The 260,977-nt window shown below is 46.2% G+C and overlaps 1 protein-coding gene and 1 non-coding gene across 3 annotated transcripts; both read left to right on the top strand.

Moving 5' to 3' along the window:
• Window positions 1-33,291: 33,291 nt before the first annotated feature.
• On the top strand, window positions 33,292-253,624 carry ATRN (attractin). Of its 2 annotated transcripts, XM_054990039.1 has the most exons (29): window positions 33,292-33,597; window positions 94,848-94,931; window positions 98,480-98,593; window positions 110,807-110,935; window positions 114,490-114,704; window positions 115,809-115,977; window positions 117,533-117,623; window positions 120,900-121,143; window positions 122,633-122,816; window positions 125,432-125,586; window positions 132,074-132,158; window positions 140,112-140,332; window positions 142,430-142,551; window positions 145,628-145,766; window positions 148,269-148,450; window positions 149,830-150,046; window positions 151,815-152,000; window positions 153,542-153,781; window positions 155,670-155,807; window positions 158,564-158,657; window positions 159,998-160,050; window positions 163,204-163,298; window positions 166,949-167,027; window positions 168,933-169,090; window positions 190,242-190,303; window positions 200,809-200,887; window positions 224,342-224,449; window positions 243,025-243,139; window positions 245,334-253,624. In XM_054990039.1, exons 1-29 carry the CDS (start codon window positions 33,356-33,358, stop codon window positions 245,456-245,458), a joined length of 4,125 nt encoding a protein of 1,374 aa, XP_054846014.1. In that variant the 5' UTR covers window positions 33,292-33,355; the 3' UTR covers window positions 245,459-253,624. The 2 variants fall into 2 exon arrangements, with proteins under 2 accessions (XP_054846014.1, XP_054846015.1); XM_054990040.1 differs by lacking the exons at window positions 200,809-200,887; window positions 224,342-224,449; window positions 243,025-243,139; window positions 245,334-253,624 and adding an exon at window positions 192,813-194,683.
• TRNAA-AGC (transfer RNA alanine (anticodon AGC)) lies at window positions 102,397-102,468 on the top strand. The gene has a single exon. It is a non-coding gene; the product is annotated as a tRNA-Ala (tRNA).
• Window positions 253,625-260,977: the final 7,353 nt, after the last annotated feature.

Raw genomic sequence — 260,977 nt, 5'->3', positions numbered from 1 at the left:
GGTCCCTCGACTTGGGCCAAGCGGTGCGCCGGCCCCTCCTCCGCCCAGGGCTTGGGCCAACCCACGCAGGAGGGTGGCCTGGGACTCCTGTTGTTGAGCAGTCAGGTCTCGCAGGAGCCGCACCTGCTGTTCCGCCATCCATTGGCCCAGCTGGCCTAAGTCTGGGGCAGGCGGACCGGTGGGCCCGGGGGCCGCAGCAGCGCCGGCGACGGCCTGATCCATGGGCTCCGGAGGGTCGGTCCGGAGGGGAGTTCCTGGCGGGGACGGCCTGAAAGTCGACGGGCGCAGGTAGCTCCGGGCGCGGGACCACCCTGGCGGGGCGGGTAGGCGTGGCACCGGCCGCTTCACAGCAGGATCAGTGCCCGCATTCTCCACCACTTTGTCAGGTGTGTGGGCGCCCCCTTGCGGCGGGGGTGGCGGCGGGTCGGCGCGGGACGCCCCCGGCGGGTCCGTGCTGGGTCCCTGTCAGTGGGTGGGGAGAAGTTTCCCCGGGTGAGGGCCGGCTTGGTCCCCGGGCGAGTCCCCCTCAAGGCCTCAGATGGGCGGCCACCGTCTGGTCTGGGGTTGCCAGCCAGCAATTAGCTCCACCCGACCAGTCAACCTTCCAACAGCAGGATGAACTGGCCCAGTCACATGCGACTCTCTCCTCCTCGGCCTCGGGGCTCACCTCCCTAAATACCTCCGCCCCTTATGGCCAGCCCCACCCTTCCCTTCCAGTGCCCGCCCCCAGTGCCATTCCCACCACCTGGGCCAGGCGTGGCCACATCCTGCTGCCCCATCCGCCCTGGCCCCATTGGTTGCCTTGTCCCTGTTCCCTCCCTTCCTTCCCTCTGTCCCGCCCTCTGTCTCTTCCTCCCCCTCTAGCTGGCCTTGCTGGATGGCTGCCCGGGCTGTCCCTCTGCTGGCTGCTCCCGCCCCCTCCCTTGGCCTGCTGGGGGATGCGGTTCCCCTTCGTGCTCTGCGCCGGCGCGGGCGTCCCGCCGCGGCCCGGCTTCCTGGGCGGCCGCGCTCTGCCTCGCCCGTGGCCGCGGCGTCCTGCCGGCGCGGGCCCTGGTTGCCGGGGTTGCGGTTGCGGCCGAGAGGACGGCCTTCCCCCTCCGCGGCCGCTTGCTGCTCGGCGCCGGGCTCCTGGCCTCGGCGGGCCGGCGGCCGCGGCCGTCAGCTCCGCCGGGGGGTCGAAGGGGCCTCCTCGTCTGGGCGGCGCTCCCGTGGCCGCGCCGGTGTTCCTCCCGGCGTGTCTCCCGGCCGTCTCCAGGGGCCGCAGGTAGGTCTCTTCGCCGGCGGGGGCGAGGGAGGGGGTGGGGGTCGCGGAGTCCGAGGGCGTGGCACCGCCGCCCCTCGGACAACTCTTTACTATTTTGTTCCTCCCATGTGTCACTATATACCAATTACAATCCTGTTGTCACGGCCTTTTGGAATTTCCCCTATCCAAAGTTGCCTGCTCTGCATCTATTGGAGTCTGTTCTATCTCAGTAGTGGCTCCCACTTTATGGGATGAGCTCCCTGAGGCAGTGAGGGGACCGTTTTTGGAGATTTTAAGAAAGCACCGGCCCAAGATTTAAGCTGTGCTTCTTGAGGTATTTCTAAGAACCATTTTTATTGAATTGTGACATTAACTAAATGAACTAAGAGCCACCAGATGGAAACACGGGAGTTAAATATTTTCATCAATAGGTGATTTATTTTTTTCTTAAGTGATCTCCTCCTGTGCCGTTAAATGCCAACCTATCAAAAGCTGAGCAGGTGAGGCAACCCCCCAGCACTGTTCCAGTAAAAATCTTCAGCGGCATAATTTCTGGCTGTCAGGGGATGGTTAAAGCCCTAGGAGCTGTGCCAGTGAAAACACGCGGGGGCGGGGGGGGGAATCGTAGAAGCATTTGCTTTTGAACTGACATCCCATTCAGATCAGCCTCGTTTAAAAAAGAAGCCAAGAATATCACAAGAACGACGATAAAGAAACGAGCTCATCGGCAATTACCCCTGCTGTCTCCTGACCTAGTTCTCCTCCGACCTGCATCGGCCAAAATCTGGGTTAAGTACACATTCTCACTGCTGTACAATTGACCTCGGGAGGCTTCCAAGAAGAAGGCAGCTCCTCAAATGCAGAACTCAAAAGCCTGGCCTCAAACCGGAGGAAAAACTGACCCCGTTGTCCTTTGCTATCTTTTATTTCATAAAAAGTCTCTGTTGCACCTTTGGATATGTGGAAGGAGGACCCATGCTTCTGGCAGACCGCACCACACAGCTGAAATTCCTGCATGTAAACATCACAGTCGTGGCTTGGCCGCTTTCAGGTAGATTATACCTGTTAGGTATTCAAGCCCGCTCCCCTGTAATCTTATATAATGTTTGTCACTGGGCCAGGAAAAACAGCATCTAAAAGGCAAGTTCACCAACTTCAATTTCTTTGTTGATTTAAGTAGGTTTAGCCTTCCTGTTTCTCCATAAACGAGACCCCCAAGGATGTGACAGCACTGGCCAAAAACTTAACATGGAAACGTCACTAAGGGAATGGTGAAAGGCAGCAACTTTGGTGAAGCTAAGCAGATCTAGGTTAGCGCCGATTTCTGGGGATCCCCTTTGCATGTCTCCTGGAGTTCCATGGACTTTGCTCAAGAGCATCTTATTGCATCCCAGAGGCACCCCTGTCCACTAGCTAGCTGGCATAAGCCAAGTTATTTACATTCATATTTAAATTGGCTTTCTTTAGAACTTAGCAATGACTGCCTTCCCATTATGCCTGATGAAGATCTCTACTGTCCACAAACGTACATCTCTGGCTGCTTTCACACATGTTGAGTAATACACTTTAGCAAATGTGTGCAAGTGTATTTTCCTGTTTCACACAGGAAAATGCACTTGCAAACAATCTCTAGAGTTCATGGAAAGTACATTATCCAACGTGTGTGAAAGCAGCTCTCTCGTCAATGCCAAGACAAGCCTCTCTGGGGACAGTTCCAGAGTCTTGGTGTCAGGGCCAAGAAAACCCTCTCTCACGTTGCCACCTGCCTAAGGCAGGGGCATCCAAAGCAGGGCTCTGGACCATAGTGGCTGGGTAGTTTCATAATGGAGTAGGCAGTCCTTAAGGCATGCTGGCCCCAAGCCATGTAGATCTTTGAAGGTCAACACCAGCACCGTGAATTACTGTGGCAAGGAGGACCACACAACGAAAAAAAGGGGGCCACAGTGTGAAGTGAACAATAAGAAAAAAAAACACTGTATCTAATCAGCTATGCAATTGAACCACACCTCTATTGAATCTTCAGTATACATTATATCAAACTGTTATGTAATTGTTATTTTTATAACATTTCCAGAAACATCATATTACACAAATCTACAGTTTACTATATTGCTCCACAGTGTAAAAATTGCTATTCCATCATCAGTCATATACAACAACAACAACATTTGATTTATATAACGCCCTTCAAGATGACTTAACACTCACTCAGAGCGGTTTACAAAGTATGTTATTATTATCCCCACAACAAAACACCCTGTGAGGTAGGTGGGGCTAAGAGAGCTCTGAGAGAGCTGTGACTGACCCAAGGTCACCCAGCTGGCTTCAAGTTGAGAAGTGGGGAATCAAACCCGGTTCGCCAGATTAGAGTCCCGCACTCTTAACCACTACACCAAACTGGCACCGCTACACCAAAATTCCTTGATGATAAAGCAAACACACTTTTTATATCACAGAACCAGCAACTAAGTTCCTATAATTAAAGTGTAGAGTTGAAAATTCCTGTCCAAGTTGCAAATCCTTGTCTCACAGCAGACAACTTGATTCCACTAAATAACTTGTCATTAGGCTTGACTCAACTCTACGAGCACCTGGTTAAAGCTCATTTCACATGTCCCTTCCTCAGTAGTTGAAAATCACCCTGTTGTATACTAACTCCATCAGGAGTTATAAAAATGTTATTAAAAATAACAATTACATAAGAGTTTGATAAAACATATACTGAACATTCAATAGAGATAACATTCAATTGCCTAATCATTATACGCTGTGGTTCCCCCCCCCTTATTGTAAGAAGGCCCATGACAAGAACACATGAACACTTGAAAATGTATGTGTTACGTACCACCTGGGCTGTTTCCACACGACTTACCAGCCTCCGGAGCATTGCACAAAACACATGGAAGATAGCGCCAGGAAGACGCAATGTCGCACGAAACTCCTGGATGATAGCGTCTTCCTGGCGTGATTTTGTGCGAGAAGACACTATCTTCCGCGTGTTTTGCACAATGCTCTGGAGGCCGGTGAGTCGTGTGGGAATGGCCCAAGTCACTTCCGACTGATGGGGACCTTATGAATTAATGACTTGCAAAACATCCCATCATTAAGAGCTTTACTCTGAAGGCAAACTGAAGCCAAGACTTCCTTTATTGAGCTGAAACACTTCATGTGTAAGGACCTGCCAGTTGAATCTCAATAACTTCACTGCAACAGTCCAAGACTGTATGAGTTAAAGATTTATTGATGATCCCCAGTTCAACATCCCAAAATGTTCTTTGTTAGAAATAAAATCTGTTTCCCAATATCCAATATATAGAGACATTTAAGCACCCCTCCCAACCCCTCTTCTATCTCCAGCAAATACGGGAAGGAATCTAGCTGCAGTAGATGGGTGATTCCTCACATGTAGGATAATGCACTTCCAATCCTCTTTATAGATCATTTGGAACGGATTTTTTTGTGTGCGGAACAAAAAATCCACCTCAAACAATTGATAAAGTGCATTGAAAGTGCATTATCCAATGTGTGCGGAATCAGCCGATATCTACAGGAATGCAAGTTTATGTATCTACGGCAATGGTTCTTTTCTTGCTAAAAGTTCAACATAGTTTCTCTGCCTGCTTGCAGAGAAGGAACAGTGTCAGCTAACAGAATCTTTTACACACAGGATTTTACTCAGCATGTCAATGAATATCAAACCCCAACATAAGAGCTAACATTAAGTCTAAAACACGGCAGGGGCTGACCATGAAGCTTGGCTTATGGCAGGGGCCAGGTCTTCCTCTTTCCATATTGCCTTCGACTTTTCCTAGAATTGTCTTTTCCAGTGAGTCTCGGAAGTGCTATAATTAAGTATCAATGAAGACAACCCGTTTACTTAGGTCCAGTGAAAAGAATCACTCCACATTTACCACGTGAGGATTTTTTATTCTTATTCCCCTAAATCAAATGGATTGGAAAGTACCTTCTGCACAAGAGAATAATAAACTGCTCCGAATGGGTGTTAAGGTGTCCTGATGGATGGTATATAAATCGAATATTGTTGTTGTTGTTATCATTATTATTAAGACTGGCAGGAAAAACATGGGGAGTCTGCCCCTATCAGCTGACCTGCTTGACTTCCACTTCGAATTCTGCCTGAATAGAAAGCCTCAATTACTTTCCTGTTTTCCTTCTTTGTCTGTGTTTTACTCCGTATTAAATGTTTTATCAAGCAATTGCATATTCAACCAGAGGCATCTGAAAACCGTTATTAAAAAACTTTCATAAACCCATCAAAACTTTCACAGGCACAACGTAAATACCTGGTTGGGGGATTAAACTAATCCCTTGAGGAATTAGATTTCTGTTCCTGAATTTCTTTCCTGACGTGGAAACATGCTACATAATCATCTGTGGCGGCATTCTGATAAAACATTTATGGCTTTAAAGCTGCCCCCTGCATCATCCCGATAAGGCCTGTGCCCACGTTCGTGTCGGTGTCAGAGCTGTGGTGACCTGCTGGGTGATATGTGGAAGAGCCACCAGCGTTCTCATCAACCACGGGCCAATTCGTTAGGCGATGGGTAGCTCTCGGCACTGAATAACCGAGCAATAAGCTGAAACGATCAGCCCTGGAAATCTATTTTGCAAGGCTGTAGGGACTGCTGTATTTCTGCATAAGTGCAGAAACAATAGAGTTATTGTATGCATGGGCAGCACCACAGACATTTGGGGGCTTAACTGTAAGCTACTTATTTACACAGCCCCATGGTACCAGCAAGAACCAGGGCAAAATTTAGAGGAACTGTGCAGACATCCTAAACTTGATGGGGGAAGCAGGGGTACATTTTACTTCCTCACCTTCCTGGAGTGCTAGCTCCACTTTTGAAGCCTGTAGGTGTGACAACACAGTGCTCTATCATGCAATTTGAAACTTAAATCTTGTATTGGATCTAAGATTTAACTACAAGTAAAGAACTGGGGCACCCTGACCTGGACAGCCTAGGTGTGCCTGATCTCACCAGATCTCAGAGTTGCCATGGGAATTGATTGCAGGTGCCAGACTGTCTGGTTTGATGAACAGCAACGGACGAGACTTGCAACGACCACCTGTTCGTTTAGAATGGGGCCTCACGAACAGCTTGTGCACGAACAGCAGATTGGGCTGTTCGTGGGTTTTTTTAGTTCGTATTGCTGTTCCTGCCCATCTCTAATGATAACAACATTCGATTTATATACCGCCCTTCAGGATGACTTAACACCCACTCAGAGTGGTTTACAAAGTATGTTATTATTATCTCCACAACAATGCCTGTGAGGTGGGTGGGGCTGAAAGAGCTCTGAGAGAGCTGTGACTGACCCAAGGTCACCCAGCTGGCTTCAAGCAGAGGAGCGGGGAATCAAACCTGGCTCTCCAGATTAGAGTCCTGCCACTCTTAAGTGACTGACCCAAGGTCACCCAGCTGGCTTCAAGCGGAGGAGTGGGGACTCAAACCTGGCTCTCCAGATTAGAGTCCTGCCACTCTTAAGTGACTGACCCAAGGTCACCCAGCTGGCTTCAAGCGGAGGAGTGGGGAATCAAACCTGGCTCTCCAGATTAAAGTCCTGCCACTCTTGACCCAAGGTCACCCAGCTGGCTTCAAGTGGAGGAGTGGGGAATCAAACCTGGCTCTCCAGATTAGAGCGCTCTTAACCACGACACCAAACTGGCTCAATCAAGTGGGGCTGTTGCCTACATGTTTTGCTTGTAAAATTCCCAGAGGAATCTGTCCAATCACTGTGAGAAGCAAGAGGTTGGACTAAGAAGTTCTTTTGTCTGATCCAGACAAGTCCTCTTCCAAATAGGCTAAGGCTGCCAAGTTCCAGTTGGTGACTGGAGATCTAACAAGATCGGGCTATACTGTACCATTCCACCTCCCAATTAGTCAAACGGACAAGCCTAATGTTGCCCCATGAGAAGTCTTTTGGGATTTAACTTTTATGGGATCATAACAGCCCAGCCCTCTAAGAACAAAAAAGTCTGGATTTTTTTCCTTGAGGAGCTATTTTCTTTAAAAAGCAAGCATTCGTTCTGACAGTTGTTATATTTAAGTACCATCTCCTTTCTCACCTCTTTTTTCTCCCTCCATTTCTGGCTGCTAATTTTGCCTTTGTGATCAATGACAAGATAATTTCTGCAGCTGTGCTATTCAGCAAATTCCAAAGACAACTCCCCCCTCCCCCCTTCATCTGATGGTAATCAGATATTTGGAGACAAATATTCCTTGGAGAAACGCAGATGGATTCCGTATTCTCCACACGAGGCAGGCACGTGATCCTTACTATTTAAATAATGCATTGAAAATGCATTGTTTTGCAGGAGACAAAAGTTCTTTTTTTATGATTTAAGGAGCCCAGAAATCTGTTTTCAGTCTACAAAACAGGGCTTTGGAAATTGAACAGCAGACATGGGATTATCTCTTCATGCAGCAGAGGGGTTAGTCAGGAAGCTGGCAAAGATAATGCATTAAATATAACTGTACTGTTCACAGAGAGAGATAGCGAGCATGCCTGCGTACGCACATTTCCTAGTCTAGAAGGAGAAATTATATATTGATTGTTACCAAAGGCTTCCCATTTTGACTTAATGAAGAATCAGCTAAGCAGAGATAACCGTTTTAGAGGAATCAGAGAAGGTGATGAATGGATATTTTGTGTAGAACTGGGGATTTTGTTTTTAAATATAAAAGAAGGAGGCGAGGCAAGACTGTTTTTCATGATAACAAGAAGCATTACCAGGAAGCCTGCACTGAAAGATTCAGTATCTCTGTGGTCTTAATACATTGCAAGGAGCAACTTTAAGGAAAAATTTGCTACCGTCCAACCTGCAACTTGTATGACTCACCCAGGTCTAGCTGCTTGCTACAGTTCAACAGCCGCCACCCCACCAAAACCAGACTAGGATCTGGGAGACAGGTTTGAATTGAATCCCCTTTCTGCTGTGGAAGCTTGTTGGGTGACCTTGGACCAATCGCTGTCTATCACTCTAATCCACTTCACAGGCTTACAGTCTCTCTACACGAGACATTTGACACGTGAAGAACACGTGTCAGGAGATGCAATGGTAGCCAGAGAGTGTAGTTTAAAAAGACAGAGCTGGTGGCAGGGCAAAGGTTTTGCTCTACACTGGAGCTGTGTGAAGAGGCTGTGAAATGCCCGAAGGGAAACTTCAGCCCATTATAACCTCCCCAGCTCCAACCCATTTCTTTTCTTCCCTGCACTGTGGTTGGGATCCCCCACAGTTTTAGACTGGAGAGGTGAAATTGACAGAGCCTCCCGGGAGGAGGAGATGAAATTAACAAACCCTCTGAGGAGCGATCTCTGCCGGCTCTGTCTTTTTAAATTGTGCTTCCCAGCTAACATTGCATCTCCCTACACTTGACTTTCATGTGCTGTGGCGTCTCGTGTAGAGAAACTCTAAAATGGGTAGAGGAGAATTATGTAAGATGCTTTGGATCCCCATTGTGGAGAAAGGTGGAGTATAAATGAAGTAAACAAATAATAAATATAGCTGAAGGTGTGTGTGTGGGGGGGGGTAAGATTAAAAAATAAGTTGGATAGGGTTGCCATCTCCAAGTTGGAAAATTCCTGGAGATTTTGGGGGTGGAGCCTGGGGAGGGAGGAGCTTGAAGAGGGGACTCAGGTGTGTACAGTGCCATGGAGCCAACCTTCTAAAACAGCCATTTTCTCCAGGGGAATCTAACTCTGTGGCCTGGAGATCGGATGTAATTCTGGGAGCTCTGTGGATACCACCTGGAGGTTGGCAACCCTACCGGTCATTCATTTAAAAAAAAAATCCCACCCACCTCTGAGAAGCTCAGGGCAGTGCGTGGTGATCTCCACCAATTTTATCCTCCGAAAAACCCTGTGAAGTAGGTTAGGCTGAGAGAGTGTGACTGGCTCCAGGCCACCCAGTGAGCTTTCTGGTAGTGTGGTGATTTGAACCTGGGTCTCCCAGAGGCCAGCCTCCAGGTGGAGCCTGGAGATCTCCTGGAATTACAATGGATCTCCAGATAACAGAGATCAGTTCCCCTGGAGAAAATGGCTGCCTTGGAGGGTGGACTCTATGGCATTATACCGTAAGGTTGCTGGCACTGCTAGGGAAATTGCTGGCGATTTGGAGCCCAGGAGTTTAGGGAGTAGGGGGTATAACGCCCTAGCCTAGTCCACTGTCCAAAGCACCCTTCTTCTTCTGAGGAACTGATCTCTTTTATCTGGAGATCACTTGTAATTCTGAGAGCTCTCCAGCCACCTCCTGGACGTTGGCAAGGCTAAAATGCGTAATAGGCTTTGGCTATCTAACCCAGATATTACCTCGTCAGGTTGTAATTCCAGGCCCCACTTGGAGTTGGCAACCTATCTGAGCTCCCTCCCTCCCCTTCCCTGAATCTCTCCCTCCAGGGTCCACCCCCAGATCTTCAGGAATTTCTCGACCCAGAGTTCTGGCTACTCCACATAAGCCCAAAAGCAAGGCTGAGGAGGGCGGGGGGAGAGAAAAAGATGACCGTCCTATGTATTTTACCCTTGGCTCTCATAGTGCTCTTGTGCAGCTTGGCTGGGTGGGTTCCTGTTCTTTTGTTACCCCAAAGAAAATGCACCCAGTGTCTTCTGGCCCCATCCAAGCAAAGCCCCTCCTCCAGGTAGGGTCTGGAGATCTCCCAGAATTACAACTGATCTCCAGAGAACGCAGCTCGGCTCCTCTGAAGAAAATGGCTAGTTTGGAGGGTGGGCTCTGCGGCATTAGACCCCACAGAGATCTCTCCCCAGCCTCCACGTCCCAAAATCTCCAGGAATTTGGCAACCATACACACTGTGCCCCCCTACTCAGCAGTTGCTCCGGTATCCTGGCCAGAGAACTGGCCCTGCAGTATTGATCCCTTCCCTTTCAGAGAGGTTCCTTCGGAAGAATTCCTCCCCACCTCTTACAGATTTCCTTTTGCAAGAGCATTTTTGCTTTAGGTGATTTCTCTTCCGTAGGATGTTGGTTATTCTGTATGCACCAGGAGGCAGCAAAACCACAAGACTGCCTGCTTGGGAAGGGGAGGGGGGACCACACACCACTTAATTTTTTTTCTAGCCATAAAGGTACCAAAAATCCAATCCAATCTGATGCAGGAGTCTGTGGAGCCCAGCCGAGAGGCAAAGCCTTCCTCATGAGAGCAAGGCTGGTGGAGGGTGAAGGGGGCAAAATTCTGGGGGCCCAGGGGTATGAGCAAGTCGCACAAGTTGTTTTCATGTCATGTTTATTTAGAGCTAGCGTGGTGTAGCAGTTGGAGTGTCAGCCTACAATCTGGGAGACCCAGGTTCGAATTCCTACTCTGCCACGGAAGCTTGGGCCAGTCGCAAACTCTCCGCCTAACCTACCTTGCAGGGTTGTTGTGTGGATAAAATGGAGGGAAGGAGAACGGTATAAGCCACTTTGGGTCCCCATCAGGGAGAAAGGCAAAGTATAAATGTAGTAAATGTTTAGGCTGGGTTGGGGTGGGGGGTTAGGGAGGTAGAGAGAATCTTGGTCCAAGGATCTGTGGCCGGTCTCGGCAACCCTTGGGGGAAAAGCGAAACTTGCTGGCTTCTTTTATGGGACCTGCTTTATTGCAAAGAAATTTCAGGAACAGACTGGAATGGGAGATTGCTGAATTACAACTTATTACAACACTCAGGACAATGGAGCCACCAGGGCTTAACAGAGATGCAGCTTCTTATCTCACTGCAAACGCTAAGTCATCCTGTCCTTACTTATACCCAGAAATTAAACTTTGTGGGTCTCAAAGAGGCCACTGGACTGCAACTTGGTTCTCACATCTGTTGATGACCCCCAACTCTCTCTGTTGATGGATGGATGGCCAGACTGCGCCCCAGATAATTTGGCCCGGGCTTTGGAGGCGGTGACAGGATGGTTGAAAGAGAGCAGGCTGAAGTTGAGTCCTATGTAGACGGAGGTCCTGCACCTGGGCTGTGGGCTCTTGGGTTCGGGGATCCAGCTCCCAGCCCTTGATGGGGCGCCGCTCACACCTCTGCAAGTGTTGAAGAGTCTGGGCATGGCCTTGGATGTCTCCCAGTCAATGGAGACCCAAGTCACAGCTGTTGCCCGATCTGCGTTTCCCCCCCTTCATCAAATCAGGCATTTTATTCCTTACCTTTCAGCACTCGACCTTGCTGCTGTGATCCTCGCAATGTCTTTCCCTTCCTTTTCCTTTTATCCTTCCTTCCTTCCTGCTTTCTTTCCGTGACTTTCATATTTTCAATAAAATGTTGGGGTTGCCAGGTCTGACTCAGAAAATACCTGGGGACTTCTGTGATGTCACTTCCTAGTCAAAGGTTAGATGATGGCCCTTCCCAAGCTCCACCCTTTTCGATGATGTCACTTCCAGCGTACTGCACCTAAACCCAACCCCTTCCTATGATGTCACTTTCGGGACACGCCGCCCCAACCCACCTCTTCCTCTGAAGTCACTTCAATGCATCATGTCTTGCGGCTCTCAAACATCTGATGTTTATTCTATGTGCCTCTTACATTAAGCAAGTTTGGCCACCCCTGTTATATCAGCTCCATCCTCTGTTATCCAGCCTAGAAGGAGAAAGCAAAGAAACAAAGGAAGAAGTGAAGTCCAGCGGCTCCGATATCATTGCAGTGACTCGTTCATGTTCCTCTTAGACCCACCGGCACCGATAGAACTAGAATGTTGTATTCCGTACCTTGTAGGGCAGCTGCAGTGTAGGGTGGTGGCGGCTAGGGAACTGTGTGGAGAACCGCACTCAAAGAGTAGATGTCAAAGCATTTCATCTGAACGGAGGAAGGTGCCCAGTGGGGTGCCACACGGCTCAGTCCTGGGCCCAGTTCTTTTCAATATTTTTATAAATGATCTGGACGAGGGTGTAGAGGAGGTATTCATTAAATTTGCTGATGACATCAAATTGGGAGAAGCAGCAAACAAAATCAGTAGAACGAGATAGAATTCAACGGGATCTGAACACATTGGAAAAGTGGGTGGATGTGAACAAGATGCAATTCAACAAAGATAAGTGCCGAGTTCTACATCTGGGTAGCAAAAACGAGGAACACACATACTGGATGGGGGATACACTTCTGGTTAGCGGTGTGTGTGAACGAGATCGTGGGGTTTAGACAGAACGTAAGTTATAATATGAGCGGCCAGTGTGATGCAGTGACAAAAAGGGCTAGTGCTATCCTGGGGTCTCTCAACAGAGGCATAATATCCAAATCGCAAGATGTCACAGGGGGACACGATTGCTCTCTTTAAGTATTTGAAGGGCTGTCACTTAGAGGAGAGCAGGGAGCAGTTCCTGTTGGCAGCAGAGAATAGGACTTGCAATAACGGGTTTAAATTATGGGCCAGATGGTACCAGTTGGATATTAGGAAGCACAACAAGATGGGCTTCGGAGGGGTATAATGCCACAGGCACTGACCTCCGACAATACCATTATCTCCAAGAGAGAGAACGTCACCATATGGAGTTCAGTTGTAATGGAAACAGACCTCCAGGTGCCATGTGGGGGTGTTCGCAACCCTACTAGAGGGGGGATTCTGTGGGGTATAGTGACAAAGAGGCTATTCTCCAAAACGTCTGCTGTGTGAGACAGTTTTAAAATCTCTCTTTTGGAGGTCATTGGTAATTCTTGGAGATCTCCAGGCGGGTTGGCAACTGTCAGGTTTTTTCCCAGTGCCTGACTTTGGCACCTGGATGCTGCTAGGGATTATGCAGGGTCCTGCTTCGTGGAAGGAGGGGAGGTATACCTCACCCTTGCACCCTCTCAAGCCACCAGCAAGCCCGCTCAACCTAACCCTGCTCCAGCGTCAATCCTCCACCTCCCTCACCCCCTTCCTCGCTCACTCATTCTCTCCCTCTCTTCAAGCTCCAACTACTCCTCCTCCACAACCCACCACACCCTGTGGATGGACCTTCCTTATATTCTTTCCCTCATTCCTGGCCCCACCTGCCAGCCACACCCCTCTTTGGCCCTCTAGCATTGGCCTAGGCTGCCTCAAGCAGTTGCCTCTGGAGGTAGCTAGTTCGGCTGCTTTGGACAGCCCCAGGCAGTTGCACCTGTGGTAGCTCCTTGGGCTGTGTTGGACATCTACAGCTGTGCTCTCTTGGCTGGCTGCCAAGCCTCCTCTGCTCCGAGCTTCCAGCACCTCCAGGTGGTCTCTATTATTCCCTTCCTCCCTGTTTGCAGCTTGGGGCGTGGCTCTGTGCTGCTTCTGCTGTCCTGCCGGTAAGGTAGCTGCCTGGTTGGCGGACGGCTGGCTATCCCTAACTCTTGTGCCCCTTCCCTCTGTCCTGGCCCTCTCCTGGCTGTCTTTCCTGCCCCCGGTAGGGCTCTTAGTCTCCCACTGGAGGGTGGGGCTGTCTGGCTTCCACCTGCTCCTTCTGACCCTCTGGGGCTTGGGGGCTGCTCCACCTTCCTGTGGCTGGGTGGCCTCTTTCTCCCCCTCTCCTGGGGGCCTGTGCCAGCCCAGGGTGGCCGTTGGGGTGGCTGGGTAGTGGTCCCCCAACTGCCTCCTACCCCCACCTCCTGGTAAGTCCGGGGGATGAGCCTCAGACTCTGGACAGGCAACTACTGTAAGGAGGTGTTTCAGACACGGCAGTTGCCGATTTCTAATGTCACTATTGTCTCCAAGTGAGCGTTCAGCATACCAAAGGACCACCATGCGGAGTTCCGCGCACTTGAACAAAGCTGCGTGGCACATCAGATCAAGTTTGACCCTCTGCATTTGCAAAACTGGCTGGATGGAGCATCGCCATCTAGCGTTGGACTCTGTGTACTACTCTCCAAGGGAGACATGAGCCTCTCTTGAACCTCTCGAGTCCCCCCCACACCCATTGTTTTGGAGTTATGAGAATGATTGAACCTCTCAAGAAACTGGGACTTGAAAGGCAGCACGCAAAATATGACCCCCTGCTCATGTCTGAAGATGTCATCGCCATTATAAGCCCACACTGGGCTTCAAGAGCTGCCAGCCACACGTTCTGGCAGCAAGAGGGCGAAGCATCTTCTTTCTTTCTAGAAAAGAGAGTTCTGGCAGGTCCTGCTTGTCTTTGGAGCTATGAAGGAAAACCTGATTATTTTTGGTCTTTTTTGCTGCAGAAAAAGGGGGGGTTTTGAGGCACCTTAAGAGAAGCTTGACAATAGCCAGTGGTTATCGATTCCTTTCACACGACAGGTGATAAATTGGCTCAGCAAGAATGTATTATCAACTGTTATTGCTGCCCTGAAAGGTCCTTTTGCTTATCTTGAATGCGTTTGGAGACGAATAGCAGAGACTGGATCCTCTTGCCGTTTGCTCTCCTTGAACTTTCTGTTTATCACGTTTTATTCTCAGTGCCAGTCTGAGCCAACTGAGGATACCGTCAGTGCATCTGGTCAAATCCATTCTAGTTCACTAAAGCTTATGCCACTGTACTGCTGCTCATCTTTAATGAACTGGAAGGTTCTGGTTTGTTTACTCCGATTAAAGTCTTTCCTGGAAAGCTACTACAGGAACAGCAAACCTGCAATCCTTGGCAACACATCACTCCGTGCCTAGGAATATCCCTAATTTTAACCTTATTGACCAGTTCCTTATTATTTTTGCAGTGTCCCAAAGTTTAATTGGAAGAATCCCTGGAATTTTCCTTAGAGCTCTGACTCGGAGGTTTCCCCATTCCATAAAATCGACAGCCTGCATTTTGTACTCCAGATTAGGTCTCACTGTATTCGATGGAACGTCATTAAAAGTAAGTGCGCATAGAGTTTCAGGGAAACCTGCAGCTTTGGCATGATTTCATGCCTCTGACCTCACAAAGCCTCTACTGGTTCCCAGTGCTGGGCTGGTAACCCTACTTCATTTTGGCTTGCCTGTTCAAGGCTGAAAAAAGATAGACCAACTTAGAATGATAGGGTTGGGACCTCCAGGGTCATCTAGTCCACCCCCTAACCAATGCAGGAAATTCAGAACTATCTCCCCCACCCCAGTGACCCCTGCTCCACGCCCAGAAGATGACAAAACACTGTCAGGATCCCTAGCCGAACTGGCTTGGGGAAAATGGCTTCCTGACCCCAAAGTGGCGATTGGCTTTAGCCTGGGCATGTAAGAAAGGGTCCAAGAGAACTAAGCACTGACGTAACCCTCCCTCTCATGATCTGTCCAGGCTCACAGAATCAGCACTGCTGTCAGATGGCCATCTAGCCTCTGCTTAAAAACCTCCAAAGAAGGAGAGCCCACCACCTCCCGAGGAAGCCTGTTCCACTGAGGACCGCTCTAACGGTCAGGAAGTTCTTCCTAACATTTAGCCAAAAGCTCTTTTGGTTTAATTTCAGGCCATTGGTTCTGATCCGACCTTCTGGGACTGTGGAAAACAACGCCACTCCATCCTCTATAAGACAGCCCTTCAAGTACTTGAAGATGGTTATCATATCACCTCTCAGTCGTCTCCTCTCCAGGCTAAACATACCGAGCTCCTTCAACCTTTCCTCATAAGACTTGGTCTCCAGACCTTTCACCATCTTCAATGCCCTCCTCTGGACTCGCTCCAGCTTGTCTACATCCTTCTTTAGTTGTGGTGCCCAAAACTGTTCAGGAAAACCTGAAAAACTCTGTAAGGAAGACGCAGCCAGGCCTTGCATGTTGAACGTATCATTCCATATATGAACTGCGTAGCATACGTGACAAGCACTACCTTCCATCACAATAGTAGAATTTGAGTCCAGTGGTACCTTAGAGAACAACAAAAGTTTCAAGGTATAAGCTTTTGAGAGTCAGTAAAGACCAACAACTGCTGCCTATATCTTTGACAAATATGCATGTTTGACCTAGTTTGTAAGTCATTTTTTTAAAAAAATACAAGAGTACCTAGTAATTCTTTCCTCAGATGCCTGCTAGTTATCTGCTCCTTTTCTTTCACCCCACGCCTTCGCAACCGCTTGTCAGAACCATTGGGACGTGGCCGGCGCTGCGGTCCAGAAAGCTTGCTCTCCTTGGCAATCCCCCGGGTACTGGGTGATGAAGTATGAACCTGGCTCTGACAGCTTGGCTGGTATTTTTAATTAGGCAATCTGTCTTGGGTTTATTGGAGCGCTTGATCATTAAAGCGGCTGGCAAGCCATGTGTGAGGTAGAAACATAACCAGCTCTCTGGCATGGCAGTCCCAAATTGTTGTGGCTTTGTGAGCTGGGCGGATCGCTAATGACACTTTTCCCCCCCCCCCCACTAAGAGCACGATTCGGATCCAGTAGCACCTTAAAGGCCAACTGGATTTCAAGAGTATGAGATTTTGAGGGTCAGAGCTCCCTTCATCAAAGCTTGGATTCTGGAAGAGTTAAGTGAGTAGATCACCATTAGTCCATTCTCTGACTGGAGAGCATTAATCTAGATACTGTCTACTATTTTTAATTAGCTGTCAAAGATGGAAGTACAGTTGTGATGTTTATACAACACGTGAGAAAAAAACACAATAGAGTTCATGCCGCGTCCAGAAGTTCACTAGAATACATATGCATCGCTTTAGTATAACGTACTCTAGTCTGTATTACTGTAACAGGCAAAGGGTAAAGATAGTCCCCTGTGCAAGCACAGAGTCATTGCTGACCCATGGCAGGACATCGCATCACGATGTTTTCTTGGCAGACCTTTTGTTATAGGGTGGTTTGCCATTGCCTTCCTGAGAGCAGAACCACAAGTGACAAAAGGCACAGGTTGGACGCTGGTCAGCTTCCCTCAAGTTTTGATGGGAAATGTAGGCAGCTTGGCGGAATGTTGGACAAGTGACAGTTGAAAAGTCCATTGGACAGCAGTCAGAGAGCCAAGCTGCAAGACCAGGACGCCTACATTTCCCATCAAAACTTGAGGGAAGCTGACAAGTGTCCAACCTGTGCCTTTTGTCACTTGTGGTTCTGCTCCCAGTCATCTACACTTTACCCCCAGGAAACTGGGTACTTATTTTACTGATCTCAGAAGGATGGAAGGCTGAGTCAACTTTGAGCCGGCTATCTGAACCTGGCTTCTGCCAGGATCGAACTCAGGTCATGTGAGCAGAGCTTGGGCAGCAGTACTGCAGCTTACCGCTCTGCGCCACAGGGGTAGAACACCTGTTCCAGAAAAATCTGCAAAACAATGACCAACCATTGCACTTACTGAATGGCAGATCGTGAGAAGCTCCACAACTGTAAAATAAATAAATAAATAAATAAATAAATAAATAAATAAATAAATAAATAAATAAATAAATAAATAAATAAATAAATAAATAAAAGCCCTGGTAATAATAGGTGTTTCATTGTATAAATAAGTGCAAAAAGGGAAGCTTGCAATGAAAAGTAATTGTCATTAATAAAAACAGCACAGAGAAAATCCAGCTTCTCTTCGGTGTGTGTGAGGGGCAATTTAAAACTTCGTTATTTCCGAGTTGGGCGCTGCCCATCTCCTTCAAGCTCAAACATGCTATGGGATACCGATAACCTCCTCCTCCATCCACATATGTTTACACTTCCAAGTCTACTGCGGGAATTGTGCCCACGGTGAGCGCTTTCTGGATGCCAAAATCGTGTTCCAGTTTGGAGGGATCAGAGGGGCATGAGTTATTGGATACTGTGCAAGAAACACAACAAATGGGACCAATTGTTTGATGAAACCATCACTCTTACTGCTTTGTCGGCATATGTTTGAGAATCAGCACGAGGGGCATGTCTCCAAGCACTGACCACGTTAGAAAAGTGCCGTCGCATTCTCGCCAAAATAACTTCTTACTGTATGTTGGGGTTTGTAATTTTAAGCAGCCCTTAGGCTGCCATGGCAGGTTAACTGTGCCTCGAGATGCTCTCACCAAAATCACCCTGCCAGCGTGAAACACTGCAACGATAATATTTTCTTTCCACGCCTCCCATCAAACTGCACTGATATCAGCGGGTAACATCACTTGTTTAAAAGCGGAAGGAAGGAAAAAGCAGTCAGGTCGATGAAGATTAAATGGGAATAAAACTCCAGTAAGGTAAATTGCTGTAGCATAGTGGTTAAACGCTTGGGCTGTGAACCAGCTGGCTCAAATCCCACTACTGCCCTGAGCTCAGCAGGTGGCCTTGGGGGAAATGTCTCTTTCAGGAGTCTCTTGGAGCAGCAGAAAAAGATGTGGCAACCTCATGCATATAATCCCCTCCCCACCCACGCGCCCCAAATCAGGTTGTGATTCCCATTTTGTTTTCACCCATCCTGACCCAGCCATTTGTATAAAACCGTTCCTGGGAGTAAAAAGTCACCGGGATTAATTGCTGCAGAAGCACAAGAGGGATGAGAAAAGCCGGAGGGTTACCAGACAGATAAATGCATGGCTGGTGTTCACGAAGACCTTAATAATTCACTAGCAACAGAAGTATAAATGTCTTCCATTTTTCCACCACTCCCCACCGATGGCAATATTACATTTCCCATCTAAGATCTCTCAAAATCTCCTAAATCCTTTCAGCTGCATGTATGTCGGGAGTTTATGAAACATGGATAACTTTTTGGAGAGGGGTTTCAAACCACCTCTGCTCCTCTCTTGCCTAGAATGCCCCGTAGATGAGGTTGCCATGAATCGGTTGTGACTCATCAGAGCCAAGCTACAAGTGATGCCTGACACAGGTTGGACACTTGTCATCTTCCCTCAAGTTTTGATGGGAACTGTAGGCATCCTGGTTTTACAGCTTGGCTCTCCATTACAGCTGCAAGACCAGGATGCCTACATTTCCCATCAAAACTTGAGGGCAGCTGACAAGTGTCCAACCTGTGTCAGGCGTCACTTGTAGCTTGGCTCTCTATGGTGCATTCCTCTTCTTCTTCTTTGTACAAGTTCTGGGCCCACCAGGAATCACTGGGGGAAGGATGTTGGTTGGGTGCAGAATTGGAGTCACATGTGCCCTGTACAGGGCACAGTACTGGACATCTCCAATTGGAAAGGTCAAGTAGTGGTTGATGTGAAAGAACTGTGCCTGAGACACTGCAGAGCCACAGTTGGTCAGAGAAGATACTGCTGACCATGACAGACCAAGGGTCTGATTCGGTATAAAGAAGCTCAGAGGAGGAGCTGTGTGGCTCAGTGGGAGAGCTTGGCATGCAGAAGTCCCCAGGATCATTCCCCGGCGTCTCCAATCCAAAGGATCAGGTGATATGATCAGGTAGCAGGTGATATGACAGATCTCCACATGAGACCCTAGAACTCTGCTGCCTGTCAGACAGACTGATCTTGATAGACTGGGGGGGGGGGGTTCTGTCTTGGGATAAGGCTGCTTCGTGTTTCATGCCTGGGAGCGCAAAAGAGGCATTTCTCATCACCATGCCCAGCTACTTCTGCAAGCAGATCCTTAAAACGAAACACAATAGCGATTGCTTACGCAGCACCCTCTAAGCTGATGGAGCTTAACAAGATACTGGCTCTCACACACGTGCACACAGAATGGAAGTATGGCTGGGTTAGGAAGGGACTGAGAATAAAGCTGAAGAAGGGGGAAAGCTTAAACCCTGAAAATCTTGTTGGTCTCTAAGATGCTGTACATAGCACATACACTAGACTATGAATCTCTCTGCGTGAGAACGCTCAAGTGTAGAGAGACGAAATGTTAGTGGAGAAGCGTAGTTTAAAAAGTCAGAGCCAAAGGTTCTGTCAATTTCACCTCTCTACACAGAGCTGGCAGAGATCACTCCTCAGAGGGTTTGTTAATTTCCTCTTTGCCTGACAGAGCCTTCATTGAGGTCATGTAGAGAGATTCTATGTTCTGAGCATCTTATGGCCTAAATGTGGACTGAAAAGGAGGCAGCAGGAGGTGACATGGGATGGGGGAGAGGAAAAAGTCTTTTCATGTAAGGAAGTCCTTGTCTTTGCGGTGTCTCCCTGTCCCAGGCTACTTAGCATCACGAAGTGTGAGGTCAAAGGGATGAAAGCTCTAAAGCTACGGACTCCGGCACTTTTTCCTTGACATTAGTGGGTCGGCCACAAACAATTCTTCATGGATTGATTGAGAATTCCAGCTCAGGGCTCTCTATTACTATAGCAACTGGAGGAGGTGTGTGTGTGGCAGGGGGGGGGGGGAGGACAAGCGTATACCTTGGTTTGCTCGGTTTGTTTAAAGGGAATGCCACTGTGATTACTCAGATCGGCTCTTTCTCCTGTCCGCCCCTTCCATGCCCCCCTCCCAGAATGATTTTGGAATTAGACTGAGCCATTTTGTAGAGGCTGCAAGAGAGACAAGGAGTTTGCAATCTCAGCAGGGGGGTGGTTGATTTGGCTGCCGGTATGGGTCCAGCTCGGCCAGGGTTGGCGCTGATGAAGAAAAACTGACTCATGGGATGGAGGTGGAAGGAACAGCCAAGCTTTGGGTTAAGGGAAAATGTGACTGCAGGTAGGATGATAGAGGTTTACAAAACTGTATGTGGAAAGCTATAATATTATCTACAATAATGGCTGGAGAAGATGATGGAGTATGCCGAGATGGTCAAACTTGCGTCTTTGATTAGGGAGAAATCACTGGATAAATATGTTACCTGGAAGCCCAATAAAGACTTTTTGCGGGAAACAGAGAGAAATGAACTGATGGTTTGTGCATTTGAAGATTAAGAGGTGGAGAAAAATGTTTTAAAGTGGAAGGACATGTAGTTATTTAGCATTAATTTAGAGTAAAGGTAAAATAGTGATTGTAAGGGTAATTTTTTTAATATATATTTATATATTTTTATATATTTTTCACAGAGAACATTGGTAATTATTCCTAATTTCTTTTTTCTTTCTTTTTTGGTAGATATCTTTTTCCTCCCCCCCCCTTTCTTTGTTGTCTTTTTATTAATTTGGAAAAAAATCTGTTCAATAAAAGTAATATGAAAAAAACACCTGTGTGTGGTGGAAAGAAAATGGTTAGAGAAACGTTTCGCCATCTACTATAATACTAGGGCTCGGGGTAATTTTAGGGAACTGATTGGCAATGGATTCGAGACAGAAAAAAATACCACTTTGCAAAATCTGTGGTTGACTTGTGGAACTCACTGCCACGAGATGTGGTGCTGGCCACTGGGTGAGATGGATTGAAAAGGTGGGGGGTTGGATAGATTTATAGAGGGTCGGTCCGGCACTGCCCGTTAGCTGTGCTAGCCAAATGCGGTTTCTAGGTTGAGAAAGATGCTTCTGATCAGGGCTTTTTTTCTGCAGGAACACGGTGGAACGGAGTTCTGGAACCTCTTGAAAATGGTCACATGGCCGGTGGCCCCGCCCCCTGATCTCCAGACAGAGGGGAGCTTAGATTGTGGCGCGGAGGGCAATCTAACCTCCCCTCTGTCTGGAGATCAGGGGGCGGGGCCACCAGCCATGTGACCATTTTCACAGAGGGCAACCCACTGAGTTCCACCACCTCTTTTCCCAGGAAAAAAGCCCTGCTTCCAATTGTCACATGTTGGGGAACAAGTGTGCGGGCGACTGCAGGGCTTGCTGGCAGCCTTTCTTGTGGCTTCTCACTGGTGGAAATAAGATACGTGCCTAGATGGTTCGTTAGCTGGATCCAGCAGGGCTGCTCCTATGAAATAAAGAGAATCTGCAGGAGAAAGAAGGGAAGGTGAGGTGGGCAGAGGGAGGGGACGATAAAAATGTAGGTGTAATGATTCCAAGTAAATGTGTGCATGTGTCTTTCAATGCTTGGTTCGAGCTTGGTGAAGAGTGGGGTGAAAGAGAGGGATGAGTGAGGGATATGATTGGCTCATGACTGAGAGTGTGGGAGGAGTGAAGGCTCTAAGACAGAGTTGTTCTGGAGAACTTTTGGGCAACCTAAACCTGGGCAAAGAGGGAATAGCATACGAGTGGAGGCCTAAGGTGTTTTATAGATTGGTTTTTAACACCAAACTCTGCAATTGGCTGGCAGATTGAAGCCTCAGATTGGCCGGGCCTGGTATAAATTCGAGGAGCCTGGCCTTCTCTTGTTAACTTGTGTATTTTCTGTATGGTTTGCTTTGGCAACTGATTGTTCCGAAGACGACTCATCTCTGGCCTGGATTTAGACTCAGCTGCCCAAAGCCTTGGCGACAGACTGCATGTTTTAAAAATCCTGGAAGGGCTGTACAGCTGAAGGACTATTAAGGGTTAACCCCTCACAGACACAGACATATTACTTGAGAAAGGCACTTGGTAACAATTGTGATAGCTGGACTCATACCTGCCCATTCCTCCATGGTAGCAACATCAGGAGTGGAGTGAAAAATATTCAGTCAGAAGAAGGCAGGCTAGCTGTGTGCTGCCTGAGTATGTGGAAGTATTTATGAGAGAAAGATAACCTGTGTGGAACCTGAACTGAGCATGTTTGTGAAAGGACACTCAGTCAGGGAAAGGGAGGCCAGCTGTGTGCTGCCTGAGGAGTTTTAAGCATTTCTGTGAGGCAAATATTGAGTTAAAGAGGCTGTGTGTGAAGCCTTAGAAGAGATCTGTGTGAATGAGTTTAAATGAAGCCACTTTAAGAACCGAGAACTACTTTTATGAAACTGATACGCTTCTTGAAAAATAAACATTTATTTTGTTTTGTTATATCCCAGAGTAGCTGTCATTGCTATATCCCATTCCTATCTTCAGGGCCACATAGAACCACGAAGGAGCCTGATGCTTAGGAACGTTACCAAAGGGAAAACTTAAATATTATTGGAATAATATATTCCTGGTGGCAGCAAACTACCCAGAGGGTGTTAAGGGAAAGATTAAAAGAAAAATTTACTCAAAAGAAAGCAAAGGTCCTAACAGTAGGTGACAGAACAGCAGCAAGGAGCCCTGCCCTTGGAGCGGCAGAGTTGAAACAGCCGGCCAGAGATTTGGCAGCAACAGTCTCTGATGCACCAGGATTGTTTTCTGTCATGACAACCGATGGTACTCGGCAAAGTGGTGGGAGGACACAGCTTGACTCAGTTCACTTGCTCACATGTCAGTCGAGAAAGACTTTGGTTGTACATCTAGCTTCCCCCAAACAACGTGTGATGTTTTGTAGCAGGACCAGACCGACAGAGCACCTCTAAGGTGTGGGCGCAAGCGGGTCTTTTTTTACAGGAAAAGTGCAGCTTCCACCATTCTCATCTCCACATTTTGTTTATCTGGTTGCTCACCTGAGTTCGATCCCGGCGGAAGCCGGGTTCAGGTAGCCGGCTCAAGGTTGACTCCGCCTTCCATCCGAGGTCGGTAAAATGAGTACCCAGTTTCCTGGGGGTAAAGTGTAGATGACTGGGGAAGGCAATGGCAAACCACCCCGTAACAAAGAGTCTGCCAAGGAAACGACGTCCCCCCATGGGTCAGTAATGACTCGGTGCTTGCACAGGGGACTACCTTTACCTTAATACATTTATAGCTCACTTTTCTCCCCAAAAGAAAGCAGCTCATAGCAAAGTAGCTTGTGGGAAAGAACCAGTTATGATGACAATTTTGTGTGTGTGTGTTATGTGCCGTCAAGTTGCCTCTGACCTATAGTGACCCTATGGATGAAAAGCCTCCAAAATGTCCTATCATTAACGGACTTGCTCAGATCTTACAAACTGGAGGACGTGGCTTCTTTTATTCAGTCAAGCCATCTCGTTTAAGTCTTCCTCTTTTCCTACTGTCTCTAACATTATTGACGGCACGGAGGGCAATCTCAACTCCCCTCTGTCTGGAGATCAGGGGGCGGGGCCACCAGCCATGTGACCATTTTCTCCAAGGGCAACCCACTGAGTTCCACCACCTCTTTCCCCAGAAAAAAAGCCCTGGTTGTTATTATCCCCACAAAGCAGCTGGGAAGCTGGGGCTGAGAGGAGTGGCTTACCCAAGGCCACCTCTTGACAAATGCCTGTTGGTTCTGCTTGGATCTTACTCCCAAATAGCCGTCACGGAGCTTAACTGTCAACATGCTGTTCATGTGCATATAAAGAGCCTGAATGTGTTTGATTGCAAAAAAAAAAAAAAAGACGACTGGACACATACAGTTTCTTCCTGCTTTGTCGGTGCTGCGGCACCATCTCTGCGGCGTGGAGGGCAATCTCAACTCCCCTCTGTCTGGAGATCAGGGGGCAGGGCCACCAGCCATGTGACCATTTTCAAGAGGTTCCGGAACTCCGTTCCCCCGCGTTCCAGCTGAAAAAAAGCCCTGATAACAACACTAACTTGTTCATTGCTCTGGATGAACAAGTTAGTGTTATTGATGAACACTAACTTGTTCATCTAATTTGTCTAGAAGAGCAATATATAAATGCTATTATTATTATTATTATTTGAATTACACACAACACAATCAATAATAAATAAAGATCACATGTTATCACTGATTGGCCTTATCATCATCATCATCATCAGGGTATCCCTGCTCAGAATTGCAGTTCCTCAAAGAAAAAGAAACAAGTATTAATCCAGCCATTGTTTATGGCTGAGCATAGGGAACTCCTCTTCTGCCAATTATCATCAAAAAAATAGAGAAGCTTTAATTGCATGCTTTTTGGGGATCCTGCAGTTGAGTAGTACTGAGATAGTATTTACAGTAGAAGACAGAATTTCATTTACAATCATAAGTCAGTTTCCTCTAAGCCATGTTACATACAGCATTATTTCAACCAAGTCAATCTCCAATATTAATCCGAAAAAAAGCATTTTAATCAGCCTCCAAGAAAGGATATCTATCCAGATACAAGCTACTTGGCTTCCTTCCTTCCTTAATACTGTTTAATCCTTCTCTGCATTTGCAAGAGGCATTAGATACAGAAAAATTGCACAGTGTGTGTGAGCATCTGTGGCTTACGCTCCTGATCACACTTCAAGGTGACAGAGGAAGGCCTGGTTTTTGCAGCGAGGGTGTGAAGCTGTGGCTACAGGAAACCTCATTTATTTCTGAAAATATTGATGTCCTGCTCTTCAGTTTACAATCGCCAAGGAGATGCATGGAGATTAAAAGACTGCAATACAAAATGGAAAGAAACCATTAAAAGACAACAATTGCTAATAAAAGAGCAGATCAAAATAAACAGCAGTAGCAGGGCTTCTGCAGCCACTGGCACACCTTAAAAGCTCTCTGGAATAGAACTGACTTGGATTGTTGCTGTAAAATTTGCTGTGCTATCTCAGTGCCACTGTAGAAAAGGCCTCATTCTTCATAATCAACAACTGTCAACTCTGGAGTAAGAAATTCTTGGAGATTTGGGGATGGAACTTGAGGATGGTAAGGATGCAGGAGGGGAGGACCTCGGTGAGATGTAATGCCATAGAGTCCAGCCTTCACAACTGCCATTTTCTCCAGGGAAACTGACCTCTGTCATCTGGAGAATAGTCATAATTCCGGAAGACATCCAGGCCCTACCTGGAGGTTGTCAACCCTTGTCCGGGGTCGGAGGCTCAGCCCCCAGACTTGCCTAGAGGAACAGGCAGGGGACAGCTGGGAGGCAGCTACTCTGCCACCCTGACAGACCAGGTCCCAAACTTGCCAGCAACAGAGGGAGGTAAAGAAGCACCCAAGCCTCAGAGGGCTAGATGGGGCAGGTGGAAGCCAGCTAGCCCCACTCTCCCCTAGGAGGCTGGGAACCCAGGCAGGGAGAGTGAGGACAACCAGGAGGGGATCAGACCAGAGGGGAAAAGCCCAGAAAGCAAGGACAGCCAGCCAGCAGCAAGGCAGTCAGCAGCCTTACCTGCAGTAGAGGAAGGGCAGCACAGGGCCACGCCCCAGCCTGCAGGCAGGCTGGGTTCATTTTGATATTTTCTTGCTTTGATGCCCAGCCTTCTGCTTGCACTTCTCTTCGTGCCCACCCACCAGCATCCCCCCTTTGAACTGTGCTCCTCCGCCTGCTCTGAAGCCCCCACCCCCCCGTTCTTATAGGTACCGTGCTCTTTCCGTGACAGACAGTATGTGGCATTGCACGGGTGAAAGAAATGCTAGCACCGCTGTGTGCTACTACATGCCCTTCCCTTGTGGCACTGTCTGGGCAGCATTACTGGCCAGGAGCACATGACACTGGGAGCATGCTTGTGATAGGAGGGGGGAAAGGGCTAATAGGTGAGGGGGTCTGGCCATGCCAGAAGTCCTGGACCCTGGCAGCTACCCCACCTCAGGGTATGCTGATACTAGCCCTGCCCCTTATTAACTATTCCCATGCGACTCTTCCCTCCCCTGCTGGTTGGCTGGCCATTTTGGAAGGGATTTCGAGCTTAAGTGACTGCTCCATCCCCTCTCTTGCTCCTGGCTCCCTTGCTTGGGAAGACACATTGCTTGGCTCTCCATTACAGCTGCAAGACCAGGATGCCTACATTTCCCATCAAAACTTGAGGGAAGCTGACAAGTGTCCAACCTGTGTCATGCGTCACTTGTAGCTTGGCTCTGAAGGCGCTGATCGTGCAAGGCAGCGCTGGCACCCTCCAAAACACGACAATCACACAATGGTTATGTGGAAGAACCTGGAAAAGAACCGGCGTAGCCCTTAGCGTTGCACTCTCTCTGCCAAAAGACTGTTCACATGTCAACTCACAGCTTCTTGGAACATTGTTTTTGTCATCTGAGACTTTGCACAGCTGTTTGGCAAGGCTACGGAACTGGATTCCCCAGGGGAAAGGGATGCTGCTACCCAGACGAAGCTCACGGGCCTTTCTTGCACTGAAACACCGTCTCATTATAACGTAAATGGAGCCGGGGGAAATGCTAGTTTAGAAATCTGTGATTAATTTAAGACTCAGGAAAGGGTTTCTGGTTTCTCGCCGTTGCTTTTGAGCTGCTCAGGTCTTGGTCACTGCACAAGAAATTGGAAGAATAGCAAGGGAGTTGTTTTGGGGGCAGGGGAAAGTCAAGCGGGGAGAATGCAAACATGGAGAGGGTTTTGTGTGTGTGTGTGTGTGTGTGTGTGTCTTTGGCATTTCAGAGCTCTTTTGATTCTGCTTTGTGAGGTGCTGTTCTACGTGACCATCAATCTGTCACATTTTAATCTGACATTAAATCTTTACTTGAAGAATATCCTGATTTTATATGATCACGGCAGCAAGAGTATGGTATGCACAAAAATGGAGAACTCCAACATTGCCTACCATGGAGGAATGGCGGATAAAAGTTTTGGAGTCTGCATCAATGGCAAAACTTACTTCACTGATTAGAGAAAAGACATTATCTACATTTTTGGCTGAATGGAAACCATTTATAGAATTTTTACATGAAATAACAACAACAACAACATTCAATTTATATACCGCCCTTCAGGACAACTTAACAACCGCTCAGAGTGGTTTACAAAGTATGCCATTATTATCCCCGCAACAGGACACTCTGTGAGGTGGGTGGGGCTGAGAGAGCTCCGAGAAGCTGTGACTGACCCAAAGTCACCCGGCTGGCTTCAAGTGGAGCAGTGGGGAATCAAACCCTCTTCTCCAGATTAGAGTCCTGCGCTCTTAACCACTACACCAAACTGGCTGTTAGATAATAATGATTTGATGATATCTGGATTTATGGATTAAGAATCATGAACAATAGAAAAAAGAGGGCTCTTATGTTTAATATAGACTAAGTGAGACATTGAAAATGATATTGGCCGTTTTCACACCTCTTACCTGCCGCTGGAACATTGCGCAAAACACCTGGAAGACAGCGTCGTCTTGCACGAAATCACGCCAGGAAGACGCTGTCTTCCAGGTGTTTTGCGCAATGTTCCAGTGGCAGGCAAGACGTGTGAAAATGGCCATATAGTTGTTACAGAGAAAATTGGAACTCAATTTGTATTTTGTTTTTTCTTCTTCTTTCTAAACTGTATTTTCTTTTTATTATTATTAGCTGTTTTGTTTGTTATTTCATGTTTATACGTATATTGTGGTTTTTTAGAATTTTAAAAATCTTTTGTGTTTACTGTTTATAGCTGAAATAAAAATTGTAAACCTAACCCCCCCCCCGATTTTAAAAGCTAGATTTCTCAGCCATTTTGATGCAAGACCCACTTCTAAACTGATGGAACAATTGATTGTGTTTTTGGGACTCCCTTTGCCCAGTAGCTCCACCCTACATTCCCTCTCCACAACATAAAATGCAAAAATCTCTCATCACTTAACAAGGGCAAGATCTTTGCAAGAGCCAAGCCTGATCAAACGTTAATGTCTCCGCCTGAAATATGCATGATTTGTTTGGGTTCTCTCTGAGCAGCATAAACGAGTCCCTTATCAATGTCAGACCAGCCAAACCGTGTGTATTTATTAAATGACCCTGACCTGACCTCAAAAGATCTTGGAAGTCAAGCAGGGTTGGCCTTGGCTACTAATTGGACGGGAGACCTCCAAGGAAGACCTCCATTATTGAATGCCCTGACCTGGATAGCCCAGGTGAGCCTGATATCCATTATTGAATGCCCTGCCTTGGATAGCCCAGGTGAGCCTGATCTCATCAGATCTCAGAAGCTAAGCAAGGCTGGCCTTGGTTACTAATGGATGGGAGACCTCCAAGGAAGACCTCCATTATTGAATGCCCTGACCTGGATAGCCCAGGTGAGCCTGATCTCATCAGATCTCAGAAGCTAAGCAAGGCTGGCCTTGGTTACTAATGGATGGGAGACCTCCAAGGAAGACCAGGGTTATGATGCAGAGGCAGGCAAAGGCAACCACCACACCTTAGAGGTGTGGTTCACCCTTGGAACTGTGGTGGCTTTAACCCAAGCATGCATGCGTTATCGTTTGACAATTGTGTGCATATTGTTTTTTTTACCGGGTTTTCTGCATATTTACTGGGATCACACTTGCTCCAATTTTGTTGTTGTTGTGACTTTCCGGTGAGGTTTTCTTGCATTTTCTGGCACATGAATTTGAAGTGTTTCTGAAGAAACTTCCTACTTCTCTCTGTCTCTGCTAGGGTTGCCAGTCGCATGCTGGGGGCAAGGGATCTGCCGTTCCCACCCTCTATGCCCCGCCCCCGCTTACCTGGCTGGCGGGGAAGGCACGTGCCTCCCAGGGTTTGCTCTCAAGCAGCATGGCGTGCTCCTGTGGGCCTGATCTGGCCCAGATTGGGCCCGAATCAGACAAAATTGGGCTGCTGCGGAGCGGAGGAGCACTCCCTGCTCTGCAGCGGCACAATTCGGTCCCAAATTGGTGTGGATCGGGCTGCTGCGGAGTGGGGGAGTGCTCCCACGCTCTACAGAGGCTCATTCTGTGCTGATTTGGGCCCAATTCGGCCCTCTCCGCGCAGGAGTGCTACCAGGGGGGCTGTGGGCCACACGATGATGTCACTTCCCGGCCTGTAAACAGCGAAGGTAGTTGCTGGGTCCCGCCCCCTGCCGGGACAGGTGGACCTGCGAAAGAAGTGGAAACCCACCCGGGAAACTAGAAATCATCTCTATATATTGTGATGATATGTAATAGTATGTAATCAAACCAAAATGATCATGAATATGTCAAACATTCATACAGTCATACAGAAAGTGTATTCATACAGTCTTAATAATTTCTAAACATAATACATTCAAAAGTCTACAAGTTTAAAAGTTCTACACAGACTCAATGTCCCATTAAAGTCTTCTCAGTAACAAACAAACACCCCAGGTATGTACTGCACAGTAAGTATATGTCCATTTATGACAGTATTTAAATCCTTCTCATGTTCCTTTATCTGTTCTCTTTCAGGTGTTACACAAAGGATCCAACATGAAACAGCCCTAGCGGAAACCGGCTAGATGGCAGATTTCGTCGTCCCGACTTCCTCAGGGGCTGTGGGATCACTGTATCATGTGCAAACAATAAAACATAGAACACAATACATTCTTATGGAATGCATTGTTCTAGATTACTGATTGATTATTGATCGATGGACCTGGCAGCTCTAGTCTCCACCCAGTTCTTCCACCAAAGCTCCTGCTCTTCTGTTATGCCAATATAGATTAAAATCACATGACAATAATCAATACTGAAGATTACTAGGCCAAGCTCTTGTATTCTCTAGATGAACTTTTAAACTTTGCATGAACTGTCTGTGTATTTTTTTCTATGTGTTAGGTAATTCTAACAGGTGCGCTTTCATCCTTTGACAGCTAATTAAAATAGTGGACTCTATCGAGATTAATGTTCCTCTATCAGAGATTCAACCAATGGTGATCGCCCAACTTAACTTTTCCTGACACTTGTTAGAAATTTATAGTTTTCTTTTGCAGATCTGAATATAATGTAATTTTTCACTAATTGGAAGGCTGTACTATGGAGATTATGAATATTCAGTGAAGTGTCAAACCAATCAATATTTGTTTGTGTTATCATGTGAATAGACCTTAAATATTTGCATATGATGAGGTATATAATTGCAAACACAGATAGAATGGCAGGGTACTGATGGAAAGAATCTCTTGAGAGAATTTAGGTGAGAACCTATCTTTACTTATGTATTTCATAGAAACTTTGAGCAATGTTAAGCTTGGGATTTATTAAGAAATGTAGGCAAACTTATTTCTTATTGCCTTTCTGTGTTCTGTTTTTATAGGATTTATATTAATAGCCATTTATATTTTGATTACTTGCTTCATTAAAAAACTAGGGTGTATTTTCAATAAAGTGAAATAAACTCTAGACAGGTGTGTGTGTGTCTGCTGAGGAGTTGCAAAGCAATATTGAACCCTATATAAATACATGTACTGATAAACAGCTGGTTCAAAGAACTTATCTGTTTGACAGGTCTGAAAACTAACTGCTGTAAACTCTCCCGGAGAGAGATACATCTTTCTCTTGGCTGGTAGAAGCTTAGTTTCAGACATTGGCAAAAGCTCGTTACAGTTCCATCTTCACATTTCTGTTCATCTATAGAAGCCTGCTTGCAACAATAGCTGCATGCAATTGTGCATGTGCAGAGTAAAAAAAAATAATGGGGAACAGGCTCTTTTATTCTATGATAACGAAATTGCCTGACCTCTCCTCCAAATCCGCTTTTTTTTTTGTTTGGAGTTTTCTCTGTGACCTCACAACCAAAGAGAAGCACTTGTGGGTACTACGAGGTGACTCGGCAAAACACAGACCTAAGGTGGGAAAACATGGGAAGAATGGGCTGTGTGGAAATGGCCTTAATCTCTTTGCCAGAACAGGATGGGGAAAGGGTTATTGATTACTGATTGATTATTGATCGATTACAAAGCAATTACAAAGCTCTTCATGGCCTTGGTCCAGCATGCCTACGGGACCACCTCCCTCCCTATGTCTCTCCATGGCAGTTTCGCTCATCTGAGCTATCTGTGCTTCATCAGCTCTAGAATTGTTTATGTTCTGTTCCAGCATTTCTTCCACTTTATTGGATTCTTGCTGATGCAATGTCTTTGTAAACTTGTATTTTTTACCCTATGGCATGGTTTATGGAAATGCCCTTGATACTGACTGTAGTAATCTTACACTGCTTAATCCGCCTTGAGTCTCAGTGAGAAAGGGGGACTATAAAGGACATAACTAAACAAAATATCTAGCAGGATGAAAGCACTTTGGGTAGGATTTTGATAACTGACTTCGTGGAGGAAATGCCGCTACAGAAAATCCTGCTGAAAGCTCCGTTCCCGTGTTGCATTTCCCAGGCTGGTTTCATCTCTATACCGGAATAATTCCGCAAGCATTCCTGTGGGGCAAAGCCATTATGTTGAAATTATCCCAGCGTTGCAGGATGTGTCACTCAATCCTCTTGGGTCTGGAAGGGGAGCAGGTGTTGTCAACAGAAAACAATTTTCTAGAGAGTGGATGGCAGATGAAAACCTCGAGAGCAGAAGAGGCGCTTAGGGAGGATGCCAGCACTAAGACAGAGCTGGCACAACGATGTCTGGCACGTGAGCTGGGTAGATGGCATTTCTCTTTCCAAACAAGTGGGGTGACCAGCGCTTGCAAGAGCTGTCTGAAAGGTTGTTCATGCTGTAATCCCAAATCCTAGGCCAAAGAAAACCCTCCAAATCAATACAGTCTGTGCATACCGACTTATCTTGTTGAAACCTGAAAGGCAATGTTTGACTAGAATTTTAAATGCTTGAGAGATGAGCAACTGAATGCAGGAAGAAAAAGAAATGCCCAGTGTGGTGTAATAGGGATTGTGTCTGACCAGGATTTGGGAGTCCCGGGTTCGAATTTCCACTCTGCACAGGAATCCTGCTGGGTGACCTTGGACCCGTCACACATTCTGAGACTAACCCACTTCACAAGGTTGTTGTGAGGAGGAAATGGAGGAATGAAGTAAGCCTCTTTGGGTTCCTGTTCTTGAGAAAGGCGGGGTTTAAATGAAGGAAATAAAATATTTATGCAATTTATAGTCCTCACTAAGACTCATGGCGGGGTAAATCAAATACAGTCTACAGGCTGGGACGTCTATTAAACATATAAATAAAACTGTATCATATATATATATATATATATATATATATATATATATATATATATATATATATATATATATATAATGTGATATAATAATGTATAATATATAAATAAATAACATACATATCCAATATTAATATAATACATATCCTTTAAATAATATATAAAATATATTATTATAATTTATATAAATACAAATAAATGTCTGCACCTCTTGAATTTCTGCCTGTTCTGCAACTACTAATGTATACATAGCATAAAAATTATTAATATACTACGCATACGTAGCTAATATTTATATAAATAGCTGCACTGGTTGAATTTCTGCCTGCTCTGCAGCTGCCGGAAGCTCCCCTGGGCGTGGGGGAGGGAAAGAACCCCTGAAGGCGTGACGTCTACGCCTCAGCAGCCCTAGGTCACGCCCTCCTTTTCTCCCGCTTCGCCGGTTGCCTGGATACCAGCGCGCTTCTCCCCCCCCCATTCCTCCTCCGCCTTCTCCATGGTCTTCTGGGGGTGCAGACCGTCCCAACGGGTTCCTTTTGTGCCGCTCTGGCCTCCCGTCGTCTCGATGGACGTCCCTTCTCTCCCCCGACCGGAGCGTGACATCATCAGCGATGGACGCGCGGGGGCGGCGCGACAACCTTCGTGAGCCAGAAAAAAGAGAAAGCGAAGCTGCGGGGAGGGCTGAGCCTCCTCGGCCGCCGTAGCTCTCGGGAGGCCGTCCCGCCGCCGGAGTCCTCGCCGGCCACCGTCCGTGCGCCAGCCGCGGCGGACTGACCGCCGAGCCTCTCGGAGCGGCGACCTGAGGCGATGGAGCGACGCGGCCGGAGGCGGCCGGAGGGGAGCCGGGCGCGGGGGGCCTCCGCCGCAATCCTGCTCCTGCTGCTGGGCGCCCTGGCCCTCCTGCCGGCCCCGGCCGCCGCCTCGGCTGAGGGGAAGGAGTGCGCCAAGCCCTGCGCCAACGGAGGGCGCTGCCAGCCCAGCACCGGCCAGTGCGAGTGCCAGCCCGGTTGGGTGGGCGACCAGTGCCAGCACTGCGGGGGGCGCTTCCGGTGAGACGGGGGGACCGGGGCGGGAGGGGGCGCGGCTGAAGCGCCGGGTGGCCGTCTCCAGGCGGACCCGGGAGATCTCCCGGAATTGGCCTCCCGGATTTGGCACCGCAGAGGCCGACAGGCTCTTCAGGGTGTGAGCTTTCGAGAGTCAGGCTCCCTTCTCCCCCCATCTCCTCTTTTCAGCCCCGACCCATGTCATTCATCCGTTCCCCCAAGAAAAAAAAATATATTTCTGGGAGTCCAAAAAAGCATTGTTGGGAGGGGAATGTGGTGAGTGGCTGGCTCAGATGACAATGCCCTTTGTGTTGATGCACCGCAAAAAAAGATCCAAGATGGGCAGCCGTGCTAGTCTGCCTGTAGCAGTGGGAAAGAGCAAGAGTCCAGCAGTCCCTATAAGACTCACAAAATTTGTGGTAGGGTGTGAGCTTTCCTGAGCCACAGCTCACTTCTTCAGATGCTATCCTACCCTACCACAAATTTTATTAGTCTTGTTGGTGCTGCTGGACTCTTGCACTTTTCTACTGCACGAAAAGGATCTCAGTGCAATCTTACATATGCCTTATCAGGATTGTGATTTTACTTTGCAGTCTTTAGACACAGGGAGGAGAGGAGATCCCTGAGGCTTTATATGGCAGCCAAAAGGTGTGTGGGACGTTGCAAGGGAGGGCGTCTTTGGGTGGGTAGCTGTGTTGGTCTGCAGTAGAATAGCAGGATTTGCACTCAGAACTGCCTTAAAAACCAACTAGATTTCCAAGATAGAAGATTTTGATAGTCAGAGCTTCCTTCTTCACCCTCTTCATTTCAGCCCCCCCGACCCATGCCGGTCATCCATGTTTGTCCCTAGAAAAAATATTTCTGAGAGTAAAAAAAAAGTGTTGTTGGGGTGGTGAATATGGTGAGTGGCTGGATCCAGTGGAGATGTTCTTTGTGGTAACGTGCAGCAAAGCACATCAGCATAGATCCTGAGCCTTCATGTCCCAGTCAGGAGGTGGGTGGGGTGAGGCACAGAAGGGACTCAGGGTGCAAAGGTACAAAGCAACTTCATTACAGCAGAAATTAGAAGCTGTAGTGAGATAAGAATCCTAAACCTCTCTTCAGCCCCTGGGCAGAGGTCCATTGTTCTGAAATTGTAAATTAATTGGGATGTAAAGGCCCAGGGATCTCTACTCCTGATGATGATGATAATAATAACTGCACTTATATACCACTCTTCTAGACAGATTAGTGCTCCACTCAGAGCAATGAACAAAGTCAGTCTTATTATTATCTCCACAGTACAGCTGGGGAGGTGGGCTGAAAGGAGTGGCTTCCCCAAGGCCACCTGCTGAGCTCACGGTAGTAATGAGATTCAAACAAGCAAATTGCTGATTCACAACCCAACCACTTAATCACTATGCTACAGCAGCTGTGTCCTACCTACATCTGGAGAAGGGAGCTCTGACACTCAGAAGCTCATACCCTAGAGACCTCTTGTAGGTCTTTAAGGTGCCACTGGAGTCAAATCCTGCTGTTTGACTGTAAGCCAACACGGCTACCTGCCTGAAACTTGATCTCCAGATGACAGAGATCAGTTCCCCTGGGGGAAATGGCAGCTTTGGAGGCTGGATCCTCTCCAGGCTCTGCCCCCCACCCCCCATCTCCAGGAATTTCCCGACCTGGAGCTGGCAGCCCCTTTTTAAAAACTCTCATTTTGTGTTTGTGCTGTTCAATCGCATTGCTCTTATTCTGCTTTTCAGTCTCACCCCCTCCTCCCCAAACCCTGGCAATGTTGCCAGGGTCTTGATCTGTTAAGGTCCGTTGGTTACTCTGACGGGCAGCTGCCCTCCAAGGACCTCTTAAGACCCTTCTGTCTTTCTTACTGCCTGATCTTTCCAACTGGAGATGCTGCCAGTTGGACCTGGGAGTGTCCTCATGCTAAACAGATGCTCTACCATGGGGCAGTATGACCGTATGAGGCTGCCTTATACCGAGTCCGTTCATCGGACCTTGTTGCACCGTACTGTCTGCTCAAGGTTTGGGGTAGAGCTCTTTCGCATCACCTGTTGCCCGATCCTTTTTCGGAGACAGATGCTGTACCAGTAGCCAGGCCCCATCCCATATGCAGTAGCAATGAATCCAATGCCTTCCTCCCCATGGGGTGTTTGCATTTAATGTATCTTGTATTGTGGGTTTTTAAAATCCCTCTGTGATTTTTTGGGAAGCCAGGTTTGACTGAAAAGCCGGGTAATGAAATGTAATAAATCTGGAGGAACTGCAATAATGTACAAAAAAACAGCCACCGTAATTACCTAAAGCAAAGCATCTAAATAATGGTGGGTTTCATCTTGGAATGTCTCATCATCAGCAGTCTAAACGTGAGGTCTGAATACTTTTTTACAGCCATTAGTAATGACAATGTAACTTGGACTTAACGGCTAGCTTGGAAATTGGATCTTGTGTGGGTGCCGTTGAGGGTGGTGAGAGATGGGAGTACTGCAGGTGAAGTTCTTGTTTGTTTCTTTGGGCAGGTTGAAGGTTAATCTCAGTCCTTGGAAGAGTTAAAGTCCATGTCTCCCGTCTCTGTAAATATTTGCTTGGTTTCTGGTATGCTTTTATAATAATTTTGTTAGAAGTGATGTTTCTAGACAGGAGGAAACATTTGCGAAGGACTTAGCTGTTCATGTATGGTTTTGGCATAGGGACTGAGCTGTGAATCTGGATTTTCCCCCCTTCCTGCTGTGAATTCATTGGGTGGCTCAAAGCGATCTTTGGACTGTCAGCCACCCAATTTTCCATCCGTTGTATGGCACAACAATATTGGCTTACCCAGAGTTACTGTAAGAGTTCCTCTGTGTGTGTTGGGGGTGGGGGAGTGGTCGAAATACTATATCAAAGTTAATTTATGAATGTGTAAAGGTGTGGTTGAAAGGCTGCGGGAGGGGAAAGGATTGGCTAAAAATCTAGGGACTTTCCGAGTTCCCTAGCATGATGTTAGTTCTCATGGCGCATGGATTTCCTGGGTGCTGTGACATGAATAGGACCTGGAGAGAGATTACAGTGGAAAGATGGGATTAGGCTTTCTGTAGACAGGTCAGCTTTTGAAGGAAGGCCTGGCTCGGAAGGGTATGAGAAAATCCTATAGTGTGGCACTGAGCCAGAATCATGATAGTAGTTCAGGAAATACCATTGCGGCTTCTGGTGGGGTACAGGTGGTGGGCTCAGATTTCCCTGGGGAGGGTCATGCATAGGAAGGCATGAGAAAGACAGGTAGCTTAGGTAGGAAGCAGGACGAGCTGGCCTGAGTTTTTGAGATGAGGGAAGGAGGCTACAGAGTTCATGCCAGCTCCTAGGCTTGAAAAGGTGGAAGCAAGTACAGAGATTTCGCTGTGAGAGTTTCTATGGTGAGGGCAGATCGGAAGCTTCATTGGATAGCATAGTGTGAAGAACCGGACAGAGTGGCAAAAACAAGGTGCATCTGCACTTGTGGAGAAGATCTGGGGCTGAGCATTTTGTTGATTTGTGACATGTGGGAGTCCCGTGAAGGGGCCACTTGCGGGGTGGCCAGCGGGAAGGGACTGAGTGCTCTTGTGTTGTCCTGGTTACAGCATCCGTGTTAACTAAGCCCACACAAATTGCTCATCCATAAAGATTTTTAGTAGCCTGCCTACCCACAGGCACCTGTTACTAATTTACGGTGCGCCGATGTCCCGAAAGACGCAGTTGCCTTCTTTGTCGCAGAGCTTTCCCAGCCCATAGTGGTTTTGACTTGTTAGAGGCAAGCATAGGAATGGCTGTTTCCTGCTGCTTCTTTTAGGTTGAGGCTGGGAGGGCTGAGGGGGTAATCCTGCTTGAGCCCATGTGACAAAGAGGGGCCGAGGTTATTTCTGTGTAGGTCTGGTTCCCCCCTCCCGATTTTGGGCACGGGAGGATTTGTGGAACTGTTGTGGTGCCGCCTGCAAATGTGAATGGTGAGGTACTGAGACGAATGGATGGTTTAGGCTGGCAATGGCTGGCCAAGACTTTCTTGCCCTGCATCTGTCAGAAATGTGCATGTAGGGTCTGGCTCCATAGAGGGAAACCAGGCGGGTCAGTGGATTGAACTCCAGGGTTTAACAGAAGGAGCTGATAAGCATCAAACATCGAGGGCTGGGCCTGGGTTTGGTGCCGAAGAGTCTGAAGGGTGCATGATTTCTTAGGGGGCTCAAAGCAGCAGGAGCTGAAGAGGGAACTAGAGATGGGCATGAACGGGGAAAATGGTTGCGGTTTATGGTTTGTCGCATTTCATGAACCACGAACCGCCATGAACTTGCCTGGTTTGCGAACTGGTTCATTTGGTTCATGGGTACGTCACTTCTGGGGCTGTAGAACGTCTGCAGAAAGTCTGTTTCCCCCACGTTGCCTAGGTAACAGATTGATCAGTGCCAGGCTGTCTGCATTGACGAGCCGAAAAACGAACCAAATGAACCGCTCTAAAAATCATCGTGGTTCGTCAAAAATGAGCTCCGATGAACCGTCGGTTCGCGAATCAAAAACCAGCCCGGTTCCTAACGAACTTTGGTTTGTATTTTGGTTTGTGTCCATCTCTAGAGAGAACGAATCCCAGTTCTGTGGAATAAACCAGTAGCTAAGGTGCTGAGAAGCAGAGTCAAGGGGAAGTGGAGAGCCGCTGTGGTGTTGTGGTTAGAGTGGAGGTTCTAAATACATCCTGGTCATAGCAGCAGTGCAAAAGATGGCAGTCCCTCTTCGGTAGCTTGGAAGAGGGAGGCACTGGAGCGAAGTGTTGTCTGGAATGTCACGTGTATGACTCAGTCTGGCATGATAGTGGGAGAGGGTTCCATGAATACGTGGTTGGGGTTGGCAGAGCTACAAGTGAGGGCCAGCATAAAGACATGGTGAAAAAGAGCTTCCTAAAGCAGTTTCACAGAACAATTTGTTTTGCTGTTGAAAGCCCTGGATTTAAGATAAGGTAAATAATAATTAAAATTAAAAAATGCACTTTTCTGACACATGTCTAAGGAAAAGCTTGAGCCATCATCTTTTGAACGTGCTTTAGTTATGGGGTAATTTGCCTCAGGGCCCAGACAAATCAGATGATTGATTGGGTTACCTTCATGAATAATAAAGGATATCTGTGATTCATCAGTCTAGGAGAAAGAGAAGGGTCTGGAGTTCAGCCCGGCGTCTTAATTCTTCTCAGGTTAAAGGGGCAGTGTGGTGGCCAGGCTTCCGTGAAACGGGCCTGCTAGATGAAAGAGAGGCTGTGTGCGATGCTCTTTGTGTGTGGGTGAGAGGAAGTAGGGCAGCGCCGCGCATGAAAATAGTACAGAGCTGGATTGCCATGGCATTCTCTGGGCGGTTCAGATTAAAAAGTGAGAAGGCAACCAAGGTAGATTTAAAGGCCTGGTTCCCTTGGGTTGGATGTTTGCAGGAGGCCTGGATGCTGTTATTGGTAAGGGTGAGCCTGGGGAGCATTTCTGGCACTGCCAGGCTGTCACGGGCAAGATGGCTTTATAGTGCAGGACTGGGAATATTGGTGAAAGCCTCTTTGTGCCTGTGGGTCTTTGTGCTCTTTTGTTCAGGCTTGAGCTGGGATCATTGCAAAATGTCAGCCTGCATTTACGTGAAAATGTAGTATTAATTTTCCCTATCATGTCATCTGACGTAGTCAGTCTCGCCTATAAAATGCATAATGCATTACCCAGAAAATACTGTGATATTAATTATGCTGGAAGTGAAGGTTGTATCAAAAACGGAGAAGTCAGTTGACCACGAGGGCTGTGCTGTCTTCCTTCAAGGCTGGTATATAAGGATGTGGTGAGATGATTGTGTGTGTTTACATGTGTGTTTGTGGGTAAAATGTAATGGATTTCCTGCTGCTTTTGTGGGTGCAAGTTTGACTTGGTCACTTGACATTCAGGTGGAAGGGAGACATCGGTCGTTGCAGCTCATGGGTAATGCCAAGGTTCCAAAGCGGAGTGCGCTGCTTCTTGCTGCCTAGTTAAGTTTCATCTTTGTTTCTAAAAGAAGTTCTATCTAGGCAAACTTACTGGGGGAAACAGTTTTGCAAGCCACATTTCTGCCTTCATGGCTGCTTGGAAGTTCCACTTCCGTCCTGGATCTTTAACCAGCAAAACCTCTTTCCTCGTTACTCCTGGTGTAATCTACTTCTCTGCGTATTCTCCTGCTACCACCTTGAAGAGGGCTAATGCTTTAGTGCTCTTTATTAGGGGTGAGCACTTCGGTTTGAATTTGGATTAAAATACAGAATTTTGGCTGATTTGGTAAAATCCAGATATTCCAAATAAAAAAATCAAGTATTTTGCCGAATTTTTGCTGAATTTTCAAAAAAAACCCACAACTGGTAAAATTCAGCCATTTTTTAAAATGGGAAAGCCGCCGTGGGAGCTCTCTGGTGGGCTGGAGGGGTCATTTTTCAACCAGAGTTCAGCAAATTTGGAGGAACCTGCTCCTGACCATCCTCTAAAGCTCCCACAAGTTTCATGAAGATTGGACCCCGGGGACCAATTTTATGGGCCCCCAAAGGTGGTGACCTCGCCTACTCTCCATTACTCCCTATGCGGAAATGTCTGAATGCTATTTGGGTGCTGGGGGTGGGATTTTTCATGTCAACTCCACCACATTTTCAGGGGACCTACTCCTGACTGTCATCTAAAGACCCCCCCCCCCCACCCAGTTTCAGGAAAATTGGACCCCGGGGGCCATTTCTATGAGCCCTTGAACAAGGTGCTCTTGGCCATTCCATTGTTTCCTATTGGAAAAAGGTCAAAGCTGACTCTCATTGCAGAAACGTACTAGGCACGGCTGCCATGGCCAAGGCACATTCCCAAATGCAAGCTGAGCTCACCCCAGAAAAAAAGCCCAATAGAACCAAACTGAAGCGCAAGAATGGAAATCCCCCCCCCCCCCCGAACCAAACTGAAGGAAGGGGACCAACTTCACACCAGAAAATCACTGCCATTCCACCCAAACCAAACTGAAGCAAGCAACACTGTTGCAGCTCAGCCCGACAAAACCAGTGTCATTCACAGCAGCCAGGCACTGGGTTCAGGCAGTGGGGAAACACCACAGAACAGAACTAAGCAGTACCCAGCCAGAAGCACAAGGCATTCCCTTGCTTCAGTTTGCTTCCGATGGGCTAACTTGCAACTGGCGAGAGCCAGTTTGGTGTAGTGGTTAAGAGCGGCAGGACTCTAATCTGGAGAGCCAGGTTTGATTCCCCACTCCTCCACTTGAAGCCAGCTGGGTGACCTTGGGTCAGTCACAGCTTCTAGGAGCTCTCTCAGCCCCACCCACCTCACAGGGTGATTATTGTTGTGGGGATAATAATAACATACTTCGTAAACCGCTCTAAGTGGGTGTTAAGTCATTCTGAAGGGCAGTATATAAATCGAATGTTATTATTATTATTAACAATGTTCCTTGCTTCAATTTGATGTGGGAAAAACGGATGTTTCTCTCTGATGTGGTGTTGGCCCCCTTTCTTCATTTTGGCTCGGAGGGGGGGGGATTCCATTCCTGTGCTTCAGTATACGCAGCCTTCTAAACCTTAACACTCAACGTTTAATTAGAATAGGGTATCTCTTGCAGTATAATCCTAAAAACACTTTCCTGGGAGTAAGCTCCATTGAATCGAATTGAGTAGGATTCTCAAAAAGAGTCCAGCAGCACCTTTAAGACTAACCAATTTTATTGTAGCATAAGCTTTCGAGAATCACAGGTCTCTTCGTCAGATGCATGGAGGGCAGAAAGAAACTCAGTAGGATTCTCAGTAGACCTGCTTAGGATTACTCTCTTAGGGTTGCAGAAATTCTGAAACCGTCCATTACCCGGGGTTCTAGGTGTGTGGGGCTTCTCCCCTTTGTCCAGTGACTTGTGCTCAAGAGGAAGTGTAGAGTAGTATGGAGCGGGTTTAAGATGGCATGCAGTAAGGTGGAGAACGGCCTTCCAAGAGAAATCTTCTCCCTTGTGTCCAAGGATCTCCCCTTTGCTCACCCAGATAGAACAGATAGAAGAACAGATAGAACAGATAGAAGAAAATACTACTTTACACAAAGGGTGATAAACACATGGAATTCGTTGCCACAGGAGGTGGTGGCAGCTACAAGCATTGCCAGCTTCAAGAGGGGACTGGACAAATATATGGAGCAGAGGTCCATCAGTGGCTATTAGCCACAGGAGATAGATGGTATTCTCTTTGTGGGGAGGTGGTGCTCTGTTGTCTTGGTGCTGGAAGGAAGGCAGTGGGAGGGCTTCTGGTGTCCTGGCCTCACTGACAGTCCTTTAGATGGCACTGGATTTCTAGCCACTGTGTGTGACAGAATGTTGGACTGGATGGGCCACTGGCCTGATCCAACATGGCTTTGCTTATGTTCTTATGTTCTTATGTACCCCTTGTGGGTCATCAGATCTTTTCCTGTCCCTAAAAGGGACATCTGTTCTGTCCCTTTAGATCTCCCAAGCTTTAGGTTTGGGGGTGAGTCTAGCCTTGGTGGGACCCTGGCTGTCTCTGTCCGTTCCTGGCTGTTGTCATCTACATGTCTGTGGTGCTGGATGGCTCTGTGCTTGGGAAGTGAGTCATCTATACCTGTCTTTCTCCTTATGTAGCTATTAGTCTGTAAAAGCCTCTTGGTTATGTTTGAGCCTTTGCAGAGCGCAGGCTTAATTATTGCAAACTTGGATATGAATTCTGAGGTGTGAGGTGTTTTGCTGTGCTTACAAAACCAGGTTTTAATAGCTGGTGTCTTTCTAGTTCATGACTAATACAGCTGAATAACAAAAGCACCCGCTTAGGATGTTTTCAGCTTTGCAGTCTTCCTTTTTATATATGACATGGTTCAGAGTTCATAGAGGTGAGGGGAGCCCTGTCCTTGGATATCTCTTGGATATCTTTTGTCAGAGCTTTTGTGGGGGTGTGAATGGCGGGCATCTTTTAAGAGGGGGAGGGAGAGATTTGGGGTTAATGGGAAATGTTTTACTGTAAGTTGCGTTGCATTACATGAAAAGACGGGATATAATTATTTTAATAAATACTGCCTGAACTTGTTTGCTTGCTGATTGCTTCATTATAGATCAAGATGGGTAGCCATGTTAGTCTGCCTGTAGCAGCAGAAAAGAGCAAGAGTCCGGTAGCACCTTAAAATACTAACAAAATTTGTGGTAGGGTATGAGCTTGCGCGTTGGAATAGACAGCCACCCAATCCGGTTGAAATAATGCAAAAGTCTTCAAGTACATGCAACCAGAGGCAGAGCTCCTGTAGAAGAGGACACGAAATCTGCGGTGCTTAGCCGGCCTCAGATCGAGCCTGAGGAGGATTCCTACATCCATCCCACCTCTGTGTCCACTCTATGCATGGGAAAGCTGAAAGAAAGAAAGAAAGAAAGAAAGAAAGAAAGAAAGAAAGAAAGAAAGAAAGAAAGAAAGAAAGAGACCAACACAAGGATTTGAATTCCTACTGACTTTATTACACCAGGACATGTTATATTACTCATGAATGCACTTTTCGTATTATATATGTATTCTTGTTCCTAAGAGAGTTACATAGATATGTATGAATGTACAAATTATATAGCACTGGCACTTCAAAAATTTACCATGTTGTAAAGTATTGTTTTACTGTATTCCCCATGGGCTTGTCCTTCCTCCTCCACCACTTCTTCAGATACAGCTAGAATGTTAGTCCATCTGTCCTTTCTATTCTCCAAGATATAAAGACAGATGTACTCTCAATCTAGCTGTATCTGAAGAAGTGAGCTGTGACTCATGAAAGCTCATAGCCTACTACAAATTTTGTTAGTCTTATAGTTGCTAATGGACTCTTGCTCCGTCTACAGTGTCTGAAAAAGGATGCATTGACTCTTGAAAATGTATACCCTAAAAATCTTGGTTGGGCTCAAAGGTGTCACTGGACTCAAATACCGCTGCCTACCAGAAACTTTTCACCGTAGTGAATTTGAGGGGTTTTTTTCCATATTGTGGCTGCTGCTTGGAAAGTTTTACGAAGGGCCACTTACCTTCAATTATTTTGCGTTCTTTCTATGAATATAAAGAGCTTTGGAGGCAGGTTACGCGGTATGGAGACAGGCACACGCGAACACATTCACACTGGTGGCCTCTGCGGGTGTAAAGGAGCTGCTTGTCTCCAAACACGCAGTAAGCATGCGCCAGGGAGTTGTGGCTCATGTTGGTGGTCGAGTGCGTGTAGACTTGATTAAGTGGACGGCTGCACCTGAATGTGCTGTCTGCAGGGAGCTCTGGCGTAGACATCTCAGACGTGACTGCTGATGAAAGACGTGAATCAGACCCAAGTTCAAAACAGGCCTGGAGTACTTTACTATTCATGAAAAGATGGCAAAGCAATTTAAAGTTCAGCTCCAGCAGCCGCCCTGAAATTCTCCCATAACTCAAGGTTTCTCATCTTATCTTCAAGCCTGTGAACAGGTGTTTAAATTTGGTAGGGCATCGTATCTGCATGGGGAACGCTGTTTGGGAATGGTGAAAAAAATGAGAGGAGTAATTTTTTGTGCATGCGATTAAATTTTAGGTATGCTGGGCATTTCATTTTTCCAGGGTCATCTTGACCATATGGAAAGGATTCCTTTATGGTACTGTGTAATGCAGCATGCAACACACAATTCAAGTTCTGATTTACCCTGCTATTGAAGATCGAACTTGTGGCTTGAGAGAATTAGGATTGTGAAGTCAGGTCTTTGGTGGTAGTGGTGGGGAAAGATATTTCCACAGCATAAACAGTGGGCATCTTTTTCTTCTGCATTCCCAGTGCATTGTAAAATGTATGGTTACTTGGGACTTGGAAGAAGTAAAATGCAAGTCACATGTTTGTGTTGAGTGAGCTACTTGTGTTTATGCTTATATTTACATGCTTTTAATGTGCTATTGCGTGCCACAGGCTGCAGTCTTATGCGCACTTACGTATGCCCCGCTGAACTTGGCACAACTTATTTCTGAGCTCATGTAGTATTGATCTGTGCCTCTCTTTAAACTGCTTCCTTTGTGTGGGCAGCCCTCTTTGCCTGTAAAGGAAACTTCCAAGTGACGCAGCTTCTAGGGAGACCGTTTAGCAGTGGATAATTCTCAATTCTTTTAAAGGGAGATGAAGATTAAAAAGCATAGTGCGTGACTCTTAAGTTAATAGATCCAGAGGAGTTAGCCGTGTTAGTCTGTAGTAGCAAAATCAAAAAGAGTCCAGTAGCACCTTTAAGACTAACCAATTTTATTATAGCATAAGCTTTCGAGAATCAAGTTCTCTTCGTCAGATGCCTGATCAAAACTGGGCAGATACAGAAGAGGAGGGGGAAAGAGAGAGAAAAAAAAGGGAGGGGGCATAAATCACAAGAAGGCAGAATGCAATTAGCATGGAGGCTATCAAAACATTCCTTTGCTTGGAAGTGTAAACATTTCCTTTTGGTGTGCAGTCAGTTTGTAGCAGTGAAGGTATCCAATTCCTATGTAGTATAAGCCTTCGATGACCACAGCTCTCCCTGCCAGCTGCATCTGACAAAGAGAACCGTGGTCCCCGAAAGCCCACACCAGGCGTCACTGGGCTCCCCCAGATCACGCCTCTGTAAAGAGAATCTGTTACCTGTGGTAATGTGATAACCATTCATAGTCTCTATTCAGTCCCCGCTTGACAGAGTCAAATTTGCATATGAATTCCAATTCAGCAGCCTCCCGTTGGATTTTGTTTTTGAAAGGTTTCTGTTGAACTCTTTACAAATGAATATTATGAATATTATGTAAATTTTTTGTCTAAAGAAAAGTCAGATATCTTATTCTGATCCCAGAACATGAAAACAGATCATTACTGAAATGAAATAATTCCAACAGCTGCTGCAGCAAATGGGAATCTTAATAGACTAACCAAACCCTCTTATCTCATACTAGCAAATCGTTCTGCCATTTAAACACTAGGACATGAAAAATTGGAATCTTATTAACATACATGCTAAAAGAGCCCCAGTAACTCTATAGAAATATTTATATATGGATGTTCTCTTAGACTTCATTTGCATTGAGTAACTCTGGTGCAAGCAGTGTTTCTTCCATTGCAGAATGCTTTCTCCAAGATCACAGACAAGAAGAAAAGTTATAAACGAATACAGTAATTACTTTTTTTTTTTACAATAAGTAATCCTTTATATTTCCTTTAATTGTGGTGTGTATGTAATGGTCCTGCAGACCATGTTCTGCCGGGTCAAAAATGTCACTCGGCGTGATGTGTTTTTATACAGTTTCCGTTCTTAAAGCACATGTGACTGAAGCCACAGAATTTTCTTGGGTCGGCTCTGTTTTTATTAACTGGGACAGAACGTGGTCACCATTGCAAGCCTCAGCCAAACTGTGTGTCCTCAGCGTGCAGATACTGCATACTTATCACCTTCATTTTTTAAAAAATTCTACCTTAAGTCTACCTAGCAGGTTAAAGAGTTGATAGAAGCAGAAACGGAAATCAGAAATGCACCTTTTAAAAGCAAGAAGAAGCAAACACGCTGTCTCTTTGTGCCTCTCTTGTAGGTCCTCTTCAAATTATTGCGTATGCCGAGCTCTCGCATGTGATGTAAGGAAAGGCAGCTTTCAGAAAGCGTGTTCGGCTCGGTCTGAGAGCAAAAGCCCTTGTGCTGACTAGAGCATCGCTGGTGAATCCCTCCTGTGTTTTTGCCAGATCCAGGGACATGCCCCTCCTGGAGAGAAAGATGCCTTATGTTTGATAGCTGAGGTAGAAGTCACCTGGGTCATTCTGCCTCATTCCCGAGATCCCCTTAAGTATCATTAACCATTTTGGAAGAATGATCAGTTCCCACATGTGGAGCTTTACTCCACTACACAGATACTTAGTTGAGTTTATGTCGGTGTGGATATTCTTGAGGTCCGACCCTGTCTGATGTGCCTGAGAATGGATTGCTGTCCGTTGTATTGGTTTTTAAGGATATGAGAGAGTGTTGATACTAACACTTAACCTATAAAGCCCTTAACGGACTGGGACCAGCGTATCTGCGGGACTGCCCCTCACCCTATGTTCCTTGGAGGGTATTCAGATCAGCTGATAAACAACTGTTGGTGGGCCCAGGCTCCCAAGGATGATTGCCCGGCCTCGATCAGGGCTAGGGTCTTTTTGGTCCTGGCACCCACCTGGTGGAGCTCTCTGTTGGTAGAAACCAGGGCCCGGCTGGATTTACTATCTTTTTGACCGCACTGTAAGACACAGATGTTCCGCCAGGCATTTGGTTGAGGTTGGGGCTGGGTGAGCTCTCTTCTGCTTAGCAGAGAATGTAGCCCTTCTGATTGTTTGCCAACCCACCTAAAGTGTATGCCATCACCCATCCCATGGGATGTACTAGGTTGGGTTGGGTATATGGGTTGTTGTGAAGAACTGCTGCCGTCTTGCACTGATTTTTATGTTTTAAGGTATTTAAACGTGTTTATGTATTAACGTGTTTCATTGTAATTTTATTGATTGATGTTACCCGCTTGCAGGGAGAGTGGGTTATAAATGCGAACGAACGAACGAACAAACGAACACTATTTGATGCGAGCCGTAATACAACTAGTGATCTTGTTAGGAAATGTGTGCAGGGCTTGTGGCCCTTCTCTCCTACTTTGTTTTCACTTAGGTCCTGCAAATTCCTAACACAGTGGCTGACACAGTGGCTTGGTGGAAAATCCCCAGTTTCTATTAGGATCACTGCCGCTCTGTGTCAAATACAGATGTGAAGGCCCAAGGGAAAAAAGTGATAGACAAGACTGTAGTGCGGCATATAAGGGGTGTGTGTGTGCAATCTGGGTTTGGTAACTGGCAAAAGTTGCCAGATCTATGCTGATGCTGCATAGTCTGGGTAAATTGGATCAAACTTAAGAATCCCAGATCGGATCTGGCCATCCACTCTCTGCTGGGCCGGATCAGTCGTTCCCAGGCAGCTGCAGTAGAAGCAGTGCAGCAGCGAGTGAGAGGGCAGCGGTGTGAATGGAGGCAAGCTCGGCACCATGGCAGATGAGTGGGGTGGGGCAAGGGGAGAGGCAGCAGGCAGAATGGATTCAAGTCCCATCCTGCCCCTTCTCTCCCATTTGAGCTTTAAAAGAGCCCCTGAAGCTGCTGCCGCCGCCCACCTTTTAAGCTCTGTGGCTTGGTAAGCTATTCTCCTTTGGGATTCTCTGGTTTGACATTGGTTCCCTTTGGTTCTGTTGAACTTTGTCGGTTCAGCTTATATTGGAAGTGCGTCTTACATTGGGACTGGCTTTTGGTCAGGGTTTGCCTTTGCTAAAAGTTTCCCTTTGCTTGGAATGCCTTCGAAATGTTGCTCTCATCAGAAACAATGGAGAATGTCTTGGGGGTAGCTTGCTCAGGGGCCCATATAATTGGATCTTGGGATCCGGTCTTTCTGGAATTGGAGGAGTCTTTACTAGACAATCAAGGGTCAGTTCCCTGCAAATTTCATGGAGTTTGCTTGAAAACTGCTTCCACGGCCCCCTGGACAGTTTCCCCCATAGGGAATAATGGCTGGATAAATTCGGGATTCTGTAACCCGAATTAGAGAAACTGACCTGGATTTCAGGCATATTTAATTTTCTGGGTATCACTGAAACTCAGCACCCGGATTTTTTTTTTCTTTGTGCACACCTCCAATGCTAGGTCAAGTTTTGCATTCTAACTGTGATTGGCAACCGTGGGGATCTAGTGAGCTAGGCAAAGGTAATGATTTGTCTCCTACCGGCGATTCTGGAAATCTTGTATTTGTAGGAATAGCAGTTGTGAATAGGGAGGTAGTAGTTGGAGCCTACGAACTGCTAGCATAAAAAGCTTCTATCTGTTCTTTTTAAATCTTGCTTTTTGTCCAAGGAGCGCACCATCACAGCAGTCCGGTGATCGAGAGGGTAATCAACAGATAGGTTGACAGCAGACAAGCTTCCTGGCCCAAGACTCCAACCGCACCAGCTCTCATTCTAGGTTATGTTTGCAGTATGACTTGTCTTTAATGTGCTGACTAGTTGGATGACTCAAAGTCATGTGTTTGTTTATTTACGATACCTCTCACTGATACTCAAGGCAGATGACACAGTATAAGTCAATACGATCCTCGACCGGGACAGTCAATAAACGATACATCAGCGTAAGGAATTACTGTAATTTGGGAACAAGCAGAAATCCAGTACAGAGCTGGAAAACAATACTGAAACAAATTGATATGGCATAGATTGATAAACATATTAGCAGCATGAAAACTATCGAGAGAAGAGTTTTTATCTATGTTAAATAAATTGAATCTGATTCTCCCTTAATTTCATAGAATTATAGGGTTGGAAGGGACCTCCAGGGTCATCTAGTCTACCCTCTAACCAATGCAGGAAATTCACAACTACCTCCCCTTCCCCACACACACCCAGTGACCTCTGCCCCATGCCCAGAAGATGGAAAAGCACTGTCAGGATCCCTAGCCGAACTGGCCTATGGAAAATTGCTTCCTGATTCCAACGTGGCAGTTGGCCTTATCCTGGGCATGTAAGAAGGGCCACAAGAACGAAGCACTGATGTAACCTTTCCTGCCCTTCCCGTTATCATCTGCCCAGGTTCACAGAATCAGCATTGCTGTCAGATGGCCATCTAGCCTCTGTTTAAAATCCTCCAAAGAAGGAGAGCCCACCACCTCCCGAGGAAGCCTGTTCCACTGAGGGACTGCTCTAACTGTAAGGAAGTTCTTCCTAATATTTAGCTGAAAACTCTTTTAATTTCAACCTGTTGATTCTGGTCTGACCTTTTGGGGCAACAGAAAACAACTCTGTGCCAATTTGTTCCCCTTAGGCTAGAGCTGTGGGGCCAATCACCAAGTGTGCAAGCTGTGGGACATACCCCAGATTTTGTTTCTTTTGCAACTGAAGTTCTGTTTCCAACCCTCTTCCTAGCATATGACTGCTGTTTTTAGCTCTTTTGGTGCCATTATTATACCAAACTGATGCCAGCATTTTGATTCCTCCATCTCTTGCTCTTCATTCAAAAACCATCGGGGGAACATCTCAACCTCCCAGGACATTCAGCTGCTGATCTAAAAGTTGCAGTTATCCTACAGAGGAATTTCAAAGAGAGATTAGAAAGAAAAACTGCTGAATTGCAACTGATAACGAAGCTCAAGACAATGCATCCACCTGGACTGAATCGAGATCTAGGCTTCCTGCCTCATTATCAATGCTGATTTCTCCACACCCCTTACTCCTCTACATACCCCACTCTATCCAATCATGCCTGCCTTTATAATTCACTGGCTATTATCATTTGGCTTCTGTAATCACTCCTCTTTCCAAGATATAAGGACAGATGGACTCACATTCTAGCTGAATATCTGAAGAAGTGAGCTATGACTCACAAAAGCTCATTTCCTACCACAAATTTTGTTAGTCTTATAGGTGCTACTGGACTCTTGCTCTTTTCTACTGCTACAGACAGACTAACATGGCGACCCATCTTGATCTTGCTCCCTTTGTTCAGCTTAATGCTAAGTTTTGCCTTCTCTTCCTATTATATAAAGTCCAGCCCTCTTTCTTCTGAGGGCTTAAGGCTGGACAATTGCTGCCCTAGTCATTTCTTGGCTTGATGGCTGCACCCCATCCCCCTTTTCATCTTGCACCAACTCCTTGCCCTCTTAGCGTGAGAACTCTCCACAGATTTAGAGCCCCCAGTCTTCCCGTTCTTTCTTAACCGTATCTATTGACTGTTCCTCCAACTCTTCTTCCCTGTGCCCACTGAAACAAGTGACCATTCTTCCGTGTTGTCCCTTTATGCATAGCTGCAAAGGGTAGCCATGTTAGTCTGTCATAGTGAAATAAAACAAAAATCCAGTCTTACCTTAAAAGACTAACAGCATTTATTTCTGTATGAACTTTTGTGAGTCATAGCCCACTTTATAAGGCAAGGTTCGAGTCCAATAGCACCCTGATGGCAACAAAGGGAGCTTGTCTCTCATATGTTCCCCAGAGGGCACTTCTACCAATAAACCTCTTCTGGTGATCCCTGGCCCCAAGGACGTTCACGTAGCCTTGGCTAGGGCGTTTTCAGCCCTGGCTCCAGCCTGGTGGAACTCGCTCTCTGTCGAGACTAGGACCCTGCGGGACTTGTTACGGTTCCGCTGGGCCTGCGAGACAGAGATGTTCTGCCAGGCCTATGGCGGTGGTTGAGGTTGAGGCATGGGTGAACTTCCTGGTTGGCCTCTCTGCCGCAGCCTCTGGCCCGCTTGTTTTATGTTCTGATGACCTGCCTGCCCCACCTCCATGATCCTGGCGAGTGGGATGTATGATGGTAAACTATCACACGCTGCATCTTAGTTTGTGGCTTTAACTTTTGTATTGGATTATGAAATTGTGTATTTTATCTTTTATTGTGCATTCTTGTTTTAATTTATTGTACCACTGTATAATGTTATGACCTGCCTTGAGCCTGCTCACAGGGAGAGCAAGCAAGAAAACTTAAACCTCTTAAAGCTTATATCCTGAAAACTCTTGTTGGTCTTTAAGGTGCTTCTGGACTTGAACCTTGCTCATCTACTCCAAACCCACACAGTTACCCACCTGAAACTATTTGCCAGATAGGTATGTAAAGGGAAAATCGTACTAGGAAATCTTATGGGAAAGCTGGGGTGAGGGAGGCTGGAGTCGTTTTGGTGTGAATTGCACAATTGGTCTTTCAAGTGTAAATCTCAGTGTAAGGGGAGAAAGGAAGAGTTGACATAGAAGGACTTGGTGTCAGTCCCATCTTAAATTAACAGAGTTAGCAATTATACATACTGGATGGTGAGGGAGGTTAGAGATTTGAACAGAGAAGCAGATAACTTAAGTTATCTGGTACTGTCACAGGATTATAGTTTGATAAAATGTGTTAAGAGCAGTAAATTAAAATGTGTTAAAAGTGGCTCCTGTAGAACTGAGAGAACTATTGTGTCTAAGGAAGCCTGTGTCTCTATTTAAGCCAGGATTACATGCAGCGTTTAATTTTTTGATGAGTTCTTATTTAGAGCTTTCGCATTGTGTGTTCTCTTTGAAGATTTTTTTTTTAGCACAGTAACTTTCAGGTCTGTAATGATACGTGCCAGGAGACTGAAATGTTCTCCTCTTGGTTTCTGGATGCTTCTTATGTCTGATTTGCGTTAATCGTTTCTCTCCTGCAGTGACGGGCATCCACTGGTACTGGCACGACATGGCGTATATTAAATTGGATGATGTGTGAGTTGATGAGCCCCCGATGATGAAGCTTGATGTTATTGGGTCCCATAAAACTGTTGCCTGAGTGTAAACGGGAACACAGTTGGTATCTAGATCTGTGTCCAGGTTTGGTTCCTGGTTTCGTGCCTCTTGGGCTATGAACCTCTTAATTCTCATCTTGGCCGAAGTGAAATGAAATCAAAGTGTGTGTGACTGTGCGCTGGTTGCGCGAATCCCTTGTTATCCTTGCTGGCCTACCCCTTGCAGGACCCAGGTTGAGACTGTAAACTGTTTGAGACAGGGACCTGCCATTTGTTTGTCAATCACTACATAGCAAAACACCATACAACTTACGACAGCAAGAAATTCAGGCGGATTGAAGTGTATGTTATTGGGTATGGTTTGTCTTTATGTTCCATCCATTGTAATATATTTGTGATGCATGATGTGGGTGAACTGCATAGCTGTGGGGAATGATACAGTAAATACCTTGCATATTAATGAGATGATTTGCATATTAGGCCATGCCCCCATGACATCATCAGAAGGGCCGTGAGCACACCACATCTCCTGTGCCATCACTGGAAGTGACGTGAGCAAGCCACGCTTCCCCGTGCTGCCACCGGACGTGGTGTGAGTAGGCCACGCCCCCTTCTGCATCACTGGCAGTGATGTAAGCAGGCCATTCCCCCTAATGCTAATAAGTGACGTGGGGTTATACCTCACATATTAATAAGGTAATTTGCATCTGTCTAGAAGAGTAGCATATAAGCACTGGTTATTATTATTATTGTTTGCTTGTCAAGTGCTACATAGGCAGACACCATCCAACTAATTTATTTGTTTTATTTATTTACATTATTTATAGTCCACCTTTCTGACTGAGACTCAAGGCGGATCACATGGTGTGAGTCAGTACAATCAATATCACATCATTTCAATATACATGTAATTTACAAGATTTAAAGAAAGAAAGAATTAAAAGGAAGGTTTAAAAATTTTAACAGTGTTGAAACAGAGCGTGGACAGATTCCATGTGGAAGTCCATGTGGATGAGTGTGCGTTATCGGGTATGGTGTGTCTTGGTTCCATTATGATATATTTGTTGTGCATGAGGGGATTGAACTGCAGAGATCCTGCACAGTTGTGGGTATTGGAAGTTTTGTATATTAGATTTATGTTTAGGCTTCCGTAATCCTATTGGAATTATATTTCAGGTGTCTTGGTTTGAAACTGTAGTTACATGAAACTTTTATGGGAACACAGCAGAGTAACAGCAGAGTTATTTAGACAGAAGCGTTTAAACCCCTAAAAAGGAAAAGATCCTAATCTAAATAGTTACATTCCCTAATTCTAAACCACAGCCTCATAGGTAGGCGGCGAGGTTGGCAAGTGTGGGTCTGTGGACAAAGTTCCATGGTGGAGCATGGAGAATTTACATCCTCCTTCTTGGAAGTCCATGTGAGAAGAAAAAGAGATTCTCCCAAGAGGCACAGAGACAAGGAGGAGGAGTCAGGATTCGTTCCCACCTTAGACAAAAGAGTAGCGGATTGCTAGTTACATAAACATATAAGAGAGACATGCAGCGTGAGCCCCCCCCCCCCCCCATGTCCAAGACACGCTGAGTCACCTATTCCAACAGAGGGGAATGATTGCGGTTATTGCTTTCTCAATGGCAGTATGTGAATGGCCCCTTAAGAGAGAATTCAGTGCTGTGAACAGCCACTTAACTACTTGTGGTGACTAAACAAGAATCCTCTCCAGACAGGGAAGTACTTTCTAATGGGAACCCTAATTGTTTGCGTTTCTTTTTAAGGACGTCAGTGTGCCATACATTTACGGCACTCATAATGGTTTGGGCAGGAACGCTAACAAAGATATTTATCAAGTAGCAACCTTTTGCAAGCCTGTAATACGTTTTTGAATCTGTTGCTCGGGTACTTGTGAAATTGTAACTTCTTGGCTGGCATCTGCTTTCGTCTGTGTTGCAAAGTGCTCCGTGCGGGTGTTGGTGAATATAACGGATAACTGTGTGCTCATAATTCTTTGTCTTTTGGCCAAAGGCTGTAAAAATTTTTTAAAAAATGGCATAAGGTCAAAGTAAGGGCAGTTTGAACTGTTCCTCCGCCACGTATTGTTCCTGATAAATTGTAAACTGCATGAGGCAGAGTCTGCGGTTGTACAAATAAATACCAGCTTGAAAGACTCAGAACTTGAAGGTGTACATCATCGAGAAAGACGGCTGTCAGATTTCTTGTCCGGAGAGAAAGTAATAGTTAACATTCCGGGGGAGGACTGCAGATGCCTTTGAGATGTTCTGATTGTTGAATGAGCCGTGCAGTCTGTAGAACAGAAGAAGAACTTTTGATTGCAATTATTGTTCCAATGATGAGCCGTCTCTGCCAGCTATCCAGGATCAAGGCTGGACTTTTGTTTCCTCTGCATGCTTACATGCATGTCTCTGTCTCTGTCTCTGTCTCTATTGTTCTTGAGTGTTTCCGTTCCTTAACAGGTGCTTCCTTGGACATTCACATCTGCTTTTCTGGACATGCCGGGGACCTATGCATTCTACTGCTCTATTATTATGCAAGTTTTCAAAGTTTTTGTTGATGTAGGGATTCCTGCTGGGAAGTTGCTTAAGCTCAATTCGGCTGCTATCTCAGAGCCAAGCTACAAGTGACGCCTGGCACAGGTTAGACACTTGTCAGCTTCCCTCAAGTTTTGATGGGAAATGTAGGCGTCCTGGTCTTGCAGTCTGGCTCTCCCTTTAATTGGAGTTTACAGAGCAGCAGTCTATGGGAGGGAGAACATGTGGTCGGGAGAGGAGTGCCGGCGTCGGGCTCTTTCCAGGAGCCCCCCTTCCCCTCCGCTGGGTGTGTGGGGCGGTTTCTGTAGACTTCAATTAAATGGAGAGCCAAGCTGTAAGACCAGGACGCCTACATTTCCCATCAGAACTTGAGGGAAGCTGACAAGCGTCCAACCTGTGTCAGGCGTCACTTGTAGTTTGGCTCTCAGAAGATCTGGTGGTTGCCCCAGGAGTGAGTGTATAGACTTGGGACTAGAGACGATAGATTACTTCCCCTTCCCTGAAGCATTTAAGGATATTCTTCTACGTGCATGCCAGATTGGTTAAAGAATAACTCTTGCTCCCTGGCTCTCTGTATTCTGATAAGAGGTACAATCACCACCTCATACATCAATACCCATTGCAAAAGCTGAGTTGGTGGTTCTTTCAGTGGGTGTTGATTTTAATTCTCATTAGCGACTGAATACAGAACCAGGGAGTGGGGTTGGGTAGTCTGTGATAGGGCTGTGAACGTGTGTATGTACCCTGAAGTTCAAGTGTTCGGCAGCTCAGGATTCTAACTCTCATCAAAATCGTCATTTTGTACTTTGTCAGTGATTCCTGCCAAACTAAACATTTCAGCTACATGATAGGATGTTAATTGTTAACATATCTTCATTAAGACCTTGAGAGATACTCGGAGCTTTATAGAGGGCTAGCAACAAAGCCTGTTGTGTTTAACAATAAAGTGGGCTCTAGCAGGGCCTCAAACGGGTGGAAATCGGGCCAGTGTGACGCGCAGGAGCGCTCCAGGGCCCGTCACATTGCCCTGGCAGCATTTCTGTGCCCTACATTCAGCCTCAAATGGGCAGAAATCGGGCTGGTGCATTTGAGGCTGGGGAGGCAGCGGAGGCAAGCCGGTCATGCCTGCCGCCCCTCCCCCCCATTGAGGTTTGGGGAGGGCAGCGCACGTGAGCTGGACTGTGTCCCACTCCCCATTGAGGCTTAGCGAGGGCAGCACGGGTGAGCTGAGTATGCCTGCCGCCACCCCCATCAGTGCTTGGGGAGGGCAGCACAGGCAAGCCGGGCATTCCCACTGCCCCCCACCCAATCAAGTCTTAGGGAGGGCAGTACCCTCCTCAGCTGGGGTGGATCTCCCATCCTGCCCCTTCCCCGGCTGATTGCGACTGGAGTGGGCGGAGGCAGCAGGCTCATCCTTCTCACCCCATCCCCGTCCCCATCGGAGCTGGGGAGAGCGGAGCCAGCCTGCTGTGGGCCCTTCTGAGGCCGCAAAGTCTTGAGATGACTGCATCTGCAGCAGTATAAAAGTTGAGTTGTCGCCAATACGCTTCACCTTTTATTCAGTAGTAGATTGGTGTTGGCTGCACCTGAATTGATATAAGCATGTATACGCTTACCCGTAAGTCCAAATGAATTTTACTTCTGAGCATGTATGCAGTAGATTTGGGCTATTAGAAGGTTCCTTTGGCCTTTAACTTGTTGTTTTACAACATCTAAACATGTTTGTGGTATGTAGTATTGGAAAGTGGCAATCTTAATTGAAAGCCTCGTTTCTGAGGTTAATGCAGATTAACCGCTGGATGTACCTTTTTTTGTGCCTGCAAATATGCACATGTTTTTGATGTACATTTCCAGCCATAGATGCTCGTAACTGCTATGGAGCAAAAGAGGAAGAGACAGTGGTTTGAAGAACATGAAAACGTTAACATTTGAACATGCCTAGCATGGGTTGTTATGACTTCATTGCACAACTATGGGAAGTACTGAACCACAGAAGTTTCTTGTTTATTTATAGTCCACCTTTTTTGCTGACTTGAGAGCTATCTCTATTTTCTGTGTGCCGCCTCTGTCTTGGAAGCTGTGTAGGAGAATTTGACAAAGGTATTGAAATGCTAGTAAAGCAATAATAAAAATATGCTCTTCCTCATGGGTTCTTGCAATTAGAGAGCAGCCATACGTTAGAAGGGCACGTAATGCTGCCGCTGGCATTTCTTTTCAATTTCTGCTTTTGCCTTTTATTGTGCGGCCTGTCGGTTATGAAATTACATCGCGATCCCATTGAAGAAGGCCACTGCTCTTCCTTTAATGAAATGCCCTGCCTGAGAATGCCTTGTTTATCTCCGTTTCTTCACCCATCGGCGCAGCAAGCTTTTTAGTATTGTGCGATTGCAAAACCTGTGTTTGTAACTCTTCCATCTGATACTGTCCATCTTTCAAAGATGAATGATACATTTCCCGTTTTTCCCCAGACGATCAGTATCTTTACTTGGATCTTTTGTCTCGCTCACTTTGATGCTAGAACGTTAGTAAATATGACACAGTGGCATTCCTGGCTTTTTGGAGTGGCTGACTGTGGTCAACCAATAGGCAGTCAGTTGAAACACTGGACCATTCAACTGACTGGTGTGCCAGCGCTAGTTGTACTTGTGTTTTGTTTTCTCTTGGTGGCGAGCCTGATCTCGTCAGATCTCAGAAGCCAAGCAGGGTCAGCCTTGGCTGGTAATTGGATGAGAGACCTCCAAGGAAGACCGGGGTTGCGGAGGCAGGCAATGGCAAACCACCTTTGTTAGTCTCTTGCAATTAAAACCCCACCAGGGGTCACCATAAGCCAGCTGTGACTTGAGGTCACTCGCCACCACCCCCATGGCGATGTGCAAAATTCTAGCAGTTGTCCATATCTTGTAACGTGTCTGTTATAAGCTTGATAGAAGAATTTCCTTGCTGAAGCCAACCTTCCTGAAGCAGCAGGCAGCCAGGGGCTTCTGGGCAACATGTAAGAGAGGCCGTTTCCTGAGCGGCCCTTGCCTCTGGTCATAGGAGGGGGCTCCCTGCTGAGAGGACTGTATTATTTGACCATTGGTCAAATAATACATGAAGGCAAGAATGACGCTGTGTACGTGGCGGCTGACCTCTTGAATTTCATGACACTGCAGCAGAAAGGGCAGACCCTGCAGCATGGTTCTGACTTCAGCTGTCTCTGAACTGGAATAAAAACAGTTGTTGGTGGTGATGGTCCCGGCTTAGGCCTTTGATTCAACCTTGCATGCTGGAGGAACTGAAAGAGACCCTCCCAATTGATTTTATTTATTTTCTTTGTTTATACCCTTCCTCTCTTCTTTCCTTCCTTCCTTCCTTGCAACACCCTTGTGAAGCGGGTTAGTTTGAGAATGTGCGACTGGCCCAAGGTCACCCAGTCAGGTTCCATGTCGGAGTAGGGATTTGAATTCGGGTCTCTCAGATCCTAGCCCAACACTCTAGCCACTACCCCACAGTGACTTTCAGTGTGATCTGGCTCTCTGATCTGTAACTTATGCATTTTGTTTTTGATAGTCACTGCTATTTTATTTGTTTATTTTACATCTTTTTTTTTTAAATGGCTGACCCTTGTGTTCCAGGATAATAGCCAAAAAACCCATCGAGTAAATCTTTAACCCAGTCCTTGACAAATTTTCTTGGGACACAACCCATATTCGTTCATGCCAAATGCTTTTTCCTAGCAAACAAATTTAATGTCAGCTCTAAGATATAAATGGGGTCACCAGTTGATGTGGAGATAAATATCCTGCCCCTTAGAGGATCGATCAGGTTATATTTACCACCATGTCATAAAAAAGTTCCAGAAGAGTTAGCCGTGTTAGACTGTAGTTGCCAAATAGTAAATAGTCCAAATAGTCCAGTAGCACCATTATTGTAGCATAAGCTTTCCAGAACCACAGCTCTGGGCTGCCTTCCTGAAAAAGACACAGAGTTGCTTCTTCCTCATCTTCTTTCAAATGGGGTGGAGAATGTTTTGTGCAGGTGGAGATGGTTTCCTGAAGAGGCAGAGCCCAGGTAGAGCTTAAACTTTTTGCACAATCCGTTTGTCGTGGGCCAGCTGCGGCCCATCACCTTACCACCCACCGTTGAGTCCTCTATGGAGGACAAGGAACTGGAGGCAGAGCTGGACGTTATGCCAGAGGAGCCTGCAGTGGAGACAGCCGCGGCGCCCGAAGAGCCCACGAGGGAGCAGCCCGGGACTTCGAAGGAAACTGCCAGGAATCAGGGGTCGCGCAAGACAAAGGGGAAATCAGCACCAGAAAGGACTGAGCCCCACAAACCAACCTCAAAACAGAGGAACTGGGAAAGGGCTGCGGTTTGGGAGTGGCGCAGGAGCGCTCGCTTGCAGGCTCAGCGCCAGCTGGGACTGATCTCTGAGAACGAGATGCTGCAATCAGGCACGGAGGAAGCACCGGCACCGTAGCCTCTTGACTGGAGCAGAGGATAAAAAGAAGACACCAGTGTGGAAGCAACCTCCCACTCCCTGCGACTTGAGCCTTGTGCCTGGCAGCTCTTGACCCCACCTTGTACTGTGCTTCCCCTTGGACTGAACTCTCGGCTTACGACCTCAGCTTGACTCCTGACTTTGATAACAAAGCAGACGGGTGCAGACTGTTTTGCCTGTGTTTGGACTTGAACCATTGGACTTGCGCTTGGACTGCCTTACTCGTGAGTGGGCTCGGACTGCCTGACTGACCGTAAGCTGTTTCGCCCGCCAGCTGTGCCAGCCCCAGCTTGCACCGGCGCCTATCTTCTGAGTGCAACACTGTTAGTTACCCTCTCCTGCAGGAACGAAGCTCCTGTACACGTCGCTGGAAAGAGCCTGCATTCTTCCCCCGTTCCCACCCCCCCCACCTCCGTCTTCTCGCCTCTCTTTTTATCATCTCCCTTGTCTCAAATTGTAGGCTGTACGGTTCTTGTGACAGGAGCTTGCTTTCTTGCGCTCCGTAAAGCGTCGTGCACCTCAACTGTCCTGTGTAATAAAAAGCCCAACGTTTGATTTAGCAGAATGTAAACAAGCCAGGCTTAAAGTAATGGGTTCCAGCGGGAGAGCTGTGTTGGGTCTGGGTCAACGAAAAGAACCACCCGAAAAGACGCGCTTTGCAGCACCAGCTTTTGCAGACTTGAGCTTTTCTTCTTTAAGGTGACGTTGTAAGGCGGGCCAACTGCTACCGCTAGACTGGAAGTGCAGGAAGAAAAATACCCAAGAGAGGTGGCCTTTTCAGGTCAGGCGTGGAGTTCTTTGGGAGGGGAGAACAGATTTCAAAAAGAAGCCTCCCTTTGAGTGAGTCAGTAAATCTGGATCATAATCCTGTGTATTTCATTAGTATACCAAGCCTGAATATAAAATTACTCGTTTATTCGGGCTCTGGATTATCCAAATACCACTGAAAGTTGTTTCGGAGACGTAAAAACTTCCTGCTTCGGCTTCAGGCCAGGTTCCTCTCTCTCCCACCCCCCCACCCCGGCCTTTTGGGGGAAAACCTCTTACCTTCGCTCACTCCACAAAGTACAAAGCTCACCCCTGCCTTCCATTGGTTTTCCCCTAACTGTGGCAGGAGAGAAGTTGCCAACAAAACAAAGGAGAGCCAGTAGCCATTGAGCTCTGTTTGCAGCAGAGTTCAAGTCCTGGCAACAAATCAGCTCTCTGCTAGACATTTTGCAGGGCATTCCTTTTAAGGGCTGGACCCCCCCTCCCCTTTCCCTCCTCCTTTTCCTTTTAATCTCTGTAGCATAGTTTACAGGTTGAGGTTGCAAGAGCTGTAGGCCTCAGGAACTAAATTCGGATTGCAGTGGCGACCTGACATCTGGAATTGCTGAGGCCTGCATTAACCTTTATGGAAACCTTACCCAACAAGTTACGATAGTCACCATACAATTTTTAAAGTTTCTTTTTGTTGTAATAGACCTGATAGACCTGTACTCCGGAGAATGCTAGGACTTTGTTTTTTATGTTAGTGCTTGTTATGGTAGGAAGGAGGGAGCTAGGAAGCTCTCTTGGCACAAGGATTCCCTGGAAAGCTTCCTGGAAAGTACCTCGGTAACCAGCTGCTACCATTCAGGGACATCTCGAGAACATCTAGACTAATCTACTTAGAAGGCCCTTCCAGTGCAGTAATAGAACAATAGAGAAGTAACAGGAAAATACCGTATAGCAACTACTTAGTGCCTGTTTCATCTGGCATAAAGGGAAATAACCTAACCTAACATTATATGCCGCCCTTCAGGACAACTTAATGCCCACTCAGAGTGGTTTACAAAGTATGTTGTTATTATCCTCATGACAGTCATCTTGTGAGGTGGGTGAAGTTGAGAGAGCTCTGAGAGAGCTGTGACAGACCCAAGGTCACCCAGCTGGCTTCAAGTGGAGGAGTGGGGAATCAAACCCAGCTCTCCAGATTAGAGTCCTGCGCTCTTAACCACTACACCAAACTGGCTGAGATTAAGAGAAATATTCTAGATAAATATAATGTACCAAATGAAGCCAAAGGGGAAAATGTCTTTATAAAAAGGTTTATTATAGAAAAAAGGGAAACATGATAATAGGATTCAAAATGGGTAGGAAAGGGGACAAAGTACAAAACAGGAGAGCGCGCTATCATACAGCACACAGTCTCGAACAAAAGCATAAAGTTTGTCTAATTTAGCTAAGTACACTTTACATAGGTTGAGCAGGTTCTTCAGAGCATGTAGAGAGTTGTTTGTAGTACCAAGATACTAGAGGAATGTTTAACTGCTGTCCACTGGTCTCTGGAGCCAAAACAGGCAATGCTGAACTAGTCCTTTGGTCTGACTCAGCAAGGCAGGGTTGAATATGTCATCTTAAACTGTCAGAACTTAATAAAAGATCCAGAGGAGTTAGCCATGTTAGTTTATAGTTGCAAAATAGTAAAGTCCAGTAGCACCTTTAAGACTAACTAACTTCATTGTAGCATAAGCTTTCGAGAACCACAGCTCTCTTCGTCAAACGATGCATCTGATGAAGAGAGCTGTGGTTCTCGAAAGCCTATGCTACAATAAAGTCGGTTAGTCTTAAAGGTGCTACTGGGCTCTCTACTATTTTGCAACTGGATAAAAATAAAGGATCAAAATGAAGGATGTTTGAAGTTTACCTCTGAGGAAGCGAGCAGAATACAGAAGTGAGTTGCCCATCCTCTTTTCACGTTTCTTTGTGCCAAAGGGGGAGCTTCGGCAGCCCCCCCTCCCAGAACCAGGATCTGGGAGCGCCTGGGCTTCAGCTACTGGGAGAGGTTGCAGCTCTCTCTTCCCATGAGACCCGTAAGCAATGAACGTGGAAAGAGGATGTGTGAATCACTTATTTTTATCCTGTTTGCTCCTTCACATGCAGCCTGAAGAAAACATCTTTTTATTTTTATTCAGCTGTGACATTGGCTAGCTTGTGTATTTAAATGCCCTCGTCGATAACTTCCAAATATAATGCATTGTTTGGGGAATTCGTCATATATGAAACAAAAACCTTTAAGCTGGCATTTCCTTTTAACAATGAGCAATGGCTTTTATTTTTGCCGAGTGGGAAGTTCTTCCTGCTTTTCAAAAAGACACTTCTCCTTGAACTTTGGAACACGGCAAGTTTATAGATATTTGGTTAAAGGTCAGCGAGTGAGTTGGTTTAATAATGAGCGTGTTATCTTCAGTTGGGGAATGGGTTTTGTCTGTGGGAGACACCTTATTAATCTTCCTTTCCTTGGTAGCTAATTAGGATTCCTACTGCTGTTGCCCCCTGTTTGGCTGCTAATCCCATGCCCCCCCTCCCCCAAAGTAGAAGCACTTCGAAACAGCTTTAGCTCTGCTTCTGTTAAGGCTCTATTTGCACGATCCCTTCTGCTGCTGTAACCGTGCCGCCGTGTTCCTGGAGAGCAGGTCATCATTCCAGCAGCAAGAGATATCCCCTGAATGGTAATAGCAAAAAGAGCAAGAGTCCAGTAGCACCTATAAGACTGACAAAATTTGTGGTAGGGTATGAGCTTTCGTGAGTCACAGCTCACTTCTTCAGATACAGCTAGAATGCGAGTCCATCTGTCCTTATATCTTGGGGAGAAGAGTGATTTTAGGTGCCAAAGAACATTAGCTGGTGAATGACAACAGCAGGCACGATTGGATCGGGTGGGGTATGCAGAGGGGTGGTAGGTGTGGAGAAATCAGCATTGGTAATGAGACAGGAAGCCTAGATCTCGATTCAATCCAGGTGGCTGCATTGTCTTGAGCTTTGTTATCTGTTGCAATTCAGCAGTCTCTCTTTCTAACCTCCCTTTGAAATTCCTCTGCTGGATAACTGCCCCTTTTAGGTCAGCAACTGGACTCACATTCCAGCTGTATCTGAAGAAGTGAGCTGTGACTCATGAAAGCTCAGACCCTACCACAAATTCTGTTAGTCTTATAGGCTCTTGCTCTTTTCTACTGCTACAGACAGACTAACATGGCTACCCATCTTGGTAATAGCGAGTCCTGCAAAATGGGGCAGAAGAGGTGAGTAGATGCAAACAAAGAGCTAGGATTGCTGATTTGACTAGATCCTCCGTGTCCTCTTGGGTTCAGATAGGAAAGAGTCCAGTAGCACCTTTAAGACTAACCAACTTTACTGTAGCATAAGCTTTTGAGAATCACAGCTCTCTTCGTCAGATGCATCTGAAGAAGAGAGCTGTGGTTCTCGAAAGCTTATGCTACAGGAAAGTTGGTTAGCCTTAAAGGTGCTACTGGACTCTTCTATTTTTGCTACTACAGACGAACACGGCTAACTCCTCTGGACCTCTTGGGTTCAGCGTGGCTTTTTCTGCATTTGCCATGCAAGTGCTTCACAGTTAAGCTGTGAATTGATTGTGGACAGGAAATTCCTGTTCCCAAACTTGAGCTTGCAAGGTGGCCTTAAGGGAAGATTTTCTTGTTTCTCTGCAATATGGAACATAGTACTGTCCTACTTCCCAGGGGATATTGTAAGAGCTGTGATGGCTTATCTGAAGCACTGCATTAAATGCCAAAGGTTAGATCTTGCCGGTTTCTTGTGCTAGTGGAGGCATTTTGCTCTGGTGGAAGGAGCCTTGCCCCAATACAAGAGATTCAGAGTCTCTTGGAGTCAAGGGAAATCTCCTTCAGCCGGAGGAAAATGCCTCTACTAATGAAACAGATTCATTGGAGCCATTCTCAAGTATTTCTGTGTAAACGTATTAGCCGTCTTATTGTGAAGTGCCTTCTCTGAAGTCCTGCAAATTGGTTTTCTTAAGGAAGTCGGAAGAGAATGAGTTCTTGTTTTGGGTGAAATGAAGGTTGTTTCAGCTCTCTGTCTAAAATATTTATGTAGTTTTGAAGAGTAACATTATTTTCAAACGCTGAACTGGAAATTGCCTCTGATATTTTCTGAGCTTTAAGTTTGCTACTTTTATGTTAAGAATGCCAGTCTACCTCCTTCTCCGTTTGTACTAATAGGCATTCAATAGATCTTTCCTAAAGTACTTTTGTCACAAGTACTCTATTGACCTGTTTGTAGAAATTTTAGAATTATCCTGGGATGAATGAGCAGGATTTGGGTCTAGTAGCGCCTTAAATACCAACTGGTTTTCTAGGGTATGAGCTTTTGAGAGCTCATATCCTGGAAATCTAGTTGGTCTTTAAAAGGTTACTGGACCCAAATCTTGCTCTTCTAATACAGAGCAACATGGCTGCCCACCTGTAACTATCTGGCATTACAAGATTCAGGTCCAGTAGCACCTTTGTCCGGCGACGCCGGCCTTTTGTCCACCCTCACCACCAGCCCTGCAGCAGCAGGCACCCCCTTTAGGTCCTGCAGCACAGCCTCTGGCAGTACCTCAGTTGCAGGAGCCCCTCCAGGCCTCCAGGCCTCTCCCACCCTTAGGCCAGTTGCAGCTGACGCCCAGGCACAACTCTGGGGAACAGCCTGCAGCCACTCAGCAGACTCACCTGTCTCCTGCAGTTGCCCAGATGGCTCCACTTCATCCAGGCTCACAGGAGGTTGCCATCAGCACAAGCCAGGCAGGCGCAGGCCCCAAGATGCCAAGGGAGCCACTGGGGAGGGTTCAGAGGCAGCGGGGGCGAGCCAGGCAGAGAGCAGACCAAATGCCCCGCCCTAGGTGGGGATGGAGTGGGTGGGGCCAGGAGACTGCAGAGTCTACCCAGCCCTCCTATCAGATAGGCTGGGAGCAGGGCCAGTCAGGGAGACAGGGTGGCGATTGGGAGCATGGCCAGGGAGGTGGGGCCAGAGGAAGCCTTTAAATTCAGGTTCCTGTGAAGGCCGAGGAGGATTTTGCAGGGAGAGACAGCCGGAGCGTGCTGCTACTCCCAGGGCAGGAGAATGAACAAGGTGGTGCAACCCCCTTCCCTGCCCATCTGAGGCCGGAGGACACCTGCCTGGAGAGTTGGTAGGATGGCAGGCCATCAGGAGAGGGTGCCAGTGAGGGAGGATCCTCACAACCTTAGAGACCAGCTAGTTTTTCAGGGTGTGACCTTTCAAGAGTTGTACCTTTAAGATTATCCAACTTTATTGTAGGATAAGCTTTCAAGAACCATAGCTCTCTTTGTCAGATGCATCTGTAGCGTAAGCTTTCGAGAACTACAGTTCTCTTCATCAGATGCATCTGACGATGCATCTGATGAAGAGTGCTGTGGTTCTCAAAAGCTTATGCTACAATAGAGTTGGTTAGTCTTAAAGGCGCTACTGGACTCTTTACTATTTTGCAACTACAAACTAACGCAGCTAACTCCTCTGGATCTACAGTTGTCAAGAGTTAAAGCTCCCTTCATCAGACGCATGGAGTGGAAAAGGGTAGGAGTCATTCAAGTCCAGGCAGAGGATGGGAGGGGTATTGCAAATTCGATTGTCAGTAAGCTGACTATAATACTTGTTCTAATTAGCACATGGGTGGAAAGTGTGTAAGATTAGCATCTGTAATGAGAGAAAAATCCTAAGCCCCTATTCAACCCTGGAGGGACCCATTGTTCCAAATCTGCAGATAAACTCAATTTCAGTTCTGATGTTCCTTTGAGGATTCTCTGCTTGAGAACGGCTACTCTTAGGTCAGCAGTGGAGTGGCCTGGCAGATTAAAATGTCTAGTATATTGGACAAATGAGTCACTCCCTTTGCAAAAGAGTAAATGAATATAAATCTAAAATCAAAGATCACAACATGCAAAAACCAATGGGAGAATATTTTAAAGCTCATACTGGGAAAATCTAGTTGGTCTTTAAGGTGCTACTGGACCCGAATCTTGCTCTTCTACTAGATACTAGACATGGGTACGAACAGAAAAAAAACCCGAACATGGTGTGTGTTGCTCGTTGCCATCCATGAACAACAAACAACGAACATTGACGAACATGATCCTGTTCACGAACATGTTCGTTGTTTGTTGTTTGTGGGGGCCAGCAGGCTCTCCTCCAGCCATCAAGATCCCTACCGCACCACTCCCAGAAGCCCTACCTGAGCAGGCAGCAGGAAAGGTACCAGTAATAAATAATAGCTTGGCCCCAGAGCCTGGCAGCAGCCCTGGATCCTGAAGGGGTAGATCCCTATCCCACCACACACAAAGAAAATTCAAGCTCCAATGCACTCTCTCTATCAAAATGCCAACAGCAACTGCCTCTCCCTCTCCACTGTCTGCAAAGTCAGAGATGGGAACCCCCCTTCCTCCTGGTCTTTGCTCCCTCGTTGTAACAAATTTGGAGCTCCACACTTGAAAGGAAAACCTGCCTATCAAGCTAAGTTGGGCTTAGATTGGGGTTTCCAGGGCAACAGCAGGAGTTCAGAGTTCAGAGTATCCCTGCCTAAATTGCCAAGGAAATTGACTGTAGATGCCAGACTGTCTGGCTTGACGAACAGCAATGACTGAGGCAATAGGGCCTCACGAACAGCTTGTTCGCGAACAGCAGATTGGGCTGTTCGGTTTTTTTTTTTAGTTTGTATTGCTGTTCATGCCCATCTCTACTAGAGACCACCTGAAACTATCTGATATTGATGAATTTTTGGATAAAATAGTAACAATAACAGTGTGCTTTATATACTTCTCTTTTAGACAAATTAGTGCCCACTCAGAATAGTGAATAAAGTTAATGATATTATCCTCACGGTACAACTGTGGAGCTGGGGCTAAGAGGAGTGGCTGACCCAAGACCACCCACTGAGCTCATGGCAGTAGTGGGATTCCAACCAGCTGAGTGCTGATTCACAGCCCAGCCACTTAACCACTATGCTACAGCTGTTGAGAGGGACAAAATTTAGACTGCCAATTAAATGCACACTTCTTGTAGTAGGTATGAAACCCACAGTTAATAAACATAAACAACTGAGAGTCATATGGTGATTGAAGGCTAGCAGATTTATGATGGCATGAACTTGCGTGGGGCACGGCCTTTGGAAAATGTATATATCGTAAAGCTGTTGGTCTTCAGGTCTCCACAGAAGTCTTTGATTGCTACAAATACTACTAAAATCTCCATCCCGGCCTACCTATGGGATCGTCTCCCTCTCTATGTCCCTCCACGGCAGCTTCGCTCATCTCAACAGGGTCTCCTGCCGGTACCTCCTTGCACATGGGCGAAATCAACAGCAGCCCGTACATGAGCCTTCTCTGTGGTGTACTGTACTATTTTGTTACGGAAGAAATGCTGGCTGTTGCTCCCCATACCTTTTCTGAATAATGTGATACCTGTACAGAAGCATGCTTGGGGTCTAAAAAGCTTGTTGAGAGCATGTTTGCGTGCGGGAGGGAGACATACGAACGCTAATGATTTGCTGCTGTTCTTGAGGTCAGTTGCTGATGAAATGCCATGGATTATTTTTAGATTAAAGGATCAAATGAAGATTTTAGTCGGTAATTTATTATAATACCTTTTTTTTTAAAAAAAACCCTTTGAATCTGATCCATCGTAGAGGTCACACTGCCGTCTTGCATCAGATTCTTAATGGCTGCTGACCACAATTTTCCAGTTTCATTGCATTCAAGACGCTGCCTTACAGCAGAGGGGGAGAATAATACCTTAGAGCGATTGGTGTCTGTTTTATCAGTTCGGGCTGCACTGACCTCCCCTCATGGTACAGGACAGAGATTCATTTTTAATTTTTTTTTACTTGAATGTTGCATGAATAATCCGTTGTGTACTTACTTGACTAAAACGTTTCTATGTATTGTCGAAGGCTTTCACGGCCGGAGAACGATGGTTGTTGTGGGTTTTCCGGGCTGTATTGCCGTGGTCTTGGCATTGTAGTTCCTGACGTTTCGCCAGCAGCTGTGGCTGGCATCTTCAGAGGTGTAGCACCAAAAGACAGAGATCTCTCAGTGTCACAGTGTGGAGAAGATGTTGGCAGGTAATCCCTGTCTTTTGGTGCTACACCTCTGAAGATGCCAGCCACAGCTGCTGGCGAAACGTCAGGAACTACAATGCCAAGACCACGGCAATACAGCCCGGAAAACCCACAACAACCATAAAACGTTTCTGTTCCACCTTTCTACCTTCACAAAGGACAGAGAGCATTTAACGACATCAAAGAATCAGTATCAATCAAAACGAGGAGCTATTCTGTAATCATAATCGTATTGCATTGTTTATTGGCTATTTTATGTTGTCTCACAGTTTTCTATTGCTTGTCGTCTTCTTTGAGTCTCAGTGAGAAAGGAGAGCTATAACCGAAGTGAAATAAAATAAAGAACTGTATAGTAAGGACAGGATGAAATAGCAGACAGATAAGCAACGAGCTGCAACCAAACTATTCTTGCCCTGAAAATCTGTCCTGTAATGAGTGGCTGTCCCATTTCTCCTAAAAGAAAGGCGAGAAGGTTCCAGGCAGCCTTCGCAATGTGGGCGAGTGGGCAGAGGGGGGGGGGATTCCAGAACCTGATGGGAGAAGCTACATGGAACAGAGTTCCAGGTGAGGATCCAAGTGTTGGTACAGGCTTATTTGGGAAAAGGTGGCCCTTTAGAAGATACCCCCGTCTCAGATTTAGAACATAAGAGCAGGTTGAATATCAGTGTTTTTATCGGTATCCTGTATTCCCTTTTGAGTATGTATGTTGGTCCTTTGTGTATGTTTATAATTTGTTATAAACGATGCAAAACCGAACTATTCAAAAAGGCTTTTTACTCAAATGAGAGGGCTGTATTGTAGGGATGGGCTCTCAGGTGCTTCGCTAACGAGTTGGGGATCACAGACTTCATCACCATTTTTGCCTTATATATTATCTGCTGCTTTAAATATGTACTGCTATGTACAACCAGTGCTCCATGTTGTCTGATGTTAGTCCTAGAATTGATTATGTTTTGCCCCAGTATTTTTTCTACTCTGTCTTGGATCCTTGCTAATGCTATGTCTTTTAAACTTGTATCTGTTTATCTTATGGTATTGTATTGAAATGTACTTGATACTGATTGTATTAACCTCACACTGTGTAATCCGCCTTGAGTCTCAGTGAGAAAGACGGACTATAAATGACATAAATAAATTAAAAATAAATTAAAAAAGAAGATACCCCAGTCCCAGATTTAGAACGTAAGAGCAGGTTGAATCTGAAAGCCTGTCTTGCCTGAGGACTCTGGATTAATCAGAGGCACAGAAGCCATGGTGTGAGTTGTGTGTGTGTGTGGGGGGGGGGTGCCCCCCACTCACATTCAAAGGGTGTCCCAGTGGTTCATGGCAAGTCAGTATTACCTAACAAACTGTATATAAGCTGTCTTTGCTGGAAAATGCAGTTAGAATGTTATGGGCGTCTTAAGACAGTTGCAAAGATGTTTGGCTCGTGGCTTTTGTGCAATCTGAAAAGAAAACCTTCCAAAGCATTTTAAAAGCTAATCTCAAAACAATTTGACATTTTAAAAAGTTGGAGTAGGTAAATCCTTGTGGTAGTAGTTAGGAGGGACACCATAGATGCTGTGGAGCTTGCGTAGCGAGAAGGAGATACTGGTAGGACGCTGATGGGGAATTTTCTAATTAATTTCAATCTAGAGAGACTGGAAAAGTAATTAGAAATGTCTCGGTGATAGCGCTACATATCCAGGCGTTTGGTTGGGGTATTTTCTATCTATGCCAGCTATTCTTTGGGTTTTTTTCTGCTGCAAAATTTGCAGTCTAAAGGCCACTGCTGTCCACCTATGATATTGGGTATCCTGACCACTTCAAATTAGGGGGAACTGGCAGGGCTGAAAAATAAAAGTCCTGCACCAAAGGTTTGGGGGGGGGGGGGTGCCCGTCTCCATCCAATAAGCCCTGAAGTTCACTGCCCAGGCTTCAGCAAGGAGGGGCTCAGTTTGCAAGTGTCGTATGAATGAGGCTCGGTGCATCAAGCAGGGCCTATTTTGTTTCTGGTAAGACATTAAATGCTTATTTAAACTACAGCAAGTTCACCCCTTCCCTTTGGATGGTGGGCACTTGAGCTCCTGAACCGGCAGGGCTCGCTGCATACAGCGGTCGATGTCCTTTAGAGCTTACACTCCTCCCTCCAGCAAGGGGTGTCTGTGATTACTTCTGGATTACTTCATTTGGGAATGAGGGATCCTGATACTTGTGACACAGTGGAAGGAGGGCAGTAGAAGAGAACCTTCAGGCCAGTGGAGGGCATGAAAAAGCCTGCGCATAGAAGCATGGGAGTGCACCCAGCGTTGGACATCAGGGAGCATGAAGAAATCAGATCTCGTCTTCCTCCTGAAAAACTGCCTCTGAAGTTTGGGGGACCCTCAGAATAGAATGAGATGTAGCAAGGTCATAGATCCAAAGGAGTTAGCCGTGTTAGTCTGTAGTAGCAAAACAGTAAAGAGTCCAGTGGCACCTTTAAGACTAACCAACTTTATTGTAGCATAAGCTTTCGAGAACCACAGCTCTCTTTGTTAGATGCATCAACAGCTTTCGAGAACCACAGCTCTCTTCGTCAGATTCAACTTTATGGTAGCATAAGCTTTCGAGAACCACAGCTCTCATCTGACGAAGAGAACTGCGGTTCTTGAAAGCTTATGCTACAGTAAAGTTGGTTAGTCTTAAATGTGCCACTGGACTCTTTACTATATAGCAAGATGAGACCGTAATCTTGGGTCCCAGTTGGTTAGGAGACTGGTGGGACTAGTTTTTTTTTTAAAAAAGAATACATTAAATAAATTGAAGGGAAGTTGGCAGAAATCAATTTCTGGAAGCCGGAGACACTTCTTGGATACAGTGGAGATTGGTGTGAAAGTGTCTGGTCTGAAACATATAGAATGCTGCCAAGTGCAGGGTAAGAGTGGGTTTGTGGTATAGTTTATGGGAATGTTAGCTAATAAATGCTCCACTGGTCAAGAATTCCTGGCATTGCTCTCTTCCATTCCTTACTAAGCATAAGTGTGGACAATTCTCAGCTGAAACAATTCACACACACACACACCCTGCCCCCATTCCAGCCAATCAGGTCAGAAGGATGCTGTGGTTGATGGATTCAGAGGCCTTTGAGAGATCCAGGAGAATCAACAGGTTCTTCCTCCCCATTTTTCTTTTCCGTCTAAGGCCGTCCATCATGGCAGTGAACACGGTTTTGAGCATCAAAAGGGGTCAGAAAAGGAGTCCTCCAAAAAAGTCTGTCATTGCACAGTTTGCTGAAGTACCATGTGTGTGTGTGTGTGGGGTGGGGGGGATGGAGGGCTGCTTCATAAGGAATTTTAGTTATTCTCATGACCGCCTTCTTCAGGGCCCTCATTGCGGAGAAGCCGGTCTGCTTCTGCAAGGCACGAACCATCTCCCGGACTCAGCTGGTTACGCATCCCTGGCGAGATAAAATAAAGGCATATGGCAGACAGGTAGAGCACCACTCTGGCAGCTTACACCCCTGCAAGCGGTTTATATGTATCCCTGAGCCAAAGCCGGTAGAGAATTTAGCTCCGTGGCAGCTTGGCCTGGCGCAAAAGGGGAGCGACTTCCTTTGTGCACAGTGTGTAGTCTCGATTCAGAGATGAACAAAGGAAGGGGATAGAAAAGGATTGAAGGGGAGGGGGGCTAAGAGCATTAGGCGAGGATGCCGCAGGTGTGCCTGTTGCACGCACAACAGGCACACCAGCCGCGTATTCTTCTTACGCTGTTGACCCCCTTTTGTTTCCCTTATTGTTATCAGGAAATGTACTCATTCATCCAGATATTGAAAGCAATGAGTGTTGAGTGAAAGGTTGGCTTGAAATAGTACAGAAAGTTGTTTCTATTGTATCTGTTGGATAGAAGCTCTTAGTTGGACTACAAAGCGAACCTGTCAGTGGTTAATGCCTCGTTGCCAGGTACTGAGAGCTATACAAGGAGCTAGTCTGAAAACGGGCAACATGTTGGAAATAAGATTTCACCCTAATTAAAAAAGGTTACGCATAAGATTTGTGGAGGGCTGGGGGCTTTAGCGTAAGATGCCTTTTAAAACAGCTGCAGAAACAAGGGAGAAATCATTTCATCCAGCAGTTCTTTTCTTTCCCCGCTGCATTTGGCAGTTTTCCTGTGTTAGCATCTTACAAGACCTGAAGAGGAGCACAAAAGATCACAGAAGTTGTTAGTTAAATCCTAGTACTATTGCATTCGTTATTGGATGTCTCGTGCGGTTTTGTTTTCCATATTGTATAATCTTAACGAGAGAGGCAGGCTATCAGCCAAATAAATGAAAACAGCCATACGCTACATCCGAAATATTTTTCCCAGGGTTCAAGGCCTTGATGCTAAAATGGCCTTTCCTCAAAATTGAGTGCCTGCACTGAAAAAGGCTAACTTCAGATTCTTTAGTGTTCGGCATCAGATTTCAAAGCGCTTTGGGATTCCGCCGCCCCCCCCAGCCCTGCTCCTGAGGAGAGCTCACCTGAAATTAAAATGTTAAAAATCAGAGGCCAGTCGATCCAGCAAACAGCACTTCTGGGAAACAAGAAATCTTGCAGAAAAGCTGCCTCGTGGTCTGTGGTGTATGAACGTATGAAGCTGCCTTGTGTGGTGTCTGACTGTTACTCTGTTCAGCCCTTGGGGCTGTCAGTGGCCCTGCAAGGTTTCAGGCAGATCAAAGAATTCCCTGAAATGCTTTAACTGGAGGGGCTGAAGATTGAGCCTATGTATATGCACAGCGTCTGCTCTAACACTGAGCCACACAGCCAAACTACACGAGGCGCCAGGCATATTCCTGGGTCTTACAAAGAGCAGCAGTTCTCCGCTGGTGGAAGAACGATGGGATGGATTCTCTCTCTTTCAAAAAGCCTTGATTCGGGTTTTTCTCTGGGAGCTCGCGGAGGGGGGCAGGAAATTCAGGGCAAGAGAGAATCCCCCCACCGCTCTTCTCCCCGGTGGAGAATCACATGGCAGATTCTCTCTCGTGCGAAAATTCGCCCTGAATTTCCTACCTCCTGTTACATCCTTTCCCCCCACAGCTCCCGGAGCTCCTGGAGGAAAATTCCAGCTGAAGCTTTTTGCAAGAGAGAGCAATTCCATGGCAGAGAATCGCATTGAGCGGCTGTTCTTTGTAAGACTACGCTACCCAGAGATCCTTGTGGGACACGTGCCTGAGCATCTCGTATAGTTTCCCTCTGTGTCTCTCCACAAAGCTGATGTGCTGCTGGACAAGACAGAATAACTAAAGATGGGTCTCTGCTTTGAGGCCCTTACTGTCAAAATTTAGAGGGGGGCATTTTTAAGGTGGGAGGAGAAAGGCGATAAGGGGACAGCACGGTGGGGCTGGCTTTTGTACACCTTTGGTTTCAGCTTGAGCCTGACAACATTTAAGGTTTCTTGGTGTGTCTGTCATATGCTAGCATATTTTAAACAGTTCATTTGATCTCAGTTGACGTAGTGCTAGTGAACTGTACTTTGTATTTCTATCACTGGGAACATAGGAGAGAGGGAAGTAGAAATTAGATGTACTCTTTCCTTGTAGGTCTGGCAACCGCCTTTAAATTGCCCTTGGGATGCATATGGGATGGACTCCTTTTATATCCCGCGATATTCCTGGTGCTGGACACTGCGGTCACGACTAGTTGCAGAGAGTGAAGCGTCTAGCACATGGGGGAAAATGTGCTTGCAAATGGAGGCATTCAAATACTGCTGAGAGTAAGCATTTGACTCATATGACGCACAGGTGCTCACAAATGATATTTAATTCCCCATAAAGTGCAGAATTGTTACTGTGTATAAAGATAGTAAATATTCTTGATTTTATGTGGTTAGCAAAGCCTGTTTTTCTTTATCTCCAGCTAAAGTTGGCTGTGCCTGGAAGTCCTTGGTGATTTTTTTTTCTTTTGACAATGTGTAAAAAGCATCACTTAAGAAGATCCTTTCCAAGGCAAGGCAATGATAGGTTTTATTTTGCTGTCTGATACTCGCCTCAGTTTGTTGTTTCACAGGATTAAGGAAAGTAGGAGAGCAGCCAGTTCTCTGTTGAAGTGATAAATGGCCAGGCCTTGTCAGTAATAATCCCCCCCTTTTAAACGCTTTGGTGACGTGGATGCTGATAAAAATCTCTCCTCCACCTGCTTCGGAGGGCAAGAATATTTGGATGCCGTTCAAATGAAAAAGTTGAAGCGAGCAGTAACGTGCCACCTTCAACATCTTTTCAGTCGTGCTTACAGTTGGGAGTGTGTGGAATGTGCTTCCTATGCGCCTCTTTGTTGAGCTAAGGACGAAGCAACATCATGCGTCTCTGTAATGTGACAGTGGGTTATTTGCAGTAATTTGAAGACGTGCCGCAGGGGGCCAGAGCATGTTACAACATCTGCAATTCCTGGCATTTTCATGAAATTCTTTCCGACTTACCTTTTCCATCTTGAATATAAAAAAAAAACTACCATATAAATTGACTACTTGTTGAATGAATTTCTAATTTATTCTCTCAGGTGGAGGCTTCTGGGCTTTTGTGCTGTGCTTCTGTTTGTGACTATTTATTTCTTTTGATTGTAAGCATCATGAAAATATTGAGGAGGGGAGAAATATATAGCAGCCTGAATAGCCCAAACTAGCCTCAGCTCATCAGAACTTGGAAGCTAAGCAGGTTTTCCCTGATTAGTACTTGGAGGGAGACGGCTAGGGAAGTTGTGGGTTTCCTTCCCTTGATTCTTGTTGTGTCATCAGGGCATCTCAGGGACATAGACGAGAGGAAAAATGACCCGTAAAACATTATTCATATTTTCTTCTTTGTTGTAATAAAGTTTGAGCATCTATGTTCGACTGATAATACCATTAAAGCAGAGAAGTTAGCTGTGTTAGTCTGTAGTCACCAAATAGTAGAGAGTCCAGTAGCACCTTTAAGACTAACCAACTTTATTGTTGCATAAGCTTTCAAGAACCGCAGCTCTCTGCATTGTCAGGTGCATCTGACGAAGAGAGCTGTGGTTCTCGAAAGCTTATGCTACAATAAAGTTGCATATGATGAAAAGAGCTGTGGTTCTCGAAAGCTTATGCTACAATAAAGTTGGTTAGTCTTAAAGGTTCTACTGGACTCTTTACCATTAAAGCCGTAGTTCTTTGCCTTTAATCTGCTTACATCCACCAAATGTGCAACAGCATCATTGAATGCTGTTGCCGTTAAAAAAAGGACCTTAAAATAGCACTCCAGAATCTCTTTGTCTGTCTGCCTGTCTGTCCATCTGATTTGTATGCTGCCTTTCTACTTAAATAGGATCCCCAAGGCAGCAAGAGTTACACCATTAGACAAATTCAAACATTTAAAAACAGCTCAAATTTAATTTTATAACATTTAAGAAGTATAAATCATTTGAAATGTGGTGCAGGAGGAGAGTTTTGCGGATACCACGGACGGCCAAAAAGACAAACAAGTGGGTACGAGATCAAATCAAGCCTGAATTCTTCCTAGAAGCTACAATGACAAAACTGAGGCTATTGTACTTTGGTCACATCATGAGAAAACAGGATTCTCTGGAAAAGACAATAATGCTAAAAAAAGGGGAAAGGCAGCAGGAAAAGAGGAAGACCTAAAACAAGATGGCTGGACTCAATAAATCCAGAGGAGTTAGCTGTGTTAGTCTGTAGTCGCAAAATAGTAAAGAGTCCAGTAGCACCTTTAAGACTAACCAACTTTACTGTAGCATAAGCTTTCGAGAACCACAGCTCTCTTCGTCAGATGATAGGTCCTGTTTAGCTTCTGAGATCTGATGAGATTGAGATTGTGCTTGCCCAGGCTATCCAGCTCAGGGCAAGAATCAGTAGTTTGAATATATATTTATGATATATGCGTACCATATACAGATCCTTGGCAAATACTCAGGGAGACCCTTGTGCCTGATGGCTGTTGGCCAACTCCTTAATCTCGGGTTTGATTCCTGTTTTCTGTGTTTCAACTTTATCAGGTCCTGGGGTGAAATCAAGCATGTGGGATTTTATCTCCCGGGTAGAATGAGCAATACGAAACAACTCTGCTGTGCTGGCTAGTAGAAGCCATTGCACATGGGGAGAGGCGGTTGCTTAAAGTTCCAAACACCTCCCATTTGCCCCTAAAAGTTTTGAGCGCTCCTGAGATTTGTAGAATGCCCCCTCCTAGAATTGGTGCCACTATTACAAACGCAGTCAGACTTGGAAGCGCATACTCCAGCGTGTGCATGCAGGACGACAACATCGTCGTCATCTCGGAGGCACAGCCCTGTACTTTGGAAACGCTTGTTGAGCGCTTCCTTGATTACACGATGATCTTGTGACTTGGAGAAAGAGCTGCGGATGCTTCCCGTCGGCGTTGCGGCGTCTGATGTGGATATCTCAATTACTAGCTTTAGCCACAGATAAGTCGGTTGATAAGCCTTGTGCCTGATGCCAAGCTGTGTGACACATCTGTTGGAATTGGGAGCTCCAGAGAAGCGGTTTTGTATCCTTCAGATGGGTAACGTTCCAGTAATTAAGCACTTGAATTGTGGGTCTGTATTATCCATGAGTCACAAGCGGCAAGCAATAGGGCTCCCTTTCATATAACACTGATGATACTGGTCTAGAGCAAGAAAGGCATAGTGGGTGGGTGGAGGGAAATTGAATCAAAGTTTGTGTTTGATAGATAAGGAGTAATATGGCTCGATTGGGCTGCTGCTTTCCAGTTAGAATAATAAAAAAGGAAGATTATTTCTCGTAGAGCTGACTTCCTACAGTGTAGAAAAAGGCAAGCTTTTGAGCTGTGTAGAACCTTTGGGCAGGCTGGAAAATTATCTGTCATTCGGCTATATACAGAGCAGTGTTGGGTGCAAGGACAAATATGGGACCAGACACCCATTAAGATCAGAGCAGCAGGCCCACTTGGCCTTGTTGCTTTGAGAAGTGGGTACGCACGTGGTAAGAACCAGAGCTTTCCCACCGGCTGCCCCCAAACCCTGGAATCATTTCCCTGAAGGGGTGCAGGAAAATACATTTCTCCTAAAATCGTACAAGGGATGCAGAAAACATTTTTTTTTTGGGCCCGACATTTGGTTAAACAAGCTTTTATGGCTGATTTGTGTTTCGGATGTGTTGGTTTATAGTAGTGTTTGTTTATTATGTGCCTTAATGGATCTCTTGGTGAAATTACTTTCAGCTTAGGAAAAATGGCATATAAACTTTAAAATAAAACCCAAATTGGTATTAGTGTAATAAAACAACCTGGTTTATGTATCACAGTTCCTGGATATTTCCCGTCTTCACGTTGTAATGTAATGATGTATTTCTCAGTGAAACTTCCTTGCCTGATTAGCGGAGGTCCTGTGCATGCCCTTAGGTTTCTCTGGGATCTGAGAAAGTCTACTGAGACAGCAACCCTGCTGTTTTTTCCATGCTATCAGGGTGGAATAGGGTTGCCAGTCCCTCTTAACCTTCTGGCGGGGGGCTCCACAGTGGCCCCAATCCGTGCCCAAACGGGCCTGAAATGAGCCCGATTTGGGCCAAAATAGGCCCATTTTGGGCTGCAGTGGAACGTAGGAGCGCTCCTGCGCTCCGTTGCAGCCCCGATCTGGGCCAAAACAGGCCCGATGCAGGCAGCTGCTGCACACGAGAGCACGCAGCACTGCAGGGGAACACACACAGAAGGTGCGTGCCCCCCACTGGCTAGGTAAGAGGGGGCGGGGTGTAGGGGATGGGGGTGGGGCATCCCCTGCCCCCGCCAGGGGTCTGGCATCCCTAGGGTAGAAGTGAATGATGGATTACTAGGACTAGTAACTGACTACTGAACTTACTAGGGTGAAACGTTGAGCTAAGTCCAATGCAGGGATGCCAGTCTGCCTATCACCCCAGGAGATTTAGAGGTGGGAAAAGGACAGACACCAGACGTGGCATCAGCAGACATTCTAGAAACTTTCTGGTGTTACCATAGAGTTCCTAGAGTGTCGTCCGACATCCTGTCTGAGTTACTGTCCAGATTTGATATCGGCACATGGCAAGGCATCATGTCTGTCCCCTGCTGTTCCTCCCGCTGGCCTCAGAGGTGTGGGGGGTGGGATTGGTGGGAGAATGCCTCCTCCCCCTAAATTGGGTACTTGGCATCCTTAGTCCAGCCTTTCACTTAGTCACCCTTCAAATGTGTTTGAGATCTTGTTGTCTGTCTGAGACATCTTGTTGTCTGTCTGAGATTCCTGGGGCGGCTCGTGTTTGCAGACTGCACAGATCCTGCACAGATACAATATGAAAATCCAAAGTAATCATACTTACAAGTTGGAGACCTAAACATGCCACCACCTTCTCAAACAGGCAGCGTTATAAATGATGCAAAAGCTAATTAGCTCCAGCATGCAATTAGAGCAGCACTGGTATAAAGTCATTAAGTTCAGGGCCAGCTAGGTAAAATGAACACTTGGGAAAGGGAAATATCTTTACCTGGTGCCAAATTTTTAACAGTTGGTGCCAGGTGAGTATCAGTGGGAGGACGTTCCATAGTTGCGGCCCCCCTTTCATCTTTCCCAGGGTATTTTTTCAAATTACTCCTCTTGTCCCTTGCACTTGGACTTCCTCTCTCCCTCTCTGTGGTTGGCTCTGCCTCCTGTGGCATCCATTTTGTGGTTGCACTGAGTATCCTTTGTCTGAATTTCCAAGGTGTCCATGGGCTCAAAAAGGTTGGGGACTTCTGGTTTAGCCATTCTATTTGTCTACCAGCTGCCTCATTCCCCATCTCTGTCTGAGTTGTCAGAGGTGCTCCCCTATGCAGTGCTGGTGACTTGTAGACACGCCAAGGGTTCATTGCGGGGGCCAGCCCAGGATATTGTTGCCTCTTTGGCCTCTCTCAGGTCATGACAAGCCAAGCACATGAAAACACACACCTTGGGTTTAATCTTGTGCACTGAGCATTTGTGAGAAAGACGTGTGTCGTGGTTGGGGTTCAGTCACCTGCCGTACTCTGCAAGCTCTTGTGTACTGCTTGTATTCTTGTGCACTTATGCACTCCCCGTATGTGCCCCAGAGGACACTCCGATCAGGAGATAAGCGTCCTGCCTGCCTGGCCCCGACCAGAGCCAGGGCCTTTTTGGTCCTGGCTCCAACCTGGTGGAATGCTTTGTCAAATGAGACCAGGGCCCGGCAGGATCAGCTAGCCTTCCGCCGGGCCTGTAAGACAGAGCTACTCTGCCATGTGTATGGTCGGGGCTGAGTTGGGCCCCCATCGGGCGAATAGAGGACATTGAGTCCCTCCCTGCATAGAACCATCCGCCACCTAACAGCTGTTCTGCTGAATGTGAACTATTGATTGATGGGTAATAGCGATTGATTGTATTATTGTATTATTGTTTCAAGTGATTTTAAATGTATCTAATGTAAATTATTATTATTGTGTGTTTTCGATGTATGTGATCCGTCCTGAGCCTGCAGGCTATGGGAAGGGTGGAATACAAATTGAATTAAATAAATGAATAAGTCAATAATTCTGCCAGGCCCTATGCACTGTTTGACTCTGATGATAGGGGCGGAAGCTGTTCTCTGACCGGAATGTGAATGTCTGCAAGGGAGGGGGCTATTCTGCTGCTATCTGTGTGTTTTCTCTTTAGCCTGGGAAGCAGGGCCGCACAGACTCGAGAAGTTTCCAACACGTCACCTCTGCTTTGTCCTGCTGCTCATCTCTTGGAGTGATTCCGCACACGTCGGATAATGCACTTCCAATCCTCTTTATAGATCACTTAGAACTGATTTTTTGTGTGCGGAACAAAAAATCCACCTCAAACGATTGATAAAGTGCATTGAAAGTGCATTATCCAACGTGTGCGGAATCAGCCTTGAACTTAGCTAGCTGTTTCCTGCAGGGGGTGGGGACTCTGGGGATTAGGCTGTGCTTAGAATCCTAGATATGCTACGTGCTTGTAGAGAAACGCCATTCCTGGCAAGGAATGTAGTAGAGATATAATTCTAGTAGCGTATCAATAAAGTGCTTTGACTCAATCAGTTCCTGGACTCAGGCAGTGAAGTCTTTGAGAGTTACTTGGGAGATCCTTACACTGTGTCTTGACCTATTCAAGGCAAAGCCGAATGTGTTTTGAGACTCCCCGGAGATGCTGGTGGTGGTTACAATGTTCTCCCCATGGAGACTGATGGTTCCTACTGGATTCCAGAGTGCTTTGGGGGGATTTTGGGGTCCCAGACCAATATTCTGAGCCTATGGTTGGAACTTGGAAGTTCCTTTGTTGAGCTCTCCTGCCCTTGGGCTGGAGTCTGGAGCCTGGCCGTGTCGTTTTTCATGCAGTGGTGTGACCTGAAGAGGGCCAAGAGACACTGGAGCAATGCTGGCGGAAAATATGCAGAATCCAACAGGGTCCTCCTTTTGGAAGGCCTGTGAAGCAGCAGTGACAGTAGCGAGCGACCATTCTCTGCTACCATTGCACCAGAGAGTTCACGACCAGGCCAATTTGCAACTTTTCTCTACATCTCTTGACTCCTAAATCTTGTTTTTTACTGTCATAGGAACAGGTAAATTGTGATGCTTTTGTGAAGTTTCTTCTCCTCCTCCTCTTCCTCCTCTTTCTTTTTTTGCCGGTAAAAGGAATATCTGCTACTGGAAGATAGATAAGATTATTTGGTTCCAGGGATGGCTCATAACTGCCTCCTTCAAAGCATTTGGTACTTTGTTCCTTTTTGTTGAAGCATTTACTGTTTGCTAGAGCTGGCTGGGCCATTCCCTCTAGCAAGATGTAGTAATTAGCTAAGAAGGGCAAGGGCTGAACACTGGTTTGCCAGATTGGACTCCTCTCGTCAAAATGTTTTAGCTTGGCACCTGAAAGATAGAAGAGCAGGCATAAAGTAAGTCTGAAGGGAACTTACCGCTGGAGTGCGGTTTTGATGTCCTTTTCAACACACAGCAGTCCTGAAAGGTATTAAAGTATGCATAATATCACAGATGCAAGCAATTTTTATATAGGTGTGTGGTTGCCAGTTAAAGTTGTGACTATCTAGATTGAGGTACACTTTTCTCCTCTCTGGACTCTGTGAAACGGGAGGTGGGGGGGCGGACTTCTCAGGCAACTCAAGCAGCTGTGTGCGCATAGCAGGGCTTCTGACTCTCTCTGTACACACATTTCCTCGGAGGGTGTTCCTGATGCTGCCGTGAAAGAGGCCGCTGTCCAAAAAAAATCCCACCGGCCCCAAAGAGCTTGGCAACCAGCTCACTGGATTTGGTCCTATATCATTATTGCTTGTGCCAATAAAGCCTGAGTCAACTGAGCTTATAATTGGTAGCTCTGTTCGTGCACACTAAAATATTAATACGCTAACCTTGCGAGGCCCACAGTAGAAACACCTGTGCTGTATTCATGGCAGGGTCCAATGCCCCATTGCACTGTAGAATTTATCTGATTGTATTTTGATTTTTAAAACAGCAGAGAACCAAATGGATACCTTTCCGTTGGCTGTCGCTGTATTATATTAAAAGCACTGTGGTGATAAAAACACTATCTCTACCCGGACAAATGTCCGGCTTTGCCTTTAGAAAGGTCCCTCTTTTTTGCTTGAATGTGGCCGTTCCAATTTTGTTCTCTGTGCTTTCAAAACTTCTGCAGAATCACAGAACCATGAATCTCAGAATCATAATGTTGGAAGGGACCTCCAGGGTCATCTAGTCCAACCCCCTGCACAATGCAGGAAATTCACAACTACCTCCCTCCCCACACCCCCCCAGTGACCCCTGCCCCATGCCCAGAAGATGGCAAAACACCGTCAGAACCCCTAGCCAAACTGGCCTGGGGAAAATTGCTTCCTGACCCCAAGGTGGCAATCGGCATTACCCTGGGTGTGTAAGAAGGGGCCACGAGAACTGTGCACTGATGTAACCCTTCCTGCCCTCCTCCTCATGATCTGCCCAGATTCACAGAATCAGCATTGCTGTCAGATGGTCATCTAGCCATCTGAGTCAATTGTAACTTGAAGACTTCCTGAAACTCAGTGTCTTGGCTTATTTGCCTGGGTCACATGGGGTTGGCTTTCTCTTTTGGCATCTCTGTGCTTTTCATCTGGACTCTAAACCTTTCTGAAGTCTGGTTTGTGTAGGGAGATCGGCCAGGTGTTCACATATACAGAAAATGATGTTTTAATGCTGTGTCACCGTAATTCTTTTTTTTTTCGGGTCTCTTCAGACTTGGCGTGTCTTGGTTGGATGAAGAAATCAGTGTTTTGTGGTCGGGGGTGCATCTGGAACTCAGGTCTCCTTAAATCTGCATAGCGAAGCAAAAGTGCAGCTTCCCTATTGTTTCTTTTTCGCATGAGCTTGTTAATGTGGGGGTTTGTTCCGATGGCTTTCTTTTCGCTGAAGCGCTGCTATGACTGCAGACCCAGAACGATTTAGTGTGGGCCAAAGAACTGTAATTACGAAGCAACGGCTGGGATCCAGAAAGCCCTGTGCTTCTCCATGTGAACGTAGGAGTAGCTGATATTTTCCTGTAGGCAGGGGTCCCTCAGTCCTCATGTGGTACGAATGGTGTTCTGAAATGGTTTCCTGACTTCCAGAGAGAGCTTGGGGGCTGGAGTTGTCACCAGGGGCTGCTTCTGGGCAGGGGGAGTTGAAAAGCCCCCTGGTGAGCATGCAGGCTGTCACGTGCAATGCTTTGGACCCTGGCCTATTTCTGAAGGTACGCAGGTGCAGGATAAATCTAGGTTAGGCACCAACTTGTATATTTCAAGATTCTTCAGCTTTGGCAAATTGTATGTTTCTAATTCTGGGACACGGCTGTTGTGTCGGAAGGCAGTCGGTTTGTTTGTTCTGCTTTTGAACGGTGATTGCAACGATCGTTTGAAATAGAACGGAGATAACAGAAAAGGAAAGCTGCTAACCGTCTGGTATTCTCCACGCTGAACGCTCTCCCCCTTCCCTTCCCTTTTCTCCTTTGTGCTGTAGAAGTTTTGAGGTTTTTGTTCCCTGGAGCCCATTCTCTCGCTCTCTTTTTTCCCCGATATGGTGAAGCCCTATGTATCTTGATGTCTCAAGATAAATGGTGAGACAGGAACAAGTAACTATGACCTAGTTTTCATTTTCGTATGGTTGCATGTGTGTTCCCGGAGAATAAACGAAGGGAGAAAGATATTGAGCAGTAGCATACGACAAATTCAGGGAGGGGGCACTGCCAGCAGGCACTCTCACGGGTGTTAAGATATGAGATGGCATAATGCCGGTATCTGCTGTTTGACCACCCACGGTCCTAATTTTACCATGTTCTTCCTGTAAGGACCTTGGGGTGGGTGGCATTATATGGTTCTCCCCTCAACTTGACTGTCACAGCTGTAGCTTGCCCTGAGAGGGGATGACTGTCCCAAGGTCACTCCGTGAGTTTCACGGGTAGATTTGAACCCAGATCTCAGCACCATACTCTGATCCCAACATCACACTTGATAATAATTGAGAATGATTGATTAATGTTAGCTGAATGGCATCTAACGATTGGAAATCTTTTCCCTGCCATTGGAAGGTGGCTGACATTCTTCAACTGCTGAGAAGAAGTGGTGGAATAGTAATTTTGCAGTCTAAATTTAGACAGATCTGTGAGCAGCCGCCATCGGAGGTTCTCTGGAAATCTTAAGCAGGAACACTAATATGTTTTCTGATCCCCGCTTGCTTCTTTCCCCGAGCACCATAAAGCTAAGAGCCAAGCCTGACTTTTCCCCCCTTCACTCGAGTAGGAGGCGCTTCTGAAAAGCCCCCTCTGTGTTTTCAGGATTGCAGTTTTGAGACAGCTGCCTCCATTGTGGAACCTCCGAACGTTTTGTGCTTAGACCCAGCCCTCCCACCCAGCAGCCACTTTCTTGCAATGCACAGTATCTGTTCTCCAAATTTCCCAAACACCCAGTGGTCAAAGTTGGAGGCCCCTGCCTTAGAACGTTGGGGAGATGCTGCCAACATGCAGTGTCCGCATTGGATAATCTTCAAATGTCTTCAGATGACTCTGGTTCTACAGTTCTGTGACCCCTCCACCCCCAGGGGATTGCAGAAGGGACTTTGGCTAGAGTACAGTCCAGCAGATAAAGCCATAGTGATTGTGATAAGGACTTGGCTTGGAACCTTGAAGTTGCTGTGTTAGGTTACTTCGCTCTACAGAGTGATAAAGACTGGAAAGATTGAAATGTAATTAAGATTGTGCTGTTTTGGTTGTGGGTGCCTTGACATAGTTCAGGATAACTCCTCCTCCTCTTTAGCCGACGAGGAATAGACCAGAAGTTCTTGGTACTAATTTTAACGTGCCCTGGGATAGAGGGCAGGGCTGCTCTCGAAGAAGTTGCAGTTAATTTTCTCGGCCAAATTAACTCCGCCGCTCAATTGATTTTGGCCTGACAAAATAAGCGGTTAATGCCGACATAATTAAAACGAGGTCTGTTGTTCAGTTGAGCTTATCTTTGTGCCTGGTAAAAGCAAGGGGCTCGCTCCAGTGTTGTCTCTGTTGATTTTCGTCGCATAGTTGAAATGTGCCAGGCTTCACGCCAGCTGTTTCTCTGCATAGTCACATACTATTTTTTATTTATTTACGGTACTGATATCCTGTCTTTCTGCCCAGTTACTAGAGTACTAGAGATGACACTAGTATTGTTGGTTTACAGTCGTTCTCCCTGAGTGCTATATTTCTGTTAGGGTGGCTGTCCGTAAATAGAGGTCAGTCCTGAAACTGCGGAGCCAGAATTAATAAATGTGTATTATTTGGAGATTATATGATAAGACCCACGGCATGCTGCTTGCTCCATAGGCAGGAAATTGTAGCTTATTTGTAATTATATGCTCTAACTGAGATATTTCCATACTGTCAAGGAAGTCTTTTTGGATATGTTTTGTATTTCTGTTATCTTTAGTGCTTCAGTGATTATGTTGTGTTCTGTGACCTTTCAGTTGTTTGCTTCAATCTGGTTGTCGTCTTATTCGTTCCCTCTGATGCTTTTGATAATGCCTCATATTGACCTGAAAGGACAGCAAGTTTTTAAGGCACATGTGCTGTCAAGAAAAGGAGGGATCTGTCTTAAATTCGCAGACTTAAGTTATGTACGTTAATTAAAAACTTTACCCTTTTTATGCATGTTAATTGAAAAAACTCTTTTGTTTATACAGTATTTACTCAAATGAAAGACTAGGTTTTTTCCAGGTGTTCCATAAAAAAGGGAGTCAATTAACATTCATGTACAAGTTATAGTTATATCCAGTAATAATTTTTGTGTGTCTATAACGTGGGGATGACGTTGTCTTGCATTCAGAGTTGTCTTCCTTTTGAGTAAATAGCTTTTTTTTTTGCATTAGGGCCTTTTTCCTTTCAAGTAAATACAATATTCTGTATTCTGAACGATTTTTGGCTGCAATAAACCAGTTAATCTCAGTGCGATAAACCAGCCAATCTATTCTTTTTTTGGTTGTTGTGGATTTTCCGGGCTGTATGGCCATGGTCTTATGCCAAGACCATGGCCATACAGCCCGGAAAATCCACAACAACCATCGTTCTCTGACCGTGAAAGCCTTTGACAATATATATTCTTTTTTTGGTAATTTCCTAATCTGTGGGCAGATCATGCCCACTCTTTTGGAATTAATAACTGCCAGTGATGGTGCTTGTGGGGCAATCTGCCACTTGAAAATGGTATTTGACAGTCATGCAGGGCAGCCTGGTGCAACTGAGTTTATTCCGCAGATCCCCCCCCACCCCAGCTCCCAGGGAATAGACAAAGGTTTTATTCTGGTTTTCAGCCAGCAGTTAGATTCATCAAAATGAGAAAGATGTCTACAGATAAAGAACAAGATTGCTTGTGAATGCAAATAATGGCTATTTCTGTATGTATTGTTTGCCATGGGTTTGATGATGTTTGAGAAGCAGTGTTCTTTCCTGTTTACCTACAACATTGTGGGACATTCATGCACTTCCCAGAGTTTTTCCTGGCTTTTTTGATGTTTCCCTAACCTGCTGTGTTGCTAAGTTTTGGAAAAGATCACAGCAAAGCCTGGATGGCAGCCATGTGGGTGGGAAAGTTTGGTTTTCTCTAGTCCCATCCGCACAGCAGCCATTTCTTCCCCTTGCTTCCAAGGAACTTTTTAGACGGCAGTTGAATATGGTTATAACTAGAGGCGGGGACGAACTGAAATACAAACCAGAATTCATCACGAACCAGGCAGTTGTTTAGGTTGCAGACCTGTGGTTTGTCGGAGCTCATTTCTGACGAACCGCAACAAACCACTATGATTTTTAGAGTGGTTCGTATGGTTCGTTTTTAGGTTCGTCACAGCAGACAGCCTGGTGCCGATCAGTCTGTTGCCAAGCAAGGGGGGAGGGAATGGGCTTTCTGTAGACATTCTGCAGCCCTGGAAGTGACGAACCGACGAACCAAACGAACAGTTTCTCGAACTGGGCAAGTTCATGGCGGTTCATGGTTTGCGAAACGTGACAAACTGCAACGAACTGCCATCTTCCCAGTTCATGCCTGCCTCTGGTTATAACATTATGCCCATCTGTATATCAGAATCTCTGAAACTTTTTTTAAAAAAAATAAGTAATCCTCTTACCCCATTGCTGTACAAACATAAGGGCAAAGACATATCACTGCAACAAAAGGGACTAGAGATTTTTTGGCAAATGAATATCGGGAATTCAGAGAACCTAATACACAGATGGTTAGAACAATGTTCAATTGTTGATTTTTTACAAAATCACCTAAAGGGAGCCTGGTTGCACACAGTGGTGTGGCTTTTCTCGGAAAATTTGAATTGTAAAATTGGAATATTAAAGTCATGTTAGCAAAATTTGATTGATATTAGCAAAAAAGGCACATACACCATGTACAAGCACTGAGGTTTGTCCATCCTTCATGTCCCACACTCAGCTCATGTAACAAGACTGATGTGCTGCACAACAGCCCTGACAACTGTAGATAGACGTACTATATTTACATATGTAGGACATAAATTTTTTCATCTTGCGAAATGTTTTCCACCCCACATCACTGGTGGCATGGTGGAGTAGAATGGCTGCTGACGAGGGACTGGGGCAGGGAAACTGTACAGAAACTTTCCATTTGGAAACCCCATTGCTCTGCACTCTCTTGGCTGCAACAATGGGGAAACTACACAAGCTTGTCCTCATGTGGCCAGCAGTTGGTTGTGGCACCCGCCTGTAATCCCAACTTCTGGGGAGGCCGAGGCCGGGAGTTCTCGGACGCAGCGGCCTCACCCTGTGCAGATTGAGGGGATGCACTAAATTTGGCATGAATCTGGTGTAGCAAACACCAACGTTGTTAACTTCAAGTGGGTATTGTCCTAGTCAGCCAGAAATGACATTGAAACAATCCCAAATCCCATGCGCAAGCCGACCTTCGCTTTGTTGACGCAGAGCAACTTTGCACAGACGGATGGCAGAGCCGCTGGTGTTGCTCTCCTACCACACTTTCTGATTTTCCTCAAGTTTCAGTTTTGGCTTTTCCTAAAAACTGTTTATCAGATAGTCAACAGGTGGTATTTGACCCCTAAAAAGTTGTCCCAGATCTCATCATCGGTCTCGCCCCAATGCTGGAAGGGATGTGGTGAGGAAGGTAATTTCTCTCACTGTTGGTGGAAATGCCAATTCTTAGAGGAACTTTGGAAGAAAGTTCTTAAAGAAATCCAAATAATGACAGGCTATTCCATTCCACTGTAACCAGAAATCAATGGGAAACAAACCCGGTCCACATTCCTTTGATACGTAGGGACCTTATGGCAACCCTATTGGTTGCTGCAAAGAGTGCCATTGTGACATTATGGAAGTCTAAGCAAGTCCCGACGATTGAAAATGGGCTCACAAAAATTTGGGATCATTTTATCTCTGAAAAATTGGCTGATAAGATTTATCAGGCAGAGCATTTTCCATATAGTACGAATTTTGTGGAGAAGTGGTTTCCGTTTTTTGAGTATCTAGAAAGTAACAGTTCTCATCCAGGTCTAAAGTTCTTTCAGGTTTTAGAATATGTTTAAAATATTTGAAAATTTCTGTATTTTATCACTTTGCAAACTTTTTCATAGTTACGTGCTAGTTATCAGCTCTCTCAGAAATTTCGTAATTATGAAAGTCTGACAGTTGGAAATTTTTGGAATGTTGTAATTTTGAAACTGGGAATTTTAAAAGTTTGGAATTTTGTCATTTGTTAGTTGCATTTTACATTGTACAAATTCTATTTAATCATTGTATGGAGAATAAGTATGATCAAAAAAAGTTATTAAAAACAAAACAAAACTGTTTCAATAAGGCAGTAAGAGCGGAACTACAAGTGACAAAAGGCACAGGTTGGACACTTGTCAGCTTCCCTCAAGTTTTGATGGGAAATGCAGGCATCCTGGTCTCGCAGCTTCGCTCTCTGACTGCTGTCCAATGGACTTTACAGCTGTCACTTGTCCAACATTCCGCCAAGCTGCCTACGTTTCCCGCCAAAACTTGAGGGAAGCTGACAAGTGTCCAACCTGTGCCTTTTGTCACTTGTAGTTCTGCTCTGAGGTACTGTTTTTCACTGTAGTAGTGAGGAAGCTGTGCAGCCTGCATCTTGACCAGGAGGGGTGGCTGTTGTTGTTATGCTGAGCTTCCAAATAGTCTGTAACCTGAGAGGTGTTTACAGTGCAGCAGTTCTAGTGAGGTGGGCTTGCTCTGGTGGGTTGCTGGTGGGCTGGTGCTGAAAATAACCTGTGTGTGTTCCACGCACCCAATGACACCTGTTGGTGTAGTGGTTAAGAGTGGCAGGAGAACTGGGTTTGACTCCCCACTCCTCCCCTTGAAGCCAGCTGGGTGACCTTGGGTCAGTCACAGCTCTCTCAGAGCTCTCTCAGCCCCACCCACTTCACAGGGTGATTGCTGTGGGGATAATAATAACACACTTTCTAAATGGCTCTGATTGGGTGTTAAGTTGTCCTGAATGGCGGTATATAAATTTAATGTTGTTGTTCCTTATATTATTATTATTTCTGTCTGCCATAATTACGAGTGGCTTAGCAATGGTGTTAAAGGCAGTTGGGGGGGCTGGTGATAATGAGGAAGGCAGTATGTCATGAGCGGAATTTTCCTTGTGAGTGCACATCTGCCTTTGTGCTTTGCAGCATGTGTATTTCCAGGCGAAACCTAGTTTTGGGGACTGACGAATCAGAAGGAAGGCTTCCATGCCCGGAAGATGGCAAAACACCATCAGGATCCCTAGCCAAACTGGCCTGGGAAAAATGGCTTCCTGGCCCCAAAGTGGTGATCAGCCTTACCCTGGGCATATAAGAAGGGCCACGAGAACTAAGCACCCACGTAACCCTTCCTGCCCTCCCCCTCAAGATATGCTCAGGTTCACAGAATCAGCATTGCTGTCAGATGGCCTTTGAGCCTCTGCTTAAAGATCTCCGAAGAAGGAGAGCCCACCACCTCCCGAGGAAGCCTGTTCCACAGAGGGACCGCTCTAACTGTCAGGAATCCTTAGCAAATAAGCAGCTTCCCCCTGGGGCTCAAACCTTAATAGAGCTAGTGCCAGGAAAGGGTACGCAAGAAGGGAGTACCAAAGGCAAGGCAACATTGCACATACTGCTCTGGTAACCATCTTTCTCTTCCTGAAAGTGGAGCACATAAAGTGGACAATAAGTGGACCCATAAGTCTGACTGTGTAAGGCAGCTTCATGCAACTCACAGCCTCGGTCCATTAGTAAACATGACTTGAAAAGAGGCTGCCTCAGTGGCAAATCTAGAGGTGGCAACTAAATCCTTTCGGACTATTAAATCGCTGCAGAGCTGCGGTGGGTAGTTGTGACCGGGTTTGTTGCTCTGACCTCTTAGCAGAATAGACTTGGTGAGTGGAAGCCATTGTGTGCATTTGGTGATGTGCATTTGGACTCGACGTGCATTTGGTGACATACGTTTGGACGTGACTGCTCCAAAAAGTGCCCTCGGGCATCCTTGATTTTCAATTTGAGAGTCCCGTACAAGGATACAGGATGTCAAAGTCATTGTTACGGTTGATACATTTCTTATTTTGTGCTGATAAACGTCCACTTTGCTTATGCGTTTTTTTAAAAAAAAAAGTATTGGTAGATTTGTTGGTTGGCTCAGCAAAGCACGTTCTAAAGGTTACCAAGGGTGAGTAAATCATTTATGGGTTGATGTTCAAACGCACTTTTAATATCTGGAGAATTCTTGGCTGCCTCTTTATAGCGAGGCCAGTGGAGGTCGTCTTAGAAGTTGTATTGGTACTGAAACACTTGACCCACCCCCTCCCCTTGTCTCGCCAGTGGCGCTGGAGACCTTCTGTGATGCTATTTGTGCTGCGAAAGCTGCAGTAATTGCTTCCAGAATAGGTCAGTTGTAACGATTTCTGTGTGAAGTTGTTTGGAAGAAGGGCAGATTGTAGGAGATCTTTTGCTGTTCAGACAAGGTTTGTTTGAGCTACCAAGATACATTTGTTTGCTATCAATTACCAGCAGGGTGCTGGCTGAATTGATACGCAGCACTCTCTGCCCATTTAGATTCTGAGACATACTCGGTTCTCAAAAGGTCAGGCTTTAGAGAAAACAAGCCAAAATTAGACACCTGAGCCTGTTACGTTGGAATAGATGTTTGCATTTCGAATTGTTTGGAGCGGTTAAAATTCAACCTCTGCTGTTCCAGCTAAACGAGACAAGAATATCCTTCCAAGTGTTTGTCATGAAGAATTTCCGTAGCCACCCTGCAATAATAAACCCGCTAAAAGGGAAGATGTGCATGGAAATCTGTAGCAGGATATCTCGTTGGCCAAAATCTAAGGAGTTGCCCGTTTCCGGACCCCTTTTTTTCTTGGATTTTTTTTTTTGCACCTTCGACTCCAATCCCATGAGGGGAGGTGCTTGAAATCTGACAGATGGGGTTCCGTTAGTGTCAGAAGCTGTCACAGAGAGAAGCCACGTCAGATGACAATTCCTATGCATTCCATGACTGTTCTTCATCTATGGTCTTCAGTGCAGGCACACATTAGGGACTGGGCTTGCGCAGGCCAGCCACTCAAAAGGTCAGGCCACTCAAAAGGAATTTTTTAGCTTAAAGGCTATAAACGGGGGTGACCTCCTCCAAACCGGTCTGAACCAGATTTTCCCGTGGAAGCGATCACGTGACGGAGTGAGGTCGTCCCCAGCTTCCCTCAGTTCTTTTTTGCCGCCGCAAGGAATGGGCGTCTCTTCTTTAGCTCTTAGAGTAGAACATTCGAAGTTGTTAAAGTTGTTAAAAGTTGGTGTTTATAGTTGCATTTTTATAGTGTTGATAGTTAATCTTAGTTCTTAAATAGTTATTCTACCGCGATTTCGGGGAACGGGAGCCGATTTCCCCCGGACGCACTTCACACTCAAGTGAGAAGATGGTGGACAAATTGCTGTTCAAAAAATGTGAGAAATGCAGGACAAAAATGGCAAAGATTGATAGCCATGCCCTATGTTTGGCTTGCTTGGGTGAGGGGCATATTGTTGAGCATTGTAAGCACTGTCAGTTGTTTACCCTGAAAGCCCGGGCAGCCGGCTTCCTGCGTGAAGGCTATGCTGTGGGAGAAGGTGGTATGTAGCGCCAGTAGCCCGGCAGCTAAGAAATGTGCCCCGGCAGTGTGCTTGGCGTCGGGCAATTCTGCACAAGCCCAAATGTTGAACCCACCAGGTGCGTCGGGTCTGATAGCGCCTCCTTGACAACGATCGAAACCGTGGTCCCGGTATCAGAAGCTGTTACAGAGAGAAGCCACATCAGATGACAATTCATAGGCATTCCATGACTGTTTCCACCGGGTGAAGCTTGTCTAAACTGATAGTCTTTTTCATGCATGCGCTTTCCCACCCCTGCACCTCCTTGGGTTTGCTAAATAGCTGTAGTAAAAGATCTAATTCCAGCTGTGAGAAATGAATGATGATGAAGGAGCAGGGAGTAGGAGTAAGGGACTCCAAAGGGAAGTAGGCTAATCCAGTTTGCAAGCTGTGAATTCTTACTGCACCTCAGGGTGGATTTGATTTAAATCAAATTGATTTAAATCACGATTTAAATCACTGGGCAGTAAGACTAGATTGAAATCATGGTTTTCTACATAAAGACTCCTCACACTTAGTTTCTGGTGCAGCTCTGTTCTACTCCCAACAGTCCTCTATTCATTGAATTTTTTGAAACTTAGCACTTAAGAGGTAAGGGGTTGGTTCTGTGTACAAAGATTTGCAAAGGAACAACGGGATTAAGGTCTTTTTCTCAACTCTGTATGTTTATGTTCTGTTTTTGCCGTGAAGAAGAGACGTGATCTCTGCAGACACAAATTCACAGTTTTGAGAGCTGTAAAACCAAGCATCTGTGACAGTATCTTCTGGATAGAAAAATTGCCCAATCATCTTGCAGAAACTTCTGGAAGAGTATGACATTGTGAATGGATTCATGGAATTTGTTTACCAAAAAATTTAAACGTTGCATGAATATACAGCCTCATGCTACATAATTAAAAACGAATCCTTATTTCATGAAGATAACCTTTGGACTATAACGTATCTTAAATAGAAAACTTATCTTTAGATAGATTTTTCCTCAAAAAAGATTTTATTAAAAAAATCCAATTTAAATAAAACCAATTTTTTTAAAAAAATCATTGATTTTTAGCCACCTTGCTGCACCTTGCACTATCTTGGTGGGGCCTGCAGCTGTACTCCACTTCAGAAGGGAAAAAGGCTTGCCTGCAAGTCGGGTTGCCCCACTTCAGGGCACTGTGTGTCAGTGCCCAATGTTCCTGGAAAGGGCTGGTTGCCTTTCGTGCATGCGCACTGTGGAGTGTGTGAACTCAGCATGTGACCTCAGGCTGATGCTGCAGTTCGTGTGTCCAAAGTCCTTACGTAGCCAGCTTTCCAAGAACGGTGTCACGGCTACAGGCCCTCAGTGTCTCGACCCAGCTTAGGGGAAGAGCCAGCAAAGGTCTATCAGCCGGGCTAAACAAAATTATCAAATTGGCAAGAGAAGGAAAGTCCCTCAAATGCCCTCAATTCTGCCACCAGTCCCTCAGGGTTCCCAAAAGCTTTAGGAGGAGAGGGACACCCTCCAAGCCTATTAGGGAGCCAAAAGGAGCAAAGTCTACCTAGCAAGGTTGTGCTTGCAGGTAGAGTGCACAGCAAAATGTTATTAGGTAGGTGGTTCACGAGAATGAGCAAAAATGGGTTTGGCAAAGTACCTTGAGTTTTGAGACCCCAAAGTCACACACCCAAACACAAGATATAATATAATTATTTATTAAGGTGCAAGGTCACATACAATGGTACAAGACAGACTGTGAGGAGTAAAACAAAAATACCTATAGCTTTATTTGCTCTAACTTATACATACCAATATCATAGTAGAAGTAGATTGTCAAAGTTGTCAAGAAGGCAAAAGGCAAAATCTCTGGTCACAGAGGCAAATTCAGTCAGGCTTCATAGCACAGCAAAATGGATGGGTTCAGGAACGTCCATCCCCAGACAGAGCCAGTTTGAGAAACTGACCGAGTTACAATAGTGGTTACTGCAACCCAGACAGAATCTAAGGTCCATTATTGGTAATGGGTTTTTTTATGCCATTCTTGCCACCCGAGAAGGGAGGGCCGGTCCACCAATCGGTTAGCAAGAGTGTGATCTCATAGTCAAAAGTGACTGTGTGCAAAAAAGGAGTTAGGTGTATGGCTGCAGTCCAAGACACCCCCTCCCATCTTGCAGGTGCACAATTAGTTTCATGAAGCAAGAATGTTAATTGGTTTACTGTCTGGCCATGGAGGTTCTCTCGCTCTGAGTGTCTTATCTAATCTGCAAGGTCAGAGTGTTCAGGAAGCGAGAGGCATCTCCGTTCTCAAGAGAAACGGCTAGAAGCAGAAAAGGGGGAGTTTGTGGGCTAGAAAATGTCTTAGAATAGCAAGGCCTCTTGACCAAAGTTTTAGGCAGCCATTCTACCTCAGAAAGGCTAAATACAAAAGAAAGTTAAGCATTTTTCTCTACAAACGGCATAACCACAAAAGCAGCCCGGGTGGGGCCCGCAGCTATGTGAACTTTCAGCTCTGCTTTGCTTCGGGGCAGGGAATTTCTTCAGGGACTGGGACGTGGAGCAAGAAAACTGCAAAGGGAGACAACACAGTCTGAATCCACACTCCGCCACAAAGAAACCTTAGGCCGTTCGCTCACTCTCAGCCTCATCAAGCTCGTGTGGATAAAATGGAGAAAGGGAGAACCATGTATGGTGCCCTGAGCTGCTTGGTGGGATGAAAATGTCACAAAATACTATAAGGGAAAATGAGCCCCGTGGCACAGAGTGGCAAGCGGCAGTACTGCAGTCCGAGCTCTGCTCACGACCTGAGTTCGATCCTGGCAGAAGCCGGGTTCAGGTAGCCAGCTCAGGGTTGACTCCGCCTTCCATCCTTCCGAGGTCGGTAAAATGAGTACCCAGTTTCCTGGGGGTAAAGTGTAGATGACTGGGGAAGGCAATGGCAAACCACCCCATAACAAAAGTCTGCCAAGAAAACGTGATGCGACGTCCCCTCCATGGGTCAGGAATAACTCGGTGTTTACACAGAGCTTCCCTTTTTATTATAAGGGAAAATGAGGACAATGGTATATACCTTATTACGAATTTAACTCTGCTCCAAAGGTTTTGTTTTTTTTTAAAAAAAAATCATCTTGGCAGCAGCTACCTAATTTGGGCTGAAGAGCAAGTCTGCACAGCAGAAGAGCATGTCAGCTCTCAAGGATGCATTGCAGGAAAGCATCCTGTCCCACATGCGCTGCGCCATAGTGTGAGAAAGCTGGCATTTGGGGTGCAAGTATAAAACACAAATCATGCCCACCATTAAAGAGCTGTTTTCTTCTTGTATGAGACGGTGATTGCTATTGCTGTATCAGAATCGCAAGCAAAATCCGATGATGTGCTTTTGGGCAGGTAGTGGTCAGAATGGTGAAATTTTTCCAAAAACCTCTGTGTGTGTGTGTGTGTGTGTGTGATTCTCCTTTAAAAGATTTAAATGGTTGGAAAGCCTCAGAGAGAAGCAAGATTACAAGAGTGCTTTGTCTCTGGTTTCAATAAAAATAAATGTTTAATCACAGTGGGTTGTTCGTTTCTCTTTATAGGCTCACAGGCCCTTCGGGATATGTAACAGATGGACCTGGAAACTATAAATACAAAACGCAGTGCACATGGCTTATTGAGGGAAGGTGAGTAACAAACACCTTGATTTCTGTGGGGCGTAACTGGGAGCTGTTTTCGTTGGCATGAAGTTGCTCATTGATGCGTTATTGTGGATTGCCTTGATACGGATCGTGCACAAGTGATAGTGCTAACATTCAGGTTAAGATCAAGATGGGTAGCTGTATTAGTCCGACTGTAGCAGTGGAGAAGAGCAAGAGTCCAGTGGCCCCTATAAGACTAACAAAATTTGTGATAAGGTAGGAGCTTTCGTGAGTCACAGCTCACTGCTTCAGATATCCGGAGCAGTGAGCTGTGACGCACGAAAGGTCATGCCCTACCACATATTCAGGTTAAGGAATTCCTGTTCCTTAGCTGAGAAGTTGAACCCCTACTGAAATGTTGTTGGTTGTTGTGGTATAATGGTTAGTAATAATAATGTAATAATGGTGTGCTTATACGCCACTCTTCTAGAGAGATTAGTGCCCCACTCAGAGCGATGAACAAGGTCAGTGTTATTATTATCCCCACAATCCAGCTGTGGAGCTGGGCTGAAAGGAGTGTCTCACCCAAGGCCACCTGCTGAGCTCATGGCAGTCGTGGGACTTGAACCAGCAGAGAGCAGCCCAACCACTTAGTGCCTCACTCGGAGCAAACAAAGTTGGTGTTGTTATTATCCCCCCAATACAGCTGGGGAGCTGGGATGAAAGGAGGGGCTTCCCCAAGGCCACCTGCTGAACATCGAACCAGCAGAGTGCTGACTTGCAGTCCAACCACTTCACCACTATGGTACAGCAGCTCCACGTTAGCATGTTACAGCAGGACTGGGAAGATGCAGGTTCGAATCCTTAGTCTGCCGTGAAGCTCACTGGGAGACCATGGCCAGTCATTCTGTCTGCCTCTCTCTCTCTCTCAGTCTAACCTGCTTTACGGGGTGGTTGGGAGTGTAACATGGGGAGGAAGAACCATGGATGCCGCTCTGAGCTCCTTGGAAGAACGGCGGGATCGAAATATTCTGTATAGATTGTCCTCGGTAACTTTTCTAATGGCATGGCAGCCGGTTGATCACGAGCCACACAAAGACCAAGTCCAAGTCTCTGTTTGGGCTGTAGCTAGTTGAGCACCCAATACAGCGGCTGTGGCAGTGAAGCGGAGAGAATTCCAGTCGAAGCATCTTCGCCTGCAGAGGTCCCCTTCACTTCCAGGTTGTGCTGCTGGGAAAGATCTGGATGTGCGGATACGTGGTGACAGAAGTCAAACGTTGCGACCATTTTTGCTGTGTGGTGTGATGGGGCACATTTGAGCTTTAGCTGCTACCCTGGAAGTGTTGGCTACCAATCCCTTTCAAGTGTAACCTTTTGGTTCACAGCCCAGTTGTCCAATCGTTTTATCGTGCCAAAGGCAAGAGAGGCGGGAGTTGACAGAGTTTCCTCCTGTGCATGAAAAGTCCATTTGTTCCCTTCCAAAGAAATACTGGCTTCTCTGATGTTGTCCCAAATCCACATTTATCCTGACGAGTCTTCGAAGGGCCTGTTGACCTTTCAGCGTAGTTTTTTTTAAGCTGTGAAAAGGAGCTCCTCTTCATAGCATTGATAATCGATCCCTCTGGCAGATTTCAGTGGATTTTTTGGCAGAGATTTTTTTTAAAGAATGGTGCATTTATTGTTAATTTGTCTAAATATGTTCATGGTCAGCCATGATTTTTGTTGGATTTTTAAGATACCGGAAGGGTGATGCTGTTGAGAATATGAATGAATAAGCTTAGGCATGAAAGAATTACAGTACAGCATGGAATAACCCAGCATGCCGTATAGATGGATGAAATGTTGTATGTGGCTTCCCCTGTTGAAGAGATATCCTTTGTACTGGTGATAGATCAAGATGGGTAGCCATTTTTGTCTGTCTGTAGCAGTAGAAAGGAGCAAGAGTCCAGTAGCACCTATAAGGCTAACAACATTTGTGGTAAAATATGAGCTGTCGTGAATCACAGCGGAAGAAGTAAGCTGTCTGAAGAAACGAGCTGTGACTCAAGAAAGCTCAAACCGTACCACAAATTTTGTTAGTCTTTTAGGTGCTACTGGACTCTTGTTCTTTTCTACTTCTGTACTGGTGTGTGTGAAGCCTTATTTATCTCAGAGAACACATTACAGCAGGGCTTGACAAATCCCAGGTGCCTGTGCACCACGGCACCTATACATTTCATTGTGGTATTCAGTATTTTCTTCAGCCGTTTATTATATGTACAAAGCGTATTGAGGTAAAGGATAGAGGTTAGCTTTTTCTTGAGATGACAGCCAGGGTTACTTAATATTTTTACGCATGACAACACTTTTGTGATAGCTTTTTTAAAAAAACGACAAGCAACCGAGAAGAGTTTAGGATTTGATTTTGCAGTAGCAGTAATTAGAAAGTATGCTAATTAAGATATGAAAACCTGAAGGCTGGGAAATGTCTGGCATGTAAATTTTGGGGGTGGCTCCCGGAGCCGAAGAAGGCCTGCATTACTGTCCTTGATTTCCAAAGAGAACAGAATTGATTGCGTGGCTCAATGTCAGAGCGTCGGCTCAGCATGCAGAAGGTGCCTGGTTCAGTCTGTGGCATCTCCAGTTTAAAGCCTCTAGTAGTAAGCAAAACACCTCTGTCTAAGACCCTGGAGAACGGCTGCCGGTAAGACTGGACAGTATTGACCTCGATAGACCAGTGACCTGGCTGGTAGAAGTCGGTTTCATCTGTAAACTCTTGAGGCAATGCTGAGTTTTCAAAGTAAAAAACTTGCCTTCCTAATAACCGAGTAGCAGCACAAGTCGTGTCACTTGCTGGGCTGTACCGTTGCAGGCTACGGGTGGAACGCTGCAGGTCCAAATGTCCAATGAGATCCTTCCCTCTGATGCATTATTTCTATATCTGTAGGGAATCTCCCCCCTGAAATCTGAAATGCTACGGCTCTGCAAAGAACGAGCCTATGTGGTTGCTTAGATCATATCTTTTTTTTAAAACTTAGATTCCCAAATTAATTGTGTGTGTTATCACCAGTATGTGTAATCTGCTTTGAGCCTCAGTGAGAAAGGTGGACTGTAAATGTTTTCTGAGCTTCTTGTTATCTGATAAGGTTATCACACATGACACTGCCTTACACTGAATCAGACCCTCGGTCCATCAAGGTCAGTCTTGTCCACTCATTCCGGCAGCAGCTCTCCAGGGTCTCATCACATCACCTCCTACCTGATCCTTTTAACTGGAGATGCCAAGGATTGAACGCGGGACTTTCTAAATGCCAAGCTGTGCCCCCTCTCCCTCCTACCCCAAAGGCGTTTTGCTTGGATAACTTTTAAGGATGCAGTAAAACTCCATTACTACTTCATGGGCTTTGTACATTCACGTGGATGGGCTTTGTGCCTGCTCCGTGCCATGGTTTGGAAATTCTCTGGCTCTGGAAGTTTCTAAATTACGACTCTGCACAGACGCCAAGCTCATTGGTGTGAATGCACCATGTGCCCTGCTTTGGAAGAGGACCCATATTTTTGGAAGGAGACTAGTACCATCCAGGCAGATAACGCTGTATGTTTTGTTTCTGCAGGCCAAACACAATCCTTCGGCTCCGCTTCAATCATTTTGCGACAGAATGCAGTTGGGACCACTTGTACGTGTATGATGGGGATTCAATTTATGCCCCATTACTAGCAGCTTTTAGGTAAGTCCCAGAGCACAGTGTGAAATTAATTGGCGTGTCTCATTGGTTTGATACTGTTCTTTATGTTCTGTTTTGGAGCTTGAATGTTCTAGGAGGTGCCAAAAGTGGGATTGTTACACTGGGGGTAGTAGACATGCCTTTTGACCAAATCCTAGCAAGGCGCACCAGTCTGTCTCTCTGTAACGAGCTTTTCCCCGTGTCTGAACCAAGCTTCCACTAACCAAAAGAAAGATGTATCTTTTCTCTTGGAAAGCTTTCAGCAATTAGTTTTCAGACCTGTCAAACAGCTAAGTTCTTTGAACCACCTGTTTATCAGTACATTTATTTTATATAGAGTTCGATATTGCTTTGCAACTCCTTATCAAACGCACAGACACCTGTCTAGAGTTTATTTCACTTTATTGAAAATACACCCTGGTTTTTTTAATGAAGCAAGTAATTAAAATATAAATGTTTATTAATATAAATCCTATAAAAACAGAACACAGAAAGGCAATAAGAAATAAGTTTGCTAACATTTCCTAATAAATTCTAAGTTTGACATAATCAAAGTTTCTATGAAATGCATAGGGAATGATAAATCCTCACCTAAATTCTCTCAAGAGATTTCTTCCATCAGAGCTCTGCCATTCTATCTGAATTTGCATTTTTATATGCAAATATCTAAGAGCTTTTCACGTGATAGCACAAACAAACGATAATTGGTCTGATGCTTCATTGAAAATATTCATAGTTTCTATTGTATAACCTTCCAATTAGTAAAAAATGACATTATACTCAAACTTGCAAAACAAAACTATAAATCTCTGAGAAATGACAGAAAGAGTTAAGTTGAGAGATCAGTATTAGTTGAATCTCTGATAGAGGAACATTAATTTTGATAGAGTCCACTATTTTAATTAACTGTCAAAAGATTAAAGCACACCTGTTAGAATTACCTAACACTTAGAAAAAAACACACAGACGGTTCATGCAAAGTCTGAAAGTTCATCTAGGATACAAGTGCTTGGCCTAGTATTGCTCAGTATTGATTATTGTCACGTGCTTTTATCTATAACGGTGCAACATCTCCAGGCACCAGAGGATTTCACACTAACACACTGGTGATCTCAAAATACTGTTTTCCTTGTTGTCTGTGTTTTAAATAAGTTGCTCTTTTTTAATTTCATCACATTTTGTTCCTTTCATTATGCTACATAATATGATGATAAGGGCACTTTCCATCAGCATCGGCCAGCTAAACCTGGCATTATCTTTATTAAATAGGTTTAGTCCTAGATGGTAGCAAATACTTGTGAGCTTGTTTTGTTTACTATAGCAGCACAAAGATTAGCACTAGATCCCAGGGATCTATTCTACTAACGGTGCCCCTTTCCTCTAGTGCAAGGAAGAATCTCTTTGCTCCACAGAAGGCTCCTGGTGCTGGAGGAAGGGACCGCCGTTCATGAACGAATTCCACGGGAATTCGTTTCGTAATTTCTGATAGGTAAGGGTAGTGACTACTGAGGACTTACACAGTTTTAAAGTTGACAATGAAGAAATTGAAATTGTTCAAGATTTTTAATTCCTTGGCTCAGTCATCAACCAACATGGAGACTGCAACGAGGAAATTGAGACTTGGAAGAGCAGCTGTGAAGGAACTAGATGAGACCCTTAAAGATAAACATGTCTCTTTGGGGACCAAGACCAAGACAATCCAAACGATGGTATTCCCCATTGCTATGTTCGGATGTGAAGGTTGGACAGTGAAGAAAGCTGACAGGAAGAAAGTTGGTCCATTTGAAATGTGGTGCTGGAGGAGAGTTTTGCGGATACCGTGGATGGCCCAAAAGACAAATAAGTGGAGTACTAGATCAAACCAACCCTGAATTCTCCCTAGAAGCTAAAATAACAAAACTGAGGCTACGAGAAGACAAGACTCTATGGAAAAGTCAACATTGCCGGGAAGTGTTGAAGGCCGCAGGAAAAGAGAAAGGCCCACAGTGAGATGGCTTGACTCAATAAAGGAGGCCACGGCCTCCAGTTTGCAAGCTCTGAGCAAGGCTGTTAATGACAGGACGTTTTGGAGGTTTTTCCTTCATAGGGTTCCCGTGAGGCAGAAGCAAGTTGACGGCACCTAACACGCACAGGTCAGAGTCCTGCTAACTCGAGAAGAATTTGGGTAACCGTGTTGGTTCAAAATTTAGTGAAAAAGAAGGAAAGTATTGGCTTATTTTATTTGCTGCTTTATTTATTTGGAAGATGTACAAGCTGCCTCTCCAGAGGCCTGCCGGGGGCAGTAAAAAAGTAAACCAAGCATAATAAAAGCATAATACATAAAACCCTAAAAACAATAAAGGGGGGATAAAGTAGTATAAAACAGTGCCTATTCATTCCAGAGGTTTTAAAATCTGTTGTCCTAAACTGGCAGTAATAACAAAAAACGGCAGGGTGTAGGCTCTGAAACCACCAGCCAAAAAAGGATGAGATTAAAGTTCAATTAAAAGCCTGGGGTGGTTTGGCCTAGTGCCTTGATGATAATAGGATAGGTGCCAGGCAAGCCTCAAGGGAGGAGGCCCTGCTGCGAATTCCCGAAGCAGTTTTGCTCTTGGCCCCTGGCCATTTTCTGCTGTTCTAAGCATGCAGATCGTGTTACAGGCTTGAGCAAGAAAATGCCCTTCGGTGCGAACCTGATTATTTTTAAGTGTTTTAGGGAAGGACCTGAAGGTAAGTCACTTGCCCAGATGCAGCGCAATGAAGCGTGGGTGGCTGTTCGTTTCCAGTTGTTACCAAAAAATCTCGCAGATGCTCACTTCGTGTTGTATGTTGCGTCTGTAAAGGTAGAGTGAGCCTGATGTGAGTCTGCTGTTTAATTCTCCTCAAGTTAATGAGGTTTTAATTGGCCTCCTAAGCAAGTTAAAAAGCTTTGTTTGGAAATCACTCGCAACAACGGGTATCTGGTGCCGGAGGAAAATCTCATTTTGATAATGTAAAAATAGCTTTTTGCGGTCTGTGCTGGGAGGCAACTGCTTTAATGCTTTTGACAGTTGCCTTCCTGGCAGTACACAATTGGCTTAAGTAAATTTAGGGCAAGGTTAAACTCAGGTGTCTCTCCGTTTGATGGAGGGACCGAAACGATTTGTTCGGAGCTTCTCTTCAAACCATCACTGCTGTGTTTGGCGTTTTAAAATCCATGTTTCTGGTTGTATTCCTTAACATGTCATCTCTCAGGTAGGTTGACTTTGATAATACTAGGTGCTGACGAATGCCAAAAATTTCCCCTTGTAGGGTGTCTGATGCGGGATTCTTTCAAGAGCGTTTTGGTGTATACCGGTCCAAAATTGCTTTTAAACCTTGGCTGCACAGTTGCTTTTTGGTTGCCCCATAGCTTTTGGGTATTTTTGCAGGTGCTGACAGCACAAATCTAGCAAGGCTGCTCATTCGTTATCTTGAGCAGCAGCATCGAAGCTCTCACACATTAGGGAAAATGTCTGCTAGCTTCCTTTGTCCTCGAACTTCCTGTAGTACATTTTCAGTCCCTTTGAGGGTACTTGAACAGCTGCATACCTGTTTGGAATCAGGCCACGCTGCTATGAAAGGCAGACATCTCGATTACTAGGACAGTAAGTAGGCGTTCATCTTCGTTCTTCTGTGCCTCCAAACATGGGACTGCGCAGGCGCAGGCCAGCCGCCGGAGAATTTTCTACAGCTTCTATAGCTCCGAAGGGGCTGTTTGTTGCGCGCCTCAGCGACCGTTTTCCCGCCCAAATGGTCACATGCTCCTCCAGCGACCAACGGCCCCTTTTTATGTTAGGAATGAGAGAGAGACTGTGGCTCAGTGGAAGAGCATCTGCTTAGCATGCAGAAGGTCCCAGGTTCAATCCCCGGCATCTTCAGTTAAGAATCAAGTGGCAGGTGATGTTAAGGACCTCTGCCTGAGATCGTGGAGAGCTGGTCTAATTCAGCTTCAGGTGTTCATGTGAAAGGCCCGAAGATGATTAGTTGGGTTTGAATCGATGCTGTGTTGTGCTAAAAAAAAAGGGTTTATCGCATGTAAGAAAAGCAAAGGTTGGAAATAATTTCTCATCCTTCTTCCTTATAACAGAGATACAGACCACTTATGTCACATGTTGCGTGATGTACCAAATGTGTGCAGGGCCAAAGCAAAGGTTGCGCCATACACTGCATCACGAGAGGGTTCGTGTGTGCCAGTGAATGCATGGTGGATTATTTGTATCCCCTGATGAAGTTAAATAGAGGAAACAAGAGATTGACTAGCCGGCTTCTTGTTGGAATGTGACACCTCCTTTCTCATATCCCGGCTCCACCTGCAATGAAAAAAGAAATGTAATCAAGACATGTATGATCATTGCTACTTTTAGAGATACTTACTTGCTGGAGACTCTTTGGAACTTTACTCTGCTGTTCTGTCTCCACTTACAGAGAAAATACAGAGATATCAGCTTGGACTTCATTGCCTTTTGTTTTACTTTTGGATACTCGCTGCTTTGAAGATAGTTTATACGTTTTTTGTTCTAACCTGTTGAATTTCTGGATGAATGAATGGAATGCATTATTATTTTTGGCTCTCTTATCCACTTTGACGATGTAAGATGCATCGTTTATAACACAGTGTATAAAACTGTTTGGCTTATTTATGGGATTTAAATGTACGAATGCCTTCATTTTCTATTAACAGAATTGCAGATATGCCCAGTTCTTGCAAAGATCTGCAAAGATTTGCACCCTAAGCTTCTTTAGTGCCTACCTGTTAATTTGTGCCTCTTGAGAAGTAGGAAAAAAGGCCAGTTGAAATCAGAAAACAAATGTTGTAGCAAACAAAAGAGAGAATAATATTGGACGTCATGCTGTCTTAGCCCCTCTGCCAACCAGGTAAAGTGAGAATTTTGATGCACAGCAGTTTGTTGGAAATGCTGTAGTGGAACTAAGAGCCAGGTTGGACTAGATAGGTTGGAAGACCCCTTTCCAACTCAAGATTTTTATCTGATCAGATGATGTGAAGGTTAGACAACTGCTGGGTACTAGGAGTGTGCACCCCAAAAAGATTTGGGTTTCCCACTTTGGGTTTACCCAAAGCAGGAAAACAATCCGGAATAACTGAATCCCGAAGTGACAAGCTGCTTCGGGATGCAGGTATTTAAACAGCTTTGGCGTGCTCCGTAACGATTCGGGTTGTAGTGAACCACCCCCTCCTCCCCTCTCCCATCGAGTGAAAAAAGGCGGCGGGGGAAGCTTGAAGAAGCACTTTTGCAAAGGAGAATAAAAGTGTTGTGGCTGCTGCTGCTCTACACAAAGTTTTCCGAAGTGTTATGAAGCACTTCGGAAAGCTTTGCTTTGGTATTTCCAAATTAGCTCAGTGATGCTGGGGCTGATTCAGGAATACCCGAATTCAGGAATCTACCCGAATTGGGCTTGATTTGGGTAAAAAGCCTGAATCGGAAACCCGAAGTGCACACCCCTACTGGGTACTAACCCCAACTAATGAGAGCAACCCTTCCTGGTATGCAGGATAGTAAGGGCCAGCTTGTGTCATCAGGGCTGTGACTGCATACACATCCCAGTTGTAGCAGAGACCTACACTCACCCTACCAATCTGGTGTCACACATTTGCTCCTTGCATGCCTAGAACCAAATCTGCCCAGTCCATTATTTGCCCTACACATCAAACACTTATTGGCACCGCATAGCTGTCCTGATCACGTTGTTGCTCCTTGGCTTCATGGAGATCGGCCATTTTCACTGTTCACGATAGTAAGATCTGAATAGCCAATCTGTTTGCCCAGGCTTTGAGTCCTTGCTAGAATGCAAAGTCCCTTGTACTCGCAAAAGCAATTTTGGCATTGTACTGGTTAACTCTGTTAAGACAATGGATTTGTCTATGAACCGCTCCTTTGGCACACTGAAGATGGTTTAATAGGTCTCTACTGTGATGTGAGGACAAAGGGTTGTTGTTAGGCGAACAATGGGGCTCGCTTGACATTAAGCCATAGTGAAACATTGACTTTAGAGTGACAGGAGTGAAGTGCCGGGCGTGCGTCATTAGGCGTTATTAGGCGTTAAGACCCTGAGTCCCCAGGATGCGCATAGAGGGAAATGATTTCCTTGATATGCCATATACACACTAAGCAGCCGTACAGCCTTACTGTAGAGATTGAGGTCTCGGCGTGAGGACTTGGCAGATACAAAAGTCTCTGCTTCAAGGGAATTCTAATCAGAAATATAGATTTATTTTATTTATTTCAAATTTCTATTCTGCCCTCCCCGCAAACGGGCTCAGGGCGGATAACAACATATTAAAATACAATAAAAATTCATCTACATTAAAACAACAGTGTATTAATACACATTTAAAACAGGATGGTGGACAGCCTTCACAGGGAGGGTTAAGATTTTATACACCCCTTTTTTTCAGGCCGGTGGAGGCCCGGCGAAAGGATAGTAGGTCCTGCCGGGCCCTGATTTCAGCAGACAGAACGTTCCACCAGGTGGGAGCCAGGACCAAAAAGGCCCTGGCTCTAGTTGCCAGGGAACACCAACAGCTGTTTGTCCCCTGATCGGAGTGTCCTCCGGGGAATATATGGGGAGAGACGGATTACAATATTCAGATTACATTAAAACGTACAGCAGGGCATGGGAAGGAGAACCCGGGTGATAAGTCTTTACATTCCTGTGCTTGCCTGTGCCCTTTCAGGAACTGAAGCTGGTTTCTAAAGTTCTGTGTGAGTTCCTAGGAACTGAAAATAAGTTTTTCCAGCCTCAGGTGCTTGTCAATCTGAAGCTCGAGGTACTTGCGTCTTTCTGCTTACAGTCTTATCTGGGAGCTGTCTCGCTGTACTTCCTTTTGTCATAGTGAATATTAATGTCACCATAGAGGTTTGTGTGTGTGTATTTTGCCCTGGGATTCTGAAAGATCAGCAGAAAGGAGCACAAGCACCGTGAAAAACTTACTACAAAGTATATCAATGTATATGCAGTGAAAAAGTATATCCAAAAGTATCAATAAACATTCCAAAACAACAGGCCTGTATTACAATCATTTACAAATCACATATGTATCATATGGCTGCAGAAAAAACCTCAGAGGCAATCTCATACGTGTGTATCATATAGGTCACATAACATTTCAGAACGTCTTATGAATGAATAATACGATGAGCTCAATAGCAGTAAACGTAGACCTAAAGTGACCAGTGCTTCCAATACAAAGTGCCAGTGCCTTGAGTTATAAAAAAGACAAATCAATGTAAGACAAACGTCTTCATGAGGAAATGTCCCATGCGTTCAAAGGAGGAAATGTCCCACGGCGGAGGTGTAACTGCCACGGGGGTACCAGTGTTGCCTTCCCGTTTCCGTAATCCTCCTTCCGGCAGTTATCACGAAAACCACTATTCTGTTCCAAAAGAGAACATTTCCAAAACGACTCCTCTGTCGATCCCAGTCTCTGCACCATCCATATATTACAAGCAGGGCCTTTTTTGTGGAGGTCTGCACCGGTACACAGTACCGGCACGTCTTTCAGCCTGTGGGCCTGGGGCCCCAAGGCAGTGGACAGAATGACTATTAACACTTTTTTTTTAAAATGAAAAAAGGCATTGGCTATATGTAGCATGCTCCCCCCAACATGGCTGTTAGGCTGCATTTGAAATAATATGTGGAGTGACCTCATTTGCGTGAAATTGTAGATCTTGAACTGCCTGCTCTGTTCAATTAGAATAGAGCATGTGAATGCATCGTGTGTGTTGGATGAGCATCGGGCTGCCAGGTGTTGCAGTAGGGCAGCTGTAAAGATGGGGGAAGAAGAGACTTAAAATCTTCTTAAAAGCCCACCCACCCCCCTACTGTCCTTGTGGGCACGTCTCTTCAAGGGCTTGGCATTTCCTGTATTTTTTCCAGCAAGAAATTCTGGGCCGTCTCTGAACCGAAGTTCGAAGGCAGCGGCCACAGTAACTCTGCCCTTCTATGTAGGAATCACCAATGCCATTAACGGAATATACCAAGTCAGTGAATGCCCCCTTACCTAAGGTTGCCATATTCTGGTCGAACTTCTGTAAAAGAGCGCTTGTTCTGCTTCTAACGTAAGATGAAGCAGGGTACAAGAAGTGGAAAAAATATGCATTAAATTTGGTCTGTTGGTTTCATTCTTTTCCACTCCTTGCAGATTGGCTTTGGTTAAATGAGCAGATAAGAGCTTGCGGAAGTGCCCTTTTTGGCTTCCCCTGGCACAGCTGCCTGGCAGTTGAATGAAAACGAATGTTGCTGTGGTATGTAACCCCCGCTTGCACGTTAATGGTGAGAAATAGGTGTGCAGTAAACATTTAAAACATGCCCTGGATTAATCTTGACAGGGTGATGATTGGTTAAGCATGAGCTGCCTTGCTGAGTGCTTAATGGAAATTCTTTTTCCTGTTCGCGTTATAAACAGGGATGTAAGTCCTGGATGGAAATCCCTTCTGTTGTAAGCGACAGGCTCCCATGAACGGTAAAAATGTCATTTCAGGTGGCCATCAAAAAGCGCTTCCTGAACACAGAGCAAACGTGACAGCGAATGTTTGATTCATCTCTTAATCCTTCCCTGGGATATGCAGACGGTGTTTGGGCTTCGCTGACTCAGAAAAGAATGTGTGTGCACAAGCTAGGAGCTTTCCCCCTCCTGTTGTCAGCTGGGAGCAAGCTAGATCCCGGGACACGCCCTCCTTCACTCCGTCACGCTGTCTTAAGGCAAAGCCGGATACTTTTCAACCTCTAAATTTGTTGAGTAGCCCACAGCACAGAGTTCAGTGCAAGCAACACAGGGGCAGCCCAGGAGAACGTTGCAGCGCCAGGGAGGAGAATTGACAGGCTGATTAATTCCTAACTGAGAACCGTTGATTTTTGCATGCCAGAAATTTTGAAGCAAATTGGTTAAATACAGGAAATGCTAGATTGCTTTCTGTCATTAAGGAAGCGGTTGTCCGAGCTTGTGTATGTGTGCATTTATTTATTTTATTTTATTTATAGTCTGCTCTCTCCGCAAGCGGGCTCAGAGCAGATTTACAATACGTAAAAACAATTTAAAACATGGGTAGCAATCGTATAAATACAGCATTAAACATAAAAAGAGCTCATGTTGAACCCGACATCTCAGCAACTCAAGTCCACAGGGCAGGATGGCTAGGATTTAATAGATATAGGTCAGAGCGTATCCCCCCCATTGGGAGGGGCCGATTGGATGGTTCGTCTGCCTCAACCCCCATAAACCTGGTGGAACATCTCCGTCTTACAGGCCTGGCTAAATGATAGCAGATCTTGTTAAGACCGGGCCTCCACAGACAGAGTTCCATCAGATAGGTGCCAGGACCAAAGAAAGCCTGGTTGAGGCAGAGTGAGCCTCCTTGGAGCCAGGGGTCACCAGGTTATCTGCTGATCGGAGCAGCTTCGGGGGAATATCATGGAAATGATAGGAGGACACGGATTTGGCATTCTCTGCAGCCAGTGGTCCCGAGAACCGGCAGGCATTTGAAACCAGCACAGGGTAAAATATAAGAGAATGATCTCGAAAGTTCCCAGCTCTGATTGCATCTTAGCTGTGAACTTGCTTGGGGTGGAGGTGGGGGGCGCCCTCCGCAAGTCGCTGTCTCTTAACACCCTGTCTTTAACGTGAGGATGATATGAACGTCTCAGAGTTTCGTCCCCTGCACCTGAATTGTGCACGAACTCTACACTGGGTCTCTCGAAGCTCACGTTTTGCTGCCTCAACTCTTCTCTTTTGTTTCTGCTCTTCAGCTAATGTTAGTACTCGATTATTGGCCTTTGTTGCTTCCTGTTCGTTGGGATGGAAATGAAAACAACCCTATGTTTACGAGAAGACGTAGCAGTGTTCTTAGGCCTGCAATGGTGTGTGTGTGTGTGCTGGGTTGGGTGAATTGGCTGTTTCGACTCCTGCAAAGAACTGAGTCAAGTCTCCCGTTCCCCTGTTCATTGGGAAATTTAAATGTGTTCAGATATCAGTAGTATGCAAAGACAAAGAGGAACAGAATGTTTTTCTGCATCCCTTTGGGACTTAGATCAAGGTGGGTAGCCGTGTTAGTCTGTCTGTAGCAATAGAAAAGAGCAAAAGTCCAGTAGCACCTAGAAGACTAACCAAGTTTGTGGTAGGATATGAGCTTTCGTGAGTCACAGCTCTCTTCTTCAGATACCTTTTTCAGATAAGTGAGCTGTGACTTATGAACACTCATACCCTACCACAAACTTTGTTAGTCTTCTAGGTGCTGCTGGACTCTTGCTCTTTTCTACCCCCTCTGGGACTTGTTAACTGGTCGCTGTCAAGATTTATATCCCAACTCTGAGCAGATTCAAAGCTCTATGAACTGAGACCTAAAAGAGAGCTGTCTCTTTGGAGAGCCTTGTTAATTAGTACAAATGATTTATATGGGTTCTTCTTGCTTGTACTCTCCCCACCAAGGCACAGCGACTTCTCATTCGGGTTTAATGTTTATTCTTTATTGAAATAAACGCTAATCTTTTTAACAAAGCAAGATATCAAAATATAAAGTACAATTAAGGTAGAACCAATAAAAATGGAACAGACACAAGCTACAAGGATTAATCCACTCGACACCTCTTGATTAAATCTAAGGTTGATCAAAAATCAAGTTTACTATGAAATACATTGAATTTCCCATCAGCACAGACAGTCGATTACAATGTTTTCACTTTGTAATGGACTCTCCCTAGCTCCTTATTTGGGTAGCATCTTTTATAGTAATTGACATATGATATTCAGTGAGAAATCTAAGCTCTTTTACACGTGACAACAATATAAAATTATGATCGGTTTAAGATTTAGTTAATTAGATTTTCAGTCATGTCATTCTAGTTAGCCACAATGTGATGCTGTGTGCAGCTGCAAGATGGAATTCGTTGCCACAGGAGGTGGTGGCAGCTACAAGCATTGCCAGCTTCAAGAGGGGACTGGACAAATATATGGAGCAGAGGTCCATTAGTGGCTATTAGCCACAGGAGATAGATGGTATTCTCTTTGTGGGGAGGTGGTGCTCTGTTGTCTTGGTGCTGGAAGGAAGGCAGTGGGAGGGCTTCTGGTGTCCTGGCCTCACTGACAGTCCTTTAGATGGCACTGGATTTCTAGCCACTGTGTGTGACAGAATGTTGGACTGGATGGGCCACTGGCCTGATCCAACATGGCTTTGCTTATGTTCTTATGTTAAGATAAGCTGTATAAATCCTTAAAGATGACAGGAAAAGTTAAGTGAGCAGGTCGTCCACTGGTCCATTCGAACAGCGAGAGAACCTTTTATTTCCTACTGTCCACTATTTTTTAATTGGCAGTCAAAGATGAAAAGAACATCTGTGTGGTTATACAACCTGATAGAAAAAACATGAGGTTCATACAAAGTTCGCTAGAATACACTTGTATTGCTAAGGTATAATGTGCTCTGAACCATATTTCCAAGGCAAAAGACCTTGTTAAATTCAGTCTCTGTTTATTGCTATTTACGCTGTATAATTCTGCCGTGATGTCATGCGGCTGAGCTGCGAACGTCTTGTTTTCTGATAATTATGTTGGTGATTTTAGATAAGCAGTAAGCTTAACGAAAGTAAATGAATCTCGGTTTCTTTAGCCATTCTCATTTCCTCCGTGCAACAGCCCTTCCGTAAATGACTAATATTGCATGTTCTGATCACAGTAACCTTGGATCACTTTTGTAATCTTGATCAGCCCCTTCGGACAACTAGACTGAAAGGCAGCGCATGGCTAGTAATGTGAAAACGTGGAAGCAATATTTTCTTCTTATTTCAAATGATAACAGAGGGGTTGTCATCGTCGGGCTACACAATTAAAAGCCGGTGAATATTTCAGAGGGGGAATATTGGATTGTAGAAACCAATGAGACTTTCGTGACAACGGCCGTTTTCACATGCACCCGTAAGCCTCCGGAAGATCGCGCGAAACTCACAGCATGAAGCGTCTTCCTTGCGCGATTTCCCAGCATGGTTAAAATGGTTGTCAAACAAAATCTCGTAGCATATATAAACTGCCTAAAACAAGGCCGATGTTACACTTAGTATTAATGTATGACTTTTCTGGCCTTTTGCCAAGGACCTCCCTCTCAGCTACATAAAAAGCTTGTATTTTTGGTTCTGAGTTTTTTTTATGTCCGTTTCCTGGACGTAGTAAAGTTTACTGTCTTACTGCAACATCTTGTCCTCTTCCAGCGGTCTCATCGTACCAGAGAGAGAGAGCAATGAGACAGTACCAGAAGTTGTGGCCACCTCTGGCTATGCCCTGCTTCATTTCTTCAGTGATGCTGCTTATAACTTAACAGGATTTAACATCACCTACAAGTAAGTTGGAGTTGCTGCGTAGAACGAGTGCGGGAGGGTTTTCCAGCTGCGCGCGCATGTGTGTGCGTTGGAGAGAAATATAAAAATTGGCAGTCTGTTTCTGTCTGCAGCAAAAAACATCTAGAAGCGTCATGGCACATTAAGAACAAAAACACGTTAAAAATAAAAACTCATTAATCTTTATGCTAGAATAAAAATGTGTTAGTTTTAAGATACCACAAGACATCGACAGGTAGATATACAACATTGGTCTTTCTTTGTGGACGGGGAATCCTGTATCTAAAAGATCACTTTATTTCTTAGAAGAAAAAGGTTTCAGTGTTCATGCTTAGCAAGGGCATGAATAGCTAATGGTGTCAATTTCTGTGGCAATGAAATTGGCACAGAAATTGACAATGTTGTGTCACTGATACTGTAGCAGAATACACATTCTTCTGTTGGGCTGAATGCAATCTAGGTAAACTATGGTGCTCTCCTTCAAGCAAACGTTACATTTAATTAGTCGTAATAAATAATTAAGATCAGGCATGACCAATCAAACATCTTGTGTCCCCTTTATTAATTTTTTTTAAAAAAATTGCTGTGCCTTTTCCCCACTCAAGTAGAGTCTCCACGGCAGTGAACATCAAACAGCATTTAAAATAAAGTACATATAAAACATTTAAAGGATTCAGTAAAACCATATAAAGACATAAGAGAATCGGGGAGGAGGGCCAAGAACAGTTATTGGCGGGGGTGCAAGAAACAATGTCTTCACCCACTCGTGGAGGTTAATGGTAGAAGGAAATAGATGCGTTTCCCTGGGGAAGAAGTTCCAGCGTTTGGTTGCCATGACCAAGAGGGCTGCATCTTGCATTGCCACCCACCTAGCACCAAAAGGTGAGGGCACCTGAAACAGGGCCTCTGAAGATGACCTGCGTGGACAGGTAGGTTCATATGGCAGAAGGCAGTTCTTCAGGTATGCTGGCCCCCAAGCTGCGTAAGGCTGCTTCTTCTGAAGTCCTCGTATTTAAAAACAGCTTCTGATTCAGTATGCTGACCTTTTGACACCTTTTATCTAGAAATGGCGAGAGAGGAAATCAAAATAAGAAGTATGCGGCTGCAAGGGAGAGTGGCTAGCCTTTGCTTCTGGAGGCAGCCACAAATGCTTCTGAGCTTGAAATTCTAAAAAAAACAGCACCACCATCTTGTGGTAACGTTTAGTATTTCACCTGTGTCCCAGCATAAGCGCTTTGCTGAAAGGGAGCAGCCGAACAGAGAAAAGGGCCCACCGTGTAAAACGTGCAACAAGGAAGGAAAAAACGCAGTGTATAAACACTACACAAAAGAAACAACCTTTGTTGTAGCGTCAGTATACATTTTGTAAAATTATAATATTATTGTTATTTTGTACTTGCGTTTCCAAGGACACTGCATTACACAATCAAAAAGAGTCCAGTAGCACCTTTAAGACTAACCAATTTTATTGTAGCATAAGCTTTCGAGAACCACAGCTCTCTTCGTCAGATGCAACTTTACTGTAGCATAAGCTTTTGAGAACCACAGCTCTCTTCGTCAGATGCAACTTTATTGTAGCATAAGCTTTCGAGAACCACCACTCTCTTTGTCGGATGCAACCTGATGGTTGCATCTGACGAAGAGAGCTGTGGTTCTCGAAAGCTTATGCTACAATACAATTGGTTAGTCTTAAAGGTGCTACTGGACTCTTTTTGATTTTGCTGCTACAGACTAACACGGCTAACTCCTCTGGATGCATTACACAAAACTCAGTTGACAATATTGCCCCACAGTGTAATAGGAGCACCCAGTTGTAGCTCGTTTCATGTGTGTCCTCCTCAGATGTCACACAGTTGTCTGCTGTATGATGATTCTATCTGGAACTGGAAAGAGATTCCATAGCTAGCAGCTGCCTTACCTGTCCCTAAAGCTCCTAAGGCTGAAGAAGGATTGTGGAGTTCTTGCTGATCAGGGACGGCTGAAGTTCCTGAGCCCGGCAAATGCCTCTTGGCAATGGGCTCCCACCGCTGTATGAACGGGTCTTCCCATAAGCCTGCGACCCCAGTGGTGGTTGCTGCTTCTTTTCCTATGCTCTACTGAGAGCCAGTTTGGTGTAGTGGTTAAGAGCAGCAGGACTCTAATCTGGAGAGCCAGGTTTGATTCCCCACTGCTCCACTTGAAAGCCAGGTGGGTGACCTTGGTTCAGTCACTTAAGAATGGCAGGACTCTAATCTGGAGAGCCAGGTTTGATTCCCCACTCCTCCGCTTGAAGCCAGCTGGGTGACCTTGAGTCAGTCACTTAAGAGCAGCAGGACTCTAATCTGGAGAGCTAGGTTTGATTCCCCACTCCTCCGCTTGAAGCCAGCTGGGTGACCTTGGGTCAGTCACTTAAGAGCAGCAGGACTCTAATCTGGAGAGCCAGGTTTGATTCCCCACTGCTGCACTTGAAAGCCAGCTGGGGGACCTTGGGTCAGTCACTTAAGAGCGGCAGGACTCTAATGTGGAGAGCCAGGTTTGATTCCCCACTCCTCCGCTTGAAGCCAGCTGGGTGACCTTGGGTCAGTCACTTAAGAGTGGCAGGACTCTAATCTGGAGAGCCAGGTTTGATTCCCCACTCCTCCGCTTGAAGCCAGCTGGGTGACCTTGGGTCAGTCACTTAAGAGCGGCAGGACTCTAATCTGGAGAGCCTGGTTTGATTCCCCACTCCTCTACTTGAAGCCAGCTGGGTGACCTTGGATCAGTCACTTAAGAGTGGCAGGACTCTAATCTGGAGAGCCAGGTTTGATTCCCCACTCCTCCACTTGAAGCCAGCTGGGTGACCTTGGGTCAGTCACTTAAGAGTGGCAGGACTCTAATCTGGAGAGCCAGGTTTGATTCCCCACTCCTCCGCTTGAAGCCAGCTGGGTGACCTTGGGTCAGTCACTTAAGAGTGGCAGGACTCTAATCTGGAGAGCCAGGTTTGATTCCCCACTCCTCCGCTTGAAGCCAGCTGGGTGACCTTGGGTCAGTCACTTAAGAGCGGCAGGACTCTAATCTGGAGAGCCAGGTTTGATTCCCCACTCCTCCGCTTGAAGCCAGCTGGGTGACCTTGGGTCAGTCACTTAAGAGCGGCAGGACTCTAATCTGGAGAGCCTGGTTTGATTCCCCACTCCTCTGCTTGAAGCCAGCTGGGTGACCTTGGATCAGTCACAGCTCTCTTGGAGCTCTCTTAGCCCCACCCACCTCACAGGGTGTTAGTTGTTGTGGGGTTAATAATGACATACTTTGTAAACCGCTCTGAGTGGGTGTTAAGTCACCCTGAAGGACGGTATATAAATTGAATGTTGTTGTTATTACTACCTAGCCTACACTACCTACCTGAGAACATCTCAGTGTGATATAATCCAGAAGGCGGAATGCTCCCTGCTCTTCAGAAAGGCAGGGGAGAGTTTAACCTTCCACCATCCTGATTGTGAGCACGACGTGGTCATTTCCGTGTACGCCTTGCTTGTTCTTTCTGTCTGCTGCCTCAACCTGCAATGAGAAGCCTTTTAATTGGCCCTTCTGATTCTTTGCAGCATAAACATGTGTCCCCAGGACTGCTCTGGCAGAGGGGAATGTCGAATCAGCAACAGCAGCAAGGTGGTAGAATGCGAGTGTTGGGAGCACTGGAAAGGAGATGCCTGCGACGTCCCCCATTGCCCCCAAAATTGTGGTTTCCCAGAGAGAGGGCACTGCAGTGCGAACAGTGCGAACAGTACCCAAGGATGCGAGTGTTATTCAGACTGGCAAGGTAGGTCACCCACCCTGCTGCTATTAAGACTTTCCTGACTTAACATTGTGTGTTTGAGAGAAGTAAGGTTGATGGGCCCCGGTTAGCAAGTTATACTCTGAAAACTGCTAAGATTAGAGCCTCGGCTGCCAAAGATTTACTGGTGCAAATGAGTGAAAGTAGCTGCACCAGCCCAAGATGCTTGCCTTTTCTTCTTCCTTCTCATTGAAAGCGCGCAGCCCTTTTGGCTCTTGCCAATGGGTCAGCTTGCTCTGAACCAGCCCTCTCTTTTCTCACCTTGCTTGTCTTAGTCCAGCTAGGAATGTGACGCTAGCAAGCCAAAAGCTTCATTGTACAATGTTGCACAGGCAGAATCTCATGTAAACTGCACTGCAGAGCACAGTTGGCACATCAGAGGTGTGGACAAAATCGAGAGGGTGCAGAGGAGAGCGGCGAGGATGATCAGGGGTCTGGAGACTGAGCCCTACGAGGAAAGGCTGAGGGCCTTGGGAATGTTTAGTTTGGAGGAGAGGAGGTTGAGGGGGACATGATTGCTCTCTTTAAATATTTGAAAGGCTGTCATTTGGAGGAGGGCAAGGAGCTGTTCCAGATGGCAGCAGAGGGTAGGACCCGAAGCAATGGGCTTAAATTACATGCAGAAAGGTCTTAGGGATCTTAGGGAAAATTTTTTCACGGTCAGAGTAGTTCAAAGGTGGAATCAGCTGCCTAGGGAGGTGGTGAGCTCCCCCTCACTGGCAGTTTTCAAGAAGAGGCTGGATGAATATTTGTCAGGGATGCTTTAGGCTCATCCTGCATTGGGCAGGGGGTTGGACTAGAAGGTCTCTGTGGCATCGTAGAAATGCATAAAGCCAAAGGATGAAGCGCCCCTGCTCGTCTGAGGTTCTGGCAGTATTGGAAGCCAGCTTTTTGTGACTGATTTTCAGTACAGGAGGAACACTTGGCATTCGTGATACCGCCAGTGGTTAAGAGAGACTTTCAGTTAACTGGAGTTTTAGACTATGTACTTTACCTTTAAATGGATATAAATAAGCATTTTAAAATGTATAGATATGTGTCACGCCTTGTACTACGTCTGTCTGATTGATTACATCTTTTCTCTCCCAGGTACAGACTGCTCAGTTCCGGTGCCGGCAAACAAGTCATTTTGGACTCAAGAGGAATTCTACACCCCCAAACTTCGCAGAGCATCTCATAAAGCTGTAGTCCAAGATGATATCATGTGGGTGGTTGGCGGTTACATGTTCAATCACACGGATGCCCAGATGGTTTTGGCGTGAGTAAAATGTAAAGTTTATTTTTCAAGTTTTAAACAGGATCTGTGTGTTGAGGAGGGTTGATCTCATGTAACCATGCTTCTGTGTTTCCACTTATTGTTAGAGTGCCTTATATCGGGTGCCTAAGCACAGTTTTGCCCTAGCCTCCTGCCACCAATCCTCTCCCAGGATGTCCTGAGAATCAGTTTTCCATAGGAACATGTCGTGGGCAGACAGAGAAGACACACAAAGGCATCTAAGTAGTATGTCTCAACTCAAACTTTTTAAATAGTAATAACAACATTCGATTCGTATACCACCCTTCAGGACAACTGAACACCCACTCAGAGCAGTTTACAAAGTATGCCATTATTATCCCCACAACAATAATCACCCTGTGAGGTGGGTGGGGCAGAGAGAGCTCTGGAAGAGCTGTGACTGACCCAAGGTCATCCAGCTGGCTTCAGGCGGAGGAGTGAGGAATCAAACCCAGCTCTCCAGATTACAGTCCTGCTGCTCTTAACCACTGCACCAAACTGGCTCTCAGTTTGCTGCTGCTAGCCAACTCAGTTGGCTGAGATCTTTCCTCCATATGAGACACGGCCAAATACTTCTCTCTCCCTACTTTAAGAGACAGTTCCTAGCCTAGGCTAGGTCTGCGCGTGGATGGCGAAGGTGCAGGGGGCATGTGGGAATGGTGGGGTGGCCTAGCTGTTACTGCTTGCGGTGTGTGGATCGGGGGGGGGGAGTGTCTCTGTGTGAGGAATCCTGTGATGTGTTTCACTTGTCATGTTATCTACAGTGGAGTTAATGGGCTGCGCTGGCCCTTTATATGGCTAATAGTTTTTCCTGGGTTGTCCTTTACGCCATATAACCGCATGGGAGCTACTTTTAGGCGCTGAATGCGTGGACGTCTCTCATAGAATCTGCACCCCACTGGTGAGGAGTGCCACAGCGAAGACCCACATGAGCAGTTCAGTCCACAAAGTTTCATCGTTTGTATGCCGTTTTCCGCGGCATGCGAATCTGCCTGCAGAACAGCAGCTGCCGTGTCGGCCGAGGCTTTGGACAAAGGGCCCCTTAAACTTGCATTTAGCTCTTTCGCTGTTTTTTGTGCCGGCTGTGAGAGCCAAGGCCAGTAAAGAGGCTCCGAGCGAGCGAGTGGTGCTCCGCGCATCTCGGAGTACAGCAAGCTGCCAAGCACCGAAATTCCAGGCAAAAGAAAGTTTAACGACAAAGGTCTCTCTAAAGCAAATGTTGAAAGAATGTACTCAGCAACCCTCTGTTTCCATTGTTTTTTGTGTGAGCTGTTGCAGTTTACCTTGGGGGGATATACATGTTTCCTTTCCCCCCCTTCAAATCCAAAGTAGCTGTTAACATTACCAGCAAAGTTATCATGACTGAATTTTGTTTCGGTTTGATTTGTGTGTTTTTAGTTTACCTATAACCTTTTTGGCCCCTGTTCTCGGTTTTTCCGTGTTCTTCTCCATTACACGTCGAGAAATGTAAATAGCAGCATTGTGCTTGTGAACACGAAAGTACACATTGATGTGTTTCGCTGCCTCCGTTATGCAGGTACGACCTTCTTACCAAAGAATGGCTGCCTTTGAATAGCAGCGTCAACGCCGTAGTGATCAGATACGGACACTCTGTGGCCTTGCATGAAGTAAGTGGCTTTTGTTCTCGACGCTGTGCTCCCAGTCGCCTTTTTCTTCTGCTTCTGTCCTTGGAGAAGCAGTAAATACACCATGTGAGATTATCGAAGAGAGTCCAGTAGCGCCTTTAAGACTAACCAACTTTACTGTAGCATAAGCTTTCGAGAACCACAGCTCTCTTCGTCAGATGCAACTTTACTGTAGCATAAGCTTTTGAGAACCACAGCTCTCTTCATCAGATGCAACTTTATTGTAGCATAAGCTTTCGAGAACCACAGCTCTCTTCGTCAGATGCAACCTGACGGTTGCATCTGACGGAAAGAGCTCTGGTTCTTGCATCTGACGGAAAGAGCTCTGGTTCTTGAAAGCTTATGCTACAATAAAGTTGGTTAGTCTAAAAGGTGCTACTGGACCCTTTTCGATTTTGCTACTGCAGACTAACACGGCTAACTCCTGGATGTGACATTATGGCAGCAGTTTCCTAGGATGCACTCACACACCTGTTAGGCCAGACAGGAGATCGAGGTGGGCAGACAACTCTGTGTGTTTGCAAGGTAAACACGTGAAACTGCATTCTCCTGAACCAGACCCCTGGCCCATCAAAGTCAGTGTAGTCTACTCAGACTAGCGGTGGCTCTCCAGTGTCTCAGGCAGAGATCTTTCCTATCACGTACCTCCCGATTCATTTTCTTAGCTGGAGATGCTGGGAATTGAACCTGGGACCTTCTGCGTGCCAAGTGGATGTTCTGCCACTGAGTTGCGACCCCTCCCCTATGGGCGAGTGCGGGGAGTGGAGACTTTCTTTGGGGATCAGATCTGCTGAAGCGTATCCTTCGCCGCTCTCAGGGAGCTTTGATCCAACCACGGGCCGTTCTGAAGACTTAAGAGCGCTTCCTCCATCAGAAGATGGGCAGCAATTTCTGCTCTCTCTTCCACTGCTGGCCACCACTTTTCCTCCAGGGTGGTTCGGAAGGTCTGGCTGGGCAGCTCAGTGGACTGCAGTGGGAAGGGAGCCAGGAAAGTCCTGATCGATCGATCAGTCGATTGATCGATCCATCCATCCACCCATCCATACTCATTTATAGTCCGCCTTTCTCACTGAGACTCAAGGCAGACATAGGCTGAATCCACATTACCTCCGCGCGTCCCGGTGTTGCACTAAATGTCCGCAAAACACCCAGAAGTATAGCGTCTTTCAAGCGCGATTCAGAAATCGCGCTTGAAAGACGCTATACTTCTGGGTGTTTCGCGGACATTTAGTGCAACACCGGGATGCGCGGAGGTAATGTGGATTCGGCCATAGTATTAGCCAGAATCCAATACAGAGTAGAAAAAGTACTGAAGCAGAACATAATCAATTCTAGGGCTAACATTAGACAACATGGAGCACAGGTGGTATATAGGAGTACATATTTAAAGCAACCCACAATAAGTAAGGCAATATAGTGATGAAGTCTACGGTCCCTAACTCATTAGCGAAGCATCTTCCCTACAATACAGCCCTCCTATTTGAGTAAAATGCCTTTTTGAGTAGTTCGATGTTGCATCATTTACGAAAAGCCAGGAGAGTGGGGGCTCGTCTGACTTCCTCAGGCAGGTCACTCCACGGGATAGGGGCCACCACAGAGAAAGCCCGTGTAAGGTCTGCTTCTGACTTCACATAGAGAGCATGTTGTCTCCTGACATTGGTATGCAGAGGCTGCCTCTGAATCCAACTGCCAAGTGCTAGGAGTCAACCCTGGGGAAGGCCTTGGTCTTGGTCTTTGTGCCCCATATGGTGGCCATCCAGGGAAACTGGTTGGCCACCGTGTGAGACGGGATGCTGGGCTGGATGGACCACTGGTCGGATCCAGCTGAGCTCTACTCCCCGTCCGAGCTAGAATGCTGATGGAGAGTCAGAGGGTCTTTGCACATTGTATAAATCAGCGTGTTGGCAGTCCACCTTTCGTTCTACCAGATCAAGACAGCTGATCCTTGCAAAAACAGACGAGCCCAGATAGACTACAGAAGAGGGACACTTGGGGCCCAAACCTATCCAGGGAAATTCATGGCGGAGCAGTGATTTGAACTGAATGCAGGGTTTCTCGTTTCATCTGTGGCTCTCTGGATATCGGCAGGGGAAAATGGCAGCGTTGTGTTGTGTTCCCCACCCCCTTTCTGCTGCCTGATTTAATTTCTTTTGGTTTAATCCTGCATCAGAAACCCTGGAGAACTCGGACAAAATCTTGGCTGGTTTAGCAGAGGAAAAAGGCCAAATGCAATTCATATGAACCAGCAACCGGTAGAGAGAGCAGTCGAGTTAATCTGTAGAAGGGGGAGGGTTGATAATATTAAGCTGGAACTTAAGAGACATTTTTAAAATGCTGTTGCTGTGAAGTTCTGGGACAGCTCAAGTCACCCAAAATTTCACTGAGTCCACAGTGGAGCCAGACAAATGTTTATGTTTGGGCTTGGCAGGGTTTCATTTCTCTGTGGGAACTTGGTTTGTTCTGCTTCTCTCCTTCTAACACATCTCCTCCACCTCAGCATTAGAGGCAGCCAGAGTTAGAGACAGATTTTTTAGGGCAGTGAAGAGCTGAATTCTTAACGCTGTGTAAAAAATGCAGTATGTCTGGGAGGAATGCTATTCTTCACAGTTGTGGGTATTTCTCAGCCCGTCATGGTATATGTTTATCAATCAATGGGAGTAAAGCTGGGTTACACTGAATTCATTCATTCATTCATTCATTCATTCATTCATTCATTCATTCATTCATTCATTCATTCATTCATTCATTCATTCATTTTAATTATACTCCGCCTTTCTCACTGAGACTCAAGGCGGATTACATAGTGTGAGATTAGTACAATCAGGGGCAAGGACAAGGGCAGGCATTTCCATACAGTGTCAAGAACGTTTCCATAAACAATGTCATGGGGTAAAAGAATATAAGTTTACAAAGATAGAGTTTTAACAAGGATCCAGTACGGGGTTAAGGAATTGCTGAAACAGAACATAATCAATTCTAGGACTTACTCTGAACAACATGAAGCTCAGGTAGGATATTTAAAGCAACAGATAATATGTAAGGCAACATAATGGTGAAATCTATGGTTGAGATGTGCTGGGGAATGGCAGAAGAAATTGCGCACCGATCTGTGTCACTGTACAGTGTGTGCGTACACGCAAGTCTGTCTTGCATTTGCTAGGATACTTTAGCATTTCCGATCATGAGCGTTCTTGTATTGGGTCACATTTTTAATTCAGTGCCTCTATGTGTAACACCCCTCTCCAACATTTCCCCCAGAATAAAATCTACATGTACGGAGGCAAAATAGATGAAACAGGGAACGTGACCAATGAGCTGTGGGTGTTCCATATTGCTAACCAGTCCTGGGTTCAAGTACTCCCCAAAGCCAAAGAACAGTATGCTGTGGTTGGCCATTCGGCGCATATCGTCACAAAGGACGACGGCGCTGTCGTGATGCTAGTCGTCTTTGGGCACTGCTCTCTCTACGGGTATATAAGCAACGTGCAGGAATACAATCTGGGTAGGTATTGCCTTAATAGTGATTCTCAGTCTGTTCATAAAAGAGGATCTCTTACTGAAGCAGGAGCTATCCTGACTCCCTTTTTGGCCTTTTGCTGTCCCCAAACTCCTTGATCCCTCTGATGTCTAATGTCATGGGTACCATTGTGTGTGTGAGGTGCTGTCAAGTTGCAGTCAACTCGCGGTGTCGTCACAGGGTTTTCAAGGCAAGAGATGAACAGATAACGGTGTGCTATGGCCATTAGCCTCTGTCTTTTTTGCCTCGGCTTGGTCTTCATCCTGCATGAGCTCTTCTGCTGCGTCTACTCCCCACATGACGAGTAGGATTTGAGGCCATGAAAGTGGAGGGCATGCAGAGAACAGCAGAATTTGGGTCTAGCGGTACCTTAGAGATCAACCAGATTTTTGAGAGTCAGAGCTCCCTTCTTCAGACATGGGTGAAAATCTTGTTGGTCTCTAAGGTGCCACTGGACTCAAATCCGGCGGTTCTACTGCAGACTAACAAGGCTATCCACCTAATCTACCCACAGGACTAGGTACTAACCTGGATGCATGGTCTCCCATGCGGGAAGGATTCTTGCTCAGACTCCAGCCGTTGAAGGGAGTTAGTGGTTCCAGCCTGCTGCTGTTGACGTGTTTCCCATAACCATTCGCTCCTTTGCTGCTTCTCACTTGTCTGCCCCAGTCCCTCCCCTCTTCCCCAGTCTAGTTTTCTTGATCTGATGCAGGTTGTAAGCCCTCTGGGTAGAGACTGTGACTTCTGGATTCTGTGTACAGCCCCTACGTTGGTAAAAAACAAAGAGTTCAACAGCAGTAGTGTTATATTGCTTTATTTTTATAATCTGCTCACCGTCCTGATGCCATAATCTTGGCGTGGCTAAAGTACAAACATTCCAAAAATTCTATTGGAGATATGCAGGTTGAAGTATTACATTACCTTTTCCTTGGGTAGTTTAAGCCTGCGCTTACAATACAATTCTTAAAATTGTTTTTGGATATTGATGAGTTTTAGAGCGAGGGGGTAGCTACTGAGAGTGGAATTGGGGTGTGTGGGGCGATTCTTATTTGGAAATAGAAAGACTCTCATGGGATGGATCCTGTGGGTCCGTTCCTCCAGCAGAAATAGCCTTCCCCTGATGCGTGATGCTCGGCAGAGACTGTCTTGCATCAGAGGGTAAGTCCTTCCAACCTGGAAAATTGTCTCCACTGGTAGAATGGATCCACACAATCCAATTCCGTATGTGTTAAGAGGGGGGGGTGCCTGTGTTGGATAGTAAAACGCCAGATTGATTCATATTTGTAGAAAAGAGCAAGAGTTCAGTAGCACCTATAAGACTAACAAAAGAAGTGAGCTGTGACTCACGAAAGCTCCTACCACAAATTTTGCTAGTCTTATAGCTGCTACTGGACTCTTTGCTCTTTTCTGTTGCTACAGACAGACTAACACAGCTACCCATCTTGATTCATATTCGTCTGCCTTTCTGTTTTAGCAACAAACATGTGGAGCATTTTACAGACCGACGGTGCCTTGGTACAAGGAGGATACGGCCACAGTAGTGTGTACGATCCGATCGCTAAGTCCATCTACACCCACGGCGGTTACAAGGCGTTCAGTGCCAACAAGTACAGGCTGACGGATGATTTGTACAAGTTTGAAATTAACAAACACACGTGGTAGGTGTATATGTATGTCTATATATATATATATATATATTAAGAGCTTACAGCCGAAAGTGACCTACGGAAGAGCAGTAGTATTGACCCTGTTCCCTTAGAGATGAGCTTGGCTGTTGCACTTGATGGTCATTCAGAGCAAGCTTTGGCCATTCCCAGTGCCTTTTTGTATCTTTAATCCTAGTGCCTTTTTGTATCTGTATCTGCAAGGCACTCAAATGGAAGGTCAAATAGATGCATGCAGGGGGATTGTAAGGGGAGAGCCTCCCACAGGGATTGCCCATGTCACTCCTTCCCCAAATATTTGACAAAATGAAGGTTTCCTCTCTCCGACAGAGAGTCAAAGCAGACGAGAAGCTTGGCGCGCGGAGGACACGTGTCAGTTTCCACAAGCTCCCTCAAGAAAGTGTAGTGAGAAAGAACCTCTGCCAGGGAGAAGAGGGAGAGAATCTGTCTTCTCCCGGGCAGAGGTTTTTTTCTCTAGGCATCTTGTCCTCATAGCATCCCCCCCTACAGGAATTCATGTATAATTTGGTCCGAAGAGTCCACATTAAGTATTATATAGATACTAATTGTAAAGACTTCTCTAGGCGTCTCGTCAAATCCACTTGGCTCCCTCTTGCCGCCACCGGCTCCTCTTGCTCCCCTAAAAGCCCTGCACAGCCAGAGGGAACTGAGCATGTGGGCGGTGGTGAGAGGGAGCCGATTGCACCGCTGGTGGTCAGAGGGGGCTGGCAGCGGTGACTGGCTCCTTGTCCCTCTCACCCCTGCCAGCACGCTCCTCTTGCTCCCCTAAATGCACTCAGCAGCCAGAGGGAGTTGAGCACGCTGGCGGCGGTGAGAGGGACAAGGAGCCAGTCACCGCTGCCAGCTCCCTCTTGACCGCCGCTGGCGTAATCGACTCCCTCTTGCCGCTGCCCACATTCTCAGCTCCCTCTGGCTGCTCAGGGCTTTTAGAGGAGCAAGGGGAACCGGTGGCGGCGAGAGGGAGCCAAGTGGACTAGACGAGACGGCTAGAGAAAGAACCTCTACCAGGGAGGAGAGGGATTCTCTCCCTTTTCTCCCCGGCAGAGGTTCTTTCTCACCACTACACTTCCTGTGGAACCTTGTGGGAAATTGACGTGTGTCCTCCAAGCGTCAGGTGTCTCGTCTGTTTTGGCTCTCAGTTTGGACATCGTGCCAGCTGGGGTTGAGAACGCTTACTGAAAGTTGGCTGTCATATATGAAACAGTATGCTGAGCTGTTTCTGATCCGGCAAGCTCTACCGTTGGTGTGCTCTGGCAGGCTCTACTTGTGTTCTTGCGAGGGAAGGAGGGAAACCTGAGACCCAATGTGGTCCATTTGTCGAGAGTGTCAGACTAGGATCCGGGAGGCCCGGGTTCAAGTCCCCACTCGGTCATGGAAGCTTGCTGGAGCTTGAGCTCATCTCTTTCTCTGCCAAACCTACCTCACAGGGCTGTTGGGTGAATAAAATGGAGGAGAGCTACTTCGGGTCCCAGCTGAGGAGAAGGGTGGGGTGTAAATGAAGGCATTAATAAATACAACTGAGATCTGGAGGGGCAAATAAAAGGTGGGTTGGTTAGCGGGTGGGAAGGAGAGAAGGAAGCAGGAAAAAGGGAGAGGTTCTGGGCACTGCTGGGGGGGGAGGAAATGGTGGGGGGAGAGGAAATGGTGTGGGGAGGGGGATAAAAGGGAAAATGAGATGAACTCTCTTGCAAGTCCTTACAATTTGTATCTATATAATACTTAATGTGGACTCTTAGGACCAAATTATACATGAATTCTTGTAGGGGGAGCTGGTATGGGGATTTAAAACTCCTTAGGGGTGAATAGAAGGAGGTGCTAAACCTCTGTTTCCCAGCCCCCTCCCTGGCTTCCTGCCACACATTTTTCTCACGACAGGTGTTACTTTTGCTATCGGAAGCCCACCAGGAGTGCAATTGGGAGGAGGGGTGTGTGTGAGGTTGACGGATGGTTCAGCTCATCTACCTACCTGTAATGCCCTTGAGGCCATCTCTTTTGCAGAGATTCAGCAGCAGTTGACTCTGACACAACCGTATCGTCCAGTTGGGCCCCCAGGCCAGCCAGTACTCATGCAGGATCACACGCACATTTTTGAGTTAGGGGAGTAGTCCAGCTATCAGACCAACATCACCCCATGTGTTCCCCCCTCGCCCCACCCCCATGTATTTCGTGCAGTGAGTTAGAAGATTCTGACCAGCACGTTATCTTTGTTGTGGACATAGGAGGACGCTCAGCAGATCTCGTTCATTCGTTCGTTCATTTGTTTATTTATGTCATTTATAGTCCACCTTTCTCACTGAGACTCAAGGCGGATTACATAGTGTGAGATTAGTACAATCAGTATCATTGCCATTGTATGGACAATGAAGCTTACGGCTCAAGACTAGAGCCTAGGAGGGCCAACTGGTTGTTTTATGGTCGTTGGGGCTTGATCCATAGGCCCTTATATCCTGCTCTGCATTATCTCTGAAATGGGGTTGGACTCTGATCCTTTCGTTCACCTGCCGAAGGCTTATTTTCTTTCCGATGCTGTTTACCCTACATGGTTTAGGAGATACATCTTTTTTTTTTTTACTTTTCATTTTCCTCAGGACAATTCTTAAAGACAGCAAGTTTTCCCGATACTTGCATTCTGCCGTGATCATTAGCGGAACCATGCTGGTGTTTGGAGGAAACACCCACAACGACACGTCCATGAGCCACGGTGCCAAATGCTTTTCTTCTGATTTGATGGCGTACGATATAGGTAAGCTCTTTTTAGACGTGGAATTAAACCATGATCCTCATAAAAGCGGATGTGCCAATATGAAATATGGCTCTAAACGGGGGCTCAGCTAACCACTCGATGATTTTGTGCAGGATTTCTGTTAATGCTTCTGATAGGTTCCTTCAGTCGTCCCGTCTCACTTTTCTGTTCTTCTTCCACCTCTTCCTGCCCTCATCCGAAGCAGCGGGGATAGCTCAGTACTATCCTCATCTGAACTGAGGATAGACTTAGAGAGAAATCCGCTCCCCACCTCCCAGGTAGAGGTCTGCCCTGCTGATGCGGGTTCCGTCTGCCTTAAAGGGCCAGCAGCCCTTAAGCCAGAACACACGAACCTGCGTCAGACTGTTATTATTAGTATTTATTAAATTTATAGTCCACGTTCCCTGCAAGCGGCCCCAGGGCGGATTACAGCATACAAAGAAATGCTATAAAGGAAACAGTAAAACCACAAGGTCCCAGTTCAGCGGCATGGAACATAGCTCCACAACATAAATTCCCGGTGTTCCGGGACGAGATTCCCCTCACCCCTCCCTGCAACCCATAGAAGGAGAAGAGAGGGGATGGAGACATGAGTTGATGCTCAGTTGGTCACTACTCGTACGTGGGGGGCAGATGGTCATATTGCCCCCCCCCACTGGTAGGAGACTGGCAAGGAGGCTGATCTAGTGGATCTAAATGCTGGCCTCTACCAAATGCCTGGCGGAACATCTCTGTCTTGCAGGCCCCCTGAAAGGACACAAGCTCTTGGCGGGCCCCAGTGTCTTCCGACGGAGAGTTCCACCAGGTCAGGGCCAGGACCGAAAATACCCTGGCCCTGGTCGAGGCCAGTCGAGCCTTCCTGGAGCCGGGGACCACCAGTAGGTGTTTTCCTGCTGATCTAAGTGCTCTCTGGGGTACATACGGGGAGAGGCAGTCCCTCAGGTACGTTGGGCTATAGTGGTCAATCTTGTCTGCTGCCACTAGCAGCAGCTCTTTAGGGTCTCAGGTAGAGATACCTGGGCACAAACCTGGGTCCTTTGTCATGCCAAGCAGGTACTCTGCCCATGGGCCATAGCCTAGGGTTGCCAGCCAAGGACTGGCAACCAGCGGGAGTGTGGAAGGCATGGGAACAGGGGAAACAATGTGGTGCTGGTGGTGTAATCTCTTCAGCAGATACCAACGGTGGTACCATGTTGCCAAGGGGATGTCAAAGTGATGCCCTAGGATTTGGGCAGAACTCTATGGTAGCCCTAGAGCTGCGCCTCCTCATGCTGGAGGCATTACATCACTTCTGGGCATCTGCTAAAAGTAAGGCTGTGCCATTGGCATGGGGCCATTTTAAAAAGGATCCCTGCTGCCCGCTCTCAGTGGGCAACATAAAAAGGGAGCTGGTCTCCCTCTCGTGGCCCCTCCCTTGCGGGGGGAGATGGAGCTATCTCAGATGGCAGCAGCCAATCCCTAGCTGCTCTTTTGCTAAGGTGTGGCAATCAGTTTCTTTGTACTGTTTGCTTCGATTTTCCATCTGGGTACTCACCAGCATGCAGTCCCTACTGTCCATAAGCCCGCTTGCTTCCAGTTTGCTTTTAGCGATGCTCGAAGCTGGGGGAAAAATTACAGCACAAAAGTTGCGGAAGCAACACAGACGGTGAGCAGGGAGAGGCACGATAAAGGATATCTTTGAAAACCGTAGCCTCTTGAATGAGTGTGCGCCAGTTCGCTTCAGTGCTAATTTGGTCTGTTTGCAAAGGTTATATATTTCCTTCCGGAGCCCCAAAAGAACTGAGCGGTCACTAATGGCACCCTTGTGTCCGTCTTCCCTGCCCGCTTGCGTCTTGTGCCGCTGCAGTCAAAGCAGTTGCTCCATCCCGTGTAGTCATTCCAAGCCAAGCCTGCAGCACTCTTGTCTGTACAATGGGTGCGTGCAAATGTGGACAGCGGGGCCTGTGCTGGTTCTAAGGTTGCCAGCTCCAGGCTGAGAAATTCCTGGAGATTTTGGGTATAGGGCCTGGAGAGGGTGGGGCTTGGGGAGAGGAGGGACCTCAATGGGGTGGTTCTAAGGTTGTGCTGGTTCTAAGGTTGCCAGCTCCAGGCTGAGAAATTCCTGGAGATTTTGGGTATAGGGCCTGGAGAGGGTGGGGCTTGGGAAGAGGAGGGACCTCAATGGGGTGTAATGGCCTTGGAGTCCACCCTCCAAAGCAGCCGTTTTCTCCAGGGGAAGTGATTTCTGTGGCCTGGAGATCGGATGTAACTCCAGGAGATCTCCAGCTGCCACCTGGAGGTTGGCAATCCTAGCTGGTCCAGGGGGGGCAGAGCTCTCCTTGGCGTTTTGTACTTCAAGGTGGCTCAAGGGGACCTAATACAACAGATTATAAAGCAGTTAGACTTTGCATGGCCAGAAGAGGGCAGCATTGAACAAACCCATGCGGTAGGTGTTCTTCCTTTAAATAGGACGGGGAGCAGTTTGTACACACAAGGAATAAAATCGATATCTTATTTTCCTCAGTCCCTGCTTCGTGGAAACCTTGCCTTAATGCGTGGACTACTTGAACGATTTCGTTTTGCCCAAAAGTCCTAGCGCAGCAATCACGTTTATTAAGCCTTTTCTGCTGGAGAACTTCAGCGTCTCCCTTTCTGGACTAATGCACGCCTTTAAACTGCGGCGCCTCTCTTGGAAGCGATCAGGCACCCTTCACAGTTAATGCTGTTGTTCACTGCATAGCCTTTTTCTATTAGGGCGTGTATTAAAATACCGAAGCTGCTTTTCTGCAACCGGGGGTACATTTCATTAAAAGAAGAAAGCCTTTTTCCATGGTACATAGTAATACATTCTTGTGGATCCCTGAGCTGTAAATCTAAAGTTGGCTTAATTCAAAGGTCAAGAAGGAAATAATTCTTAGCAATTTCAGAGCCATTAGCTTTCCCCCTCTTAGACTTGATTTCCGGCTAAAGAGAGAGAAGGGAGCACAGGCAATAAAACGTTCCGAGTATTCCTCCTAATCTAGAAAAATATGTTTCTTGGCCCCGCATTACCCTCAGCTTTCTGGATGAAAAAAGACTCTTGCCTCGGAGACTCCCGCTCTTTCTCCTTAGATCTTCTTGCAAAAATTGGGAACAGTGCATTTGTCCAGTGAGCAATTCAGCAAGAAATGAAATCCTATCACCCTGAACTGGAAAATCCTTTAAAAAAACCCTTCAAACCCTTTCCTCGGTAAAATCTCTGCTAGCAATTAAAGCAACCTCCAGGTTGGGGCCCTTAGTCCAAACTACAGGTGAGGCCCCTCTCAGACTCCTCGAGCCCACCTCGGAATCCCAACAGACCTCTCTCCGAACTAATCCTAATTGCTCAAAATCTAATCAGTGCTCAGTTCATTTGTTGCCCTATTTTTGGAGGCTGCTGTTTAATGCATAGTCATAGACTTGGGTGGGGCAGGAAATCATGGTGGTGTTTTCTATTGGAAAATGCCAGTTTGAGCAACTAGCTGGATGGAGGGGGGCAGTAGAGAAGATGGTGATCATTGTTGGAAGGAATAGGTTGGAGACGAGGGAGATATGGCGGTGTTATAGAGAGGGTAAAATAGTAAAGAGTCCAGGAGCACCTTTAAGACTAACCAACGTTATTGTAGCATAAGCTTTCGAGAACCACAGCTCTCTTCGTCAGATGCATCTGATGATGCATCATTAGATGCATCTGACAAAGAGACTTGTGGTTCTCGAAAGCTGACGATGCATATGACGAAGAGGGCTGTGATTCTCGAAAGTTTATGCTACAATAAAGTTGGTTAGTCTTAAAGGTGCTGCTGGACTCTTTACTATTTTGCAACTACAGACTAACATGGCTAACTCCTCTGGATATAAAGGGTCAGCTTCCATCACAAGGTAAACTAAAGAACAGCTGGGAGAACGAGGGCTCTTGCGGTGTTGTTTGGGGTTATATTGTGGGATGGAGCTTCCTGGGTCGGTGCTGATCCATTATTTGTATGAGTCACCGGCATAAATTCTGCCTTTTACAACCAACCCTGCTCTCTCCCCACAACCGCCGGTTGAATATATGCAGGGATACAAATTGTCAACCCTGCAGGGGAAAGAGCCTGCATTGCTCACAAGCTGATATGTAATTGCAGTTTGTGTGTCTTGCCTGCCCTTAGGAGAAATAAAGAGAGAGGACAAAAGATGAGCCCTCACCGGAAACACTTAAAAACATTCTTGGGTCAGAGGTGTTTGCCCTCCCGTTTGGGCCTCAGCCCCGTTCTTTTAGAGCCAAGTTCGCCAATTGCACTTGACAATCAGCCTAGGCAAGCTTCAGTCATCCCTTGATGAATCTTTGTGATCTCAGTGCATTTCCTTTGTGCTCAAGACACTGAAACGAAATGTCAAATAGGTGCATGCCTAGGGCCTGGAAGGGGAGACTCTCCCTCAAGCACTGCCCATGTCAGCTGTTCCCCAAATATTTGAGGGAATGAAGGCTTCGCCTCTCTGACTTAGTTTTGGAAATCATGCCAGAGTGCAATTGAGGAAGCTTACTGAAGTTTTGCTTTCATGTCCAAGTCATGAAACCTTCAGTAGTGAGCCGGGATTGGTGGCCATGGTTTGATGTGGGTCTGTAAACGATGATAACTGCAGCCTCGCGCAGTTTGGTATCTGACAGGCTTCAGTTATGGGCACTGCCGGAGGCTGCTCCCCTGTAAAGACAGGAATGAACTGTGAGCTAGCTCACGAGCTGGTTGATGCCGTTGCAGAACGCTTCAGCGAAACCTTTATGAAGCCCAGTGCAGAAAAGGCAGAAAATCGGACCCGTTCTAAACCATAATTTGGCTTCATGCGTTTGGAGGTTCAGACTGTGGCTTTGGTTTCTGTGCTGTGGCTGGGACAAATGTGATTCTGAACAGGATCTTCCTCCGCGGTTTGGAAGTCTAGAATCCATTTTCTGCAGCTTCCACAACGCCGAATGTTCTGGAGCAATTTGGTCCTTCCCCTCTCCGTTTCTAGGCTTCCTTGTTAACCCTGTGTCCCCAAAAGAGGTCTGGAAAGGATTTAAGTCAGGTTAGGCGTACTTTTTTTCACCCAGAAGTTGCTGAACAAGGGAGAGAAGGAAAGGTTGACGTTCTAGACAGGAATCCCTTGAAACATTAGCTCCAAAGAATCCCATTTATTAAACTTAAAGAGTTATCCGTTGATCCCTGTCTTCTGTCTGTATTGGTTTTGGTTATTTGAAACTGCTTTACATATTCTTGAGCTTATTCATAGCCGTGGGGAAGAAGTTACCTGTGAATCCTGAAAGCAGACGTCAAACAAGATTCCTAAATAAACTTCTGCTTTCGAGAGCACTTTAAGAAGCCCTTCTCCTTGCCTTGGTGCCGTTTCTCAGCTGGAGCAATTCACATAACTGCAATAACTGCAGGAGAATTATATACCTGGCCCCTTAGGCCAGATACTCATCCTCAGCCTAACCTGCCTCGCAGGGTTGTTGTGAGGATAAAGTGGAGGAAACCAGCACATAAGCTGCTTGGGGTTCCTATTGGGGAGAAAGGCAGAGTATAAATAAAGTAAGTCGAACCGTTTAGAGTATTTCATTCAGCTGGGGGAACAATGAAGGTTCTGGATTTAGCAACATGTTGCTGAAACATCTTTCCCATTGGTCAGACTTTTTTAAAAAAATGAACACCTGACCCTGGCTCATATTGAATCAGACCTTTGCTTCCCTCAAGATCAGCACTGTCTGCTCAGATTGGCAGCAGCTCTTAGGCTGAGGTCTCTCAGGTCGCGATCCTTTTCACTGGAGATGCCGAGGATTGAACTTGGGACTTTCCTCGTTCTCCGCAGATGCTCTACTGTTGAGCCCCAGCACGTCTCCAGTGGTCGGTATGCATGCTGTGGAGAAGCCTCAAATTCACTGCAGTTATGTAATGTTGATAATATAACAACAACAGCAACAACAACAACATTCAATTTATATACTGCCCTTGAGGACAATTTAACGCCCACTCAGAATGGTTTACAAAGTGTGTTATTATTAACCTTATAGATCCAGAGGAATGATGCATCTGACGAAGAGAACTGTGGTTCTCGAAAGCTTATGCTACAATAAAGTTGGTCAGTCTTAAAGGTGCTACTGGACTCTTTATTATTATCATTACAACAATCCCCCTGTGAGGTGGGTGGAGCTGAGAGAGCTCTGAGAGAGCTGTGACTGACCCAAGGTCACCCAGCTGGCTTCAAGTGGGAAATCAAACCTGGCTCTCCAGATTAGAGTCCTGCTGCTCTTAACCACTACACCAAACTGGCATCCTTAGGAGATGGCATCTGAATGAGTGTCTTCTGCAATGCCCTAACACTTCTTTGTTCGCCGAAATAGAAAACACACCTCTTCTTTGGTGTGGTGATTCTTATATTAAGTTTCTTTTGGAGATATGCAGAGAGAGAGCTTGCCTAAAATGCCCATTGTGGTGCCGGTAAGAACCTCTTTTAAATGAGGCTTGCTTAATTCTAGCTTGCGATCGCTGGTCCGTGCTGCCTCGGCCTGATCTCCCCCACGACATCAACAGATTTGGACATTCTGCTGTGCTGAGCAACAAGTAAGTGTGCAAAATAAGTTTTTGTGGGTTTTGCAGAAGTTATGGAGGGGGTGGCGAGGTGAGAAGGGGGAGTGTCTGCCTGGTCCTATTCGCAGCGGGAACTAGCTTGGGAATCTTCAGCATCTCTTCATGTATCTTTATCCAATATTTTTGAGCTTCCTTACAAGTCCACCACATATGATAAAATGCTTCTTGCCCTCTTCAGTTAACCCAGGAACCCTGGATAGTACCCGATCAGGACCCTGGTGGCTTTCCCTCAGCCAGTCGGATGGGGGGGTCTGACTGCCTTGAGCTCTCTCTGCCTGACTTTTTGACTTCCTCCTGCTGCAACCTCTTTCTCTGTTGCTTGTGTTGGCTGACAGTCCCCAGTTCTAACCTTCAGGTCTCCCCTTATTGCTTGTGCACGAGTATTGCAAGAAGGCATGGACAGGACTGGGGCAGCCGCCTCCCCCCCCCAAGCAATGACAGCATTCATGAAATATTTGCTGCCTTCAAAGCGCATGACACGTCGTGTTCGAGTGATTTGCACAAGTTCCCTGCAAGCCGAGCCAGTTGTCTTATCCCCAGATTGTGGATGAGAGGCTGAGGCGGCGAGTGGCTTGCATAGGGCCTTGAAACTAGGGACCTCATGGCTCACAGCTTGTGCTCTTAGCTGCAGTCCCCCCCCCCCAGTTCTATGCAGGAAGCCTTTTCTCCTTTTATTAACAACCCCTGTGGGTTGAATGTGTTCCACGGAATCAGCTTTTGAAACACTTTAGGAGATTCTCAAGGTTGCTCATGGGAAGGCGGGTGCTAGAAGAGCTTCCATGAATGCTCAGAGGCTCTTCAGATATTATTTGAGGGCTGATTAAAATGTAGCAAATATCATGCATATAAAAGGGTGGGTGAGGGGGAAGAGGTGATTCCAAACCGTATGTAGATTGCATGTGCGTTGTCTGCCGCGTCTTAGATGGATCGCGTAGCCGTCTCTACCAGGCCGACGTGCGTGGCAATTGACATCTGGGCTTGGATGCTTTTGTCTCGCATTCCCTGCCCCGGAATAGCACTTCTGTGCATCACCTTCTGGATTGTTCTTTAATTCCCAGTTATACTAATTTCCTTTCTGTGATTGTCCCTTGGCAATGAGCTCCATGGGTTAATTGTACAGACATACTTTTATTAGTTTTGAGACATGATTGTTTAGCTCATTGAGTTTTGCCTTCCCCATCCTTGCTTTGAACAACAGTTTCCAACTCAGTTTTTCCACCCCATTCGCTAGCTAATGTACCTCCTATCATAACACCGCCGTTTTATCGCCTTTCTGAGAGCCTCGTCTTTCACCCCAGAAAAGATTTAAGACAATCATCCACGGCTTCTCTTTGTTACGATCGGCCCCGTTGTACACTCTTTCTTGTGCCTACTACATAGGATTTCAACAACAGCCCTTCATTTTGTCTGTACTACTAGAAATTTGTTTGACACATACACACACTTTCCATACTCGTTTGATTTGATAGAGTTAAAAAATACCTCATTCAGTACAGATGTTCAGCTAAATTCTGTAATCTTTGCACCCCTTTAAAAATTATGCTGTAAAGAAATAGAAGTTTTGTAGGTAGAACAGATGGTGTAAAGTATGCCCCACTGAAGAATGTTGGTTGTTTTTAAAGTCTGCTTTTGCACCCAAATTTAGAGTGTTTGTCTCAGAAATAACAAATGGAAACACACAGAGTTTGGGGCACAGGCAGACTGTTTGGAAAAAGATTAAGATCGGTAGCCTTGTTGGTCTGTCTGTAGCAGTAGAACAGAGCAAGAGTCCAGTATCACCTATAAGACTAACAAAATTTGTGGTATGGTCTGAGCTTTAGTGAGTCACAGCTCACTTCTTCAGATGCAGCTAGAATTTGAGTCCATCTGTCCTTGTATCTTGGAAAGAGGAGTGATTACAGAAGCCGAATGATAATAGCCAGTGAATGACAGTAGCAGGTGTGATTGAATAGGGTGGGTTATGCAGAGGGGTGGTGGGTGTGGAGAAATCAGCATTGGTAATGAGACAAAAAGCCTAGGTCTTGATTCAGTCCAGGCAGATGCATTGCCTTGAGCTTTGTTATCAGTTGCAATTCAGCAGTTGCTCTAATCTGCCTTTGAAATTTCTCTGCAAGATAACTTCTAAGTCCTCGACTGAGTGGCCTGGAAGGTTAAAGTGTCCCCCCACTGATTTTTGAACGTTGTGGTTTCTGATGTCAGAGTTACGTGCATTAATTTTTTGTCGAAGGAACTGTCCAATTTGTCCAATGTAGCAGGTGGAAGAGCATGTATAGGACAGATAGACTCACATTCTAGCTGTATCTGAAGAAGTGAGCTGTGACTCACGAAAGCTCGTACCCTACCACTAATTTTGTCAGTCTTATAGGTGCTACTGGGCTCTTGCTCTTTTCCACTGTGTGGATAAAGACTAGGGGGATAGTGAAGAGATGGGCAAGAGCGTTCCAAGTGCTGAAATCACAGCCTTCGCCTCCTGTAGACCAGATCGCTCTCTTTCTTTCAATAAGGACTTCATGAATCCGGTTTGCCGTCTTTTGGCATGAGGAATAGACAAGAGGGCCGTGAGATTCTCTGGCTGCTCAGCGCTAAGCCTCATACTATATAAATATATAAGATAAATTGAACAAGTAGGAAATCCACCAAGGACTCACTGGAGAGGGGAATCTTTATCTACCTCGGCTGGTCCCACGCCTCAGGCTTTCTTGTCTACTCCCTGCACCGCCTGCCATTTTTCTCCTCTCTCCTTCACGGCCTCTCCTTTTCCTCTGCTTCTTTCCTTGGCACCATGTCTGGCCTCCCAGTTTCCATGTTTTGTAGCCTTCCTGAAGCTATGAGCCAGCCTGCTTCCTCATCCCTCTTGAACTCAACCGATAAGTTTCCTCTGCCCTCCCTGACCCACATAATCATCCCATTCCCCCCCCTCCAACATCTGGCTAGTGTATATAACTTCCCGGCTGATAAAATTGAGGCATTTTCAGTTGTTAGGAATCCCAAGATATTGGCCAGGGAGAACGTAACACACACACGTGTGTTACTTTTTAGGGGAACGGGATAACCCTCTTAATTGTTTGCAGAGTTTTCATATTTTTCAAAAACCTGAGGATTACACTAGGTTTGCAGAAAAATATACTCTAGCCCTGGGTGTCCCCCCCCTTGTTGATTTTTTTGATCCCCCAAGGTGTGTGTGTGTATGTGTGTAGGGGGGTGTCTTAACTATATATAATAAATACAAGATTGCATATTCATGCCATTAATTGTATGTTCACTTAACTTGCAATCAGCAAAGGCCACACAATATATTTAAAACATAACAGTTAAAAACCAGCAACCGCAAGAGCATCAGTGCTAGCGGGGTAGAAACCATCAGCTTTTAACTTTATGCAAGTGACGACTGCTAAATATTGCATTGAATTCCTACCATTTCATCAGTTATAACCCCTTCTCTTGCTGTGGGTGAATATACACACATAACAGCAACAACATTCGATTTACATACCGCCCTCCAGGACAACTTAACACCCACTCAGAGCGGTTTATAAAGTGTGTTATTATCCCCACAACAATCACCCTGTGAGGAGGGTGGAGCTGAGGGAGGTCCAAGAAGCTGCGGCTGACCCGAGGTCCCCCAGCTGGCTTCAAGCAGAGGAGTGGGGAATCAAACCCAGCTCTCCAGATTAGAGTCCTGCTGCTCTTAAGTGACTGACCCAAGGTCACCCAGCTGGCTTTGTAAAGAGTGGGCAAACCCTCTGGGCCTGGTTCTGGTGCTGATAACAGCCACACAGTACCCCAGAAGCTCTCCCAGAGTAGTATGCCCCGCCTGTTTATACCAGACTCACAGGTTTCAGGGTCCTTAGCTGGAAGCCCTTGTGCACAGCAAGCAGACACTCAAGACACAGGAAGGATAATTATTTATTAGCTCAAGAGAACAGTCAAATTAACCATACTCACTCTTGAGGCAAAGCAATGGCAATAAAAAAAGAGCTTGACCTAATCTGAGCTAAAACAAAGCCCACTAGACAAATAGGTACCCAACCTCCATGCTCCTGTGATTCAGCCTCTTCCTCCTTTCTTTTCGATCCACCCCGCCTTTTCTTAAGGCTGGGGGAGGAGCCGCCTAATCAAGGACAACCACCAGGTGCACTTAATTAGCCACTTATCCACTGTTCTAGACATCCCCCCCAATTCTCCAACAGGGTTGTTAGAGCATGGTGGAGAATTCAAACCAATTAGGCAAGATAGCCTCCAAACATATAACTGCAGCATACAAGTGAGCAGACAACATAGGTTATCAATACAAAGGTCAGCAAATTAAAATACACAATTAAAATATGGCAGGAATACAAATGATTACAAACTGCAAATTACAAATAACTGGATTGTTCAGGATGGATACATGCAATCATATTACAGCTTCACTCAATATCATCATAACCTCTCAACTGGGCATAAGCTAGGACATTATCATTCCCCTTAATGCAATAACATCAAAGGAGAAGTTCTGAAGGCTTAGAGCCCACCTCATGACTCTGGGGTTTGTCTTCTTCATCCTATGAATAAATATAAGAGGATTGTAATCTACTTCAAGATGGAAATGAGTCCCCTTTAAGTATGTTTCAAGTTTATTTATTCCCCAAATCAAAGCTAATGCTTTTATTTCATACAAATTATACCTCTTCTCCCTAGGCCAAAGTTTACGACTGAGGCACACTATTGGACAGAGACGATTATCTAGGCCTTCCTGAAACAACAACACCTTTATCCCACATTTTGAAGCATTTATTCTCACCACAAAGGGTTTAATGCAATTAGATGGTTTCAACTCAGGGGAACGTGCTAGATGTTGCTTAGTGTGAGGCGGCAGAATGCCCTTAACAGGCTCTTGGGTGTTATAATTATTGTCCTCACAGAAAAAAAGTTCCCTTTTACTTTCTGCAGCAGCTTGAGTTTCCTCCCCCCCTCTCCCCCTCGCTTCCACAACCGAAGCTGGGGTGGTGGACATTCCTGAGGTGGGGGCTGCTTGACTCTCCGCTTGCTGGCTGCTGATTTCAGGTTGCTCTACAGCAATCTCTTGCAAAGTCTTTGCCTTGCTTCTGGTGATAACTGGAAACTCTTTAACAGCTGTTTGCAAAAACTTAGTTCTTTTTCTTGGTATTGGCAACTGCTGGTAGCAATTTTGTTCTTTAATTTCTGCCAATTCCTTCTCCACCCCGCAGTCAACATGCTTCTGACTCAGGTACACCGGGGCACTTCCCATACGACCCAGCATCCTAACAGTTCTCATATTAATCCTATCTCTCCCTTCTCGTGAGGCAACTTGGGGCAGGCTCTGGTCCCTTCTAGACTGACGAACTTGGGCTGGCCACTTCCCTTCCAAAGACACACATCTACTCACGAGTTGAGGCTGGAGTATCTCTCCAGAAGAAGCAACAGAATCAGGAGTACCTGCTTCTTCTCTTTGTTGTTGTAAATCCCAATCTTCTTCAGGTACATAGTCCCGTGAATGTGCAGTTGTTTGAATTCCACTAGAAATAAAATGCATTCTAGGCTGCCACAGTCCCGACTTAAGCTGCAAATCAGGACATTGGGAGCGCACATGTCCTGACCGACCACAACCAAAACACACAGTTTCTTTCTGTCTTGGCTTCTGCCCTTCCCCACACTTTGGCTCCCTCCTTCCTACTTCAGACACAGGCAAAGGTCGGGGCGTCAGTGTTGGAGGAGTAGGGGCCACTTGCTTGGAAACTGAATGCCAGCACTCCACAGAAACCTGACTGGCAGCTGCAATTTCGTCCAGTAGCTGAGCCAACTCTGTCACAGTCCTCGGTCTCTGAGCTCTAGCAAGCATAGCATATTCTGCTGGAACAACTTTATACATCTGCTCCTTCAGCATCAGGTCAAACAACCCATCAAAAGTGTGGACATTAGCAGACTCTACCCACTTAACAGCCATCCTCTGCAATCGACTTGCAAACAGGCCATACGTCTCTCCATGCTGGGGAGTAACATTCCTGAAGTCTTTCCGCAGCTGTTCACTGGACCTGCCGAAATGCTGTAAGGCCAAGGTCCTAAAGTAACAATAGTCTCTAGACTGTTGGACTGTTAAGCCCGCCATCAATTCCAATATTTCTCCATGCAAGGAACGTCTAAGGACTCCCATGTATTGGTCCTCAGACAAGCCCACATCTTGAGCTACTGCCTCAAAGTGATGAAAAAAAGCACTAATATCTTCCCCTTTCTGATATTCTGGGAATCTCATACGTGCCCAACAGTTCTGCTGTCCTGCAGTGACTTGAGTCTGAAGCAGTGCCATTTGTTGGGCATTCTGTGCCAACACCTGAGTCATCAGGGCACAAAGCTGCTGCTGCACTGAGTCCTGCCCATTCCCTGGAGCTCTAGCCTGATCTTGTCCCCTCAGGGTCTCACCTGCTGACGCTCTGCCTTGGGCTGTTCCATGCAGGCTGGAGAACGGCTGAGTACTTCCAGATGTCCGGCTGCCCTCCTGAGCCGTTGAAAAGTGTCTAAGCGGGGAGCATTCCAGCATCCCTCCAGTTCTTGTTGTTTGATCCTGCCACAAGGGATCTCTTCCCAAACGTAAAACTTCTCCATTATAAACACTTACTGAAGCCAGTAAACTGTAATCCACAGGAGCACCTCCTTCTGCTCCGACAATATTCTCAGGAAGCAAGTCAGTTCTAAAAATTTTCTCTCCAGACGAGGGCTGGTCTCCAGTTTCCGCTTCCAACGAGGACTTGGCCCGGTCAAGGTCTCTGTCCTGACTCATCTTATCTAACCAAAATAACAAACCTGCCTATTGCTATGCAGCAACTATAGTCTTGGAAAGAGTACTGCTGCTGTGCCACACCTTGTCCAGCTTCCCTTTTTTGCTGCCACCATGTAAAGAGTGGGCAAACCCTCTGGGCCTGGTTCTGGTGCTGATAACAGCCACACAGTACCCCAGAAGCTCTCCCAGAGTAGTATGCCCCGCCTGTTTATACCAGACTCACAGGTTTCAGGGTCCTTAGCTGGAAGCCCTTGTGCACAGCAAGCAGACACTCAAGACACAGGAAGGATAATTATTTATTAGCTCAAGAGAACAGTCAAATTAACCATACTCACTCTTGAGGCAAAGCAATGGCAATAAAAAAAGAGCTTGACCTAATCTGAGCTAAAACAAAGCCCACTAGACAAATAGGTACCCAACCTCCATGCTCCTGTGATTCAGCCTCTTCCTCCTTTCTTTTCGATCCACCCCGCCTTTTCTTAAGGCTGGGGGAGGAGCCGCCTAATCAAGGACAACCACCAGGTGCACTTAATTAGCCACTTATCCACTGTTCTAGACAGGCTTCAAGCGGAGGAGTGGGGAATCAAACCCGGCTCTCCAGATTAGAGTCCTGCTGCTCTTAACCCTTACACAAAAGTGGCTCACGCTCCACACACAGACGCACACCCTGGGGAGGTAATAGCAAAAATTAGGAGGCTTGTGTGAAGGCAAGAGATCTCGAGGTTGTTTTGGACTGTTGTAGATACTGAATTCCCCTAGGATGGTTGCATATAAAGAAGACTCCTTCACAGGAATGGGTGTGTATCGATGGGCCCCAAATAACTTCTTCATGTTAAAAACTAATCCAGCAGTGGAATCGGCTGCCTGGGGTTGTGGTGGGTTCCCCGTCCTTGGCAGTCTTCAAAGAGCAGCTCGACGAATCGTTGGTGATGCTTTAGGCTGCTCCTGCATTGGGCAGGGGGCTGGACTAGATGGTCTGTAGGGTATTTTCCAACTCAGTGAATATTTGATAATCATTCTGGAGGAATCACTGGGCAAGACTTTTGGTAGTCTTATTTATAATGCAATTTTTGAGTAGCTTATGCTGCGTATTTCAAGTTACCAATATCCCACAGATCAACTCATTTTTATTTTCTTCCTCTTGTTAGCCTTATGTACATATTCGGGGGCTTCAACAGCCTTCTGTTGAGTGACATTGTGAAGTACACTCCAGAAAGCTGCGAGGCATACGGCAACGAAACTGCCTGCTCCCAAGCAGGCCCCGGGATCCGGTGCGTGTGGAACAGCTCCATCCAACAATGTCTCCCGTGGGAAATGGCCACGAAGTACCAGCAGCAAAAGATAATCGAAGAATGCCTTTCCAGGCCAGGTAGGTACCACGCCCTTCACAATATTCAACTGGCAATAGAATCAAGCTTAGGGGATTTCAGGGTTGGCCTCAGATTCTCTATCTCAAGTCAGTAGATGGAAAGATACTTATTAAGAATGCAGTGGTCACACACAGAAGAATAAGACTTGCTGAGGAGGAACCAGCATGGCTTCTGTAAAAAGATGCCAGCCTTTACTGATCTTTTTGCATTTTGTCCAAAGAACAATGAATAGGGCTATCCAGTAGTTATTATGTACTTGGTCTTCCTTTATCACAGCTCCTCACCCAAGGCTTCTAAATTAAAATTGCATTCATTGGGTTAGAGGACTCGTCATCTTACGGAGCGGTAACTTATTCCAAACAAGAAGCAAAGGACAGAAATAAATGGAGGTTTTTCACAACAGGGAGGTAAAGAGTGTAGGTCTTTCTCACTGGTGGATGAGAATTGGAATGGTGCTGTTGAAGTTATTTGTTCAAGATACAGATTCGGGGTAAGTAGTGAGAAAGCTAAGCTTGTGTTTGATATTGAAAATAGCATCATTTTGCCTATCTCAGGCAGGCGAGGAGTAGATCCCAAAGTACCTCTCCAGGGTCACTGAGTGGACAGCAAAACGAGAAATTCAGTGCAAAAAGAGAACAAAGTAGTGTTTGTTGGGGGAAAAAACCTCCTAGCTTCACATACAAATTGGAGTCTAAATTGTCTTTAAAACCTTGCTCATCGCAGAGAGTTCGCTGAAAACATAACGTCAGTATACTGTAGCCCTGAAAGAGGCCAATTTAGTGTTAGAAAAGATGAGGGAAAACAGGGGGTACAGTTCCAGCAACCCTTGTTTCAAAAGGAACGTTTTGGAGCAGGAGAGGGGACATTTTAAAAAAGCTGTCTACCATGTAAGTGCGGTGTATTTTTCTTGCAGAGGGAGACAAACTACACTTCATTAAACAGCCTTGTTAATTTAGAAAAAAAGGAATGATTTAATTTTATGTACAGTATGGCTGCCACGTCACTGGAGACGTTTTAGTTGATCATATTAGTTTTAATGGATCAAGTAAATCAGCTTACTTTCTGGTAAAAACAATGGTTCTAAAGGGGGGGGAGAATTCTTTAGGTGTTGGGTTGGATCCATACTAAACTTTCCACCTCCAGAACAAAACGTTCTAGCCTCTCTCCTCCAACTCCAATCCTGCTCCCAGAGGATGGGAAAGACCATGAGGAATGACATGGGGCGGGGTGGGTTGGGGGGTGATTGGAAGGGGCAGGGGGAATTGGTAAAAATTGCCCGTTTGGTCTAGATCCAACCCTAAGATGTCATAGCAGGTATCCTCTTAGAGGCATTTCCTTCCTGGAAATGAGAAAGGGGGATGTCTCTTTGACTTAATTCTTTTCTTTGTTAAATATGCTTATGCACCACTTTGGCTAAGATAAACTCTAGGATGATACACGCTACCTGTAGCTTTTGTGAGCGCTTGTTATTAATAACCGGCAAAACATTTTAAAAATCCAATACCTGATAAAACGTGCTCACAGTGGAAGCTTTTTAATTGATTGATCTGATCAATTTAGTCACGCGAGCTTTGCCTCCCTGTTGGGAAGAAGTGCACAAGACAATGTGTGGAGTATCATCTGTGCAGTATATATATTGGATGTCTTTTGTTGGGGGAGGGGGGGGCTCTGTGGAAAGGTGGACTGAATGGTGGGCTCTGTGGAAATTTGGCCAGGTGATTGCTGGTGGCTCAGGGCTTCGTGTGTGCAGCCCCCCCCCCCCAGCTGCTGCCAGCCATCTGTATGGAGGACCCTGCAGAGAATTCACCACTCGGGAGGATTGGTCGCTTCTTTGGTGAAGCACGCCCCCCCTCCAGTGCAGGACTGGGGCAGTCGTCCCTGTTCTCCCACCCCAAGGGACAGCTCAGTTGGAGCAGCATTCCGTCTTGTGAGCCCCTGCCTGCAGTCTGCGCACGAGTTTCCCCCTTCCTCGAAGATAGGGCCTGGCTAGCATGCTCATTGCCTGCCCCTGCTGTTTTGCGGTGGGCGAGCGAACCTCTCGGGGCTCTGTCGGGAAATGCTCGTGTTTGGTCACGCAGTTTTTTTTCCTTTGCTAGTTGTGGACCCTGAAAAGTGTGATCAGATTACGGACTGCCACAGCTGCACAGCCAACACCAACCGGTGCCATTGGTGCACCGATCAGTGCATCTCCAGGCAGAGCAACTGCTCGGAAGATCAGGTAACATTCCCTGCTTTTCACTTTGCCCCTCTCATGCTCCTGTGGGTTGTACAGTTCTCAGTCCCTGCTGCTGCCTTGATCGAGACAGTTCGGTTCTGTCGGGTGGGCTTCTTGGCTTTGGTTCTTTAGCTCGGCAAAGAAGATCTTAGAAGAGGGAGGGGAGGCTGGCATGAACAGACCTACGTGCTGAAGAATAAAGACGCTACGCAGAAGTCACCGAGACCAGAAGAAGCTCGCTGAGAGATGGGCAGGGTGCGGCTCTGCGTTGTGGAGTCTTGTTTAGGATCAGCCTGTTGTATCACTGCATACAGTTGCCTCGTTGCCAGTGTCGCCTCACTTTGGAATAACCCACAGGTGACTCCGTGATAGCCAGGTGCTCCCGAGTTTGAGAATCTGGGGTGAGCAGTCAATGAGACCTCCCTTGCTGAATAGCACGATTCCGGTTCAGTAGCACTAGATTCCCAGGATAGGAGCTTTCAAGAATCAGAGCTCCCTTTGTCAGATACGAAGAGTGCAAAAAGGAAGGCGTCCTTATACAGTTACTCATTTTCTGCAGTCCGTACCCCCTGCTCTATCAAGCTAATTACAACATCTATTATAGCTAGCTTCCTGGCACTAATTTATAATATCCCTCCCACCCTCTGCCTGGATTATACAGACTCTTTCCTGTTTTCACTCCTCGTATCTAACAAAGGGAGATTTGACTCGTGAAAGCTCAGACCCTGGGAGTCTAGTTGGCCTTTAAGGTGCTACTGGACCCAAATCTTGCTCTTCTGCTACACACCAGCATGGTGACCCACCTGAAATTTCCCTCACTGAAGTGCCTTCCTGCCTCTCTTAATTCCCGCAGTTTACGTTGCTTCAATCCATATTTAGTTAAATCCCCATTTGGTAACGACGACCAGCTGACCTGAGCGCCACCCCTGAAATCATTAATCTTCGGTTTCAGCGGAACCGTTGACGCTACAGGAGGACAGCTGAGGATGCAGAACTGATAAAATAAAATGAATTAAGACCAGAACTTTATTTGAAGAAGCATATATAGTTTCACATACACAATAAACCTGACCTTTCCTAAACCTATCCCCCAATTTCTTCTTTTCTTTATACTTTATGAAAACCAACTTTGCCTAGCTCTACCTAAAAAGATCTTACAGAAATTGTCTTTCTTTCTTAACTTCTCTGGGCTCCATCTTATTGATTCTTTCTTTCCTGTCGGTCAGGGTCACTGTACAACACACACACATAAAAACACACACTTTCTCTCCCCCTCTCTCTTCCCCTTTGTAGCCAATGTTCTTTCCTTTTAAACCATGACCTATCAAGAGCTATGTACACCATTATAACCTTTACGATATTATCTACCAATCTTACGTGCGTTATGTCACAGTGTCACCAGGCCTGCACATGTTGGCAAGGCTGCTGAGCGTAAACAAGCGTTGTTCTACACTCTGCGTGACGCAGAAGGCTACACATGGGAAGCAAGCCCCCTGCGTAACCCATAAACTTGACTTATGTGCTTTTCTGGTGTTGTGGGATGTGTAAGAAGCGACTGATCCCTGCTTGGTTGCCTGTTTTTTGTGTGTGTGTGGGGGAGTTCTCTGCATAAAGCCAGCCGCTCTTTATCTGTGTCATCTTGAGGCTTTGATTTTCTATCAAGAAGGAATCTGGCGCTGTTAGAGAGTCTCCTGTGTAGGTTCAAAAACAACATATGCCATGTTTGTTTTGTTTTACATGCTGAAGGCTTGGGCTTCATAAAGATACCACATGGAGGATCCATGTACACCCCGCCGAGTGTATGCCCCTTACCTCCCCAAGATCTAAATGTCACTACACCTCCCCCCCCCCACACCATACTTCCAGACCTCTTTAGATTATGAAGACTGAAAAACATGCTCGTCTAAAAACCGGGTTAAAATTCTTAGGATGCTCAGTTGTGTGTCCACTGCAGCACTTCTCTGCTTGCATGGTGCGCTTGTGGAATTTTGTTTATTTATTTGTGTCATTTATGGTCCGCCTTTCTCACTGGGACTCAAGGCGGGTTACACAGTGGGAGATTAGCACAGTCAGTTTCAAGGACATTTCCATAGACAAGGCCATAGGGTAAATAAATGCAAGTTTACAAAGACAGGGCATTAGCAAGGATCCAGTACAGAGTTGAAGAAAAGCTGAAACAGAACATAATTCTAGGGCTGACATTAGACAACATGAAGCACAGGTAGCTCATAGGGGCGCATATTCAAAGTGAATGGGTAGTCCGTAAGGTGACATAATGGTGAGGTCTATGGTCCCTAACTTGTTAGTGAAACATCTCAGACCCCTTCCCTACAATACAAAAGCCTTTTTGAATAGTTTGGTTTTGCATCATTTGTGGATCGTGAACTACATGCAGAGTCCCAAAGCATGGCCCTTGGAAAAGGTTGTTTCATGCAGGACTTGCCCAGGGTCACTTTGCCAGCCTTGTTAGGAACATGCTATCTATAGCGCTCCAGATCTTTCCCCTTTTTCTGTTTCTTGTTTCTGGTGGCAGGACTTTTCCCCATTACCCAGCGAAAAGCTGATAATGCCCCAGTGACTAAGGAACACATCCCGTGTTGTTCGGTACTTTCTTTGTTTCCAAAGCCTGCAGAATGCTTGGCCTGTGCGTGGCTAGTGTTCACCTTGGAGACCTGCAACGCTTATCTGTTCAACGTGAAGGCTCAGTAGCATAACTAATTTAACGGTCCTATAGCTCTTAATGGAATTGCCGTCTGAGATGGCCCAAAACCTTGTGGCTTGGGGCTCGCAGCCACATCTATATTAATGCCCATAGAGGGAGGAAAAACACTGGGCTTTGGCAGCCTGCCCCAGACGGGTCATGCATCTGGAGGCTGAGTGCTGAACTGGTGTAGCGCTACCTCGATTTGGCACGTGGGGGCCAGGGGAGAGAGACCTGACCTTTGGGTGCCTGTGCAGGCTGTGGGCATCACAGCACCCGTTCCCTGCTCCTCCATCGTTGCCAACTTTGTAGAGTTCGTTCTTCTTTGTCTTATGCATTTCGTGAAGGGAAAGACTTAACCGCTGGCATGTCTTTTAGACTCCCGTTGCAGACTACGTCAATTGCTCCAAGGATAACCCCGCGTACGTCTGTAACAAAAAGACGAGTTGTAAGAGCTGCACATTGGATCAGAACTGCCAGTGGGAGGGCCGGAATCAAGAGTGCATTGCGTTGCCTGGTACGTTTGCGCGGAGCGTCGCATCCGTGAGTCGTTCCCATCCCCAGTCCCCAGAACATTTTTCACTGCCCCTCCTCTAAGACTTGCAAGTGAAACTGTTTGCCAGACGAAGCCATAAATAATGTATTCCTACATGCTGTGCTTCGAAATCAATTTGTAAGAGCACACATTTGAGAGCCCGGCTGCGCATTGCGTTCATCCTGCGTAAAGCAGCCTGCGACTGAATTGCCCCAGAGACTGGCGGAGGAGGCTGGGGCGGATTGTAGGCAAACATCTTGGGAAGACGGCGCGGTCCGACTGTCCCTCTTTTGTTTACCTCTGGTTATCTTCTCTCTCCTGTAGCAGCTCATGGTCTCTAGAGGTTCAGAGAGAAAGGGTAGAAACAACAGGGTGGCAGAGAAAGGAAGCAGCGCTGCAGCCTCTGCTGTGTACATGTGTGCCGACGGTTCTCTCCGGCTCTTTCTTCCTCTCTCTCTCTCTGGGGGCACCTTCAGAATTCTCAACAATCAACACAACTACTTTTAATGAGATGAAAAACATAATGCGTAGCCAGGCATGGAAGTCAATAAAATATGCTCTCTTAGAGTGGCTTACACAAACCTTCCCCTTTTGCATTTGTCTAGAGTGTGTTTATTGGTGTATAAAAATGGATTGAGAACTTGGCACCCCCTCCCTCCCCTTTTGTGTGGTGGCATAATCCACTGGGAGGGGGGAGAAGGGAATGCAACGGTGGCCAGTGGTGAGGCAGATCCATTGCTGTGCCGCCTCTCTCTGTTGATAATAGTAATAGCAACAATAACAGTGTGCTTATATACCTTCTTTCTGCACAGAGTAATGCCCCCTCAGAGCAAGGAACAAAGTCAGTGTTATTATTATCCCCACGATACAGCTGGGGCTGAGAGGAGTGGCTGACGTGAGGCCACCTGCTGAGCTCGTGGCAGGAGTGGGAGCTGAACCAGCAGTGTGGTGATTTGCAGCCCAGCCACTTAACCCTATTCTACAGCAGTTCCTATAATAATAATTGTGCTTATATACCACTCTTCTAGACAGTTTAGTGCCCACTCAGAGCAGTGTACAAAGTTAGTGTTGTTGTTATCCCCACAATACAGCTGGAGAGCTGGGCTGAGAGGAGTGGCCACCGATAGAGCTCATGGCAGTAGTGAGAGTCGAACCAGCAGTGTGCTGATTTGCAACCCAACCACTTAACCACTATGCTACAGAAGATCCCTTGTAATAATAACTGTGCTTGTATACCACTCCTCTAGACAGATTAGTAACAACTCCGAGAAGTGAACAAAGTCAGTGTTATTATTATCCCCACAATACACCTGGGGAGCTGGGCTGAGAGGAGCGGCTTACCCAAGGCCACCTGCTGAGCTCACGGCAGGAGTGGGAGTCGAACCAGCAGAGAGCTTCTGTAGGATAGTGGGCTGCAAATCAGCACTCTTCTAGTTTGAATCTCACTCCTGCCACGACCTCTGCAGGTCGGCTTGGGTCAGCCGATCGTCACAGCCCAGCTCTCCAGCTATATTGTGGGGATAAGAATAACACGGACTTTGTTCACTGCTCGGAGTGGGGCCCTAATCTGTCCAGAAGGGTTGCATATAAGCACACATTATTATTATTATTATTATTATTATTATTATTATCATTAGAGTGCTAATTCGCAGCCCAACCATTTAACCACTAGGCCAGGCTGATTCTGTGAACCGAATGAACGGAGCAACACATTTTGGTAATGTTGTAGAGTCTTAGAGGAAGAAGGGACCTTAATGGGGGTGATGGCTGCAGCCCCCTGCTCAGGGCAGGAAATCCAGAGCTAGAGCATGCAACTCTTCGGCCTCCGTCTGAAGACCGTCCAATGCAGAACCTCCTCCCTGGTTCCGTTGTCAGATCGCTCTTCCGGGATGGATCCAGCCATCCTCTAGGTTGCCTCCCTCCTACTTACTGGCTGTCGCTCTAATGAAAAGAGCCAGGTGATTTAGAAGGAGTTCCCTTAGGTATGAGGAAGGATTAAAACTTGAGCTAAAAAGAAAGATAGGGTATAAATAGATTAATAAATAAACTTTGTCCAGTGGATTGGTAGGGTAGGGGTAGGCTCCACCCCATTGTTACGAAGATTCTTTGTAATGATCATGTGAAGTCTGCTCTTCTGTAACTTATGCCAGTTAAATCTCGTTTCCCCCTTTGGACCAGAGGTCAACAATCCTTTGCTCACTTCCATGGTGTTGGAGGAGCGTGATCTCCAATTCCCTTGTCTTCTGTTCTCTGGGCTTTTTTCAGCCTTTCTTCATAGGGCTTGCTTTCCAGACCCCTCACTGCAGCACACACACACTTTGCAATCGAGATTCCATTCAGCCCATAAACGGCACGTGCCCTTTCTTACTGGCTAATTGGGTTGTGTTGTGGTCCTTCTGGGAGAAGGGCAGTCTGTGGCAATCAGAAAGTGAAAAACAACCAACATGAAACGCGGATGTCTGCGTATCTTTTTTTTTTTAATAGAGAACATCTGCGGAGCAGCGTGGCACTTGGTCAGCAACACTTGCCTAAGAATCATGAACACAAAAGATACCTACGACAACGCTAAGCTGGCGTGCAGGAGCCAGAGCGCTGCTCTGGCATCGCTCACTAACCAGAAGAAGGTGGACTTTGTACTCAAGGAGCTGCAGAAGGCTCAGTCGTCGGTGAGTGGTTCATAGGAGGTCATGGCGGGGCAACGAGAGAGGCTGCTGTGCAGAAGGGGCATGCGTGACTCCTTTGGCAGGGGAGTTATTGACCTTTAATGGGCATTTGAAGCAAGACTGTGACAAGAGTGACTTTGGCCACTCTTACTGCACAAATTTGTTCTCTACATGATGCAATGCTCCGTTTGGGGTTGACCACAGAGGTTGCAGTAAAGTCTCTGTTGGCTGAAATGAAACCTGAAATTCTAGGGCAGTCTCAGATTCTCTCTATACGAGACATCTTACACGGGAATGCTCAGGTGTAGGGAGACAGGATGCTAGCCGAGAAGCGTGGTTTAAAAAGACAGAGCCAAAGGCTCTGTCAATTTCACCTCTCTGCAGAGTGGGAAAAGATCTTTCTCAGAGGGTTTGTTAATTTCCTCTTTGCCTCCAGAGGGGGAGGCGAAATTGACAGAGCCTTCTGGGAGGTGAAGAGGAAATTAACAGTCCGTCTGAGGCATGATCTTTGCCAGCTCTGTAGAGAGGTGAAATTAAACTACGCTTCCTGCCTAGCATTATGTCTCCCTACACTTGAGCATACCCGTGTAAGATGTCTCATGCAGAGAAACGCTTAGTCATCCAATGTGCTAGTGAAGCCTGCCGCCATGTCAGCCTGTTGAACAAGTGGGGCAGATGGTAGAAGAGGCAAATGGGGAGAGGGGAGAGAAGGGGCAGTGCCATGAATGAACTTACGGAGCAGCCTTACTCTGAAGCAGACCTTTGGTTTATCAAGGTCACTGCTGTCTTCTCTGACTGGCAGTGGCTCTCCAGGGTCTTTCATGTCCCCTGCCGCCTGATCCTTTTAGCTGGAGATGCCGGGGATTGAACCTGGGACCTTCTGTATTCTAAGCAGACGCTCTGCCACTGAGCCACGGCCCCTTCCCGAGGAGAGAGATTTCTGCCAGCCCTGCCATCTATCTGGCAACATGTTTCATACCCTCACTCTACCTTCAATGGCCTGGAGAATATTCTATGATAAGCAAGAGGCATTTCTTATTAAAAAGTCATAGATCCAGAGGAGTTCGCCGTGTTAGTCTGTAGATGCAAAATGGAAAAGAGTCCAGTAACACCTTTAAGATTAACCAACTTTACTGTAGCATAAGCTTTTGAGAACCACAGCTCTCTTTGCCATCTGACGAAGAGAGCTGTGGTTCTCAAAAGCTTATGCTGCAATAAAGTTGGTTAGTCTTAAAGGTGTTACTGGACTCTTTACTTATTAAAAAGGACATCCTTGCCTGTTGAAAGTATCTGCCTGCTACCTAGTTTGCTTGCCTTGAAAGCACTCCGCTAATACAGAACTCTTATTTTTTGTTGGACCACTCGCTCATCCTCCTCTTTAGCCCAAAGCCTTGACACCGTGGGTTGGACTGAGGAAGATTAACATATCCTACTGGTGCTGGGAAGATATGTCTCCTTTTACGAACTCTTCGCTCCAGTGGCTGCTGGGGGAGCCAAGTGATATCGGGTTCTGCAGCTACTTAGCAGAGCCAAGCAATCAGGGGTTGAAGGCAGCCACGTGCATCAACCAAGTCAACGGCAGCATCTGTGAAAGGCCCGGTAAATCATTTTTCAGTGTTGCTCTTGCTGTAGAAGAACGGTGAAGAAGGGCATGTCTTTGTGGGGCAGTAGAATGAACCTCAGAGGCACTTTTCTGTATTGTTGGTCTTGTATGGAGAGTGGCCCCCTTTCAGAGACGTTAGGCTATGTAGTACGGAAGTGGAGGGTTGAAAAATGAGCTGTGAAATGATGGCAGCGGTCTGGTGGAGGTGCTGGGAAAATCAGACTTAGGATTGTCTCGTCCAGGCCTCGTGGAAGAACTGGGCCTGAATAACTAGCAGAGGTGCTCCAGTGGAAGGCCTTTGATTTGGGCCAATATAAAGGTTTGTGGTAGGGGTGTGCACCTGGAAAAAAATTGGTAATACTCCGAAAGTCGAGGAGGCAAGCCGCTTTGGCTTTGGGTATTTGAATTGCTTCGGTATGCTCCGTAAAGATTCCTATGTGAGGGGGGAAGCCTCTACCCCCACCCCACCCCACTTACCTGGCTGTGGAGCCAGGAAAAAGATCAGCTGGGCAGCTGGGAAGTCTGGAGCTGGCTCCTCCACATCTCACGCTGCCTTCTCCGCTGCCACAGCAAACAGCAAGGCGGCAGGGAAGCCCGGAGCTGGCTCTTCTGGGGCCCATGCCGCCTTCTACGCTGCCGCGGCTGGGGAGCAGGGAAGTGGCGCCTGCTGGCCCCCCGCCGCCGCCTCTGCTTCCTGAGCGGGGAAGCCCAGAGCTGCCTCTTCTGGCTCTGCAGCGGCCATTTGAGGGGCAGGAAGGCCCTCCTCCTCCTCCTTCTCCACTGCTGCAGCAGCCAGCTGGGCGGCGGGAAAGCCCGGAGCTGGATCCTCCGCAGTCCGCACCACCTTCTCCACCACTGCATCAAAGAGCAGGGCGACGGAAGCCCTGAGCCGGTTCCTGTGGGGTCTGCACCGCCTCCTCCACCGCTTTATCGGCCAGCTGGGTGGTGGGGAAGCACCAAGCCGGTTCCTGTGGGGCCTGCCCCTCCTCCTCCACCGCCTTAGTGATTAGCTGGGCTGCGGGGAAGACCAGAGCTGGCTCCTCTGCTGCCTTAGCTGCTAGCTGGGTGGCGGGGAAGCACCAAGCCGGCTCCTGCGGGGCCCGTGCCTCCTCTTCCACTGCCTTAGTGGCCAGCTGGGTGGTGGGGAAGCGCAGAGCCGGCTCCTGCAGGGCCCACTCCGCTGGAGCAGAGGCCAGCTGGTCTGTGAGGAAGACTGGAGCCGGCTCCTCCACCACCTTAGCAGCCAGCTTCGCAGTGGCACGGAAAAAAAGGCATATAAACCCCCACCGGCTGGATCAGTTGCTTGGCAGGGATCTGCAGTTTCCGATTTGCAGTTTCCAAATGATTACGAATCAGGTCCGATTCGGGTACTTTACCCGAATCCGAAACCCGAATCGTACACCCCTAGTTTGTCAGGAAGTTACTTTTAATTATGGGAAACACCGAACCAAGCGTCAGAGGTTATTTTGAATCAGCTGTGGGAGGGAAAGAATGACGACGTGAAGGAGGATTTACTGGGCTACAGGAGAGGGGACAGATAATGGCTTTCGCAGTAAAGGCCGTGAAGGGGCTTTGCCAGGAAAAAAGTTGCAGGATTTGGCAGCAGCTTAGATCTGGGAGGAGAAATATCATCTCCTCCTCCTTACCTGTTCAGGTGAATACTCTCTTCAATTCCTCAAGCAGCAGGAGAAAACGGAAAGGCCTGTAGAAGCATCTTACCCGCTGAAAGATTCTCATAATAATCCCGTGTTTCTTGGTGCACAGCTAACTATAGTGCCAAGCAGTGCCGGACCCCCTGCGCCTCGAGGATGGTGTGTAGCGAGTGTACCAGCAGCAACCCTGAATGTATGTGGTGCAGCAACAAGAAGCAGTGCGTGGATGCAAATGCCTACGTGGCCTCCTTTCCTTTCGGCCAATGCATGGAGTGGCACACTGCGAGCAATTGTCCGCGTAAGTGATCTCTTTTTTGGGATCAGAGCTGTTGCGATGGGGTAGTTTGTTCCCAAAGGGTTTCTGTCTTGGAAAGACAGTCCACATAGCCTGATGCCTTACTCTCTTGCAAAGGGGGAAGTGCCTCATCTGTGTATGTGTGTCTTGTAGCACAGTGTGGTTCCTTGGCTGGGATAGCAAGTGTTCAGAGCAGTTATGGGAGGAAAGGTTAAAGGAGCTTGGAGAGGAGACGACTGAGAGGTGATATGATAACCATCTTCAAGTATTTGAAGGGCTGTCATATAGAAGATGGTGCAGAGTTGTTTTCCATTGCTCCAGAAGGTCGGATCAGAACCAAGGGGTTGAAATTACATCAAAAGAGTTTTCAACAACAACAACAACAACAACATTCGATTTATATACTGCCCTTCAGGACAACTTAACTCTCAGAGAGGTTTACAAAGTGTGTTTTTATTATCCTCATGACGGTCATCATGAGGTGGGTGGGGCTGAAAGAGCTCCGAGAAGCTGTGACTGATCCATGGTTACCCAGCTGGCTTCAAGAGCAGTGGGGAATCAAACCGGGCTCTCCAGATTAGAGTCCTGCCACTCTTAACTACTATACCAAACAGGCTCGCTCTTTTCGGGTAAACATTAGAAAGAACTTCCTGACAGAGTGGTCCCTCAGTAGAATGGGCATCCTCGGGAAGCCCATTCCTCGGCTTCCTCGGGAGGTTCCACACTTCGCTTTATTCAAACACCTTTGGAAAGTTCAGCCACTATGCTATTATACTACAAAACCAACTCACCCCCCCCCCCAGCAAAAAATGTTACATAACCATAAGTCTTATAACTGGATTTAAAGTAGTTATATACTGTAGTGAAGCACGGGTATCAAACTAGTAATAAATAGGTTGAACTGTAACCTTTGAAATTACCAGAGTACCTTATCAGGAACTTATCAGGAAACTGCTTTTAAGTGTTAATCCATTGATTACTGCTCCCTATGCTAGTAGATTTCTCACTATGGTGTGTAAGATTTATAAGGAAGTAGTAAGGAGTATAACGAATTTTTAACAAATATTATCTCTTTCCAAAGAATTTTACGTCTAAATTATGTATAAACCATGTTTTATGTGCTGTAATTTTGTGTGTCTTATTTAAAGGAATTGTTTTGGATGTTCTGTGCTGATCCTAGACTGTATTCATAAATGTTGTTGTTGTTGATTAGCAGATATCTGAACTTAATACGCCAGGGCTACAGCAGTCAGGCGGGGATGGGGCAGGCAGCAACAAGGGGAGGCTTTGACCGTCACATCTGGTTGGCTGCTGTGGGAAAGAGAACACTGAATTAGAGGGCTGAGGGATCTCCATTACTCCTTATATCCGATGAAGGGAGCTTTGACTCTCAAAAGCTGATAACCCTGGAAATCTTGTTGGTCGTGCTCTTCTGCTGCAGGCTAACACGGCTACCTGAAACAAGTAAGCCAGCATGTGCAACCTTCAAGTGTGTGATTTGTTCTTTAACTCTGATGTCCCTCTGTCCACGTCTCCCCTCGCAGCTGAAAACTGTTCCGGCTATTTCACTTGCGCACACTGTTTGGAGCAGCCTGGTTGCGGCTGGTGTACGGACCCCAGCAACACCGGCAAGGGAAAGTGCATCGAAGGTTCTTTCCGAGGTCCGATGAAGATCCCGGCTCCCTCTCCGCCACCCACAGGGAAATCCTACCTGAAACCCGACGTCAATGCCAGCATGTGTCTCGCTGCCAACAATTATACCTGGTCCTTCATTCATTGTCCAGGTAACTTACTGAAGAGCGCGTGTTCGAGATCTCAGTGCTAGCAAAGCTGCTATTAATACAGAGATAAAACATTAGGCACACTAAAATCAGAGTCATCAAATAAACGTAGGTTTCAGATCCCAAGCTGGTGCTCCCTTCGTTCTTCCCTACCAACCATACATAGGGGAGAAAGGGGAGAGGCGAGTTGGTATCATCCTCCTGTAACTTGATCTACAGGCTACAGGGATCAGTTCGCATGTGATGGGGGGCAGATGGCTATAGCTCCTCCACTTACGAGAGACCGGTAGGGAGGCTTTTATTTGATGGACCTTGGTACCTAGCTGAACCTTTAAGGTACCTAGCTGAACCTTAAATCTCCGCAGCTCTATTCTCAGGGCCAAACTAGACAAGATGGTGTCTCCGACTTCGACATTGGGATGCACCTCTGTTTTGTAGAGTGAGTTCCCGGTGGGGAACTCCTTTTTACAGTGTGGCAGGGGCTTGATTCAGGTCAGGACTGCAGTAGTGCAAGCAGAGGAGAGCCTTGTGCCTCCCCCACCCCATGCTGTTTTTCCAATCTTAAATGGCACGGGGAGTGGGGGGGGGGGCTGCTCTTTGCTGACGTGCTCCGCCATTGTTTCAGGTCAGAAGAACAGTGCAGGGGGAAGAGCGTCACTTCTCTCCCTTTGCTGCCATGGTCCCAACCAGAATCCGGCCCTGTGGCACTGTTCAAATGGAGGCAAGTCCCCAGGGCAAATGCTGAGCTGCCGTCTCGTCTGCTTTGGCCCTGTGTCAGGGTTGCATTTCATTCATTCAGGGATTGGTTAAATATGGAACCGGAGGCAGATAGTTTATTCTGGACCAACTTGGTGCCGTACGGCTGTGCAGTCTTAAGCGAGAAACTCCGTCAATGTAACATTTTTTGTGGCGATGTATAGAGGAAAGTGAAAAGAAGCCAGCCAGTCATGTCAAGGACTTCAACCGCTAGGAAAACAAAAACAGGCATAAGGATTAGGACTGAGCTGAAGTTAAATGGAGCACCGGTTTAGTTTTCCTTGTTGAATTTTTTTTTTTTGGCAGGGCCATCGTTTTGTGAAAGGCCTAACAAACTGCTCGGTTCTCATCATAGTCTTTGGCTACGATTACGTGATCAGAACAAGTGGCGTTGTGCTTATTCTGAGTTTCCTTTAGTGATAAACACACACAGCTATATCTGAATAGCTGTATAGTGTTGTGAAGCTGAAGTACGTAGTGTTGTTATCCCCAATTGTTGGGATGGCTTGGGGGGGGGTGGAGCATGCTGCAGCAGTGTACGTGGGGGCGAAAAGCCATATAGAAGGTAGGATTAAGGGCTTTGGGGGAAAGCGTTCTCCCTGAAAAGCCCACTTTGGACGCAAAAAGCAAATCTTCAGTTTGGCATTCATAAGAATATGAAAGGCAGCCATTGTTCAGGTTCCAGCAAGGATTTTCGAATTTGATTTCTGGTCTCAAGTTCTTAAAAAACAATCAGTTGGTTCTCCTGTAGCTCAGTGGGGGAGAGAAGAAGATGGGAACGTCTTTGTTTACGGGCGGGTAACTCGTTAGAAAAAAGGGGGCAGAGATTTCTTCCCTGGGTCCCACCGCTTCCCTGTTAGGACAACTAAGTGCGATTGTAGAATGCAGGAGATGCAGTCTACCCTGTGGTTGCGCCCCACGGTTTCCGTTCATCGTTGCTGGATGGCTCTCGATGTGATAGCACAACCAGAGTTGCGAATGCCTGATTGAGCTGCCAGCCGGTCTTGTATGAACCCGTTTTACTTCTTGAAGCACGGAGCATCAAGGACCCTCCCCCCCGCACAGGGTTTGGGATAACAAATGATAAAATAGATGGCACAGGTGTCGCCCTGCTGAGCTTTCCTTTTGTCTCCAGCCTGCCAGTGTAACGGGCACAGCAAATGCATCAACGAGAGCATCTGCGAGAAGTGTGAAAACCTGACCACCGGCAAGCACTGTGAGACCTGCATCTCTGGTTACTATGGAGACCCCACTAATGGAGGGACTTGCCAACGTAAGTTCGGTCTTCGGTCTTCCCCCTCGCCCCTCCTTGCCTTCAGGGCACCGCCTCCATTGCCTACTTCTCGGCAGTGGCCAAGGCTGCGTACCTGCGCGGTGCTCAAAAAAGAAACTCAAGTTCTGCACAAAGAGAAGCTGAATTCTGTGACTTGCACAATTTATGCAAGCCGAGTGCATGTATGTGCTTTCCCTTTGCATAATTCTGTAACGGACTCTTTTATCCGTGCCTTACCAAAGATCCTATTTATCTCAAAAGAAAGGTTTTATCTTTTCCTCTTGGATAGCTTTCAGCAATTAGTAAGGTCTGTCAAACAGGACTGTTGTTTGAACCAGTTCTGCTTATCAGGTCCTTCTTGCTTTGCTCCTTCTCATCAAAGTACGCAGACACCTTTCTGGAATGTATTTATTTCCTCTGTTGAAATTACACTCTGGTTTTTTAACGAAGCGAGTTATCAAAATATATATGGTTATTAATATAAATCCTCCAAAAACAGAACACAGAAGGGCAATAACAAAAAGAGTCCAGCAGCACCTTTAAGACTAACCAACTTTATTGTAGCATAAGCTTTCGAGAACCACAGCTCTCTTCGTCAGATGCAACTTTATTGCAGCATAAGCTTTCGAGAACCACAGCTCTCCTCGTCAGATGCAACTTCAATGTAGCATAAGCTTTCGAGAACCACAGCTCTCTTCGTCAGATGCAACTTTATTGCAGCATAAGCTATCGAGAACCACAGCTCTCCTCGTCAGATGCAACTTCAATGTAGCATAAGCTTTCGAGAACCACAGCTCTCTTCGTCAGATGCAACTTTATTGTAGCATAAGCTGACGGTCGCATCTGACAAAGAGAGCTGTGGCTCTCGAAAGCTTATGTTACAATAAAATTGGTTAGTCTTAAAGGTGCTGCTGGACTCTTTTTGATTTTGCCACTACAGACTAACACGGCTAACTCCTCTGGATCTATGACCAGAGAAGGGCAATAAGTATTAGGTTTGTTAACATTTCCTAATAAACTCTTAAGTTTAAAACAATCAGAGTTTCTGTGAAATGCATTAAGATTCCCATAGCATACAATGCAAAGATAAAAATCTCACCTGGATTCTCATGAGATTTCTTCCAATCAGAACTCTAACATACTATCTGAATTTGCATGTTTTATAGGTTATCTTATGCAAATATCTAAAATCTTTTTCATGTGCTAACACAAACAAACTGTGATTGGTTTAATGCTTCATTAAATATTCATAATTTCTACTGTGTAACCTCCTTAGCCACAAATGACATTATATCCAACTTGCAAAACAAAACTATAAATCTGTGAGTAATGACAGAAAGAGTTGGTAGATCACTATTGGTCTATTCTCTGATAGAAGAATATTAATTTAGATAGAGTCCGCTATTTTTAATTGGCTGTCAAAGATGAAAGCACACCTGTTTTAGCTTACTTAACATTCTGAAACAAACACACAGACAGTTCAGGCAAAGTTTAGAAGTTCACCTAGAATTCAAATGTATTGCTTTATACCGCTTAGTATTACTTACTGCATTGTGCGTTACTGCACAATTTTACTGCAACAATTTTAACTGCAATTTTACTGCAACAATTCTGCTTAATTGTTATTTTTTTTGCATAACTGATTCTGGATTTGCCAACCGTGGGGAGTGTAGATAAAGCATAGCACGCCCTGCACTGGAGCCCCCATTCTCCTCTCTGCTGGAAATCTTGCTTAGCTCCTCTTGCAAGTTATGTCTGTATGGCCATGAGGAGCTGCCTGTTCCTTCAAGGTCTAAAGCGGAGAAAGATCTTTCCCAAGATTGGCTACTGAAGATGTTTTAACTACAAATGCTGGGGATTGGACCAGGAGTTTATTGCACGTAATGCAAGTGCTCTGCTACTCAATCACAGCTTCTCCGGTTCAGCTGAGTTGCATTGGGCATACACTTCCAAGCATCGTTTTGCAGCCAGTAAGGGCTAGAACCTTGCGTTTAAAAGAGAATAACTGAAGTTCTCAGAAAGCTGAATTTGAAACTCTCCTGCTGAATTGCAGACTGCTGATAGACCAACTTCAGTGAATATGCACAAAAGTTATATTCAGTTCTGCTGGTGTTGATTGGCCACATACAGCAAAAATAGGCATCTTGTTAAAGTACACATCATTATTTTGAGCCCAGTGCATGGTATAAAGGCATGATAATACCAGAACCTTGCTTGAACTGAAGCAAATTTGGATCTGACCCTGAATAGTCCCATCGGGGAATTAGATGCCTGCCACCACGTGCTCCAGGAAGGAAGAAAAGTGAAGTACAAATGCAAAACATGTTGCCAACAGATGATAGTTAAGGGGAAATCAAATCCACACATTGATAGAACATCTGAGTCTTGTGTTCTCAACAACGGGCATTTAACAAAGACATTGTGCCCGTATTGTTGACTTCTTTGCTATACTTCATAACCGTTCCTGGAGCTTGCTTCATGGCAAGGTATTGCTTACCATTTGGCCGAACATTGAACCCTTTGGGGGTTGTTACTCTCTCAGGACTATTTGAGTTTCCTTGAGGACGTTCAGAGTATTTTTAAGCATTTCACACGCACACGACGTGATAAAAGCGGCACGCAAAATTCAGCATTTTGTGTAATATCACAGAGCAAGCAGTGAAGCCACCCACGCTGCCGACTAAATGGTTTAATTGCTTGTTAGCAAGTTGTCTATATTTATATTTAAGCTTGCACATTCTCTCTCTCCCCCCCAGCTTGCAAATGCAATGGCCACGCTTCGATCTGTAATGCGAACTCTGGGAAGTGCCACTGCACCACAAAAGGAATAAAAGGAGAAGAATGTCAACTGTGAGTAGCAGCTCCGGCACCAAACTGAAATCTGACCCAGTGCTTGTGGGTGCGGACAGTGTAAAGAAAACGTTTAGGCCTGGATCCATAGGACTGTGTCAGGCTGGCCCAAACCTTTTGGCATAGCCTGCAGTACAAAAAGTCTCTCTACACAAAACATCTGACACATGAAGAACATGTGTCAGGAGACGCAATGTTAGCTGGGAAGGGTAGTTTAAAAAGGCAGAGCTGGCGGCAGGGCAGAGGCTTTGCTATGCACTGGAGCTGTGTGAAGGGGCTGTGAAATGCCAGAAGGGAAACTTCAGCCCATTAGAACCTCTCCATATCCAAGCTTGGCTCTGGAAGGCAGCTCCAGCCCATCTCCATTCCTCGCTACCCACTGGTCGCCATCCCACACAGTTTTAGACTGGAGAAGTGAAACTGATCAGAGCCCTTGGGGAAACGAAGATGAAATTGACAGACCCTCTGAGGCGCTATCGCCATCAGCTCTGTCTTTTAAACTTACGCTTCCCAGCTGACATTGCGTCTCCCTACACTTGACAAACACGTCAAGGCATCTCGTGTAGAGAGACTCAAAGATACATAATTTCCCCATGGAGCAGCCGTCGCCTATGTCGCGTTACAAACTGCTTCGCAAAGCGCTGTTTGTTTCAAAATTGGTTTGCCTTGCGATGTGGCCACAGTTAAGAAATACAAATCTGGGCTTGTACGATCCAGAAATTCCCCAGGGGCATTCAGGAATCCACCCAGTCATTCAAGTCTACTAACAGACCAGCCTTGTTGGTCTCCCGCACCTGGAGAAGATCCTCTTCATAGGACGGAGTGCCCCTGATGTTACCAGTGAGGCCGAGTGTTAACGGCACCTCTCAAGAGACGGGTCCTTTTTGACCCGTAGAGACAGGGCTGGCCCTCTTTTCAACCTGCAGTGGTTTGAATGCGCTGTAAGAAGTTTTGTGAACTCAACCATCAGGTTTGTCGCTCTCCTCCACCTTGGCGTCTGCTATAGAGTTCTGTTTTAAAAGTTTTTAGAATTCAACACACATGTTTCGGGGGCTTTCATATTCTTCGAGAGTGCTCAGATTATTAAAATGGTGCCAAGGTTCTCCCGCATGTGTTCCTACTTACAGTCTTCTTCTTTCACTGTTTTTGTCTTCTGTGGTTTTTTAGTTAAGTCATCGCATATTTAAACTTCATGCTTTTATTTTTTTTAATAAGAAGCAGTTGCCTTCCTTGCTTTGGCTGGTAATGACTTAAAGGAAATTAAAGAGAAAGCTTCATGGGTTCAGCCTCGAGAGAAAATCGAGGCAGAGGGCCAACGCTGTTAATGGTCTTTCTTCTAGGTGCGAGGTTGAAAACCGGTACCAGGGCAATCCTCTGAAGGGAACATGCTACTGTGAGTACAAACTATTTTTTCTTTTGTCCGTACATAATTTTGGTACTTGGTTGTGGCAGCAGTGTGACCAAGGACGTAGAAGGCACTAAGCGAATCTGTTCCTTTCTGCCATGCGGAAATCCCTTTCTGGGGTGTCTTCATTATGTCAGACCCATCTTGAAATCTCTTCTCCTAGTTTTTTCATTCCCTTCCCTCATTCTTGATTGGCCACCAGATCTTGAACCCAACTGTCTGGAGTGAGTTTCAGTTTAGACTGTTTCAGCCAGGTAGCTGTGTTGGTTTGCAGTAGAAGAGCAAGATTTGGGTCCAGTAGCACCTTAAAGACCAACAAGCTTTCCAGGATATAAGCTTTCGAGAGTCAGCTCTCCCTTCCTCAGTTGTCTTTGTGTCTGATGAAGGGAATTTTGACTCTCAAAAGCTTATACCCTGGAAAAAGTGCTACTGGACTTGGATCTTGCTCACTTTAGATTGTGGTGTTGTCGGGCAGCCATATTGCCAGTCCGGGATTATGGAGTCACTCTTCCCTGAATGAATGGATCTCGTGTCTGAAAGAGTAGGATTGTGGCTTAGAGGTAGGATTAAAGTCGACCTCTCCTCTCCACCTGCCTCGTTCCAGCCTTCTTTACCTGTGTCCAAGGCTGCTGCAGCCCATTCAAGATGTCAAGGAGCAGGCTGTTCACTTTTTTTCTTGAAAGCCCCACTGCTTTGTGCCTGGCTTCACGATTGGCTCGAGGTCCCTGGTGGAGCTAAGCCCAGGCTTTCCCTCAGCAAATAAGAACCTTCCTTGGATAGCTGAGTATTGTTATAATCGATACTAACATTTAATAGTCAACATTTATTTAGCCTGCAGTGCATTGAATGAACGCACATGAACGTTTTTGAATGCATTATGGAATTGTGTGACTCTTTTGGTGGTGCAGAAGTGGCCCCCGATGAAGTGGATATTCCGTGAAAGAAGCTCAAAGAACGAGCCGGCGGCTTGTAGAGCCTGGGGAACCCCCTGCTGGGTTTATCCCTCTATTTTTCCATCTTGACTTTCACCTGGATTTGGAGACCAAAGAATAAAACATTAACAGTCAGTTCACTTTCAGCTACAACGTCACACTTGCCTGGAGTTGTCCCTTTGGTGCTTTTGGGGTTCCCTTGCTTCATTTGATCTGCATTTTGAACCTACTGCATATCAATTAGAGGGAGTCTAGAACTCTTCAAGCAAGAATCCATGCCAGTAGACGGACTTTGATAGCTCTATGAGACTACCTCGAAGGGACGTTGTGATATCCATGTTTGTATTTGGGACTTTGAATTATGGGTACATGTTTGTACTTTGTAAATAATTGTGTACAGCACATTTTGCCACTGAGCCCTCTAAAGAAAAAGTAACTTTTGTTAATGATAGTATCTTAGTCTGTTATTTATAGCAGCAAGTGCTGTCGGTGGGTGAGCGTTTGTTTTTTCAGCCTTGGGGAGAGAATCCAATGGGTCTTAAATGGAACATAAAATAACTGTGGCAGCTGACTGACTGGCATCGCCCTGGGTTCATGGGGGGGCGGGGTGTATCCCAGCTCTCCTAGACACACACGGTTAAGTGTCTGGGCTTGGAAGCCACTGCTTCTGCCTGTGAAGGAAGTGATGCCCTCCCCCCTTCTTGGAAACCAAAACCAAACATCTGAAGATGGGAGCTTTGACCCTTGAAAGCTTGTACCTTGGGAATCTTGTTCATTTCTAAGGTGCCATTGGACTCAAATCCTGCAAAACCAAGTAGGACCTCTTCTCGAAAGCAAAAGTGATTCCTTTGAAATGTGGTGCTGGAGGAGCGTTTTGCAGATACCAGGACGGCTAAAAAGACAAATAAGTAGGGTACTAGATCAGATCAAGCCTGAATTCTCCCAAGAAGCTAAAATGACAAAACTGTGGCTGTCGTACTTTGGTCACTTCATGAGAAGATAAGATTCTCTGGAAAAGTCAATAATTTTAGGAAAAGTGGAAGGCAGCAGGAAAAGAAGAAGACCTAAAACGAGATGGCTTAACTCAATAAAAGAAGTCACGTCCTCTATTTTGCAGGATCTGAACAAGTCTGTTAATGCTAGGATGTTTTGGAGGTCTTTCATTCATAGGGTAACCATAGGTTGGAGGTGACTTGACAGCAAATACCCCCCCCCCCCCCCCAAGCAGGCTTTACTCCAACTCCTTGGTGCCAGAGGCGCTTCAGAAGTTCCTTATGCAGGCTCCATAAGGTTCGACTCTTGGCTGTAAGATTGTTCAAAACAATTCACCATTCACCAGTCTTCACAACAGCCCAATTAAAGGCATGAAGGGTTGCATGGGTGCTTAGTTCTCGTGGCCCCTTCTTACAGGCCCAGAGTAAGGCCGACCGCCACCTTGGGGTCAGGAAGTAATTTTCACCAGGCCAATTCGTCTAGGGATCCTGATGGTGTTTTGCCATCTTCTGGGCATGGAGCCAGAGGGTCACTGGGGGAGGTGTGTGTTTGGGGGGCGGGTTGTGAATTTCCTGCATTGTGCAGGGGGTTGGACTAGATTACCCTAGAGGTCCCTTCTAACCCTATGATTCTAAGGTACATCAGTATTATCTCCATACTGCTGATGTGCAGCCAAGGTTGAGAGAGATTATCCTTTTAAGTGAAAGAGCCCCGTGGCGCAGAGTGGTAAGCGGCAGTACTGCAGCCCAAGTTCTGCTCACGACCAATCCCGGCAGAAGCTGGGTTCAGGTAGCTGGCTCAAGGTTGACTCAGCCTTCCATCCTTCCGAGGTCAGTAAAATGACTCCTCAGTTTCCTGGAGGTAAAGTGTAGATGATTGGGGAAGGCAATGGCAAACCACCCCATAAAAAGTCTGCCAAGAAAACGTCGTGATGCGACGTCTCCCCATGGGTCAGTAATGACATGGTGCTTGCACCTTTACCTTTTAAGTGACCTGATGAAGTCACAGTTGGAGCAAGAGTTGAACTGGCTGCTTTCTGGCTCTGTGGGTCGCCATAGCATTTTGTCCTCCTCGTTCCTCCCTTCTGTATGTATTGTGTGTACATTTTCCTGCAGCAGAGTGGGGGTGTTCGGCATGTTTCGCCATGCCAGCCTTCTGTTGCATGTGGCGTTAGTCCAAGAAAGCTTCTAACTCTCTTTTGTGTTCTTTTGGACAGACACTCTCCTTATTGACTATCAGTTCACCTTCAGCCTTTCCCAAGAAGATGATCGCTATTATACGGCAATCAATTTTGTAGCCACGCCTGATGAGGTTAGTAAATTCTCTTCACTGTGCTTCACGTCTCTCATTAAAATGTCTCTATTCTCCGTGGCCGATGAAGTGTGTGAAGTGTGTATTCTGTGCAGAGATGGACTTCCCCCCTGCGTATTGCGCAGATGCTCTTTTTTTTCTCGCTGCTTGGTACTGTGAAGAGGTTACTATTACTCTGACTTTTGCTAGTGGGGAACTCTAGCTGAGAAATTCTGTTTGTCCCCAGGGCAACTTGAACATGAAGTCTTTCTTCAGACAGTGTGTAATTACCCTTGGTTGCTATGTTTCATTGTGTGGGTCACTTAGAACAAGTAGCTTTTAAACAGGATAGTTACAGACTGCTGTCTAAATTTCAGAGATGGCAAATTACTGTCATGTATGGAGGAATAAGTGGGGAGGGGGGCGGTATTGCATTCTCATCCGTTACGTGATCTTCCGCACGCTTCCTTGTTGGCAGCTATTGTGGTCTGTCATGCAGCCTTCTGGTTTTCCCAGTAGGATGGGCATTGCTTCAATGGGAGGTCAACTGTGGGCTGAATTAGCGACGTTTTCTCAAAGGCAGCCTGGTATAGTAGTTAGAGTGTCCAACTAGGATCTGGGACACCCAAGTTGGAATCCCCATGCTGCCATGGAAGCTTGGGCCAGTTGCACCCTCTCAGCCTAACCTGCATCACTGGGTTGTTGTGTGAATGGAGAGGAGAATTATGTAAACCACCTTGGGTCATTATTAGGGAGAAAGGTGGGCCATAAACAAAGTAAATAAATAAAGCCAATTTTCTCCTATAGAACTAAAGGAGTAGTAGAATAAGAAACAGTCCTTGTTTCCAGATCGTGTTTAATTCTGTGTTCAGGTGGTAAGGCACTGGTGCCAGTGAAGCTGTAGTAACTGAAATTTCTGAACACTCTTCCGAAGGCAGCCCCATGCATAATGAATTACTTTACCTGAGCGGGGGTCACTGTGGACCCATCAGGCTTGTCAAGGAAGGGCCACAGCAGCAGATGGAAATCACTAGAGGTATTCCTTGTTAGGGGTGTGCACCCCCAAAAGATTCAGTTTACTCAAAGAGGGTATTTAAGCCTCTTTGGAACATTTCCGTAGAGCGGCAGCAGCTGCAGCACTTTTTCTTGCTGTTTGCAAACATCAAGCAGTGCTGGGCCCAGTTCGGAAATACCGAATCATTCCTAATTGGGCCCGATTCAGGTTAAAAACCCGAATCGGAAATCCGAAGCGCACACTCCTATTCCTTATGCATCTATCTGCCGAGCTGGGTCTAGCAGTACTCCCAAGCTGCAAACTCGATCTTTTCCAGGAAGAATAACCCCATTTAAAACCAAAGTAAATAACTTCCTGATCACCTTTGCCCTTATCAATAGGAGGGAAATCGCCTTCTCGTATACTTGCTAGTGGTAGCATAAGCTTTCACAGGAATGCTGGGAATCAAAATATTGGTCCCCTGAGACTGTATTGCTTAGAAAGAAGGGAATTATTCAAAAACCATGGATTAGATTACTGCAGACCATTCTACATGAGATTGCCTTTGGAAACTTCCGTTGGTACAGAATGGTACACACAGGATGCTTCCTGGAGTGGGTTGTAGGAGTCACATCACTCCAGTCTTGGTCCATCTACAACTGGTTGTTTCTGAGCCCGTTACAAGGTCCTGATATTGGCCTTTAAAGCCCTTGAGGCCAGCATATATGAAGAACTGCCTACTCCCGTATGAACCTATCTGTTGCTATGGCATTTTTCAAGGCATTGCTTTTTTTAGAGGGGAAGGACATGTAATCATCCAGGACTAACTTGGAATTAATATATAATATCAATGACAAGGGGTAAATTTGGAGTTAGGGTATATTGTGCAATCTCTATGTATCTTTTCACAGAGAAAATTGTTAATTGTTCCTAATTTCTTCTATTTTCTCTCTTACTGTTTTGGTAGAATTTTTTTTTCTTTTTTACTATGTTGTCTTTTTATTATTACAGATTCAGAGGAGTTAGCCGTGTTAGTCTGTAGTTGCAAAATAGTAAAAAGTCCAGTAGCACCTTTAAGACTAACCAACTTTACTGTAGCATAAGCTTTCGAGAACCACAGCTCTCTTCGTCAGGTGCATGGAGGTTATGAAGAAACTGGCCAGCGATGTATAGGTGGTGATCTGACTTGGATTGAATAGAGACTCTGGATGTTTATCACATTACCAGAAGTAACTGCCTTCAGGCATTCTATTCAGTTTCAGCAACAGAGGGAAGGGGTCACACCCAGCTTGGATTGCGCACGCCACCTCTTTCATGACTTTTGCCACTGATTTGCATTCACATGGCCCTTACTCCCTACACCCTCTCCCCCCTCCCCTCACCGCCTATATATCTCTGGCCAGTTTCTTCATACCCTCCATGCATCTGACGAAGAGACCTGTGGCTCTCAAAAGCTTATACTACAATGAAGTTGGTTAGTCTTAAAGGTGCTACTAGACGTATTGTCGAAGGCTTTCACGGCCAGAGAACGATGGTTGTTGTGGGTTTTCCGGGCTGTATTGCCGTGGTCTTGGCATTGTAGTTCCTGACGTTTCGCCAGCAGCTGTGGCTGGCATCTTCAGAGGTGTAGCACCAAAAGACAGAGATCTCTCAGTGAGACTGAGAGACTTCTGTCTTTTGGTGCTACACCTCTGAAGATGCCAGCCACAGCTGCTGGCGAAACGTCAGGAACTACAATGCCAAGACCACGGCAATACAGCCCGGAAAACCCACAACAACCATCGTGCTACTAGACGTTTTACTATTATTATGGAAAAGTTCTTCTTAATAAAGTCAGTATTTTTAAAAGATACTGACTGTACTAGCTCACACTGTGTAATCTGCTTTGAGTCTCAGTGAGAAAAGCAGACTATAAATAAGTCAAATAAAATGGCGGAGGGGGCCTTTCCAGGACTGTTTTGGCTTTGGAGCCACTAACCATCCAACATGCGTGACTTACTCAGGCGTGGCTGCTTGCTACTGTTCAACAGCAGCCATCCCGTGAAAGCAAGTGTAGCAGTTAGAGTTTTTGAGTAGGCTCTGGAAGACCCAGGTTCGAATCTCCAATCTGCTGTGGAAGCTCACTGTGTGACTTTGGACCAGCAACACACTCTCAGTGTACTCTACTTCACAGGGTTGTTGTGATCATAAACCGGAAGAGAGGCCAATGAAAGAAGCTGCTTTGCGTCCCCCTTGTGGAGAAAAGCAGGATCTAAATGTAGTGAATGCTGGTGGAGAGCGCCCTCAAGTCATAGCTGACTTACGGCAACCCCTGGCAGGGTTTTCATAGCTGGAGACTAACAGAGGGGGTTTGCCATTGCCTGCCTTTGCAACCCCGGTCTTCGTGGGAGGTCAACTATCTGATTACTAACCAAGGCCGACTCTGCTTAGCCTCAGGTTTACCTGGGCTGTCCAGGTCAGGGCAAATGTAGTAAATAAAGGGATAAAAATACAAAACGAAATTTAGCAACTCCAACTCATTTTGGGTGGGCTTTTGTGAAATTGTTCTCCAGCATGCGTAAGGAGTCTGAGTCCAGGGTGGGCCTTGTTTCTTGTCAAAGCCCCACCGACAGTGCCTTAATGGTACCTGCTTTGTATGAGACATTCATCTCTGTTTGTTTCTGTCCCTTCTGTTCAGCAAAACAGAGATCTGGACATGTTTATCAATGCCTCCAAGAACTTCAACCTCAACATCACTTGGTCAACAAGTTTTGCAGGTGAGAGCTGTCCTTCCTGGCCCCTCCCCCCATCCCAGCTGAACAAGAAATGCCCAGAAAGTATTACTATTAAGCAGAGACCCTCGCCCACGCATTTGCCTATAATTGAAGTCCTGTAACATCTTAAAGACCAACAAAAGTTTGACTTTGTGAGTCAAAGTAGATACAAAGCACACTATCTGATGAAGTGAGCTTTGACGCATGAAAGATTGGTGGTGGAGAGTGCCCTCAAGTCATAGCTGACTTATGGCAACCACTGGTGGGGGTTTTCATGGCAAGAGACTAACAGAGGTGGTTTACCATCGACTGCCTCTGCAACCCTCGTCTTCCTTGGAGGTCTCTCATTCATTCATTCATTCATTCATTCATTCATTCATTCATTCATTCATTCATTCATTCATTCATTCATTCAATTTCTAGTCCGCCCGCCCTGCAAGTGGCCTCAGGGCAGGTTACAATAATACATAAAGATACAAAAGATAAAAACACTAACACACTAAAATCAGAAATCTCAATAAGCATAAGTTTCAGATCCCAGGATGGAGCCCCCTTCATTCTTCCCTACCCACCATACATGGAGGAGAGGGGAGATGCGAGTTGCTGTAATCCTGCTGTAGCTTTACATGTGGGGGGGAGGGGGGAGATGGTAGCCCCGCCCATTGATGGGAGACTGGTAGGAAGGCTTATTTGATGGACCTAGGACTGGCCTCAGCCATACACCTGGCCATATCTCTGTCTTGCAGGCCCACTGAAAAGATACAATAACTTGGCAGGCTTGAGTATCCTCCGACAGAGAGTTCTACCAGGTTGGGGCCAGGACCGAGAAAGCCCTGTCCCTAGTCGAGGCCAGCCAAGCCTCCCTGGGGCCAGGGACCACCAGTAGGTGTTTATTTGCTGATCTGAGCACTCTGCGGGGTACATACGAGGAGAGGCAGTCCCTCAGGTATGCTGGTCCCAGTCCGTTTAGGGCTTTATAGGTTAAAACCAAAACCTTGACCCTAATCTGGAATGCCACGGGAAGCCAGAGTAGCTGCTGCAATTACAAACGAAGGCAGACCCAGCTTAGGACGATTGGGCTTGCCTTGGCTTTCTAGGTCAGGGCCATGAAAAGCTTGCACCCAGAAAAACGTTGTTGGTCTTTCAGGTGTTACTGGACTCGAATGTTGTTTTACTACAGACTATCATTTTCTATCCTTCTGGAACTGCGTTTGCCTAGAGTAGGTTCAGCCATCATTCTGGACTCCCCTGGCCTTCAGTTTCTGGGCCTTCACACTTGAAGTTACCTTATACTGAATTGAGCTATTGGTCCATTGAGGTCAATATTGCCTAACCAGATTGGCAGCTGCTCTCTAGGGTCTCAGGCAGAGGTCTTTCACATCATCTCCTGCCTGACCCTTTCATCTGAGGATGCCAGGGATTGAACCTGGGACCTTCTGCATGCCAGGTGGAAGCTCTGCTGCTGAGCCACAGCCCCTCTCCTCCACAGGCCGCCTGCCTCCCTGATATCCCATAGTTTCCCCTTACACGCACATACGTCAGTGTGTTTTGAATTTGGTAGCTTGCTCGGTGGTGTAACATGTTATGCTGAGGTTGCATTTTAATATTCCGTAAGGGTAGTCCGGGGAACAAATTATCTCGAATACCGTTTATCCGATTCCTACCCCTTGAACGCTCATGCAAACTGCTGAAATGTTAACTTTTTTTTTTTACGACAGTAGTTCGTGTTCTTCCTTGACAGCGGTAATGAAACGGAACCCGGCGTTTCCTTGTTTAGGTGGAATCGTTCCTTTTGTTACCTACACATGCTGCTGCCTAACGAGAGGAATAACGGGACCCTCTTGGACTATCACCGAGGATCTGCACGGCAAGCAGACTTTCACTGTCTCTTTTTCCACCCCCAAACAGCTGGCACCCAGGCAGGGGAGGAGATCCCCGTCGTTTCCAAGAGCCAAATAAAGGAGTACAAGGACAGCTTCTCCAATGAGAAATTTGATTTCCGCAACAATCCCAACATCACTTTCTTTGTTTACGTCAGCAACTTCACTTGGCCGATAAAGATACAGGTAAGAGGCCTCCTCCTTTGCCTGCAGGAGAGATTGACTGGACATAAAGGGAACCTGCAGCGATCGCCGGGTGGGGGAGCCTTCTTTCTCATTGGGTGTCTCAGCCCTGACATTGTGTGTGGTAGGAGCCAAGTGTCGAGTTCGCATTTGCCTTGTGTCGGTGCCTAATTCTCTATCAGGTTATGCTTTGCATTCGTGCTCTGGTACTCTTGCTGTTTTGAAGCGTGTCCTTGTTTTGGGTCCGGTCGTTCCTACCAATTTCTCATTCGACCATGCCACCAGTGAAGTAAAATAGTAAAGAGTCCAGTAGCACCTTTAAGACTAACTCAGAGAACCACAGTTGTAGAAAACTTTAGTTTTGCCCAGGAAGGTCCTATCAACCCTTTCTAGTTTATTGTCCCACCCTGGAGACAGCTCACTGATCCACTGTGCCACGCTGGAGACATCCTCTCAGTCCTTGGTCTTGTGCCAGAGACAGCCATTAAGCCAATATTTTTGGGGAGAAGGGGCAGTACTGCCCCAGGGTATGTTCCCTAGCATAATTGGACTGCCTGCTGACTCATTCATTGTGTGTGCTTTGAACCCACTCATGCACCCTTGACTGCACATCTGAGCCCCTCTCCCTTGCCTTGCCGCGAAGTTCCGGTCACTGAACCTGCTGTTCCTTAGATGCCCTCTATCTTCTGGAGGAGTTAGCTGTGTTAGTCTGTAGTAGCAAAATAGTAAAGAGTCCAGTAGCACCTTTAAGACTAACCAGCTTTATTGTAGCATAAGCTTTTGAGAACCACAGCTCTCTTCGACAAACGATGCATCTGACGAAGAGAGCTGTGGTTCTCGAACGCTTATGCTACAATAAAAGTGGTTAGTCTTAAAGGTGCTACTGGACTCTTTACTATTTTGCCTCTATCTTCTGGAACTGGTAATTATGGCAAGCAAAGAAGAAAAGGGGGTTGGGGGGAAGAGCCCCCACAGACTCAGCCCAAACAAGCAGGGGAAAATACAGGGGTCAAGTTACAACCTAAAATGTAATCTGTATTCCCAAAAGGTATTTATTATGGGTGCGCACAAAATTCAAGTTAATAACATAAAGCATGAGTGGCAGGCTACATGCATATGTTAACAATTGCTAAAACAATCTCCATACACAAATGATAATGCAGTCCAATGACCAACACAAAGACAGAGCATACGCGTTTTTTGAAAGAGTTCTCTAGAGGAAGCGATCCTTGTATACATAGGCGAAAAGATCCCAGTTGCCCCTCTTCTCACAGCCTCTCCTCGCACGCTAATTCCCCCAGCTCGCAAGGAGACCTCTTCATTGGAGAACAGCGCCTGTGGAAGCTCACAGCCGAAAAACTCTTGAGTTGCTGTAGAATTCTCACTGTCTTTCCGTTAGTTTTGTGGTCAGTTGAATAATGGCTGCAGGGAGGTGGGATGAGTTCCTTTCGTTGATCAGCACAGCTGTGTTTATCTTTTGATGTGGACTTCATAAAACAGCACAGGTCCTCAGATCAGTGACGGATGGACTTCATTCCAGCAATAGCACTCAAGATGCCTTTTCTTGACTGTAGCCCCATCTGCCAAATCCTGATCTGAATGCGATGCAGACTGCGGTGGGGGTTTGTCAAGGGAACGGCTCCTGCTTTGGTGGAAGTCCCAAGTTCAGTCCCTGGGATCTCCGCTTGACCATCACAGGTAGTAAGTGATGGGGTAAAAGCTCTCAAATGTGAAATCCCGGAGAGCCCCTGCTAGTCAGAGGAGACAGTACTGGGCAATGCGGGCCACTGATCGGACTCTAAGGGCCAAACTAAACATTACAGCAGCCACGGGTCCAGCCCACGGCCACCAGCACCGTTTTAGAGGAGAATTTAGCCATTTGAAAATTGCCGTGAGGGCACAGCACAGCAGCGCCGTGCAGTCTTGTTTCTCCCCATGCCTTATCAAGCACCAGAACGTTCACTCCCGCGCAACTATTTTGGCACTTGAAGGGTTGCAGGAGGAGCAAGACTGCAGGGTGCCACCATACCGCAGGCCCGATCAGAAATGGGCCCTCTCAGCAATTTTTTAATGGCTAAATTTTCCTCTGAAATGGTCGGACCTGAGGCTGCCGTAATGCCTAGTTTGGCTCTGAGGTGGCTCCAGAAGACCAGGCTCCTGTCAGTGAGGTAGAGATGAAGCAGCGGTGCTCTCCCCAGCAGGAAGCCTAACCAGTAATCCTTCTAGAAGATATCTCATGACTTCCTTTGGCCTCTTGAGTCAGGGCTCATGAGTGCGCATGCTGGAATGGATGGTGGTAGACTTTACAGCGCCAGACTTCTGGAAATATTATGGTTGACCTTCCCTTCCTGGTGGGGCAGATCCTTCTTTTGTCCTGAGCCGATTTCACGGAGAGCCAGTGTTGTGCAGTGGTTAGAGCACTGGGAGCTGGGAGGCCCAGGTTCAAATCCTCTCTCTGCCATGGAAGCTTGGTGGGTGACCTTGGGCCAGTTATGCAAACAGCCTAACTTACCTCGCTGGGTTGTTGTGAGGAGAAAAGGGAGGAGAGGAGAATGATATAAGCCTCTTTGGGTTCCTGTTGGGGAGAAATGAATGAAGAGGGCTTGAGTCTTGACAACACTAGAAAAACTATGCCCCAGTGGGGCTGTGGGCGCTCCTTCTTTTGAAAAAATACCTCCTGGTGCTGTCTGTCAAGTAGCTTTAGAAACTGGGGAAAGTTGTGGCAGCCAGTTGCGCCGTTGCATTGAGGAAAGGCTGGGAGGGGAGCAGCCCCGCACTGGATAATGTGCAGGCTTTTCACTACATCGAAAATAAATTCCTTGGCTCGCGGCTGTATTGCTTGTTTGTTGGGAGTCCTTGTTTGTAATCCTTTGCTTGCCCTCCGGATGAGTTAAAGGCCTTGATGTGAAAGGACTATGAAAAAGGCTATCGTCTTCATGTTCGGACTCACTGTGATTATTACAGTCCTCTTGGTTTGATCAGAAGTTCCCCAGGGTGCTCCCTGTCTAATCCGAAGCAGGTCACTTCCAAGCTCTGAGGACGGAGCGCGAGAACTCCACCCTTTGGTCGTATGACGGTGAGCTTCCCTACCACGAGGAGTACTTGACAGCCACACGTTTTTCTTTTCTCTGGTTATTTCCACCATCTCTCTCAGGATGATAGAGTTTGAGGGGTCCCTTGCAACTCTGTCTGCTAGGTAGGGATAGCTGCTATGTGTCAGTCGGAAGGGCCGAAGTGCTGTATCGAAGAGCCCTGGTGACAGAAAAGGCGGTTGTGATGGCTGGCAAGAGAGGAGTCCAAAGGCCCTGCTGATTGGCCTTTGATTTAAAAAACTGAACTTTCTCAGAGATGTTTCAGGCCAGTTGATAGAGAAGGGAGCTCTGACTCTCGAAAGCTCATCCCGTGGAAACCTAGTTGGTCTCTACGATGCTACTGGACCCGATTCTTGCTCTTCTACCACTGACCAACAGGGCTAACCATCTGAAACTATCTGGGTAGATCCAGAGGAGTTAGCCGCGTTAGTCTGTAGTAGCAAAGTAGTAAAGTGTCCAGTGGACTCTTTACTATCTGGAGAGAGAGAGTTTTGGAAGGCTTTGATTTCACTTTCTGCGACTCTACGATTCTTTACATTGACCTTGGGCTTATTTCTTAGCCTCAGGTTTTCATCTGGTGAAAGGCAAGCAGTTTGACTGGCCTGCAGTTGCTATGAGATCAAACACAGTGAAGGTTCAAATCAATATCGGGTGGAAGGATGGATAGATTCTCCGTGTAGTTGGGACAGAAGAAAACGATATATCCGGAGTGTTTGGTTCTGTTTTGCTGCTTCTCATTCCCATTCATTTTCGTTTCCCTTTTCTATATCTTTAATTGACTCTGAAACTGATATTTGTGTTCTTCATATGGGCAGCTCTGCTAACGTGCCCGTGCCTTTTTCTTCCTTCACTAACCTACTTTTCAAGGTGCATTGCACGCCTAAAACAAATGGCTTAAAAATCTCCAGGGAAGGTAACGCGTGGCAGGAATTGCTCGTACGTGCTAGTGCTTACACCAGACTCCGTTATTTGCCTTGAAGTTCTCGATTCAAATCTGCCTGGCATTCCCAACTCTCTTAACACTTTTCTCGGCTTCCTTCGGGAAGCTGCTGGCATATAAATGCTCTTTTGTGCTGCTGCTCTTGTTAGTTGCGCTTTAGCCAGGGCTGAGATCTCACCCTCCCCTCCCCCGCCCCAAATTTGCTCCACCTCTCTTGAAAACTCACCACTGTTGGTTTTAAAAGAATATTGCTGTAGGATGTCTGGCCCAGCTTCGTCTTCTTAAGAGACTGTTTAAACAAACAAAGTCGCAACCGGCAATATGCAGATCATTAAGGTTTTTTCTTTTCTTTAAGAGAAGTTGAGGCTCGCTCGGTCGCTTCTGTTTTAAGTATCTCAGGCTTATGAGAGCCACGTTGTGAAGTTTGCTTAAGTTAGCACACCAGCTTCCGTTTGGGAAGACGGGTAAGTCCTCCATAGAAAATGTTTATTTCTCTAGTAGCGCTGCAAATAGTTGCTCTCGGTTAGATTTCGTGTCTGGTTTTGAAATAATCAAGCCCACAATCAGTCTGCCTTCATGGTTTCGGTTTTCGCCTCTTCTGTTTAGAATTCGCTGTGCGGAACGGGTCGTGCCAGAAATAGAACTGGCAAAAGCAACTTCTGAATGCTGTCGAGGTGCCGCCGCCGCCGTTCATCTCCCACAAAGTAATATCCGAGAACAGGAGTGATGACATTTCACATTTTAGATCCTTCAAAGGTTTTTACTGTCAGTTTGGACAATAATAATTGTTGGCAGGGCATCGATTTCTGACGGTTAAAACTCAGCAGTCTTTGAACCCTCTGAACTGAGTTTTAGAAACTAGCTGTGGAATTTTACAGATGGTTTTCAGTTCAAACAAATAAAATTCCACCCCCTCCTGCACCTAGGCTAACTTTTTAAGAGTCCTCCTTAAACTCTTATGCGGTATCTCACAAGTTAGTAACGGAGAACACTTGTAATTTTGCTTCGATAGTATCTGTATGCATGGTTTTCTGTTCCAGTTGAACTTTTCTTCCTTGTCTGCAAACGTGTGTTTGACCAAGTAGCATAGATATCTAGTTCCAAAGAGAACTTATTTGAAGGTGCTTCTTTTGTAGCAGTGCCTTGTACCCTAGAATTTGCCCCAATAATTCAACCATTGGGACTGCACTCTGTCTGAAAGATGGAACCCAGGTGCAAGCCCATAGCTAGCAAAGAGAAAACTGTAGGAGATGAGCCATCTCTCTCCCTAGCACAAGTGCATTGAGGCACTCCAGCTCTTAGGTATGCAAAGGACTCCGGCCAAAGTATGAACAAAACACTTAACATCTCTCACCTAAAGGGGACAGAGACTGGGACAGCCGGAAAGCTTAGTGTTAGCAGAAAGATCAGGACAGTCCCAGAGGGGAATGGTGTCTCAGACAGGAGATGATAATTGTCAGGATAGAAGTTCTCTTCCATCTTGCTGTTCTCTTTCGATGGTACAAGCCATGAAGGACAACATCTCTGTAAGCCTTGACCACGTGTTGAGGAACAGTGGAAGAAGTCCTAACTCTAAGAACTAAGGGCGATGAAGAACTTTTGAATGCTGCAACTTCAAGCATTATTATCATGTCCTAATTAAACACTGATTAACAGAAGTATAGAGTGTAAGGTTAGAGTATTGCATGTTTTCACCTTTTCTATATATCCTTGCTCGGCTCGATGCTTGAATAGGCCGTATATATTTGGGCGGGGGGGCAAACTTCCTTATGTTTTGAACAGCTGAAACCTGGTTTCTGTGCCCACACCATGCCTGTTCAGTTTCAATGAGTGGTGAAGGGGCAGGGCAGCAATTGAGCTTGCCATCCCTTGAGCATGATACCTTGACAGTGCAGTAGAATGCTCCCACGCCAGCTAGTAGGAACTAAGTGGGAAACATGGTAGCTAGGTGAAGTCTTTAAATGGCATCGTGGATACAGAGTGCCAGTTGGATATGCCCATCTAGTAGGAGATACTTTTTCAGGTTTGTTGGTGGCAGCAGTTACTACCAGTAGTAAGTTGGTACTCTCCAGGAGAAAGGATTGCCTCGCTGGGTGGGGACTCAAGATGGCAGCGGGGGGGGGGGGGGTTCTGATCTCTCGGGCCTCAAGGAAACAGACCGTGAAAGGCCAATTCCTTCACGGCTTCCAACCGTTTTGTTAAGGGTGGCTAAGCAAGTGAAAAAGGCCGTGTAGCAGAAGGCAAGTGAATCTTTGCAAACGCCATGGTCTAAATTTAGGTAGTTTAGGGTAGATGTGTTCGGACATGGTGCTAAACCGTGGTTTGTTCATGAACTGTGGGTAGTCTATCAGGTGTATATAACAAACAAGATGTTCTGCATCTGTGGCCAAGTTGAGGAGCTACAGCTGTGATGTGCCTGACTGGGGTGAACTCTGTGCTTTCCAATCCGCTACCTGGAAGTTTCACATACATGAAGCTGCCTTATACGACATCAGCTCACTGGTCCATCAAGGTCAGTATTGTCTACTCAGACTGGCAGCTGCTCTCCGGGGCCTCAGGTTGAGGTCTTTCACGTTGTGTACAACTGGATCCCATTTAAACTGGCCCTGCTGGGGATTGAACCTACGACCTTCACCATCCCAAGAAGATGCTCTGCTACTGAGCCGTAGTATCTATCTAGTCTTTCTTCTCTAACATAGCAAAACATTTATTTGTTTTTATTTATTTTATTTACTTACAGTCTACCTTTCTCACTAAGACTTCCAACTGGGTATAATGTCCATACTCCGCCTAGCTTCCGATAATAACGGAGCTGTGGCGTTCTGTAAAAACTGGAGTGTCAAGGGCAGACCCATGTGTAGTACATTACAGCAGTCTAGTCTCAGTGTTATCGTGGCTTCGGTCCAGGGGACCAGAACAGCTAAGTCTAGGTAGGGGGGTATATTTCATTATTCTACATTGAGGTTTTCAAGTCTACACTTAGGTCAATAAGCTTTAATCCAACTCAGTTGTCAGATGGAGTGCCCCAACCCTTAGGACTCTGAAGAGAGACATTTGCGGGGTGCCCACACTGGTTTATTCTCCTCTTTTCTTGCCTGATTCCAAGCTCCAGTTCAGGCATCTTAAAAAGGACAATTGATGGAGAATCTTGTAGGCTGTGTGCGGCATTGCACGAGAAACAATAAGGAAAATAACTATTTTATCCAAGCTGCTTCTTGGGATGCAAATCCCCCGTGTCTCTTGCTGACCTGTATAGTGAAAATACTGAATGTATGAGGCATTTCCGGATTTATTTTTCAGAGTGGATCATTACTCAGTTTTCACTCTCAGGAACGGGATTTGAGGATCCAGATCTGGAATACAATTGTTTAAAAGGCTCTTGTGATTGTGCAAAAGTTACCGGTGGAGGTTGTTAGAAGAGTGTATCTCTGGTCTCCTTACATTAAAAATTACATTTTTTAACAGAGGGACACTGAATGGGAAGCGATTAGCCTCATGGCAATTATCAAATTGTCCGTGATCAATAAGCACTTCATAAAAACGTAATGATTGCTGCTTATTATACTCATAATAACCCAGGAGTTAGGAATTTTTTCTCTGCAAATTATTGTTTGGTTGCGCTGGATCTCGTACATGTTGTATTGATGTGCAGTCTTTTGCGAATTGTCCATTTTTTAATGTTGCCTGCTAAAACTGTCTCCAGTAAACTGTAAAAAGGATAGTAGAGACTGAATTTTTAAAGGAGTTGCACAATGAGTGGATGGACCTTCGCAAGACATGAGGTTGTCCCTCTGGATTACATGGCTTGAAATGGGGGTTAGCCATTGATGTCCCCTTCCTCCGCCAGGAATTGATCTGTCAGCCATGATAGCTATGTGAGTTGAGGATTTGAGTCCAGTAGCGTTTGAATCACAACAAGATTTCCAGGGCATAAGCTTTCGAGAATTAAAGCTCCCATCATCAGATACAAGTAGGATTGGAGATCCCTGAGCCCTTATATCCCAGTCAGACAGTCACAGTCAGACAGCGGGAGGGGTGTTGTAAAGAAGGGAGTCAGAATGCAAAGGTGTACAGTGCAAAATGTAATCAGTTTGATTAGAGCATGGGAGAAATGCTTGGGGCTTATGAGATGTCGAACGTTCGCATCTGCAGTGGGAAAAGAAACCTACATCCCTATTGAGGCCTGGGGGTAGGGCCCATTGTTCTGAATATTTGTGGACAAACGCAACCCAGCTACCTACCTCATAGCTGTGCGGAATATCAGAAGTGCCTTGGGTCAGCCACTACCCTGAATGGGGCAGTAATCTGTCTAGAAGAGTGGTATATAAGCGCAGTTGTTATTATTATTATTATTTGGGCCAAGACTGCCTGATCTCAGAGAGCTCAGAGAAGAACGTGGGCACAGTTGGCTTCTCTCTGTCTCTTTTTTAGCCTCAAAGCCCTGCTGCAGCTTGTGAGCCCATTAGAGGGACAGAGGAAGTAACTGAACACCAAATCCTCCTCATTCATTTTTCTAAACCACCTTTCCCCAAAACAAACAAGTAAACCCCAGCACAACATGCAGAAAAATCAGAATTGTGTGTGTGTGTGTGTGTAATAGAGGTGTTGAAATCTCAAAATTATGTATAAAACTACAGCAGCATAGTATGGCGTGACAATAGAAAGAAAATAGAGCAGCGGCCACCCTAGAACAAACCACCCATCCAGGCAAGCAGGTAAAAACCATCAATCAGAGAGACAATGAAAATCAATCAAGGGTCTGACAGGACATAAATGTCTTCACTTATCACTGAAAGCTAGAAAACGACCCAGATCAGGCGCCTTGACGAGTGGGGATTTCTGTACTGCAGTACCATCAAGCAAAAGACCTGCTTCAGGGGTGCCCCACAGATTTTCCCTTCCACGGAAATCAAGCGTGGAAAAAGAGCTTATGAGCAGATCGTAGTAACTGGAGAGTGTCAGAGCCCTGGAGCCTGCCGAGACCCCCATGCGTGCGGTTCACTTCTCACCCTTGGACAAGGGGTGGGTGGGTGCATGTGTCCAGCCGGTAGGCATGGCGCACGTTAACCCTTAGGTGCAGCCTAAAAGAGGTCTAAGCCAGTGGCTGCTTTGAATTTTGCTCTGCTTTTGGGGTTCCCAACAAGAAAGGACCCCAGAGTGGATTTGGGACCACAGGAAACGTCTTCAGCTGCACCGTGTCTTTTCACAATGGCCCATGCAGGGAGGCCGGCATAGCTGTGGCCTGCTGAATGCAGAGGAGATGTCGGCCTTGCCCCAACCAGGGAAGGGCTGTTGCTCAGTGGAAGAATCTCTGCTAGCGGTGGATCAATCCAGATCGGTGTATCATTGATACCATACAAATTTGGTGTCCCTGAAATCCTGGTCAGATTCTCTTACCTGGTTTCAAAATAAAAAAGAGTCCAGTAGCACCTTTAAGACTAACCAATTTTATTTTAGCATAAGCTTTCGAGAATCAAGTTCTCTTCGTCAGATGCCTGATACAGAGACTGGTCAAACACAGAAGAGCAGAGGGAAGAGGCAATTAGGGGGGGAGGGGGAGGGAGCAACCCAAACATTCCTTTGCTAGTATATGTAAACATCTCCTTTTGGTGTGTGTATCAGTTGGCTTCAAAGGAGTTTGCCCTGTTAGTTTGTAGAAGCCAAACAGCTAGACCATCCAATTCCAATGTAGTATGGGCCTTCGATAACCACAGCTCTCCCTGCCAGATGCATCTGACAAAGAGATCTGTGGTTCCCGAAAGCCCACGCCAGGTACCACTGAGCTCCCCCAGACCACACCTCTGTAAAGGAAATCTGTTACCTGTGGTAATGTGATAACCATTCATAGTCCCTATTCAGTCCCAGCTTGACAGAGTCAAATTTGCATATGAATTCCAGTTCAGCAGCCTCCCGTTGGATTTTGTTTTTGAAAGGTTTCTGTTGAACTACAGTGACCTTTAAGTCTTTGATGGAATGTCCTGGTAGGTTGAAGTGTTCTCCCACTGGTTTCTGGACGTTTCCATTTCTAATGTCAGATTTGTGTCCATTTATTCTTTTGCGTAGAGGTTGGCTGGTTTGTCCAATGTACAGAGCAGAAGGACATTGTTGGCACATGAGGGCATATATCAGATTGGAGGATGAGCAGCTGTAAGAGCCAGAGACAGTGTAGTTGATGCCATTGGGTCCTGTAATTGTATTCCCTGGGTAGATATAGGGGCAGAGCTGGCATCTGGGTCTGTTGCAGGGCCTGGTACCTGTGCTGGTGACTCTGCTGGCTGATTCATGGTTGTGAGTGAGAAGTCGTTTAAGGTTGGGGGGCTGTCTGTAGGCAAGGAAAGGTCTTCCACCCAGGGCTTCTGAGAGAGAGGTATCATTTTCCAGGATGGGTTGTAGCTCACTGATGATACGTTGGATGGGTTTGAGCTGGGAGCTATAGGTGACAACCAGTGGTGTTCTGTTGTTAGTTCCTTTAGGTTTGTCCTGGAGTAGGCTGTTTCTGGGTACTAGTCTGGCCCTGTTGATTTGTTTCTTCACTTCATTTGGTGGGTACTGTAGTCCCAAAAATGCTTGTTGTAAATCTCTTAAGTGCGAGTCTCGGTCGAGAGCATTGGAGCAGATACGGTTGTAACGTAAGGCTTGGCTGTAGACAATAGACCGAGTGGTATGTTTAGGGTGGTAGCTGGAGGCATGCAGATATGAGTATCGGTCTGTTGGTTTCCGGTATAAAGTGGTATTTATTCGTCCATTATGTAGTTGTACAGTGGTGTCCAGGAAGTGTACCTGTTGTGTAGAGTGGTCCAGGCTTAGGTTGATAGTTGTTAGGGATTAGAGAATCTCAGATTTATCTGGCCGTTATTCCCCATGGGGGAGGCTGTCTGCAGGGCCGGGGGAGCATTTGTTCAGCAAACTCCACCAAATTTGCAGGGAATTCTGCCCCTTCTTGTCCACTACAGACCCCCCCCCCCAAGTTTCAGGAAAAGGTGGGGCGGGAGGGGATCCACGGCCCTTGCCGAGAAAAGCAGGCAGCAGAGGCGGAACAGCAGCAAGCCCAGGGTGGTGGCGCAAAGCAGCTTGAAGCACCATCAGGGCAAGCTCAGTGGCAGGAGAATGGCGCAAGGCCAGCGGGGGACAGGAAGCAGTAGGCAGAGAGGCTGGGAGAGGAGCCAGCCAGGAGCATGGGAAGCTGCGAGGGCATGGGCAAGAGAGGCAGTCTTGCTTTCTTCCTCCACACGCCTGGAAATAAAAAAGCCAGCCTGCAGCAGAGTTTGCAGGATTCAACCAAATAAACTTGGTTTAATGTGGCCCATTCACGATCCAGGATCGTCTGTTTTGAACCAGCGTAGCTGGATTTGCCGGATCAGCAAAAAATCCAGCTAATTGATCGGTGTGCAAAAGCCAGATTGAACCCCCCAAGTCTCTGCCTGCATGCAGAATGTCCGCTCCCAGGTTCATCCTGGTATCTCTAGTTAGAAGGACCTGGTAGTCAGTGATGGGGAAGACTTCTACTTGAGAGCCTGGAGAGGCGCTGCCCGTCTGTGTAGGCTATACAGACCTTGATCGACCAAATTCAGTGCGAGGAAGCTTCGTGCGTATTCAGTCTTCACAGGCTTCAACTTCTATCCTGGTCTGGAGTTCTCTGGTCCCCAGAGCCAACCATAAACAAACATTTCTTCTGCTTAGTGCTAGGAGTGATCCTACTACTATGGACAGTAATAATGTGTGGGTTAGAGTTGCCAGTCCCACCGCTCTACCTCCTCGCCCCCGCTAACCTGGCCTGCAGGGCAGGCACCGGCCTCCCAGGAGTGTGCTCCTGGGCGGGGAGGCGCGCTCCCGTGGCCTGATCCAACCCAGATTAGGCTGCTGCATAGCATGGGAGTGTTCCCACGCTCCACAGCAGCCCATTCTAGGCCAATTTGGACCCGATCTGGGCTCATTGGGGCCCAATTCAGCCCTGATTGGGCTGCTGCGAAGTGTGGGAGCATTCCAACGCTCCACAACGGTCCATTCCAGGCCGTTTTGGGCCCGATGTGGGTGGATTTGGGCTGAATTTGGCCCGGATTGGACCACTGCAAAGCACAGGAGGGCTCCCGTGCTTTGCAGCAGCCCGATCCACACCAAATCGGGCCTGATTCGCCCCTTCCCGGCGGAGCATGGGAGTGCTCCCGGCCTGCACAATGGTGTCACTTCCTGGAATTAACGTTATCACATGGACTTGGGAGCGTGTATGCACATGCACGACAAACAGGTAGGTGCCGGGTCCCCCACCTCCCACTGGGAGGGGAGGGGGACCTGGCAACCCTAGTGTGGGTGTGTGTTCTTTAGTTGGCCTGCCTTCTATGTTTTCCCACTCTTCTACTTCTAGCCCCAAGTCCGTTCCGCTTCCGTCTGAGGTACTTTGCTTGTGATACCCTTTCTTTCTCCTACGAAGTCACTTTCCATAGGTGTAGCGTAGCATACGGGTTGAATGCAGACATTCTAAGTTCAGTCTTTGGCTTCTCTAGTTAAAGTTTGTTGGCATGACTGGAGAACGCTTATCTTTATCAGCTTGAGAGCTGCTGCTGATCGGAAACATCTAGGAAGGGAACATTTCTAGAAGTTTTCAAGTCATGGTACAAAAATAACAGTGAAAGAAGGACGTTTTGGGGAAATTGAACTATATGCTGTAATTCTTTTATCAACCCTAAGCTTATTTTCCTGTTTTAACGACATAATAATTTTCTTCCCTTCTCCCCACTAGGGAACATGCATGAATAACCCCTTCTTTGCTAGTTAACACTCACGTGTCTACGACTTGTTTAACGATTCCATCAAAGACGCAGTCAGAGCTCTCTTTACCCACCTTTGAACTCGCAGAAAGAGAGATACCATTGAGTTCTCAGGATTGCTGATCCATTTGATCAGCAGGTGAATTTTTCTCCCACAGAAGGAGCCTTCCCCGATACAGGAAGCTTGGAGGGTAGCTCCTCTTTCAGCAGAATGATGCGTGGGGTCCAGTCTAGTGTTCTTTGCCAGCAGCAGCAATGGCTTTGCTTAATTAATTACCATTTTTTAAACAATCGGGGGATTCAGACTAATGGGACTCATCGGCTTTTCAGTTCATTGGCTAGTACAAGTGTTAGTGTAGTTAAAAAAAAAATAAAGTAGACCCGCACTTTCTTTCTTGTCTGGGGAATAAAAGGATGAATTTGCAGCAAGAAGCAGCACACTGTCAACTGATAAGAAATGCCCCGTTTATCCATGCAACAAACTCCCCTTTTCAGATCTTCAGAACAAATACTTTGTTGGTGTAGTTCAGTCATTACAATCAGGCTGCTGTCTACCTTTCGAAGTAGATACAGCTCGCAAATTGCTGGATGCAGCCAGCACATGAGGAGAAAATGGAACAATGCACCAAAAAATAAGGGAAGGGAGGCGGAATTGTTAGCCGGCGCCTGGTATGTGAAGCAGCATCTGTAGTGATCCATTAATAGGTGCTTGTGTGACAACCCAAGAAAGGGACTGTCTCTCTCTCTCTCCTGCAGAAATGACTGAAGCGTTGAGAAATGTGCTCCCAGCAGAATACTTAAAAGAGGCAGCGGTAAAAAGATGCAACGAGCTGGTGCAGACTTCAGGTGTCAGGTCCACAGCTTGGCCCCTGGAAATTCTGCCCAAACAGCAAAAAGGAGAACTAGCTGGGGACACAGGCAGTCGAATGGAAAGCTGTTAGCCTACATCTGCAGTGCTTGTGTGATGCATTTTCCAGTCCCAGCCATGGTGGATCGGGCTGTCTAGTCCAAGGAGCCCCTCTAGTCCAGCACTGTGTTTCCCTCAGTCATGTTGTTGGGAAAGGTATAAGAAGTACCTGAACACAGCTCTCGTGTCTTTCTTGTCACCACCGCACTTGCTTCGGGCACTCAGTGAAATGCTACTGCCTGGCTGGAGCCATTGTGGTTAATAGCCCCTATATTGAGTCTGTTTGATGCTTAATTGTCCAAAATAGCGAAATCCCACCCACCCCCTATTCAGAGGGCCAGCGTGGTGGTCGGATCCTAGACCAGGATGCTGAACAGCCCAGTAACAGCCCAGTCCATAATCGTTTGTGTTACCTAGCAGAGCGCAGGAAAAAAATCCTCCTTCCCAGTTGCCCATGTGGCCACAGAAATTTTAACGCTCTTGAACCGTCTGTGCTCTCTTTCTCAAGCCTCCAGGGGAAACAACAAATTGCTGTTAGATCTTCCCATAGAAAGCAGACTTACCTGCGTGGATTTGTGAACACTAGAGCAGAAAACTTTGGCTCTGCTTGCTTTTTTATTGTGGTTGGATATGTTATTATGTTGTTGGATTTCTTAAACATGGTGCAAGCCCCCTTGAATGCCCTACTTGGGGCAGGATGGTAACTCTCCTTCCCTCCCTGCAAACACGCCCTGGAATTGGTTGCGTAGGAGAGACGAGGGCCGATTCCAGACGGCCCTCCGCATCCCGAAACGTTGCACGTTGTTGCGCGGAAAACGTGAAATATTGCGTTTTCTTGCGCGAGTTTTGCGTGAGGTTGTGCAAAACTCGCGCGAGAAAATGTGATATTTCGTGTTTTCCGCGCGACAACGCGCAACATTTTGGGATGCGGAGGGCCGTCTGGAATCGGCCAAGGATTGGGTCTGTTGATGCCACATCGTGGCTTTTAGATAGTGGAGCTTTTTGTGCCTATAGGAAATGTTTGCCTTAAGAAAAGGCAAGAGTCTCAAATCTGTGAATGCAATGAACCTTTGGTAGTTACGGGAGCCCGTAGAGCTGCTGAAGCATAGGGTTTAAGTGGTTGGGTTGCAAATCAGCAGTCTGCAGGTTTGACTCCCAGTACTTCCACGAGTTCAGTCGGTGGCCTTGGGTCAGCCACTCCTCTCATCCCAGCTCCCCAGCTGTGTTGTGAGGATAATAATAACACTGACTTTGTTAAATGCAAAAAAACCTGAACAGTTGCCAAGTTGGAAATCTTGGAAATAATGGGCTGCCATCTTGGATTGATGGACCTGTTTATTACGTTTTTAATGTAATATTTTAAAGTGCTGCTGGACTCGAATCTTGCTCTTACAGTTGCCATCTGGTGCAGTGGCCCTTACAGCATCCAGAAAATAGCAGTGCTTCAGACATAGGCCTTGCAACCTTCGTGCCGGGGCCTTGGGGTGTGTTTTGTCAGGAGAGGCAAATGCTGTGTTGTAGACTTTTTTTCTTTTGAATTTCTCTTGTGGTTATGCTTTTTGCTGGTTACTAGTTAGGTTCCAGGTCTGGTTCTGGCAACTGCTGTTATACATTTAAACACACCGTGCGTGGCCTGCCTGCTTGGGATTGCCTCCGTATGCCACGTGTGCTCAGGCAGGAAGGCTCCAGTTCTTGTCCCTTCTCGATGCACAAGTCTTCAGTAAAGGCCTCGTTCATGTTCTCATCGCCAAGAATGGTAGATGGTGATGGAGGGCAGGGCCTTTTCTGTGATAGCCCCGGGCCTGTGACGCTCCTTGGATAGGTAAATACATCATTCCCCAACCCTGATAGTGTTCGATAGTGTATGACCCTTTATTATAATGGTCTTAGGGTGGTTTTTATTATTTCACCTGAATTCCTGTTGATGTTGTATGGTGTTTGTCGCTGATTTGATTTGTGCTCGCTAAAAAGAAAAGAACATGGAAGGGTTAAAATAGATCAGACCATTTCTCTTGCACAAAGTTTGGTAACAGAAAACTATGACGGCTGGCCTACAAGGCCCGTTCTAGCATCTCTGTTGCTAAGCGGCAGATAATTCAAACCAGCTTTGTTGAACAAACAGACATGAGCTCCAAGAGGAGGGGCTGTTTTTATTATAAAGGGTTTTCAGGAAGTATTCTTGAACTCCAATCCTCGTTAGCTCTGGAAATTTGTGAATTTCAAAGATAGATCAACAGAAACATATAAAAGACTCCCCCCCCCCTTATGTGAAGCCTACCTAAATGCAGTGAACAGGACTGCTGGAATGGGAAAAGTTTTCATGAATAGTTAGGGTAACTACCTCGAAGCAATTAGTAAGGGTTTGATCAGGACCTTTTCAACGTGTTTGTGCTTCCACATTGGGAACAGTCGATTGGCAAAAATGTTAGCAGAGTACGGATGTGTCATCTCTTTCCCCCACTTTCCTTTAACAATTGCCGAGGGGCATTCAGGAGGTCAGAATTCCCACTCTGGGAAGCAACTCTCTTGCTTCCAGATGATGGAGAAGGTAGAAGTCAGAGATCTGGTCTGTTTCCACTCATTTTTATCCTGTCTTTTCTCCAAAACATTCAGATTTTGTAAGGAAGTTTCAGGACAGTGCATATCATTTCCCAGAGTGATTTTCCTGGGGGCAGAGTGTTTGGATTATATATTTTTAAAGAGGTACTATTCATGCAAGCGAAGTATTTATTCTGTTCCCACCTGCTAGGGCACCCCCTTCTCTTCCCTGATACACAGCCAGGACCACGTGTACTTGCACATAATTCGGCACTCAGGCAGTCCAGATTGTGCGCTAAAAAAAGCCGACTTCCGCAACCTGTACAAATTATTCAGAGTGAACGAACACACACAACTTTACCCCCTCCTTATTCTGCTCTTTTGGTTGTGACTGAACAAGAAAAAACACTGAAACCCCTCAGACTAAAAAAAATATTACTTGGTCTTTTTGGTCTGCTGAGATGCCAGCAGGCCTTGCCAACACACTTTAAAGCGTTTACTCTCAGTCATGAGGGCTAGAATTGTTTTTTAAAAAGCAGATTATTTCTCAGGAATTTTGTATTTTCTGTGCGTTCCTGTAGAATCACGGCACACGTGGCTGTTCTCGTGCTTCAGGGCCATAACTTTTCTCTGAATCCTTCAGTTATTGCCTGAAGCGGCATCTCCTATCCAGGCCCTCTCCCACAAACTATCTCCCACAAAATATATTGCAGGACCGCCTCTCGCCCCAGAGGGCACTTTGTTCTGCCGACAAACACCTTCTGGTGATCCCTGGCGCCAAGGACGTTCACCTAGCCTTAACCGGGGCCAGGGCCTTTTTGGCCTTGGCTGCAGCCTGGTGGAACTCTCTCTCCATCGAGACTAGGGCCCTGTGGGACTTGTTACAGTTCCACCGGGCCTGTAAGATGGTGATGTTCCGCCAGACCTACGGTGGTGGTTGAGGCGTGGGCAAACTGCCCGGTTGGCCTCTCTGCTGTGGCCTTTGGCCTGCCTGTTCTACATTCTGGCGACCTGCCTGCCCTACCTCCATGATACTGGTGTGCGGGATGCATTAGGGTGCATCTTAGATTGTGGTTTTAACTTCTGTATTGGAATTATGAAATTGTGTTTTTTATCTTTGATTGTGTATCGTTTTAATTTATTGTACTATATAATGTTGTAACCTGCGCTGAGCCTGTTTGTGGGGAGGGCGGGCAAGAAATCTAGTAAGTTAAATTAAATTAATCAGTCAGTGGCCCTCCAAAATCATGGCTTGAGCGGCTTAGGGAATGGAGGCCACCTGAAGGCAGAACAGCCGTCCTGTTTCTTTTTGTGATGCGTTAAATGATATTGCATCTGATTTCTCTCATGCAGTTGGTGCATATGAGGCATAGAGAGGCAATTTCAGCCCTTGGTGGTGGTATACTTTTTCCCCCCCTGGTGAAATCTCAAGTGATCACATTGCTCTGCCCTTCTCAGCCAAAACATGGCTGGAAGTGGTACGAAGGTGTTGAGGACCATTAGAACGAAGCCAAGAAGAAGACAGTCTAACCTCTTTGGGAGGAGCAGAATGCCTGACCGCTCCAGAGGCACTTTCGAGAGCTACCTCTTGTACTTTACCTGTTGGACTGTGTAACGAAATGGTTGCCAAGGGTGAAATGAGTGCTGGTTGCAGTTAATCTGTCTTAAAGGGAAAAAAATGTTCCCCGTGAGGTTTAATGGGCTGTAGGGCCAGGGAGGGGCCTGCAGGAGTCTTGGTGTGGGACGCCCTTCTTCCTGGACTACAACTCCCAGCTGCCCCGGGCCAAGAAAGGGCGGGAAAAATAAGGGGCGGAGCAGCCTCCAGGGAAATACCCAGCCCATCCTGAGGAGAAAAAGAGTCGCCTTCTTGGTTGAAGAAGAAGAGGCTCCTGCTGCTGGGTGAAACCCGGGTGCCTGGGCCCTAAATGTGGAGGGCTTGGGAGGCAGCAGAAAGGAAATAAAAAGAGTGAACCTTCCCTCAGACCACCAGCCCCTTAAGGTAGAGTAGGGGACAGTGTGGTAGGGAAAGCAGACGGCGGTTCTCCTCAGTTTGATTTTCTGCCCTATGAGCTCTGAACAGGGGGGTCTACCCCTATGTGTGGTGCCTTTACCTGCTTTATATATAGTGCTCTGTATATAGTTATTAAATTACACTTTTTTGAATATAAAGAACCTTGTGGTGCTCTGACTATGTAAGCTCCCCCACTTGGCACGCTACAGGGAGGGAGGGAGCCTGGGAGAAACTGATACAGCTAGACCTTGGTGGGTTGCCAATTCTCCAGGGCCCAACCAAAGATTGGGTAATACACTTCCCAGTACAGAAATTCAGCCAGAGGGGGTCTCACTGCCCCTCAGTCAGGCGGTGTACAAATCAGTGAGTGGTGGCAGCGACGAAGAGGGTGAACCATGCCCACCAGGGACGGTGGGAGGCTGATAGCGGGGCTAGCAGGCCATTGACGGCGGCTCAGTTGCCCGGACTGAGAGCCAGTGCCCGTTCCGCCACAGACTGTATCAGCCTGTCCCAGCGAGTCTGCTGGGGAAATCCCGTAGTGGTTGGCCTCTGCTGAGGGGTCGGCCAATGTCTGGGTGATTTGGAACTGGCGTAAGACCGTGACCGTCCGCTCCGAGGCGTTACGTTCGTCACACCTGTCAGTTCATAAAACGTATAAAAACAGGGTATCTTGTGAAAAGGTGAAGATGTTCTGCAGGTTCAGATCGCTTCAAGGTTTTTACTCGATTAAATTTTTAACACATGTATTGAGGATTTGTTTTTGGAGTGCTGGGATCTCCTCCACTCCTTTTGAACCTCTGCAATATGAATTTTTCTTTTTACTGCTGATGCGCCCCCCCCCCCTCCATCCTGCAGAAGTGTCAGAGGTGCTATAAATAACTGTAATTGGGAAGAACATTTTTCGTAAACGCTGAATGGTTGTCTTTGTTGCCGGTTGTTAACAGTGCTTCACACTTGATTTTCTCCATCGAAAAAGGTGAAACCATCTGGACAAAAAAAGTATGTAGCAGTTATAGTGAGGTAAGACCAGGGAAGGTTGGCTTCAAATCCCCATTTGGCCATAAAAGTGGGGTTACCAACCTACAGGTGGGGCCTGGAGTTCTCAATGAGCTGCCTTCCCAAACTCCATTCTCTCCAGGTTCCGTTCCCTAATTTCCAGGAATTTTCCAGGCCAGAGTTACCAGGGCTATGTGAAGCTCACTGTATGATTTTTTGGGGGTCAGTTGCTCTCTCCAACCTACCCCACAAGATTTCCATGAGAATAAAATAGGAGTTCCATATATGCTACCCTCAGCTCCATAGAGGAAGGCTTGGATAAAAACACCCAATTTTTTAAAAAAGAAAAAGTTAGGAAGCCAGCCGTGGGTGTATCATCTTAAGATCAAGTGTGTTGTTCCAACTTATTTCCTGTGCAATGCATCATCCAAAGCCCGAACTAATTATCTTGATGATCTTTGACTTTGCTTGGAAAGTTATTTGAACAATTTTGGTTTTCAGTGAAAAGGTGAGCTCTTAGAATTCCAGCCTGGGCAGCTTTTCCCTACCCTCTGGAGTTTATTTGCCTTCATGCCTCGGAAACATTAGAGCTCAAGGAAATCGGGGAGAAGACAGAAACATTTCACACAAGGCGTGCACAGTGTATTTTTCTGTTTGTTTTCTCTCTGTCTGGAAGCCTTGGGGCTTTTGGTCTTGTGCGTCTCTGTGTGTTTTTTGTGCGGTGCATTAATTTGTTTTGGCGTTCCATTTTTCCGAAATGGACCAGAAAGTCTTGGAAGCTCTTTATGCGCTGCCAAATTCAAATGGATGGTTCTAGTGTCTAATTTGATGAATTTTACAGTATATACCAGTCTAATAACTTGCACGGTTTGCCTCTATGCCAGTGGTAGTGTTAGGTTACCGTTTCCTTTGTTGTAAATCAGTGTCTCGCCTACTGAAACAAAGCTGGAGCAGAAGGAGAAAGCCCAGAGTTAGTGTGTAGCTCGCTGACTTGGTAACGTAGGCTGGCTTCTGATTTTTTGAGCTACTCGCAAGGACCTGAGAATTCTCCATAGGATGGGTTGCGTAGGGCCTGAGATGGTTTGGAAGAGTGTTTCCATCCACCACCACCCCTCCCCTATGCTTCGGGTTGCTGCACTCCTGTGATGCTTTTACTGATAAAAACTAACAAAATCCAGGGCTGGGCCCCCATTAAAAACGCTTCTTAGTTGACCCCTTTTGGTACTATATCACATCTTTCCATTCCACATGTATATGTTTGGTCAGGAGGATTCAGAAGAACTCCAGGCTCAGATTTTCTGAGAGTATGGAGTATGTATTCTTATAAGAAACTGCCCTCCATGCATCTGACGAAGAGAACTGTGATTCTCGAAAGCTTATGCTACAATAAAATTGGTTAGTCTTAAAGGTGCTAGTGGACTCTTTTTGATTTTGCTACTACAGACTAACACGGCTAACTCCTCTATTCTTATAGGTGGTTGTTGTGGGTTTTCCGGGCTGTATTGCCGTGGTCTTGGCATTGTAGTTCCTGACGTTTCGCCAGCAGCTGTGAGGTGTAGCACCGAAAGACAGAGATCTCCCAGTGTCAAACTGAGAGATCTGAGAGTTTGAAACTGAGAGTTTGACACTGAGAGATCTCTGTCTTTCGGTGCTACACCTCTGAAGATGCCAGCCACAGCTGCTGGTGAAACGTCAGGAACTACAATGCCAAGACCACAGCAATACAGCCCGGAAAATCCACAGCAACCATCGTTCTCCAGCTGTGAAAGCCTTCAGCAATGTATTCTTATAGTTTGTTGTAGGATTATTTAATTGTCGCCTTAGCAGTGGAAGAGAGAATTCTGCGATGAGGGCTTCTGGCTTCTAACCATAAAGATTTCTGTTTTTGTGTTCCCTCTTTTGCAGATCGCATTTTCGCAGCACAGTAACTTTATGGACCTAGTGCAGTTCTTCGTCACCTTTTTCAGGTATGCTTTACCCTGAGCCAGTTAAAAATCTTCTCTTTTTGATCAGTAATAATTTAGAGCATGGTGATAACATCACCTTATATAGAAGAATATCAGTCGCCGCAGTGACCCTGAGGAGGGCAGAAAGGGGTGTATAAATTGTTTCAATAAACAAGAAGAGCAGTTTTGTTAATATGCATGGTACAACCCTTTCTGCAAATGTTGAATGTTGACCCTCCGAGGCTGGGTCTAGACGTGAGGTGGCTGGGTGCTGGGGCAACAAGAATCGCCTGCGTCCTCTTCCAGACTGCAAGTAATGGAATACATTTTCACAGTTCCCCTACATTATTAATAGCTGGTAAACGGAGAGCTCATATGCCGTGCAAAGGGCTGGGCTAGAAGCTTTCTCCCTGGCGTGCTAATCCTTAAGTCTCACAGACTTCTTTTTACCTGTATTAAGAACGTGCTCATCTCACCTGAACCACTCTGACATTGGTGTTCCACCTATTCAGTCACCTCGTTCTCTTCTGTGTATATTTGGCTTTGAACAGTAGAACTTCTTATTTGAAATGTGATACTGGAGGAGAGTTTTGCAGATACCGTGGACAGCCAAAAAGACAAATAAGTGGGTTCTAGATCAAACCTAGCCTGAATTCTCCCTAGAAGCTAAAATGACAAAACTGAGGCTAACGGACTTTGGTCACATTATGAGAAGACAAGATTCTCTGGAAAAGTCAATGATGCTAGGAAAAGTGGAAGGCAGTGGGAAAAGAGGAAGACCTAAAATGAGATGGCTTGACTCAATAAAAGAAGCCACGGCTTCCAGTTTGTAGGATTTGAGCAAGTCTGTTAATGATAGGATGTTTTGGAGGTCTTTCTTTCATATGGCTGCCATAGGTCAGAGGAAACTTGATGGTACATGACACACATATTAAGAATGTGGTCACCTCATCTGAACCACTCTGACATTGGTGTTCTGCCTATTCAGTCACCTCATTCTCTTCTGTGTGTATTTGGCTTTGAGTAGTCAAACTTCAACCCCTCACTTTACTCATTCGTTTTAACGTATATCTCTCCCTGTCTTTCCCCTCTATGTGGTGGCTTGAATTTTGGTACCCCCTTTCCATCAGTGGCACATAATCTTTTCCTGTTCTTGGGGCTGAGGGCTTTTTCCCTGGGATCCTCTTGTCCCAAGCTGAGTCAGCAGGCAAGCAGTATGGGAAAAGATGTTGAAATTGTGGGAATAAAGCATACTGACATTGAATTATCATGAAGGTGAAGGGCCCAGCAGTATAAATTAAAAAAAAGTATGATGTGCGTGATTCCTAATTATGATGTAAAAAATGCTTTGATCGTGCCTGAACAGAATAGCCTAAGCAAGCCTATGAGATGGCCCCATAATTTGTGTGCGCTGGAGTGACAAGCTGTAAGCAAGCTGTGGGGCTGAGTCAAATTGATAACGGTGAAAATTAAGAAGCTAACACTGTGTAAGGGATAAGCAAGTTGAATAATGGAGAACTGACGTGGTATCAGGTCCTTCGCTACTGACCAATCAGGAGAAGAGACGCTATTGAGGTGGTCGTAGAATAATAACAGTAATAACAGAATGCTTATATACTGTTCTTCTAGACAATTCGTACCAGCTCAGGGTGGTGAACGTAGCCAGTGTTATTATTTCCCCCCAACACAGCTGGGGCTGAGAGGAGTGGCGAACCCAAGGCCACCTGCTGAGCTCATGACAGTCGTGGAAGTCAAACCAGCAGAGTGCTAGTTCGCAGCCCAACTACTTAGCCACCGTGCTATAGCAACTCTTTTAATAACTGCACTTACATACTACCATTCTGGACAGATTGCCCACTTAAAGCACTGAACAAAGTCTATTACTATCCCCACAACACAGCTGGGACTGAGAGGGGTGGCATGCCCAAGGCGACCTGCTAAGCTCATGGAAGTAGTGAGAGTCAAACCAGGAGAGTGCTGATTCGCATGCGAACCATGTATCCACTGTGCTATAGCACAGCATGGGACCAACAGCCCTTTTAGGGAGAACGGGTGTGGGAAAAGCTCAACTTTCAACAGAAGTGTTGGAAAAAAGGAAACACAAAGCAAGCATCTCTCCCCCTCCCCCCGTGTGTAGGGGGGTATAGAGGAACCCTCTATGAAGTCCATTATACCCCCATTTTGGATGCAGCTGGTTGGAAGAGAAGGAGATTGAGGTGTGGACTGTATCCTGACCTAGTTTGTAAGGAAAAGCTTCAGTGGCAGTGGTTATTGCAGGCCTGGCAGAGACCTGAAACCCCTTAAAGGGGGTGGGATTCATCAGCCATTAAAATGCAGGCTTTGGGGGAGCCACCCACACACCCACTCTGTGCCATTTCATGTGTGTTTGTGCGTGCATAAATATTTGTTCTTGACAGTGGCAGTGCGGCAAGTGAATGCCCAGTGAGAAGGGAGTTGCTTGTGTTCTTGTACTGATAACTGGAGTAAACATAATCAGGTCCCTCACGTTGGTTTGTTTGTACACACACAGAACCAATATTGACCTGTGGTGGTGACCAATGTTTGTGCACTGGCGGCTCCGGAGGAGGGGAAACGGAGAAATTATGACTGCTCCCAGATTCGGTTTAGAAATTTCAGAGTGAGATTTTGTCCCTCCGTTGGATTCCTCTCACCGTTCAGTTCTCATCTTTATTCACAAATGTTCTCCACTATCTTTTAACGCTGCCTTATTGCTTTGAGTTTTGCAGAGCTGTATTTCTGGCCATATTTGCATATTCTATATTTCTCTGATTTGCTTTCTCAACACATTTTGTTTAAAAAAAAACACCATTTTAGATGCAGGGCGTAACCATTTCCCTCTGTGCTGTTCTCCTGAAAGACGACTGCAGCCACCCCCAAGCTGCTTTTAGCCTTGGAGTCAACCCACCTGCATTGTACCTGGATTTTCCCCCTCCTACGGGAGTAAATAGCCGTCGGGGAGGGGAATTTTGACAGGGAAGACAGCACAAGAAGAACTGGTTAAACACTCTTCTTCCAATTCCCCAGCACTGAATTGGGTTAGCCCTGCCTCTTTGGGGCTCCTTTTTCACATTAAAAATAATTTGGGGCTAGGGTTGCTAGTCTCTGGGTGGCGGCTGGAGATCTCCCAGAATTACAACTGATCTCCAGCCGACAGATATCTGTTCCCCTGGAGAAAATGGCTGTTTTGGAGGGTGCAGTCTATGGCATTATACCCAGCGAGGCTCCTCCCTTCCCAAACCCCACCCTCTCCAGGCTCCACCCCCCCAAATCTCCAGGAATTTCCCAACCTGGAGCTGGCAACCCTATTTGGGGCCCTTAACTGAGTACACCTCTCCAGTGTAAATCTTCCAGGATACCGTAAGAGGCTAGGGTTGCCAGCCTCCAGGTGGTGGCTGGAGATCTCCTGGAATTACAGCTGGTTTCCAGGCCACAGAGATCAGTTCACCTGGAGAAAATGGCTACTTTGTGTGGTGGACTCTATGGAATTATGCCATGCCAAGGTCCTTTCCCCTCCCCAAACCGCACTTTCTCCAGGTTTTTCCAGGTTTCACCCTCCAGATCTCCAGGAATTTCCCAACTTGGAGTTGGCAACCCTATAAGAGGCTGAACAGGCCAGTTTCCCAATCTCCCATCTTATATTCCTCCCATTAACTGTTTTCAGCGTTCTTTCAGTCCCCTTCACTCTTCAGTTTGAGTCATATTTTCCTGCATACCTTAAGAGTCTGTCTGAGTACGTAAGACCCCCTAACTTCTCTGTGGATGATGTTATTTTTTTCCTGCAATGGCGTGAGCGACCTACTTTATTATTAGATTTTGACATCTTCCAAACAGTTCAAGGTGTTAACCTTGGTGTTTAAAGCTGTTCATGGACTGGGACCTGCAAACCTGCGGGACCGCCTCTTCCATTACATCCCCTGCAGGGTGTTGCACTCTGCAGACAAGCAACTCCTGGTGGTCCCCGGCCCAAAGGACATCCGTCTGGCCTCAACCAGGGCCAGGGCTTTTTCTGCCCTGGCCCCAGCCTGGTGGAACACTCTCCTGCTGGAGATCCGGGCCCTGAGGGACCTGTTACAGCTTCGCTGGGCCTGTAAAATGAAGATGTTCCGCTGGGCCTTCGGCTGAGTGCCAGCGGGTGTCCTCTTTCTTCCATCTAAGACCCCCACTTCTTCTGGGGCTGCCCTCGGCCATCTACTATACCTGTATATGGACTCCCAATATTTGTTTAAATAGCCTGCTCCTGGACTATTTTAATGATTTTTAAAAAATTACTATTGATATTATGTTTTTGTGATTTTAATGTATTTTTTTTTAATGTTGTTAGCTGCCCTGAGCCCATCTGTGGGGAGGGCGGGGTTTAAATCGAATAAAATAAAATAAATAATAATAATAAATTTAATGTTTCAGTTTCCTTTCCCTTGGCTACCTTTAAAAAAAAATCACTTCCATACAGCTTTGTTGCCAATCCCTTGCCATCCTGACTTTTCTCTCCCCCCCCGCCCCCAGCCTTTCTAAAACCTGTTTTCTCCCCAAGCCTTTTTCCTGAAATGGCTTGAGTCAGTTTTTTCACTAGTTTCTCATGTCTCCACCCACCTTGTCTTTTTGTTTCGGTGTGGAGCGTGTGGCGAACAAGGTTTTTAAAAACAATTTGCATACTAGTGCTATATTAAAACAGCAATATATTGCAAGTGTGCTAAATGAACCGGCATGGCCAGTCAGGATTAGACATGGGCACGAACAGAAAAAAACCTCGAACATGGTGTTCGTTGTTCATTGCCATCCACGAACAACGAACATTGATGAACATGATCTTGTTCATGAACATGTTTGTTGTTCGTTGTTCGTGGGGGCCAGCAGGCTCTCCTCCAGCCATCAAGATCCCTACTGCACCACTCCCAGAAACCCTACCTGAGCAGGCAGCAGGAAATGTACCAATAATAAATAATAGCTTGGCCCCAGAGCCTGGCAGCAGCCCTGGAACTTGAAGGGGTAGATTCCTACTGCACTACTCCCAGAAACCCTACCTGAGCAGGCAGCAGGAAATGTACCAATAATAAATAATAGCTTGGCCCAGAGCCTGGCAGCAGCCCTGAAACCTGAAGTGGTAGATCCCTATCCCACCACACACAAAGGAAATTCAAGCTCCAATGCACTCACCCTGTCTCTCTAACAGCAGCTGTCTCTCTCTGAAAGCCAGAGCTGGGAGCCCCCCTTCCCCCTGGTCTTTTCCTCTTGTAACAAATTTGGAGCTCTACACTTGGAAGGAAGACCTGCCCATCAAGCTAAATTGGGCTTAGATTGGGGTTTCCAGGACAACAGCAGGAGTTCAGACAGAGTTCAGACAATCCCTGCCTAAATTGCCAAGGGAATTGATTGCAGGTGCCAGACTGTCTGGCTTGATGAACAGCAACGAATGAGGCTTGCAACGCCCACCTGTTCGTTTAGGATGGGGCCTCACGAACAGCTTGTTCGCGAACAGCAGATTGGGCTCTTCGTGGCTTTTTTTTGTTCATATTGCTGTTCGTGCCCATCTCTAGTCAGAATATTGGAAGCAGTCAGGCAATCTTTTCTTCTCTGCCACCAAAAATATTCCTTGTAAGAGTGCACCTGAACACTGCCTGGATGCCATTTTCAAGCTGTGTGTGTACTGCATGTTGGTTCCTTCTCCTCATGCAATCTAAAGAGAAAGGCAAGCATGCAGCAGTATGTGGGGTCTGCTGAAGAGAAAGGGAAGCTATTGCCTTGTTATCGATGTGTGATGAACCCTGTACGGAAACCTCAGAAACCAACAAAAGGGACACCCACCAGCATGGCCCAGCACAATAACTGGTCTATTCAGGGCTTTTTTGGGGTGGTGGTACTTGCTGGTACTGAGTACTGACACTTTGGGTGGTGGTGGGGGTTCTCCTAAATCCTGAGGAGGGAATTGGTGAAAATCAGTGCAAATATACCTGTGAGTACTAGTACCTTTATTAGCCCCGTGGCGCAGAGTGGTAAGCTGCAGTACTGCAGTCCAAGCTCTGTTCACGACCTGAGTTCGATCCCGGCGGAAGCCGGTTTCAGGTAGCCGGCTCAAGGTTGACTCAGCCATAGGGACTGAGGTCGGTAAAATTAGTACTCCGTTTCCTGGGGGTAAAGTGTAGATGACTGGGGAAGGCAATGGCAAACCACCCCGTAAAAAGTCTGCCAAGAAAATGTCGTGATGCAACATCCCCCCATGGGTCAGTAATGACTCGGTGCTTGCACCTTTACCTTTACTAGTACCTTTAAAAAAAGCAGTGGCTTCATTCAGAAGTTAACCAGTAATGAATCACAAATCAGTATGCATCTACAAAAGCATTTCTTGAAATTATTGACCATTAACTGGTGGTGATTCCAAGGAAGAATTTGCCTCTGTATTAACCGTTAGTTCTCTCCCTCACCCACACTTTCTGCGAACAAAACTTATGCACAGTAATAATGAATATGATCTCGACATGAGTATAAATGCAGAAAATTCTTTCTTGATTAATAGAATGGGAAAAGAAAACAGCGTAAGGGTGCTTTGAAAAAACCCAGCAGTAACTTTCTGACGCGAGATCCTCTTTGTCCTGCAATCGGCCATGATCATAGCAAATGGTACAATTCACGGGTGGGCTTTGGGGGTGGTAGCCGATTAAGAAACACGGTGATGCAGCGTCTGTGCAAACAGTGTGCTTTCGATAGATTGCCCCATTGCAGCAGCACACGGGCGAAAATGAAGCCTGGGGGAAAAAACCCTCAAATTGAACAGGAAGGTAGGCCGCACACACAGGAAGTTCTACATAAAAACGCACAGTGTGGAACGATTGTCTCGAATGCGCTATGATCAGAGGTGCCCCGGAGGCAAGGAAAAACCAAATTGAGGCCACAGTCTGGAAGATGCAATAGACTCCATGATGATCAACAGCTAGAAAAATGCTAGGATGTGTCTGTGTTATACTGACTCTTCTAGAGGAGGTGAGGGAATTGACTTTCCAAGCCGATCAATCTAAGATCCTTCAATAGCGTACACTGAGGATTAAGTACAGGATCTTCGTTGTGCAAAGTACATGCGCTGCCACTGAGTGATGGTCCTTCCCCACAAAGCGAGTTGGACCATTGGTACATTTAGCCTGCTGTTGGCTGCTCTGACTGGCAGCGCTTCTCTAGTCCACAGAACAGGGAGGGATTCTCATTTGGGAACAAATAAAAGGGGTGGAGGGGAAACCTGGCTTGAAGTGAAGGGCAGGGTTCGCCTTTTTGCATGTCCTAGATTGCTTTCCAGTTACAACATAGAAGTGGGAGACATGGACTGTGGTTCTTTGGCATATCGGCATGTCCAGCAGAACCCTCGGTCTGGTATTTTTGTGCACAAGTGCAATATATTTCAGTAAAGGCTGGTGGTTCAGATTACTTATTTATTTTATTTATGTCATTTATATTCCACCTTTCTCACTGAGGCTCAAAGCGGATTACACAGTGTGAGATTAGTACAGTTGGTATCAAGGCCATTTCCATAAACAATGTCATAGGGTAAAAAATACAAGTTTACAAGACCTAGCATTAGTAAAGATCCAATACAGAGTTGAAAAAATCCTGAAACAGAACGTAAGTAATTCTAGGGCTGACATTAGACAACATGGAGCACAGGTAGGAGCACATATTTAAGACAACAGGTAGTACATAAGGCAACATGGTGGTGTAGTCTATGATCCCTAGCTCATTAATGAAGCAGCTGAGACCCCCTCCCTACAATACAGCCCTCCTATCTGAGTAAAAAAACGTTTTGAATAATTAGGTTTTGCATCGCTTGCGGAAAGCCAGAAGACTGCCTCTAAACGTTCCTGACCATCACAAACAAGCTTCATATTCCTGATACTTTGAGGTATGCTTGATGGGAAATATTGTGTAATCAAAAGACCTCCTCTCTGATGGATTTTTCAGCTCTTGCAAGAGTCTGCTGCCTCCTTGTGGCCATTAATGAAACACTCTTAAGTCCCTTGCGAAATGGTTCTTGGGAAAAATTGGGTTTGGGGTATTCTACCAATATCCTTCCCGGTTCTTCCAATATCGGGCAAAAAGCAAAGAGAGGAGAAAAAATTGTTTACTGCAGAGGAGCATAACAATCCAGCCAACACCCTTGACAGCTTTAGGCTCTGATGTGGGTCTTGACCATGGAGAGAAGGGTTATTGAATTTGCCATCCATCATCTCCCACTATATAAACTGAGCAGCTGGGTAGAGGTAATATATGTTGTTGTGGTCCAGTGGGGATTGTCAAGTTCCATGCATTGTCCCTGCTCCAGGTTGTGGTGAAGGTCCCCCTACTTTTGCTCCTGAATGGTGGGCTTTATAATGGGGGGGGGGGACTGAATCACCTTGCTACAGGAGGAAGGGAAGCTTGCTCACTGTCTGAGAGGCTCTGTTAGATCTGCCTCTTAACTGTTGCCCAGAGCTAGATTTTTAGGCTAGATTTTTAGATAAACTTTTCCCCTTTCCTTTTTTGGGATGGCATGTGATTGGGTGGTTACCAGACCAGAATTCAGGCCTCCTTAATTTGCTTTGGATAAATACCAATAAGACTGAGGGGGAACAATGTCGCACTCGGCAATGATACAGCAAGATCTGAGTCCAGCGGCACCTTAGAGACCAACAAGGTTTTCAGGGTATAAGCTTTGCGAGTCAAATTCCCTTCTTGAAAATCTAGTTGGTCCCCAAGGTGCCACTGGACTCAAATCCTACTGTTCTACTGCAGACCAACGCCTGAAACTTGGCAATAATGAACATAAAAAGACGGTGTGAAACATAGCATTAGAGCCATCACCTGGCTAAAAGAATCTGCATAAATTTGCATGACAGCACAATTGACAGCGAAATTGATTCATTTGAAATGTGGTGCTGGAGAAGAGTTTTGTGGATACCATGGAGAAGTGGGTACTAGATCAAATCAAGCCTGAATCCTCCCTAGAAGGAAAAATGAGTATATTGAGGCTGTCATACTTTGGTCACATCATGCGAAAACAAGACTCTCTGGATAAGCCAATAACGCTAGGAAATGTAGAAGGCAGTAGGGAAAGAGGAAGACCTAAAACGAGATGGCTTGACTCAATAAAAGAAGCTCACCTCCTCCAGTTTGCAGGATCTGAGCCAGTCTGTTAATGATAGGACGTTTTGGAGGTCTTTCATTTATGGGAATGCCATAGGTCGGAGGCAACTTGATGGCACATAACACGCACGCACACACACTCACACACACTCTGACCTAATGCAAAACCAAACAACAATCCACTTTGTTTTCAGATGCACACAGGACATAATCTCAGAAGAGGTGTCCATCTTTTCTCTTGGGAGGAAACGCCTCTTTGAAGATCAACTGGGTTTTCAAATAAGGAATTGCATTTAAAATAATGAGAACAAGTTTTTTAAGTGATGCTTTGTTAATGGACTTGGCATTTGCTTTGGTAAAGATAAAATAACACTTGGACAAGTCATTTTCCGTCTGCTTCCCTGCTGTGAAATGAGAATCGTGGCAGTCGGCTATCTGGTTCAAGGGGTGGCATTCTAGAGGTGATCGAGATGGCAAAAACACATTTCCGTACTACTGGTCTGTGATGTGTGGTGGATCAGCATGTATAGTTAACAAAAGAGGGAAAAATTAATTGAGGAGGATCTGGACAGAAGCACAGCCCTGTGAAGACTGCTCTTCTTTTGCAGCAGTAGAAAATCAAGTTGCGTAGCGATGCGGTTTTGAAAAATGAAAGTAAAATTGGCACGTCGATGCCGCCCCCTGGGTACAATGCCTCGATCTGGCTTGAATTCAGATTCCCGTTCCGTCCCTGGGCTCGCTGGTTGACTTTCAAACACACGTCTCATCCCCCCTTTCCCATCTGAAGCATGGGATAGCAATGACCTCCCGGGCTTGGGTTTTTATGAGGATTAATAGTTGACTAGAATCTGCGCAATGCCTTTCGGGAGAAAAGGGTTGCATAAATCTCTGAGCAAACAAATCCATACAGGCACAGGTTTCGTTTTCCAGTTCATCTCACTGATAAACGAGGTGTTTCCTGAGATTTAAAAAGAAACCGAACAAAACTTTGCGGTTTAAATGCCCCTTTGCATATTTTTGTGTGCAACGGTTCAGTCTCCTCAGCTGGTTGTTGGTGAGACCGTTTCGGACGGAACCCTTTGCCATCTCTGCCAAGTGATAATTCGGTTGGCGTCCTCAAGCCTGAAGATGAGTGATACCGTCCCTTTCTGACTGTCGCTCTCCCTTCCTAATGTCAGCGAGTCTTGCTTGCCCCACCTTTGCTGTGCCAGCTCTGCACCACCTTGGAAGATGGTAGCATGATTCTCAGTGTTGCCCAGTGCTTTATATATTAGCATCTGCTAACGAAAGTTCACGGATGACGATGCTGTTTTAATTGGTCTGATTTCTACATTTTTCCTGCTTTGAAAGGAAGAGAGAAATAACTATGGCCTTTGTTTCCCCCCCTCCCCCTCCTCTTTCAGCTGTTTCTTGTCTCTGCTCCTCGTGGCTGCCGTGGTTTGGAAAATTAAGCAAAGCTGTTGGGCATCGCGACGGAGAGAGGTGGGTTGAAATGACAGAATTGCTTGCTTCTGCAATGACCTGTAAACTCCGTTGTCAGTTTCTTGCAGGTGTGCTGGTAAGAGATGTCGAGTGCATAGCTGAGCTGTGTTGGCCAAGCGATATGTCCAGTATACTTGTCTGTATTTCAGACAACATCAAACTGTAATCAATGCAGTTTTGAAAAATATAATGCCCACTGAAAACTAGCCGTGCCTGCTGGTCGAGGGCTCCCTTCTTGGCAAGCCACCTGAGTTCCCTGTTGACGGGGATTTGACTCCCTTTGTGCTAAACTTGCAGAAGTGGTGTGTGAGAGAAAGGTTTCTTGCTTCTCCACAAGCTGTGTTGGAAATGAAGCCCAGACCTCCACCCAGTTCCTCTGGCAGTTAGAGGAGAAGCGGTTGGAGAGAGTTCATTTCCTGCATCATAGATCCAGAGGAGTTAGCCATATTAGTCTGTAGTTGCAAAATAGTAAAGAGTCCAGTAGCACCTTCAAGGCTAACCAACTTTGTTGTAGCATAAGCTTTCGAGAACCACAACTCTCTTTGTCAGATGCAATAGTAAAGAGTCCAGTAGCACCTTTAAGACTAGCCAACTTTATTGTAGCATAAGCTTTCGAGAACCACAGCTCTCTTTGTCAGATGCAATAAAGAGTCCAGTAGCACCTTTAAGCCTAACCAACTTTATTGTAGCATAAGCTTTCGAGAACCACAGCACTCTTTGTCAGATGTGTGGAGCAATGCATCTGACGAAGAGAGCTGTAGTTCTCAAAAGCTTATGCTACAATAAAGTTGGCTAGCCTTCAAGGTGCTACTGGACTCTTCATTTCCTGCAGGACTTCAGAGAAGGCAAGGAGCAACACACAGCTCCCATCGCAGCTCTGTTCCCCTTCTCACAATCGTCAGAAAAGATGCAAAAGAGCTTTGTGACGCCTCTTGCCGCCTCGAATTCTCAGAGGAGCTGAAACAAGAGTGCATTTCTCTGCCAAGGGGCTGTGCCCATGCCAGTTGGTTGGCGGAGGTGCAGAAGGCATTGTCCCAGTTCCTTCGCTTGCGGGGCTTTTGCCTTTCTACTGCTTTTGCAAAGCCCCACGGCAGAAGGAAGCCAGGCCCAAAGGACTTTTGGGGATAGCGCGTCTGGGAAGCCAAATCAAGATTGTTGGAACCACTTGGGTTAGAAAAGGAGCTGACAGCAAGGAATTTCTCCCATATTAAAAGCACTGTACACGCATGCATGCACCCTTTGAGCACTGGCTCCATGTATCATTCTGACCTGTTCCCCCTGTTTAGGATGTTCTTAACTCTTTCCTTTCTGTAACACAGTTCGAAACAGTTGAAGACGTTAGCCTGTGTGTTGAATTTCACAAACTCTGGTTTGTATCCATAGATCCAGAGGAGTTAGCTGTGTTAGTTTGTAAAGAGTCCAGGAGCACCTTTAAGACTAACCAACTTTATTATGACTTAAGAGAAGCACAGCTCTCTTCATCAGATGCATCATCAGAGCTGTGGTTCTCGAAAGCTGATCATCAGATGTATCTGATGAAGAGAGCTGTGGTTCTCGAAAGCTGATAGTCAGAAGCATCTGACTAAGAAAGCTGTGGTTCTCGAAAGCTGATCTTCAGATGCATCTGATGAAGAGAGCTGTGGTTCTTGAAAGCTGATCGTCAGATGCACCTGACAAAGAGAGCTGTAGTTCTCGAAAGCTGATGCTACAGTAAAGTTGATTAGTCTTAAAGGTGCTACCGGACTCTGTACTATTTTGGGTTGTATCCAGAAATCTTCTGGTTCTAAGTTCAGGGACAAACCCCTCAGAACAGCAGGGGAGGATTGAAATCCAGGATTAAGGATCTCGTATTGTGTGTTGCCAGAAGGGCTGACTGACTTTGCCATGAAGAAACTAAGCTGGGGTCAGAAATCTGGAGTTCCCGTCTCCCGTGCTGGGCTCTTGTGCCCGTTAACTTTGGGCTGCTGGTGACGTTGCTGTGCGTTTTAGGGGTTAATAGAGAAGCAACTGAGCTAAAGCTTGAGATTACACTGGATACTGATGTGAGGGTAACTTTGATGACACCCAATGAGAATTATTGTTGTGGTTCTTGTTTGTTTGTTGTCTGCCTTTCTTACGGAGATCCAAGGCGGATTACATATTGCAAGTGAATATAATCAATAGCTAGGACATTCTCACAGCAGAAATACAATATGCTGGGACATTCGTTGAAAACATACAATAGGGTATGAGAGTGGCAAATTTGACATCTAGCAGAAAGTCGAACACCTAGGTCAAACCTTTCGAAATTAAAGCTTGAGTAATTAACATGACATCGATGGTTGTTGTGGGTTTTCCGGGCTGTATTGCCGTGGCCTTGGCATTGTAGTTCCTGACGTTTCGCCAGCAGCTGTGGCTGGCATCTTCAGAGGTGTAGCACCAAAAGACAGAGATCTCTCAGTGTCACAGTGACACAGCTGCTGGCGAAACGTCAGGAACTACAATGCCAAGACCACGGCAGTACAGCCCGGAAAACCCACAACAACCATCGTTCTCCGGCCATGAAAGCCTTTGACAATAACATGACATCTTTCGCAATGTTGAAGTACCCAGTCGGAGCGTATCTACATCAGCAGACAGTACCCAGTAGCCTAGTCTACTTTTCAGTAATACATAACACAACGATGCAGTGGACATCTTGAAAAACCAAATAGGGCCAAATGGGATGTACCAGAGAGAGGATGGCTACTAATCAAGCAAACTGATCCCTGTGTAGATCTTTTAAGTTCCCAATCACAGACTGGAAAGAGGCAAGAGATTTTTGTTGGTGTGTGTAAATAGTATTTCAAAGGAGGGCATTCTCATCAGTTTTTTGTTTGAAAATACAAAATTGGCATACAAAACAGGTAGGCAAATATCTTTGCATGTAATATATTCATATGTACACATACACTCATACTAGATCAGTAAGTTAAGGATACGGTCTTAAGCGTACGTACTGTTGAAAGGAATCTTTGATAGACTTGATTTGGAACTGCGGGAAGAAAACAGGTACGTTTTATTCTTGCACATCTGTTTTAGCTGGCCCTAGAAGGGGCAGTGAACCTCTCAAGGCATGTTTCCTCTCAAAATACGCACAACCCCTCTTTTCAGCAGAATATAAACCCAACTTTGGAATTCAGCACCGTAGGCCCATTCGTTCATGAAATTTGAATAAAGTACAGCCATCCCAATGTAGAACACTTAAGTCTCAATTACTCCTTTCCTCAAAAGATCAATAAAATGTTGTTGTTTGTCTGCTGGATCAATGCGGCCTTGAGGGTATGCTATGCCGGTGTGTGTTACTGTTGAAATAACTTTTTGCCCATGTGACCGTTCTTCTATCTGGGTGGTGTCCTCCTCCTCTGGGCCATTTGGCAGGGCCAGTGGTTACAAGCGCTGCGGCTGATTGGGTTGAGGGCCTATAGGCAAATATGGCCACGCATGGAGTGGCTCTAGAGGAGGGAAGTCGAAGCACCAGCAAGAGGCGGCACAACAGAAGCTGATTTCCCCCGGCGCCTTGACACCAGAGGTGTGGCCTTGCGGGTCGTAAGAAATACCAGTGCTGTTGCCAAATGATGGAGATGCATTCCCAAGTCTCATGAAATACAGAGACTGGCCTGGGGGAGGTGTATGGAAGAGCCAGAAGCATCCAAGAAGTATTCCTCTGGTGGGTGGCTAGGTGCCTGGAAGATGAACTGGGGAAGAGGAGAAGAAAAGCCACTTGGTGTTTAACCCCGTTCCCTCAGTTTCAAACCTGAATGGGAGACCTAAGCCAAGAAACTCGCGTTCCTTTCCAAGACCTGTCAATATCCCTCCACGGATGTGCTCTCTCATTGTCTACTTTACTTGGAATACCAAGTGAATTTCCCATCCCACCCCCTAATTTTCAGTCTTTGTGCACGACTGGGGGCTTAAAGGCCAGAAGATGGGCCTCCCAAGGGCAGTAATGGTCAGGAATTTGGTGTGAGATTCTCACGGGGACTGCAGCGGGGGCGCTGCTCCATCCCGGGAAAAATGTAGCGGGTGGGTTGCTCGCTTCATTTCTTTCATAGTCAAAGGGGCAAGTAAATAGACATGGGAGACTCGCTTTGCTCCCTTCGACCGTACAGGACAGGATCTAATTCCACATAAATAACTACAGTCTGTAAACAGAGTGATTAGTTTTTGATTATTTTAACTGTTCCACCAGCGGGAGCCAGATCTTGGCAGAAGTGGCCATTTGTTTTTTCTTTCTCCGCCGTCTTGACAAGAGTGTAAAAATTAAAATCGAAGGGAAGGCTTCCTGTTGAGGTTCTTTTTTTAAAATAAATAAATAAAATAAAATGTTAATCAGGCTTTATGTTGGATGGAGGCTGAGAAATGCCGTGTTCTGCCTGGAGCCACATCGAGGCATTTAATGATGGCTTAAATGGGAAATGTCACTGGTGTGAAGTTGCCTTCTGGGTATAAGTTTTTAAAGGCAGAGAGAGGATCAGCTGGTGTCTTAGCTCTAGCGCAGTTAGGTCTGCTACACTTGGTTTATACGTTTCCATTTGAAGCTACAGACGGCTTGTCAGATTTCTAACAAATAGCCCTTTGATGTGGCAAAAGTTTATATTGAGCCAACCCTCATACAAAAAGTGCTTTCCAGGGGTTGACATACCCATGGACAAGAATAAGGTGACGGAGTGGACTGTACCACATCAGGCCTAAGGTGGAGCATTATTTTTTTTAATGTTACAAAATGTTATAAATTGAAAAAATAAAAATAAATAAATAAATAAAATCCCTTCAGTCAGAAGACTAGCAGCACAGGCAAAGGGAGGAGGAGGGTAGAATATTTTCTCCCTGCTGTGATACTTTTCAGTTTTTGAAAGGAGAATTTATGCAAGGGGAGCGTTCAAAACTGTTATAACACTTCAGCGTTCTGTCACCTCATTCTTTCACATGTGTAAACCAAGGTCAAGAGTCACTCGACATCTTCTCCTTAATCTGCTGTGTGAATATTGTGTTTGTTAATGCTTTCTCGAGCATATGGATGTGAAAATGGGATTGATGTATCTGCAGATTTCTGTTTCTCAGGGTACTCTCTTCTGGACAGGGTGGAAGAAATTGGATCCAAATAGGTTTTCAGAGTTCTGTATTCTTTATGGGAAGGGTTTGAGTCCAATGGTACCTTAGAGACCGACAGACCAAAACGCCAAGTTTGGATTTGCTGTTACTAATTTTGAATCAAACATCTTTGCTTAATCGCTTATTTACAAGCTGCACATAACTGTGAATTATTAAATTAGGGTTCTCAAACCCAATTCTTTTCTTTAAAGATCAGTTACAGTAAAGAGGAAAAGTCCAATTGATGAAAGAAATGGAATGCAGTTGATGAAGTCATATTAGAAATACACAATGCATGTACCTAATTGTATCTATTAGTTTCCCTTATGTTTTATAGTAATTTATAGCAAATTAAATGTTATTTTCAAATGTCATTTGAATTTGAATTTTAAAAAAAGGTTTTCAGAGTGTAAGCTTTTGAGAGTCAGAGATCCAGGTATCTGAAGAGCGGAGCACTGTCTCTTGAGACCAACATGGCTACCTGCCTAATCTGTTCTTAACCAGAGTTTCTCTTGGAAGTGCAGTAATACTGCGGCCTTGTATTCTCTGCGATGAAAGCAGTGCAGACCCCCTTAAATCAGCTAGAGGGGACTCTGTCATTCCAGGACGGAGTCAAAAGCTAAGGGATTCAGAGGAGTTAGCCGTGTTAGTCTGTAGTAGAGATAGGCACGAATCGAATTATGACCCCAAAAAACGTATGAACTGGGCCGGTTTATGGTTCGTGGAAGCTCATTTCCACGAACTTCCACAAACTGGTCTACTGATTAATTTGGTTTGTATTAAAGTGGCAGATCCTCCTAGAATACCCAGAATTTGCTTTGCTCGTCAAGCGATAGGCTGGGCGTATTTTTAGTATTTTTTTAGTGGTTTTTTTTTCTATATTCTTTTACCTAATTTAGGATGATCCCAACAAACTCCTTTGAGCTGCCCAAATTGAACTTTAATGTTACGAGGTATAGAACTGAGAGCAGCCTACATATCCCAGACTAGCTTGAGCTTGTCAGGGCATGGAAGGTTAGTACTTGGATGGGAAGCCACCAAGGAATAACATCTTCACGTTAAGAGTAATCCAGCAGGGAATCAGCTGCCTGGGGATGTGGTGGGTTCCCCCTCATGGGCAGTCTTCAAGGAGTGGCTGGATGAATCCTTGTTGGGGATGCTTTAGGCTGTTCCTGCATCGGGCAGGGGGCTGGACTAGATGGTCTGTAAGACCCCTTCCAACTCTTTAGTTCTATGAATACTGGGGCTGCTGTGCAGAGGAAAGCAATGGCAAACCACCCCTTGTCTCTTGCCTTGAAAGCCCATGAGATGGAACTTAATGGTGCCGTGAAGCTGTGAGTTGACGGCGCTAAATTATTAAATAGAACTGAGGCAAGCTGTGAGGGCCTTCATTCTCTGTTCCTTTTTAGGTCCCTCATTCTCACCCAAAAGGTCCCTTATTTGGGAAGGCCATCAAGGAAGAAAGGGCACAAGAGAAGCGTGTTTGTGCTTCAAAATAGGGTGTGTGGTGGCTCTCAGGGTCCAAGTAGAGTAGAGTAGAGTAGAGAGTGCCTTGACCTGGATAGCCCAGGTGAGCTTGATCTCGTCAGATCTCAGAAGCTAAGCAAGATCGGCATTAGTTAGTAATAGGATAGGAGACCTCCAATGAAGACCAGGGTTGCAAAGGCAGGCAATGGCAAATCACCTCTGTTAGTCTCTTGCCATGAAAACCCCAGTGGGGGCACCATAAGTCTGCTGTGACTTGACAACACTTTCCATCACTAGTGCTTTAACACTGGACAGGGCAAGCCCAATATTGTCAGATCTCAGAAGCTAAGCAGAGTCCGCCTTGGTTAATAATTGGATGGGAGACCTGCAAGGAAGACCAGGGTTGCAGAGGCAAGCAATGGCAAACCACCTGTCTCTTGCCATGAAACCCCCCTGGGGGGTGGGGTCACCATAAGCCAGCTATGACTTGAGGGCAGTCTCTGCCACCACAGAAGAGAACAGAGTAGAGAAAGCTTGCTTGTGCAGGCGGGCCAAGCAATAGGGCGTTCGTGGGCTTGGGGTGCCTCAAGGCTACATAACAGAAATATTCGGTGAGGTTAGAAGGGTGTGTGATTTTGCACAGCACGAGAAATACAGATTTAAAGAACAGGGCTGTGCTTGTAAAACCAGAATTTAATCTGGGCCAAACCTTCATTTTCATAGTGGCCGTTCAGCTAGAGGCAGTAGGTTCTTCTTGTTGTGTCCTTAAAATACGTCTTGTGGCCAGTAGAACATGATTCGCTTCGCTTGGACTTTGAAGATTTGCTGTCTGCCAAGCACAACGGGGGCTTTTATCTACAGAAGGTATGAAGTTATAATCAGAGAGCAGCTATTGAACAAAGACCGGAGCCAGACTTATTTCACATACAGGGACACACATGCACTTACTTCAACTTGAAGGCTCTTGAACTGCAAACATTAATTCCCAAACAAATGCTAGGAACATTAAGTTTTGCTGATGAAACCAGCCCCCTGCTTAACCTACCTACAAAATGGCAGCCAGAATAATGGTGATTGACTCCTCTTCCAGAAGATGTGGTGGTGGAAAGCATCAATGTTCATCTGAATGAACACAGGGCATTGCAAAGTGGTCTAGCAGGGGTTGAGATATATCTGTGTATTGTTGAAAGTAACATCTGGGGGACCTAGCAAGACAGCAACACAGATCTAGTGAAGGCGGGGAGTGAGTGGTCTGTAAATTTTGTACCCTTTTCCTTCCTTCCTCCAAGTACCGTAACGAAATGGCTTTTAGGCTCTGTGTTTGCTAGCGGAGGAAATGGAAACGAGAAAGAATGCTTGTTGGAGGCTCAGAACGATACAAAAGACAGATAAAATCACTCCTTTTATTACCTGACTTTTTGGAAAGTGATAGGCAGTGGTAGAGAATAATGCTTGGAATAAAAGCGCAATGGCATCATAAAGAGTGCATCTGTCTGCCACCAAGCCTTGCTATGTATCCTTCGTCCCTTTTGCTATGCCTTCTCTTTTAACATTCCACTGGGGACCGCTGCTATCAAATTCTAAGGCTGATATCTAGGGCTGTGAAGTAGCTTAAAGGGAGGAGGCATTTGTGCTTTTAACTGGATAATCCTCTATTTCAAACGGTCTTCATATGTGAGGGTCTGTCTTCCAATTTCTGGGATTTTTTAATTTAGGGGGAAAACCCATAACGATGATGATGATGGTAATGGCAACAACAACAACAATGTGCTAATATACCACCCTTCTGGACATATTAGTGCTGGTGCTGGTGAACGAAGTCATTGTTGTTATTATCCCCACAGTACAGCTGGGGAGCTGGGCTGAGTGGCTTCCCCAAGGCGGCCTGCTGAGCTCATGGCGGTAGTGGGAGTCTAACTATCAGGGTGCTAATTTGCAACCTAACCACTTCGCCACTATGCTCCAGTAGCTCGAGACTGGGGCTAAGTGGAGTGGCTTCCCCAAGGCCACCTGCTGAACTCCTGGCAGTAGTGGGATTTTTTCAAACCAGCAGAGTGCTGATTTGCAACCCAACCACATAACTGCTGTGCTACAGCAGGTCCTATAATAATCTGTGCTTATATAGAATCATGGAGTTGGAAGGGGCCTTACATACTGCCCTTCTGGACAGATTAGTACCCCACTCAGAGCAGTGAGCAAAGTCATTGTTGTTATTATCTCCACAATATAGCTGGGGGAGCTGGGCTGAGAGGAGTGGCTTCTCCAAGGCCTCCTGCAGAGCTCATGACAGGAATGAGAGTCAAACTATCAAAGTACTGATTTGCAACCCAACCACTTCACCAGTATGCTACAGCAGCTTGAAACCGGGGCTAAGTGGAGTGGCTTCCCCAAGGTCACCTGCTGAACTCCTGGCAGTAGTGGGATTTTTTTTGAACCAGCAGAGTACTGATTTGCAACCCAACCACATAACTGCTATGCTACAGCAGCTCCTGTAATAATCTGTGCTTATATAGAATCAAAGAGTTGGAAAGGGCCTTACATACTGCTTTTCTAGACAGATTAGTGTCCCACTCAGAGCAGTGAGCAAAATCAATGTTGCTGTTATCTCCACAATACAGCTGGGGAGCTGGGCTGAGAGGAGGGGCTGACCCAAGGCCACCAGCAGAGTTCATAGCAGTAGTGGGAGTCGAACTAGCAAAGTGCTGATTCACAACCCAGCCTCTTAACCTCTATTCTATAGGAGCTCTCAGGTTGTAAAAAGACATAAGCTCCCCTTCACTGGCAGTTTTCAAGAAGAGGCTGGATGAATATTTGTCAGGGATGCTTTAGGCTCATCCTGCATTGGGCAGGGGGTTGGACTAGAAGGTCTGTATGGCCCCTTCCAACTCTGTGATTCTGTGATAAAAGAGGTTCATAAAATTATGCACAGAAAGTGGATAGAGATAACACTTTCCTCCTTCCCAAAATACCAGAACTTGCGGCCACCAAATGAATTTATTAGGCAGTAGACTGAGAACAGCCAAAAGGAAGTATGGCACACAAGACATAATCAACGTATATAGTTCATTATCAGAAGATTGCTGGTCCCATTGGCATCACCAACCTAGATTTCTCTATCAACATTAGCCGTGATGGTTAAATGGAACCTCTGTGCTCAGAGGCAGTATATCTTTGAATGCTGGTTGCTCCAGGGCAAGAGAGACCTAAGTTTTTGCCTAGGTGATCTGCTAGTTGGTCTTCTAGGGGCATCTGATTGATTGCTGATGGAATGAGGGTGCTGGACTAGACGGGGTCATCCAATGGGGCTGTGCTTATGTTCATGTACAGCACATACCTTAATGTTTAATAAAACGTACGGCTTTCTCTCACTATGAACTTCCCTGGCCTTGCCAGCAACAGATAAGGATCCGAAGTGGAAAAACCCACAATGCAATTGTCATGGCATGTTAGTCTGCCTGTAGCAGTAGAAAAGAGCAAGAGTCCAGTAGCACCTATAAGACTAACCAAATTTGTGGTAGGGTGGGAGCTTTCGTGAACCACAGCTCAGTTCTTCAGATACCACAAATTCTGAATATCTGAAGAAGTGAGCTGTGGCTCATGAAAGCTCCTACCCTACCACGAATTTTGTTATCCTTAGAAGTGCTACCGGACTCTTGCTCTTTTCTACTCTCATGTCATGGTTTAAGCTTCTTTAGAGGATGTCATAGAAGGGGAAGGACAATGGGAGACGAGGGCTGCATTTTCGACAGTGGAGCTGCCAAAACATCTGGTGGCTTATGCAGGCACCATTTCGAGTTTTGACAGAACGAAGTTTGCATCGCAGCTGCTGCCCGTCTTTTGAGTTTGGCCTCCGAACCCTCGCTCTCCTTGGTCCCTAAGGTGTAAGATGACAATGGAATTGGTTCACAGGTGGCTCCGTGGCTATCCCTGCCCAGGTAGGCTGTGGAGAGAGCTTGAAACTTGGCCCTTGTTAAAGGAATGGTTTGTTTCTGGAGAAAAGATAGTAACGGATGGGAGGAAATTTGTCCTTTTGGAAAATTACAGTAATCTCTTTGTAATTAAACTGACAGTGTCTCTGGCTTTCAGCTGATGGCTGACCTTGTTGTATTCTTGTCAGGTTCTCATTTTTAGCAAGCCTCTTTTTAATTTGAAAGCCCCTTTCGACCTCTGGCTTTTCCTGCTTCTTAATGAAGAAAAGCGAAGCCTTTCCGCGCTAGTTTGTGGAACAGTTCCAGTAAAGATCGTGTTGCGTCTGTGGCTGATGAAGATATGTTTGTCTTGTCACTTCACATGACACTGATTTCCCAATAGCTTCGCTTCCTATGTTTGTTATAATTTAAAGTGTGAAAGCTCCTGTTGAGAGAAGCATTTGGGCTTTTAATTCCTTTCTTTCTCTCTCTTTCTTTCTCTCTCTCTTTTTTTTTTGAAGTGACTTGCAAAGTTGGTTACAAACCTAATTAGCTAACATTAATGCAGTCGCCACCCCAGGGAATTGGAAACTTAATTTTCAGCTATGATGAAAATACTGCCGGAGAATTATTTATGCGTCGTCTTACGTGGCGGCTTGCAATGGTAGCTAAATGCTATTGCCCAATTATTTTTGAAAGGACACCACACTTCTGTCCCTGTGATATTTGAAGTGCTTACGTTGCCTGATTACTGAACTGGGGTGGGGGGGGAAATAGAGAGCTAAAATTATTTTCTGATTTTGAGTGTTAATGCGAGGTAGTTGCCTCAGGCTTGTTCACACAGTTGGGTATCTGGAATAACGGCCTCTGAATTCATGTCTCGGTCTGATTGATATGTTCAAAATGTTGGTTTGAAAGGTAGTGAGTTGAAAAAGTGGAAGGGGAAGCCAGGTTAATAAGATACCTCGTGGCTGGCATTTCTTCAGCCCACAAAGATCTGGCTATCAGTTAGTTTTGCCAAAATATGTCATTAGATACATGGTTGTAGGGATGAGGGCAAGGGTGTTATTTTGATATGCCTGAGCTGAAATTAAACCCAAAATTAGCAGTTTCAGGTCAGCCAAGTGATAGCTGAAATGAACAAAAAACCCCACTCCTAAAATTCCAGGAGTAACTATAGATTTATCTCCCAGAACGCCAATAATGTTTCATGTTTCATTGGGAAATGGCACCAAAAATAATGATCCTGAAAAATGTACCCTAAATAGAATCCGAAACCAATTAAAAACACTTCCAAATTTTTGGGATAACAAAAAGCATACCCTCCCTAAATCTCAAGCTGAAATTAATACAGGGTTTTTGAGGTTCTTACCCCTAGATAAGGTATCAAGGGCCAGATCCTCTTAGGGATCTACCAGCAAATCACTCGTTTTTCTTCTTGCTTCTCTCTGGGTTGGCAACTGGGACATGAGTTGAGACAGAAGATAGTCCACTTCAAAGGGGCTTGAATAATTCCAGAGGTTGGTATTTGCTGAGCTCTAATGCAAAGACCAGCAACATTGCAGTTCTGGTATGTAGAGCCCATCTACAGGAGCATGCAGTATGGCCATGAAAAGTATGAAAGGGAGCAAGAGGGATATAGCTTCTTGCTTGAGGCTGGCTCCCTGGTTAAGGATGGCTGGAAGTTCTTGAAAAATGGTAGAAATGAGTTCAGTGACAGCCGTTCCAGAATAACTGGCCATATAAATAAGCATAGGGTGACTAGCTGGTATTTGAACCAACATAGAAGTAATTTTGGCCATTGACGCAGTTCTTTTTGTTCACCACTGTCTCAATCTCCTGCACGGATTTCTGCAGTGTTACTAGTGTTTGTGATCTTTGTGCCTACCTGACCCCTCTTCCTGAACCTCCTCACTAGAAAGTGCAAGTGAGCTGTGGGAGGCAAAAGTAATAGACTGTGCGATCCTTTTCTCTAATGGGCAGATCCAACCATAGATGCCCCATCTCCCTAGCAACATCACTAGGAAACAGGTGCCCTCAGTGCACCTTAGTGCCATGCTATGAACTGGCAAACTTGGGTTCAAAGCCCTGTTCTTCCATGGAGCTTGTGGATGGCCATGGGCCATTTGTTCTTTATTAGACACACAGGGTTGTTAGGAAAATAAAATGGTTTGGGGGGAGGCAAGTACGTTGCCCTGATCTCAGGCTGAAGGCATTCCCCGCCACCACTGCACAGCCACGGCCAGCAGAGAGGGCCGCCGCCGCCGCCGGATGCCTGCAGGGAGGAGGGAGGGCCACCTCCTCCACCATGGTGCTAAGTAAGTGGGGATTGGGGGGGTATGGGTAGAGAATGGGAGTTTAAAGGGCCCTTTCCTGCCGCTTGCAAGACAAACATTATTGTCTTAAACTCCAGCTGGGAGACGGGGGAATTCCTTCAGCCTACCAGCTGAAGTTTAAAGGGCCCTAACGCTTGCAAAAGGGCCCTTTAAACTTAACCCCTGGGGTCCCAAAGCTTTTTGAAGCGACCCGAATCACTTCAGAAAGCTTGCTTCGGCATTTCCAAATTGGGCCTGATTCAGGTTAAAAACCCTGCAGCTGTAAACACTGTTAAACATTATTGTTAATTCCTGCAGCTGTAAATATTATTGTTAAAAACCCAAATCGGAAACCTGAGGCACACACCCCTAATTGTGGCTTGGCGAATGGCACAATAGAAAAATTCCAAATTCAAGGCCTCGCCACTGTTGAAAGCATGAGGTAGCAGGTGGGTGCATTGGTAGTTTCCCGCAGGCTGCTTGAGAGAGCGTGACTTTGGAGAACCTGATCTCATCAGATCTCAGAAGCTAAGCAGGGCCGACCTTGGTTAGTAATTGGATGGGAGACCCTCCAAGGAAGAACAGGGTTGCAGAGGCAGGTAATGGCAAACCAACTCTGTTGGACTCTTGCCACAAAAACCCCACCAGGGGTCGCCGTAAGTCAACTTGACTTGAGGGCATGATTTCATTTTTCACTTGAGAGAGAAAGCAACCTTGTTCTTGACCGTGCCTGATTGGTCCCTAGTTTGTTCTTTAGTTGAATAGCCTGTACAGTGGTTTTTAGAGGAATTTTTAACTCATTGAACCTAAAGGCAGGATCTTGTGGGCCTGTTGCATTAATGGCAGTACTTTTTCCGGAGCCTTTCACCAGAGGAGACCGCCATTGTTAGTATAATGGATCCACACCCTAAGAATGAAATTATGGTTACAATCCAGTTGACATAAAGCCCATCTGTATTGTGTTGATTTCAGTAGAAGAGAGATTTAAATATGTGTTTAATTCTTCCATTAAGCCTTGTATCTGTCTTGAGCAGGTTTGGAGACGTACCATAATAATTCCTGTTATAAATAAATATTGGAATCATGGGATTTATTAAAAATGCTGAATTTGTACTGGATAATGCTTAATGACTCAAATCTGCCTTGAGTCTCAGTGAGAAAGGCTAGCTATAAATAAAGTAAAGAAAGAAAAATGTATGGGAATCCATTATTTTTCTGTGTACAGAAAAGACACTTTGAAAAGTGTCTTTTCGAGTCTTCATAATTTTGACATCTGCTTGGCCTGGATAAAATTATCTAGAACAAAGTTTTAGAAGCATTTATTCGCTGAAAGACTACTGCGTCTGAATGAGTTCAGGCCAATATCCCTGTATTGGAAGGCCTTCTCGTACAAGGCACAATTCCTTGCTCTGAAAGTATATGTTCCCTCATTCATGATACATATCACTTTCCTAACCGCTCTCCCCAAGACTCTGTATTCAGGGTCATGCCCATCGGATATGGAAGATGTTTGCATATATCGAATTGCTCTTCCTGCAGCTGTAAACATTATTGTCTGCGTTCTGCCACTGACCCTGGAAATTAAAGAGATTCTTGTGTGAAGTTGCTGAATTAGAATTTATCCGTTAAGCTTTATTCCATTCAACAAGGTCTGAATCAAGGTAAAGTTTTATTCTTGCCAACACCAGCGTGTGTGGATATGTATCTGCCTGCTGAGTTATGTGCCCTGCGCATCCGATGAAGCGGGTTCCAGGCCACAACAATAAATTTGTTGGTCTGTAAGGTGCCACGTCGCTTCTTTGTTTGCTGGAACAGACTCATTGGCAATCCCTCTTGAATCTGCATTATACACCGTTAGTAAATTTGTTGCCCCAAGTTCTGCTGATCAGATTTTTTTTTTACATTCATTTTTCTTCAACTTGAAGCACGGGCAAATGGTTCAGTGTAGATATTGCACCAAATCGCGATTTTCAGTCGCTGTAGTTTAGAACCCAAACCATGGTTTGAACTTTCAAAATACGTTGATAAACCATGTGTTAGCACCATGTGCTTGCTTTTCCTTGTCTGTCAACTCAGCATTTCCATTTCCATAGTGCAGCGATCTCCAGATATGAAGTACTGAGGGCATAACTGTGCTTTTTATCATCATCACCATTATCAGGGCTTTTTTTCAGCGGGAACGCAGTGGAACGGAGTTTCGGCACCTCTTGAAAATGGTCACATGGCCAGTGGCCACGCCCCCCGATCTTCAGACAGGGGGGAGTTTAGATTGTCCTCTGCGCCGCTGGAGTGGCGTGGAGGGCAATCTAAACTCCCCTCTGTCTGGAGATCAGGGGGCAGGGCCACTGGCCATGTGACCATTTTCACCGAGGGCAATTTAAACTTTAAAAAACTCCCCCCTTGTTCCAGCTGACCCCAAGTGATGTCATTGTGCGGTCCTGAGTTCCACCACTGAGTTCCACCACCTCTTTTCCCAGAAAAAAGCCCTGACCATCAATAACAACAATAACAACAACAACAAAAACAATAATAAAATGTCTAGCCTGCCCTCCCTGCAAACGGGCTCAGGGCGGGTTACATCCGAATATAAATACAATTAAAATCATAATAAAAACCATACAATCATAAAACCACAGTGAATGTTCATAGATAGAATGTTCATAGAGGAGTTAGCCGTGTTAGTCTATAGTTGCAAAATAGAATCCAGTAGCACCTTTAAGACTAACCAACTTCATTGTAGCATAAGCTTTCAGGAACCAGCTCTCTTTATCCGATGTATCTGACGAAGAGAACTGTGGTTCTCGAAAGCTTATGTGACAATAAAGTTGGTTAGTCTTAAAGGTGCTACTTGGCTCTTTACTATTTAGTGAATTTTCAGTTTCCGAGATGGCTTTGCCAGTTCAGACATCATACCCAACCATAACTAGCACAAGTCATGGTTTTCAAGCCTGCCACAAACCTTTGGTTTATGATTCTGCTTTGCTGGCGAGCCATAAACCAGGTCTTATTGATTCAAGCGTTACACCAAACCTTTTAATTTGGTTTGATGTGAGGGGGCTATATTTGAGTCGATAGGTATTTCTTTCTCATATCTCTTACCTTCCAAGCCCATGTTTCATTATTCCCTTTCCACCAGCTATAAAGAACTTTACCTGTGTCCCCCACCCCCATTATTTTAATAGCTTATCACTTCAGTCTTGGTATTTTTTTTTACATACTCCTGTTTCCTGACATAATCACATAGACATTTATATTTTATTTTTTAATTCGACATCATTTATAGTCTGCCTTTCTCACTGAGGCTCAAGGCTGATTACATAGTGTGAGTCAGTACAATCGGTATCACATTTCAATATACATGTATGTGTATATGCATGCAATTTGCAAGCTTTAAAGAAAAAGGAAGAATTAAAAGAAAGGTTTAAAGATTTAATAATGTTAAAACAAATAGGCAAATACCATGACAGTATTTATAGTACATATACAGTAAACAACATAGGAACTACCCAGTAGGATCATACTTATACCCAGGGGCCGTTTCGTTGAAAAAGAGCTGCAGGAACACATTAGCACAACTCATTAGCACATGCCACACCCCTTGACATCACCGGAAGTGTGTCATTAGCATAACTGGTTTGCATGTGCCACACCCCCTGACATCACCTATCCTGGCTGTTTCGGCCCCAATCCAGGCTGAAATGTGCCCAAAATGGCTGAAAATCAGGTGGGCGGGGCCACCTGACATGTGACCTCTTTGGAGAACTACCGGAACTGCGTTCCTGTGTATTCCCCCTCAAAATGAGCCCTGCTTATACCAGTAATAGTAAAATCTATGGTCCCTAGCTGTTTACAGTAATCGTAGTAAAGTCTGTGGTCTCTCCTTATCCTCTTAGTGATGGGTTCCCTATCTGGTCTGCCTTGGGGCTCTGTTGCCAGTTACTGTCATAACCTAATCAAAGGCATTTCTGTCTTTACATTTTAAAGAAAGGTGTGTGCAGGGCATGGCAATAGAGGGGAGGTTCTTCAGATACAGCTAGAATGTGAGTCCATCTGTCCTTATATCTGGGGGAGAAGAGTGATTTCAGATGCTGAATGACAATAGCCGGTGAATGACAATAGCAGGCGTGATTGGATAGGGTGGGGTATGTACAGGGGTGGTGGGTGTGGAGAAATCAGCATTGGTAACAAGATAGGAAGCCTAGGTCTTGATTTAGTCCAGGTGGATGCATTGTCTTGAGCTTTGTTATCAGTTGCAATTCAGCAGTCTCTCTTTCTAATCTCCCTTTGAAATTCCTCTGCAGGATAACTTCTACTTTCAGGTCAGCAACTGAATGTCCTGGAAGGTTAAAATATTCCCCCACTGGTTTTTGATACGGGTTTTTAGACTCACATTCTAGCTGTATCTGAAGAAGTGAGCAGTGACTCACAAAAGCTCATACCCTACCACAAATGTTGTTAGCCTTATAGGTACAACTGGACTCTTGCTCTTTTCTACTGCTACCAACAGAGTAACATGGCTACCCATCATGATCTAAGCATACTCTTGTAAAGATAAAAGTTAAAATTGATTTATCCTTGATTGTATAATATTGCATCCCTGTCAAACGTCTTCTGCAAAGACGATGTATCCTCTGTTCGGTTTTTAACCCAGATTTACAGGCATCCGCAATGCTACCCTTTTTTTTTTGCTTCCTTGAAGAATTGACTTTCCTCCTGGGAAGTTAAATAAGTCCCAAGGCTGAAATTTGCAGAAGCTGTGTCATTGTCAAATACTTTCCAAAGAGTGCGGGATTGATAACGGATTCATTGAAACATGAAAATTGCTCAGTCACGGGATATGTCTATAACTTGAGAGGCGTTAACTGGCTGTGTTGCTCTGTGTTCAGCAAATCATTCTAATTGTTGTCTGGCCTTTTCCTTTTAGTTTTTATGTTCAACAGGCTATGAATCGTCTCCCTCATTTGTTCAGTCAACAAGCATCATTTTGTAACTGCAGTTTTAAAAATTCGAGCCACTGGCCTGAAAATACCATAATTTATTAGCCCAGAATTAATTCTTGACACCATCTCTCCCCAGAGAGTGAGATTCAGGTGTTAAAAGCTCTCTGGGGAGAGATCGCGTTTGGGTTCCAAACTTCATTTTATATCCCGCTCTTTGGAAGTTCCAAGTCTCTTATGCAGAGGCTCCTGGTGTTCTTTCGTTCAGATATGGATCAGGTCCAGTGCTGCAGCAGAGGTGCTTGAACGACCCCACCTATTTTACGGCACACCTTTTATCCTGGTTGCTTGCAAATGCTGCTCTGTGGCCTAGATTATGAGTACTTTGAGAGAGCGGTGGGTAGCTGTGTTGGTCTGTTGTAGAAGAGCAAGATTTGGATCCGGTAGCACCTTAAAGACCAACTAGATTTCCAGGGTATGGGCTTTTGAGAGTCAGAGTTTATTTGCAAATTCGGAACAATAGATCTCCCAGGGTTGAATCGGGACATAGGATTTTTCTTGCATTATAGATGCCAATTTTCTGCATTTTGCACCCATAATCTATCGATATGTAGTTGTAACAAGCTAACGACAACTGAATATAGGAGGAGAAGGGAAGATCGAATTCCTCCCTATTAGAGGCGTCCACCATCCACTTTTAAAGCAGCAGATGGATTGCCTCCAATTAGCTGATTGCTGCTATCTTGTATATTGTAAACTAGCTTGATACCCGTGCTTCGCTATGATATTTAACTACTTTAAATCCAGTTATAATACTTATGGACAACCCTACTTAACTTTTAGGGAAAGACTGGGAGGTGCATTTTACCTCAGGACACATTCAATTACTCTCAGTATCAACTACATACTCTTCAGAATGTAGGGGGTGAGGACCAATCAGGCTGCATATGCAAATGACCTCTGTGTTCCAACTGTCTCTGGGGGAGGGGATGAGGTGTGGAATATCGTGAGCCCCAATCAGCCTTCATATGCAAATGACCTTGAAACGCTGGCCCAATCAGGAAGAGTGGCCGAACTGGCAGTGGGAAGGGATGCAAGCAGGCAGCAGCTTGCCAGCCACACAGGGAAGCTGGATCCCTTTGGGAAACCACACTTGACCCCTTTTTACCCCCTTAGGGGGCGAATTTTTTAAAATTCCTTCTTAGCGGGTGTTTACATCACAAAAGGAACGTCCTGCCCAAATTTCATGTTTCTAAGTCCAGGGGTTTGGGCTGGGCATTGATGAGTCAGTCAGGACACTTGTGTGTGTGTGTGTGTGTGTGTGTGTGTATACACATACTGTACTGTTATGCTGCTTGTTGATTTTAAACTCTTTTAAGATGCAAGTTTTTATTATAAATGTTTTTTACCTGATGTAATTCGCCCTGGTCTTGCTTTTGCAGAGGGCAGAATAAAAGTCAAAAGTAATAATTAAATAAATAAATATTATAGCTCACTTCCAGACAGTCTAATTTACAATACCCTCCAGCCGGCCTGGATTATAAGGACTTTTTCCTTTTTCCACTCCTCATATCTATGGAAGAGAGCTCTGACTCTTGACAGCTCATACTCTGGAAATCTGGTTGGTCTTGAAGGTGCTACTGGACCCAAATCTTGAGAGAGCCTGCATTTCACCTCTCCTACGAAATCAGGTGCTCTGTCCTGGGTAGCCCAGGTGAGCCTGATCTCATCAGATCTCAGAAGCTAAACAGGGTCAGCCTTGGTTAGTAATTGGATGGGAGGCCTCCAGCGAAGATCAACGTTGCAGAGGCAGGCAATGGCAAACCACCTCTGTTAATCTCTCTCTGTGAAAACCCCACCAGGGATCACTATAAGTCAGCTTTGACTTGAGGGCAGGATTTCATTTTGCCTTGATCTGGATAACCCAGGTGAGCCTGATCTCGTCAGATCTCAGAAGCTAAACAGGGTCGGCCTTGGTTAGTAATTTAATGGGAGACCTCCAATGAAAACGAGGGCTGCAGAGGCAGATAATGGCAAACCCCCTCTGATAGTCTCTTGTCAGGAAAACCCCACCAGGGGTCACCATAAGTCAGCTATGACTTGAGGGCACTCTCCACCACACGAAATCAAGCAGGGATCCTTTGGTCCCCTGAAACATGCTGAAGACAGCTTGATCCATTTTTTTAAAAAAATTACTTCATTTGTTCTTTTCCGTTCTCCCCAATGGGGACCCCAATCTTTCTCTTTTCCTCCACTTATCCTCATAACAGCCCTGTGAGGTAGGTTAGGTGGAGTGTGTATAACTGTCCCAAGGTCACCCAGCCAGCTTCCACAGCAGAGTGGGGATTTGAACTTGGGACTCCCGGATCCTAGTCCAGTACACTAACCACTACACCCACTGGGTCTCAAAAGTTATAGTGTACGAATGAACCCTTGTGTATTGAGGCTAATCTCTTAGAGTAATGTCAGGAGTCTCTTCCACGTCCACAATGAATGTGAAAATTGGGCTTTGAGCTAACACAGCTGTCATAATATAGAAACGAGGATTTAGCTTACTAGATTTCGCTGTAGAAAAGAGCAAGAGTCCAGTAGCACCTATACGACTAAAAAAATTTGTGGTAGGGTAAAATAGTAGAGAGCCAGTAGCACCTTTAAGATTAACCAACTTTATTATAGCATAAGCTTTCAAGAGCCACAGCTCTCTTCATCAGATGCATCGTCAGCTTTCGAGAACCACAGCTCTCTTTGTCAGCTCTGATGAAGAGAGTGATTCTCGAAAGCTGACGATGCATCTGACAAAGAGAGCTGTGGTTCTCGAAAGCTGACGATGCATCTGACAGAGAGCTGTGGTTCTCGAAAGCTGATGATGCATCTGACGAAGAGAGCTGTGGCACTTGAAAGCTGACAATGCATCTGACAGAGAGCAGTGGCTCTCAAAAGCTGATGATCCATCTGACAAAGAGAGCTGTGGTTCTCAAAAGTTTATGCTACAATAAAGTTTATTAGTCTTAAAGGTGCTACCGGACTCTGCTATTTTGATACTACAGACTAACATAGCTAACTCCTCTGGATCTATGTGGTAGGGTAGGAGCTTTCAAGAGTCACAGCTCACTTCTTCAGATTTGGCTTCAGATTTCGCTGGGACGCCTGATTTTAAACTCCCGCATGGCTGATGGAGAGCTTCACGCACATCCTGTCTCTCTACCTCACAGCCAGGCAGTCCTGCAGGGGGTCTGCACGCCGCTGTGGGGCTCAGCTCATTACTGCACATCCTTCCCGTGGGTCCATCAAGATTCACAAACCACCTCAGGCAGACTTTCATTCCCTCATGCTTCGAAGCCTTCCTGAGCAAGGATCCCAAGGGGTGCCGTTCATGGGGACGTGGTAACCGCACCCCAATAACCTCTCCCCGCTGGTGTGTTACTTGTGTGGCCCCAACCTTTTTCTAACTCCTCAATTCTTAGAGAGTTAATAGGTTCTTCTTCTTTCTTACTCAAGGCATATTCATCAGGACAGCTTGCTCCCTTATCTTTTTCTTTTTTTTTTAACAGCCATTAGACAAAGCGCTTTATGGTAGCCGGGGGGCACAATTACCGCAGTAACAACCCAGCAATCTGTTTTGCGTTGTCCTGATATGCAATCTGCTGTGCATCTTTCCAGCGGCCGAAAGCAGGAGGTCTCACCAGTAGCTCAGGTTCCCATGCCACTTTGTGAATAGCAGCTTGTCCTAGGATTGGGGGGGGGGGGGGACTTCAGTAGCAAAATAGCACCCGTGGACGGCATGACCGTCCCATACTTTTGAGGCCATCTGTAATATCCGGGGTCAAGACCCTGAGCTACTAACAAGTCCCCAGTTCAAATCTCCCTTCTGTGCAAGCAGCTAGGCGTTGGGGGGTGGCGGGGTGGGGTGGGGGGGCTGCCTCCTGATCAATTTGTTGTAATTCCTGTATGCCTTTGCCCTTGTGACTTCTCTCTCCAACTATTACCAAGGCCAGCTGACACTTCAGTTATTTACGGCAGCTGTTAATCTCAGACATATAGTGCCCCCCATCTGAAGAAGTGAGCTGTGGCTCACGAAAGCTCATACCCCACCACGAATTTTGTTCACCTACAGTCTTCCTGTGCAGTCCCACATGTGTGCCTGCACGGAAGAGCTAGATGAACAACAGTTACAGTAAGCGAAACACTGTTTTTATTCTTATAGGTGCTGCTGGACTCTTGCTCTTTTCTAAGGTCCTGCCGCTTTAGTTATTTGACCGTAATTAGAGGGATCTGCATTGTTTGCCCACTTCTGGACATCATTTATAATTATTTGTCTTGGCCGTTTTAGTTCTGGATGGCTTGGGGTCCAGTCTGCTGGACGGACCACTTCTCTTTGCATCCGTCCATCCACGAGGTGATCTGTTTCTTTTACATATTACAGTTTTATACTATCTTGGCTCAAAGGTGCTCAGGGCTCTTCCCATTTACCCACTCAAAAATTTATAAAGTAGGTTAGACAGAAAGGCGGGGACTGGCCCAGGGCCACCTGAGTGAAGACGCGAATCTAGACTTTTCCAGTTGTCGTGTCATCATCACTGGCCGTATTTAGGTTACCTGGGCAAACTCTGCTCCTCTTTCCTGTAAAAGTCACATTCCTTGGAGCAGGAACGAGGAGCAGGGCTTTCCCAAGTAATTGTAATGATAAACGAGTCTCGAAAGAAAGAAAGAAAGAAAGAAAGAAAGAAAGAAAGAAAGAAAGAAAGAAAGAAAGAAAGAATTGCAAGTCAAAATTCCTCACTGTAAAGACAGCAAAGAGCAGTAGGTTTAAGGCCTTCTTAAGAAAGTATACTTTTACCAAAAGGTGTGGCTTGCTATCTACTAGGGTGCCCAGGTGCCTGTACGTGGAGGGCAAACTCCCAGGGGTTTACTTCCTTGCCCACCGACCCACCAGCTCCCCGGAGGCTGCCCAAGAATACAGGCAACGCATGCACTCGCAAGGGAGCGCACTAACGTCACTTCTGGGGCCAACGTCCTCGTGCCAGCTGTGCGAACGCTCCTGCGCTTCATTTTGGGACGTTTCTGACCCCGAATCGGCCCTGCGCAGAGTGCAGGAATGCTCGTGCATCCTCCGTGAGGAGGGCACCCCCAGAAGTGACATCATTGCACATGTGTCGGGAGCGCACTCACATGAAGGATAATACGTTGCCAGCACGAGATAAGTGCCGGGTCTGCTCACCTCCCTCCGGGAGGGTAGAGGGACCTGGCGACCGTGCGCTCTGCACAGCTCCTTAAACTCCTCTCTCTCTAGAGACTTCTGACCAATGGAATGAAAAACCTACGATTTAGAAGAACTTTTTTCCAAATGAATAGTTTTGACGATTAGAAAAAGTATATTGTTTGAGCTCTCGTTCTCTGAAGTGGGTTTTCATGTATTGGGTCTAATTGTTTGACTTTTTAATGTTTTTAAATTTTGTAACCCACTGTCCCCTGTGAGAAGGATGGGTGAATTTGCCTTAAAATGGAATTCAATAATATATTATTGTGGTGGGGCAAGGAGGTCCCAAACGTCTACGCTTTGTATCTGTCTGAGCTCTCTTGGGCCCCCAGATTGCATGATTTTCCTTTGGGGCCTCTTTGGCCCAGGTGGCATTTTGTGACATCTGATGAATAACTCTGACCCTCTGATTACGTTGGGCCACCCGTCGTATTAACATCTCTGACTTTATTCACCAGCAACTGCTTCGAGAGATGCAGCAGATGGCCAGTCGCCCCTTTGCCTCCATCAACGTTGCCTTAGAAACGGACGAGGAGCCGCCTGATCTCATTGGTGGGAGCGTTAAGGTGAGGGGTCATCAAGGGTCATACTTGTCATGGGATCGTGGGTGTCACCTTGCTTGACCGAGGGGATGGAGTGGGTGGGGAAGGCCACATTAGAAACTTTTAACGGCAAAGGCACCGTAAATGCATGGGCTTTTGATCTCATTGGGGTTTTTTTCCCCCGGCTGCTTGTTTGCATTTTTCAGGTTACATTGGTTTAAATAAAAGTTGCAGCTCTTTTTCCGAAAAGATTTTTTTTAATGCCTTGTAATCAAGGCAGATACAGTTTAATACAGCAGAACAGTTGGCTGGAAATAGCTTTAGGTGCTGCTAATAAAATCTTCTTTGCAAAGCCTTTCAAGGGTGGAAAAAATACTGATTGGCAAAGCATTCTGTACTGCTTTGGGATACTAATGTTTTGCAACAAAAGGCAATGCCTGCAACATGGGTAGGAGAATCAAAGCCATGAGTTGGACGGTGCGGATCCGTTCCATGAACAGCCGTGCTTTCCTCCCATGCAGGGAGCCTTCCGCTGATGCATATAGCTGACATGGAATGCTAAGCCTGGTAAAAGGGGCAATGAACCCTCGATAAAAGACCTGGGGCTGAGGCTGTGTTTGCATGTGTTCGTTTCCCTTCTTCCCGCCACTCAAGACTGCAGCGGTTAAATGGTTAAGAGTGAACAAATTGAAACTGTACCTTGATCAGAGGGAAGTTGAGAAAGAAGAGATCTTTCAGTGGACCTCAGTTGACCTTGACTCGGTTGCTCTGGCCTCCTGGATCGGCACCATTGTAACTGCAAGACTAGACTATTTAATGTAGTCTGTATTGGCCTCCCCTCAAAATCGGCTTGGAAACTCTTGTTAGTGCAGAATGACACAGATTGGTTGTTGTCAGGAACTAGGGAGAGCGTGCGTATTACGTGACCCATTCTGCAGTCGCTCCTTGGCTGCTCATTAGCTGTGGGGTTCAATGCAAGGTGCTTGGCCGTTGCATACAAAGCCCTTCGTGGCCTTGGTCCCTCATATCTGCAGGACCACCTCCCCTCCTATGCCCTGCCACGACGTCACTGATCTGAACAGGGGCTTCTTCGGTTGCTGCCTGGCAAATGGGCGAAATCATCACTGGCCCATACTTCTTGAGGGCCCGTCTCAACAAGACCTGTTAACATTTCACTGGGCTTGTAAGACGGAGATGTTCCACGAGCCTCATGGGGGTTGAGAAAGGTGAATCATCCAACCAGCCCATCCCAGGAAAGGGGGGCGGGATATGTGCCTGACCCTGAACCTTCCATTACGTCCCCTGCAGGGCATTGGGCACTCCTGGTGGTCCCTGTCCCGAGGGACATCCGTCTGGCCTCAACCAGGGCCAGGGCTTTTTCTGCCTTGGCCCCGGCCTGGTGGAACACTCTCCCGCTGGAGATCTGGACCCTGCAGGACCTGTTACAGTTCCGCAGGGCCTGTAAAACGGAGATGTTCCGCCAGGCCTTTGGCTGAGTGCCAGCGGGTGTCCTCTTTCTTCCATCTAAGACCCCCACTTCTTCTGGGGCTGCCCTCGGCCATCTGCTGTGCTCGTATATGGACTCCCAATATTTGTTTAAGTAGCCTGCTCCTGGACTATTTTAATAACTTTTAAAAAATTATTATTGATTTTACGTTTTTGTGACTTTTAATGTATTTTTTGAACGTTGTTAGCCGCCCTGAGCCCATCTGTGGGGAGGGCGGGGCATAAATAAAAATAAAATAAATAAATAAATAATAAATATTAATTAAATCTCCGCCACTCTGCTCCACGGATCCTGAGGATGCTGAGATGTAGGGTGCAACATGGGCTGGCATTATATGTTTTTTGTGCTGTATTTATATGATTGCTCCAGTGCTTTATATCTGTTTTACGTATTTATATGGTGTTAATCTGCTCTGAGTCTGCTTGCAGGGAGAGAAGACTATAAATGAAATTAAAATAATAATAGATTGAGGAAGGTGCTTCAGTAAAGGGAAGAGGACTCTGGACTGCACCAATAATACGTATTATCTGTTGCCGTGTTTTATCTTGCTCTCACTACACTTTGAGTCTCAGAAAGGTGGACTATAACAATACAAATAAATAAAATGCATTTATCGTATTCAGGATGAGTGAGTTGGGCAGGCAGGCGAGGACATACTGTAGCTTATGCATCTTCTGCCCAGTACCCAGTGCCCTGGCCTGCATCGGGCCTTGCGTTCAGGAAAGGAGGAAAGAAGAGGAAATGGGTGGCCACTTAAGGAACGGCAGCCTGGGCCAGCTCAGCAGTGGTGTTGTGACTGAGGGATGCCGGTTCCAGCAGTGCTCTGTCTGTGACTCGGCGCCTCCATCCCAGTCGCTTGTCCTAGAGGAAGGATCTAGCTCCGTCATGCCAGATTCTCTGGGCCAGTTGCTGCTGTGGACTTAGCCCCCTGTGTGACCAACACTAGATTATAGGCTTGGAAGAGGTCTCCAGGGTCATCTAGTCCAACCAACTGGACAATGCAGGAAATTCACAACTACCCCCCCCCCACCTCCAGTGCCGCCCCCCCCCCCCACTACTCCATGCCCAAAAGACGGCAAAACACCATCAGGATCCCCAGCCAAACTGGCTTTGGGGGAAATTGCTACCGGACACCAAGGTGGCGATCGGCCTTACCCTGGGCACTACCTCTGACCCTGCTCTTCCAGCTTCCTGCCCAGAGAGGCTGGCTTAGCCCGAGTGACCCTGAAACCTAAGGCCAGTGCCCGGCTCGCCCAAGCTGTGAAGCTGCTCTGTGACTTGGGTGTAGAGTCCCATCCTGGGAAGAAATCCTCTTGACTCCGCACCAGTGCAACCCGTCCAAATGTTTGGAGGTGCTTTGCCATTTTGCCAGCCGGTTGCAGCCAACAGTGGCAGGGGGGAACAAAGGCAAGAAGGTACTTCCAAAGGGAGCTGAAAGCAAGAAATGGCTCTTTGGAAGTCCAAGGAAGGGTGGGGAGAGCTGTCTGCTTTAACCTCTGCCTTCAGGAAGCTGTTGGCCTCATCTTGGTTCCTGGGCATGCACTGTGAATCAAACCACATGAGAAATGGAGAGAGCTGAATCCCAGGACGGGAAAGGTTTACTTCTCTGCTACCTGATTTCAGACAAGCCCACTCGAATCTCAGAGTGTGACCCTGGCCGTTTTCATATGGCGTTAATGTTGCGCAATATTGCACAACATTGTGCAACCCTCACAGAACACTAGCGTCTTTATGGAGCCATTTCTGACACTATCGTGCCATGAAAACAGAATCACGATGGGGTGACTTCAGAAATCGCGCCGTAAAGATGCTAGCATTCCATGAGTATTGTGCAATGTTGCGCAACATTGTGTGATGTTAACGAAATGTGAAAACAGCCCCTATTCAGCCCTATGCGCAGGAGGTCACCCGAGGTTTGTTGTTTTGTCAGGGCCCGCTCGGGTGCGCTTCAACAGCAGCTTCCCTTCCCTCTCCTGCTTTCCCTGTACCTCCCGCTGCCTCCTCATTCCTCTTGTTCCTTCTGGGGAATAACTTGACAAGCTGCCACCTTTTCAGTGCAAAACGGGGAGCCACAAGAACCGCGCATATGTTCATCATTAATACGGAAAGCGACAGCCCTTGATCAGAATACGAAAGACGGTTCGGGAGTTCATGAACATACCAGCCATTAAAATTCTCCAACTTTTCACAGAATATGTGACTTAAATAGAAGTGACAGTGCTGCTTGGGGGTGGGGCGTAGTTTGCCAGGCACTTTTGAACATGACACACAGAAACCCTGCCTTTGATTCTTTGCAAGACTTGTAGTTTTGTTTCCCTTGCTCTGTTTCCCAGGCAGATGTAAAATCCCCCACTCCAGACACCTCCCTGTCTGGTTTTCTGAAACAGTCGCGTGCAGGCCAGGTGCAAAGAGCCCATGAGTGTTAGAGTTGATGGATTTCTTGCCTGTTACGAACAAGGGGCACCATCTGGTTGTTCTTCCTCGGGCATCAGCATCTTTGGGGCTGTTCATGCCAGTTGCTTCGCCTGTGACATTTTTCCTACACACAATCGCCATGTAAAATAATATCATCTTGTGCAAACTTGTGTTTGCCCCAGGTAGCCCATTTTCGGAAGCTGCTCCTCGCAACAACATGTCTTTGTAACACAGCAGATGCCCGCCTGTCCTTCGTATAACGTGTGCGTGTGTTTTCTATCGAACTCCATGGATCTCAGACACAGAGACTTTATTCGTTGCAACACCAGGACAGCTGGTTGGGGGGAAGAACTTCTGCAGGGCATTGAAGCCAGGGGGCAGAACCACTGCACGGAATCTTCCAGTCCAGGAAAATCAGTCGATCCCCCCCCCCCCCCAACAAGCTGATTCCTCTTATGCTCTCCAGGACCTGCCATGGCGTCGTTCAGAAGCCACATGATCTAGGAAGACTAGCTGTTCCCAAGTCAAACTGTCCCTTGCTTTGGTTCACTGGATTGCTTTCTGTTGCTGTATCCTCCTTGTCCAGCCAGGCTCTGCCAAGACTTGAGCCTTAAGTTCCCAGCAATTTCCCACATGGATACTGTGTCCACACTAATAAATAAATCGTTACGTAGGCCCCAGAAACCAAATTAAAGGATTCCATGTTTGGGCCGTTAGCAGAGTCTATTGTGTGGCATAGGAAGTGTGATTATAGGTAGTTGTGAGCTTGTTCTACAGGCTAGTGTGTGTGCAGGAAAGAAAATAATAAAAGCATACACTTGGTTTACATTTAAAAAAGAAATAAGAGTTCTTTATTGCAGGAACTCCATACTGTGATAGGAAAGGAGGAGAGAGAGAGATCCTAACTACCTATCTAATCTAAAGATGGGCATGGATGGCAGGGCAAGGCCTGTATCCATGCTGCCAAGATGGAGGGAAGAGAAGGAGAGAGTTGTTGCCTGGAACAAAGCCAGGAAGAGAAGAAGTGAGAGGGAGGAAGTCAGGAGGAGGAGAGCCTGAGAATAGCAATCTACATATCAAAGGACAGTCAGAGCAGTAAACAATAGTAAACAGAGTGCCCTGACCTCTCTATCTTTCTAGCTCTTTGGTTTGTCCCCCTCTGAAACCTGAGGATCCTCCTCTTCCAACACACGCGGCAAAACGGCATGGGCAAACTGGCCCTCGATCGTTCGACTTGATTTGTGCTGTTCCAGACAGCGGAATGAAGATAGCTTTTGCCAGCAAGGGCCTGAGGCGGCTTTCTCTTGTTCGTGATCAACTGACGGGTACCATCTTGGGCTAATGTTTTGCAGCTGGGCTCCTATTGAAACAGCCTTTTCAGTATAGATGCTTCCTGCCGTGCGTTAGGAAAAAGAGGAGGCAATTTACCCCACTGGAATATGGTGTTGCTGAGACGACGGGGAATGAGGCGCTTGGAGGACTTTGTCTTGCTTTTGTTCTTCAGCTCTCCTACGGCTGCCATTTTGGTTGGCCAGAACAAACATCCACCAGCTGTTTGCTGGACCTGACCGAAAAGCATCCTTTTGTCATTAAATACCCACGAGGCTGCAGCTTTTTATGCAGCAGTACTTGGAATCAGATAAGAGCCGAGCTTCTTCCAGCCGATTGTTCCAAGAATAATCTTGCTGTTCAGTTTGAAAGAGGATTTATAATCTACACGTCTGAATTAGCAGTGCTTGACCTGAGATTAGTAACGGTTTTACAGCACTTGGCACAGAATATTTGCACTTCCCTGCCCCAACTCCATCTTTGCATTTCATTTCCTCTGAAAATGGAAAAAGGGAGTATTATTTTGCAAACTATGGCAGTGTGTTTGGTAGCACTTCAGCACTTTGTCTTGTGTCTTGGCTCATGATAACCCCAAGATCAGGGCCGTGCCACATGCACAAATGCTCTGAATTGTGAGATCCGCCTCTTCACCCATGCTCACGTGCGCATGCACACACATGCACAGCAGGTAACTCCAGACAGTTAAAGCAGACTTAGATGATAGGACATGATTTCCCACGGACCCTCTGTCTGCCCTTTTTCTTCTCCCTACACCAGAGGCAAGCAAACTGTGCCACATCAGCCTGTGGGAGCTTTCCTTTCAGCCTTTGAGCTGCTGAAGAATTTTGTCATGAGCACAAGCCAACCACACTGCAGCAGTTGACTAGCAGGCCGATGCAGCCCAGTATTTGTTCAGCGCCTTGGGTGTAGCAGAGTGGGAGAGGAAGCCACAGCTCTGGACACAGAAGACGCCAGACTTGGAGCCATCAAAAGCAAGCAGAGACCCACATGTGGCCCCCAGGCTAAAATCAATTGGCCGACTCCTGCCCTACATTCAAGTCTCTCAGTTTTACAATTCTTTGTCCTTCTCGGCTCGGCTGTATCTTCCTGTTACTTTCCACTGTCAGTTTCAAGCAACTAGTCCTTAATAAAAGTAGTATGCATCTGCCTTGACCACGTCTGTCTTCCTCTTTGTGTCCAGTTTGCTCCTTCTCCTGTGTTGATTTATACAATCCTAAGCTAATGAGACACTTGTGTGTCTAAATATTTCTCCTGATGGTCATGTTCTTTTAATCCAAAAAACAGCTTTGGGAGGCTGCATATTTTGAAAAAAAAGTTGTTAGCCGCCACGTCGGTCCCAAAGTTAAAAACAACAGCAACACAATCCTCATATTAGCTTTTATCAGGACCACCTGAATGGTACATAACTGTGCAAGCTTTTGAGTTCGCCAGAGCTCTTTATCAGGCGGGATGCTGCAAAAGAATGTAATGTAAAAAAACAAGGAGAAAAAGGTCTGGAGGTCAAACGGTTAAGTTCATGTGTGCACGTGGCTGTATGTACGTATACGTATACACACACCCTTCACTGTCCCTTGGCTGTAGCTCACAGCCATTCAGGCTGCTTTGGATTTGTTTTAATCATCAGGGGAAAGGTATACGCAAGCATATCTCTGTTTTGGCCCAACATCTGGAACATTCCTTTGAGGAAACTGAGTCCAAAACCACTCTGATTTCATGGCTAGATGGGGGTTGGACCCTTTTTCTTCCACCTCCAGTTCTTTACCCACTGAAACACACCAAGTAGTTGATATTCCTTTAGAACAGACTTACAAATTCCCTTTTCTTGGCTTTATTTTCTCTTCCCTCTATTCGTTCTGCAGCCCTCCCTTTGAAAAAAAATTCAGGTAGCAGCCTCAAAGCAGAGCTCACGAGATGCCAGCAACATCTGCGGACAGATGTTAGGCTGGCTGCTCTTACTGGGTCTAATATGCAGGGACACAAGGAAGCTTTCTGTTGTGCGTTCGGTAGCTTGGCTGGCGCTCCTTGGCTTTTTAATTCAGCAAAAGGGAACACGTTGCCCTTTGAACACCTGGCAGGGGGACGGAGCCGCCTGCCATGTGAAGCTAGAGATTATGCGGGTGGCTGAGGTGTGCAAAATGAATTAACGTGCACTGAAATTTTGCTTTATTCTGAAAGGCTGCTTGGTTTCAGGAAAGACACGAGGAAATGATGCTTCCCCCCCTTTTTTAATGAATTATTTCTAGCAAATTTAGAAGGCTACGGAGCAGACAAGTTTCTGCTTTCTTGGGGGGAAAGGGTGGGCTGGAAGTGACACATAAAGACCACAGCCCTTCCCCATGGTTTGGCCCTCAGGAATTGATAGCTTGGAGGATAATGCCTTTGACCATGGAACATTAAAGGGAGCTTAGATGCTCAGAAGCCTATACCCTGCAAATCTGGCTGGTTCTTAAGGTGCTACTGGACTCGGATCTTGCTGTCGGAACGTGGAGGCTCCATTTCAGCTCAGAGCCATTGGTGGACCTCTCCTCCTCTCTGAATATGCATAAGCATTGAAGCCAACTGAGCTGGTGGCCACCACCGCATCTCATAGTCCTGGAGTAGGAAGGAGCCTGCTGGGTCAGGCTGCCAGGTTTCCCGCTATGGCAGGAGACCTCTCACCAGAAGCCTCGTTGGCCCGCTGCCTCTCCAAGCCGTGGCAGGAGAAAAACAACAGCGACGTCAGCTACGTCGCAATGCCTAGAACTGCCCTGTGCCACTTCTGGGTTTTCCCTGGATGCTGATGTGACTCTCCTGTCAATTCCCTGTCCCCAACCCTCCCGCTGGTGGCCAGGCTCAGTTGGGCAACTCTACATTTAGGCCCTGAAGTCCAGCCACTTACTTGGTGCTCAAAACCCCAAGCCTGGGCATGCCCAGCTGGTGACCCTCCAGCCTCTCCCTGAAGACATCCAGCAAGGAACAGCCCCCTCCCTGCCCTCTGATAGAATCACAGAACCATAGGGTTGGAAGGAGCCTCCATGGTCATCTAGTCCAACCCCCTGCACAATGCAGGGCATTCACAAATGCCTTCACCCCACACACACACCCAGTGTCCCCGGCTCCATGCCCAGAAGATGGCAGAACATTGTCAGGATCCCTAACCGAACTGACTTGGGGAAAATTGCTTCTTGACCCCAAAGTGGCGATTGGCATTACCCTGGGTGTGTAAGAAGGGGCCACGAGAACTAAGCACTGCTGTAGCCCTTCCTGCCCTGCCCTCCCTCTCATGCTTTGCCCAGGCTCACAGAATCAGCACTGCTGTCAGGTGGCCATCTATTCTTTTCTTAAAAATCTCTGAAGAAGGAGAGCCCACCACCTCCCGAGGAAGCCTCTTCCACTGAGGGACTGCTCTAACTGTCAGGAAGTTCTTCCGAATGTTTAGCCGAAAACTCTTTTGATTTAATTTCAGCCCACTGGTTCCCTTGTCGGACTGTCCTCAGCATTAGGAATTGTCTTCTTATTTTCAACCAAAATCTTCTGTCCCCTAACTTAAGCCCATTAGATCTAGTTTGGCCCATTGGAGCAGCAGAGAACCAGTCTTTGCATTCTTCCCTGGGACAGCCGGCCTGTCAAATTTTAGGAGAGCACGTTCCTGTTTCCTTTTGGTCCTCTCTTCTCCCAGCTGGGCAATACCCAGTTCATTTAGCTCTTCTTGGCAGCAAGCTGAATATGGCTTTTCTGGGCATATTTGTCCAGTGGTCACTCTTGTGTATTTTTACAAAAGCATTTGGCCCCAATCTTCGCCGTTGCTTGAAAATCTTTTAAAAAATCCAGTTACGAACTCAGCAATTCGCCAGACCTAAATGGAGCTGGCGATTACTTTAAAATGAATGCATCGTATCTGTTTACTCTTCTGCACTTCTATTTTTATGACGAATGTGTTTATTAATACTTCATCTTTGTCGCTTGATGAATTATGCAAATAGAAATGATAGAGACAGAATGAGAAGCTTGAGTTTGAGTATCTTTAGTCTGAGTAGCGCAGCCTGCTTCCAGGATGTGTGAAATTGTGTATCTGCGTCGCAAAGGAAGAGAGGCATCAGACTGGCCTGTATATCGTAGAGAACTCTGGACTTCTAGCTATCGAGCTGAGATAGCTAACAGTGCTTCCTGTTCCTAAGAAGAGAAAGGTCAAAGGGGGACATGTGACAGGAGGACTGTTCATTGTCTATACACCAGGAATTGCTGCTGCTTGACTACTAGTATATTATACTGTGATGCCGAAGCCACCCCCAGGGAGGTCTCTCTGGACGAAACATCAGGTCACCTGCCGACCCTGAATGTCGGGCAGATGGGTGATGTATTGGGCGACCCATTTATATTTCACACCACCTGTAAAATAAGCAGCATACCATAAAAATTCTTCCTCTATACAAGTTTCGATGCAAATTGGACACTTACCTGAAGGATACTTACTTTTGACGTCTGTCATGGATCTACACTGTACCTGTTGAATGAACTGGCAGCTGTGCTATACAGAATTTGATCCTTGGATGTTTGAGATAGAGCACCTATTGAGTACTTATTGTACATAAATTGTGTTGGTTTTTTATTGGCAGCTATTATTTTGGAATATATTTGAATGACCTTTATGTCAATTGGTATATCATTGATTGAACAACTGATTCGGCGTATCGCCCTTTAAGACAATGACTTCACTATATTCAATGTCTTTCATTGTGTAAATTTGCATGTCTTTCCTCCTGTGGCTTTCCGCTTTTTTGCACTATACACTAGGAATGGCGGCAGTGGCTTCTGGCAGTCGAGGGGCTACAGTGCTCCTGTATGTGTGTGGGCTACCAAGATTGTGCTGACCCTAAAGGCAGAGGCTTCAGAAGTGGCATCTGGTAGATGCAGGAACATGAATCGTTTGCCCTACCGACTGCCAAGAACCAGAGGAGATACCAGGATGACCGGTCCCCTCTTTCTCTGTATCTCCCTGGGGAAAAGTGCAATGGATTCATCACGCCACGGAGCTCAGCAAAGACCAAACGCCCGCTTGAGAAAAATAGAGGGTGCCGTGTGTTAAACGGGGAAGGGACATTTTTCATATTCTCTCTTCGCACCTGTTGTGAAACAGCCGCAACAAGAATCCCGTCCCTCTTGACCCCGCCGATTGAAGCTGGCCCTCACAAGCTGCCGCTGATTAGTCTGCCGCGTAATACTTCCTGCCTTAAAAATGCCAATTAAAATGTAAGGAAACTAAGATCATAAATTGAAGATGTTAGAGGTCGCTGCTGGAGAGCATTCCCTCCCTTGATTTCCATCGGCGCTGTGCTATTTTGTTCATGCAGATCATGGGTAGCTTGATCTTCAAATACCATGTGTTTATGTGTGCACGCATTTACAGTGTTTGAGACGCTCAGCATCGCTTGACCACTGGCATGTGAAATTTCTCTCCCCGAAAATCTAAAAGTGGAAGAAATGGAGAACCTACTCTTAACCTGGCTTTCCTTATTTTGTTTTTGTTTTTAAAAGAACGCTACTAAACATCATCTGTTGGAGATAGAAAGAATATATATCCTTTCTTCCTCTCTGCAAGCTGGAAGCCACCATGGGCGATGTATTACTTGGAGACACCTGGCACTGTGTGTCCATTAGTTCTTGTAATTGAGTTCCGGCAAAATATATGGCGTGAGTTGGTTCTCTGCTGCTTTTGTAAGAAAAGAATTATTTTGAACTTTAGCGACTCGATGGGGAGTGGAGACTCCAGGACGCAGGGCTGTTGTAAATACCAGCCTCCCTGTTGCGGGCGGTAAAATCCTTTGCAGCAACTAATCCGTCAGTGTCTTGGTTATCTGTTTAATGCGAGAGATGTGTTTAAAACACTAATTTTGGTTTTGCTCTCTGTCATTGACGTGCGCTTTAGGCATTTGCTAACTTAATGGCATCTTTGGTTTGGATTCTCTTTCATTTAGAGGTGTGAGTCTTTGGCCAGTTTGTAGAGTATTAACAGTATTGTGCCTGACATCGCAAGCAATAATTATTTCATTCGGGACAGCGTTAAAAAAAACCCTGCTTCTTGCTGAAGTTTCATAGTTAAAAGAAAAGCAGCCCCTTCTGAGCAAAGTAGCATCTTTCTGAAGGGCCTCTCTGATGGTTTCTTGCCATGGAGCTCCAGATCTGGAGAATATAGGAGCTCTCAGCTTCTTCTTCTTCTTCTTCTTTTTGAAAACATGCCTGCTACTTTTAATAGATGTTGGAGCACAACTCCGTATTACCTTTTCGATTTAATTACATGCCCCATTAAAATGAGCTGCTGATCTCTCCAAATGAAATATAGATGAGAGTGCTTAGTGCTCTATTTTCTCACCTTTTCAACCATGGAGTTTCGGAGCCCTACTTGGAACGTGTTACTCGGGTCTCGGAAACCGTTAAGAAGCCTGAACCAATGGAACAGAGAAATGAAGATGCTGCAGCATGAGTGGAAAGGCAAGCCGTGTTTCATATTCTAAAAGTCCTACCCAACAATTCTACTTTCGTTAACAGACTTAGCCTTGGGACCCTCAGGTGGGTCACAAGCTCCTACAGAGTAGCCATTTCCCTCCCTGCATTTTGGAAAAACCTGGTGCGCGTGTATAGAGGACATCACGTTGAAAGGAGCCGTAGGACAGTGAAGTGAGGCCGTTCAGCCGTGTATTGGATCCCTCTTTAGCACAGACAGGAAGTGAGAGCCAAGCTCACTCTTACCTTGTCTGTCTCCCCTGCCAAGCTACCTTTCACCCTGCCACTCGGTATGCCAGCGCTCCACTTGCGGTTCAGAGCTTTCCTCTCCACTAGCAAGGTAATAACTTTGACCTTCCCATGACTCTAATGTCCCATAACTTCCTGTCATGTGATCGCAGCTCAGTCCTGTACTGCCATCTGGTGTTAAAAGCGGGACCTGAATCTGGAGAGACTGAAGTTCACTCATATAAATCAAACCACTGAGAGGGGGGTTATCATGATTGGAAGTATCTCGCCAGGATTACAGTTGGGATCATTCCCCGGTACTGTTGGAGAGATCTTTTTTTTTTTTTTTTTGCAAACTGGAGCTCTTGGTGGGATTGAGGTTAATAGCAAATGTTCAGGAACTTTGGGCCATCCAGTGTTCTGCTTGGTTTTAAGGCAACTAAGCCCTAACTGACTTGGAAAGAATATAATGAAATATGTAAAGAATACAATGCTACAAGACGTTGAAAGTATCACTTGCTGAATGGCTTTTTACATAGAATTAGACACATTCCTGGACAGAACCATCGACCGGTATTAGCCACGATAGCCGGAAACAGAGCGTCTGTGTTCAGAGATGGTATATCTGTAATGCTGGTAGCAAGCAAGACAATTGCCACCACTTCCTCCTTCTGAATTTCCATAGGGCATCTGGCTGTTTCCCAAAGGAAGTAGAGAGCCAAGGCAGGTGCATCTTCTGATCTGAGCCAGCACAGCAATTCCTGTTCTTGGGGAGCTGATGAGACGCCCCACTCCATTCCACCACTACCATGCCTGGGAGGTGACTGAAGTCTGGCCTGCTGGGTTCTCTCCCACCATGTTTTTCTTTCCCGGAAGAAGGCTTTCCCAGCATCCTTCCACCCCCTTCCGCCCTGCAGCTTCCTCAGCCGTACTGACCATTTGATAATACCTCAAGATCTTATGTAGGCCTGACACAAAATTCAGGCTCAAGGCCAAAACATTCCATGGCTGATGTATCATCAAACAGTATCAAGGTTAAAAGAACAAACTCTTAAAAGAAACCTGTAGTTAAGAGAAAAAAAGCACCCAGAATTTGAATTATTAATATCTGGAGATCTGAAGCATCTATTAGGGAAAATTTATAAAATTTTATTGCAATACCACACAGAAATGGAACAAGTTAAAACCTGTATGATAAAATGGATGAAAAACTTCAGAGAAACTATTTCGATGAACCTATGGGAAGATCTGTGGACTAAGGATATAAAATTTACAGGCTGTCAGTTACTAAGAGAGAGCTGGTACAAAATGTTTTTTAGAAGGTACACTACTTGCAAATATATTGCGAGAATCAGTAAGGATTATACTGGACAGTGTTGGAAATGTCAATGCACGGATGCAATATGTTATGTGTGGTGGACATGTAAGAAAGCGCAAAAATATTGGATAACGGTACATGAAGAGATGCAGAAGTTTTTCAAGCTCAGATTTGAGCTAAATCTAAAAAACAAGCGATGAAACATTTTACCAAATAATGTCAGAAAAGAACAGGGAGATCTTTTTTGACAGCAGCAAGAGTGCAACAAAATGGAAAGCAGATGTGTGCCCCGAGATGTAAGAGTGGGTAGATAAGATTTATGAATATGCATCAATGGCCAAATTAACTACTTATGTACATAATAGACCAATAGCTGAATTTTGGGAAAAATTGAAGGATTTCTTTGACTACTTAGGCTAAAATTAAGATTAATTAAGGTAACTTGATACAAATATAAGAAGATAAAACACAGGGAAATGTTTAACTAAAATAGTTGGTATTAAAGTTTGGGTATAAGTAACCAAGGAGAGGGAAGGAGAGCTATTACACAATTAAATTTTTATTATTATATATTCTGATTGTTTCTTTCTATTAGTTTAATCTAATTTTAAATTTAGTGCTTGTAAAAGTTTTTATGCACTTTCTATTGCTATATCTTTTCTATTTAAATAAAATTTATATATATATATATATATCTATCTATCTTGTGTAGGATCAGATCAGACTTCTTTGCAAACCACTATTCTCCCTCCCTCCCTCCCTCCTTAAATATGCTTTCTCAGATCATGAGTTCCCTACCTAAATGGGACTTTTGATTCACAGAAACTTTTGACTTTTGACTTTTGATTCACAGAAATATGATCATTCTCTGTTTACCCTTCCTTGCCCATTTATCTTTTCTGTGAAGCACACACTCATTTGGACAACATCGTTTTTGCACGATGACCATATATGTATGGTTCAAATTGCAAATATGTTTAACTGCAGAGCCACGGCAGACATGACACATTTAATTCACAGGTGGCACTTCCACATAGGGAGAAGCAGGCTCCTGCCTTTCTTGCCATGTCAGTCCGTGGCAAGACGACGGGAGGAATCTGTGACCTACAGCTGCAGATCAGTCGTGTGACTCTCACTACAGATTATGTATTTCCCCTACTCACGAGGGCTCTCTGCGTAGCCATTCATCGTATTTGTGGTGCTCTGATTTGTACGTCTTGGAATCTGTTTGTGAGGCATCTGTCTAATTTCAGGTGGCATTTCTGTATCAGTGATTGATGGTTCTGCCCTTGGATCTGTTGTCCTAATGGCAGCCGTGTGCTCCAGCATATTGAGCCTTTTTAATGACGTCGTCTCTTGTATTTTGAAAAGTTTCTTGTGCTGGAGTACAATGTTTTTAGTGATTAGTTCCAAACTGGGATCTGGGAGACCCGGGTTTGAATCCCCTCTCTGCCGTGGAAGCTTGCTGGGTGTCCTTGTCCCAGACACACACTCTCAGCCCGACTTCCCTCATAGAGCAAGATCCAGATCCAATAGCACCTTAAAGACCAGCTAGATTTCCATGGTATGCGTTTTGAGAGTCAAAGCTCCCTTCGTCAGATATCAGGAGTGGCCTGCAGAGCGGTTGTGAGAATGCAGCGGAGGAGAGGAGAACCACGTAAGCCACTTTGAGTCCTCACTGGATAAAAAGACAGGGTATATATGAATAAATAAGTAGAAATGAATAGAATTAAAGTGTAATATCCAAAGCGTTAAGACACCATATTTTTACACATATAGGAGGGCTGCGTTGTAGGGAGACGATCATGAAGAAATGCTTCCCTAACGAGTTAGGAACCGATCAAGATGGGTAGCCTTGTTTGTCTGTAGCAGTAGAAAAGAGCAAAAGTCCAGCAGCACCTGTAAGACTAACAGAATTTGTGGTAGGGTATGAGCTTCCGTGAGTCACAGCTCACTTCTTCAGATACCTAGGGACCATAAGAGTTAGGGACCATAAGATTTCACCACTATGTTGCCTTAAGTCCTATCTGTTGTTTTAAGTACTTGCTCCTATGTGCTCCCTGTTACTTTAAGCATGATCCTGCTGGGTAGTTCTATGTTATCTAATGTCAGTCCTAGAATTGCTTATGTTCTGTTTCAGCATTTCTTCGATTCTGTATCGGATTTTTGATAATGCTACGTCTTTGTAAACTTGCACTTATTTTCCCTGTGGCATCGTTTATTGAAATGTCCTTGATACTGGCTGTACTAATCTCACACTATGTAATCCACCTTGAGTCTCAGTGAGAATGGCCGCCTAGAAATGACATGAATAAAATAAATAAGTAATAGCACTCTTAGTTCCTTTGCTTAACTTTTTCAAAAAAGAGCAAGAATCCAGCTCACTTCTTCAGATACAGCTAGAATGTGAGTCCATCTGTCCTATATCTGCTCTTCCACCCCCTACATCGGACAAACTGGCCCTTCAACAAAGAATTAATGGACATAAGTGTGACATCAGAAACCACAACATTCAAAAACCAGTGGTGGGGGACATTTTAACCTTCCAGGACATTCAGTTGCTGACCTAAAAGCCTTTATCCTGCAGAGGCATTTCAAAGGGAGATTAGAAAGAGAGACTGCTGAATTGCAACTGATAATGAAGCTCAGGACAATGCATCCACCTGGACTGAATCGAGATCTAGGCTTTCTGTCTCATTACCAATGCTGATTTCTCCGCATCCACCACCCCTCTGCATACCCCACCCTATCACGTCTGGTATTGTCATTCACCAGCGTTTGTCATTTACCTGCTATTGTCATTCGGCATCTGAAATCACGCCACTCTCTAAGATATAAGGACAGATGGACTCGCATTCTAGCTGTATCTGAAGAAGTGAGCTGTGACTCACGAAAGCTCATGCCCTGCCACAAATTTTGTTAGTCTTATAGGGGCCACTGGACTCTTACTCTTTTCTACTGCTACAGGCAGACTAATATAGCTACCCATCTTGACCTTTTTCAAAAAAGAGGCTGTTCTGCTCAGGGACCCCTTTAGTTCACCCAGTCAGGCTAGTTTCTGAATTTTGTGGTTGTAATTAAGAGAACAGGAGGTTCTCAAAGAACAGGAAGTGCTCAAAGAACTTTCTAGAGAACTTGCAGAGCCTCTGTCCATCATCTTCAAGGCCTCCTGGAGGACTGGGGATGTGCCACAAGATTGGAGAAGAGCGAATGTTATCCCAATCTTTATGAAAGGGAAGAAAGATGACCCGGGAAACTACAGGCTGGTCAGTCTGACTTCTGTTGCTGGGAAGATACTAGAGCAGATTTTAAAGGGATCGATCTGTAAGCATCTAAAGGACCACTTAGTGATCCAGGGAAGTCAACATGGTTTTGTCCCCAACAGATGTTGTCAGACCAACCTGGTTTCCTTTTTTGATCGAGAGACAAGCTTACTGGATCATGGGAACTCTGTCGACATGATTTACCTGGCTTTCAGTAAAATTTTTGATAAGGTTCCTCATGACAATCTAATGGGTAAACTGGAAGGCTGCGTACTGGACTATAGGACAGTTTGGTGGATAGGGAACTGGTTGTTAGGTTCTGCCCTAGGCGCCGCCCTGTGAGCCACTGGCCTGCCTGACTTCCGCCTTAAAGTACCTTCAGGGAATTTGCAGGATCCCACTCTGTGGAAGGAGGGGGAGGGTATACCTCAGCCTCATACCCTCTCAGTCCACTCGCAGGTCCCCTCAACCTGACATTGTCCCAGCTGCCTTCCATGGCTGCAGTCCGCATCCAGCCATCACTCTTACTCCTTTTCCTTTTCCTTTTCCTTTTCCTTTTCCTTTTCCTTTTCCTTTTCCTTTTCCTTTTCCTTTTCCTTTTCCTTTTCCTTTTCCTTTTCCTCCACCTCCTCTCTGCTGTTCTCTCATTCCTTCTTTCTCCTACACAACCCACCCACCCTCTGTGGGTGGACTTCCCTTATATCCTGTCCCTTATTCCAGGCTCCACCTGCCAGGCCACACCCCTCTTTTGCCTCCTAGCATTGGCCTAGGCTGCCTCAAGCAGTTGCACCTGGGGTAGCTAGTTTGGCTGGTTGGACAACTACAGCTGTGCTCTCTTAGCTAGCTGCCAAGCCTCCTTGGCTCTGAGCTTCCAGCAGCCTCAACTGGTCTCTAATACTCCCTTCCTCCCTGTTTGCAGCTTGGGATGTGGCCCTGTGCTGCTTCTGCTGTCTTGCTGGTAAGGTAGCTGTCTGGCTGGCTGTCTCTATTTCTTGTGCCTTCTCCCTCTGCCCTGGCCCCCTCCTGGCTTTCCTTACTTCCCTGTCAGGGCTGTTAGCCTCCCACTGGAGGTTGGGGCTGGCTGGCTTCCACCCGCTCCTTCTGACCCTCTGGGGCTTGGGTGTTTCTTTCTCTCCCTTGGGTGCTGGCAGGTTCTGGCCCTGGGGGTCTGTTGGGGTGTCTGGACAGCTGCCTCCCGGCTGTCTCCTGTCCTCCTGGCAAGTCCGTGGGCTGAGCCACAGACTCCGGACACTGGTTAGAGGACCACACCGAAAGAGTGGTGGTCAATGACGTTACATCAGATTGGAGGGAGGTGTCCAGTGGGGTGTCACAGGGCTCGTTTTCGGGCCTGGTATTTTTATCAGTGATCTGGATGAAGGGGTAAAGGGGCTACTCATTAAATTTGCTGATGATATCAAATTGGGAGGAGTGGCAAACACCCAAGAAGATAGAGTTAAAATTCAACAAGACCTGAATACTCTGGAGAAGTGGGCAATTGTGAACAGGAGGCAATTCAACATAGATAAGTGCACAGTATTACATCTGGGCCACAAAAATGTGAAGCACAAATACTAGATGGGGGATACAAGTTCTGGGTAGTAGTGTATGCGAAAGAGATCTTGGGGTAAGAGTGGACTGTAAACTAAATATGAGCAGTCAGCGTGATGCGGTGGCAAAAAAGGTAAACTCAGTCTTGGGTTGTATCAAAAGGGCTGTTGCATCGAAATCGCAGGAGGTCATAGTCCCTCTCTGTACTGCCCTGGTCAGGCTGCACCTGTGTGCAGTTCTGGTGGCCTCACTTCAAAAAGGATATGGACAAAATTGAGAGGGTGCAGAAGAGGGCGACGAGGATGATCAGGGGTCTGGAGACTAGAAGGTCTATATGGCCCCTTCCAACTCTGTGATTCTGTGATTCCTTTGGGGTTTCTTCTTCGCCTACAGATCCAGGCAGTAGGATGCTGCCACTCAAGAGCCAGATCTGGTGGAAGAGGCATGCCATCAATAACTCTCTTTTCTTGGCTTCTTTTCTCCACTGCAGACAGTGCCCAAGCCGATCGCCTTGGAGCCTTGTTTCGGCAACAAAGCTGCTGTTCTCTCTGTATTTGTGAGGCTGCCGCGAGGCCTGGGAGGAATCCCTCCGCCAGGGCAATCAGGTGAGCATCCATTATCCTCCGGAGACGATCTGGTCGGCAAGATCGCGCTGCCTTTTCTCCATCTGCGGAGGAGGGCATCCTTGCCTGGGTCACTCTTCCCTCTCATTCTGTTGGTAGAGCTGTGCTAATGTCAGCAGACTCTTGAGTAGTAAGGTTGCACTTTATTTTCTCCTTGCCTTTCCTTAATTTTTAGCCCAGCATTTCTGTGCGGTGGCACAATATGTACGCGTCATGCAGATGGTTCACTTTCTATGTGGATGGGAATTCCAACTACCTGGGACAATATTGAGTGAAAAAGAATCTGTCCATATGGGATTCTTTCCACCTAACGGGTGATACCTTAGTACCTTCGGGGCATTTATTCAATTGGTAGTGTAATGTGCTGTCAAGTCACAGCTTGTAGAGTTTTCGAGGCAAGAGATAAAGAGGTGGTTTGCTGTTGCCTGCCTCTGTGTAGCAATCCTGGATTTCCTTGATGGCCCCCCATCCAAGTCCTAAGCCGGGCGGACCCTGCTTAACTTCTGGGATCTGATGAGATTAGGTTAGCCTGATCCGCCCAGTCAGGGCATTTGGTCATTTAACATATTTAAAAAAATGGAAAGGTGGTATCTAAATTCATCAAGCATATTTACATTACCACCTTTCCATTTTTAAAAATGTTCAAGGCAGTTTACAGCAATAACATATCACCATGTATAGTCTCATCAGCCAAACAAAGCCAAGGAGTGGGGGATGATTTTGAAAATTTGATTTAAGGAGGAGGGGATCACATGCGGGGGGGGGGGATCACATGCAGTGGAGGGGGTGGAGTTCCAAAGAGCGGGGACAGCAGCTGAGGAGCCCCTTGGCGTGGGCTCCCAGCAGTCAAGACCAGACAAGGCCTCCTTCCCTGACCACGGAGCTCAGGCAGGCAAAGGGGGGTGGAGGTCGGCCTGCAGTCCCCCTGCACTCTCAAGTCCTGTCAAGTTTGAAAGGTGATGGATGCACTTCTCTGTACACAGCAATAATTTTAACAAGTACCGTTGGCGTATTAAAGGCATTTCTTCCCTGCCTCTCTCCTGAAGGATTCAGCCAGCATTGATGGTGTTTATTATAGTACTTGGAGTGGGCATAAAACTGGCCAGCACTGTACAGCAAATCCAATCATGCCCAGTGTTAGATTCTGAAGCAGGCTGGGTTCAGCCGCCTGCCCAGTCAGCTGATGCGATCGATATGCTGGCCGAAATTTACCAGAAAAAGGTCCGCTTGCAAGGGTGTTGTCTGTTCTGGCATGACCAGTGACCGGAGCCCAGGGCATGGCTGTTCAGATGACCGGGCCAGGCTCTGCATATAGGAGCCTGCTCGGTTTATCAACCTGGGTCTGGTCGAGGTCTGGCCGGCAAAGTAAGTGGGCCGAGGTTGGCAGAACAGTTCCTCAAGTCTGCCTCCGCAGTCCCAGGAAAAGAGGCAACGGAGGCTTCTATCCTTTAATTTTTTAAAAAAGATTTTATTTAAAAAGAAAAGATACAACAATAGAAAGTGCGTAAGAACTGATATACTCCATTTGAATTTAAATTAGGCTATTAGGAAGATATATTCAGAGTAAATAACAACACAACTAAATTATATAATAGCTCTCATTCCCTCTCCTTAATTGCTTATACCCAAACTTTAGTATCAATAGTTTTTAATCAGTCATTTCCCCTGTGTTTTATCTGTGTATCATATTACCTTAGTTTAGTCGAAGAAAAGGCTTCCATCCTTGCGCCAAGAGGAAAGGTGGGGTATAAATACTTTAAAAAATAACTAAGCGGCTTTCTCTCTTTCGGGGAAGGGCCGAACTACACGAGAGGTTGGGAGATCCGTGAATCGGTCACCTGCGTTGTTGTTTTTTCGGTTAATTGCAGCCGTGCCCGGCCAGTTGAACTCAGGGCCACGGGGTGAGCCGCAGGCTTAACTTTTTTCCTCCTGTGCCATTCCCCCCACATCTGATTGCTTCTCCAGAGTCGTTGTTTGCCTCCTCCAAAGTGGCTAATAGTGACTTAGGAGGGCTCTTTGGGGTCAGGGGGAAACGCGTCCCCAGTGTCATATCCTTGATCAGAATCTTCCTCCCTCTGCCCTGACCCACACTTACAATTTTTACCTTCAGATGTGAAGTAGGAATTCTTTCTCCTTTGTGCCTTTTGTAACTCCCCACTCCCTGCTCTCCCTCCAGGTCTTGCAGTAGCCAGTTCTTTGGTGGACATTTCACAACAAATGCCAATTGTCTACAAAGAGAAATCAGGAGCGGTACGAAATCGCAAACAGCAGCCTCCAGCCCAGCCTGGAACGTGTATTTGATGCATGGACATCGGGACTGCCTCTTTAGGGTTTTAAACACAAGGGATTACCTGGGAGGAACAGGGCAAGGATTTTGTGCAAGACTTGAAGCGTAAAGGGGACCTCGGCGCATCTGGACTGCGCTTCTGGGAGCATCGAAACCTTCTTTTGGGCATCGTCACTTGACTTTGGCTGGCGTCTTCTCCAACACAGGGTTACCGATCCCCTTCTTTGTGGTGGGGCCACGTTTTTCATTCATTCTCTGCTTCCAGGCGAAAGGCCATTTGTGAGTCCCACGGCATCCGTCCCCACTCCTGGAGATCATTAATAATAGAGAAAAGCCACGCAAAGACAATGGACTCCCGGCTTTTATACGCGGGAAGTGATTTGTGGTACTTGAATTGTTCCCCCCCTCCCCACTTGGTTGTACAAGAAAAGATGCAGCGCTTAGAGATAATTTTTCTGCCTTCGCCAGATAAACCCCAGGATTTAAGGAAGCTAACTCAATTTCCTCCAGGAACCCAATGGTTGTAAAAAATTCTATTTATTTCTTACCTTATTTTGCGCTCTCTTCCAAACACAATTCATTTATTGGGTCGAGGTTATTATTTTTTTTTGTAGCATTGTTTTTATCCATCTGACTGTATTAAGGTCAGAATGGAGCTAGGTACGATTGGCTTATTGCCCCCTGCTGCACCCGAAACTCCTTTTCCGGAAGGCTTAGCGGGTTCCATGCACAACTTAATGGTAGAAATATGCTTTAGTGGGCCAAGTTTTTAAATAGAACTAGGAAGCAAGGGAATTGGTGCAGGCTAGCTCTTATATAAGAGCCCTAGGATGTTCTCTCCTTACCCTGGGCAATCGATGTCCTTTTTTGTGCTGCACTTGTCAAAGCTGTTAACCTGCTGCTGGGTGGGAGGGCAGTAAGGTGGGGAGAGAGAAGAAATTCAGACCGTATTTCAGTCCCGAGTCACATCAGCTTGCCTGCTGTATTGCTGTTCCTTCTTTTAGCCTTAGGAACAAAGCCGATAGCTATGGTGCGGTGGAAGTGCCCCCAGGAGCGACTCTTTGGTGGTGTTTATCTCGAACAATGTGAAGCTAGTGTGTGTTAAACGTCCTCGTGAGAGGCGGTCAGATGGGGGGGGGCGGAAATCATGGCGGAGGGAGCTCCTTTTCCTGCGGGGCTGCTTCCGAGGGCCAGAGGTGCTTCCCCGCGTGGACCCTTCCCCCGTCCCCACTCTCAGCTGTCATCGTGACCTCATCTGTTTGCTCCGCTCAGTCTTGCATCATTCTCTCAATTGTGCTTCCCACACAGAGCTCAGCAGAAAGACGGAGCTTTATTAGCCAGCAGCATAGAAACCGGGAGGCTTGAGAAGCAGGAAGAGAAAACGTTGTGTTGGCTTGGCATTTTGTAGGTTGTCGCTCCAAATCAAGCTGGCGTTGCAGAACTGACGTGCGTCGGAGGTGCTATAACTCAGGTTTCACTTGCTCTTCACACCTAGCCAGGCTCCTGCAAATAATCTGCCGGAGTGTTTGGAAGAGAGCAGTAAAGTTTCCAGGATGGGGCCGAGGGTGGAGGCGGGGTAGCCAGTTTACTTTTTTTGCTTCAGCAGGTCTCATTCGGCATGCAAAGGAGCCGCTGACTGCTTGGCAGGGCGGGAATGCAACTGCTCTGCGGAGGCTTTGGGTGAGCCCCTCTCCTTGCACCAGCGTCCGGCTTGTGACCTCTAACTGGAGCTCCAGCATGCAGGAAGCGCTTGTGGGAATAAAGACCTCCCTGGTTGCGCCAGTGGTGCTGCCGCTCCTCTGAAGGGGGGGGGGCTGTCCCCAGCCTTGTACTGACTGGGCACAGCTTTGCTTGCTTGATGAGGGCAATCCCAGTGTCTGAGGACAAGAGAGCATGACACTGGGTGTGAGGTTGCCACCCAAAAGGACATTTCGGTGTTCCCTTCTCTGCCTCCTCTTTGTAACCTGCACGGCCCCTTCCTGTGGTGGGGACATCACCAGATGGTGGATTCCCCAGTGGCAGCAGCTGCCAGCGAGGTGAGGCAGGGGAACGGACAGCTTGATGAGACGGGAGGCGGAGGCAGTGCTGCACATGCTTGAAGTCGGGGAGAGGACTGGGGGATGCCGTATTCTGGGCAGCAGCCTCATGCCAAAGCAACCTGGAGCTCCTTGAAATTAAACCGGGAGTGACTGTCCCTTCTGCTTCTGTTGTTGTTGGAAAGCAGCAGCGTGCGATATTTATCTTCTGAGTCTGCTTGGAGGGGGGGATTCTTTTGGGGAGGCGCCTTTGGAATCCGCAGGCCGTACGTATCTTGTAAGAGGCATGGCGAGTGGACCCCTGCTCCTTTTTTGTCATTGATTCCCTGGCCTGATGCTGCATTTGTCAACAATGAAATCACATCACCGGTTGCCATAGAACGGGAGGAAAATGTGTGATTTAAACAAGCATCTCTTTCTCCCGCCCTTTCATTGTTTTCTTAAAGCTGCACAGGGCGTCACTCTATGTGGAAAGCGGGGGGAATGAGGCGGCCCTTTCTTGAAGTCCGTTTTAAAGATGAAGTCATGCACAGAGTTGTCCCTCGCTCCTGGCTGCTTCTTCTTTGTGTACAAGACCTGGCCACAGCAAAGACCTTTAGCGCCTGAGCGTTGGCTCTTTTGTCGGCTTCCTGGCCATGGACGGGCACCTGCAGCCACCACGGGCAAAGGGCACAATGGAGGCAGGCAAGAAGCAGGCATGCCAGCTTGCTTGCCTCCAGGTCCTTGGACCAGGGCTAAGTTCCCAAACCCTGTGGCCAGATCAGTCACTCTGAAAGGCAGAAGGTCCTTTGGGGTCCTTTCCAACATGCTTTCCCCATGCCAGTGTCACTTCTGATGCTCAGGGAGCATTTATGGTTAGCAAACCAAAAGGACCAGGTTTTGTGACAGCATTCCCGGCAACCTGATTTCAGGTGGCATAAGCTTTGTCAGCCAGAGCCTGCACGGTTGTGACGCAGAACACCTGGCTACCCCTCGGGGGATTGGATCCAGAGGAGTTAGCCGTGTTAGTCTGTAACAGCAAAATAGTAGAGTCCAGTAGAGTAGCACCTTTAAGACTAACCAACTTTACTGTAGCAGAAGCTTTCGAGAGCCACAGCTCTCTGCGTCAGATGCATCGTCAGCTTTCGAGAACCACAGCTCTGCTGTGGTTCTCGAAAGCTGACAGTGCATCTGACGCAGAGAGCTGTGGTTCTCGAAAGCTAACGATGCATCTGATGCAAAGAGCTGTGGTTCTCGAAAGCTTAAGTGACAGGAAAGTTGGTTAGTCTTAAAGGTGCTACTGGACTCTACTATTTTGCCTCTGGGGACTGGATCCCTGTGGCTAGATCTTTTCCTCCAGTGGAAGAAGCTTTCTCCTAACACAAGAGGGAGGAAATTGCTTCCCAAAGTCCTCATCCTGCTGGCCGAGCAATGCTGCTGCGTGCTAGGGCGATGCACGTGCCCACAGGATATGCACGTTATTAACAGTATGGAAACAGGCCAAGCTTCTTCTGTTCGTCCATTTTCGGCTATTGTGCTATAGCAATCGTTCGCAACTTAAATCTTCCTATTGGACGAAACAAAACTGCATGTGAATTGTGGCTGTAGTGTAATGGCAGCACAGTGACCAACAATCTCTGGAGGGGCAACAGGGTTAGCGTGGCTTCAGGCCTTGAAGAGGCACTCCCCAACCCCATTCTACAAGTTCCCTAGGAAGGAGGGGGAGCTGCAGGCACTAGCTGCGGTCAAGGCTTTAGCTGAGCTTGTGGTCATCGCAGAGGAAAACTCTTCCCCGGACCTCTGACCCGAACAGTTTCATCCTCACCTGAACAGTCGAGTTTTTAACCACGTCAGCAGGTTGCGGCTGTCGAGTCAGCAGGCCAGTGCAACCCAGTCTCTTTAGACGGAGGTAGAGCTTAAATCACCATCCCTTATTTTTACCAGAACATCTGTCAATACATTTTTAAAAAGATAAGCTTTCTTTTGCACTTGTACAGGAGCCTTCTGCAGCTGCGCAGCAGGGCGGACTGTCCAAAAGTTTATTGTGTCTGTGAAATGGAAGGAAAATCCAATGCCGCTTTTGGATGCAAATTTGAAAATTTAATCTCCAACTGCCTGTGCCTATCCTGAGCCCCCAAGCTTTGAAGTTGTCATTCTGTTGAAACTCCACAGCGCTGTGAGAAGGCACCCACCATGTATCTCGGTTCTCTGGGCAGCATCTACTCCAAGCAAAAGCCTCCTTGAATTCCGTAGGATTTGCGCATGAGCACGTTGGCTCTTGCTCAGGTCACTTAATTGATGCTTGCGCTTGTTACGTGCCAGCTCTATTATTTTCCAATAAAGGCATGTTTCCCACAGGAGCAATGAGTTAAATTTTAAAGGGCAGCTGCCAAGCAATTAATCTGGAGCCTGAATTTTCTGGGATTTAAGTCTTTCATCTGCAGGTTGGTTTGAGGTCACTCTAGCAACACTCTTTAAACTTGCAGAATATATATTTTTTTAAATGAAAATATTGGCTTTGTCCTCCTAAAATGCATGCATGCACGCACATACATCCAGTGCTTACAGTTTTGGGGGAAACTCTGTAGCCAGCTGCTTTTCTAGAAGCTTCTTAGCTTTTCCTTTTTCTTCGCTCAGAAATTATACGCAGAGAAGGACAGATGGTCGCGACCTCTTGTTTGTCCCTCAAAGCTGTTGGGTCAAAACGTACTGCTCCGCAGATGCCAAAGTTCTGATTTTTCAAGACTGGCCGGTGCCTGAGAATCCCCCCCCCCACATCCTTGCCAAATCTTCTCCATGCTTAATGTACCTAACCGTGGTGAATCGCAGATGTTCAAAGAATGACAGGCTGTGAAAACACCTCTTGACAGGTATCCGCATCCTCTTAGTTGCCGTGCATGGAAAGAAAAAATTCCCCCTACAGAGACTGTCAGCGTGTGAGAATATATCCCCCTGGTTTCTCATGTGCTTTTAAAATTGCTGTCAGGAGTGGGCTTTGACAAAATGCACACTCCGGAAAGAAACCGGAAAGAAACCCGAGAGCAAAGAGCGCGGCTGCCAGGAAAGCAGGGTGGCTGAGGATGAGCTGTCAGTCGAGAAGCTCCTCTCCCCCGAATCGAGTCCTCTGATGAACTCAGTAGGCAGCTGCAGGTAACAGTTCTTCCTCGCAGCTTCAGTCCTCTTCTACAAAAAGGGAGTGGGATCATTGGCCTACCTTACAGGGCTGTTGTAAGGATCGCTTGAGTTAATGTATGTGATGTGTGTTGAACAGAGAAAGCCTAATGTATATGCAAAGTATTGTCTGTTAAACCCTGGTACTTCTCACCTGCTGGAGCAACAAGAGCCATACCAGTAGGCGGGGGGGGGGGGGGACCAGGCGCAAGGTGCAAGAATTTATTAAGGTTGGTTGTGGATTTTCCGGGCTGTATCGCCGTGGTCTTGGCGTTGTAGTTCCTGACGTTTCGCCAGCAGCTGTGACTGGCATCTTCAGAGGTGTAGCACCGAAAGACAGGGATCTCTCAGTGTTTGTTAAGGTTATTGAAACGTGTAGGGATCTTAATAACCTTAATGAATTCTTACGCCTTGCACCTGTTTTTTGCTTCTCACTTCCCCCCTTACCCTTCTGCATTGGGGTGCTGTTCAGAGGAATCCGCCCGGAAGCCTGCAAAGCGTCACTCAGGCAGCTTTCTGAGTTGTGTCCCCTGACCATAGGCCATCATAGCATGACAATGACTTGAAACTAGTCGGGGCTACAGAGCCAAATCCTTTTCCCCCCCGCAGCAAAGGTTTCCTGTGCCCTTTCAAGAATTGCATTTTGCGCATGGGGGAGGGAATACCCTGTGGAGGCCTCCCCCTCCCCCTGGGAAGCCCCTGCATAGAGGATCTCCATGCCCGAACTGGAGCTTTTGCACCACAGCTGGTATTTTTGCAGCAGACATTAGAAAGCTGCTTCTCGGTGAGTCCTTAAGCACAGCAGTAAGTCCTTTGGTCACTGCTTCCTTACCGGTCTCTTCCTGTGCTCCCAGGGTACATGGCAGCATCCTGTTTTTCCCTTAGGGGGTGTTGAATTCACTCACACAGGCTTGATTTCCCAAGATCCATAGCAAAATAGTCGTGGAAAAGAAGGGGGGAGCCCAAATGCATCTGTCTGCCAGAGCCCTTTCGGAGGCAGCTGTGTGCATCTTTGGGGGGAGAAGTAGGAGAGGACGGAAACCATGTCGTGGGTCAGCGATCCTCACGGCTCCTGTTCATTTGCTGTCCAAAGAAACTCTAGCCCTGCGGTCAGCCATTTTTCTATGATTAAAGAATCAAGCGTCTCCGAAATCCAGAGCAAAAGATCAAGTGTCTGTCGATGGTATAGGAAGAATGCAACTTAATTAACATGCTGATTATTACTCCGTCAAGTTGCTGCAGGCCAAACATCAGTTGTGGGTCTTTTATTAGGAAGTGGCATGCAGGAGATCCCACAATAATGAATAAATATGCACAGGAGCACCCACTGCAATTGTTTGAGTGCTCTGGCGCAGATCCTCTCGTGGTTTGGACTTGAATTCCGGGCAGCTGTTCACCTCATTTCCCTTTCTGCTCCCTTCACATCCTGGTTATTCAAGCATCCCACCTACCCTTTCAAGTTACCTTAAAGTAAAAGATTTCATTTTCTTTTGTCATAGATCCAGAGGAGTTAGCCATGTTAGTCTGTAGTTGCAAAAAAGTAAAAAATCCAGTAGCACCTTTAAGGCTAACCAACTTTATTGGTCCAGAGGAATTAGCTGTGTTAGTCTGTAGTAGCAAAATAATAGTCCAGTAGCACCTTTAAGACTGACTAACTTTATTGTAGCATAAGCTTTCGAGAACCAGCTGACGAAGAGAACTGTGGTTCGCGAAAGCTTACGCTACAGTAAAGTTGGTTAGACTTAAAGGTGCTACTGGACTCTTTACTATTTTGCAACTTTATTGAGGCATAAGCTTTTGTCTAATCCTTCTCGGCTAGTGGCTATCACCGCATGCCCCTACCCACACATTCTTCCCATGGAAACCACACGAACATACGAAGCTGGCTTATACTTAGTCGGGCCATTGGTTTATCGAGATCGGTATTGGCTACTCAAGCTGGCAGAAATTCCCCCGGGCTCTCAGGTGGAGGTCTTTCACATCACCTACCTGGCGTTTTTAACCGGAGATGCCAGGGTTTGAACCTTGACCTTCTGCATGCCAAGCCGATGTCCTCCCACTGAGCTATGCCCCAGTGGAATGTATAAATCATCTGTCACAATCTCCCGTTCTGTCCCTACCAGGAGGAGCTGGCCACAGCTAACTTTCACTGGATTGTGCCCTTTTCAAATGCGGGTTAGGCCTCCCCCAGCCCCTTCTCTGTGCAGCCTCGTAATTTGTTCAGCTAGGAGGTTGGAAGGGCTTCTCCTTCAGTCCCGTGCTGTAGATTTTGGCAGATTTCAACCTTTTATAGGATTTGGAGATAAGTTTATGACGAGGTAGTAACGCTGTCTTAATTTTGCCTATCCTGGGTCCTTCACACCCCTTCCCTCGCCAAAAGAAAAAAAGCTCCTGAGTTTTGCTTGAACAAGTTTATTTTGGTGTCTTCCAGGTCCCAATTAGTTGAGCACTTCCGCCAAGTTCCTTGAGGTCAGAAATCTGCTCCAGTACCCAGCCAGGGAGAGGGAAATCGTGACATTTGTGACATTTGCAACGTTGTATTAAATCCTGTAGGCCCATACATTTCTGCTGCTCTGAAATCTGTGCACAAAGTGTTCTTTTTCGCTAAGAGCTCTTGAACTTTCTCTTCTGGATCTTCTTTTTGTCTTTTTACTGCCCTTTCTGTACTATTCTTCTGTGTTTGGACCTGAGCTTTGTTTTGTTCATATGTATAATTTTTTAGCCCCTTATTGCATTCATATGTAAATAACAAGTATTGTAAACTATTTCATTGCTGGGGGGCGGTGGGGGGGATATAAAATACACATTTTCGGGCTGCTGGGTTTTTTTGGTATAATTTTTTGTATTGTAAAATAACAGCTAATTTAAAAGCAGGAAAAAGGTGAGGAGGGCGTGCATTTTAAGACACCAATGTGAAGTATATGTAAATAACTAACAGTAAATAATTAAAAAGAAAACTTCCCACACTCCCTGGAATAAAAAGTAGAAGATTTATTTATTTCTTTATTCATTTATTTAAGATTTCTATTCCGCCCTCCCTGCGAGCGGGCTCAGGGCGGATAACAACATATTAAAAATACAATTTAAAAAATCATGTACATTAAAAACAACACATTTAAAACAGGATGGTGGACAGATCTGGTTTAAACGTCTGCTTTTCTTCTTTTTGCTTTCTCTTTGTAAGCCAGTGTAACCGTCCCACAACACAACAACCAGAGTCTAAATCCATGAGACTAGTTCTCATGAAGGTGGTAAATTGGTCAGGGCAGCACCACTGCAGGGAGAAGCCTGTAGAATGCGCCTCTTTAGAAAAAAAAGTCCCTGCCATGTAGAAATCTTAATATGTCAAGGAGAAGGTGTGCTTTGTTACCTCGCCTTTGTTACCAGCACCTCCACAAACACGTGAACATATGTGTTCAGACTGACCACGGGAATTAGCTTGCATGTGTGTGCAGGGAGCGGGAAAGAGGTGGCTGTGAGTAGCGTGTTCAGCCAGAAAAAGGATGACAGAGACCAGATTTACAAAGAAATACAGAATTTCCTGAAGGATTTGGTAAAATATTGGGGGGGGGAGAGACATATCGAAACAAATACTAAATTAAGACACAGCACAGTTCCTATCCCATATAACAACAATATTTGATTTATATACCACCCTTCAGGACAATGCGCACTCAGATTGGTTTACAAAGTATTTTATTATCTCCACAACAACAATCACCCTGTGAGGTGTGTGGGGCCGAGAGAGCTCTGAGAGAGCTGTGACTTACCCAAGGTCACCCAGCCAGCTTCAAGCGGCGGAGGAGGGAATCAAACCCAGTTCTTCAGATTAGGGTCCTGCCGCTCTTGACCACGACACCAAACGGTCTCTCTATACTACCAACACCCAGAAATCAATGAGAGCCACTCCCAATTTGGAGCAGGAGTTACTTTTAAGCTAAAGATGCGAATGCAGGTAAAATGGGAAACAGGGCAGAGGAGAAGTAAGTATGCTGGAACAGAGGTGTCCCATCTTCCGGGGATGAGGCCTTAGCTAGCAGAGAGGAATAAAATGCCAACACTCTGTGGAATGCAGTGTAGGTTGGAAAATGGGGAAGATAGATTAAGATGGGGAGCAAAAATATACCTGTCCTAATCTGTGTAGGAATCGGGATGGAAGGAGGAGGAATTAAGCGCGCTGGGAGTCCGGGTTGCAATCCAGTTGAAGCCAGGAATCGGACTCAGATTTCTGGAACTGAAGCTCGACTGGTTATACTATTTGGGGCTCATAGGATAACATGGATCCCTTCCAGAACCGAAAGGATTGTAACTGAAGGTAAAAGAATAACTTGGAAGAAAACTACCAAACTTTCAAGGGTGTGTGATGGGATTAGCAGGGAAGGATTAGCAGTGAGACGGGAAGTTCATTGACTGAATGATAAGACCATTACAAAAAGGAAGGCATAATACCAACTTATATATTGGGCAGGGTTGCAGGTGCCCAGGGCAACTGAAGACTGGCCACTCGCGTGTGCGCACAGCACGCGCATGCTCCCGGCGCTGTGTGATGACGTCACTTCCGTGACATCATGCAGGGCGGCGCGTGCCACCCTGTGGCAAGCTGGCTGTCCTGGCACGCCGCAGAGCTGGCGGCAGCAGCGCAAGTGGCTGGGAGGCCGCCTGCACCATTTGCCTGCCCTGCAGGACGGGGCAGCCAGCTTGCTGCGCAGCCTCCCAGCCACTCGCGCTGCCTTTTGCCTGCCCCGCAGGATAGGGTGCGTGGCAAGCGCTTCCCCTGTCCTGCTGCCCGCGCACTCCTGGGGCTGGCAGCTGCACCCGGCACCCCCTCTTTGGCAGCACTGGGGGCAGACTACCCCCCAGCCCCCCTCCCCCCCCCCGATCAATCCGGCCCTGTATGTGGCAGTAACTTTGAGACAATGGGAGGTTTGGATTGGAGGTTCCCAGCTGTCACAGGATACTTAATGTCCAAATTATATTGATGGTCAGTGATTGCATACCGTGTAAAGGATAATTTGGGGAGCTGTTGCACAACTCACCCTGCCTATTTTCTCCACCCCAAATGCTGCTGCTTCAAAAGTTGTTGCTGCTGCAAATCATGGCTGTGTTGCTGCAGAATTGTTACTGGTGCAAGAACTTTACTGTATTAATGTAGAGCCGTTGCTGCAAGATCTATCTTGAGACACAAAACATGGCAATTTCCCCCCATGCTCTGGTCTTGCCTCTCTGGCTGGGAGTTGCTCCCAGTGTTATACATGCAGTACATACAATCCTGTTGGACAGGTGTGTGCGCATGTGCACATACGAAAATATGGAAATGGGGCTGGTAGCACCTTGAGATGCTAGTTTTCATCATGGAAAGGAATTTTTATGTTTGTGCATTGAGCATTCCGACATGAGTCCCTCACCTGAAGTGACACAGCTGATGTGACCCTGGCTGAATCCACACCGGCATAGCGCTAAACAGTCGGATTGATAGCGTCTTCCTTGCGCTTTTTCTGACGTCATCGCACCATGAGAGCGGTATCGTGTGGATTTGCCCCTTTTCTAATTGGCAGTTCGATTGTGTCTAGGACGTGGTTCAGATGGTGTTACATAAGTTTATATATTTGTTATTGAATTATTGAATATATACTTCATTTAAAATGTTTTTAATGTTGAAGTGTTTTAATTATATTTAATTACATGTTGAATTAAATTTGCAGAAGGTATTAAATTCGGAGCAGTAGCAAATACAGTAGAGGACAGAATCAAGATTCGGGATGATCGTGGCAGGCTGGAAAACTGGGCTCAAACTAACAAAATTAACTTCATCGGAGATAAATGTGAAGATCTGCATTTAGGTCAGAAAAATCAAAGGTATAATTATAGGATGTGGGGAGACTTGCACGAGTCTTGGCAGATCATACGCCGAACCTGAGTCAGCAGTGTGATGCAGCGGCTAGAAAGGCAAATGCAATTTTGAGCTGTATCAACAGAAGCATAGTGTCCAGACCAAGAGAAGTGATGGTATCTCTTTACTTCGCTCTGCTTAGACTTCATTTGGGAGTACTGTGTTCAGTTTTGGGAACCACAGTTTAAGAAGATACTGACGAGCTGGAACGTGTCCAAAGGAGGACAACAAAGATGGTGAGGGGTCTGGAGACCAAGTCCTATGAGGAAAGGTTGAAAGATCTGGGGATGTTTAGCCTGGAGAGGAGGCGACTGAGAGGTGATACGATAGCCCTCTTCAAGTCTTTGAAGGGCTGTCACAGAGAGCATGGGGTTGTTTTCTGTTACCCCAGAGGGTTGGACCAGAACCAGTGGGTTAAAATTTAAGCCAAAAAGTTTTCGGCTAAACATTAAACTTCCTGACAGAGTGGTTCTTCAGTGGAACAGACTTCCTCGGGTGGTGGTGGGCTCTCCTTTGGAGGTTTTTAAGTGGAGGCTAGGTGGCCATCGGACAGCAAGGCTCATTATGAATTCAGGCAGACCAGGAGAGGGAGGGCAGGAAGGCATGAGCCGGCGCTTGGCTCCCATGGCCCTTTCTCACATGCCCAGGTAATGCCAATTGCCACTTTGGGGTCAGGAAGGGATTTTCCTCCAGGCCACATTGGCCAGGGATCCTGGAGGTTTTCTGCCTTCCTCTGGGCTAAGAACGGGTTGTTGGGGGAGGTGGGGGAGGTAGCTGTGAATTCCCTGCGTTGTGCAGGGGGTTGGACTAGATGACTCTGGAGGTCCCTTCCAGCTCCATGTTTCTAAGATTTTGATGGTGACCGCCTCAGGAATCATATTTAGGTGGAAAGGTGGCATAGAAATGTTTAAAATAAACAAACAGGAAGCTCATTGGTGACCTTAGACAAGTCACCCTCCCTCACTCTTAACTGCCTTACAGAGTTAGAAGCATAAAGTGTCTGGGAGAGGGCAGAATTTCTTTCGTCCAGGGGTGGGCCAAGAGATTACCCAGTTCTGCAAGTCCTGCCGTACGTGTCAAAAGGTGAGAAAGCCCTCCGTCCGGGTCGGGGCTCCCTCGCAACACCTGCCGTGGACATCTTTGGTCATTTCCCAAAACCCACACAAAGAGAATAGTATTCTGTATCCCCCACCCCACCCGGCTCCTTGGAGGAAGCCGCAAGAAAATTTAAGACGGGTGAAATCTGGCTTTTACTGGCTTCTCAGTCTCCCAAATGGGTTCCCTGAGCCAGCATCATTGGCCATGTAATAGGATGCTGGTGGTTTCGACTCCCCTTCATCCCCTGTGAGATGAAGAGCTTGTAACTACTTACCGAACGAGAACCAAAGAGAAGCAAACAAATTGTTACAGAAGTGAATTGGGTGTGATTGCAGCAGAAAGGGAAGGCTGGGCGATTGCCCTGTTATTGATGGACTTCTTACTTCCCCATGAAGTTCCTCCACTGATTTCTGCAGATAATTTACAAAGGAGGTGGGGAGATTAGTTTCTCACCATTAATCTTTCCTCCCTATGACATTCAAATATAAATTAACTCCTGGCGGGAGGGAGGGAGCAGAGCGGGGGTTCTATTAACAAATGGCCGTCTCAAATCCAGTGCCTCGGGAAGAAAAAAAAAGGAAGAAGTGGAAGCGCAAGTGGGAATTCATTTCAATTTGATTTGATGAGCGCTTCTGATGGGTCACACTCGGCTGCTGTCAAAGGAGGCGGTAGGCTCATGACCATCGGAGTTAGCCTCTTAATGAGGAAAGGGCAGAAATGAGCCGTTTGGAGGCCTGGATAATGGCTCATTGTCTCAGCCATAGCTGCAGCCCGATATTTCTTTCCCTTTCAGGCATCCCCTGCTTTTTGCTTCACCTGTTCTCGAAGCTTTTCTTTGTTACCATCAAAGCTCTCAGTGCTTCCCCACCCCTTTCCAAGCCCCATTCTTCCTGTCCTCTTTTCCTTTCCACTCTGGAGCCCTTAACCTTAGCCCCTCTAACTCTGTCTCCTTCTGCCTCCCCACATCTCCTGCCCTGTTAGTCACCTCTGTGATGCTACTTCAGGCAAATCCTTCCTCCAAACCCAACTTTCATTTTTCTTATACTGGACAGCATCAGGCCAGTTTGGTGTAGCAGTGAAGAGCAGCAGGACTCTAATCTGGAGAGCCAGGTTTGATTCCCCACTCCTCCACTTGAAGCCAGCTGGGTGACCTTGGGTCAGTCACAGCTCTCTCAGAGCTCTCTCAGCCCCACCCACCTCACAGGATGATTGTTGTGAGGATAATAATAGCACACTTTGTAAACTGCTCCAAGTGGATGTTAAGTTGTCCTAAAGGGCGGTATAGAAATCAAAAGTCTCTGCTTAATAGTAATACTTTCTGGGCATTTCTAGTTCAGCTGGGATACGAGGGAGGGACCTACAAAACTTACTGACCAAGTGATGTTGAGGATGAAGTTCTTAGAAGCATTGATAAACTACACCAAATTGGAGACCCAGTTTGGTGTAGTGGATAAGAACGCGGGACTCTAATCTGGGGAACTGGGTTTGATTCCCCACTCCTCTGCTTGAAGCCATCTGGGTGACCTTGGATCAGTCACAGCTCTCTCAGAGCTCTCTCAGCCTCACCCACCTCACAGGGGGATTGCCATGAGGATAATAATAGCACACTTTGTAATCTGCTTTGTAGGGCAGTATATAAATCAAATGTTGTTACTATGTTATTATTCTTTCCCCCAAAAAACCCTTTTTTCTCCTCCTGAAATGAAGGAAAGTGCCTGTAACTTAAGTAAAGACATTTACTTTACTTATAGATGGACAATTCACTAAGAATTATTAAATAGAGTTAATAGAAAGTAATGAGATATATGTTAAGAATTAGAATGGAGAGGGATATTTGGATCAGGGGGACGTCAAAAGCTGCTGGAAGTCAATCAGGATAAAGGGGTTAGGGAGGGGGTGGGTAAATGTAGGGTAGTTTACTGATGTTAATTAAGGTATTTTATAATGTAGAAATTAACGATGAATTGTTGTAATTATATATGTATCCATCCAATAAAAATTTATTTTAAAAAAAAGTGCCTGTAACTTGACCGAATGTAGTATCCAGAATTCTGGGACAGTAAGCAGGATTTGGCCTCATGCCCTGCTTGTGGGTCTTTTGAGGACATCTGTGTGGCAACTGTGCAATCCAAGATGCTGAATCAATGGAACATGGGCCTGATCCGGCATGGTTTTATTTGCCTCATCTATACCCTGCCTTTCTTCCCAATGGGGCTCCAAACAGGTTTCCGTCATTCTCCTCTTTTATCCTCACGGCAACCCTAGGAGTAAAAGATTGGCCCAAGGTCACCTGAAAAGCTTTCATGGAAGAGTAGAAATTTGAACTCGGGTTTCCCAGATCCTAGTTCCAGAGGAGTTAGCCGTGTTAGTCTGTACTAGTAAAATAGTAAAGAGTGCAGTAGCAACTTCAAGAGTCCAGTAGCATAAGCTTTTGAGAACCACTGACGAAGAGAGCTGTGGTTCGCGAAAGCTTATGCTACTGGACTCTTTACTATTTTGCCAGATCCTAGTATAATACTCCAGCCTCTACACCACATGATGTTCTTGTATTTCATTCCCTATTTGTCCTTCTGCTCTCGGTTGGGAACCAACGTACATTGGGAGCTCCTTTATGCAAGAGGTCTACCTTTCCTTATATTGTACAGTATCAGGCACATTGGTGAGGGAGGAGCCACGGCTCTGAATCAGTCCAGGGCTTTGCAGACCCAGCATTTCCAGTCCCCGCCATTTCCAATTAAAGAATTTCAGATTTGAGGTTATAAGCGGAGCCTCTTGGTCCAGTGTCAGGCTTCTCAAAGCAGAAGGAAAAGTCAAGCTTAGCAGAATAGATCACAAAGATCCCACCCGTGCTTTAGAAACGTTTAGAAATACTTGCAAAAGTATTTCACCAGGCTTTGATGCCCTGCTGTCGCCTGTGGTGGCCTATTAACCTGACCCTCAGTTCTTGCCAGGGTCTGGAACGCATGGTATGCTTGCCTTCCACAGCAGACTGAGAGGCCCTCCACACAAGATGCTTCAGCACATGTTTGTCAAGTGTTGGGAGATGCAATGTTAGCTGGGAAGCATAGTTTTAAAAGATAGAGCCGGCAGAAATTGCTCCTCAGAAGGTTTGTTAATTTCATCTTTGCAACCTGAAGGCTCTGTCAATTTTGTCTCTCCAGTTTAAAACTGTGTGGGGTGGCAACTAGAGGGCAGCGAGGAATGGAAATGGGCTGGAGCTGCCTTCCAGAGCTGGGCTTGCACTGGGAGAGGTTCTAATGGGCTGAAGTTTCCCTTCTGGCATTTCACAGCCCCTTCAGACAGGTCCAGTGTATAGCAAAGCCTTTGCCCTTCCACCGGCTCGGTCTTTTAAAACTACC

Source organism: Eublepharis macularius, chromosome 10 (assembly GCF_028583425.1).
Source record: "Eublepharis macularius isolate TG4126 chromosome 10, MPM_Emac_v1.0, whole genome shotgun sequence".
NCBI classification, from domain to species: domain Eukaryota; kingdom Metazoa; phylum Chordata; class Lepidosauria; order Squamata; family Eublepharidae; genus Eublepharis; species Eublepharis macularius.
The sequence above is the reverse complement of the archived record's forward strand: the minus strand, read 5'-3'. Positions and strand labels throughout refer to the sequence as shown.

Bases quoted from the DNA above. Each gene is read 5' to 3' on its own strand.
- ATRN (XM_054990039.1), top strand. From the start codon at position 33,356: ATGGAGCGACGCGGCCGGAGGCGGCCGGAGGGGAGCCGGGCGCGGGGG. The intron at 142,552-145,627 runs GTAACATTCCCT...CATGTCTTTTAG, and splicing joins GCAACTGCTCGGAAGATCAG to ACTCCCGTTGCAGACTACGT. The intron at 160,051-163,203 runs GTGAGTACAAAC...TCTTTTGGACAG, and splicing joins TCTGAAGGGAACATGCTACT to ACACTCTCCTTATTGACTAT.